The sequence below is a fragment of the Dermacentor albipictus genome, chromosome 1, assembly GCF_038994185.2.
Source record: "Dermacentor albipictus isolate Rhodes 1998 colony chromosome 1, USDA_Dalb.pri_finalv2, whole genome shotgun sequence".
Lineage (NCBI taxonomy): Eukaryota > Metazoa > Arthropoda > Arachnida > Ixodida > Ixodidae > Dermacentor > Dermacentor albipictus.
Genome location: NC_091821.1, coordinates 434254440 through 434490701, shown reverse-complemented (window position 1 = coordinate 434490701; position 236262 = coordinate 434254440). Strand labels below are relative to the sequence as shown.

At 44.7% G+C, this 236262-nt stretch overlaps 4 protein-coding genes and 2 pseudogenes across 7 annotated transcripts in view; 1 reads left to right on the top strand and 5 right to left on the bottom strand.

The window, feature by feature from the left end:
- Positions 1 to 11132: 11132 nt before the first annotated feature.
- Positions 11133 to 12426, bottom strand: LOC135908243 (centrosomal protein of 19 kDa-like). The gene has a single exon (XM_065440003.2). The coding sequence runs from the start codon at positions 12202 to 12204 to the stop codon at positions 11707 to 11709; it is 498 nt and encodes a 165-aa protein (XP_065296075.1). The 5' UTR covers positions 12205 to 12426; the 3' UTR covers positions 11133 to 11706.
- A 171-nt stretch (positions 12427 to 12597) lies between these two features.
- LOC135908215 (pneumococcal serine-rich repeat protein-like) lies at positions 12598 to 120067 on the top strand. 4 transcript variants are annotated; one of them, XM_065439977.2, is made up of 23 exons: positions 12598 to 12738; positions 21358 to 21430; positions 32871 to 32970; positions 37184 to 37258; positions 42645 to 42865; positions 49595 to 49780; positions 52307 to 52722; positions 54262 to 54490; positions 61893 to 62198; positions 68821 to 68973; positions 71563 to 71801; positions 75040 to 75219; positions 81384 to 81651; positions 82764 to 82897; positions 88028 to 88127; positions 92351 to 92476; positions 95363 to 95436; positions 95933 to 97511; positions 102446 to 102811; positions 103041 to 104153; positions 109252 to 109331; positions 115265 to 115429; positions 118511 to 120067. In XM_065439977.2, exons 2-23 carry the CDS (start codon positions 21370 to 21372, stop codon positions 118550 to 118552), a joined length of 6213 nt encoding a protein of 2070 aa, XP_065296049.1. In that variant the 5' UTR covers positions 12598 to 12738; positions 21358 to 21369; the 3' UTR covers positions 118553 to 120067. The 4 variants fall into 4 exon arrangements, with proteins under 4 accessions (XP_065296049.1, XP_065296063.1, XP_065296056.1 ...); XM_065439991.1 differs by having other exon boundaries at positions 52304 to 52722; positions 61893 to 62120; positions 68824 to 68973; XM_065439984.1 differs by having other exon boundaries at positions 52304 to 52722; positions 61893 to 62120.
- LOC139054995 (tigger transposable element-derived protein 4-like) lies at positions 43386 to 44555 on the bottom strand (annotated as a pseudogene).
- Positions 120068 to 130005: 9938 nt separating the features above from the next.
- Positions 130006 to 202850, bottom strand: LOC135908247 (uncharacterized). Its single transcript, XM_065440015.2, has 19 exons — positions 202532 to 202850; positions 190712 to 190745; positions 179555 to 179795; positions 178271 to 178525; positions 176588 to 176811; positions 169066 to 169227; positions 167209 to 167517; positions 162670 to 162717; positions 162006 to 162105; positions 156153 to 156313; positions 154221 to 154324; positions 150527 to 150629; positions 146124 to 146294; positions 140493 to 140650; positions 137736 to 137838; positions 136280 to 136318; positions 135120 to 135212; positions 134177 to 134224; positions 130006 to 130650 (listed from the first exon to the last, which is right to left on the bottom strand). The coding sequence occupies exons 2-19, from the start codon at positions 190740 to 190742 to the stop codon at positions 130559 to 130561; spliced, it is 2442 nt and encodes an 813-aa protein (XP_065296087.1). The 5' UTR covers positions 190743 to 190745; positions 202532 to 202850; the 3' UTR covers positions 130006 to 130558.
- A 7638-nt stretch (positions 202851 to 210488) lies between these two features.
- On the bottom strand, positions 210489 to 212484 carry LOC135908254 (palmitoyltransferase ZDHHC6 pseudogene; annotated as a pseudogene).
- Positions 212485 to 234932: 22448 nt separating this feature from the next.
- LOC135908262 (NPC intracellular cholesterol transporter 1-like) overlaps positions 234933 to 236262 on the bottom strand; it is a 1542-nt gene continuing 212 nt past the window's right edge. Inside the window, exon 1 of the mRNA XM_065440039.2 lies at positions 234933 to 236262. This exon is cut by the window's right edge and continues 212 nt beyond it. Within this exon, the coding sequence (XP_065296111.1) occupies positions 235615 to 236262 (648 nt within the window). The 3' untranslated portion in view covers positions 234933 to 235614.

The window sequence follows — 236262 nt, the reverse complement described above, 5'->3', positions numbered from 1 at the left end:
AGCATGCATGGATATATAACATTGGAGAGATTGTGTCTCCTTGTCTGATCCCTTTCGTTATATGTATCTTCGTGCTTTTCTTGTGTACAATTAAGGTAGCTACAGAACCTCTGCAGATATTTTCCAATATATTTACGTAGGCGTCCTGTACTCCTTGATTACGTAATGCCTCTATGACTGCTGATAACTCTACTGAATCAAATGCCTTTTCGTAATCTACGAAAGCCATGTAGAGAGGATGATTGTACTCTGCGGATTTCTCGGTTGCCTGATTGATCGGCAGGGATGTGATCCATTGTAGAGTATTCTTTCCCGAAACCTGCCTGTTCCCTTGGTTGACTTAAGTACATCACCATCTTCATCAGCAGCAGCAGGCTGGTTACGCCCACTGCAGGGCAAAGGCCTCTCCCATACTTCTCCAACTACCCCGGTCCTGTACTAATTGTGGTCATGTTGTTCCTGCAAACTTCTTAATCTCATCCGCCCACCTAACTTTCTGCCGCCCTCTGCTACGCTTCCCTTCCCTTGGAATCCATTCCGTAACTCTTAATGACCATCGGTTGTCTTCCCTCCTCATTACGTGTCCTGCCCATGCCCACTTCTTTTTCTTGATTTCAACTAAGATATCATTAACTCGCGTTTGTTCCCTCACCCAATCAGCTCCTTTCTTATCCCTTAACATTACAGCTATCATTCTTCTTTCCATAGCTCGTTGCTTCGTCCTCAATTTAAGTAGAAACCTTTTCGTAAGCCTCCAGGTTTCTGCCCCGTACGTGAGTACTGGTAAGGCACAGCTGTTATAAACTTTTCTCTTAAGGGATAATGGCAACCTGCTGTTCATGATCTGAGAATGCCTGCCAAACGCACCCCAGCCCATTCTAATTCTTCTGATTATTTCAGTCTAGTGATCCGGATCCGCAGTCACTACTTGTCTTAAGCAGATGTATTCCCTTACCACTTCCAGTGCCTCACTACCTATTGTAAACTGCTGTTCTCTTCCGAGACTGTTAAACATTGCTTTAATTTTCTGCAGATTAATTTTTAGACCCACCCTTCGGTTTTGCCTCTTCAGGTCAGTGAGCATGCATTGCAGTTGGTCCCCTGAGTTACTAAGCAAGGCAATATCATCAGTGAATCGCAAGTTACTAAGGTATTCTCCTATAACTCTTATTCCCAATTCTTCCCAATCCAGGTCTCTGAATACCTCCTGTAAACACGCTGTGAACAGCATTAGAGAGATCGTATCTCCCTGTCTGACGCCTTTCTTTATAGGGATTTTGTTGCTTTCTTTGTGGAGGACTACGGTGGCTGTGGAGTCGCTATAGATATCTTTCAGCATTTTTACATACGGCTCGTCTACACCCTGATTCCGCAATGCCTCCATGACTGCTGAGGTTTCGACTGAACCAAACGCTTTCTCGTAATCAATGAAAGCTATATATAAAGGTTGGGTATATTCCACACATTTTTCTATCACCTGATTGATAGTGTGAATATGGTCCGTTGTTGAGTAGCCTTTACGGAATCCTGCCTGGTCCTTTGATTGACGGAAGTCTAAGGTGTTCCTGATTCTATTTGCAATTACCTTAGTAAATACTTTGTAGGCAACGGACAGTAAGCTGATCGGCCTATAATTTTTCAAGTCGTTGGCGTCGCCTTTCTTATGGATTAGGATTATGTTAGCGTTTTTCCACGATTCCGGTACGCTCGAAGTCATGAGGCATTGTGTATACAGGGTGGCCAGTTTCTCTAGAACAATCTGCCCACCATCCTTCAACAAGTCTGCTGTTACCTGATCCTCCCCAGCTGCCTTCCCCCTTTGCATAGCTCCTAAGGCTTTCTTTACTTCTTCTGGCGTTACCTGTGGAATTTCGAATTCCTCTAGACTATTCTCTCTTCCATTATCGTCGTGGGTGCCGCTGGTACTGTACAAATCTCTATAGAATTCCTCAGCCACTTGAACAGCCACTTACTACCCTCTAATTCCTCCAATAGCACTGCTAGACTTGCCTCACTAGACAACGTTCTAGCGTTAAACGTTGCCAGGTTCATATTCCAATGGCGGCCTGTCCGGAGCCAAGGATTCTTAGCACCCTCTGCTGCGTCGCAGGTCTGACCGCCGCCGTGGTCAGTTGCTTCGCAGCTGCTGTGGACTGAGGGCCGGGGTTTGATTGTTGTGTTCATATAGGAGGTTGTGGCCAAGTACTGCACCAGGGTGGCCAATCCTGCTCTGGTGAGGGGAGTGCGTTACCGGTTCTGGTCACCGGGATCGCGCCACACTCCAGGCCTGTTTATGCAATTTTATCAACACGCGGATTTTTTTTTTATCCGGTGGAAAATTGCGCGGCACCGGGATTCGAACCACGGACCTCTCGCACGCGAGGCAGGTGTTCTACCTCTACGCCACCGCTGCACCACTTGCTGATGATATTACCCCGTTTATCTTTCAGTGCTTACATCTTGGTTTGTTAGAGATAGATAGATAATATTTAATATTTTAGAGAGAGATTAGAGAGAGATAGATAATATTTAATGGCACAAAGGTGGAGAGGTCGGCCTGAGTGAAGTGCCTCTAGCCTGCTACTCCACGCTGGGGAAAGGGTTTGTTGCAATAACAGAGATAGGATGTGAAGAGCAAGGAGAGTGGTGGTATGGTGAATATGATGAGGGCTGCACAGCACACTGTTTGTGTAACGCGTACGTGTGCACTTCACAGCACAGCACAGTCATCTTCGCGGGCAGAGGTATAAGTTACTGCAGCGTAGCGAAGAGCCTGTCTATAGCGTGCATAATTTTTGCCGCTGTTAGCGCCACTGGCGTACTTAAACCGGACAGTAGCAGCTGCATGGCGTCGATTATTTGTCGCAGCATGGCTTTCATGACCGAGTCCGATGGTGATATCTGAGTGCACTGTCCTTGCTCGCGCTGATAGTCTAAGTCCCGTGTGCGCGGCGGCAAGCATGGCCAGCATGATAGCATTTCCTGTCGGCAATGCTATCATGCTGATAACGCGAGTGCCGTTCGTTACTGGAAAGTACCGGGCTCGCAGCGTTAAAGAAAGGAAACGCATCAAGGCAGATGACGATTATCGTTGTGTGGCAGAAGGGGCACTCCTAAGGGTGTAAACTGTTCTTAGATGCAGCATTGGTCGCGCGGGCTTGCAACATATGACTAGCGGAACATGTGCGCGAGCCGAAATGCATCCACAAATAGCAATTTAAGTTTTTTTTTCTTGCGTTGTTTAGTAACAGCTCATGGTCAACAAGAAGACACGACGCAGAAAGGTGTCGTTGTTTAAACATGAATCGCGACAACTGAATTAGGTAGCGCAAAAAATAAAAAAGGAAAGAAAAGAAAAAGTGAGGACAGAGGAATGGCTGTCCGATCATTATCATCAGCCCACTTTATGTCCACTGCAGGACGAAGGCCTCTCCCTGCGATCTCCAATTACCCCTGTCCTGCTCCAACCGATTCCGGGCATGTCGAAAATCATAAGTTATTGGTTACGAAGATGACATAAGCAGACAAGGTATATACGAGAAAGCGCATTGAGCACCATGTACACTGATAACTGCGCGCTCGATAGCCCGCTGAACCGTCTTGTGTGTTTCGGTAGGACTGCATAGTTTTGATGAATTTTTGTACGATACACTTACAATATTTACAGAGTACTCTGACGATAGCCCCCTTTGCGAGAGAAAAAAGAAAATCCAGGTCAGCTTCCTTTCACAGCGGAAATTCTTTCTCCAGCCGCCATGACTGAGAAACTGAAATTACACCGATGAACTTTCTTGCCTAAGCTACGACACGCTATATATCTCAATACTTGAAGCCCGTCACTCGAGGAAGTTCATAACCGTTTCCAGACATGCAATAGACGCGGCTATTAGCCCCGAGAACGAACGCGAGCGGCGCTGCGAGCGCCACTCGCGTGACGTCAGGGCACAGACTCGCGCCTGTCGTCTGCTACAGTTCGGGCGTTGTCCGGGCGCTTTCTGCGGTGTTTTCGTTCGTTCGTCCTCGTTCTCTCTGCTTGTATACTTATGGTGGTCGTCTCAAATATATTTTTACGACGTCTTCCTTTGCGAACATTTATTCAAAGAGCTAATTTCTTAGACAACAATGCAGCTCTCGAAGGCAACGCTACAGTGCCAGGCGAAGCGACGCAGACCAGCCCATTGCGGGTTTTTCATACGCGGATAGACAATCGCAAAAGCATAGCCTATAGGAATCCAGTTATGATACCATACCTGCCGCGGTGAAACAAGTATGTCAGAAAGCTGGCTATATATGACTTTTACAGCAGTTACGTTGATTTTATTCCGCTAAAACAGGTTTGCTCACGACGATGTAGTTCATGGTATAATATCGAATTTTTTCATTTCCTCACAGAAACGCTCGGCAGTAGCACGGGGACTTAACTAATACTGGAGCTTAGATTCTACACGCCTCACTTGCTTCTTTAACTGCTTGTCGACATTAGGCGGTTCTTCACGTGTTTATTTTTTTTTAAGCGGCGGAAATATGAAATAACGTTAATGAAGGCTTACAGCTATTTACAGAGTACAAATAGGAATGTACTAATATATATTCTCTTTTCCGTGCTACTCGTTCAACTCGCCTCTTTAGAGCGCGTTTGTTAATGATTAATAATGTAGGTTATGTTCCTCTTTTTTTGTCTATGTTGCCAAGTGTATATCATTTATTTATTTCAATGCCGCAGTGTGTTTTGCATTGTTATTGTGGAAATATTTCACTGTTCTTTCATATGTTGTATAACTGCAATGTTTTATGGCCACTATATAAATGTAATTTACATGGCGCTTGATGCGTTACCCAAATGTAGCCATATTGTACCTAAAAGGGTGAGGTTACCTCAAGCCGCGTCTGTGCGGCTTTTTTCCCTCATCCACATCCACTTACCACCCCTCTGTACATGTGTGTGTGTAAATGGAAATTAATAAATCAAATCAAATCAAACTCACTTGAGAAATTTACTGGTGCTTGCTGCTTGAGGAATATACATGACGAATCTGTTTGGCGAACTGACACAGGCAGCTCGGCTTAATTTTTTTAGTGAAGTATGCCTGCTGGACCGCATAGCTGCAGCCAAAAAGAAGTCGAAGCGTCAATGACTAGTAGTATGGGACATATTGAAGATATCGAAATTCCCCCGGTGGAGGGTCAGAAATCAAGTGAAAGTATATGCAAGGCTTGTGGTGCTTTCTTTATGAATGTTTGCGATTGGATTGGAGCAAACTTAATTTAGCCTGCAAGGTCCTCTTTTATTTACCGACGAAGCGAATAGTTATCCGTTTGTATTATTAAATAACGCTAGATCGAGACATGGTGAGACAGAAGGTGCTTGAATTTTTTCCTTTTGTATACAGGCAATCGAAGCTGCGGTGTAGTAGCTCGAGAATACTTTAGCCATTCCAGTTGGCGCGGTAAAAAAATGCTTTATGGTTTTAATTCGAAGTTGTAGTGAACTGATGGATTTCGCCAACATAGCGTGCCTCGCCATACGGACAGTCGATTGCTACCATTACGTGATCAGGGGTGTGCCATATTGTCGATAAAGGCTACTGAGGGCCACTATGAAACATTTCATCACTTTCAATTGAGTGGCTCTCGATCTTAACAACGAAACTTTTCTCTCAGGTGATTGCTACTATTGTGTTTGTGAATTAACTATGTAAATACTCTACATGACGCGCCGTCGTGTTAGCAGCCATGAGCAATTCGTTTTTTGGAGGCCTGTTTCAGAGGGGGATGAAAGTAGCAGCAAACTTTTTCATAAGAAATGCGCGCCTAACTGTTCTTTTACGCAATAATGAATGGCCATATTTGAATAGAACAACATACCAGAGTAATAGGAATCATGATGACAGCTTCGCTGGGCAGTGTCTTTCTAACATCGGATAGCATGTTGACGCCAATTCAAATTTTTCTTCCACGTAAAATACAATGCCTCTCATAGCTAAATACTAAAGGAATGTTAAGTTTTTAGCGAAGCATCATACACAACTTCGCGCGTTGAATTTGCAGATATTCTTTTTTTAGTCAAAATTTACCTATAGACACGGCGCATATATGCATTGCAAAACCTAGTAGACCCCTTTAACGCTACTTAGCTTGCGATATCCAAGCCGCAAAGTTTCTCGACTCACACGCTTTTGAAGAAGAAACTGTTGTTAAGGTATGGCAGCTGAAAGAAGCCGACGTATTCTTCAATACGTACGGCTCGAGCCACCCATACCCCAAGCATACACGAAGGGAACGAGCGCGCGCGGCAGCCGAGCGAGCCGGAGCGAGCGGCGTCCTGGCCGTGACGTCACTCGCGAGAGGGCGCCACTCCTAATTCTCGCCGCTAATAGTTTCTACAGCGGCCAACCAACTCCATCCAGGAAAGCGAAACTGAACTGCTGCAACAGTCAAGGCCTTATAGCAAACGCCCGTTAGTATAACGTGTGCATGCACTGTTTACGCTTCACCTTGGGGTTAGTAGGAAGTGAGTGCGCCCTTAATTATCAAGCCACAATCTCGCTCGCTTCATACTCACACGAAAGCGGGACGGAAACAGTTTGCCTCACTTACGGGCGTCTGCCAAGGGCCTTACAATTTCCTAGCGAAAATTCCGCTTGACTTAAAAGGGTAGCGGTTTGGATTATTTTATATGACATGATTACTATTGCTGATACCGATAGCGCGAAGCAAATTAACAAGTTGCAGATCAAGAACATTGTCATCTAGTAATCATTCCAATAGAAACTTGCGTTAGTCTAAAAAGTTATTGTGTTTGGCCTATTAGATGTTTATTGGTCTGACAGAAGTCTATGTTAGTCTAGTAGAACTATTATTTCCTATCATTCCAATAAGAATTTACATCGGGTACATGTTAGTCTATCGGTAATTCGAATTGTTGTCTGTACTAATGGGGTGCAGCTTGCCGATAGACTAGCAGAAATGGGTATAAGGCCCACGGTCAATTAGGACTGTTAGGTATATGGTGATATCTGGCCTTGTAAGTTGCAGTAACAGACGGTCGAGCATATATGTTTTGCAACTTGTATTGTTTTTGAAATTAAATACAATTTAATTTTGATGGGGCTTGATGTATGTCAGCTGGTCGCAACAGGGCCATTTGGAAGTCACTGTTTGAGCAATGTTTGTAAAATAACGAATTAGATAATAATAGTTGAATAATTATAATATGACTTTTCAACTAAGAGATATTCGCAGTTTAGTATGATCATTGGAGAGCCCTGCATTTAGATCTATTCCTAGAGTTAAAAATGAGCTATTTGATGGGTTGCACACAGTGCACAGACAGGTAAGTTATTGAAAACTAAATCGTCATTGTGTGTTGAGAGAGAGAGAGAATCAACTTTTGTGCTGAGCCCTTAGTGACGGGTGGTGCGCGCTTGCACCAGATGGGGTGGAACCTTATTCTCAGGTCCCATATGTGTCCAGCAGTTCCTGGCCCCTAGCCGCCAGCGCGAGCTGGGTCGGTAGGTCGGGGCTGGACAACAAGGTCTCCCATCGCTCGGGGGGATTGGGGCTGGGGAGGGTGGGGGGTAGGGGTGGTGGGGGGTTCTTGAGCTTAGTGCACTCTGCAAGGATGTGTGCTAGAGTGCCTTTTGACCGTCTGCAAAAAGGGCATGAAGTGTCATGCTCTGTTGGGAACATCTTATGCAAGAGCACTGGATGCGCTAGCGACCCCGCTTGCATGCGTCGCACGATCGTTTGCTGAATTCGGTTGAGTTGCGGATGCGGACGGGGAAGCCTACATCTGCCGCTTCTGTACATTTGCGTGATGTCTTTGTAGCTTGTCACGGGGTGCGGTAGCCCTGGCTCGTCCTCGGCCCGGATCGATAGTTCTCGGGCATAGTGGTCGGCGAGTGCGTTGCCTTCCACTTGCGAGTGAGCCGGGACGCACACGAGCTCAACGGCCCGCCCCGGTGATTTGCATTTGTTGAGGATCGCTAGTGCCACGGAAGAGATGTTCCCCTTGCGGTAGCTTGCGTAGGCGGTCTGGGAGTCTGTGACAACGGTCCTCACTCCCGGTTGTGCGAGTGCGAGGGCCACGGCCACTTCTTCTGCTTCGGCTGTATTCGTCGTCCGTATCGACGCGCCTGTGACAAGTTTATCTATGGTGGTGACGACCGCCGTTGCTCTGGTTCCGTGCTTGGGAAGTGAGGCGTCCGCGTAGAGGACCTCGGGGTCCTCTTCCAGCTGTCGAGCCAGTGCCTTGGCCCGCGCAGAGCGTCTCTCGTTGTTCCTCCCCGGCTGCATGTTCCGGGGGAGGGGCTTGGTCTTAATAATGTCTCTCCACGTTGTGGGGCGCGGCTCCGTTGTCGGTAGCTGTTCAATTTGCCATCCTATCTTGCGTAGGACGGCCCGACCGTGCTCTGTCCGGCTCAGCCTTACCCTCTGGTGGGATAGGTGTGCTTCCACCAGCTCTTCCACCGTGTTGTAGGCACCCATTTCCAGCAGCTTCTGCGTTGACGAGTAGACTGGGATGCCCATGGCGAGTTTTACTGCTTTCCTTATCGTCGTGTTCAGCGTTTCGCGGTTCACCTTCGCAAGCTGGAGGTACGGGGCGGAGTACGTTACGCGTGACACGACGAATGCCTGCACCAGGCGCAGTGCGTCTTCTTCTTTGATTCCTCTGTTCCGGTTGGTGACTCTCCGGATCATGCTGAGGACTTGCTCGGATGTGGTCTTGATTTTGTTGACGGCTGCGTGCGCCTTGCCGTCGCTTGACAACAGCAGGCCCAGTATCCGGATCTGCTGCGTTGGTTTGATCTCTGTGCCGTCGATGGTGATGATTATGTTTGGCGGCGGCTCTTTCTTCGGTCTTCCGGGCTGTACCATGAGTAGCTCCGATTTCTGTGGAGCGCAGCTCAGGCCACAGGTCCTGGCATACTCGTGGACGGTCGTTGCCGCTCTCTGCAGGGCTTCCTCCACCCAGGCATCGGAACCCGCGCGGTTCGTCCACACCGTTATATCGTCGGCATAGAACGCGTGGTCCACGCCCTCGATCTGATTGAGTAGTTCGGGCAGGGGCAGGAGTGCTAGGTTGAAAAGCAGAGGCGACAGGACAGACCCCTGTGGGGTACCCCTGTCTCCGAGCTCCACAGGCTCTGACCGTTCATTTCCTATCCGGATAGTTGTTGCTCTATTGGGTAGGAAATCTTTGATATAACCGTAGGTCTTGCGGCCACACCCCGTCTTGCGCAGGTTCTCGAGCACGCTGGCGTGGGACACGTTGTCAAAGGCCCCTTTGAGGTCCAAAGCCAGTATACCCCGGGGCGCGTGCCTCGTTGCTTTTTTAATCACCAATTCGTGTAATTGGATCAAGACGTCTTGGGTGCTCAGGTGCTGGCGGAATCCATACATGGTCGCCGGCATCTGATTTGTCTCGTCCAGGTGTGCTTGAAGTCTTCTGAGAACCATGCGTTCCATGACCTTGCCCACACAGGACGTGAGCGAGATGGGGCGCATGTTCTCGATGGTCAGAGGTTTGCCGGGTTTAGGTATGAACCGTACCTCGGCCTCTTTCCATTCTGCGGGCAACTTCGAGCTTTCCTAGGTTCTGTTGATGTGACCCAGGAGCCCACGTGCCGCCGCATCACTCATGTTATTGAGCAGCTTGTATGTAATGGCGTCCATTCCTGGTGCGCTCGCCTTATTACTCTCGTCTATGGCTGTTAACAACTCCGTGATGGTGAACGGTTCATCCAATGCCGGATTTTCCGGTCCCCCGTACTCCTCCGGTATCGGAAATCGCCCTCTCTCCGTCTTGAGGTAGATCGCCTTGAGGTCTTCAATGAGCCTTTGGCCGTTGCCATCGTAAGCGTTCAGAACTTTGGTGAGGTTGCGGTTGGTTGCGGTCTTGCTGCTCAACGGGTCGATCAGGTGTCTGAGCAGGCACCAGGTCTTGCGCGCCGACAGCGTTCCCTGCAGCCCGTCGCACGTACTCATCCAGTTCTCTCGGCACAGCTTGGTTGCGTATTCAGCGATCTGTTTGTTGAGGAGCGCGATGCGTTTGACGAGCTTCTTGTTTCGTCGTTGACGCTTCCATCTTCGCGTGAGCGAGTGCCGCGCCTCCCACATGTGTGCTAGTTTGGCGTCGACGAAGGGTGTCTGCATCGTTGTCACAACTTCTTGAGTAAATCTGTCGAGCGCGATCTTTTGTTCTCGCGCCCATTCTGCGTACGTTTGATGTCTGCCCTCCTCCGCGTTTTCTCCGGAGGTCTCGTTTTCTTCGTCCGTGTGCTTGCGCATTCGATCCCAGTCGGTGATCCGGGCTTTGCCGAGGGCTGCCCGGTACCTTGGTCCCTTGATCGTTACACTTATGATACTGTGGTCGGAGCCCAGGTCTACGTCTTCGTTCCGCCAGGCCACTTCTAGGGAGCCCGCCATCCACGACAGGTCCGGGGTGGTGTCCCTTTGTGTGTTGAGCTTCACAAAATGAGCGTCAAAAAATATTTGTTGGACCTCTCTATGGGGGCCGATGGGTCCGATTGGAGCCAATCGTAAATCCTAATGCTTTATTAAACCGGGCTACTGCTTTTCCCTATAAGAACTAAATTATTCGGCTAATAAGGTATTAATTTTTATATTGAAGGTTTCGCTCTGGTTGCGTTCTGCGGCAGTTTAGCTTCGTTTTTTTCTTTCTTTTTTTTTGTGGGAGGAGGGGGGGAGACGAAATTGGCCGAAAATTATCACCTTGCAGAAATTAGCAGCGCCAATGTTTTTTTCATGTTTAGATATTTAGTCTAATTAACTTTAAGAAATTAGTCTAGAAAATATGTTTACTTGCCTAATTACTATCTCGAGTAATTTTAATAACGTACGCCTCTGTGATAAAAGCAATACCGAGAAAATTGCTCCTAGAAATTAAGAGTTCGACAAAAACTCGTCTGGACGCGATTGCTCATAGTCAAGGGTAAAACGGGCGCCGACCACAAACATTAAAAGAAAAGAAGCCAAGACGTTTCGGCTCCCATACGGCGGCCTTGTAACGGACGCCGAACAAAAACAAGAGAAACCAAGACCTATGTACAAGGTCCCCGTCTGGGAGGCGAAACATCTTGGTTTCTTTTCTTTTTTATGTTTTTGGTCGGCGTCCGTTTTATCCTTGACTAAAATTGCTCCTTGTCGTAAATTGCCTATTTTTAACGAATTTCGAATGAATTTTCTGAAGCGACCGCTGGACTTCCTTTATACTATAGCTACAATTACGCCAGTTCCTTTCGGCATATCCATAATCCGATCCAAACTCACGCCATCGGCTCCGGCGCACTGACCCGCTGTGTGACATGGGTTTCTCTCACCAAGTGATTCATTAATTCGTATTCGTTTCTTTTGATACAAAGCCGCACTGCCTTCAGCACAGCCCGTTGGCTCAGCTAGACCAAGCCTTACAAACTAATACTGGCAGCAAACTGAGATGCACACTCACTCGGTCGCCAAAGGCGGAAAAACAAAAGTTATGGGAAAAGGGGCATCAACTCCTTTTCAGCAATAAGCCTAGGTATTGTTACAACTTAATCTTTATAAAAGCATCACTGCGCGCACAGTCACTGCTTGGCACGTTGAGAATGACGAGCAATATTCTTGCGTTCACAAAAGAAAGAACTGAAAGAAAGATGCACAGTATCTATTAAAAATTGGAAAGCCAATTGAGTTGCAGCTGCATCAGAAGTTGAAATCGCCGCTCTTGTCGGAGTCCCATCCGGACGTCTCGATCGCGCCTTCGACATCGAAATCTTCCTCGACATCGTACTGAAAGTCCGGGTCGCCGGGTTTCTTACGACTCTTCTCGAAAGATAAGCTCATCAGGTCTTTCTTCCTCTGCAACGTCTCGTCGTCCAGTTTGTTCAGGTCTTCGTCGGGGTTTACCGTGAACTCTTCGTTCACTTTCGCCAGACACTCTTCCAACGAGTGCCCTTTCATGTTTTCCTGCAGAATGCGCAACATCTTCTCCACTTGTACCAGAGGCGCGCCGCTTAGAACCGCTGAATGCCGGTCGCGCAGCGCTTCGGCTACGCTTTTGACGTCCGAGTTCTCGAACAGGCCCCTCACGGGCATCGTCCTCCTGTGAAGCGTGCCGCTGCTCATTTCGTACACGACAACGATGGCGGGGCTGTTCAGTCGCACGCCGATGCTCTTGATAGTGATTTTAGACGATGTCATTCCTCGCAAATGTACGGTCCAAAAAGCGCGAGAACTTGCAGGCAGCTTGCACAGAGGGGAAGAAAACCCGTCGCTGAGACCGGAGAACACAAGACTGATCAGTACATCACAAAAATATCATATCTTAAAACATTCAAGTCATTAGTTAACTTAAACAAGAAAGAAAGAGTTCCATGCTGCTTCGCGCAGTTTCCTTTTCAGCCTTGTTGCGAAGCAGACGATGGTAGCGTCAACAAACGACGGTGGCGGAACCTGTGAGCGGAAGTGAACAGTCCACAACCACGCGATAAGCACAACTAATATATTAGGACTCCTTTTACAAATACCAGTAACGTGATAAACTAATGTACGAAACTAAGTTTTATATTAGAATAAACCGTATGAGCGCACTTTCTGTATGTAGGACACCGGCTGAGCGGTTGCATTTGCCTGGCAACTTCCTTCTATGCATGTCAAACATGGCGCACGTCAAACTAGCCAGAAAGTGAAATGGAGAGTAAATGCGCTTGCGATTAGGAGACAACGAAACATCAGGTGAGCGAGAAATCTCCCTGTAATATTCTCGGATGAAGTGGCTTCTTCTGCGTGCCGAGAGCGCTATTCTGGCGGCTGCCGCGGGTGAACAAAGCCTGCCTTTATCCTGTGACCGTAGGGCTTGTTCAAGTTCGTTCACTGTGTTTTGTCACTTGCATTCTCGTTTTTCGCGCTTTAAAAGGGTCTGCGGCGTGTCTCCGCACTTTTCGCGCCGTCTTCGCTCGCAGGGCTCTCTGACTGTCCAGGAACGGAGTGGCTGAGTGGTTCTTTTCCTTTCGAATTCGGCGGAGCTTCGCTGAAGCTGTGCCCCGAGCATAGTTGACCGCGATAATTACTCCCGTCTTGTTTGCTTCCGAAATGATCGTTCGGCGGTGAGTTGTCGTTGCTGCGAGGCACGGCCGGGGACGTCGACGACCCGAGAACGCGCCTCGAGCGTCAGATTGTGAGCTTCCAGCGGCGTTCGTCCCGGATTTCGTCCGGGCTCGGAGATGACGCTCGCCGACTCCTTGTTCTCGCACAACAGTCGCCAGCGCTTCGCTCCGAATTGAATCCACGCACGGGTGGAATGTGTCGCCCCGCGAGCACTCGGTGCTCTGCTCCGAGCCGCGGTTTTCGCTTTTCAAGAGTTCCGCAGATGGTCGGTTCGTGTTGAGACATCGAAGCGAGACGGGAAGCCGCGAGCGTGATGGTCGCGCGTTGTCTCGGTCGAGCCTCGCTTTTTTTTTCCCCCTTCGGGCAGGAAGGAGCGGAGTAGTCTGGGCGAATTCTGCATGCGGTGTTTTTTAGTAGGTTCGCTCGATTTCGAGTTGCACCGCATCCGCGTTCGAATATACCGTTAAGATGTTCCCGCCAATAGCAGTCAAGGTGCACGAAATTTTAAGGGCTTGTAACGGTCGGCTCTCAGTTTCATGCACGGCCCATTCACGGTTTCGTCTTTTTTTTTTCTCTCTCTCTCTTTCCCCTTGGCTAAAATAAAATGTATAACTGCCGTTGTATCGTTGCACATTCTCCCCTACATTACATATTTTTGTGTCTCCAATGAACCTCTTTTCTTGTTTTCCTCTTTCACACCTATCACGCTGCTAATCAAATAAATAAAAGCAGTCTGCTGCTTTAGTAAACACTGCAGCTAACAGAACATCCACGGATATCAGTTGATGTAGTTTTCCACACGTACATAGTTCTAAATGTAAACATTTCCTCCTAGGTGCTTAAAGGTTGTGTAATTTGCCTTAGAGAAATTGCTGCTGTGGTTTATCTTTGAATCCGCATAGTGCCACAATTTGTGCTGCAGCTTCATCATTTACCATCCTTTTCTTCATTATGTCAGGATGGGTAGCAACTCTGCAACTTGCTAACTGATGAAATCAACGCTGATTTTACAATAGGCTGGTGTGTTTCAAGATGTGCATTAGTGTCCTCACATTTACCCTGTTGCAATTAATCTTGCAGTCTGCCCGTGAGAATGGAACATCAATTTCTTATCATGTCTTTAATTAATGTGAACAATGCTATAAGCATAGATGCAGAGAATAGAAAACAATGCTGTTATCATTCTAGCAAAATTTTATTTGAAATTGCTGGTATCAGTTAATCTTCTCATTGTAGATGAATATGGTTATACTAGTGATGCACTGCATTCTTCATGATGTATAAGAAGTTATATTCAACACATCTGTGTTATAAATAATGATTAGCGTACTTAGATTCAGTGCATGGCAAAGGCCTCTCCGAGACATCTCCAATTACTCTTGTGCCATGTCAGCTAAGTCAATGGAAGTGAGGCAAAGTTTCTAGCACAAACAAGACAAGGACAGAAGGAAAACATGAAAACAGGACCAGTGATGACTCACAACTGAACATTTGTTCACTTGAAACCACATGTATATATGTGTGCACATCATTGCAACATCACAAGAAACCTGTCAAAAATTCAACTTCTTTTGCCATTAGTGATAGTGATGCTGTGCTGATACTGCTTCCTTCCAGCTTGATAAAATACGTCTCTGTGATTTAACTGAAGTGCTATATCTAACCTCTTATCTTATACTGAACCTCCATCATGTTGGACCACCATCTATTGATGTAAGTTCGCAGTGAAATCTCGTTTGTCAGACTTTCTACTGGGTTAATTTAAAATGGCCAGCAGTGCACACACACATGCGCACACGCATGCACACAAGTACACAAACACGCATGCTCATATATGATCGACAAAAAGCTTCTGTACTGATCATCTCGTGGTCCTATGGTAACGACTTGCATTATCAAGTTATGGAATGCTGCCGTCATGGAAAGAACGTCAATGCCATGTCCTTGCTTATCATCACTATAGCAAATATAAAGGCAACTATTATTTCAGGAATATAGCCCCATGTTTGTCAATTTGCCGAACTCAAAAGGCTTTTGTTGTATTCAGAACTTCCCTGCATAATTTGTTTGCACACCGAGCTTATAGAGACTACTGGCAGCTATTTTTGAAATTGTAGGAGTTCTACCACACGTTTCTCGCACCTAAAGAAAGATAGTTAGCTAGAATGAAGGTGAAGGTTAGGAATCGCATATAAGATGCATTAATTTTACGCTGAACTTGGTCTTGAAATGTCTCACCTGAGATCATTGCTGTAGTCATAACATCATGATGCAAATGAAAATTCGCTGCTGTTGCGAAGCCATAAGCCTGGGTATCATGTATAATGGTTGACATTTGGGTCACTTGGCGCAGTTCCATGATCAAGTAGAAGTAGTGCGAAGCAACAGCCCCCCCAAAAAAAAAGCCTACCAAGTAGGAAAGAAAGTGGGCCATTTTGACTGATGCCTTGACCGCAACAACGAGGGTGTTGCACTGGAGCAGCTCATATATGGAGTTCTTAGCTAAGAGTATGTGAAGGTGACATTGCTATTGGTGCAAAACCACTTTTTTTTTTGTGTATGCGCATGTGTCACGGGCAATGATGCACAGTCATTTACCAAAGTGATGTTTCTATATCTTGTATCCCCTACAAACTTGCGGTTTGGTGCTCACCATGACACACTCGCATGTGCTCAACGCACCTTGAGATTTCTGTTAGATACCTTCACTGTGGGTGAATTCCACCTCTAATGCTATCACAGTAAAAATAACCATGAGTGCTGAATGCATTTCTCTGCCTATTAGCGTGGGTGGCAACAGGAAATGCAGGAGCGGAATGTGCCAGTGTATCGTGACGTCGTAACACGTTCACTCCTGGTTACCTAACCTGAAACTGTCGTTTTCGGAAAATCTCTGTACTCTTTCCGACGAGTCTACAATATTTATTTTATACCAAGTTTAGTACACGGAGGCCGCTTGTAAGCACAAGACTGACTATGCCAAAGTCTGCTTGGGCATTTAACACAAACAATTTGTGTGCATGTTTGAGCCAACAGTGATTATATCATGTACGTTCCTTTGACATGCAAAATAGTTCGACAGACCGTATGTTGTATGACAACCATGACATCAATTTCGTTCTTCAATCTTGTTTGCACATATCAATCTGGTATACAACTTGCTAAACGTAGAATGAGTAGATAATCCTGGCATTACTTAGAGCAATTAATTTCAGTTCTGATTTCCATAAGAATGGAGTACAGTCAGATCTTGTTATAAAGAATGAGTAAAAGGTGTTTTATTATTATTATACAAGATACAGTACAAAGAAATATTATACAGGAGGAAGTCTCAAGGTCAAAGACTGCTATGTGACCTCCTGTACTGTATATAAACAAAAATACAAACAGTTGTAACAGTACAAATACAAATAATATCAGCTACAATCATGCAAGTACATAGACCACCGGTTAGTATGTGTGGCATATAAAAATACATAGTAGACTACAAATGAATTATTACTATTATTACAGTTGACTAATTAAAACAACTTATCACAAGAGCAGTGAAAGTAACGATAATGGCATTATAAAAGTAAATGAATAATGAACCATAACCAGTCGAACTTTTATTCATGTAGCGTAAGTGTTAACACAGTATACACTTGGCGGGGAAAAAAGGGAGAAAAAGACAACTATAAGTAGTTGCAGGTGATAAAATATGGTCTTTCAATTTTCGATTAAATTCAGATGATTTACACGACCTAATATTAGGAGGTAGTGTGTCCCAGTAGGAAATGGACAAAACATGGGCACTCTGCTTACCATAATTGGTGCGTACCTTGGGAAAACTGAAATAGTCGCTTAATGCAAATCACGTAAGATTAGTATTCATTAGACAAACTCGAGGTATTTCACTGTTGTGCTGAGAGTTATGTAGTTGTCAATATAAAAACATACCAAGATTAAAGTTAGTTTCTCTACAGAAAGAATGCTTCGGCATTGCAATGGTTAGGACTAAAACTGACTATTCTAATAGTCTGGTTTCGCAAGATTTGTAATGATTGTAGGTGGGTAGCATGCGTATTGCCTCACCATGCATTGGAATAGTTAATATGTGAAGGGATAAATGAGTAGTGAAAAGAGAGTAGTGTTTTATGTCTAAATACATGCCGAGCTTTTAAGTGTCCTGAAGTAGTACGCACCATGACAATTCCTTTGTGATGCCATATTTGTTATAATGTTCATTCCATGTTGATATTGCCCAGCATGGGAACAAGACATGATAACAGCTTCGCTGTGGTGGTCCCCCAACAACAGACAAATGACACTGCATAGCAATTTCATTGTTTGTTACATCAGGGTTGGACTGTATAAATTCTTACTGCAGTCACTTGGGACGCCCGAACACGTGAGAACGCATTCGTTATTGTTCTGCAGACCATGGCTCTTCATATCCTTCGTGCACGTGCAAAAGACTGTGCGACAGCCTGTGCAGCAACTGATTGCTTTGAAGAGAATCATATGTGCAGTGGCCTGACCTTTTATTCTAACAACTTTTAAACGAACTTGAGCTTACCACCGCTTTGCTTTTGCTCATATTTTGCGATAAGGCAGCAGATTTATTGGTCTGCATCCTCTTATAAGCACTTGGGGACTTTGCTAGCCTGCTTTGTTCGAAAAAAGAAATGGGGGGGGGGGGTGGAACATTGTCACATGTACATGTTACCGTCGGAGAAGAGAGCTGCCAGAGTGATGAGAAGTTGCTTCGCTGTCTGTCATCAAATTAAAGTCGTGAAGAACTTGGCAAACCACGATTACAAGTTCTTTATTGAATACTTTAGTTTAAAAAATGCAATGTTGGGAAATTTGAGGGAAAATGAAGCAGCGGTAGCTGCTATAAATTTCTTTAGAATAAAAATGCATGTCACTTTAATTGAACTGACACATGGCTTCCTAAAGGTGCGCTGAGAAGGAACACTTCAGACTGGTAGCTTACTCTTGCAATGTCCTGGTCTTCTTTGGCTAAAAAGGTATCGCTTAAAGTAATAAGTAGAGTGGATATGATCATAACATTTTGAAAACGAGATGAATGTTCGGGACAATCATGGGAGTTATAAAAGGAAACATCTAAGTCACATTGATTGGAATGTGTCGCACACATCATAGAAAGACCAAAATGATGTGGGTAACTTAGGGCAGCTGCAAAAGAAGTTCTGCATGGCCATGTAAAATATCTTGCAAAGAAAGGCTTAACGTGGTAGGCCACACAAACACACACATGCACACAAAAAGTATTTAAATGGAGCCAAGATTCAGATAACCTTCTTTCCTGAATAATCATGTCTTATTTAGCTTATTCAACTATTTAAAGTGCAGAAAATGGTTCATTTTGTTTTTTGGCAGGTAATGTTTCTCATAAAATGTGCTATAGTGCTAGTTGCACAAGCAGTGATAAATGACTAATTAATTGCTGAATTGAGTAAAGCTTTGGCACTTATGTAGCTAAGTGGGAGACCTATGCAATGAATGAGCATAAGTGCAATGTGATAATTATTAAGAAAATAATGTTAAAAAAACCAAACAAAGTAAAAAAAAAGTGCCAGTTTTGACCAAATTTATTTGCACATTAAGCTGTAAATGCAAAAATATTGCATCAATTTCTTTTATTATGTCTTGTTGCACACATCTCTATGGGAGGAATGAGTGTGCAAAATTTTGTATCAAATTGTTCAATAAAAAAGAAGTTATCAAAGTTTGCGTAACATGAGGTGGAGCAAAATCTTGTTTTGATAAAATGTAATCAAATAATCAAACCATGTGAAAGATGTCAAAACTGCACAGAGGCTTAAAATGCACCAGCTTTATAGCTGGAGCCCTCAAGATGAGCTAGAGTCTCCTTTTGTTTGTGTGGCTGCTTAGCGACAACATAAAATGAAAGAAAGTATTTAGAATAATATTTATATAAAAGAACTAGTATTGGTTTTCGGTGTTGAAATACGACGGTATTGGCTGGAAAACTTGCTGTAGCTCAAGCTAATGATCATAGGAACATGATTTTTTGCAGTGTGATGCTGAATGTTTGGGAATACCTAAAATGTAAAAACCAAAAAAATCAATTTTGTGAAAAAAGAACTGTTTTTGAATGTGGCCTGCCACCTTAACTCTTTCCCTACAATGGGGAAAATAGGCATTTTTCATAGGTTACGCCAGATTTTTTGTCTGAAGAAAGTACTACACTCAATATTTTATGTAATACATAAACAAACAGCAGAATGAATGCACTTTTCACGCATATAAGTTTTATTGACAAGATATGTGTCATAAAAAAGATACAAATTATCAGAAGCAAGATTGTGGGATAAAATTAAACAATGTTTGTAAAGACACGCTTGTATCCACTAAGAAAAATATGTAACAAAAATCATGCAATATCCGAAATGTGTGACTGTCTAATAAGCACAATCTCCAAAAAAAATAAAAGTTTTTTCAATGAACAGGCATTCCACTACAAAAATTTAATGACAAGCACTACAGTTGGGCGTTCCAGGCTGCGGCTACGGATTTTCCTGGCTGGTTTGCGTCGTCGTCTCTCTCAGTCAAAAGTCTGATGAATAGGCAGCATCCTGAGACTCGCTGTTGCTTGATCCATCCATAAAATCAGCCGCAGACGCAGCAGAATCCCGACATGTGCGATCTTTCGAAGCATGTACACCGCTCGGAGGCAGCCATCTTTGCTTTCTACTTTTACGGTCACGAAACTCGGAGCACATTCAAAATTTACTGCCTGGTGTGAAAAAAATCTAACTACTAAGAAAACAAAAATATAATTCTCCTCCTTCATGTCCAATGGCACAGTGTGTCCGTGAGCAGCATGTGAGGTTTTCAAAGCGGTGTTTGAAACAATTGATAGTGTGCGGCCATTTTTGCTTTCTACTTTGACGTTCGCAAAACGTCAAAGTGCAATAAAAAATCACTGCCTGTTCGGAATAAAGCTAACTGCTTAGGTAGCAAAACTATAGTTCTCCTCCTTCATGTCCAGTAGCGTAATGTGTCCATGAGCAGCGCGGAAGGTCTTGAAAACGGTGTTTCAAGCTATCGTTAGCTGGCTAAGTATGCCTAATGGGCATACTTAGCCACGGGCCAATGGGCCAATGGGCGTAGCCAATGGGCGTACGGAAAGAGTTAGTTTTAGTACTACAGAGTTGTAGTTTTAAGTGAAACGTTTACGTGCTCACAGCTGTTTATAGCTTACTGTCGTTAGGTGTTTATGCACATGGTTCTTTGTGAATGCATTTTACTTGCAGTGTTGAGGTGTACCTACTACTTGACATTGCCACTGCTTTTGTTTTGTTGTATATATTTTTTTGGTCAGCTACCTTACCTTACATGCTGCTATAATGGTGTCTCCCCTCTGTAATGCATCTTGTAAGCTTTGGCTGTAAATAAGATATACATTGGATAACAACCAGTAGAAGGTAACAACTGTGAGCATATCAGTGGGATTTTACCCTATTATCCCTGGAGAGGTAGAACACAGTGTACTATATTACTTTTGCTTTTTACTTGTCTATGCAGCCAGTCCAAGATTCTGCGTAACATTGCTTTTTTTCTTTCTAGAATTTGGTCTCTAATGTCTGAATTGTCAGACACCCACCGTTTTCTTTTTCTTGCTGAATTTATAAAGATTTTTTTTCTCAAAAAGCTTTATTACCTTTTGCATGTCACTTTTTTTATGCATTTTGCCTATCGTTTTTCCTTTTTCTTCTTACTTCTGCAACTTCTGAAGTAAAGGCTGCTTGTGACCAAACTGAAAATTTTGGTCAGGCAAGCTCTATGTTATGGAAGAGAAATTCAGGTAGATGGCGCACGACACACAGGAACATGCAGGTGGTTGGTCGTCAGATTCTGAACTGGTTTTCTTTTTTTTTTTTAGCTGCGCAGAGCAGTGCATATGGAATGTAAGGATAAAGGTAAAAACAAAAGCACAGCGCATGCTCTGTCAGCACTTGCTGTGTTGTCCTTGTTTCGTGCCTTTGCCGTGGCGTAGTTTCATCTGTTTTGCCCCATCAGAATGAGCTCAAACGAACTCGACAACCTTGCCATTCTGTTTTCGTCACACTAAGCAAATCTTTGTGGAAAGAGTTTATAGTGTGAACGTTTGTCTATTTGGTACCTTTGCAGGCATGGAGACTTAGACACGTTGTGTTAGTATTCTGCCATTTCATGAGCTGTTAATAGTTTCTCATCACCCTGTTCTCCTTGCAGAAGTCACCAGTCATGTGGCCGATGGTGTTAGACTATACAAAAGATGAATGCCAAAGAATGCTTCGGAAACTGGGTAAGTCTTTGCCATTAAACTAGCTTTTTTTGCTTTTTCTTATATTATTTGTAGCTGGGACTTGGTTTCGCAGCTGAAGGCTAGTACTTGGTGTCTACATTTCAGTAATATAGCATGAAAAGTTCATGCTATTTCTTTGAGATATTTTTGTTGTTTTGATGCCTGTAGTGCAGGGGCTTCAAGGGACTAATTCCAGTTTTGGTAAAAAGGTACAGTTGCTCCCACACACAAAGAAACAGTGCACGGCCAGCCCTTTGTAGCCTTGAGCAGCTATCGAAGGGGCACTGAACCACTTTTTATCAAAGTCGAGAAATGCATATGAATTTCTGTGCCGCAAAAAGTACTTCAATGCATTAAGCAAAAGCCGGGTTATCGGCAATCAAAGGCCACGTATGGTCCTTTTTGCGGTGCTCCTGCTTCAGCAGTGCCTTACACTGCAAAGGCTACCGCGGAGCTCCACCTACTGAACATCACCGTGGTGCACAGATCAAATTTGATTTTGGGTTATGACATAGGTGCCATTACTTCGGATTTTGGTGCCTATGCGGTTGTCCTCAGCGAGCCACAGTGCACTCAGTCTACGAACTTGCCACAGCGTGACGCATTATTTAGGCTACATAGCAAACCGCAGCTACGTGCAGTTGTAGTGTGTATATGCAGCGTTTCTTTTGTGAATAACAGGACTTGAGTATAAGCTCGCTCTCCTATGCTCCAATCTGCCTGTGCTTTGTGGTGTGGACCAGCTTTGTCCTGCACCAGCTTGACCGGCCGATAGTAGCCACATCCAACTTGCGCATTTTCAAGCGCTATCAAAGATCAATACAAAGCGAAGTCTTCCAAGGTATCTAATCTCGAGCAACCAGGAGTGTGCGCTTGCTGGCAAGCATGCGTGTGGTTTTGCATGGCTTGAGGCTAGTTGAGTGTTCAAAACTAGCTGAAATTAGCGACACCCGGCAGCTGAGCGCAAGCAGAAATTGGCTTCTTTCGGAAGCATGTAATTCTTATTGAAATTCAAAAGCAGGCTTTCGCTTACTTCAGCCTGTTTATTAAACTGCATCAATAAGTATACAATAAATATGCAAAGTAACAGCAGAAACAAGTGCACTGATCCAAACGCCCTTATTGATTGATGTCAGCTATTGGCCAATAGCAGCCGCATATGGGAATCTGCTATATTTCAAAATAAAGCGTCCAGAAAAGGAGGAACAGGCTTGTGTTGAAAAGAGAATGTTTGAGAAAAAGGTGACTTCGCACTCCACTTGGAGCTCCACTTGCCACGTACGGCTGCAAAATTTGGCTTAGATGTCCACAGCAGCGTATGCTATCCGAGGACTGTTCTTTTTCCCCAAGCCTGAGTGCTGATTCAGGACAAGGACTGTACGGGGTGTCAAGGCTAGTTAATTCTTTCCTTACCGTGTCAAACAAAAGTAATCAATTTTATTGATAGCCTTTTACTACAAGTCATGAAACATTTGCTTTGGAATTCTTTTACTGCCAATGCCACGCACCATCTAAAATAACGACTGAACCTTAACTATTTGTCAGATTTATCAGTTTTTGGCAAATTGGAAAGTCTGGAAGAATGAAACTTGACTGGAAAAAATGACTGTAGGTATCACTGAAACTAGTCTCTAGTGCTAGTGTAGCACTTCCTGAATGAAACCATGCAAAATTTGCACTTTATTTGACTCGGCAATGTAATTTTTAAATTGCACAGGTAGAAAGACACAGAAGCCTTCTTCCGGTTGTCTGATTTTCTGATCTGACTTGTAGGCTGTTACAACAATGTATCAAACAATGGTATATGGTCATGAGTGCGTGTTGTTTTCATAAATGTGTTCGACTTGTGACGATGAGTGACCACGTAGAGTGGTAAAGTATCGGGCTCTCCCAGGAGAGGAAAAACCAACACTCGATCCCTTAGCGTAGCATTCTTTCTAATGTGGTTCGGAATGCTAGCCCGTGCCGGAACGTGCCAGCTGCTCATGCTTCCTGTAGACGCGAGTGTCTACGTAACTCTCATGCGACGCCGATGCTGCAGACGCTACAGAGGGCTCCCCCCCTAGAGAGGAGCAAATTCGACGAATGATGGAAAGTCCACATGACGCGGCGGGCCTTGGTGTTCGTCTTGGATGTCGCCTTCGGAGGCAGCGTCAAAGGATGCAGCAGGGTTGCATCGCACATTGATGGGGCTGATGGGGCGGGTGCTTCAATGTAGGTAGGTTTGAGACGTTCCAGGGCAAATGTGTCTGAGCGGCCGTTGACATTCATGACAAAAGTGGTCGGACGATGCTCGAAAACACAATATGGCCCAGAGTAGTGGGGCGGCAAAGGCTTTCGCACGGCACAGTTACGTACGAAAGCATGGGTAGCAGAGGTGAGTGCGGGCGAAACGTACGGAGACCTTGCGTCATGCGAGCGGGTAGGCACAGGACGTATCTGGCTGATGAAAGCTTGCAGTTCGGCAACGCAGTTGGCAGGTGATGGCATAGGTGTTTTGGTGGTGGCGACAAAGAAATCACGCGGAAGGCATATGTGAGTGCCGTAGACTAGCTCAGCACAGGAGCAACCTAGGTCACTCTTGAGTGCGGCTCTGACGCCAAGTAAGACGAGAGGCAAATGTAGAACCCACTTCTTCGATGATTCATGTGCCATGAGAGAGGCCTTGAGATGCCGGTGAAAACGTTCAACTAGTCCATCGGACTGCGGGTGGTAAGCAGTTGTGCGAAAACGTGTTGTTCGAGTAGTTTGAGTAGTTCGTTGAAGAGTGCTGAGTCAAACTGTCGACTGCGATCGGTGACTATTGTGCATGGGCAGCCGAACCATGCGATCCATGTAGACACGAAAGCTGCTGCAACAGTGGGCGCTGAGATGTCAGATATAGTAGCTTCTGGCCACCGTGTATAGCGGTCGATGCATGTCAGTATGTAGCAGTAACCTTTCGAAGGTGGGAGAGGGCCGACGAGGTCCAGGTGTATGGTGTCAAAACGAGCATTCGGTGGAAGAAAAGACTTGGCAGGTGGAATATGGTGACGCTGGATCTTATGGCGTTGACACGACAAACTGTAGTGAACCCAATCACGAACTTGCGCGTTTAGTCGGGGCCAAATGAAACGACTGGAGAGAAGCTTCTGTGTTGCATGTATGCCATGATGCGACAGGTTAGGCACGGTTTTGAATAGACGTCTGCGAAGGGATGCCAGAATGTATGGTCCAGGTGTGTCAGTAGAAGTGTCGCAGATTACGGACGTACCATGTGGGGTCACAATGACGTCCTCCGATTTCAGGGACATTGACGAATTCCAGAGTGTTCGAAGTTCAGTGTCACGCTGTTGGCTGGCGAGTAAGTCGACTTCGATGACGAAAGGTTCCGACGTCAACATAGAAACGGCATTGACGCGACTAAGAATGTTGGCTGAAACGTTGTTGATGCCCTTGATGTGGCGGAACATTGTTGTAAAATCGGAGATGTAGGAAAAGTGTCGAATCTCGCGGGGCGAGTAACAGGACGCCGAACGATTAGTTGCGTGCGAAAGGGGCTTGTGGTCAGTCAAGACAGTGAATGCATGGCCTTCTAATAAATGGTGAAAATGTCTGATAGCCAGGTAAACGGCAAGTAATTCACGGACGAACACGCTGTAGCAGGACTGCACAGGCTTCAGTTTCTTGGAGAAAAAGGCGAGTAGATACCACGCATTGTCGATGAATTGCTGCAGAACGGCACCAACTGCGGTGTTTGAAGCGTCGGTCATGATGGCAGTGGCTCGCTTTGGATGTCTAAGCAGCGTGGCATCGGCGAGGGCAGACTTGACTATTGTGAAAGCGTCTGTGGCCTCTTCAGTCCACTGAAGCACTTGTTTGCGTTAATTTACAAGCAGAGTGTCTAGCGGAGCCATAAGTTGTGCACAATCGGGAATGAATCGGCGGTAAAAATTGACGAATTCGATAAATTGCCGAAGCTTGGTGAGTGAGGTCGGGCGGGGAAGGTTTTCGATGACGCGAATCTTAGACGGCAGTGGTCGAATGCCGTTAGCATCGACGAATTTGCTATTGGCAGCATTGATGACAATTCCTTCACTGGCAGGGCGGGAAAACAACAACTGCAAGTGGTGAAGATGTTCTTTTATGGAAGAGCTTGCGATGAGAACGTCATCAATGTATGCAAAAACGAAAGGCATGCCTCGGGTGACGGGATCGATGAAACGCTGAAAAGATTGGACGCGTTCCGTATGCCGAAAGGCATGCGGAGTAATTCAAAAAGACCGACGGGTGTAGTGATGGCGGTCTTGGGAATGTCTTCTTCAGCAACTGGTAGTTGATGATAGGCGCAAACGAGATCGATCTTAGAAAAGATCGTTGCATTGTGCAACGCTACCGTGAAGTCCTGAATGTTTGGTAGAGGGTAGCGATCAGAAACTGTGACGTTGTTTAGTGCCCGGCAATCGCCGCATGGGCGCCAGTCTCCCGCTTTCTTAGGCACCATGTGAAGTGGTGATGCCTAATTACTAGAGAAATGGCGGATGATGCCAAGTTGCAACATGTGTGTGAACTCCACGCGAGCGATCTTGAGTTTCTCCGGGGACAAACGCCGGGGTCGGAGGTAGACTGGTGGGCCGGAGGTGGCAATATGACGGCACACGTCGTGTTGCACCGGTTGCGTCCAGTCTGGCAGGCGCGTCAAAGTGGGAAACTTGCGTTGGAGCACGGTGAAAGGTTTTTCCAACATGGCAGAAATAGGCGCGATCGGCGATGTGCCTGGTGATCATGGGACGCCAGCAACGGATAGCTGGGTCACGGAGTCAATCAGACGGCATCGTTGGATGTCGACAAGGAGTCCGTAGTTGTGCAAGAAGTCTGCTCCAATGACTGCATGACAGACATCGGCAACCAGGAAAATCCAGCAGAAAGCTCGTCGAAGGCCAAGGTTTAGCAGGACGGAGCGTGACGAGAAAACTGGAATCCTGGTGCCATTGACGGCTTGCAGAAACGACACAGGTGTCGCTTTTCGGTCGGAGTGGTGGGCGGGGAGAATGCTGACGTCAGCTCCTGTGTCGACTAAGAATCGTTGTCCTGTAACTTTGTCCGTCACGTAGAAAAGGCGACTTGTATGTTGGGCCGGACCACTCGTCGCCGTTAGAGGTCGGCCGGCCTGTTTCCCTGCCAAGTGCAGGGACGCCGACAGTGACGAGCATTGTTTCCAAAACGTCGGTGGTAGTAGCAAATGCCACACTTGTAGCTGATATTTCATTGCGGGTGCCCGTGCATCTTGATCTGCTGGAACTACGACTGTGTGGGCGACGAGATGACGTGCGGCGATGTTCTGCTCCACAGATGATGCGTTCCAGGCGCTCACACTAGGAGTCGAGCGAAGATTGCGCTGCTGAAGAGCAGGGAAGGGTTTGCAGGGCGGTTGTATTGTCACCCGGAAACGATGCCGGGGCAGCGATGGTTGGGGTGGCTACTTCCACGACCTTGTCGGCCAAAGCGGCAAGTCCAGTAAGGTCCATGGTAGAGGCTGTCGCCCGGACCATCTGCACGTTAGCCGGGAGTTGCTGCAAAAACAATTCGCGCAACAGCGCGTCATCGATGGATCTCGCTTTGTTTCCGAGCAGCTGCCTCATTCGGTGAAGAAGTTAACCGGGGCATTGGTCGCCGAGTTCTTCAGCTGACAGAAGCTGCTGGATGCGAGAACGCTGTGAAGCTGCTGTGTGCTTTAGCAGGGCTGCCTTGAGATCATCATAGGCGGCGGTAGGCAATGGCTAGGCAACAAATCTGCTACTTCGTCAATGGCAGCGGGCGAGAGCGCTGTAACGGTGTAATGAAACTTTGAGGCTTGAGAGCGGATACCAGCGACTGGAAATTGTGATTCGGCCTGAAGAAACCATGCCAAAGGATGCTGGTCCCAGTACTGTGGGAGGCAGACAGCGATGGCCGAACAGAAGGGCTCACCGCGTTCCTCGGAAGGGGTCTGGCCTTGGCTTTTGTAGCATTCGTCTGGTCCATAATCGTCTCTACCACAGGAGCGTATGGCAGTATCATGTCCGCGGTCACCAAACTGTGGCGACGAGCGACCACGTAGACCGGTAAAGTCTCGGACTCTCGCAGGAGAGGAAAAACTGACCCTCGATCTCATGGCATAGCATTCTTTTTAATGTGGTTCGGTACACTAGCCCGTGCCGGAGCGTGCCAGCCACTCGTGCCTCCTGTAGACGCGAGCGTCTACGTAACTCTCATGCGACGCCGATGTTGCTGCCGCTACAGACTAATATCAAGTGCAACATTATTTTTCCTCTGTGGATTGCATTTATCATTGAGCGTTTTGACAGCATATGCACGAATCATTATGAGCAATCCTTCCCCTCTGGTGAGGTTTTCACTCATACAAAAGCACACAGCCGATTTCAGACTGGCCTTTGACCAAAGCTTGACTAGAAGTCTAACCTCTTTCATGTTGAACATTACCTGTGCAGTTTCCGTTAACAAAACAATACGTTGTGGGGCTAGTTGGTGATGCATTATTTTTCTTTTTTTACGAAAGTTATCCAGTGCTACTTTTTAGGACGGGGACACAGAAAGACTTGACAGGATGGGCGCGGACTCCAACTATGTTTATTGAAAGGGACGCACACTACATTTATGAAGAAGGCACTGAGCGCATGTGCAGTCATGACTGCAGGAAAAACTTACACACACACACTCTTAAAAACGGTTGATTAAGTTGGAACAGATTGCATATTATCTCTCTTTGTTTAATAATTTGAATTCACTGGCATGCAGCGAGATTAATGTGGTGCTGACGGAAATGTTGCCTCTCTGCATGATAAAAAAAGGCTTCTGAAAGCTCGCGAGCTACTCTGTCCTTCCTTGGGTAAATTTTATTCCCTCAAAAAAAAAAAAATTAACCAGAAGTAAGGACAGATTAGCTCGCACGCTCGCGAGTTGGGAACTAAGACCCAGGCACTTTTTCCATTTCAGATTATTTATTTTACCTAGTATTTTTACTGTAAATAGAAAATTCATACTTTCATTCATGTTCTTGAGTGGCTTCTTTCAAGTTTCCCATAAGAAGTCTCAAAAGCTCTGTGACCAGTTATTACTGCTTTACTTTCATTGAAAACACGGGTGATCACACTAAAACTTTGTGTCACAGTATACATTCCATTGCGACTACTAGGTCTTGAAATAAAGCTTTACAACTTGAGACCAGCAAAAAGGAGCACATTTCTAGTAGTAAGGAAAGAGTTACGTGGTGGTTAACACTTGCTTAATTTTGTTGCCTCCTTTGGTTTTTTTACTTGAAATTGAAATAAAGGTGAACTGAACTGGAGCGCTTGTAGAAACATTGCAGTTTTCTCAGGAATGTGCAGTTTTTTTGCTTTTTGCTTGCAAGAGCGAGCTGTGCAATCAGTATTTATGTAAAAGGAATAAACAGGAAATTCAGTCCGCAAATCAGTAAAAAGTTTGATTGAAAGGTAGTGGCTAGGAATAGCACAGCAACTCAACAGATGTTATTGCGTTTTCCTGCACCCTGTGTCACTTATGTGACACTCAAACTGGGACAGCAGCAAGCATGGTCATTGCTCATCAAATCCAATCTCATGGCTCAAGTTGGTCCACTTTTTATAATGCATCATTGTACATTCCAGAGCAATTTCTAATCTAGTGGTTGCATAGATTTGAAATGTGCCACAGTGTTCACATCACATGTACGGTCTGATGAATTGGTGCTAACATTAATAAAACTTCAAATTCAGTAGGCACATCTTGCTCTGAGCGATAACTTTACAACAGTGATAATCCCGTGAAAATGGCCACCAGCAGAAAGTGAATGGAAACATGACAAAGGACATAGGATGTTTTTTTAAAACCTATACACGCAGGTAGGGGTAAAAGTTTGCAGTTAAGCTTTTTGAAGCCCTAGCTATCCGCAGTAACCCCGACAATTGTGTGAGCTTTCCATCAGTGGCACTGACCCAAAAAGAGTTGCAGTATTTGAATGAAAATGTGGCACATATGCAGATGTTTAAAAATGTTCCGTGTGTTTTTGGTTATGTTTTTATTCACTAAATCTGCATGGTATTGTCATTCTGGCATTGTTCAACCATTTGCACATTCACTTTCTCTTGTGCCCATTGTCTGTGCCTGCACACATATCTCCATCTCTATAATAAAGCTCCGTTGATGTCCAGTGCTTTTCACACTTGTTTCATTTCTTTCCTTCTTTGTGTGTTCATTTGTGCTTGTGCTGCCAATATTAAATGCAAGCTTTGGCAGCCAGCTATCCTGCCCTTTGTCTAGACAGCTGTGCTTTCATTGAGGTATCTCAAGTATATTAACGAAACTTGTTTCCCCAGGTATTCACCCCGTAATGCTTAGTGCTAGTTGCAAAGAATGGTTTTGGCAAAGCACTTGCTGTACACTACCTGCATTCTCTTCACAAGCTGACTTGAAATTATTTAGCCTTTTGGTCTGGTATATTTTGCTGAATGAATGTTGTTGAGCATAGATCTTCATCATCTCACTCCAGGCCAAGTACGGTTTCTGCATGCCATAAGAAATTGATGTGTTGTAGTTGAACCAAAGGGATTGGCTTCTTATTGATGACACATCAGATCTCTCTTTGCTAGGTGACTTGGAATAACTAGTTTATGTGGTACTTTGACTTTCAGCTCATTGAGGTGGTGCGGGTAATCTGCTTGATACATTTGTTGGGTGCAGTGACTGTCCAGGGTATTACATATATAATTCATGAAACTTAGATGTAGGCAATGAGAATTTGCTATTTATCATTCTTGGAAAAGCCTGTTGACTTTTGCTGTAACTTACTTGTTATTAGCATTTAGTTTGTGAATTAGTACCAAAATACAAGGGACACCAAATAGTAACAGTGGATGAGGTTAGGTTGGTAGATTGCTCTTCCAAAACTCTATATACAGTTGAACGCCTTTATAACGAAGTGCTTGGAGCCCCCCAAAGCTTTTGTTGTGCAGGTAATTTCGTTGTTAAGGTTACACTCTGCACAGCTTGCAGTAGAACTGGGATAGAATTATTCATTCATTACACTTGTCATTTCATTGTAGAGGCATTTGTTGCAGAAGCACTTGACTGTATGCATTTTTTCGCCAGAAAAAACAGTACATACCTAATTAGTTAAAAAAATGAAGGCCAAACTTTCCTTTTCCCCCATTCATGCCTAAACTGTGGCGCTGCTGACATTATAATTTCACAGTGCCACATTATAGTTTCACATACGCAGCTGCATATGTGTTTTTCATGCGTTGCTATACTCTGATGAAGGCTGGTCGACCAGCCGAAAACGTTTAGTAAATAAGTCTTCCAAAAAGTTCCTTGTCTCATTCCTGCATATATATATATACATATATAATGTTGTGATACAATTAAGCCTGTACTTAACAGTTGATGGCACCAAAAATAATTTTTAATTAGGACCTTTGTTACATCAAAAAGACTTAAAACATTCATGTGAATAATGTTATAAAATAATTAAGGATGCCTGCTTAGCACTCATCATAGACAGTGAGCTCATTGAGCTCACTGTCTATAAAAATGTGACAAAAAAAATGTCACTGTATATAAATATGTGACAGTGAGCTCATTGAGCTCACTGTCACATAAAATGAGCTCACTCAGTGAGCTCATTTTATGTTTCGTCATGGGAGCGGCGAAATTTCTTAGCAGGTCAACGGCATCCATCACCTGAACTGAAGCTCAGTGCACTCATATTTTACCCACATATCTCCCAAAACATTAAATCGGGTGAGACGTTGAATTCACTTCATTGCATCAAAGTTGACTTTCAACATGTTTGCCTCTATGAGTAGGTGTCAGGAAGTCACAAACACTTCATTGAATTGCCAATTTAATAAAATCTAGTTTTGGTACATCTAGATTTTGCTGTACTTTGCAGATTTCCGTGGAACTGGTTTGGTTGTATAGTTTCACGGTGCTTGAGGTTGCTGCATGTGGTGCTAGCAATGCACTGCTTGCTTGGTTTTCAGGATATATGTGAGCGTCTAGACGCTTGCATTCTTTGTTAGCCCCACCTGTGAGGCCTCTTATACCTGTATGTGAAACAGGGTCACAGGTGCCGCAAGTGAGCAGTTTTGGAGCTACTTTAACTAATTCATGTCACAGCATGGGCATGAGCCAGCTAAAAAATTATTCATTTTTGGTTATTTCTGTCCCTCTATATAGATTTAGGCAAAGCCAGAAGGCCTTTTTTTTTTACCTCCTCATCCAGTAGTCCAATGCACAGAAGCTGTGTGGCTTTCAAAGAAATTTGTCGGCTCTAGTTTCTGGGATTTGTTGCAAAGGTGCTTTGAAACTGTGGAATTGTGCCTCATGCATGTCCAAAGCTTCTTCAGAGCTTCCAGCCAATAAACAGCCATTTCCAGGCAGTTTATGTTTGTTTTGTCATTTATAGGCAGTTAGTGTTGGTGTAGTTGCACATAGCATTCACTGCCTTTATGGCTTATCCTCACTGCTTTTGTTTTTTTTAATTTCAATATAGTGCTACATGTGTGCATGCGTGCACGCGTGCAGGTGCTTGTTTCAAAATATGATTAGATACTGAAATCTTTTGGTTAAAACAGTATTGCTGAATATAAATCCAGCATACTTCTCTTGATGTTTTCTTGGTTCGAACTGAAAACACTGAGCCATAGTTACAAGTCCTTTACATTCCAAGTCCATGGTATTGGCAGACACTGTATAACCAGTGTTAGATAATCTGGGTCGAGAATTTACAGGCCTAAGTAAAAATTTAATCTGTAGTGATACTTGTCTACTTGCTGTTAAGGAAAATAGTAACAAATAAGTTTTCTTCACTGTTTCTTTCTTTCTCTATTTCTTTTCTTTTCCTTTTTTTTTCCTTGTTTGTGTTGTTTAAGGAAGTCAGTCTTGCTATGGTGCTTTACACTTTTCCAGTACTTTTATTGCTTCTTTTTCTGCTCATGGGCAGTGCTCATATTCTTAGGCACTGAGTTCAAAGTGACAGGCAGCAGTGACGCACTTATCAGAGCCAAATCGTAGTGGGTGTTCTGAGTGTGAACAGATGTTAGGGCTTCCACCTTTTGAGTACTTACTAAGAGTACCGCTTTATTGCCAGTGTGATCTGAGTGGCTATGCATTCCCCTGTGTCGCACATAACCTTTCACATGGTGTTACTCTATAGCTTTCTGCTTGCATGAACTCTAGTAAGTTTCCAAGCTGTATAACATTTGTCACAACTTTGTTGTTTTTGCTTTGTTTATACACATATTTTTGACAGCAACATATCCTGCCCCCCCCTTCCCTCCATTTCTTGGTCGTGTGTCTCTTTTTTGATCAAAGTGGCAAGCCTAGTAAGTATTCTTGTGCTGTTCTTGTTGTGCCTGTAAGTTCATATATATGTGTGTGTTTGTCGGACGCCCTGGACCAGAATTGGAGGCATATGCTGCTGTGGTGTCAGCCTTCCGGGCCCAAGGGGAGCTGACCAAGGACAAGAAGAAGACTCTGCAAGAACTGAGCAATATTCTTTGGTAAGGTTGCATTTGTGAATGCAGCAGTAGAAAACAAATTGTAATAGTTATTTGACCTAATGGTTGGAGATTAAAACTCTTTCATGGCTCTTTCATATTAATTGCAATAGGCAGCTGATTGCTTTATATTCCAAGATATTTGTAGTGTAACAGCCTTCCAATCACTTAAACAAGCTCCACATCAATCAGAGCACAAAAATGTGTTTTATGCTAGCATTCACAGAGCACTCTCTTCTGAACATTTTCATGTAAAAATTCTGAAATCTGCAAAGTAATTGCTGAACTACAGCATTTTGAAGCATCTCATTAGCAATAAAGAAAGTGCACGCACTTTCTTTTTTTTTTGTATTCATATTCGTAACATGTGAATAATAACTCATGCTCTATGCACTACGCTTGTTCATTCATAGTGTTTGAGGCCCCGTTAAGTAAGTCAAAGTATGTTAAGAATTGCATTTACCTTTTCCCTCATCCTTCACTTGCCTACCTCCTGACACACGAGAAAGAAGAAAATCTGCCAGGGCTAACCAGTTCGTCTAATTATCATTTATTTGTATAATCACCATACTGGACCTCACCTTTCTTTATTTCCAGGCACATACGTGTGGCACGAAAGATCAGCAGCATGTGCCCTGAAATAGAACGCAGAGATGAAGGGGTCATATGCGACATGGCCCCTGAGTTTGTGTGCCACTGGGCCTCTTCAATTTGCCATCTGGGACTGTCTGGGACTGCCCTGGATGGCTGCATGTGCAATGCTCATTGGCTGGAAGCACCGCCTAGGGCAGTTTGGGGCTGTCGGATAATCGAAGAGGCCCACATTACACAGACTTGGCTAGCTGTTTACGATCTCAGAGGCCACGATATGAATAACCTTTATTGTGTTCTCTCATATATGCTGCTGTGCGTTAGGTGCGATGGATATTCCAGATGGGCGTTGCAGGCGACAGTACTGCGTCACATTTTCCTGGCAAACCAAGGCACACCTTGCAGACCGACAAACTAATCTGGTAATGCTGGCACAAGTGACGGTTGTGTCTTTGACATTACAATGGTCTGCATTTGAGGTCTTGATGTGTGATCACACTAGGAGGTGATTGGGAAATGCGCTCCCCTCACCCCCCTTGCTTTTATTGTATCTGTGTGAGTAACAAAGGGGTGTCGAAAAAGTAAATTGACTGATATTTTTTAACACTATCATCAGTGATGGTCAGCATATGAAGTTAACAAAAAGTTCATATGTATCGTTTAAAATTGCTAGCAATAATGTTACGTTTGGTGTACTAGCCAGAGAGCTGACGTCAAATGACATTCCACTGAGTAAACTTGGACACTGAGATGTCGACACATTCAGCATTCCTACAAGAGGGCGCATTTCTATTCTACCCAAGCGACTGGCCCGTGATATCATTGTGAAGCCGTCTTCAGAGACAAGTGTTATTCAAGGTGCGGGCTGATTGCCGAAGAAGGGGTGTATGGTTATTGAGCAAGCTGCCCAAGCTGAGTGCATCCTAGAGGCTGCTAATTACTGACACCAATTGTTGTGCATCATGCCAACCTATCAAGCCAGTCAAGAAATGGTTGAAAATTTTGTGGAGCGGCTTTCTTTCTGGGGGCTTTTCGTGTTCACCTCTCCCTGTCATAGCTGGAATAATGAGTATGATGTGCTAGCTTCCACCCTTTCCATCATATTAGGGGTGGAACGTGTGGACTGTGTGGACTCACACCTCCTCAGAGGCGGAGTTTCGTGACGTCTACAAGACCACTGGATTGGCCGATTAGGACATAAACTGTTTCCCTAGCAAGTAATCTATGGGAGACAGAGGTTATTTAAGCAGCCATCTTGCGTGCTAGTGTGTGTGCTCTCCCAGAATGAGTTAGCGTGCTCAGTCTTCACGTAGAAGTGCTCCGAGAATGATGTTGCTGTGTGCTGCAGTGGTAACGTGTGGTGCTCGTAAGTCCTGCAAGTATTAGTTTGTCTTTCCCTATTACTAAGTTTGCTTCTCCTATGCAAGTAAACCCATTATTTACTTCCTTCAACTTCCCAACTGCGTACTCGTTGGGAAAATTCGAATGATGGTGTGGGCCAGCTTAGCCTCCGTGAGATGCGCCGACCCGATAGTGTAAGCCAGCTACCCAATTCAAAATGCACCAGTGGCATAAGCTAGAGCACGACCATCTGTGACGCCCGACTCCGAGACCACGACAGTCGCCCCAAATCTAACAATGCAAAGTTTAACATCTGCTTCTATTGTATGAATCTATGTGTGTCTCCTAGACATTATAGTACTAGTTCAAAACCATTGAGCCTTGTGTACACATCTAAAGACACACTAAAGGCATATGTAAAGTCAACATCGACTGTTAAAATTCCATTCTAGAAACCTTGCAGGGCTGTTTTTATGCCAAGAAAAGACTTAGCTTAAGATAAAATAGAATCTGAAGAGTCCGCATACGTAGCATAATTCAAATTGCCTGCCCCCTAGTGGGGAGTTGTGACATTGCATATATTGCATATTATTTGTAAATACTTTGTAACATGGGATTGCAGCATTTACAAATATTTTTCGCATCTATGTAATGAGGCGATGGGCCTCATTCTCTGCTACATGCAGTTTGTGTGAGGTTCATGAGCCAGCAAAGCCAGCGCAATACAGTAAAACATCAGTCCTACGTCTTGGAAAAAACAGAGAAAAAATGTACTAACCGGGAAAACACTTGATGTGAAGTAAAGAAAGAAATTTAACAGACTCAACTATTGTTGACATCTACGTAATGCGAAGCATCACGCAGATAGTTGTGGCACAAGATGCCGGCGTGTGTCGAGCTGGTGGTGTGGTGGTGCTCCAGCAACCTGATATGTGTTTTGTTGTTTTCCTATCGTGTGGTGTTTTAAGAGGGCAACAGGAAACCGAAATGAAATCGAACTGGTGTGCAACGCCGGATGCCGCCGAAGCAAAGCATGCTGCCCATACACATCGTACTGCCTGCAGCAGGGAACGGTGGCGCATTTGGATTATCGCCTACCAAAACCATGCAGTACACTACCAATGTCACTATGCACCACGCGCTGTAAAACAGATAGGTGAAGGTGCTTGTCGCAATAGATTTGGCGGCGGTATCTGTGAATGCGGCGTGCGACAACTGAAGCAGAGATTTGCTGGTACTGGTATAAGAAACTGTGCGCGCTGTCGTTTTCACGTGAGATGGGCGGCTATATACTGTTGTCAATCACGCGGACCTAGCATTCTCTTGTTTACACGGGATCTGGCGGCCGGGAAACATATCATACGATCGCAGTTTGGCAGTGTACTGAACGTTGGTGCTGAAAAATCGTGTTTTCCAGGAGCACATTAACCGATCAAAAATGAGCATAAATCTATTGGGTCATCTTTTGTGTTCTCGATGTGAACATTGGTGCCAGGAAAACATATGTAATGGGAACGTATCAACAAGGTTCTCCTGTACTACATGATAATGAAACTGCTGAAATGCGAAAGTACGGGCAGCTCAGAGTTGAGCGAAATGAAACCTTTCCACTGCCCATGTTGTCAAGGGTAACGTCAGAAAGTTATTTTTTCTAAGAATTGAATTGAAGTACACGAGTAGCATTTTCTTCCTTCTTATAGTGCAGTGCAATGATCTTGTTAATATGAGTCGTGTTCTTGGTGATAGACTTTTAATAATGAGTCTCTACGTCATCAGGCTAGTACTTGAATGACCCGAAGCCGCTGCTGTGGCTTAGCGGCTATGGTGTTGCGCTGCTAAGCACAAGGTTGTGGGATTAAATCCCAGCTGTGACGGCCGCATTGTGATAAGGGTGAAATGCACAAACGCTTGTGTCCCATGCATTGGAGGCCTGGTGGTTAAAATTAATCCAGAGTCCTCCACTACGGCGGGCCTTACATTCAAATCATTGTTTTGGCTCATAAAGTCCCAGAACTTTATCAAAATCAATTGAATGTCTGTGTCGAGTCTCAAATTGCATCCTGCATTTACCTCAATTTTTCATTTACTAAAGCTCTGTTCTCAATAATATTGATGCCTTAGATGTTCTCGAGCATTAATCTGTATCTTTAGCTTCACTTAATATTTGCCTTTAGTGTTCCTTTAAGTGTTAATTCAGAGCGTGTCTTGCACATCAGATAGCCTAGTTGTGAGCTTGATGATGGAATCACTGTCAGTACATGCGCACTTTGCTTGGTATCTGCAGCATATCACTAGAACGGCATCGTGCGGAGATACGGAGGGCTGTAAATGATGAGCGGCTGAACACCATTGCGGAACGGTAAGGGCTTTCCTTTTTTGGGTCTCTTCTTTTTTTCGCTCCTTTGGATTCTTTTTATGAAAGGTACCAAACTGTACCGAGTTACTCCTCTTTTGCTTGAAGTGATCTGTAGGGTTGCATATGCTTTCTATTTGCAGTGCCCAGTGCCTTTTGCTACAGAGCATATCCATTACTTGGTAAACAGCGTAGTCGTGATGTGGTTCCACTGTTCTAGCATTCAGCTTTCACCACAAAAAACCAAATAATACCAACTTTACAAAAAGAGCGCTCTTTCAAAATAAAAACACTGCTAATTCCCCGCGGAAATTGTAGGATATCACAAGTGCCATTACTGTAACATCGCCAAATTCGCCTCCCTCTTGTGTGCATGTTCCTGTCCTAATTCACCGTAACAATATGAATAATCAGACCAGCACAGCTATGAAATGGGTTTCAAGATGGTTGAACTGTCAACCACTAAATTTCAACTTTCATCACATTGACATTTAACTTTTTCTATACCATGGGAAAAATAGGTGTTTTTTGTAGGTTACACCAGATTACTTTTCCTGCAGGAACTACTGCACTCAATATTTTATGTAATACATAAACAAAAAGCAGAATGAATGCATTTTTCATGCATAAAAGTTTTATTAATGAGACTTATGTCATAAAGAAGATATAAATTGCCAGAATCAAGATTAAACGAGAAGTAAAGGGTTTAACCGAGGGGACAGATTTTTCTTAGTCATATCATAAGAAGCCAACAAACACTGACACCATCGACAACATAGGGGAAATTACTTGTGCTTAATAAATGAAATAAATAATAAATTAATGGAAGTGAAAGTGGATGAAAAAACAACTTGCTGCAAGGGGAGAACGATCCCACAACTTTCGCATTACGCATGTTAACCTCCTTTCTTCTAGTTTATTACATAACAAGGTTCTCGAATCTGGCAACATTGACGCCTTCAGGTAGCATGTATTGACCAGTTGCCTTCACTCAAAAAGGTCACGTTCTCATGATGCCTGTGGCAGAAAGGATGTTCCACATCCGCCGCCAAGGTTTGTGAGTGGTGGCACTGGCTAACACTCCCAGTGTTCTACTAGGAAAACATAAATACCCAAGAAAGTGGATGGAGAAATGGCGGCGCGGTAGCTCAATTGGTAGAGCATCGCTGGTGTAATGCGAAGGTTGTGGGATCGTTCCTCACCTGCGGCAAGTTGTTTCTTCATCCACTTTCATTTCCATTAATTTATTGTTTCTTTATTTCATTTATTAAGCACAGGTAGCCTCCCCTATGTTGTCCTTGGTGTCAGTGTTTGTTGGCTTCTTATGATATGACAGAATTATGATTGTGGGATAAAACTGAACGAAGTTTGTAAAGACATGCTTGTGTTTACTAATAAAAAAATATGTTACAAAAATCATGCGATATACAAAATTAATTGCTGTCGAGAACTATCTCCAAAAAAATATGTATAATTTTTTCATTAAACAGGTCTTCCACTACAAAAATTTAACTGAAAGCATTACAGTTGGGCATGCCATGTGGCAAAGCAGTTGCTCGATGTAAAACATAGTGGAATGTTGCACATCTTGCAGTAAACTCGTTTTCTGCTTGGTTTTTCTCTCGTTGTAGCAGTACTTGCAGTTTCTATAAGTCTCCATCTCGGCAGGCTCTCAAGCGATCCAATTGACAACAAAGATGGGCCGAAGCAAAAAGTGCAACTAATCAGGCTGTGGCCGCCAATGTTCCCGGCTGGTTTGCATCTTCGTCGCTCACTAAGTCAAAGTGCGACAAAAAGGCAACATTCTCACACTTGATGCATCGATAAAATCAGCCGCAGATGCAGTGGAATCGCAGGATCTGCTATCTTTCGAAGTGTGTGCCGCTTCCGGTGGTGGCCATTTTCGCTTTCTACTTTGACGATTGCAAAACTTTGGAGTATGTTTAAAAATCCCCGCCAAGTAAGGAAAAAGCGAACTGCTTAGAAAAGAAAAATGTGGTCCTCCTCCTTCTCTTCTGACAGATGCAGTGTATCCGTGAGCAGCGCGGAAGGTCTCGAAAGCGATGTTTCAAACCATCCATAGCGTACTAAGGATGCCCAAAGGGTGATATAGGGAAAGAATTAAAAGACCTATGATTTACCTATCATGACCATATATTCATGGATTTCACTCACTATCTGTAATTTATGGGGTGCTTCAGTACTTTGTTTGACCTTACATAAATAAAATTTAAGTGTAGTTTAAGAACACTGGGCTATTGTCTTAGACATTCTGAAAAAGAGAGTAACATGAATTGCTCTTTTATAGTGGCGGCTGTTGTAGGTTCTTTGCAATGACATTCATGGTTGCTTTAATGTAACATGAAATTATGTTCATAAGAATTCGACATTAAGATACTTTTTTTCTATGAGTGAATTCTTGATTGTGCCTAGCATTTCTATGAAGTGGTGCTAGCAGTTGGCTTCTTTATTGCGTAAATAGACCTGCTACAAACCTTTTTCACAGTGAGAGCTTCCTAGGCGTCACCATGCTGCCCTAGAGACTGCTGTTAAACTACGTTGCAGCTGCGTTTGTGCCTTGTTGGTCTCATTATGTTAAAAAATAACTGCAAAAGTGGCAGCATGTGTGTTTCGTACTCGTGTGCAGCAGTCGGGAGAGGAGGTGCTTTCACCCGTCACGGTAGCACAGTGCCTATGGCATTGCGCTGCTTAGCTCAAGGTCGGAAGTTTGATATTAGCCACGGTGACTGCATTTCCATGGGGCTGAAATGCAAAAACATCTGTGTACTTAGATTTGCAACTGAAGGATGCCTGGATGGTCAAAATTAAACCACATTCCCCCACTATGCCGTGCCTCATAATCTGATTGTGGTTGCACATAACACCCCACAATTTAATTAATTTAATTTGGAGGTGCTCCTTCCCAATGGCCTACTTGCAAACTGTCAGCTATGTTTTTTGGCGTCCATTTGAGTATACTCAAAGGTTTCTTTTTCTTAACATAATTTTGCAGACATGACAGGACATAGACAAATAAGGCATGGGTGCATAGTACTCGGGAGTAACTGCAAAATGCACACTAAGTAAACCAAGGTGCCTGTGAAGCCAGACCATTTCAATTCAGAGGCTGGTTCTCTAGTCAGCTTGCGGGAGATTGAGCATGTGTGTGTGATAACTGGACCTAATGCTTTGTAAAGCAACCAATGCATTGCAGACTGCAATGTGAAGAGGCTGTCCTAAATGAGCAAAGAAGGCAAAGAGGTCAACTGCCACAGGGGGCACAGGGCAAGAGACGGGGAAAACTAAAAAGCACAAGTGATGATTCTTCGTAACAGCAGTAAATGTGATGCTCCAGGTGAAAGGTTACACATCTCAGAACTAGGAATTTACATCATGCAAGCATGTGGAGTACTAATAGCAAATAATAACAGTTCAAGTCCCCACAAATTTTTAAATGTGTCGTCTTGAAGCCCATTGTCAGGCATCAGTCATGCTGCTGCATGCTACACTGCAAGTCACCACTTCAGATTCTTTGCATAGTGTTTTTGAGCATGCATACTTGCCAGTCATTGACTGCTGTTGATGTTGAATAGCTTTTGTGTAATGTTGTGTCTATATCAAGATGTGAAATAACTTTCTTCAAGGGTAGTTTCCAACTTTGTTCAGCAGTGGTGCTTTTCTTTCTTTTCCTTTCTTTTTTTTGTGTCTTCAAGAAGGATCACAATTATCTCAAAAGCTTTGTATGACATATCTGTGACACTAGTATAAGCATTGGGTGTGCGAGATATAGGAGGACATAATCATGACTTCAGGAATACCAACAATATTTCAGACAAGATTCAATATATTCATTCCAAATATTTTACTTGTTTCTTTTGCTGCTTTTTTATGAGACCTAGGAGACATTAAAAAAAATATTTTCAGCTCTAATTGTTGACTGAATTTTTCTTCGATAGAGGTTAGATACTCGGATCAATTAGTATGTGTTGATGTTGAGCAGTGCTTCCACAATAGTCGCGTTTAGTGAGTCTTCAGCATTGCATAACCTTTTGTTAGTCTCCCTCTCAGTGACACCTCTCAGGGGTGGGTGGTTGTTCATGGGTGGGGCAGGCTCTGTAGATGCAAACAAATCTATTGCGTAGGAGTGGTGCATTATGAAAATGGGCCCAGGAATCTTGGCTGTTGCCTCTGCCCCTTGAAGCTGTTCTGTAATGGCCACAATTGTTTTTTTTCTGGGAGTGGGGTTCTTACTCACCATGGCCTCCACCTGCTGGAGAAACCATATGAATGGCATCTGACTGCTGGCAGTGCTTGTCTTTGTCACATATGATGATTGGCCATGAACGTTTGTCCAACCCTGAAAGCAAAAAAATTTTGCGACAATCTAGAAGGTGGTGATCTCCATTTCTTTGTCGTCGGAGTGTCATGCAGCTAGGACAACATATGGCTTCACCTCCCTGTCAGACCGAAAGCTGCCACCCCGAAATGAGTGTGCTAGATAGGTGACAGAGGAGTTGGTGGGGACGAAGTTATACCTTTATTGACGAGACATATAAATACTGGAAGGATATGTTTATTTTTTATCTAAATGTGCAAAATACACCAAGAATAGGCACATTGAACAAAAATTAAAATATTCAGGGGAACTTTTTTTCAGTATTAGGGGGCCATGCCAAGCAGAACCCTGGAAGCAGGCTTCACCCCAATCCACCTATGGCTTCATTTGGAACTTGTAGAGACAGTTCTTGTTGGATGTGAAACATAGGTGCACATTGCATCTGCTTTGCATTACCTGTGTGATTCCACTGCAGCCAGGGATCTTGCATTGATCTGTCTTCTCTGATTGTGTTTCAAAAGAATGCAAATTGTGTGCCAAACTTCGTGTTCCTTGTCCTGTGTTGGTTCACTAATCCAGCAGATCATGCTTGCTGTCTATCATTTAGTGTTGGCCGAAAGCATTTATCGAGAAACTCTCTGCTTAATAGTGAAACTTGGGAAGAAAAATTTTTGTTAGGGTGTGCTGCCTACCATAATGTGTTAAACCTAGACAGATAGCACGATGTTAATGTCTATGGTGATTCAAAGTCCTGTTCTCAAATACCTCCCATACCCAGTAAACAGAATTTTTTTCCCATGTACTTTTGTCAAACTGATGGGAGAACTATTGATCATCTAAGTGAAGGTGAAATATTGTGCAAGGCAATACTAATTGTTGCTTGTAATGTCAGCATATGCTACTTAAAGCACATTATCTTAGTTCACCTGCTGCTTTAAAAGCCTGTGATGCAGTAGTTCACAGGAATGATGCCTTGCTGGAAAGCTGTCCCAAGGTAGAGTTCGTTAAGCTTTTACAGGGAAGACAAATGAATAAGTGTCACCCAATTCTGTGCAGCATTGTGGGTCCCAACACATCATCCGACTGGGCCATTGAAGGCCGACGCCTGGTGCCGCTGATGCCTCGGCTAGTGCCACAGACAGCCTTCAGTGCACTGGCCAACAACGTGGCCAACAGCTTGGCAAATGCTCAGGCATCCAAGAGTGCCGCTGCTGCTCCCACTGCTGCTCCCGCTGCTTCCGGTGTCACTGCTTCCCTTGAAAAGGAGTTGCTTCACAGTGAGTGCCGGCCGTGGGGCAAAGCACGTGGGGCCTGAAATTCTGGGCAGCTGTTTGGCTAGCAGATAACTAATTCACCACATATAATCTTAAACACTAATCTTATCAATAATCAATAATCTACAATAACCATCAATAATCAACAACAATCTTATCAGTGCCGGCCAGCCATTGTGAGCTATGTTCGGGGGGGGGGGGGGGAAGGAAATAACATGTGAGGATGCAAAAGGCATTCATAATGCTTGGGCAAGAATTGTTATCTATAATATGATGACAACTCCATAAAGAGTTGTGGGAACCCATGTCATGCTCACTGTGCATGCATGTGTGATGCAACGCAGTCTGCAATCAGACACCTGTGCATGTCATTGCGGGATTACCACCGCGATAAGGCTACGAAAGCAGTCTTGGGGGATGGCAGCCGATATGAATTACAGTAGCCGACTGATGTACAGGACCTGGAGGGGACCGAAAAATAGTTTGAAAAATCTGTGAGTCGCAAAAATGAACTTTATTTCAGCTAAACTGGACTGAAAAGGTCGTGGATGATCCCTTGTTTGAAATTCCTCCTTTCTGTAACGACACTGGCTTGCATCTGTGCAAGCGTCATGTTCTCGTCATGCACACTAGACAACAATATTAGAGCGTTGACAATGTCTTGCGTTCATGGTTGTGGGCGGCCAGAGGTGTCGTCATCGGAGTCTGAGTCGCTTTGTGCTGGTGCAGTCAGCTGGCATATGATCTTGTTGTCCGTAAGCTCTGCGCGTAACTCTATGTTGTTCTCGATCGCGCCAAACTCGGGAAAAGTAACAGCAGCGGGAAGGTCCATCCCACTGCTGCCAAGGCGGCAATCAGCTGCTTGCTGGTGTCAATGTTTTCAGTGGTGCTGTCTGCCTCTTCAGTCACGGGCTCTTCAGAGTTGCATAATCCAGCATGCCTTAAACAATTTGCAATCGTCGAAGGCTGAACAGCCTTCCAGGCATCCGCTTGCATGCCGTGTGCCAAGAACAGGTTAACGGAGTACGTCTTCCCGTTGTCAAAGCACATAAGTGTGCGGCCAAGTAAACGGGGCCGGTAGTGCACCTTGAGGTTTTTAATGACCCCTTAGTCCGTCGGCTGGAGCACACTTGTATTCAGTGACAAGAATGCAAGACGAACAGCTTGCAGGTTGTTTGCGGCACCATGCGCGCCGTAGTTGTCTACGACTATTACCACTTGCCTCTTCTGGCGCTCGGACATCTGGTTCAGACAGTGGACGTGACCTTCAAACAAGCTTTGTGTAATTCACGCCTTTGTATTGCTGCTGTACTACACAGACTGGTTCTTCGCAACACGGGTTTTCCGCCGTCCCTATCACTAGAAGGGGCAACTTTTCAGTGCCAATTGCATTTGCCCTGACCATGACAGTTACCCTCTCCTTACTATGCTTCCCACCAGCACAAGCCTCATTAGTAAAAGAAAGTGAACAGTCCGGCAACATCTTGAAAAATAGGCCTGTCTCGTCACAATTAAAAATGTCTGCAGGAGCATACTCTGGTAGCAGAGCCTTCAACTTACTCGTCCGGTAGCCCGTGACAGTAGATTGATCCATGGCACCGCTCTCCCCGCAAACTTTCTTGAAAGAGACTCCATGCCTTTTCTTAAACCCACGGATCCACCCATCGGTGCACTTGAAGTCCTGAATGCCCATTTTTAAAGCGAGCATCTCGGCTTTCTGCTTGAGCATGTTGCCCGAAACGGGGAGGTTCTTTGCTAGGACTCCTTTCAACCACAGCTGCAGGGCCTCTTCAAGCTTTGGATGTTGTCCTTTCCGGTCGTTTTTTGTAGTTTTACAGTGCGACTGGTAGACTGCAGACAAGCTCTCTTCTTCGTTTTTCACGTAATCAGACAAGGTCTGTTTAGAGATATTAAACTCCTTCGCGACGTCGACTTGGGTCCATCCTTGCTCGATAAGCCTGATGGTGGCGACCTTCTTGTGCAGCGTCATGGTTGAATATTTTCCACGCTTCTTTGACACATTCGGTGGAGGCAGGTGAAGAGCAGGGGTCATAGCCTCGAAAACATGTCTGCGTTGCGCTTAATGAACGGCCACAATGCACTGAAATAGCGATGATATGTTGTACGGCAGCTAGTGATGGCAGGCGAATATTTCAATTGCACTGTACTGGATAAAAGCCGGCGGATCACTGCTGGACGAAAACATGCGCGACACCACCTACGACACCGAGGCAAAATTAATGATGGTGGTTATCGTGAGCATCACCTGGCATTCATAGGTGGTGTCCAAAACTGGCCGTGCATGACCAGTTTCCGGTTCTCAAAATCGCTTCCCGCGCAGGCCACAGGCAAAAGCATGGCCTTCAAGATCAGCGTTTCTTACAACAGGTGCCACCGTTGCTGCATGTATATGGATGCCTCCTATACTTGCTAATCAAATTATTATGTTCATCCAAGCCACTTCACGTCCGATGTGAAGCTAGTCAGGCGGCTAAAGATTCAAAATGGCATCCTCCCTGACTCATAGCGCTCGTCCATCGCGGCAAATTTTGTCCGGAAAATTTAACTTCTGGCTTTTTTTTACGACTGAAAAATCAGTTGTGAAAATGCGTTAGCTCTATAGGAACCCTGATGGTGCATTTATGAAGTCCGCAATATCTGTCAAATCCAAATTTTGGGAGTCCGAAAAATTCGTCAGCTACTGTATACCTTGTTCTCGTTCGTGAGCTCTGGCTCCTGTTTCACTCTTAAGGGGTAGCAGCATACCCACTACATAGTTCTCTGAAGAATAATCCAAGAACCCACCCCGCCACTTAAGAGTACAGTTAAACCTTAATGTAAGGCTCTTCATTATAATGAAATTCTCACTACAGCAAATTATTTAACTTTTTATAACTTCTTGCCCTTAGAGCACCATTTATTTAAAACCCGGAATAACGAAATGCATTTATATGTGATTTTGTTACTGTGGACTTTTGTTAATTCAACTGGGCTAAATTAGATTTTTCGGTTAATTCGATCGCAACCAAAGGTCCCGGCCAGTGCCTATGCATTTCGATACGCCCAAGCTTTTGTTATATTGCTATGATTTTTGGGCCAAAGTGGTGTCAAAGCTGCTGATGCCAGCTTCCGCGTCATTAATTTTTGCGCATTTTGAAAGGCAAGTCCACATATACCATATATACACCATTATAATTCGACCTGTGTTTTACAATTTGAAAATCTTAAGTGGGGGATCGACTTACAATAGAAACCAAAACATAGCACCGAAAAAAAAAAAAGCGAGTCCAACGGGATATCAGGGGAACTACAATGTTGCTGCAATTTTATGTTTGCTCTATGGCCCCAACCGTAGCTTTCCGCTATCCCGCGCGTTTGTTCGCTTTTCGGAAGGGTTTTTCAACATTTTCAAGAGTTTTACAGCGCGCACAGCACTCATGGGGGGTGTCAATAGTTCATGGAAGTACCGCTGTTCCATTTGTGGCGGCACCCTCAGAACAGCGGCATTTCCGAGGAGTATCGACAGTTCAAGGAATAGCAGAAGCCACTCCCGTGTTTCTCTTTTCCTGTAGCTCTTTAGTTTCATGCGTCCGATTTGATGGCTGGCGAAGTGCTACTTCCGTGCTTCCTCAGTTGTCATGAGTGCTCCGAGTCCACTAAACATTCGGCGCTCGTTCACAGCAGCACTGAAAAGGGCTGCCATCCTTTACGCTGAAGAAACAAATAACTGTGCAGCGGGCAGCAAGTTTGATGTTTCTTGATGGGTGGTGCGAGAGTGGTGACGGCAGCGAAGCAAAATTTTCACCTGGGACAGCAAGCGAAGAGGTTTCCGCTGGCCGAAGTCGGGACGCTTTCAGGAGCTGAAGGCCAAGCTTGCGGCGTATGTCGCCGAAATGCGTGATCGGTCCCTGCGTGGACCTTCGGCGTGGACTTATGCATGTATGCAAATGCTCTTATGTATGCAAATGCGCGATCTCGCTGGACGATGACATGCTGTGGGACCGTAGCAGCAATGACCATGCCAGCTACTACAGTGAAAACTCGTTAAACCGGAGTTGGCCGGAGCTCGGAAAAAGTATGTACTAAACGGTAGTACTGTTTAACCAAATTCCTTGAGATCACCCACTTACCTGTAGAAAATGAAACACGGAACTCAGAGAGAATGCGATGAAAGGGGAAAAAAGCATGCAGTATTAATTCACTTCGCGCGACAAAAGTATTATTTTTCGTTTGATGCCGCGGCGGCCTAGCACTATGACAGCGGCCTCAAACTTTCTGAAGCTGCGTGCCAGCTTTTCAGCCAGCCCTCTCTTCTCGGCAGACACTCGCATGGCAGATTCCTCGTTTGCCTTACATATTCTCCGTGCACGCGCGCGGTAGTGCTGTAGAAGTCCCGGGACACCTTTTTCATTGCTGGGGGTGTTCTCGTTGCGACGATTGCATCATGAGGCTGACGTAACGTGCAGCTTCTGCCACTGTCGGGCCGGAATCGCCTGTGCTGTCGCCATCCGTGTCATCCTCATCACTGTCACTAGTTGACACTTCGGCAACAACATAGGCAATGATGGCAAAAAGTCGAACCTCATAGCCGACATCTCTTCACAGTCGCAGCGGCGCTGCCGAGCAACTTTGCATTCTAAATGCCACACACACTAGTCAACAGCAGATCCCTGTCACGTGCCAGCGCCGACTAAGTGTCACGTTCGACAGTACGGACGATGCCTAATTTTTCTTCTATGCTGAGCACCCGGCGTGTTTTTTTATCCTAGCTTCAGCATGACGTGAGTCCTCGCTTGCAGGACGCCACAACTCTCGACGCTCTCTATCACAGCACCGAAATGATGTTGATGTAGATGTGGCTTCACGCGCAAACACACAGGAAGCTTGGAGGCCATTGTTCCGATCTCTGAGGCTTGTTGTTCTGCTGGGCTGCCCCATGGAGACGACGCACCGCCGTGTTTGCGCGGCGAAAAGTGGAAACACTACGTGCTAACCGATACGTACGCAATAAGCTGATACGGTTTATGCGGAAACAAAACACATTATGTTCAATGGTCGCTGAGTCAGGGGTTTGACTTCACTACATTTAAAACGAAATTACTGTTTAAGCGGGTGCAGTTTAACGAGGCTTTACTGTAATACATTTTTGTTCTGGAATGCGCCCGCGGGTATGCTCTTATTTTTTTCTTCTGTCACAAGCAATATGGGGGGGGGGGGAGGGGGGTCGACTTACATTCGAGTCGACTTACAATCGTGTAAATACGGTAAGGAACTACTGATACAATGACCAATTTTGATACAATGACCACGGAAGTGCTTTCTCCGCAGGAATGGCTGTACACAATCATGTTTCGTTTCTTAAAGTGATCCAGCCACACGTTCGAGTCCTGAAAGTCGTCGATGCCCAGACGCAATGCCACAAGGTCCGCCTTTTCTTTTAAAATGGCGCCGTCAACGTTAATCATAGAGCTCCGTGCTTGATGCAGCCACTTGACGAGAACTTTTTCTAACTTCTCATGCTGTCCTTCGTTTGCCGCTTTCCGCTTGAGCCTGAACTTGTTGGCATTCTGCAATATCACCGCTTTGTTTGCCAGGCTCGTCTTAAGCAAAGATTCGAGTATCTTAAGGTCCCGGGTAATGCTGGCTTTCGTGGCTCCATGCTGCTTTTCCTCTTCCTCGATAACATTCAGCTTATCGCCGAGCGATAGAACTGTCTGCTTTCGGGACATCGTGTGTCGCGTTGCTCCACAAGACTCAAAACCTCCGCTGAACGCTGGTCGCTAGGATTACGACGAAGAACACATGCAATAAACCTAGACCTCTCCGCACTACTTTGTCAGCGATCTGCTGCTGGGAAACTGGAAGGAGATAAACGCTTCCCCAAAGCGACGAGAGGCGACGCCACCGAGAAGAGAGGAAGAAAGTGATTGTGGAGAAGAAAAGGCGCTATTTCAGCACAGCAAGCATCGCGAGTGGCTTCTGGTGGGGGAGGGAGAAATGAACGATGAGACGAGACAAGGAAGAAAGCTGTGCCAGAGCGAACCAGTCGAGCGGTGTCAAGCACTCTGCATGAGGAGAGACAGGGCGAGGAAAGAGACCCACAGCACTTTTCTTTTGTCCACCGTTCCGTCCTGCGCTTCGCGAGTGGGGTCATAACGCAGTTCAAGCGTAAAATTGCATCAGATAACCAGGGTTTTTAATGCATTGTTTCTATGGGGACTTCGCCGAGCCTGTGCTAATCTGTCATAAAACCCGGGTCATCACAAAAACGGGGGATGTATAACCGGGGTTCCACTGAAATTTATTTTCAGAATCTGAATGCAAAATAAAAATTTCAGAAAATAAATATTTTCAGAAATACAAATTTCAATTGCAAAATAAAAATTTCAGAAAATAAAAATTTTCAGAAATAAAAATTTTAGAAATAAAAATTTTCAGAATCTGAATGCAAAATAAAAATTCACCGCTACATTAAAAAAAAGCGGCAAATTTTACATGTTTTCTTAGAATTATCTTGAGAGAAATCATCTGAATTTCTATTGGGGCTGGTACTGCCACAACATCAAACAATAAATGCACATTCTAAGCATTTGTAGGCAAAAGGCAGCATCGAGCACCTTGAAGCTTCTAATAAAGCCGGTGCTCAGATGTTTACGCAATAGACCGTGGAGTGTTGGAAGGTAAACCAGTGGAAGCTTTCCTTAAAACATAGCCGTGCCTTTTGTCTCACAGTTACTGGAAATGGTCCCAGCACAGCCATGCCATCATGTTCGGGGCTCAACGGTCCAACGACGTCACCTCGACCACTGCAGGCCACTGCAGTTGTGTCTCCCAGCGCAGCGTGGATGCCACCAACCACCACTGGTACGATGGCAAAAGCACCGAGCCCAGCTGGTGTGAAGACAGAGCCTCTGCCGAGTGAGTACTGTGCTCTTGGGGCTCCCAGCGTCAGCCTCGGTAACACCACGTGGCAGATTCTGCAGCTGTTGAGCTCAATCTATTTTGTGCGTGCAACATCTCTTAACAGTTGCCTTTTTCCTGCAAGTTCCCACTGCTTTACCTGTCTGCTCTCTACCACCACCTTTTGCTAACTTTGTGGTCTAGTTATTTTTGCAGTGTTACGTTTTAGTGTTGTTTGTTAGTTGCTAGCATTGTTTGGTTGCTAATATGAGCAGTGAGAGAAGTCTCTCTAGACTTGGTAGCATCGCCTGCTTTACAGTCGACGACCGATAATTCGGACTCCACGGGGAAGGTAAAATAAGTCCGAACTATCCTATGTCTGAAAAAACAAATATATCAGAAAAATAAAATTTTATTTACGTTTTAAGGGCCCTGTGCAAGAAACAGGGGTCGATTCATTGCTTCACGCACTTTCGCTTACGTACAACCAAGTACCTTATTTACTCGCATAATGATCGCACTCTTGTAATGATCGCACCCCTGAATTTTGTTGTCAGAATTCGCTCTTTTTTCTTTCCTGTGTAATGATCGCCTCCCGAACTTGCCGCAGTGGTATGTCGTGTGCCAAGTCTAGCTAATGATGATCGTGCTTACCATCTGTCGAATGCTGTCGAATGCTATACGAATGACACTTCAAGACATACACGAAAAAAAAAAGCTACAACAAAACTTGCCTTAGTTTTAGTATTTGTGGGCTTTATAATAGTTGTGGTCAACAACAAAAAAGGCGCCTTTCGATTCTTCTCATTTGCACTCATGGGCACGCAACAAATTGCAAGCGGCGACGATAGTAGCCACGTTTACACTGATACATTAGAAGTTTACCATATTCATACGCCGACGCTTGTAACACAGCTAAGATATTCGCCCACCCTTAGTGGAAATGTGCCATATTAAAATAGTAGTGAAGACAAATGCTGCAGTTTCCGCAGCATGCCTGCCATGTGTTCCTATGTCACTGGCAGCTAAGCGTGCCCATCTCTGTTTCTGTCCCCTCAAAGTAGACATCGCCATGTTGTTGTCGCAAACTTGCCGATATTACCGACATTATTCATTACTGATAAGGAAGAAACTGTTTCAATGCACGTAATGTACTCACAAGAAGAAAAAAAATCGTATTCGGCCCGTTCAGCTTGCTCTGCCAGCTGCCATTTTTGTTTTGATGTCCCACACTGTTACAGCAGCAGCTGCCTGTACTTGTTATCATCCTGCAGCAAATGTGGGAAAATTTTTGTTTTGTTTCTTTTTGCAGAAAATTTAAGATGTGTAATGATCGCACCCCTGGATTTGCACCAATTTCTTTTCCAAAAAAGTATGATCAATATGCAAGTAAGCACAATATAGCTGTATTTCTGCCACCTTTGTGCTGTCGCTGTGCACCGATGTAAGGACTGCAAAGGCTCGCGTCAGATTCGCATGTGAACGCTCCGGGAGCACACAGCACAGCATCATCACAGTCGCTGTTTGACGGTGGGAGAACTTGCTGAACTATTTCGTCATCATTCAGTTCGGCATGCGACAACACCATGCTGTTGATGTCTGCAAAATATTCAAATGTAACAGCAGCAGAAATCGGCACACCGCAGCCTATCAGGTCATCAGTGATGTCCGTATTTGAGCTCGTTGTAGTAAGTGGCAGACCAGGCTCATAGGTTGCGGAGTCGGGCTCATTGAGACTGCAAGGGCACTGTTGGTGTCATTTGACACAGCCTGCTGATAAGTTCACTAGAAAGACTTCTTGGAGTCAGCAGGGTACTGTCTGGAACGCAAACTAAACAAAGAAGCGTAGAGTGGTAGGACGCTGTCCGAAAGGCAAACTCGCCAAACAGGATGGCAAGAGCAGGCCATACATAGGGTTACCGGGATTGGATGTGGTGACCGCAGTGTTGATGCAACCTATGATTCAGACAAAGCCTCCAAGGTCGGCATTTGCAGTTAGGTCTCTGAGGCGTAATGCTGTGACCAAGGCAGAGCCTCAGGAATTACCGTCTAGTATGTAATCTCCGAGGCCATACTTGTTGTCTCGTCTCTCTGAGGCCATACTTAGTCTTGTCAAAGTTGCCAGAGCAGATAATGGCGACAGAGTTGACGTATGCTACAGCCACGGACAGAGTCCAGATAATCATCTGTAGAGCTGGCGGCTGTCCAAAATATCAGTCGTCATTACACATTAAGTCCATAGAGCCACCGACGATATCGCAAAGCTGTCCAAATTACTGAGCATGTCCGGATTATTGGTGTCCGGTTTATCGGTCAGCGACTGTATATGGAATGGACTATACACCATCTGTTGATGGACTGGAAGTAATAAGCCTTTTAAGTTTACCCACTCTCAAGACTATTTTGTTGGTTGAAATCAGGGATAGGAGTGACCACACTTTCGGTAAAGCTCCTGCTATAGTAAGCTCTGAGGGAGCATTTTGCTTGGTTCTGACAGGATTACTATATGATGGGGTTCTTCTGTGCTTCATTATTTTGCAGCAGTCCCAGATGTTTCTCAAGCAGATGAGGACAACGCCACGCGCAAGAGGAAGCGCTCCCTCAGCTTAGACTCCCTGCCATCGCCACTAGCTGGCAACGCAACTGCTTTAGTGGCTGTGACTAAGCCTGCTTCTACCACTGCCCCCGCCACCGCTGTCACTGTGACTACTCCCGTGGCCACCCCTGCTGCGGCTGCTCCTGCACCTGCCCCTATCGCTGCGCCGCTCACACGAGTTACCAGCAACGGTCCTGTTGTGACAAAGGTCGTGGTCCCGACATCACTTCCTGGTGCCACTGCAGCTGCCTCACCAGGCATAATGACGAAAGTAGTTAACCTTCCATCGGTGTCCACCCCACAGCTCAGAGTTCCCATGGCGCCAACGCAAAGGACAACCAGTGTGCCAGCAAGCTCTCAAAAGGTGGGCCATAAGTGTCCCTTTACTTCGGAGCTGGTGCCTCTCATCTCAATGAGGCTCTTCGATTTGTCATCCTGGACTGCCGAGGTAGGGCTTTCAGCCAAACGGAGCGCTGCACACAAAGCGTCTGGGGTAGTTTGGGACGACAAATCCAAGAGACTAGCTGCTTTTCTGGTTACTATTGTTTGCTGTAGTAGTAGTTGCACGCATTGGGCAACTGTCTTGCTGCAGTATCGCAGCAAGAACTCCACAACAAACTCTCTCAGTTATGCAACCTTTGAGAAGAGTAGCCAGCTTGGGAAATGGCTTTCTTCATCTTCATTGTGCTGGTATTATTGCAAAACTAATCAAGCTTTTCTGCTCATGGACAAGAAAGATTGCTTACGGAACTTATGTTATGGCAGAGGGAAGCAATGTACAAGAGCTTTAGGAATTGAATGGGGGGGGGGGGGGAAGCATACATCAATTTGTCGACCCCTGCAGAACACCAGAATTTCATTCTGGAATGTCTGGTTTCTTTAGAAACACATGTGGGAACCTGTGGTGTAGGACTTCAAAGGAAGGTACAGCAAGAACTAAACATAAGGGGATCAGCACTGGTCAAACAACGGGTGTCTCAGCAGGCTGGAGCCAATGTACCGACAAAGGGACTTGTTTTTGTCGTAGCAATGTGTTGGCTCCAACCACGTGTTCAGCCGCTGCTGGTCACCTCGTCTCCATCTTCCTTTGAGCCACTGTACATCTAAAAGTAAAGGGGTTTCACACATAGGTCATCTTTTAAGATTGATGAAGAAACTATGTATAGTGTTGTTTCCGACAAACCTGCCCTGAATGCACTTGGGAGCAGCAGCCTCACATGCTCTCGTTGAGCAGCTGGAGTTGCCAAGGTTCAGCACCTTATTCCTCTCCAGCCATGGAGTACTTTTTTTTTTTCAGCTTATAGACAGACAGTCTCCATAGGGAATTCCATGAGACCATGATGCATGATGCCACCATCACGTATGCGTGACAACAAATGCGTGATGCCATCATTGTGGGGTATTCTCCCCTTGTGCTAGAGAGGTTAATTTCTCCCTCCCATGATCAATACCCCACAATCTTGGGGAGGGCAAAATGTGTTTGGCTATCTCTGAGGGATGGGGTGTCTTTTATTTATTCATTTATTTATTCAAAATACCCCCAAAAGCCTTCATTAAGAGGGTATCACATGGGGGATCACAGGCACTGGTCATAGTTTGTACATACTAAAAACAAGAGAATTTAACAAAATAATAATACAGTGAAACATAGGTAATATACAAGATAATTAGGCCACAATTATTACAGAGAAAACATTAGTACATATTAGGAGAACATAAGGCAACTGCAATTTGGTATCATTTGGTATCATTTGCGATAATTGGTATCAACCACTGAGTGTATATTCTTAGCCTGTGATACTTACCTTTCTCTTCCCAGTTATTGAGAGAACAATCTCGTAGCGTATAAGCAACACAGAAATGTGCTGCGTAGGTGCTGACCTTGCTCGTGCTTACTCTGCAGGTGATCCTGGTGTCCACAACAGCAGCACCCAGCTCCATGTCTTCAAACCTGCTGCAGCCCCCTCTGAGTGTGCCTGTGGTGAAGACGGTGTCGGCACCGGGCACGACACCACTCGTGCACCAGGGCAAGGCACCCATGGTCATGGGCCTACAAGCCTCCTCAGCCAGTCATCCCTCCTGCTCTTCAACCGCTGCTTTCACCAGTGTTGCATCTATTGTCAGCGCTCCAGGTGTGTGGCTTATGATTTTCACGATCACAATTGTGCCATAGTGTAGTCTACAATTGTGCAGTCTATTGCAAAAGAAAGTAAGCCACTGGGAGCATGAGCCTGGAGCCAACTTCTTGACCAGGGGACTTGACATCATCAATGCAGAGTAGAATCTCCATGTTGAAATGTTTGCTCCAGGATTAGATTTCGCTTGTTTGGCCACTCTTACTCAATTGGAGCATCTGTATTGCTGCTACCACTTCGTCTTCTTTAGATTAGTTCCCCTTCTTCAACTTTGCACCAAAACCACCATGCCAGTACGTGAGAGTGCTATGATGAAGTTGAAAGTACTGTCGAACACACTTATAACAATATTCAAGTGCCACAAAAATTGTGTTGTTATAACCAACAATTGTTATAACTGGGCTGCATGAAAAAAATCGTAACAGGGGGATCAGAGCTGTTTTGAGAAAAGTACAAAGCAGGGAGGCCAGTGCCTCTCCCCACCACCTTCCTCCATCTGGCTGCTGATTTTGTTCACTCGTTTAATTGTCTATCTCTGCTTCCTACATACTCCGATCGCGTGTAACAAGCTGCGGCTGTCTGCATTCAAGAACGGCACTGCTATAACAACTAGTACACAGAGAGGTCACAGGCGGCAAGCGACATGTGAGCTCCGATGATGCATCGCTTTGGTGGCCCCAAAAGGGGGCCTTTTAAAAAATGTGAAAAGGTTTTCGTGGCAGCCTGTCAGCTGCATTGGTTACGGAAGGGCCATCATCTACTTCCATGTCGTCGTGGACAACGTGGAAGTGCCAAAAGCTATGGAAGCAGGAAACACGTCATGGCCACTGTGTTTTGATGTCTCTATCGGTAGCGACTGCACTCCGTGAAAGGTCCGTGCACCACAAGTTCACTATCTATGGTCCGCATGTACAACATTTCAATGAATCCACATTTGTACCCATCGAAAAATGAACTAACTACTACGCACAAACTATTTGGCATGCAGTAAGCGACTACAGCTTAAGCGGGCAGCCAATACGTTAAGTTCAGTGGCGACAGGCTGGGGGAGTGATTGTGACTATATTTAAACTAAAATTTCTTTTAGGAGGGCACACATTTACAAGGGTTTACTGTACCTAATTTTGTTCCTACGGCTTGAGACCATCAGTGATCGGTCTCAAGATCACACGTATGTTTTAGATTGACGGATGCTGAAACGGTCTTTGGATCTGCGGGCCACCAGCCGGCAACTATAGTGAGCATGCATGCTAAGTTAATGCGTGTGCTTAAGCTCACATGTGGGCAGAAAACTCGAGCTACCTGAATCTGTGTGTGTGTGAAGTGCTTAACACGCGTATCCGATACGACCTGCATGCCTTCCGGTGGCTAATTGACCTGATCTTCGCACATGCTTGCATGCTTTCCTGACATGCTGCTTTTGTTGTTCCTTCTGTCGGCATTGCGTTAACCATTTCGATAGGTCCCGTTGACCTGGATGACCCTTGTACCGATTGAGACTGCGCCGTGGGAACACTGTGCACATCAGCGTACAGACCACGGCCGAGTCTTTTATCGAGTATAGTCGCCGACTTATTTTTCGACTCCAAAAATTCAGACATGCTCGATTATTCAGCCTGCTTCGCGGCACCGCCATTCTCCCCATAGACCATAACGTATAACAAATGCCGAAAATTCAGACACCTTGGAACCTCTCGTCTGATTTTTCAGACACTCCTTGAGCCAACTCGATCGAGAGCACCATGCACTGACTCTGACCGGTGCATGGTTCGACTTGGTGAACGCTATTTTTCTTTTGAACGGAGCCTCCTTGCTGCCCCACAAAGTGGTGCTACTGCAAATCCCCGCGCATCATCATCGTTTCTGCCTGGTTAGATAGAGTGGCTCTGCAGCAGTTTCGGTTTCAGCTTAGTAAGCCATGTCAAGACAATCCAGCAGTTGATTTGTTTCTTTCTTTGTGCACAACGCTGTGAGTAGGTCACGTTTTTCGTTTGTGCCACTGGTGTCGGCGTGACAGCGTGGTGATGTTTGTTTTGAATGCTGTGTCGAGGTTGCGGTGATGCAACGCATCATACGGAAACATTGTGTCAAGTGTCTAGTGGCGCCGACAGTGCCCGAACAGACTGTGCTGGGAAATGCCGGCAAGCGGGTGCTAGTAGGCTCAGGATTTGTCGCCTTCCGATGTGCTCCTTACTGACGCCGAAAATGTTCTGCCGAGACCTGCGCGGTGGTTGCATTGCGATTCCGGGCACCGCCTCATTTGACAGTTTCACAGGTGCTGATACTGCTATACTAACATTCGCAGAACTCGACGACGGCGAGATCATTCGTCAGGTTTCTGCTGTGCCGCCGGACGATGACGCACCATGTGCTACGCTGCTGTCGTATGTGGAGTGTGTACAGGCAGTGACTGTGCTTCCAGCCGCCTATAGTGACCATACGACCCTCTCCGAGATTCAGGCTTATCTGATTGCGCGTAAATGGAACAGCGTGCAACGGCACATTCACGATTTCTTTAAGCCTACTGCTGAGCCCGAATCAGTGCGTGGAAATGAAGGATTTATTTTTTTTCTTCTTAATCTGCTTTTTTTCGGACACCTGTTTATTCGGACTTTTCCACAGTCTCCGTGAGGTCCAAATAAACGGTCGGTGACTGTATACCAAATATTCTAAAAATGCAAGACAGTTGAACCCACTTATAACGAAACTGGTTTTAACAATACATTGGTTATAACAATGAGAAGCTGCAGCCCCATCAACTTTTGTATGTTTTCCATGGTGAAATAACCCACTTACTACAATGCCCCTGAGTGTCCGAGCCGAAAGATAGTGAAATGCGAAATCCTTGAAAAGAAAAAAAGAAAACGAGAAATTCGAGCCTCTGCATGATGGGCCCTTCAACAGCCACCGCGCGTTCATTTTCCAGCCATCTCTGCACGCCTCTCTCCCGTCACCCTTCCACCTCTCCAAACATGAATGGGTTGCGCCCATAGCTCTAAGCCGCCCCACCCTCCGAAAGAGGAATGGAGTGCGCCAACTGTGCTGCTTGCATGTTGCTTGCTGGCTTTTCATTCAGCGCAGTTCTGCTAACAGCTTATTCGCTTGCATTTGTCTTTGTTGGTTGCGTCGAAATTGTCCCTGGCCATGCGGTTTCTCAGCCTCGTTTGACCAACAGTTGGTTTGACTCACCGCCGAAATGGGAGATGGCTGATGCACCCGATGATCATCGGCAGTGAATGACGTTGCCGGTTAAAAGAAAGGGCACGGCTATAGATTTGGAGACTAAGTGCTTCTAAATGATGAGGCGATCGTCGCAAGTGTGCTTGCATCGGATAGAGACAGATGACACGGTAGAGCAAGCTGCCTCAGTGTTGTCCTCACAGGAGGCCCAGCAAATGGTTCAGTCCCTCCGGGGCTTCGTTTTCACGAGGAACCTTCCGCTGCACTACGTAGAGCACCTGGATGCCTTGCAGGAGAATGTTGGCAAGCTTCGCATAAAGCATGCAAGACTGACGGACATAGGGTTTTCTCGTGCAAGCCAGTGAGAAGTACATGGCGAGATACTTGTGACGATCTTGCCTCAGCGTTTCTTCTGGATTGCTCAAGCTGACAGGCTGTTGTGGCAGCCTTCTCGCAATATTGAAAGGGCATCTTTTGGGCCCACCAAAGTGATGCCTCGGCGGTGCTCGCATATCATTTGCCACCCATGACCCCTCTTTGCAGTTGTTATAGCAGTGCCATTCTTTAACGCCGACAGCCATGGCTTGTTAGACGCAGTCAGAGCTCCCAGGAAGCAGCTAAATGAGTGAACACAGTCAGCAGCCTGATGGAGGAAAGTGGTGAGGAGGGGCACAGGCCTCCCCACCATTATAGTTTTCACACATCAGGTCTGTCATCCCCCTATTTTTATTTTTTAATGCGACCTGGTTATAACAATTATCGGTTATAACAATGGAATTTTTATGGCACTTGAATATTGATATAAGTGGGTTCGACTGTAGTAGATAAAGGGTGTCTACCAACTGGGAAAACCAGGAATTCTCAGGGATTTTGAGTAGTCTGGAAAAACTCAGGGAAACTTGGGGAATTGGTGCCTCTATCAGGGAAAATTAGCAGTAATTTTATTGAAAGGGTCGAAAGTCGCGGTAATGCTGGCTCGAATAACAGGCAGGAATCGTAATGAATCGTCTTTGAGGTCCTGTCGTCGGCTGGAGGAGTTGCCAGTGTACTGTCAATGACCTACTTTCCGGATTCTCGATAATTTGGATGGCTTTGCTGCACCCCCACATACCCCATAGAGTCAATGTATCAGAAGGTCTGAAAAGCCACCACCATTTTGATTACCTCGCTGCCTCGAACCGGCGCTCTCGCACGCAGATCCACTGGCAGCCGTAGCCACCACTGTGGCAACGCTAGGCCTAGCTGCTTCAGCGTTCGCTATGAAGCTTCATGCCGTTGGGTGCCATGTTTCTTAATGAAAGAATTCGCCGCTGTCGGCAGTGGCACACTCCGCCGTTGTGGTCCTCGCAATTGGCTTAGAAGCTTGGAAAGCACAGTGCGTTGCATAATACTGGTTCCCGAAAGTCAGCTTCGCCTCCGTACAAAAATGTAACTTCGTGAAGCATATGCAAAAGTATTGCAGTGAAGCATGACAATCGTGGAAGGGGCCTATTGCTACGGGACACAGTATGTATTCCTTAATTATACGCACCTGCACCCGGTATTTCCTGTCACAGTACGAGCACCGATATGCCTAATAAGTGTACCGACAGGCCTTCAGGGCATTTTTGAATGTGCCTGTGGCAGTTTGAGCTTTTAAGGGCAGTAAATGACATGCATTTATTTTTTCCAACTCCAATTCCAATTTCAACACCAACCAGACATGTCCTCAGCAATGAAAGCTTCTTAAGAGGTTCCTTCCACTTCAGCACTGTGGAAAGATTTTGATAAGCTCATCAACCAGCACCAATTTTCACTGCCACAAGCACAGGTTGAGAGATAGGTGCATGGTAAAGTTTTTGAGCCAAATAGAAGGTCTATATGAGCAGTGGTGTAAGCATTGTGCCAATGTTGGCTCGGCTTGCAAAGAGATACGTACTAGTAACAGACACCAGTGTGTCAGTGAGCAGCTCTTTTCTGTGTGAAGGAATTGTGACATGCAGGAGGATGGTCGCTACCCCCCAAACATGTCGAGCAGCTATCCTTCAGGGTGTCTACCAACCTGGAAAACCGGGAATTCTCAGGGATTTTTAGTAGTCTGGAAAAAGTCAGGGAATTTGGGCCTCTTCATCAGGGAAAATTAGCGGCAATTTTACAGAAAGGGTCAAAAGTCGCAGTAATGCTGGCTTGAGTAACAGACAGGAATCATAATGAATCGTCTTTGACGCCCTGTCATTGGCTAGAGGAGTTGTTAGCGTATAGTCAACGACCGGCTTTCCGGATTCCCGATAATTTGGACAGCTTCGCGGCACCGCCACGTACCCCATAGAGTCAACGTATCAGAACGTGTGAAATTTCTGACCCAAGAACACCGCGCCGTCCGATTTTCCGGACATTTTGCCATGACCGTAGGTCCAAAACGACAATCAAAGGCACCACGGCTGCCGTTTTGATTACTTCGCCACCTCGAACCGGCACTCTCGCTCGCAGATCCGCTGGCAGCCATTGACACCACTGCGGCTACGCTAGGCCTAGCTGCTTCGACGTTCGGTATGAAGCTTCTTGCCTTTGGTTGCTGAGTTTTTGATTGAAAGAATTAGCTGCTGTCAGCAATGGCATGGACTCCGCCTTTGTGGTCCTCGCGATTGGCTTAGAAACTTTAAAAACATGGTGTGTTGCATAATGCTGGTTCCTGAAAGTCAGCTTCGCCTCTGTACATAAATGTTACTTGGTGAAGCATACAAAAAAGTATTGCAGTGAAGCAAAACAAGCGTGGGAAGGGGCTATTGCCACGGAACACAGTATGTATTCCTTAATTATACACGCGTGCACCCGGTATTTCCTGTCAAAGTACGAGCACCGATATGCTTAATATGTGTACCGACAAGCCTTCAGAGCGTTTTCGAACGTGCCTGTGGTGGTTTGAGTACCTAAGGGCAGTAAATGACACGCATTTATTTTTGTCCAACTGGCCGATTTTTCGGACGTTTTAGCGGCCCCTGAGGAGTTCAAAAAATCGGTCGTGGAGCAACTGACCAAGATGCTTCAAATGGTCCTTGGGGCGAATGAGTGGCGGAAGGAGGACAAGAACAGAAATGACCTACGCATTGAGGAATAAACGGGAAAGGAAGCTTGCTGTCGCCGTTTTGAAGGAGCTTGAGCTCAAAAAATAAAGTTTTGGCTGATGTCGAGATGCAGGTGTCCCTCATCCAAACCAAAATAAACTCTTTAAAGCAGTAAAACACAACACTCGGGCATCGTGTGCGGGCTGAGGATATGTCAGAACAGTTGAGGTTGACTTACGAGCTGTTGAGAGAGAACCTCAGTTGTGACAGAATTCGGGCCTCATACCACTGAGCTTGCTATCAGTTGATAAAAATAGCTCATATTCGAAAATATTTGCTTGTATATGCATCTCCTTTTTATTCGTATTTGAGAATGTCCGACTCCATCGCAATTTTTTTCGAAGACACTTTATTTGCTGTGCATTTTACTAATCCCTGCCTTCTATTCTCTTTTTGAATAACATAAACACTACTCCTTAGTATTCAAATTGGATTAAGTCGCTTTTTTAAGTTTTTTCATGTGCTTACTAGAGAGTGACAGCATCAGGTGATATAATTTCAGCCTGTCTTGACATAAAACATAGTTCTGCATCACTCAGGGAAATTTGCAATGGGACTCGGAAAACCTAGAAAACTCAGGGAATTTGGAAATGTCAACTTGGTAGACACCCTGATCCTTCCTTCATGACAACATAAAATTATTGCAATTATGATGCTGTCAAAGGAAAATGTTGTAGTAGAGAATTTTGTTGATCACAAAGCATAATTTTCCTGTACAGTACTTGCTGTTTAATAAACTTGTCTTTTTTTTTATACCTCTTGTTGCTGAAAAAACTTGAATTTTTGCGAAACCAATAATATTCGTATTCAAAAAATACGCTAAAAATATTTTTAAAAATATGCAATTCGATTTGTAGTTGGTTTTCATTATTTGAATTAGCTTTAAAATTGAACATCTGATTTTTGAATACTCCTTAATAGTTACTTGCTTTTCTCAGTTTTCTTGTTAAAGCAAGGTGGCATCCTATCGCAAAGATGTGTTCCCAAATGCATTCCATTCCCTTGGCTCAAAACTGTCTTCTTAGCAGTCATAGTAGACCGGCTTCAATGCTGGCCAGAATTGGAACACATCCGTGTGGCAAATTCCACCATAGCACTTTCCAATGCTGCTGCAGTGCCATCAGCATCCGTGTCGGTGACGAGCGAGCCTGGTGTGGTGCGCCTGCGGCCACGGGCGGTGACGGTGAACCCCCGGTTGCCTGTCCGGGTGCCTCGCATCCCTACACCAGTGCCTCCTTCGATGGGCGGTGGTCCCCCGCAGCTGCCCTGCCCGTCGCCCTCGTACGGCAAGGCCACAATCTCGGTGCCCAAGGGGGCCATCATGCAGTATCGCCAGGAAGGCAGTGAGTGGCTGACCTTTTGCCATCCGCCACCTGCTGGTGGCCTGGGGGCAGACGACATCGGTTGGAACAGACGAAAAAGTGTGTTTGTTGTTGAGAACTCGGAAGGGTCGGTGACACCGTATCTTCACTCTGAAATTCTTTTCACCTCACTGTGTTTTGCAGACAAAATGGCTACTGCATAAAATCTGAGTCTGTTTAATAACTTGGGCATTTATGAAGCAAATTTTTCTTCATTTACTCATGAATGTCTTGGTAGTCAGGCTGCCATATAAGCCAGAGCACAGGTGAAGATTAAAAACTAAAATGAGAGAAGTTCCCTCATGTCTTATATATAGCAGTCTTTGCCACAATTTGAATTCTCGTCTGACCACTGTGGAACATAAAAGAAGGCATGGGACGTGTCGCCATTCCTGTTGTTTTTGTCGTCAAGCGCATATGAATTTCGCAAACTCTTGTGAATGTGCTTTATGTACTGCTGTATCAAAGTGCAATATGAGAGGTCTTGGCTGCACTATAGTGCTGCATTGGAAAACAATGTGAGAGAATATGCAAAAGTAAATAATAGCATAACAGCACCGCCATCTTGTAGAGTTCTTTAGTTTACTCATTTTGCTTTATGCTTTTGATGGCTGCTGGTATGTGCAACCGCGGTATACAGCAGTAATGGGGGACTTCAATGCAAAAGTGGGGAAAAAGCAGGCGGGTGAACAGGCAATTCGCGACTACGGTGTTGATTGTAGAAACGCTAGAAGTGAGATGCTGGTAGAATTTGCAGAAAAGAATAAGCTGAGAATAATGAAAACCTTTTTTTTTTTCGGGAAACGTAGCAACAGAAAATGGACCTAGAAAAGCTGTAATGGGGAAACAAGAAATTAAATTGATTTCATACTTTCTGCCGATGCCATCACAGTGCAGGATGTAAAAGTAATAGGTAGGGTAAACTGTAATGATCATAGGTTAGTGAGGGCCAGGATCCACCTCAATTTGAATAGAGAAAGAGTAAAATTGGTCAAGAAAGAACAGGTCAACTTAGATGCAGTAAGGGTGAAGGCAGACAAATTTAGGCCGGTACTTGCAAACAAATATGCAGCCTTAGAACAGAGAGATGATGATGATGACATAGAAGTAATGAATGAAACAGTAACGAGGCTGGCTTCAGAGGCAGCAATTGAAGTAGGAGACAAGGCACCAAGGTAACCAGTAGGCAAGCTCTCCCAACTAACAAAGGACCTAATAAAGAAACAACAAAAAATGAAAGTGTCCAACGCAAGAGATAAGATAGAATTCGCGGAACTGTCAAAACTGATCAACGAGGCAAAAATAAGTGATATTAGAAACTATAACGTCAGAAAGACTGAAGCAATCGTAAAAAAATGGACGCAGCCTGAAATCAGTGAGAAAGAAACTTGGCATTGGACAAACCAAGATGTATGCACTAAAAGATAAGCAGGGTAATATCATCAACAATCCTGAAGATATAGTAAAAGCAGTGGAAGAATTCTATACTGACCTTTTAATACCCAGACGACTCAGGAGCACTCTATTCAAAACAATTATGAAATTACGAACAGTATACAGAAACTCCTCCTATAGCTAGAGATGAGGTCAGAAAGGCCTTCCAAGGCATGAAACAGGGAAAGGCAGCAGGAGAGGATAAAATAACAGTCGATTTAATCAAAGATGGAGGAGACATAATGCTAGGAAAACTGGCGGCTCTCTATACGAAGTGTCTATCGCCTGCAAGAGTCCCAGAAAACTGAAAGAATGCAAACGTTATACTAATCCACAAGAAGGGCGACGTTAAAGAAATAAAAAATTATAGGCCCATTAGCTTAGTCCCAGTATTATATAAAATATTTACCAAAATAATCGCCAATAGAATAATGACAACACTGGACTTTAGTCAACCAAGGGAGCAGGCTGGCTTCAGGAAAGGTTACTCTACAATGGATCACATCCATGTCATTAACCAGGTTATCGAGAAATCCGCAGAGTACAATAAACCTCTGTATATGGCATTCATAGATTACGAAAAAGCATTTGATTCAGTAGAGATACCAGCAGTCATAGAGGCATTGCACAATCTAGGAGTACAGACCGTTTGCCTAAATACCCTGGAAAATATCTACAGAGATTCCACAGCCACCTTAATTCTACACAAAAAAAGTAGGAAGATACCTATAAAGAAAGGGGTCAGAGAAGGAGACACAATCTCTCCAATGCTATTCACTGTGTACTTAGAAGAAGTATTCAAGCTATTAAACTGGGAAGGCTTAGGAGTAAAGATCGACGGCGAATACCTCAACAACCTTCGGTTTGCCAATGACATTGTTCTATTCAGCAACAATGCAGACGAGTTACAACAAATGATTGAGGACTTTAACAGGGAGAGTGTAAGAGTGGGTCTGAAGATTAATATGCAGAGACAAAGATAATGATAAATAACCTGGCAAGGAAACAAGAGTTCAAGATTGCAAGTCAGCCTCTAGAGTCTGTGGAGGAGTATGTTTACCTAGGTCAACTAATCACAGGGAACCTGGACCATAAGAAGGAAATTCATAGAAGAGTAAAAATAGGTTGGATCGCACACGGCAGAGATCGTGAGCTCCTGAATGGGAGCTTACCATTATCATTGAAAAGGAAAGTATACAATCTGTGCATTTTACCAGTGCTGACATATGGTGCCGAGACTTGGAGCCTGACAAAGAAGCTTGAGAACAAGTTAAGGACCACGCAAAGATTGATGGAACGAAGAATGCTAGGCATAACCTTAAGAGACAGAAAGAGAGCAGTATGGATCAGAGAGCAAACGGGTATAGACGATATTCTAATAGACATTAAGAGAAAAAGATGGCGCTGGGCAGGTCATATAATGCACAGACTAGATAACCGTTGGACCATTAGGGTAACAGAATGGGTACCAAGAGAAGGGAAGCGCAGTAGAGGACGACAGAAGACTAGGTGTTGCGATGAAATTAGGAAACTTACGGGTGCTGGTTGGAATCGATTGGCGCGGGACAGGGGTAATCGGAGATCACAGGGAGAGGCCTTCATCCTGCAGTGGACATGATGATGATGATGATGATGATGATGATGATGATGATATGTGCACACGTGGCCTGCCTTGTCCTCATACGGAAAGAGACGAGAGTTGTGCATTTGCCGACTTTTCTTGGCACTACTTCCTCTGCCGAGTAGAGATGTTAGTTTTGCAGCAAACAGCTGCCTTCTTTGCACTGAATGCTGACACTGTCCATTTATGTCTGGGATTTAGGAACCCCTTTTCTTTGCCAATTGCCATGCAGAAGGATGGGATGCAGCCCACTTTTTCTGCTTAAAAGTAAAGAAAAATGGAGCTGTACAGTTCTTGCCAAACAAGTTAAAGGGGCCCTGAGTCACTTTTTCTTGAAACCTGAACAAAACCCTGATATTCTTGTAGAAATTTTTATAAAAGACATAACACAGTCCAACCCCAATATATCGGACTTGAAGGGTATTGCGGAATAGTTCGATATATCACTAATTCGATATATACAATCAAGATCTTATGCAAAAACTTTCAAGTGGATTTTACAGCTGTTTGTTATACGCAATAATGCATTATATACAGATTTGATATACAGTGGAACTCCGATTATACGACTTTCGTCATGAAATGCGGGCGTCATAAAATCAGAACATAAATTGTGCCTATAAAAGTACTACTTATTTCATGCGACGGATTTACGAGAAACTTCAATGTAAGCAACTAACATACTCTGTAGGGCTTGGAAATCCAAGTTACCAAAAAAGTAGGTGCGATAAGAATTAATGTTGCAGTACAGGTACCAATCATGCGTTATTCCTTTACGGCACTCCACTGCCCACTGTCACGATTCCCGCCAGCCGGCACGAACGTTAAAAAAAGTCGGTAAGTTTCTTTTGGACCTTGTTTGATTCGTGAACCAAGAGCTTTCGCTCGAGTTGGGCAACGTCCAAAAGAAGGTCCTCTGCGGCGTCACGTGAACAGATGATGTTCTGGATGCCGTCTATGTGCCGGAGCACCTTGGCGAACGTGGTAGGCACAGGCACAGCATCTGTGGTGCCATGTTGTCCTCGTCCGATGTCGCAGCGGTGTTGGCACTAGTCAAAGCCTCCTCGATGGCGTCATCCAGCGACACCTCGCCGCAGATCGCAACGTTGTCATCGGCCTCCATGTGCTCGGCGAAAGTTGTGGTGAGGTTCAAACCCTCAAAATCGTCGGCGGCGAAGCCCGCATCGGCCTCGAGCGGCATCGAGGTTGTTGCGACCCCAGCAGAGGAGGCAGTCTCTCGCTTAAAGCCACAGTGCTTGAACGAGTTAGCGATTGTGCTTTGCGACACTGCATTCCACAAACTGGCAATAAAATGCATGGCATCGATCACAGTGATCTATTTTTCCGACTCGCTGTGCTCCATAGCTGCCAGCTGATGCTGCACTAACCGCTTGCGGTAGCCTTGCTTGACGCACTTAATGATGCCGGCGTCCTGCGGCTGCAGCCGGCTTGTGCAGTTGGGCGGAAAAAAAAACAACCTTCATGTTCCTCAGGCTGCATGTATCGCATGGGTGGCATGGCGCATTGTCCAGGAAAAGCAATATTTTCCTCACCTTAGCACCCATTTTGTTTTCCAGCTGCTGGAAAGAATTACTGAAGAGCGAAGATGTCATCCACGCGTTTTTGTTGAAGTTACAGCTGCATGGCAGCGTCTTCATGTTCTTAAAGCACTGTGGCTTTGCAAACTTTCCAACTATGAGCACGGGCAGCCTCTCAGAACCGTCCTCGTTGGCACAGAATAGTGCCGTTACACGATCTTTACTATGCTTGCCATCATGACAGCTGTCACCCTTAAACGCAAAGGTTTGTTCAGGCTTCATGTGGTAAAAAATACCGCTCTCATTGGCGCTGAAAACGTCGCAGGGCTTGTATGCAGCAATCATCTCTGGCAGCGACTCCATCCACTCATTCACCGTTGTAACGTCCACGGAAGTGCTTTCTCCGCAGGAGTGGCTCTACACAATCATGTTTCGTTTCTTAAAGTGATCCAGCCACACGTTCGAGTCCTGAAAGTCGTCGATGCCCAGACGCAATGCCACAAGGTCCGCCTTTTCTTTTAAAATGGCGCCGTCAACGTTAATCATAGAGCTCCGTGCTTGATGCAGCCATTTGACGAGAACTTATTCTAACTTCTCATGCTGTCTGTTTGCCGCTTTCTGCTTGAGCCTGAACTTGTTGGCATTCTGCAATATCACTGCTTTGTTTGCCAGGATCGGCTTCAGCGAAGATTTGGGCTACTTAAGGTCCCGGGCAATGCTGGCTTTCGTGGCTCCATGCTGCTTTTCCGCTTCCTCGATAATATTCAGCTTATTGCCGAGCGACAGAACTGTCCGCTTTCGGGACATCGTGCGTCGGGTTGCTCCACACAACTCAAAACCTCTGCTGAACGCTGGTCGCTAGGATTACGACGAAGAACACATGCGATAAACCTAGGCCTCACCGCACTACCTTGTCGGCGATCTGCTGCTGGGAAACTGGAAGGAGATAAACGCTACCCCAAAGTGACGAAAGGCAACACCGCCGAGAAGAGAGGGAGAAAGTGATTGTGGAGAAGGAAAGGCGCTATTTCAGCACAGCGGGCGTCGCGGGCGGCTGCTGGTGGGGGGGAAGAGAAATTAACGATGAGACGAGGCAGGGAAGAAAGCTGCGCCGAAGCGAACCGGTTGAGAGGTGTCAAGCGCTCCGCATGCGGAGAGACTTACTAGAAAGTGCCGGATGCGGCACTTTCCTTTCCTCCGCCGTCCCGTGCTTCGCGAGGGTCGTCATATAATGCTGGTCAGGCGTAAAATTGCGTTGGATAACCGGGGTTTTTAATGCATTGCTTCTATGGGGACTTCGCCAGTTTGCGCTAATCCGTCGTAAAATCGAGGTCGTCGCAAAACGGTGACGTATAACCGGGGTTCCACTGTATCAAGGTTCGACTGTATAAATGGAGACAAAAAGAGTTCGATGATTACCCACCTCATTCCCCCCTCAACTCATCATTTTTTTTTAGCTGGGGTGGCAGCAATAGCAATGCCCTGATTGTTCTCTTTGTTCTTTTTTTTTTTCTTCTATACACGGTGCAGTTATGGTAATCCTTCGAGGCTGACATATATCAAAGGTACCCGGAATTGACACAGGAGCATCACAGGATGAGCAGGACACATTAACAACTGCCACTTCTTTGTTTCCTAGAAAATCTTGAAGGATGTTAATACAAATGCCCATAGGCTTGTGTCTATGGCCTTTGTGTTCTACTGATGTTGCCCTGTGTTAAAAAAAAAAGAAAAGGAAAAAAGAGGGGAAGAAAAACTCACAACAGTGGTTATAAAAGTGGTAGGAGAGAGCAAGCAGTCTCTTATGTGAGAGTTTAGCTTCTTTGCTTGGAATAACATTTGTCTCACTTGTTTATAACAGCATTGTCTACAAACAAAGAACATTTTTTTTTACCACTTTCAGAAAGCTTTCCAGTGCTCCTGTATGTAAAAAAAACGAACAGATCAACCGTTTGCAAAGAAGTTAAGGGATGCTGGCAGTTTCTTTTGCAATCAATGATGTGTAGCCACTGAGAGCTGCAGAAACTCCTCTGATTTCTCAATGACATGAGTGGCAGCCCCATTTCCTGGTCTTGTCCTGCTGTTGCAGCAGTGAAGATAATTGCTCAAAGCCAGCTGCCCATCTCTGGCACCAAACTTGTGACCAAGGCGGGCCCTGGCTCCTCCATTGCCACCTCCTCTTCCTCCTCCTCCTCCACTTCCCTCAACGTGGCACCACGGGTTTCCACAGTCTCCATTACAAGTAGGTTGCATTGTGCTTTGTTTGTTTGTTGATACTGCTTGCCTTTGAAAGGGACATTACAGGAGTGGCAATACAGAACATAAGACATTATATGCACGACTTCCATGCAAAACATAAATTAACATAACAAAGCATGAACATAGCAAGACAAAGTAGCGCACGTGTGTTGCTTATATTAGGCAGTAAAATTCACAGTTAGAAAAAAACAAATATTTTTTCCACATTCATAATTAGTACAAGATAGTTCACAGTGAATAATAGTGCACAATGAACAATAAATTGCAGTGTTGCTGAGTTGCATCACTGAAATAAATGAATGATTCAAGCAGCATAAAAAATATTTCGCAGAAGATGTAACCACTGAGTTGGGAAGCATGTTCCATTCTTAAAATACTCTGGGGAAACAGCTGTATTTAAAGGCATTGTTTCATGTGAGTGGTGTTGAGATATGCATACTATGCCGATGTCTTGAATGCTCAATTGTCTGAAATGTCAAAACTTTGGTGCACTGATTTTGAGTTCATTGTGAATTATTAGGAAGAGAAATTTCAGTCTCGTGAGACTTGTTCTCACTTCCAACGTAAGTAGATTTGCTGACCTGCAAAGATCTGTAGGAGAGTGGAAGCGGCAATATTTGTTAAAAATGAACAGGGAGGCTAAACACTGTGTTCTGTTTAGTTAGTCTTTGACTATTTGTTACTTTGTGTGGATTCCAAACTATTTTCACATACTCTAGTAGGCCTTATAGGTGTCCTGTAGGCGAAGCTATTTATTTTGGCTCTCCTACTGCACAAGTTATGTCTTAGGCTCCATGGGGCTCTATTGGCCTGGTCACATACTGCTTCAAGGTGTATATTCCACCTAAGATTCGAAGTGAAAATTAGACCTATATATGTATGTATGTTCAATTACCATTTTAAGTTTACTATCCCCAATATTATACTGAATACCTCGGGCCATCTTTTTTCTCGTAATAGACATAAAAACCGATTTCATTGGGCTAAGTGCCATTTGCCATTTGTTACACCATTCCCAAATTTTCCCAAATTAGTTTGTAATTCTAATTGTTCCTGAAGAGGGTCAACCTTGTTAAATAATACGCAGTCATCTACAAATGATCTCACTGGTGCTGTAGCGCGGTTTATGAAAACATTACTACATATACCAAAAGTAAATGTCACGGTTTTGCTATGCACCTGGCTTGAGCAACGAGTTTGTTGACCCTCAGGGAAAATGTGTTATTAGTATTTAAGTGTTCGTTAGAGCTCCAACTTGTAATAAAGGCCTCCAGCATAATCCTCAATTAATAGGCACCTGTACTCTGCCAGCAAAAACACACATACGCACGCATGCGTGCACACAGACACAGACAGACAGGTGCATCACCTGGCGCACGGACGCAGCACAGTATTTCTTTGCTGTGCCAGCTATGTCAGATGCCATGTTCTGTGGGCTCTGTAGCCCTTGGTGATTGAGAAAAAAATATGCAGTTCTGCCAGAAAGGCGAAGCGCTGATTGCGATAGCAAACTAGTAGATAGCTGTACAAAGTCAGGATAGTAGCTCTATCGGCCATATAAACTTGTAAAGATTCGTTTACTAACTAAATTAACAATTATAGAATGTGTCAGCGTGACTCAATGATGACGTGGAAAGAAACAGAAACGCAGAGACAGCGCCATCTTTGTGTGTCTGCATCTTTCTACGTCCTTGTTCAGTCGCGCCTACGCATTCTATCATGGATTCAAAGCAACTAGCCCATCAACGTGCTTTAACTAAATTAACCAGTAAGGTGCCACGCGTGCAGAGGTAAACATAAACGTATCCACTCGATGACATGACAATTGGCCTCTGTGCATCTATCATTTCAGTGTGAATGAAACGTCGAAAGCACAGTGCCTATGAAGCTACCGGCACCACACGCACTCTGTAAACATAGCAGACCGCTTTGAAGATGAGGCTTGCGTGGGCGCGCACTTAGGCCACGTGACAGATCGCTTTCAGGACACACGAGCACCGGCAACGCATCCCTACGGCATCCGCCAAAGGCGCCTATTATGGCGTCCGCGATTCGCATGGTCATTGCCCTAGTAGACGCTGCAGTAGTCTCCACTCTATAAGGAGTGGTGGGCGCGGAGGACATTGGGGCACCCTAGCAGCCGCCAAAATAGAACGCCCCTCCTCCCTCTCCTGACGCCCCTGCCTCGCATGCCACAGGAGAGGGCGCACACCTGGGCGACATTCCTTGCTTGTGCACACGGGATTGAACCGCATTTATCGTCTCACTCTCACACGCTTTCACTCATACAGAACCTAACGGCAACGGCGGTGGCAGAAATTTGCCCAGACAAACGGGGCAAATTTGTTATTTTGGAATGTTCATTTGTCAGCTCAGCTTGACTTAGCAATTTCTGGCTTTAGTATCACTTCAGAATATTCAAAAGTCTGAATGCCATTGGAAGTAATCTCTCCAGAACACAACATAAGGCATCAGTACTTTCGTACAGCTGCTCTCTGGGTTGATGCAGAGGTTTTAGATGTTGCACTTCATTGCACACTGCTAACCAAGTGGTCTTTTGTTCAACCTACAGGCAATCAGACCCGGGTAGTGAATGTGATCACGACGTCGCAGCCTGGTGTAGTGCGAACTCTGAGCCGAACAGTGACCCCCGGTACATCAGGTTTGAGCCAACGCCCAAGTCCCACAGGGCTGCGACCCACACTGGGCTCAGGCGCAAAGCCTAACGTGATTGTCGTGCACAAGGCCCAGGTGTGGCCTCAAGCTCAGCCTGGAATGGCATCGTCATCATCTCATCTCAGCCGGTCTACGGTGTGTTATATCGCCTTTTGTTAGAAGCCTTTTACTGTGGCATCTATCTCAGATTTTGCTCTGACATGCGTAAATGTGTGTGTGCACCTGGGCTGTGATAAAGTAACGATTCTAGGCACTTGCCATCCCTTGTTGAGCTTCGTCAGTGATCAGAGCAGCACTCCACCTATGTTATCAGATGCATCAGCTGGCTGTAAACAGAGGAGGATAACAGTGGCATAGAATTGAGAGGAAGGAATTGCTATAATGTGCCAGCCCTACTTGATTTTTCTTGCTTAGCACAGGCCTGTGTGAAAGACAGCAATGTGATATGTTCACCCATAGGGGCAAGCCCCCCATGGGTGAACACTGAAGCACCTTAACCTGACTGATGCACCTTTACCTGCCTGACGCACCTTCACCTGGCAAGCTAAGCTTTAAAGGAGACATGCAGTCAAGACCCTATAAGTAGGCTTTCTAAATGTACAGGTTTAAGTAATTCTCAATATGACAATAGTACAAGTTAAAATACAGAGCTGCACCGCGTGATATCCACACGTGATGGGTGCTTGCAGGTCCCTTCATGTTTACAAGCTCGTAAACCCACTGATTTTGCCATGTAACTGCACTTCACAACACAAGAAAGGGCTGTTGGTACTACTTTGGCAAGCGTTGTTGCATATTCCTGGTGCTATGGCTGTGATTGCCTCAAGTTTTTTGTGCTGAACCAGCACATGCTACTCATCTGACATGGCAAAGTTGCTTAACACACGTGCAGCTGGTGACTGCACCAGATGGCCAATTCCTTGCCAAATTCCACTTGCAAAGTTACAATAGAGTAAGAATGGGAAAGGAGCAAGGCATTACCAATTTTTTGTCTGGTGAAAAGCTAAAACACAGGAAGCCAAACCTGGTAGACCAACACACATCTTTCTGCTGATGTGAACGAATGTCACAACAGCTTAGCCCAACACATATCTTTCGAGTCTCTGGTAGAAAGTGCAGGTACCCAATGGGGCCCAGTTGCTGATGTCGTTCAAACTGGAATAATGCATTATCTGTGCCATTTGGACCCTAGAGAACTTTTGTTTTTCTCATTTTCTCGTGAACACACCTAACTGCCTAGCAGACTCTGTTTGACCGATTATTGGGCAGAGAGGCATAGCTTGCCCCGTAACCTGCGGACGCTGCCATCTTGACTGATGGTCATGTGGCCCTGCTCTCTTATTGGAGAGCTCATCCTCTCCTATAAAGAGTGCGGTGCAGTGTGCCTTTGCTGACGTCTTGTCCTTTTGACTGGCAACTGGTTTAGACGTGTAGGGGTCCTCGTGTCGAATTTGGCCTGGCTAGGCTAGCCTCGTTAGCCAAGCCTTTCCTGCCATTGTGTGGCATAGTTGTCTTCTGAGGAGCCCACATGCCTGAGCTGTAGTGACTGCCACATGAGTGCATTTACCATGTTATTGTACTGTTCTGAAGATAGCATCTTCGTTTTATTTTTTATATTTTAATGCAAAAGCACGATATGCCCCATTACACGAAAATCTGTTGGCGTTGGCGTGACTGAAAGGTAATACTGAAAATGGCCGACAGTGCAGAGAGTAAAAACACAAAGAATGCTCTGATTGACGTCAAATTTCTCGGGGAGGTTCCTGTAAAGAAAGTAAATTAATGGCTTTGAAAAGAAAATTTGGTAAATTGCAGTCTGGGTGGGAATCAGAGCAGGGCCTTCGAGGTGCAAGACGAGCACGCTTCCCTGATGCCAAGGTGGCTCCACGGTTCTGGCTGACTGAAGGTGTGCCTAGTGTGTGCGTCATTGGGCACGTGATGGCGCAGCCAATGAGGTCGACGTCATAAGTGTATAACATGAGCGCGTTCATGGCATTCCGAGGTCTACGAACAGTATAATGCTTTCCCGTTCCCGTACGTAACAGTCATAAGTGTCTCTACCAATTTTCTTTTTTTTTCATCACACAGTTTGTCATACAGCATGCTATGGTTAAATAAATGCCTACCTGCAGCCCTCCTTTGTGAAGAAGCTACGTAAATTGCATGGGGAGCTTATCGTCCATAATTAACTGTTCTAGGCTGATCTGTCCATATCCCGGCACCTCTAAGTACTTTCCCTCTTGTGGCTTTTGACCCTGTACGCAGCCACAGCAGATTTTGAGCATCCGCAGCTGCATACACGGGGGCAGGGTCTTCAGGTGCTGGGCCCCAGGCCCACATCAGGGAAGGTTACACCTGCCCAGCTAGACCCGCCCCAGTTCGAAGATGGGGTTCATTGACACCTATGCCTAGGTTGTGTGGGGTGTCTTTGGTGTGTAGATGTGGGTCGTGCCAACTAGGATATGTTGCTTGCTGCAAGATCACCTCCACTTCCCAAGGATAGAGAGCTTGGCAAATAGCTCTCAACATGTACAGGCTAGAGGTGATGTGCAGGAAGGTACTTCAACTTCACCTAGAACAAATGTAGCAAGATTTCTAGGGGGAGTAATGTAACAGTCCAAATTGGTTCAGAGTTTTCTCTTACTGTCCTTGTAATGATTTAAAAGGCCTCAGCAGCAATACTTTAAGGCCACCATTTTTGCTCAGATGTATTCTCAACATGTGAAAGAAGTGAGGGCAAAAGAAATTACGAAAGTTAACACATAAACCGAAGCCATCGGTCGCAGAAACTTCAAAATACAAGCAAAATTGAGTTAACATTGGCTCAAAGTTTCGCGGCTCTAGATATCACATTTCACTTTCCACTGATATAAAACTGTGGTGCCCAATAGCAGCAGGGCATTGATGTCACATAGTGGAAATTGGTGTGCCATGCTTGCCAAGTCTGCTTTGCTTGTTGATGACATTTCTATAGTAGCTTCCGCGAGGCGTAAGCTGGCGCACCGTGTGTTTGGCATGTTGATAGTGTTGTTTCCATGGTTAGAACACCTTCCAACGTGGCTTTCATGATGGTGCTGCTGTAGTTAAAATTGCTGTAAAATGCAATGCCGTAGATTTTCCGCAGCACTCTCAGTATAGTGCAAACATGAATCGCATATTAGTACATTTTTAAACATTGATCACAGTGCTGCAGACTGACGTCACCTCCGTTGCACAAAGTGCACCAGATCACTGTGTCGCGACAATGCTATCGGTGCCACCCAGCAAGCTTTTTCGGTTGTGTTGCGGACCCTTTTAAACCTCACAGTTCTTCTTGTCTTCTTTCGGGAGTCATTGTGCAATGTCTGAATACTATTGGCTTTTTTTTTTGCAGGACTCTGTTACATATCTTCAAAGGCAAGATCGACCCAAGACCAGTGTTGGGGCGTGCGGCACTGTGACAGTTGTCAAGACGTCAGTTCCTGTTCCCCAGCCCTGCATCGCACCTGTTGTGAGGGTGTCCAGAGAGACCAGTGTAAAAACTGTACCACGTCTGTCCATGCCCGTGAGAAAGGTGATAGGCGTTTCTTTTTTTTACTTGGCGTAACACATTTTCAATTCAAAAGTGAAAGTCCAGAATACCCTTATGAAACTGAATTGTACGATTGTATGGCTGTGCAAGGCAACCAGAACGGTTGCAGTACAGTAACACAAGTGGTTCAAATGTGTTGGTATACATGAGGAAATAACAAAAAAAAGCAAGACAGTGCTTAGTGTGACAAACGGCCTAGGAAGAGAATGCACACAAAAACCAACCTTCAATGGCTGTCCATTTAATAAGTGCACAAACCATATATGGCACGATTTCGCTATACAGTGTACATCCAAAACCCTAGAAGCGGGGTGTGTGAATACCGACTAGTAAATGTCGAGCCAACTAACGAATATGATCAAGAAAGAAAGCCTAATATCAAATAGAATATTGATTATCAGGAAATTATTGCAAAATTTAATGCTTACAAATCTTGTGCAAGAAAAGACAGTGCCGCGCACGCTCGGGAGTCTCCTATCTTGCATAACAAAAATATAACAATTAAGCTGTCAATAATTTGGATACATAGAAATCAAGATACACAGCACGGTCTGCTCTTACTAAAGAAAACTCTAAATTAGTATGCCGACATTGATTACAGGTCAATTCTAGCACATTGAAGGTATGGAAAATATTTTTTATCAATAGAACGTCTGTTGAATAGAATCGAGTGCTTTTCTCCCTCTGTCACTATGTTCTACTGAATACCAATGAAGTTCTCATTTTAATGGTGGACCTGTGTTTTATGACAATCTCTTATTGCATGAAGGTATTGCTTTTCAGTTTTCCTTCAAGATACAGAAGGGCTTTCCCATAATTGTGGTATGTGGGTTATCGTAAGGCCAATCTGTGCAACAGCCTAAATAAAGCGCAGACTGCACTGTACCGTATTTACTCGCATAATAGTTTCGCATAATTTCTTTTTTCAAAAAATCCAGCTCAGAGTTTGGGGTGCGCCTATTACGTGGGGCAAAATTTACTAAATTTTTTCAACTCGCATTCTCGCACTTTAAGTTTGAACATATGTCAGGAATATGGCTATTCTCACATAATTTACCAATAAAACCAGTATAAAAGGAAAACTAAAAGCTAACTGCTTACCTTTTAATGAACAGGAGAGAGACGTCGACTGCACACACATGCAAAATTTAGTAAAACATGTCATGGATGCTCCTCTCCTTCCCCTATTCGGAGTCTGAGTTGGAGAGAACATACTCATCATTGCCGATTGGAAACTCATCTTCTTTGTCCGAACTCCACAACATGTTGTCTTCGCTCGCATCCAGTGCATTGGAAATCCCGGTCTTCTTGAAACTTTTCCTGACGACGTCATCGGAGATCACTCGCAAGGCTTCCACGATCCATCCGCACAACATTTCCATAGGCGGTCTCTTAATTTTGCCACCTGGAGTTAGTTGGCGCTGTCCTCCAGCCATCCAGTTAGTGTACAGCCTTCCAATATTGTTCTTAAAAGGCTTATTTAAGGACACGTCCAAAGGCACCAGTACCGAAGTGAGGCCTCGCGGAATCATAGCAATATCCGTGCGCAGCTCTAACAACTTCTCTCGTACACATTCTACAAGGTGCCTGTGAAAACTCTCCAAAACGAGCATGGCCGGATGCAACAGGTCGTCCGGTTGCCGGCCCCAGAAGGTCTTGACCCAGTCCACCATCAACTCTGCGGACATCCAACCTTTCTCCTGGACCCTGACGTAGATGTCTCAAAGGAAATTTCCCTTTGGGAGCATCTTCCTCTTAAAAATAACATAAGGTGGTAGTTTGCGCCCATCCGCAGTCACTTCCAACATCACAGTGCACCTGTCTTTTTCCGCGCCAGATGTTCTAATAAGCATACTTCGTGCACCTTTCTCCTCTACAGTAATATTTCTCGGCAAGTCGAAACAGAGGGGGGGTCTGATCTGCGTTCCCAATCTGAGACAAAATGAAGTTATTTTGCTGATGGAGCCGTATAACAAAATGGTGAAACTCCAGTACCTTGTCCTCGTATGCCGAGGGCAAGCGCTGGCACAATGTTGTGCACTTTCTCAGGGTAACTCCATGGCGTCGCATGAAGCGCGTTGTCCATCCGGAGCTTGCCTTGAAATCTTTCGCTTTGATGCCCTGCGCTCGAGCAATTCTGGACGCCTCAGTCTGCACTATGTCGAGAGACACTGCACAACCGTCCTGTCGAAGGCCCCGTATGTGTTGAACGAGTTGCTCCTCCACTTGTGGATACTTTCCAGACTTTGCACCGCGGAAGGCCCGTCGCGACTTCTTGGTGACCTGAAATTTTTCTTGCTGACCTCGCCAGTAGTGAGTGTTAGTTTCTCCGACACTGAAATGTCTGCTTGTAGCACGGTTCCCATGCTCGAGTGCATACTGTATAGCTCTCAGTTTGAATGCAGCCGTGTAGCTCCCGTACTTCCCCATTGTGGAACATGCGACCACACGAACCGCACGCTGCTTGCAAAATGGCGAGATGTGGCGTTTTTTTTTTCTTTTCTTTTCTTTGCCTGTGTGGAGCATTGATGGCGATGGCACTGTCGCTTGTGTCAAGTTGCCCGCCCTCTGAGAGTCACCCAGCTTTCCGAGCTGCCTCGGTGAAGGTAGCGAAAAGCTTACATCCGCGCAGTGGTTTGGAGAGGAGGGTGTTATGGATAGTTGATCGAAGTACTGGTTCTGGCTCATTTATGCGGGGTTTTTTAACGCGATAGCGTTAAGGAGCTCGTGTCGCAGAAAAGCCGGTGTCGTCGGCGTCGGCGTCCGCGGCGTTGACCGTGAGCGATAAATCACGGCAGGCACTTCATAAATAAAAAGCAACTTCCAAGATGGGCTGGGTGGGAATCGAACCAGGGTCTCCGGAGTGTGAGACGGAGACGCTACCACTCAGCCACGAGTTCGATACTTGAAAGCGGTACAAACGCGCGTCTAGTGAACGCGGTGTTGCCTTAAAAACGTGCCGTAGAAAGTTATACTGCGGTGTATATCGGTAATTATGAGCCTGTAACTTACAGAAGTCGCATTTACACGATAGCGAAGTACGTTTCCGCTACATTTCTTCTGCGCTTACTGCACACGCAGAGCCATCTTGCGGCAAACACAGAAGACCCCCTCCTCTCAATGTACGGCGCTGCCCCGACAGGTGGTGCGCCATACGCGCATTGGGGCTGTGCACGGTCCGGTTCCCTCTCCCCCGACTCCCTCTCCCCTGACGACGCTTCGCCGTGCTCCCACGCGGGTTGCAGAATCAAGCACCGTTCCTTTCTTTAGATTACTATCTATCTATCTCTCTGCCCGTGCCGATCATGACGTTTGGCTGGCGTAGATCGTTTCCTCCTCCGAGACACCGAGTTCTTTGGTTCGTTCCGTTTGCTCAGGCGCACGTTTCGTTGCCGCGCCGAACGCTGCGTTGCTCGACGCTCTCCGTGTGATAGGTGGGCGCAAAGTCCGATGCGGGGCGCCTCGTAAGTGATCCCTGCGTCGTAGCGCATTGTCTTACACCCCTTGGCGGGTCGATGGGAACGCTGTCGCGTTCCACTCTTGAAGGCGAAGCTTAAGCGTCCTCCAATTTTTTTTCTCTTTTATTGTTTATGAAACATTGTTTACTAAAAGCACAAATGGAGCATTTGTAGCAAACAAGTGGTTGCTTCGCATGCTCAGGGCCTTTCAGGGAGTGTGAATTGTTGTGGTACAGCCTGTGAAGTGTGGCTACTTAAGGGACCTAGCCTGCTCCACTATGCAAGTTCTCTTGTTTTATGTCTTTACTATGCCTGGAGCGATGAAAACTTGTGGCATTTTGCTTCAATGCTTATTTGGCCGCAGTTGAGGCGCAAGTTGGAATTGTTTGGCGCAAGACAGGGGTAATTGGAGAGCGCTGTAGACATAAAAAAGGCTGATGATGGTGATGATAATGGTGTTTTCAAATATTCAAAGCGTATTCGAAAGATATTTCCATTTACAAATAGTGACTATTCGATTGTTCATTCGAAGTTTCGAATATTTGCATGCCCCTAGCAAATAGCCATCGTTAGTGCTGTGCGGGTCGACCGCAGTCGGTACCGGCAGTAAAGAGCAGGCAACCTTTTCATTGCTAGGTTTGGCGTGATTTGCCACTTATTTCAAAGTCGTGAGGGTTGCGGCAAATTCGCATGATGACAACGCTCGCTCCCCCCGCTCATTCATTTGGTAGTATTTGCCTGATTCTAACACACCCCCCGAATAAATGCACACTCACTTTCTATGTGTCCAAAGTAGAAAACCAATGTAGAACTGACATTAAAGCTTCTAAAAAACAGAAATATAATGCACACCCGAGTTTTTCACAAGAAAAATAGGCGAGGGTCTAATAGGTTTCGCACACTGGCATCCAGTTTTCTAAAGTCAGCTTCGCTACAATTCAATTGCTATATGTGGCAAAGCATATGAACACCGCGAATGCTGCTTTTGGTTCAATTTTCTTGAGGGGGTGGGGTGAAGGTGCACTTTAGAATTGGGTAAATATCGTAATCAGACATTGTGAGCTACCATTATTGCTGGAAAATCTTACAGCAAGCCGAAAATACGTTTTCGACTGGGAAATGACGTTTGTTTATCACATTTACTGTTCCCTAAGCTATGCCGAGACAGATGCTGCCAGTAAAGGGGTTGCTATAGGGGTCACCATAGGGATCAGGCATGTGCATGCTAACTGGTCAAGTTCGAATTACCTTTGCGAAAGCCAATTTTAGGATGGAAATAATTTTAGGATGGATGGAAAGTTTGGGCTCATAGAAATGCATGTTCGCCAGCGGGGACCTTCAGTCAGAATTGAATTTTTAAAAAAAATCTATTTAACTGGAGTCGAATTAATGGAATTCTACTGCTTTATGTTGTGGATCATCGTTTGGTTGTTGGATTATTGTTTGATCATTACATGTGGTTGTCTGTGCTATAAAACTGCTGTTGTGTTAGTTGGTCTAGGTGCTTTAAGGAGACCTATTAACCAACTGTATATGATAGACTACATCGTCGGCTATTTCATACCATTGCTTGACACCCTTTGGTCATCATGTGCCCTTGTGCCAAAAAACTTCATATATCATCATCACCATCAACTAGGTATGTACAGTAGAACCTCATTGATACTTTCCCATTACCTATGTTTTCCCTGCGTTAACATTTGCAATTGAGAACAGAAAATATGACTGAATGAGTTACACTCAATTTTTACCAGTTCATACGTTCCCGGAAAACAAGATTTTTTGGCACCAATGTTCAGTACATCGCCAAACTGTCATCGTATGATATGTTTTTCTGGCCGCTAGATGCCATGTAAACAAAAAATGTGCGAAGCTCACACAATCCAGAACAGTACGTAGCTGCTCACCGTAGCAGCTTCACCGCAACACTCACCCACCCGTCTCGCGCAAAGACACCAGCACTCCCAGTTTCTCATTTCACTCCGGGGTCGTCGCACACATCATTCCCTGCTGCTGCAGACGTTCACCTTCGGCGGCACCCGGCGTCGCTCACCAGCCCAATTTCGGTTCGGTTTCCTGTTACCCTCCTAAAACACCACGCAAGAAAGCAACAAAATGCGTCTCAGGCCGTTGGAGCACCACCAGCTCGACACAGGTCGGCGTCTTCTGCCGTAACAATCCGTGCGACGCTTCGCATTACATAGATGTCAACAATAGTTGAGTCTGTAAAATTAGTTTAATTGCTTCGGATTGCAAATTTACCTGGTTAGTACATTTCTTCCTGTGATTTTTTCGAGAACATATGGCCGAGGTTCTACTGTATTATGCAGGTATAATGCTGTGATTCATGGTTTGGTTGTTGAATTATTGTTTTATCATTACATGCGGCCTTGTGTGATGTCCCTTAAGACGGGTTGAAACAATGCACCAAATAGATGATTAAGTCCATGGATGAAACGGCATGGCTTAATGGTGCTGAATCGTGCAGCAAACAGCTGAAGGTACAACTTCTGCTCGTAATGATTTGGTGCCAGTGTGCCACGTCATGCTCAGAGTCTGTATCAGTGATTTAGTTCTTTGTGTTAGTTCACCTTTGTTTATTTGCTAAGTAGTCCAAGAATGAGTGGAATGTGTCAGTGTTAAACTTTCTGTCATTTAAAATGCCTGCTTTATCATTTCCCGTTTCAGCCACCTGAGCAGTCCTTAGATGGTAACAGCAGCAGCAGCAGTGGCGGCTCTGCTTCCGGAAGCAGCGGGGGCAGTGGGGGCAACAACAGTAGCCTTCTGGCTGAGTTGATGCAGGCTGCAGGCATCCTCCAAGACGAGGGCGACAGTGGGCGGCCACCCCCACTTCTGGTAGTCGGTGAAGACGCTGTGCCACCAGCCGAGGTCGAAGTGGCCATTGACACTGTGCCCTTGGACGACAATGCTGTGATATTAGACGATGGCCACCTGTGTGAGTTGATATCTCCAGCAAAGTTCCTTTCTGCTTAACCCCATCAGCTCTACAAGTCAGATGCCACTATGGCACTGTCAGCACTGTTGTAAACATCTGCTCTAGTTGCAGGGGTTTTTGGTGATCTGGCAGATTCTCAGCCCCACTTTAAGATAATATGACGAAGCAGGTAGAAGCACATTCATGTCAAAGAGATTGGCTGATAGTTCTGATAGTTTCCTACTTTATGCTTGCCATTACTAATACAGAATTCTAGCGCTCTATTTCTTTATTAGACAAACCAATGTACTCTTAACAAATTATTTCCTGTTTGCCGTGGGGCGGCAACGCCACTCTACATACTGCAGCACATTGATTTAAGCTTCTTGGTACAGATTCACAGTATGCTAACAGCGCGAGATGCAGGACAAGAAAGTAGACGACGCCCATGCCTGTTAGAATGCTGTAATGCTATGTACGAAAGTGACTGCAGCTTCTAAAAAATGTGTGGTGTCGGCTTTTACACCATTAGAAATATTCAGAGAGGACGTTTACACATAGTTACAGCACATGCTCCACGATGGACTAACTAAGCTAGCACTAAGATTGAAGTTCACAACACAAATTTCATTTCACGTTCACTAATCGCATTTGAGGCTTCCTTTAGGAGCAGACTTTTCAGGTTGGTGCTTGCTGCTGTGTTTGGGGCAAGACTGTGGCTAGGAGCAGGCACCACTTATGCACGATTACGAGCAATTACATGCATCATTTCTTCAGAAGGGTCTCACTGCACTAACATGACTTCACTGCAGCCGAAATATGAAGACTGCATATGCGATGAGTGTAGCTATATCGGCTTGCTGATAAGTTATCTTGTTATTTGTTGAAGCGCAGTCAGAACGACATGGACACAGAAGGCACATGAGACGGCACACAGTGCAGAATAGCGAGCTTCAGTGTCTGCTTTTTTGTATGGTTGTGACTAACAAAAACTCAAGTCTTTCGGATCCACTTTTCTTCTACCTCCTGTATCTAAAAGATGGCCTGCAAGAGCCAAAATTCCATCAAAGCCTTGTAGAAGGGTGTTTTTCAGCATGAGTTACACTGGCTTGTGACCTTTTTGCTTGTTGCAGTGGCGGACAGCGAGGAAGTGAACTTAGGGGAGACCACCCCAGGTGTAGTTGTGGAGGAGGCCCCGTGCCTGCTTCAGGACCATGTGGTCTGCCACGAAGTGGAACTGGTCGCCCAGCCTGGACTACAGCTTGAGGTGCGAACACAAGCAGCATCCTTGCTTGCAACATAACTTAATTAAGCCGCTAGCACATGCAACGACCTAGATATCCATTCTTACCAGGAGCACAGAGCGCGCTCGGAACAAATACACTTGAACCTCGCTATAACGACATAATGGATATAACGAAGTAAAGTGAAATCATCCCGAAGTAAAGTGAAATCGCCCATGAAATTCTCATAGAGATCTATGTATTTAAAACCTCATTTTGACGGAATGAAATTCTCCTGCCAATGGATATAATGAACCAGTCTCTGAGGCCAAGAAAGGACCCGACCGTTGCTCGCTGACTACATCACTTTTTCCGTAGGGTACAACACTCGTTCGGCCCGGCAGTTCGAAACTTTCGTACCCCCATGTCGAATACGCATTCGAGCAATACTAGTCTTTCTTACCGCCGTACGTAGCTGCACACCTGTGCATAAGCAACGGCTCACTATTGCACTTCTCCACCGACCTCCCTCTAGCGCTTGCCAGGCAGGGCGAGCCATGCCATGAGACACTGTGTAGCTACATGTGGTGGTGTGAAAGGTTAGCGCATTCACTTCTACTGCGCGACGTGCCGTGCAGGCAGGCTCAGCTGGGCATGGCCTCCGAGATCTGCCCGGCATGACCTCAGGGATCATGCCCAGGCCGTGCATCCACTTCTCCCTCTCCCTGCGGTGCACCACGCAGGCTGTCAGCTGGGCATGCCCTCCGAGATTGCACTGGCACTGGTGTAATTTCGTAGGCCACGAGCTGAACTTTGTTTGCCTCCTTGATCCCACAGCGCTGTTGTGTGCCATGTGCTACTCGATTACGGCGAGCCAAGTGGCAAGCGGTTGCGAAAGACCATCACAATGGAACAGAAGGCAGCTATCTAAAGGCTGTTGCGTCGGTTGCTAAGTCGCGTGTTGCACATACCAAAGATTCCTTGGTTCTTTTGTTCAAGTTTCATCGCATGTGTGGCCGTGCAGCAGTTCTGCGGGCCGCAGAGTCGTCTTGTTATTTCCATATTTACAATTGTGCACCTCGTTGGGCATATATTGCTGTTGGTGACAATACTGGATGTAGTGAAGTAATGGATATAACAAAGTAATTTCGGCTCTCCCTTCAGCTTTGTTATAACGAGGCTCAAGTGTATCTGCTGTGTACGAAAGAGGGAAACAGAGACCTGCAGTGAATGGGAGATGGAAAAGTCAGTGAGGAGGAGAGCACAGTCTCTTGCATGTTACATTCTAAATGGGCCAAAAAATGCGTGGGGACTGTCACAGATACAAGTGCAAATGAGCTGGCTACGCTGACCCCCACTTACCTCCTGCTTCCGCTTTGGGGGTGATGTTGCCTCAACTGTTTTCTTTGTGTTTGTTTATTAGCTGTTACAGGCAGGAATTTTCTTGGGTGGCAAAAAATGAGAGAGAAAGCAACAGGGGGACTAGACAGCTTTAATATTTAACAGCTGAAAACTTTTGGAGACCCAATGAAGTAGAATTGTCACCCCTGTAAATGTGCGAGCCGCAAATGGCATTTGGGGATATTTTACATGCTAAGCCAGCCACGTTAGAATTGGGTCACATGTTTTCAGCATTTCGGGTACTTGCATGTGTCACGGACGAACTGTCGTAGTGTTTAGTGGAAGTCTGGGCCACCATCCTGTTTGTGGTTGTTGACCAGCCATTCCAGAAATGAAGACTATCAAATGCAGGGGGTGGTTTTTGTGTTATAAAATCTGATGCGTGGCAGATTTGGGTGCACACTGTTTCCTACTTTCATCTCATTAAAACTGGTTGCACCTTGAGTTTTGGAATGCATCAGAATCGGGTGAGTACTGTTGAGTGAAGTAGAGGTGTTGGGGCATTCTTTCTGCCTCTTCTTTGATTCTACTTACTGGATACTTGATTGGATACTTGATCGATTTGGTCAGTTTCATCAGGGTCGAGTTAACAGAAGTCAATAGTATTAATACTCAGAATTCGTACTGACAGTCAAGGGCAAAATTTCATTTATTGTTTTCATATTTGGACTTTATTGTATGATGGCTTTTTGACAGCAGCAGTACTGCGTGCGCAACACTCTCTCTCAGTTCCAGGACCCTACTCTAAAGGTATCCATTCCTGTGTATCCAAATCCTAAAAATCGGGTCGACCTCGGCTGCTCCGCCAGCCCTGAACTCGTTTAATGCAGACAGCTGCAGGCTGTTGCAGCAGACACTGCCATCTTCTCCAGGACAACAACTTCTTTGCAATGCACGCACTCTCACTGCTGGACTGGTCCTGTGTGGAAGCAGACTTCTTTCTTGGTCGATTAAATTCTGGGGTTTTACATACCGAAACTGCTATGTGGCACACTGTAGCGGGGGACTCCAGAGTAATTTTAACCGGCTAGAGTTCTTTAACGGGCACCTGAATTTAAGTAAATGGGCATTTTTGCATTTCGCCCCAATTGAAATGTGGCCGCAGCAGCCGAGATCGAACTCACAATTTTGAGCTCACAGCGCAACGCCATAGCCAGTGTGCTACCGCAGTGGGTTTTTGGTCGATGCAGGCATGATTGCGCATGACCAGCCTCCCGTCAGCCATTTTGAGTAAACCATGAATACACAATGGAACGCAGCTGATTCTAAACCCACTAAACACACTGACATCAGCCTTGGTCAGACCTGTGTGTATTTACCACCAGAAATTGAAAACGAAAGGCTGCACTCAATGATGATGATGATGGTGCATCTCGACTTGGTAATGATAGTGGTAGCGAGAGTAGGGTAGCCTTCAAGTACAGTCGCGGACAGAATATTATGGAGCATGAAGTGTAAGAAAAAGCTGAATATCTCCGCAACCTCACAACGCAATCTGGTATTTGCATTTTGTACCTCGCCTAGAATATGCTAACAACGTTGTCGTGGGCAGTTTTACTGGTTATTGCTACAGGCTGCTTGGGAATTTAACGTTTTCGGAGATCCCGTGGTCCATTTTATTCTGTCCGCGACTGTACATGTACATGTGCTACGTGTGCACAAAGGTTCCCTAACCAGGTTAGGTGAGTGATGATCAGTGCCAGTGGTGTAGCCAGACATTTATTACAGGAGAGGTTCTCCGTTCTGTTCTGTGGGAAGAGAGGAGAGGATTCATCAGAAAAAATTTGGGGGGGGGGGGTTAGGGGGAGCTTAAAAGCCCTGAAACCTGACTATGCCTATGCCACTGATCAGTGCAATACTTAGTGAGGCCCTTTCCATATTTCGCAGTATCTCCCTCAATGTTTAGCATTGTAAAGGCAATACCCTCCAAGAAACCCTCATATATGCCATCACTACTCGTGGCCAGCAAGCGCTGCCACCAGGAAATGATAGCTTGACTGAAGGAGGCGCAGTAAAGCACTAGTCCACTTGAAAGGGGGCTTGGGAGAGGAGCCTGCATCTTGCTTGGCCAGCTTTATCGTGAATCACGCCGACATGCATAGGCACTGCAGCAGGTGAACCAGTGTTGTACCAATGCTGTGCATTTGCTATGATTATTCAGCCATGCTTAAGGAGGTTTGTTGAACCAGTAACATGACAGCATTGAAACAATGCATATTTTGATGGCTGGGTGTGCTTTATTCACAACAAAGGAATGCTCACTTTAAAAGTGGGCCATCATAAGTGGCTCAATTGTAGTTAGCACACCTGGCTTTCAACTACACATTCATTCAGGGGCATGTGTTCGATTTTCACTGCATGTGGTAGGCAAAGTTTTGTTTACCTTCATTACATGTCAAGGGTGAGGTTAAGAAGGTAGAAGAGACGGCCTGACGAAGATGCAACAACAACAGCATGTTGACAGTGACAACGACGACTGCGTAACAGACAGGACGGGTGGACAGACAGATAAAACCAGCAAAACCAGTTTTGAGCATTTAAGTGCAGTTTCAATAAAGCCACAAGCAACAACAATAAAAAAAGGTACATGGGTGCACACAGAGCACTTCGTGTAGAGTAAATACCAGACAAAATCCTCGATGACTGGCTTGAGAAAATGATGACAAAAGGTAATCTATCGACTATAAGCTATACCCGTGCCACACAGGTACAGAAAATAGCATTCAGTAGTTAAGCCCTTAGGTTCCTGAATGACATTTTTTTCGGCGGAGCTGTCACAAGTCCAAATTTAATGACATTTGACCCGATGACGTCGATGACAGCATGTTCTGAAGTGAGCAACGTTAGGGTATGAATTAAAAAATTAATATGCATTTACAAGTTTAAACTGTCGTAATAAACAGGGAAATATAAAACTAAGCATACTATGTACGGTTAGCTTGAGTTTCTTGCTGTCTTTTAGAATCGACCATAGCAACTGTGGCCAATGTATATCAAATCCGAAGCCCAGAAACAAAATGGCACCTGCTGCAGCGAGACCGTCACAATGCCGACCTGAGGAAGTTTGTTTTATCACGTGGAATCCGTAAGCACAAAGACTGCATGTGAACGGCCTGCGCATGACGAAGGACTACCGTGCAACAAATACAACCCATCCCCAAGTGACTTTCATCTGCTTCACAGGCCGCTAACCTCTTGTGCAGCTTCGCTAGCTGCAACAATCCTTGTGTTCTCAAAAACTGTTTAATATAAATGAAAATGTTTCTTCTCATAAAAGTGCCGATTGTACTTCAAAGTTATATATAAATGTTTTCTAACAGGTCTAAACGTTGCAAATACCTTACTTACACTGAGAAATGCATACTCCTGACACCGTGGCTTGCGAAGCTACGGCATTGGGAGTACGCATTTTTCAGTCGAATTAGTCATGGCGAACGCATTAAATAACGAATGGCATTAAGGCGAATGCTATTTGATTTGCTCATGCGGCACCACGCAAATGACGTTAAATAATAAGGCATGAGGAAGTTAATGCCATTCTCTATTCCCATGTGGCACGGGTATGACTAGACCATGTAGAATGCTTTGTGTGTGTCCATGTGCCTCTTGTTTTTTATCCTGTGGCATTTGCGCTACCTTTCATCGTGATATTATTCACAGCCGATGAAAATAATTTTGCGCATCATTTGATGTTCTTTCTTCCAGTTAATTCTTTGCATTGTTGCCTCGCTGTTTGCTACAGTGTCTTACACCACCTGTTGGCTTCATTCCAGGTCGTTTCAACATCACCTGCGACAGAAAGTAATCGTGCTCAAACTTCCCAGAATGGTCAAATTGCAACCAAAGAACCAGCAAGCCATAAAGTTTTGCCAAGTGAGTGTTTGCTAGCAAAAAGCTTGTTTTTCCTAGTGCCCCTATAAAATTCTCCCAAGGGGTGCATAGTTGTGCCTACCTTTTCCTTTCACCGCTTGTGCTGCTACCCGCCGAGTGCCATCATGTGGTCTGAAATGACATCAAATGTTCTGCCACTCTGCAGAGAGGCAAATCTCATAGACACAACACCGACTTTTCGTTACTGTCAATGCCATCAAGATTTCAATCCACTGCTTTTGAAACACGCATGACATGACATGAATGACACGTGATGTCATGTACTGTCCAACCCACTTATAACAATAGTGATTTTAGCATTATATCAGTTAAAACAATGAGAAGCTGCTGCACCGTCAACTTCTGTATGCTTTCCATGGTGAAATAACCCTCTTAGTACAGTGCCCCCATGCCACAATATCAGTAGTAACGATGAAGTCTGGCTGCTGGTTGTCCGTGCCAAAAGGTAATGAAATGTGAAATCCTTGAAAAGGCAAAAGAAAAAGAGAAATTTGAGCCGCTGCACGATGGTCCACCAGTCCAACGGCCGCCACGCGCTCATTTTCCGGCCTTCTCGACATTGCCAGCCTTGCACGCATCTCTCCCATCACCTTTCGACCCTTCTGAACACGAATAGGCTGCACCTATAACTCTATGCCACGCCACCCTCTGAAACATGGATTGACCACACCAACTGCACTGCTCCCAGGTTGCTCTCTGGCCTCTCATTCTACGCAGTTAGGCCAACAGATTAAGTCACTTGTGCTCGTCTTTGTTGGTTGCATCGAAGTCATTCCTGGCCACATGTTTTCTCAGCCTCGTTTGATGTCGCCAAAATGGAAGATGGCTGATCCCCCCGCTGATCATCGACAGTGCACTACGGTGCCAGCGAAAAGAAAGCACACTGCTATAGATTTGGAAATGAAGTGCTTCTAACCAATGGGGCGATCGTTGTGAACATGCTTGCATCAGACAGCAACGGTGATGACGGCAGTGACAACGCAGTAGAGCAGGCTGCTTCAACGTTGTCCTCGCAGGAAGCCGTGCAGATAGTTCAGTCCCTTTGGAGCTTCGTTTTCGCGAGCACCTGGATGCTTTGGAGAAGGAGAAGCTTTGCACGAAGCAAGCAAAGCTGGCAAGCATGGGGTTTTCTCGTGCAAACCAGTGAGAAGTACGTGGAGAGATGCTTGCAGCGATCTTGCCCTAGCATTTCTTCTGGATTTCTCAAGCTGACAGGCTCCTGCGGCAACCTTCTCACATTTTATAAAAGGCCCCTTTTGAGGCCACTAAAGCGATGCCTTGGCGGAGCTCGCATATTGCTTGCCGCCCCCGATCCCTCTTTGCAGTTGTTATAGCAGTGCCATTCTTGAACGCCGACAGCCGCAGCTTGTTATACGTGACCAGAGCATGCAGGAAGCATAATTAAACTGTTAAATGAGATAACACAATTAGCAGCCAGATGGAGGAAGGTGGGGGGGAGGGGCACTGGCTTCCCCACCATTACAGTTTTCTTAGAATAGCTCTGCCATCCCCAAATTTTGTTGTTGAATTCATATATCGCCAGCGTTTATGAGATGTTTGTTGCATCACGGCAGGTATGATATCCTAACTGGATTCTTATGTGCGAGGCTTTTGCGTTTATGCTTTTATTACTCGCGTGAGCTACCGCTGCTAAGTGTAGATCCGTGCATGAAAAACTCGCAGGGGGCTGCTCTGAGCTCCTTCAGCTGACACTGTAGCGTTACCTTTGAGAAAATGTTGTTGTCTAGGAAATAAGCTCTTTGAATAAATTTTCGTGAACGAAGACGCCGTTAAAAAAAAAAAAAGAGGAAAAACATTCGCAGTACCGCCCTAAAGCCAAAGCACCAATTGCGATAGCAAATTGGTAGAAAGCTGTACGAAGTAAAGATAGTAGTTTTATCGGCTGCATAAACTATTAAACATTTGCTTACTAACTAAATTAACGATGATAGAATGTGTAAGCATTACTCAACGAGGACGTAGAAACAGACACACAGAGACAGCGCGCTCTTTATGTGTCTGCTTCTTTCTATGTCCTTGTTCAGTCATGCTTACACATTCTATCATGGATTCAAACCACCTAGCCAGCAAACATGTTTTAATTAAATTAACCGACACGGTGTAATTTGTGCACTGGTAAACATGAACACATCTCGCTCGATGAGTGCAGAAACTCACCGTCAAAATTCTGGAGGGAAGAATCGTGGCAGCAGCAAGTGAATTGACCTTCATGTATCTCTCGCTTCAACGCGAACAAAATGATGCAAGCACAGCGCGTACGAAGCTACCGGCACTACATGCATTTTGCGAACATTGCAGATCACTTTGAAGAGGAGGCCCGCACGGGCGCACACTTTGGCATATTGCAGATCACTTTCGAGACACACGAGCGCTAGCAACACTTCCTTACGGCATCTGTCAAAGGTGTCTATTATGGCGTCCGCGATTCACGTGGTTAACGCCATAGTAAATGCCATGGTTGCCTCCACTCTGTGAGGAGCGGCGGGTGAAGACGACGTTGAGGCACCCTAGCAGCCGCCGGAGATGAACGCCCCTCCTCCCTCGCCTACCCCCCTGCCCCATATACGACAGGGGTGGGCACGCATCTGGGCTGTATTTCTCACTCGCGCACACGAGATTGAACCGTGTTCGGCGGCTCACCCTCACACGCTGGAACTTGTGAGGGTGACGGCAGAAATGCTCTTGGAGTGTCCGTATGATTGCTGTCACAATAAAATATTTGAGACGACCGTGATAAGTATACAAGCATAGCGAACGAGAGCGCACCAATGGAAACACTGCAGAAGGCACCAGGACACCGCCCGAACTGCAGCAGATGACAGGTGCGAGTGCGTGCCCTGACGTCAAGCGAGCGGCGCTCACAGCGCCCCTGTAGGTCGTTCTTAGGGCTAATAAGAACGGAATTTTCATGCCACTTGAATATCATTATAAGTGGGTTCGACTGTATTCCGTGACGTGACATGTCATGACATACTCACATATGCCATGACATGCGTCACATGGCATGAATGACAAGAAATGTAATGAGATCACATGTGACATGACAAGAATGACATTGCATGCTTGACATGAAATGCAGATATGACATGGCAAATGAGATGATAATGACATGACGTGCAAGACATGAATTACATGCGTGCATGGCATCATATGCATGATATGAACATGAATTATATGTATGACATGCATGCATGACGAAACAATGATAGACGTGCATGACCACAAGCACATACTTAATGGCCCAAACTAGCAATGCATATCATGATTAAATCCAGTTAACGGTGATTCAGTTGAACAAACGGTATCATGAGGGTGTAAGAGGATAAATAGACAGACTCAATGTGCCTAAAGTAGGCAACAGATGCAGCATGGCAGCTGCGTTTCTAGACTACTACTAGATGGTGTTCCAAGTTCGGCTCCTGTGCACGTGATGAGTGGTTTTACCTGATAGCATTAGAACAAGATGGCAGATGTACATGCAACTCTGCTTCCTTTGGGAGCATATACAGGGACACTATTCTTGCTAAGTTTCTCTTTCATTCAACGTCATTATCATGTGAAATTTTTGCCTTTGTTATGCACATCAAATCCTTGCGATAATCACTGCAGGGGTCACCAAATGTGCTATTTAACTGTTTTGGGAGCACTGCATATAAGGTAACTGGTGCTATGATGCACACTGAAGTGGAAATTAGTGCAAGCTATGGCTTATTAATAACAGGTGATCGCAAGTGATTTTTGTTGACTGCAGACCTTCTCTCAAGAAGTCATTTTGTTGCTGGCCAAAAAAAGAAGTTAGTCAGGTAGCACTTCAAATTTGCGAATGCAACCACATCCAAAACATGATGGCAGCTAAAGAAGGGTACATAAAACATTTCTGCGCAGTTCAGCCTCATTAATGTTTCTGCTACTTTACAACAGCCTTTTGTGCCATGGTACTACAGGAAGAAACAAGGGCTATTCTGCTCTGTTTATAACCATCAGTAAAGAAGGTCTTGAGCAAAATAACAAGGGTCTTGCGCAAGGCACCAAGAGGGGTGAGTTGGAGCATCAGGAGCTTTGAAACATAAACAGAATGTGGGTGGTATGGATACCAAGCGTGACAAAGACGGGTTTTCACTGCAGAAATAAAGTAGCATGGATGTTGGGGTCACTCTTTCAATGCTTTCTTCTGCTGTGTTCAGGTACATCGTCCACAGCTGAACAACCAAAACTGAAAAGTGCGAACAGTGGCGGCACGTCGCCAACGCCAGCACCTGAAAACAGATTGGACAGGCCTCGCAGCCCTCACAGGAAACGGCCGGGCTCTGGTGAGTGGAACAGCATTGGCGATGGCAACGAAACCAGTGTTCTTGAAGCAAGGGACGCGCATGCACGGACACGGCTCAATCATGTTCGGATGCTTGGCTGCCATCTGAAGCGCCACTAACAAGTCTACGTAGATGGGACACAGATTCTTCTGTTTTTTGCTGCACTTTTCTCACCGAATGGCACATTATGGACTGCCCTAGATGTGCAAAAACCATCATCACATGTCGCAGCGACATGCATGACATTTCAAATGGTCAAACAACAAATAAGATGGCGGCCATGACATGTTTCCGGCATACATGATCGGTTTTGGGCCTTGTTTAGTTTTGTAAACAATAATTGTGGTTCCCATGTAAGTGTTATGCGTGGTAGTATTTTATGCAATTTAAGTGCAAAGCAAACACATTTGAGCACCTTTTGAAGTCTGCTAGCTTTGTGCAAATAGGTAATATGCGAGGTTACACTTCAGCAAATTTTGTTGCATGGTTGCAGTTCAGTGACATTTTGTAGTCAAGAGTTATGAAATGCATTGAATCCTTATGGATGTTTGCCGAGAAGACGAATACATTTCGTTGTCGTGGAACTTAGTTGTCACGGGTTTAGGCTGCACTTCAAACTCAGTATGATTATGGGTGTCATATGGTGGGCCTTTTTCTGCATGGCCACAGCTGCGTAGCTTTATGTGCTGTTGTCTTTGACCGAGCTTATGGGGGCTCCAGGCCCAGGAGACGCCAACTGGGGCAGCCTTTTACGGAAACATTATTACACACTCCTTCTCAGGCAAGAGTCGGTGAGCAGCTCTCGAACTAGTGTAGCTGTTGCTGGGTGCTCGGGCGCATGAAATCAGAAGCTTTCTTCATGAGTGTACAGTGGCTAAGCGCTGTGTTCTGTGCTTACAGGAGCTGCATGCTGCGATGCTGCAGTATTTCCAATACTCGGTGGTCAAGTCTTGACGCCTGCCACAAGTGCCATTAAGTGAATGCCCCTAGGGGCGCATCGCCACAATAACACCAGCCGTGCTGCAGCTGTGTCTCCATAGCAGTAGTGCAGTAGAAATGATAAAAAATGAAGGGATAACCGCAAGGATGTGGCAGGGTCAAGATTTGGTTGCTGATAACTGTTTGCAAAAGGTGAATTCTAAACATTTTGTTGAAAAGAAAGTTTGTTAGGGGTGGTTCTTAGTATCATAGACATTCTACACCTTTCATAATAGCTGCTGTGGGCCCCTTTTAAAGTGTATAGCTTTCTTTGGCTCTTTTCCCCCGTTTTCGTGGTGGGAGGCCGAACTTTCTCCTCTGTTAGAATAAGGAGAGGGTAGCACCGTGTGGAGGAGGAGGGGGGTGCTATAGAGGCTGAGCCAGCAGACAGAAATTAGGTCAATTGGGGAGAGGAAAAGGTGCCATTTTCTCCGGATCTTGCTGGTTAGTGAGGCTTGGGGTCAATGAGATGCCGCCATTATTGTCAAGGAACAAGAACAAACGTGCCAATGCACACAGCGCCTCAGCAATGACATGTGGACGCCATGGTCGTAGACAAATGGGAAGAAACATTGTGCGAACAGCTTTCACAGATAATTCAGCACATTAAGAATGATATTCGCTTACTTTAACGGACATCTTCGATGGTTTCTGTATAATATTTTAAGGCTTTTATGTTGTCCTGAAATTGGAAATGTGATGTATCATGTGTAATAACAGAGGTATTGCTGGGTTTGTCTCACTGACATGCAAGTGGCTTGGGACTGTTATGTCATGAACATATTATAATTGGAATGCACAGCTTTGGTCAGCAAAGCCATGTTAGTGGGAGAGACCTTGAAATTGCGGAGTACTTGTGGAGTGTGTTGGCCTTGTGAAACCAGTTCAATTTTGCAGTAGGGATAATGTCTTGTTGATTACATTATGCAAGAAACAGTGCCTAGTTGTGATCCACTTTCTCTCTTTTTACACAAATCCCTTGTGCTCTGGTCAACCTACGTGAAACATGGTAGTTCCATGAAAATTTCTGATGAGAGAGTTGACAAAGTAATTCCACTTTGTTACTCTTAAAGGGGTCTGAAACACTTTTTAAACATAGTGAGAAAACATTTCTGATCTTTAGAAAAGTCTCCTGTGTACATGTAAGCCAGATTTTATTTCACTGCATGCAGCAGGGAATTTACAATCTCGTGTCAAAAACTGAAAAATCACTCGCTCTCGCCTTTGCAATGTCGTCATCACAAGCAGCGAAGCCTACCAGCAAGTATTGGTTAATTTCGTGATTGTGATAACATTCTCAGTAATACTATTATTGCTAATTTTGAGATAAATAAATGAAAAATGTACATCTAAACTCAAAAAGACAGAAAAAGCTTTTCATCTTTCCATTGCCAGTCTACACATGACAGTTGCACGTGGCTGCGTGGCCTTCGGAATAGCAACAGCATGCTGTGTAGAGTAGGTGCCGCGGCCTCCACGAGATGCCGCAACGAGCCCTTTCACCGGTGAGAAACTCAGCTTTTGGGCAGAGCCTTGCCCCCTTGCCATGTCCCTGTGTAGCTTCCAGCATACTAGTGGAGACGAAAGAAGAGAGAAAGCATCTCATTGGTGCAGTAGCTACGTATAACTTCTATATGATACATGAGGCAACTACCTTTAATAGTGAGGCCATTCTATGATTAGAAAAGTGCTTTAGGACCCCTTTAAGCTTGGTGGAAGCAATGTTTTTTCTTTGTTTTGCTTCAGTGTAGGCTAAAACTATATATAGATTGTACTAACCAGCAACCTTGCAGTGCTTTTGCACATCTTTGTCTGCTGTGGTCAGCATGGAGGAGTTAAAGGGTTAAGGGTTGTGGCATATGCTATTGGTTCTGGTGTAAGCAGTTCATTTTCACCGTGCTTTTACAGATGATGGAAAGGATGTTCCTGGTGCCAGCAATGGTGTTGTGGCTTGTGGAGTTGCTGAACGGCTGGGTCTGATGGTAGAGTACAGTTCTTGTATTTGCATTTGCGTGATCTGTTCCATCACTTTTATCATGCTGCAATTCTTGTACACTAGTATGAGTTATCACTTAGACATTCTGCCAAAAACAGCATAACAGCATTGTGTGAAGTATTACTATGTAGTAACAGATTCAGCGCATAGATAAAAGCACAGCAGGAGGTTATTTAGGGTGCGCTAAAACTTGGTAATTGATACGTTTGCGATTGAAGCAATAATTAGAAAGTTCACTAATTAAAAGTAATTAATGAATTTTTCATGATGAAAGAAATGCTGGCCGTAAGTACATACGACTATGACTACTATGAAGTCGTTACGATCTGTCTAGAGCTCGTGGGTATTTTTAAAATCTTGGTCCAAGTTAGCTGGGACACCCTGTATGTAAAATATGTGTGTTGTTGTATTGCCTGCCTGCTTTATGCTAGTATAGTAGTTGTAATTAAGTTCACAACATTTGTTGTCTCGTATTGTTACAGGTTTCTGGTACCACTGCCATTCCCATATCATCTACCAGCATAGTGCAAGCGACTGACACTGCCCAAGCTCAAAGACCTGCCACCAATTCGCCAGCAATAGTTGCCACACAGCCTGCCCAGCTTGTCTCTTCAGAGCCTCTAAAGAAAGCAAGTAGTCTGTTGCGGCAGACTAATAACTCTGATCTAGCCGTCCCTGGCCCTAGTAAAATGTCCGCCATAGGTTCAACATGGAAACCCAGTAGGAAGTCGCCGCCTCCTGGACCAAGTTCGACAGGAGGGCAACAGCCTAACGGGCCTCAGCAACCCATTGTTCATGTTCAACCAGTGCCACCTGTCAGCATGAGTGAAGCACCGTCGACGTCTAATGGACCTTCAAGGGTGATGCCAAGTGTTATTGCAGTTGAAAGTCTTAATGAAAATTCAAATGCAGATATGAGTGACAGTCTAAGTAGCAGACAAGCAAGCAAGAATTTGCGTACCACTTCAAGTGGAAATGGCGGCCCGAGCCAGAGCTCTCCGGAGAACATAGCTGAAGATTCAGCAGAGAACTCTGTGGAGAACCTGATGCAGAGCTTGGAGGGGAACTCGGATGACAACACAAACGACAGTTCCCAAGAAAGCTCCAGCGTGGTTGGTGGTGCAATTAACGAGGAGGACTCTGTGGAACCCACGGACCTCCAGGACTCCATATCGAGTTCCTCCTCGGCGGCACTAGTGTACCCCCGCAACCCCGATGAAGAGCAGTCAGCCATAATCAGCTCATCATCGAATGACCATGGTCGGAGGGACATTCACAAAGCTAAGCGTGCTTGTGATGTGAGCAGTTCGACGTCGGTGTCTGCGTCTCCGTGCCCAGTTGCACCAATGCCTTCAACTTCTGCCGTCTTTGATGAGCAGCGTCTGCCAGCTGCCAGTTCAACACCATCCGCTCCTGAGCAGAACTCTCCCGATCAGACGAGCGAGGGCAGCTCCACGGGCCACTTTCAACTGCCTTCCTGCTTCGGCGAGGACAATGGCGGCAGCAGTTCCAATGTCACGTCAGCCGAGCTGGAGATTGCTGTGGTCTCCTCACCAACTCCTGATGCTCAAGAGTTGGCGAACAGTGCGAGCGGCGAGAGCAGTGTTGCTGGTAGTGAAGAGCGAAGAAACAGTGCCGTTGAGTCATCCGAGCAGGATGGTCCAGCGGAAGTGAGCTCAGCTGTCACAACACAGCAACCTGGCATTTCGTTGCTGCGTGCCCAGCGTGAAGAGGTGACATCTGCGCAGAATGGTAATGGTTCGTCATCCGCAGCAAGCAGTGAAGTGACGTCGGCAGTGTCGTGTCCGAATTTTGATAATGATGATGACGACGGTGTTGATGGTAACGAGGCCGGACCGCTAGTGAGTGAGCTTGTTGTCAATAGTGACGAAGAAGAAGTGAGCACTGCTGAGGCTGTGTTAGTGCATTCTGAAGGCCTGGCGGAGATCACATGCTCAACTATTGATGCTGCAAGTGCTTCGACAGCTTCTGGTAGCTTGTTTCACCTCAACACACGGCCTCTGTCTGTGTCCAGCACGGAGGAGGCGGAATATCTAGGAGGCAAGTTCTCATTCTCAAATTCGGCATCATAAGTTCAGGAGCATGCACTGTTTCATATTTAATATTTATTCGAGTGTGTGTTTACTTGCCATTTCAGTAGTACCATATTTGCGCAAATGTAATGAAATTACAGCTCTAGGAAGCACCTCACATTGTTTTTGAGTCTTTAATATAGGGTTTCCCAGCTATCATGCACCAATTTTAAGGAAAGAGTGAACCCTTCTGTGCAGATGAAACCAGTTGCATGTTGTTAACTGCAACCTTAACAGGCATCGAGTATATTTTTTATTCCTAATTAGTTTGTAACGAGTACTTACCCCTGTTAACTCAAAGCTGTAAAAACCTGAAAAGCAGTTTCAATATAAAAGGAGTTTCGAGATAAGCGAAATCACAAAATATAAGCCATCTGGTCGCACATAGACCACGTGGAGCTTTTCTGAAATACTGCTGGTAATATTTTTGGTCACTTTCGTGTGCATTGGTACAGGAGACATCAGCGTCTGTCGGCAACGGCATGTGCCAAGACAGCATGCTTGTCACAGAGTCAAGGCAATTAACCCTATTGATATATGAGAAGCCAGCCATACAAGCATAACTGCTTTCAGACATCTAAAAAGCTGACACTACTACTTTTTGCATGGTGATGAATTCCAGAGAATTTAACTGAAACTGCGGAAGAGGGCAATTTTCGTACCTGGAAGCTGGACTTACACCACATGAAATAAATCAGTTATTGTTGTGATCAAAACTACGATGTTTATTTATGCATGGTTCATTCCTTTGTACACCTATAACCACCAATGAAGGCAGCTAACAGATACATTCAGTCCTTGCTTTTGCCCTTAATTAGGCACTGCAGCTGGTTACTTCAAAGTTCACTGAAGTAAGATAAACGACTGAAGGAAGCTTTCTGTTTTGGATTTGCTGTTATTGTGAATTTTTAACCTAAAGGTGCATTCAGTGGTGGTTCAGAGCAGATTAAAAATTGTATTGGTCTCTGAGGTTTTTTAAGCAGGTTCTTGCAAAGCTCACAAAGACTTACTGAAGCTAAGACTTGCTGATGGCTCTATGTAGTTTATTTAGTAATGATGTACTACTCGGAAACCACTGTGAATCCTACTACGGGATAAAGTTACAGCAATGTGCCATATGTCCAGAACAAAATGCAGCACTGCTCCCTCCTGTGATTGCTGCTTAAGTTTGAGTTATACTGATTTCATGCTGCCAGTAGTAGTAACCCTTAGCTGGCCAAAGGGAAACTGGGGTAGGAAGCATGTTGTGTTTGTACTGTGGCAAATCTGCTTGCCCTGAGATCGAAAGGCAAGGGGGTGAGAAGAAATAGATTCTACAATAAAAGTGGGGGTGAGGAGACCCCCCCTTCTCCCCCTCCTTCATTTTGTCTTCCCCTAGAATTCTTTGGAAAATCCACAGTGGCATTCTCCTAGGCACGCCCTTCAATGTTGCCCGCAACCCAAGAAGTACAGCAGGGAAACAGCAGGAACCATTGTCAATATGGCACGAGCAGGGCTGCTGTACATGCACTCACAACGTGGTGAAATCGTTCTCAGGGAGGTTGTCTAAGCCTTTTCTCAACATTGAGAACAGTCACAAAACATTAACTGGAGCAGTGAGAAATTATAGTGTGAGTATATTTTATTTAACACAATTCTATCGCCATTAGCACAAATCCGGGTTCTGTGTTATTCGACACTATAAGCAGCATCGTAGCAAAAGATCTTTTCGCGAACCAAGGGGTTGCAGCGGAGCGCCAGACAAGAGGACCAGTGTAGCAGGCTCTTAGAACGGACTAGCATGTGCTGTGCTTACACCAGGAGCACGCGCCGCCACACTTTATTTTTGTCATCTTTCCTAGGACCGACCGAGACCGCCAACCTTTAACGTCTGCTCGTAGCAGCATTAGCGGGCATTACAGTAGGTGCACCAGCAAGTGACTCCTAAGCTATGTGGTGTGATGAAATGAGGAAACTTGAAGGAATAGGATGGTGTCAACTGGAGCAAGACAGGGGTAATTGCATCAAAATGTATTGTTGGACTAGTTGGTTCATTATGGCAGCAAACGGCACCAGAGAACATGAGGGACAATCAAGTAGACCGAGATGATCACTAGGCGCACTAACAACTGAAATTTCATTTCTTGATCGCGCAGAATAAATGTGATCATCTCGGTCTCTTTGTTTGTTCCTCGTGTTCTATGGCATCATTTTCTGCAGTAATTAGTTACTCTGAGTGAGGCCTTTGTCCTGTTGTGGACATGCAATAGGTTGTTGATTATGATAATGGTGCTATGAAATCCAAGAAGCCATCTTGATTACAGAAAATGTGTGCATTCTGCTTTTAATAAACACAACTAAACTGCAGTGAACTATAATAGATCACACTTATACCATATACATATACTTTGTTTAAAACCTGTTTAGAAGAAAGGAAAGGAAAGTAAATGTGCTCCAAGGCTCCTTTGCCATCACGAGTGTTGAAAAACTTGGGAATGAAGCAGCCTACACATCATCTTGCCTCACTGCTCAGTGCAGGTGTGCTCAGTAATATTGAAATGAGCACAATACTGCTTTAAACATTTTATGTTATCCTTTTGCTTCTGGAGACAAGGTCTTCTTTGGCGACTTCACACAGATTTGGCGTACATGTGATCTGGCCTTCTGGTAAAAGAAAACTGCCCTTTCGTGCCAAAAGAACATTGTAGAGCCAAAGGTGCCAAAATGTAGGTCTTCTTGAGATGAGAGGCGAGGATTAGTTGCAAAGTACGTAAAATTAACAGTACAGGAGTAATTAGCACTAGTACAGTTGAAAATGAACCACATTGCACCATAGGCTGCACAATCTCCAGGATTGGCTCACCTGGCATCTTGGTAAAAAAAAAATAGTTGTGACAACCAAAGTTGATGCAAAAGAAGACGATGTTAACACGTGGCATCTGGCATGCCACAAATGGCTGGTTGACCAAGACAATACTTGCAATGAGGTTCTGTCTGTGACGGGAAACTATTGCATCCATATGGGCCAGTGCAAAATATGGCGTGGTGCGGTGTGCTGTGGTAGGCTGTGCCGTTGCAAATATGCATTATTCCCACTTTAAGATTGTGGCTGGTAACATCTCCAGCCAATCTGCCTTGCCGGCAGCCATTTCATGCTTACATCTACTCTCGATTATGGGAGAGCCAGCATTCTTTATTTTTTTGGTTGCCTGGCACTGATTGTGTATATAGTTGTTGCGTTGTATTTCTTGCTCGTGTTGCATCTAGTTTGTTCCCATAGTGTCAGTTTCCACCTAACTATATGTGCATTTTATGCTATATGTTTTTATTACTTTTAGTTGTATAGCTTGTACAAAGCCCCCTTACTTGATGCCCATAAAGGGCATTGAGTGAGGTATTTTCTTGCAAGGTATTTTATTGTATGATTTTATGTGTATATAAAGTAATGTAAGGTATTTTAAATAAATAGATAAACTTTTCAAGAATCAACAAGGCATTAACGTTGCCCTCCCAAACACATTGAAAAATCGCAAGTACTGCAGTCAACCAAAAGGTGTAACGCTTGACCTTTGTGGTTGTCTGTGTGGTAGCTGGGAAAACATTTGAATTCCACTGGGTTTTCAGAAGAATTCTGCCTAATTAGGTACTAGAATTCTCTAGCGAGCATTTGGAAGAAATAGCGCCCGAGTTGGCCTACACAGCAACAGTCTTGATTCTTTCTGAATTTATGGTTCTGTGTTTACAAAATCATCAGGGTCGCTAAGACATTACCACTGGGGTCTGCATGCATGAAGTTTGATAGTACACGTACTATAGAGCACTGCTGTTGTGGAGCCACCTGGGAAATCTGGGTTGTATGTAGTATGGGGATTTATCTATGATGTGGCACAAATTGGTCAAGGTGGCAGCTTCTGTTATTGTTAATTTGCTTCAGTTGTTTGTTCCAGTTCCAAGATTGTTTTGAATTGAATTTATTGTCCTAAGAATTCATACAGAAATTGCCACACTAAGCAGAAATGGTGCAGTGCACTTTTTACTTCTGGCCAAATTTAAGCCTTGACTGGGGGAGCAAGGTACAGCATTTTACCACGGCGCAAGTTGGCATGTAGCAATCAGCAAAAAATGTGATCTTACTACAGATTGGTCTATGGAAAAGAGGTTCCTTTCCGCAGAGCAAGAAAAAGAAATTAAAATGTCCTATACTGCACAAGCAATGTATCGATTGTCACATTATAGTGATGGTGAAGAGCAAAACGCTGCCAGAGCTGTGAGTTAAGAATATAACCCTTAATATAACACAGAAACACGAGCAACACTCGAATCACAATTATAGTGGCTAGCACAGATATTGGTCGTTGATCCTGAACTCACGGGTCAAATTCGTGCACTTTTTATACATGTAACTTGGTACATTATAGAGTAATCATCGGAAGTCACATACATTTTATGACAAACAACACTATTTGAGTCACTGGCACAATTCAAATCCAGTGGCGCTGAAGGATAAATTAACACCCCTAATCCGGTAAAAAATGGTCGCTGGAAATAAGTAAAATGACGAAAGCATTGCATTATTAAAATGATCTAAATATGGAGAGGATTAACTTTTTTAAAGACATTGAATTACAGAGATTGAAATAGTGTTAGCTTAGTTGTGCTGATATCAGGGTTTTGTGGCTGTACATAATGTACTGTTTTCAAGATGTTAGGGAAGCACCCTTGCAGACAGACAGACAGACAAAGAACTTTTATTTTGGTCCTGAGAAGACGATGAGTGTCCCCGTTAGGGGGCAGCGTCTGCGGGCCGCACCCACGACGGAGCTGGGAGGTTGAGACTCTCGGCGATATCGCGGGCAAGGCTCTCATGTGCATTGCTGTCCAGCTTGTAGAGTCAGGTTTTCTTTTTTCTCATGCCATTCACAGGGTCTGTGGAAGTGGACTCCCACGAAGACATTCCTGATGCTCAAGCCTTCAGTGACGTGGGCACAAGCAGCAGCTGTGGTAACAGAGGTGAAGTGATGGGAACCGAGGCCACTGTGGGAACTGTGCCACCAGCACCTGATGAAGCATCATCAGACTCGCACTCGGGCGTCGAGTCGTCGCGCACTGTGTCGACAGCCTGTGACAGTGCTCCTCCAGCTGGCAACCAGGGGAACCTGAATGGCGCTTCAGACCAGCCGAGCCAGTCTGAAACTGGGAGCGGCTTTTCAACGGCATCTGCAGCAGAGGAACCTGTTGAATCTGGAAACATTGGGGAAGAAGTCTATGAATTACTGATCTGCGATTCTGGTAGGTTTGATGGTCAGCTATGTGTGTTTTCCCACCAAAAATCGAACTTGCAGCCTCTGCTTTGAGCGAGTCAAATTTCTGCAACAGGACATTGGTAGAATGTTGTGTGTTTGTAAAGAGCACCTCTCAGAATGGTGACTGTCTCACCATTGCTGATTTGCTGATGCTTACTTTGCTCACTGAGTTGGGTGCACTGAGCAATCTTTTCTGTGTTGTTTTGACTTTGCAGAAGCCAGTGAGGGCATCACATCAGTCATGGTCGACTCGGTGTCCAGCACCGTGTTTGGAGCACAGCGGGCTGCTGGCCCATCTCCGTCCACATATCACTTAGTCTCCCTTCCGTCGTGCTCATCGTCTGGCCCCAGCACATCGCACTCACCTCCCACAATAGATGTGGCATCACTCAGTCTTGCTTACCACAGAACTGATGACGTGGCACACCTCGACACTTCATCATCTTCCTCATTGTCAAGTAGCAACGGGCAACCCATTGTGGCTGATTCCTCTGCTGGCCTGCCATTGCGTGATAACACCGCTGCCTTGAATAGTGTGCCGGGCAGCACTTCTAGTGGAAGTCAGCCAGTACAAGTTGACAATGGGCACACCAGCAATAACGGCAGTGGAAGCAGTGGTAGTAGCAGCAGCGGCACCAACTCGGACCCCGCGACACCGCTGAACATTGATGACTCCGAGACATACGAAAACGGAGCAGCTTCGACGTGCTCATCTGCTTGTGATGTCATTCTGGTTGGAGCTCATGCCGGGGGAACCTCATCCGAGATCGTGGTCTTCGCAGAAGAGGAAGCAACAGCCAATGTGACTGTTTCCTCAGACAACTGCGATGATGATAGCAGCAGCAATGCTGCTTTCGAAGATGTCCCAGGCAACTTGCTGACCGTCAGCTCGTCGGCGTCTGTGCACAGCCACTGTGAACTGGTGAATGGAGTGCCAGATGAACACACATCAACGTCAAGACTCGTTTTGCACCAAGATGAAGACTCAGCAGCGAGTTCAGCCATTTCAGACATTGATGCAGTGGTTGGCAACGTGGTGACTGTTGAGACAGTGAGGGATATTGTGGAACAGGTGGTGACCTCGTCAGCCTCTGTGACCCCTGTGTCACTGTCCCAGCCTAGCACGTCCAGGGGCACTACAGGGCCACAGCTCCTGCTCAAGAGGAAACGTCGTGTTAATGCACTTATTGATGAATCTTTGTGTGCCTCGGGGCATGTGTCTGGTTGGGCGCGAGTGGCATCAGGACTCCTGGACCGAGTGTGTAAATTCAGAGGTGCCAACAGGTCGAAGGGCGTGCCTCCACCAGCACACTGGTTTTTAGAGCCAGGTGAGCACCTCTTTATTTCTAACAAAATGTCTTCAATGTGCGATACGTCTAATCATAGTGCATATGTAGGTTTGAGTGCTGCCGTGAACTGTCATGGTAGGAAGGACAGAATGTGCATGTTTTGCTGCATCTCACAAGCTCGTGATGTAGTGTAGGTAAAAGGATCTGTACACTCAGTGCACCAGCAGCATGTATGTAGCTGGTACAAGCAAGGCATAAATTTTTGTTGTTTTGTATATTGTGAATTTGTGCTGATTGAAAGTTCTGTGCTTGCAGATTTTATTTTAAGTTATAAGAAGCCTTATGTAACTATGGTAGTAGCTGTAGAAGAGCAAAATGGGGAAAGAACAGGAGAGTCTGCAGGCGTTGTAACTGCCTCTTGTTAATGGACACTTCCGAGTAAAGTTGGTGCTTTCTGAAACAAGATTTTGCACATTTTTTGTGTTTAGATGTACAGATGCCGTTGGCTTTGAACAGATTAAGAGCCAGAAGAGATACACTAACCAGAATACATAAGACTAGGTCACTTCACAGAGCTTGCTCATACCATATGAATGTCCTATTATCAGCTATTTTTCAGCACACCCATCTATTTTGGGAAGCCAAAAAGTTTGAATTACACGAAATCCTTGTTTCACTTGTCTGCATCAAGGAGCTTGGGTCACAGCGGGAAAGCCAGAATTTTCAAATTTTTCTGTTAGCTAGAATATTTAATTATGCAAGTTTTAATATCATGAGTCTGCTGCAATATTTTTCAAGTGCACTTTGTTATTCTGCTTATTTGCATCATTCTCTCAGTGAATTATTGTTTTACACTAACTGCCATGCCTCATACCTGTTTACTCTACTTTTACCACGACTAAGGCCTTCAACACGGATGTTCTTTCGGACAGACAGACAGAAAAACTTTATTGATAGCGAGTGAGTTTGGACTCCTCTGGGTCCCTGGACCACCGCATGGTCCCGCACTACGTTGAAACGTTCATGCTCCTTTTTTTCATGACGTCGGCAGCCCGAGCCACCGCAGTAAGCTGCGATGTCGGGCCCATAGACGAGAGCAGGACCTCCCAGTCCTCCCAGCTTGAGATGGCGGGCTGTCCCTGCGGGGGAGGATCGGCAGGGCAGCCAAAGAGGATGTGGGAGAGTGTGGCGTAAGGGTCTCCGCATAGGGAGCATGTAGGGGAGATGCCACAGCAGTGGGATAGCAGCTGAGGGGATGGGAGAGAGCGGGTCTGGAGGCATCTCCAGAGGATCTGTTGGGAGTGCGTCAGGGAGGGGTGGGGATTCTTTTGGAGCACTGACCTAAAGCTTTGAGTTCTGATCGTGGATGATTGTCCAAGTGCTCCAGTACTCTGCGGGGCTTCACAATAAACTTTAAGAACGCTGATCCCTACCGATCTATAGTGTACGCACTTTGTTCGTGCTCGTCTATTTTTTTCTCTATCTGCCCCTTCCACTCTCTCTCTTTCTATCCCTCTTAACCCTTCTCCCTCCATGCAGGGTAGCCAACCAGAACTACCTCTGGTTAACTTCCCTGCCTTTCTCTGTATTTTTTTGTCTCTCTCTTTACCATGACTTTTGTGCATTTAGTTCATGTGGGAGCCACCTTCGTACATACCGTAATTCTTCATTGTTTGTTTTTAATTCCTTTCCTTGGAATTGATGAGACATGGTCTGCTTATCCACAAGCTTAAGTAGCATTTGTAGAAATGGGCCAACAGTCATCAGGCCTATGCTGATTGAGGCCCACGGTTGTTCACAAGTACGGAGTAATTCAAATGCGATAATTGGCCTGCATGATGACTATTGCTTTTTGCACCACCGGTGAGCATTTCGGTGCCAAATGCAGTCACAACGTGTCACAAAGGCCCTCGTTTTCATTGTACACCACAGTGTACAAGCTGGGTATCCTCAGTGCCTGCAGGTGGCGCAAAAAATGACCGCCGCCACATGGGGCAATTATTGCATTCATATTGTTGACTGCTGCTTCTTCATTGCCAAGTCCTGTTGTATGCACTGAAAGTGATGCGCTCTGTTGACCATGTTTCCATGAACCATGTTAGTAGTCTATTTAAAATGTACTGATTGCTCATTTTAATTTTGCCACAAGTATATATACGTTTCCAAGTTAGCCTGGCAGTGATAAGCAATCATAACTCCTCCTAGACATTTTCACTCTAAAGGGAAAAATTTGCTCAAATCACTCATTAAAGGAAACAAAATTGGTGCTCTAGCACTGCTGTGCCCTGCCAAGGCCCAGATATTATTGCAACAGCTGTTGCAGGGCATCGTTGGCATTAGTTTGTTGTCATAGAAACTCGGCGACATCCTAAAAGACACCTCCTGCAGATCAGAGTATCATCGAAGTTGCTTGTGCCAACCAGGGCCAAACTATGCTAAGTGGCATGCCCGTAAAATTAATGTATTTTCTTTGATTTTTTATTCCACACACGTGACACATTTAAAGAACCGATGCAAGCTGAGCCAAGGCAGTGCCATTGCGGATTGCATTGCAGATTGCACGAACATTGTCAAAAGAGCAGGAGTGCCCAATACTTATTCGTTCTCAGGAACAGTATGTTAGTGCACATGTGAAACTTGCAAGTTTTCTTCAGTCATCTTAGCTTTCTTTCTAGTTACATGACCAATGTCATTGCTGCTTGGCAGTTGAATGATAACCAGTGCTCACAGCCTGGTAAGCTGATGAACTCAGCTGTTGGCTATTGCCTTTTCCCTGTATTGTATCATAGCAGGGAGGAGTTGTAGACAATTTAGCTCAAAACAGTTATGTTGTTTGCAAGGAAAGGCTAGTTTTGCTGTTTCAGAGTCTAATTATTAAGCAGTCGTGAGAAAGCACCGTTTAATTATTTCAAGTTCCTGGTTTCAGTACTTGAAAGTACCTCGACAGATTCATTTTGCTCCAGTTCTTATTGACAATATTTTGGATTTTCTTACGTTAGTCATACTGTTTCACATTAAAACTGGTAAGAATGTGTTACCAAGTAGCATTCTGTAGAACTGCCCTTTAACTCCTGTTAATGTGCTTGAAGTAGACGTAACTGAAGAGGCCAGCAGTCACGGAATCAAATTCTCTTTGCTTTCTTAGTAGTTATTTCTCCTGTATTTCTTGCAAAGCCTATGCTGCTCTTTGCTAGCACGGTTGTTAAACTGTTGTCTGTAATGCCTGCTGCAAGTACCATTATCAATGAAAAGAACACACTTTTGCTAGGAACGTTGGACAATCAAGGAAGTTCTGAAGAGCCTAGTTTGTTTCAATATCATTTCACTTCTAAGCCTTATCTGCATAGGTGGCTTGAGAGAACCCTGGACTACAATTGGCACCCAACGTAGGGCAGACAATGGCAGAGTGCGAGAAAAGATGGGAACGATCTGTTTACCTAGGATCCTTCCTTCATCTTGGCTTGCAGTCTTCTCCCCTTACTCGTATTCACCGGCTTCACCAGTTTTGACCAGCCTGCCTTGTTCTTGACCTGGTCCAGTGGGCGTGCAGCTCCACAGCCATGTGACCGTTAAGTTTGCAATTGGTTTGCAAGAGGGTACCGCCACCGTGAGAAAAGTAATCTGGCTCTCTGCACGGGAGGAGGAGAAAAAAAAAATGGCTGTGGCTTAGCTAAGGTTAAGCCCAGGATGCGAAGCCTACTAGCCTTTATTTTAGTTGCTGAACCACTGTTTAGCCTGGTGAAATGCTGTTGCTTGGCTATATTTGGTTCGGCTAGACGAAAAAACAACTCGTGCAGGCGAGCGCACGAGCTGAGACCCGGCTATGTAGCTACGCGGCCGCAAGCGAGCGCACGAGTTGAGCCTCCGCTTTTGCAGCTGTTATGACGTCATATGGTAGCTACGCGGCCGCGCGCGGCGCAGCAAGGAAGAGCGTGGTTGTGCGGCTAGTATGCTTCGCATAAAAAAGCGTGGAGAAGCACTATAGAAGAGAGCGCTTCGGATTGCGTTTGACCGCTTGAAGGTACCATAGTTAACAACGCACACGCAAAACTCGTTAGGCAGTGTGTTTCTACATTCCGCCCAAACTGGAAAGTGTAGCCACTACCAGCATGCCGCACCAGTAGCCACAGCATGGAGTCATGGTGGTGGCTACATTTTCCAGTTTGGGCGGAGTGTAGAAACACTTTGCCTAACGAGCTGTGCGAGTGCGTTAACTATGGTACCTTCAAGCGGTCAATTCCATGCCGTCGGATAGGTACGCCGCCGAGCTAGTTACCGAAACGGTTGAAAGCAGTGCTGCAGATTCAAGCTATTAAGACAAGCAGGAAAAAAAAATGGCTGTGGCTTAGGTAAGGTTAAGCCCAGGATGCGAAGCATACTAGCCTTTATTTTAGTTGTTGAACCACTGTTTAGCCTGGGAACTGCTGTTGCTTGGCTATATTTGGTTCGGCTAGACGAAGAAACAACTCATGCATTACTGCTTCGCCTTCAAGAGTGGAACGCGACAGCGTTCCCGTCGACCCGCCAAGGGGTGTAAGACAATGGGCTACAGGGCAGCGACTACGCGCCCCGCATTGGACGCGGTGAGCGTCGAGCAAAACAGCGTTCGGCGCGGCAACGAAATGTGCGCCTGAGCAAGAGACGCACACCTTAGAAACAGCTCGTTTCTAAGGCAACACCGCATTCACTAGAGGCGCTTTTGTACCGCTTTGAAGCATCGTACTCGTGGCTCAGTGGTAGCGTCTCCGTCCCACACTCCGGAGACCCTGGTTCGATTCCCACCCAGCCTGTCTTGCAAGAGTTGAGCCAAAGCCACTTCTCCTCTGTCGTGACGTCACGGTGTCACGTGGTTTCGTGGCGACACCGCCGCGCCTGAGGAGCTGGGTTGAGCTCTCGTAATATGCTTCGCATAAAAGTCTGCTCCTCGCTTTCGTGGCGCGCGTAGCAGTGCGAGAAACTATCAACTTTCATAGTTCCCACAGTGTTTGCGTTCAGTTCCTTTGATTTCAACACTTTCTTCTCTAGGAAATGTGAGTGTTAGGGTTTTCTGTATTTCACCATATAGCAACACTGTGTGCAGAGGTTTCATTCATGGCATCTACTGTTACTGACTTCGTTTTCTTGTCTATTTGCATAGTTGATCCTGAAGATGCTCCCGGTTACTACGACATCATTGATCAGCCCATGGACTTCTCGACCATAAAGAAAAAACTGGAGGCAAGTGTTTATTATAGGTCTTGCAGTGCAACAGCCACAAGGCCATCTTAGAGAATGCATGCTATAGAGCACAAACACACTGCCACCTGCGCTTGTGCAAGACCTGCTCTTTTATTCTCATAATCTTCACGGGGTGCAGCCGTTGCATGGAGCAGGCCTTACAACTACCAACTGAAACCTTGTACCATACTGCGAGTCTCTCACACCATGTATGTAACCTCTGCAGTCAGCTAGACTTTTAATCATTGGTCTTCATTGGCGCTGCTATCACCGCAGTGGACAGCCCTGCTGCCCATTCGCAGTGTTCTTCAGCATGTGCAGCACCTCGAAGCTAGAAGATTTCAGCGTACACCTTCAGGTCCTTTTCTATTGTCTCTGAGAATAAAGCAGCTACAGCGAGCTGAAAACAAATAAATTTGAGATCTGTGCAACTCTCAATACCTACGCATCACAGTGAACAGCTGCCAGGATTACTTGACTTCTTTTGCCTCATTGCTGACTTATGATTGCCTTGTGCTTCCCGCTTCGGCAGTATTAGTTGAAAGGGATTTCAAGGCATGGTCAGCCATTGTGTACGGCAATGCTATTTTCTGTAAATCAAGAAATGTAAAACGAAAGTGCCTTGCCTTTGTTCGCCCTAGGCATTGTGGGACTGTCTCTGAAAGCACACACCTAAATGCGTTGCACCGACTTGGGTGACTAAACAACCCTACAGCAGCCAGGCCTACACTGTGCGCTCCACATGACAAAAATGAAACTGACAAGTTTGTGCACAAAATTAAGTAAACAGTGCCATCTCAAGCACCAACTTGCAGAGCCACATGGGTTGTAGCGCGAGTACAATGTGAAAAAAACTTTTTCTTTTATTAGCCTTTCGGGTAGTGTTCGAGAGTGGTGGGCAGCAAACCTCGTGCTTTCTTTTATAACCGAACCTCAATGTAACAGAATGGGTTACAACAATTTAATGGATAAAACAAATAATAGTAATTTCCCTTCAAATTCTCATAAGAAACACATGCACTGAAAATCTTGTTTTAACAAAGGAAAAAATTCATGTGGATGGATATAACAAACTTTTTTTTTATTTCATAATAGATTTAGTGATTGTTTTGGATTACTTAGCCCAAAATCTGGAAGTGCACAACTTTGCTAGTAACTCATCTTATGCATAATTTCAAAACTTCTACAAACTGTTGGCCACCTGGTAGTGCGCCAAAGCAGCCGCGCTGCCGAGTCAGCGGCCATCAGCACACCATGGAATGACCACAATGGTGTCACGGTGACAGTATGACAGTGAAGGCATGACGATGACAGTGGCATGACGGCAGCGGCATGATTATGGTTCGTTGATGACATCACAATTATGGCGGCATGGTTAGGATGGATAGAATGGGGAGGTGTTGAAAGCAGCAGCCGCGGCTTCAAAACGCTTCTGCCGTGAGGTGCCACTGTTATTGTAGGCACAGCAAAAGCAGGTGTTTGAACCTTCAGGCGCACTGTTCTGTTTGTACAGTGAAACTGTCAGCATGACTGGAAAAGCTCGGAAACGTTATATACCAATTTTCACGGTGTTCCTGAAAAAACAAGGTCATTCACAAAGCTTATATATAAAGGGAATGGCTGGCATGCAAGGGGTGAAGTACGTGGGTCGATTCTCAGCCCGCTGCCCTGAAAGAACAAAAGGTAGGAGCAATTCTATATTTGCAGAGAATAAGGGCCATATTATGGGTGACATGTACCGAAAGCTTAATGGTGTGAAGGTTAATTACTGCCTTTGCAACAAACCTCTTACACAAGCATTCTGCACCTGTACAAGCATTTATTACGAATCACGCAGGAAGCTTGCTTAATGTCCTGAGAACTGAATGCACCACAAAGTTAGAAATTTTAGTGAATGGGGAGCACCTGATGCGTGTTGTGTGCGAAAAGTGTCCTGGCTGTCAGTTAATTACAGCCTTCTTAGAAAATTACTTATGTAAGCATCCCCACCCAGAGTATCATACAGCCGTTATCCGAATGTTCTCAGAGTGCTAAAAGAGCTGCACATGACGGTGACTTCACATTAAGTGGTAATGTGGCTTATTATTAAGTTTAATGAGTAGTAATTTTTTCTGGCTTAATTAAGAACAAGTACAGGGAAACAAACAACTGCGCCGGGTTCTCCCCTAGTGGCTTGCACGCAATGAGGAGACACCTCCTCGTCGTGGAAACGCACTTCGCTCTTGACACTTCCCCATTGTAGCCACCCTAGCGTGATGGTGACAGGAATCTTCAAAGGATTTTTTAATTAAAGAGTGGCATTAAGAGGCTAGATAGATAGACACAAAGTGACTGAAGTCGGCTAACAATGCTAATCGCTATAAGCCCTACTACCACACAGAACACTGCTGATTTACCAGAAAGCTGGAGTGCTGGAGTGGGGCATGAAATGTCTTGACATGGGCATCTTCATGTAGTTCAGCCTTTTGTGCCTTGGTTTTTTGCTTTCTTCAGCCTCAAGGCCTAAGCACATTGCACTGTGGCCGCTTGACACATGGTGACTTTTGCCGATGTGTGCATTTTGCAAGCTACAGCATGCTTTGTGTTCTGTTGCTTTCTGTACAAATTGCCAAGTCACCCACAAAGCATCACTATGCAAGACTGTGCTTTAAACAAGGTTAACACCACTTATGTGCACTTCATGCTTAAAGCTTAGGAAGTGTGCCTGATTGTGTCTTGAAGCAAGCCTAGAACATCAGGGCCTGTATTTAGAAAGCTTTGTTTACCTAATTGTGCTCTTTGTCTAACACTCACGTGCCATCACTTGGGATAATGCACTTAATGCAATGGAGACAGCCATGGCACCATAAAGTCATGAATTGTGCTTACAAAAGAAAAATCTTGTCAATCGAAGTCCAGCAGCAATTCTTTTGTGCGATATTGCATTTGGTCGTAGTCAAGGAAGTCTTTTAGTTTTTCTTTAATACTTTCCTTGTACTTTTGTTGCGGACTTGCAGTGAAAAGCAGCTACTACACCTGAAAAATCTGCATACTATTTAACAGCGGTACACTGATTGTGGAAAGAGGGGGATGGGGGGAGAAAGGGGAGGGCTTGTAACACACCCCCTTCCTACGAGGTCGTTCAACCTCCTTTTCTTTGGAAGGTTGCTTTTTGTGTTTTGCATGTGAGAAAGTGTGTGAACGTCTGTGTTCAGTAGTAAGATCTTGATGAGGGCTAGTTGGTTCATACTTAGAACTGAGGTGAAACAGCGCGAAAAAGACGAGGACACAAGGAAACAAATACCACAGACAAGCGCTGACTGCCAACTGGAAGTTTATTTGAAAATCACCGGACATTTATAGCTTCATCAGCATAGGCATGCACACATCATTCACAAAAACATCTGCAAATCATCATTTTAATCTTTCTTCCAAAAATGTTATTTCTTTTCCCGACAAGGCAAGAGAGGGAGTGCTCACACATTTATCGCCTTCCTTTCTTATATGAAAGGCCTCTATTATCTCCCTTTCCTTCTTGCTCTTTCCTTTCCCTATGAATTTAGTCTTTTCAAATATGGGGGTGCCTTGACACTTGTTACAGTGTCCAGCTAAATGACTCCCATAGCCATTCTTTAGGTTAGTGCTGTGGTGACGAGCTCTTTCATTGAAGCACTGTCCCGTTTGACCTATATAAGATTTCCCACAGCTTAGCGGTATTTGATAGATGACATTGCGCCTGGACTCAGTGAAACGTGTTTTATGATTAGTGGTGCACAAGTGCCTTTCGCGCTTGTTCATGCGATTGCATATCGAGGACAACTTGCACGGGGCACTGAAAACCAAATTAATATTATGTCTATTGGAAACTTTCTTCAGATTGTGAGACAGCTTGTGTAGGTATGGCACCATGTGCGCTAGTCTTTTGTCCTTGCTTTTTTCTTGGGAAGCATCGGAACTTCTTTTCTCTTTCTTCAAGATGGCTTCGCATACTGAAGTGATCACAGAACTGGGAAAGCCTGCGTTCTGTAGTCGCGATATCTGATTTAAAAAACTATGATCGCACTCATGCTCACATGACTTACTAAGTGCTGCCTTAATGCACGTTGTCGCTATGCCTCTCTTAATCAATTTAGAGTGTGCGCTGTAAGAAGCCTGGTAAGAAGCTCGGAAGAAGTTATCTCGGCCATAAATGAAGACCAGGGAACCGCACTAACCGCATTTTCAGTAGATGTAGAGGACTTGTTTTATTCTGTGCTGCGAGATGGTTTGATGTGCGCTGTGCGCGATAGGATAGAAGATTTCGGGGAAGTTAATTTTCAAAATTCTGTATGTGTCAACAGCGACAATTTTTTAGTGCTTTTAGGCTTTTATCTTCATTCGACTGCTGTTAATTATGATGGCCAATTTTACATCCAACGTACTGGCATCTGTATAGGATCAGCCATCGCCCCCATTTTATGTGACATTTTTTTATCCTCGGTTGACAATGTAATTTCTGCTGAGTTGTTTGACATGCCTGTAACGCGAGTGTTTAGATATGTTGACGACTACCTAATTGTTATGAAGAAAGATTCCTGTATGCATGTTCATGACGCGGTCGAAGAAATTTTGAACCTGTTCATCAACTCATCGGGAGGACTTAAGTTCACGTATGAATTGCCAATTAACAACCGTATTCAGTTTCTAGATATTAACCTCTGTTTTTCTTTGGACGAGCACGTATGCTGGGGATATCATCCCAGACCTAAGAAAACTTTGTTGCGTTATGACAGCGCACACTCTAAATTGATTAAGAGAGGCATAGCGACAACGTGCATTAAGGCAGCACTTAGTAAGTCATGTGAGCATGAGTGTGATCATAGTTTTTTAAATCAGATATCGCGACTACAGAATGCAGGCTTTCCCAGTTCTGTGATCACTTCAGTATGCGAAGCCATTTTGCAGAAAGAGAAAAGAAGTTGCGATACTTCCCAAGAAAAAAACAAGTACAAAAGACTAGCGCACGTGGTGCCATACCTACACAAGCTGTCTCACAATCTGAAGAAAGTTTCCAATAGACATAATATTAATTTGGTTTTCAGTGCCCCGTGCAAGTTGTCCTCGATATGCAATCGCATGAACAAGCGCGAAAGGCACTTGTGCACCACTAATCATAAAACAAGTTTCACTGAGTGCAGGCGCAATGTCATCTATCAAATACCGCTAAGCTGTCGGAAATATTATATAGGTCAAATGGGACAGTGCTTCAATGAAAGAGCTCGTCACCACAGCACTAACCTAAAGAATGGCTATGGGAGTCATTTAGCTGGACACTGTAACAAGTGTCAATGCACCCCCATATTTGAAAAGACTAAATTCATAGGGAAAGGAAAGAGCAAGAAGGAAAGGGAGATAATAGAGGCCTTTCATATAAGAAAGGAAGGCGATAAATGTGTGAGCACTCCCTCTCTTGCCTTGTTGGGAAAAGAAATAACATTTTTGGAAGAAAGATTAAGATGATGATTTGCAGATGTTTTTGTGAATGATGTGCGCATGCCTATGCTGATGAAGCTATAAATGTCCGGTGATTTTCAAATAAACTTCCAGTTGGCAGTCAGCGCTTGTCTGTGGTATTTGTTTCCTTGTGTCCTCATCTTTCTCACGCTGTTTCACCTCAGTTCTAAGTCTGTGTTCAGTGTCCTCTTGAATATCATAATTTCTTGCCAAAATCCCCCCCTCCCCCTGACAGAAATTCTGGGTGTGCATAATGTTGTTAGATACATTGCTGTCTTTCTCTCTACCTCTGGGGCAATCTTTCCTTTATATTCATTTTTCAATTTAGGAAGTTTTCATTGCACCAGTGCCTTTCACATAATATTTACCTCTTGAGGTCTTTTGGATTACTGTTTTTATTCTTAAATTCACCCTATGCCTGCTTTGTTTAGCCTTGCGGTGGTTGCATTTTGAATTTTCAGAGTGGCCAGTACCGGGACATAACGGAGTTTCACGAGGACATGATGCTAGTGAAGCGGAACTGCCAGACGTACAACCCTCCCGATCACGAAGCATCACTGGACTGCGAAGAAGTGTTTGCCTTCTACCTGCAAGAGTACAACCGGTTGGTCGAGAAGTGGCAGAAGGTAAGCAACCAGCTGCCTGGGCATCGACGCTCTCCCTTTTTCTGTGTGTACTGTTGTAAGCACTTGGGCTAACCCAGCCAGCTCCTGCAGTGGTGGAAGAGCTGCGCCATCCTGCTTCAAAACCGCATTTTAATGAAATGTTGTGCCACGCCTGCACCAAAAAAGCATATAAAAGCTGCCTAAAAAAACTTCAACCAAAATTTACAGTGAGCTTCTATTATCAACATTGAGGTTAACCAATTGGCCATAGCAACAGATATAGCTGATGCCATCGGTCCTCCATTCGCTGTTTCTTCCTCTTTTATTGCATTTATCTCTTGCTGTGTAGTCCTGGGGAGGTATTCTGCAAGAGTCCACCTAGTGGACTGTCCATTTCGGCTGCTGCTGATTGGATGCAGCTGTGCGAGAGAGGAGAAGACAAGAGGCCCCAGCCAATCAGCAGCGGCCGAAATGGACAGTCCACTAGGTGGACTCTTGCAGAATACCTCCCCTGTTCTATGTGCTGTTTATGGTGCAGTTTTGGTTCCTTGTGCCACTGTGGCATGGAGCTTGCCCAAGGAGGCTGTCAGATCAAGAAGCAGCTTCAGATAATGTCGGGTAGCACATTGTTTAGCATAGTTGTTGACAGTGCCACTTTAGAGATACTTTGTAATATGCATGCTCAACTGTTGGCTAGGAAGAGCAGAAGGAAAAAGAGAGTAATTGGCTACTAGTGGGGACTTTTCTTGCAACCCTACGCAATCAGAAGAGCAAATCTCGTGGCTGTAATTTAAATGTTTCACATGACCCAATGCACAGATATGCAGGAGAGACTTTACATGTTAAATGTAAAGAAACCCCTGGATGCTTGAAGCACGGCGAATCCTCGTTGGCGTTGCATGTTCTGCATGCATATGGGCGGTAGCGCTGCAGAAGTCGCGGGGTGCTGTTCTCGTCACGACGATTGCATTCATGAGGCTGACGTAACACGCAGCTTCTGCCACTGTCAGGCCTGAATCGCCCGTGCTGTCGCTTTTCGTGTCGTTCTCATCACTGTTGCTACATAGTCGGCACATACTACATACTTCGGCACAAGCGAAGTCTAGTTTTTCTTCTATGCTGAGCACCCAGCGTCTTTTTAATCCAAGCTTCGGCAGGACGCGAGTCCTTGTTTTCACGACGCCACAACGCTCTCTGGCACAGCGGCAAAGTAATGTTGATGTGGCTTCACGCGCAAATGCACAGGACGCTTGGAGTCCGTTGTTCTGATCTCTGAGGCTTGTTCTTCTGCCAAGCCGCCCGACGCAAACGATGCACCGATGTGTTTGCGTGACGAAAAGTGGCAACGCTACGTCTTAACCAATACGTACGCAATAAGCTGGTACAGTTTATGCGGATACAAAACATATTATGTTCAATGGCCGCTGAGTCAGGGATTTGACTTTACTACTTTTAATACAAAACTACGGTTTAAGCGGGTACAGTTTAACGAGGTTTTACTGTACCCTCATATCACAAAACCTGTAACAACTGCCAGAAGAGCTCAACCCAGCGCGCCTTCGCCTGCGTACCTCGTCTTCGACGCTTCGCCTCATTTCTCCTTCCCCACGTCGCTCAACATCACCTAGACTCTCCTCTAGGTCGCGTTGCTTAGCCGCGTGCTCAGCACACTCTTTCATATTTTCTCTAGCTCGGAGCCTGCAGCGATGACCTGTGAGGTGGCAGATGCTTGCTTTAACTCCCTAGTGAACTTTTTCCAGCAGCACGAAGGCACAGGATTTTTAAGGTCATTAGGTGAGGGGACATTGTTTGTGGCTGCTCGCCGATTTGCACAGAAGCACCAAGCATTCATCACCGACTGGATGAAACAAAGCAAGAGTACCACTTGAAAACAGTTTTCTATTAAGTGCGGCTAAATAAATGCTTTTTATTTCATTTTTCCCCTGTTTTAAGTCTACTTCATTTACCATTTTGAAGTAAGATATATAGATGCACCTGGTCATGTTGCCAATTATTCTTCTGATAAGACGAACAAATTTTCATAGTCCCTTCGAGTTTTTCTTAAAGAAAGTGTGCTGTAGGAACATTTGCCTTGTGATTTAGCATGAGAAGTGATCTGTTATGGCTCTAAAAATATTCGTCGAGCAGGTGATCATCGCAATGTCGTGGGAAAGGCTGTACCATTTCGCAGTTGTAGGGGGAAAGAAGAAAGCAGACAATGTAGCAGCGTGGGCATGTGGTCTGTCAACTCGAAGAACATTGCTAGTGCAATGAGAAATGTGAGTAGGTGGCACTATGTACCCTCTGCGGACAAATGCAGCAGTGAAGAGGAAGAGTTGATTAGGACTATTCAATTTTGAAAGCCGTTACAACAACTTGACAAGAATAAGAGGAATGAAGGAACCTAAGCGCGTGGTTCTAAATAGATTCAAGTGAGTTTCTGTGATATAGGTGATGCGAGTTCCATGTGGCGGATGCATACTCTAGCTTTGGTCTGATTAGTGCTTTGTAAGTCAACAGCCTTATGTAGTGAAGAGTGTGATGAAATCTCCAAGCATTTCATTATGGTAGAAACATGTGTGCCAAGTTAGGTCATAAGATAATGTGATTGCAAAGTATTTGAATAAATCGCTTTTTTCTATGTGGTCGTTAGCTACTTTGTGAGAGAAGGGGAGGCCATTACGACTAAAGGTGAAAGAAACGGGATTTATACTTGCGTGGGTTTAGTGTCATTATCCACATTTACAACATTCCTGCACATGGGTGAGGTCATCCTGAAGGGCTTCTTGGTGGCATGTGTTATTGATAGTTCGACAAATTATGCGATCATCAGCAAACATGAGAATCTGGCAGAATATGTGAAGGAGTAAGTCATTAATGTATGTTATGAACGACAATTTAGGAGCACTTTTTGAGACAATGAATGACATGGTTGTTAGCACCTTGTCTTGTCCTTCTGATTGTCGTCCTGTTTCAGTGCCGTTGATTTCGGCTGCTATGTGCCAGCCATTCCGGCACGTGCATTGTGCTAAATCCCAGACATAGCTCTGCAGACATAGCAGGTTGCACAAGTTGTTCAGGAAGGCTTTCTATTTTTTGCAGAGCCACTTGCTGTCTTCGCCAAAGAGATCGAAGCTGAGCTGAAAGTGACTTGGCAGTGCTTAGCGCGGACAATTCTTGTGACCACTTTCCCGTGCACTGAAGTGTGTTCAACGGTGACAGAGCAGCAGCCCCGTATACTTGGCAGGGTGCAGACAAGGCCATGAGTAGCTCGTCTACGGAGCACACACCAGACCGAGAGCGCTTCCCTGCCTTCTACTTACATGCATGTGCTGTACATATGGGACCCATGTGGAGGGAGTTGCCACAACAATCATCTGTACATATGTTTTTTTGGACATCGTCATCAGTGTCGTCGTGAGCGCACCTCCTCGTCTCCATTTTTATCTTTTCTTGCCCCTCAGAGCCAAACAGATGGCCTTCATCCTGAAGCTTTGATCTGGTGTCACGTGTTGTACAATACAAGTCTACAGTTTGTTTTTATTCCAAGCTTATATAGTATGTACATGGCTGATTTGCCCTGTAGTATGTTGTACTTCTTTTCTTTTTTTTAACTGTCATTTGTTGACCGTTTTTTTAATTATTATTATTTTATTATGTTGTTGACACCACTGCTTATTGCCAAAAGTAAACAGTTGCAAAGCAGCGCTTGGACGGATCGAATTGCTGTGGCATATACTATATGTATACTATATATATATATACACCTGGTGCTCAGAGTTTCACATGCTTGTTCTTTTCACATTTTTATTTGTGAGATTTTTTGGAAGCGAAATACTTTTAAATGCATTTTCAAGATCCCATGCAGTGCACTTTGCAAGGCTGGCTGCAGTAGTCGCAACAGTCCGTTGGTCACATGGTCATAAATGGTGGAGAAATGTTTTGTTGATCATGAAAGGTGGAAAGAGAGAGAAAAAAAATGTAACTTTGGCTTGTGTTTCGTGACAGTTTTTAATTCTTGCACTATTTTAATAACACGCAGAATTGAAGCAAAACGTGATTTGCAGTTTTAGCTCCGGAGTGCAAGTTAATTTGCTTTGTGCTGGATCATTGTGCTGTTCTGCTTCCCGCTTTGTTGGTGTGCGAAAAGAATAGAATAACGATATCTGCACAACATGAAAGCTTATTTGAGAAATCTTGTAATTAACTGTAATTAATTACTAAGCCATAGCGTGTACAGATTGTGGTCCCATGTGTAAATACTGACAGATGTGTGTACATACAATGTACTATATAATGTAATTGTTAAGTTTGTGTCCTTCCCCATCACCCTCATTAGTGTATAGTGTATATATATATATATTGTAAGAAAAAGGATATTTTTAAGCCCTTGATTTGTACATGAAATTGTGATTCTACCTGGGCACATTTTCTTTTTTTGTTTTTGTTTTTTAACATTAAACTCTGTGAACGTGAGATGCAGCTGAGTCGGGCACCCATCTTAGCCAAGGTGTCTTTTTAGAAATACTCATCGCAGGTATGGATGATGCGATGGAGGGACACAGGGCCTATACTGTGTTTTTTTTTTCTGGCACTGGAGAATCGAGTCTACTGATATCTCATGCTTGAGAAAAAAATAATAAAGACGTGGCAATGTTGCTTGTGTCTGCTGCCTCATTTTACTAAGACCGGAATATTCGATAGCAAACAATTTTTCTAAAGGCTCCGATGGACATTTGAGGATCGCACTGTGAAGACTACTTACCAGCCACATTCCTTTAGCCATAAGTGGTGTGATTTTACATAGCTTCAAATTAGCTGCATATTGCTAGGTAGATTAAACTTTGCTGAAGATTGCAATAAAGTGATTAGCACTGTTAACCTGTGGCGAACATTGTTGCAGTGATCATATTCCTATTTCAATGGTGTGATGCCCGTGTAACTGTAGTGCAGTGTTTATACAGTGACATTGTTTAGTTGTTCGTCATTGTTATGGTGCGACCAGCTCTTGGAGATTGGCCAAGAATCAGGTGGTAGGTGTTGCGGTGCTAAGTGAAATGGCAAAAAGGATGTGTGCTCAAGAAAGAGGTTGGTGATACCTCCTTATGTTTCTTGCATAACGAATTTGAAACAGATCGTGTTTCACTCCCCTGGTGTCAATTTTCAATCATTGCAAGGAACAAAAGTTTTAAACTTGGCCTTAGTACAAATGTCTCCTTCCTGCTTTTGCCTTGAAGCATCCAAATTAGCTTACTGCCATCGGAATGTCTGCAGTGCAGTAGTAGAGTTTATTGGAGTACTTCTTGTTCGGCTAGTAGGTGAAACACATCTATTAGAAGGGGGACGATTGTACACAGAGAAGTATAGACTAGACGAGCACCAAGGTTAATCCTGGATCGTCATCTGCCCTCCTGAAAACTTTGTCATTATATTTTCTATTTCATTATTTTGCAGCAAGGAGCAGTCTTTGCTGAGGTACTTGAAATGATCGGTAGCCGCATGGCTTCATGCAACCACCTTTCCACCTCTCCACTGCAACCTCCTGGTGGCGCTGCTGCTGACACGACCAGTGATGCTGTGCACAGTTGTGCCTATACCCACGTGATATAGTGCAGCGAAGGCTAGGGCTCATGTTGGCTTATCGGCAACATGAGCCTGCTGTGTGTTCCAGAGACGGGAGGGAGGCTCGCACATTGTGTGCCACTAACCCGTTGGTCAAGCTTTCATTCTGTTGGCATCATGTGGAAGGCGGTTGTACACAAACAGTGGAGGAGTCCTTGTTCTCATTCCTTTTTCTTGTCCAACGGAACCCTTAGCTTTCACTGCACTGGACAGAGTTTGTGAGGTGGAGTATAGGTGGAGCGGTTGCAGCAGTGCTCAACTAAATGGTTTATTGGCTTAGGAGCGGTAGGGTTGGAATTGCATGATGGCATATTCGGAAACCCACTGTTGCGCAGCTGTTTCCTACAAACAGAACCAGACATACCTATTTGTGCATGTGTTTTGCTAGTACTTCATGCTTGCAGTTTTCATCCCCTGATCGTGCTACCACAAATTATAAGTGGTAGTGCGAGTGCCATAGCACACAGGTTCTTTAAACTCGGAAACATATCCACAGACAAGTGCATGCAGACCGAATTTTAAAAAGACATGCTTACCTCATTTGCCAAGTTTGTCTTGAACTGAACTTTAGGAACTTTATTAATCCCGAATAAAGCCGTATTCAACTACATGATAGGTTTACTACTGAAATACCCCAGCCCTACTACTAATGTGTGCTGTGCATTTTCCAAATACACATCGCAATGCACTGCTTATGGTTCGAGTCATAGACAGGATCATCTGCATACACGTCGCCATTTGCACGGAAGTGCTGCTTCAGCATTCGGTATATAGTAAAGAAGTGGAACGCTACAGTTGGGTCCTCCTCTCCAGCACTTTTTCTCCGGGGACACCGCTCATGCTGACAGAGCATGCCTTGTTCTGATGGTCGGCACAAACGCTGGTGACTAATAAACACCTTTAAAAGTAGTGGACGTTCTGGGTGGAAATGCCCTTCATCACGCGACTTACACATTGCTAGTTCGGCTATAATCTCCGACCAGTCAGCGCTGCTTGAAAAAATGAAAGCATTCATTCGGGAGGAAGTTGCAAGCCAGCTCTCCTTGATGTCCTTAGTTCAGCCGCCGTATATGCAACAGCCTGCTTCGAATGCCTCCGTTCTGTCGCACAATTGAGCACGAATTCACCCAAGGTCTTAGACCAATTTTCCTTTGGCTGCGCCACTAAGCTACGCTGAAGTCATTGCAACACCCCCAACAAGTCCCAGTGGCTGCACCTCTCGCCTACGCTGAAGTCGTTGCGAGGACCCAACTACTCTCTCCAAGTATGCCTCTCCATTATGCCGATGTTGTGGCTAGGCCCTGACTGCAGCCCACTATGCACTCATATCAGCAGCCACCTCGTACTATGCGTCCTGTAACATGGGTGGGACCTGCCCCTGCGAACTGGTGGCGTACTCTTGACAACTGGACCATATGCTTTGTGTGCGGCTGCACCGCTCATGTCGCACATTTTTGTAATCCTGTGCAGCCACCTAGCACCGTACCATCCATCACGAGCCAGCCCAATCGTTCATGTTATGACCTCCTGTCAGCTACGTCGCCGACATTGCACCCAACGCCAACTACATGCCGTTTGCTGTCTCCTCGCTGTCGCTCTCTCTCACTGGTGCAAACATCGTCCCGTAACTTGGGCCGAGGAAAACTACTTGTCACAGTCCAAGGGGCAAGGGCTGCGACACCGTCAAAATGTGAAAGTCGGCAACGCAGTCCCTGGAACGTAATCGAAGTGTTTGTTAACAGTGTTAGTGCGTCTGCACTCGTGGACATAGGAGCTACCATATGCGTTACGGACTAAGTTTTGCCGCTTGCTTCAAAAATTCACGACGCCCCTTTCTAGACTGTCCCTCCGCACAGTCAGTGCTCAGCACGTTCACCCCTTAGCAGCTTGCACTGCTCGTGTTGTCATTGACTACGTTCTATATGCCACAGAGTTCATCATCCTTTCCTCGTGCTCTCATGATGTTAACCTCGGCTGGAATTTTCTCTTGCTCCACAGTGCCATTATTCATTGCGCATGAGCCGAAATAGAACCCTCTCCACTGTTAGATTTGCCGCTCACCAACAATTCTTCACTTTCGAGGAAACTATTTGTCCAAGCCAACTCCCACGTTTCTCCGAACACACCAACGGTTGTGCCCATGTACTGCAGTGGAATCTCAGACAGTGATGCGCTAAGGTCTGCTGCTACCTTTTGCGACAGTGGACATCACACAGGGCTATGGCACCTTTTTTGTTTGCAATCCGTTCCCATACTCTGTGATCATGGGCAGTCCATGGGCGTCCTCTGTCGTCCTTTTTACGAAGAAAGATGGTTCTGTGCAGTTCTTTGTGAACTACCGGTGCCTCAACAAGATCGCTTGCAAGGACATCTACCCTCTCCTCTGCATAGAAATGTGATTGACAGTATACAAGGCAAGATTCTTTTCATTTCTAGATTTGCACGTAAGAGTATTGGCAAGTACCCATGGCATATGCCGATCGGCCGAAGACAGCTTTTGTCAGAACCAACGGCTTATACAAATTAGACGTAATGCCTTTTGGACTTTGTAATGCACCCGCAACTTTTGAGCTCATTATGTACACAGGTCGATGTGCTTTGCTATCTTGACAACACTGTGGTTTTTGCTCCTGACTTCACCACACACCTTCTATGGCTCCGGCATGTTTTGATGTGTTTAACATATGGTAGCCTGCAACTAAACCTAAGGAACTGCCGATTTGCAGCTCAGCAGCTGACAATTCTAGGTTACGTTGAATCCAAGAATGGAATTCTCCCTGATCCAGTCAAACTTCGGGCCATCGCCAAATTCCCTAGGCCAGCGTCCATCAAAGAATTGTGCAGTTTCATAAGTCTGTGCTCGTACTTCAGATGCTTCATTCGCAATTTCGCCACCATGATTTCATCCTTGACAAAGCTACTTAGAAGCGAAGCAAGGGGCCCGTCACTTTGTGGTTGTCTGAGTGCAACGAGGCCTTCACAAAGCTCTGTCGTTTGCTAACATCTTCACCAATTTTTCGCCATTACGAGCCGGCATTCTCCTATCGAGGTGGACGCAGATGCCAGCGGCGTAGGCCTCGGCGCTGTTCTTGCCCAGCTCAAACAAGCGTTTCCTGATTATGTTGTGGCTTATGCAAATTGTACACTTACGAAATCTGAGATAAATTACAAAGTGACAGAAAAAGAATGCTTGGCTGTCATCTGGCCTCTTACTAAGTTCCGGTGTTATTTGTATGGCCATTCATTTGATATAGACACGGACCACCGTGCACTATGTTGGCTGTTGTCCTTGAAAGATCCCTCAGGCAGTCATGCCCGATGGGCACTTCACCTGCAGCACTACGACAACCACGTGCTGTAGTGCAGTGCATGCCAGCGTTTTGACGCCGATGCCCTCTCTCGTGCGGTCCCTTACCTGACGACAATGCGTGCTGCTCACTATCCCAGTTTGCCATTTTTCACTCTACCTTACCATCGCTTCTGAGCAGCGTAAGGACCATTGGATTGCATCCCTTTTAGACTTGCTTTCTGGTTCATCAGCACAACCAACCACTCGCACATTTCATCGTCAAGCTCACCATTTCGCCATTCGTGACAACCTGCTTCACCGACACAATTATAACCCCAACGGGCATGAGTGGTTGTTGGTAGTACCTCTCAGTCAGCGTTTCAAAATAACCGTAGCTTTCCACGCCAATCCACAGTGTGCACACTCTGGAGTTTTCAAAATGTACCAGTGCCTTTGACAGTGGTACTACTAGCGAGGGATGTACAGCTACATCCAGAAGTTTGTTAGCTCTCTCCCCAATTGTCAGCACCAGAGATCTTCCTCCCTCCTATTGCCAGCCATTTTGCAACCTTTAGATTGCCCTACCCCACCGTGTAGGCGCATTGGGATCGATTTGTATGGGCCTCTTCTCCTGACATCGGCTGGAAACTGCTGGGCCATTGTGGCAGTTGACCACCTCACAAGATATGCTGAAACTGCCACCCTCCTGGCAGCTACAGCACCCAATGTTGCCTCCTTCCTGCATCGTCAATTCATACTGCATTATGGGCCATCTCAGGAACTGCTCAGTGATCGCGGAGGAGTTTTCCCGTCCGAAGCAGTTGAAGCCATTCTTAAAGGGTGCCACATTGTTCATCGTACAACTACTGTGTACCATCCTCAAACCAATGGTTTTAAAGAACGCTCCGACCATACGCTTAGCAACATGCTTGCCATGTGTTGAGTCCGTTGCCTCCGACCATACAAATTGGGACATCATTCTGCCTTCCGTAACCTGCACTTACAATGCCGCTACTCAGAGCAACACCAGCTTTTCGGCCTTTTTCTTACTGTACGGTCGGCACCCGTCGCACTCCATCGACCCGATTCTACCATACTGGCCGGATACATCTGCATGTGCGCCCGTTTCTGCCACGGCAGGACATGCTGATGAGTGCTGCGATCTCACAGAGGCCTTTGCCTTCAACGACTAAGAGCACCAGAACTCACTCTCGGGGCCGTCACTTCAGTGTCCACCTTCTTTTTTGGAGTGCTTGTGTGGCTCTCGGTTCCTTCTGCTGTACCTGGTCTCTCTTCACAACTACTGCCCAGGTATGAAGGGCCCTACCATATCATTGAACATGCATTCCCCATCAACTACATGAGCAAACCCATTGAACAGTCTTTAGACATGTGCCGTCATGGACAAGACATAGGCAACATTGAGCGCCTCAAATCATACTATGATCCACTCATAGTGAAGAGCTGTTAGGTCACCGAACGGCCCCCATTTTGTTCCCGGGGGTAATTGTAGCAAAGTAGAGGAACACTATATAGTGGGCCATCCTCTCCAACACTTTCTAGTGAGTCAATTTCTCTAGCACTTTTGCTTGGGGAACGCCGCTTGTGCTGGGAGTTCGTGCCCTGCTCTGACGGAGGGCCCAAATACTGGTGACTAATAGCGTATAGCGTATTAGCGTGACTAATAGCCCAAATACTGGTGACAAGTATAGCGTATTTGTGCATAGCAGAATCGTATTGCCTTTGCCTATCCCACAACCCGTCAGCTTTACACTTGTGATCTAATCAAAAAGCATGTACACTAGTGAGCAAAAGTTAGGGGACCCACCACATTAGCAAGATGAGTAAAACTTTTTCTAGCTCAGCTTTGCAAGGCTGGATGGCTTCAATACATTGCATTGGCTGAACATGCACAAGTAGGCTATACCACTTCTTGGTTTCAACCAGGACACACAGGCTGCGAAGCAAAATAACATATATATATATATGTATATATATGTATATATATATATATATATATATATATATATATATATATATATATATATATATATATATATATATATATATATATATATATATATATGGGTCATTCCATCTCAAGTGTACTCGGTGTTTTATCGACCATCTGCGATTCTGCTGAAAAAAATCATACTGTTTTACCTCAATGCACGAAGTAATTATTCAAGCGATTTTTCTCGAAAAAAAAATTTTCTAATGCTCTGAGGACGCTTTGAATGTTGCTCACACAAGTGAAACTATGCCAGGTAGAAAAATTTCTACGAAGTTATTTCTTTGACCTGTTACTGCGAATATTTTTTAATATAGTCGCCAGACGGTACTCTTTCGTGACTATTGTCGTTTATTACTTTCTGTTTTATTTTACATAATTTTTAGCCGTAAGAAAAAGTCGAAAATTCCCCTTTTTTAATATTTTTTATAAAAGAAAGTAACTTTTCCATGAGGAATATATTCACAATAGGGGCTTGGTATGTGTGTATACTAGATGATAAAAATATTCGTATAAGAAATAAAGCCTAAACTTTCGCTTAATGTCATGGTGAATATGAAAAAAATTACGTTCTGACTCAATTTGTGGCTTCATTTTCGCAATGTAGCGTTCCAAGTAAAAATATGGCATAGTCGGCATTGCATAGTATGCTTTGCTGTCTATCTATGTACAAAGTTCTAAAAGATTAAATTTTGTTTTAAGCGAGAAAAAAATTTTTGAACTGCACAATCACAAGGTTGCGCGCAGCATCTCTTTGCTTCGCCTTCACTGCATAGCACGTCGGTCGGCGTTTCAGTCTGGCTCATTTTACGTGTTTCTTCTTTTTCTTTTTGAAGACGAGGTCTTCTTTGGCGACTTCAGGTTGATTTGCGGTTCGTGGGGACTGAGTTTCTGGCCATTGTCATCTTGTAAGATTATATAATTGCAGGCCTTCTAGTGCACGTAGGACAAGAAATAGGCGTCTGAGTTAAGCTTGGAACGAAAAAGATGCAGAAAGTTAGTGTACTACTATATACGGTGAAGTTACAACGCTTAATGGTGAAATAACTTTACATGTGCCCGTTCGCATAGCATGCGCCTAAAGCTGGAACCGGTATTGTGGCTCTACGAAAGATATGGGCCAATCCCGGAGAGATTGCTGTCTAAAATTTTTGGCTGATCCCAAAGGCAGTACACTATAGACAACAAACCACATGGTGCCCTAATGCCCCATGGAGGACACTTTCTTCGATGACCACCGCTAGATGTTGAGTCGTTTTTTTTTTATTTTTTACCCAGCGCTTCGTTTGCAAATATTTACGATTCCCAAAATAAAACATCACAAATAGAATATACGTTCTCATGGCGGCTTTATTTCGCGCGGCATTATTTAAAACTTACTTTGATATAGCTTATATACCTGTTCGTCTTGTCTCTGCTCGCGTGTAGCCTTCCACTGTAAGCATAGTTCACTTTGATACTCGAACTATTTCTGTGGTTGAATAGGATGTTACCCCAGCGAGAATCGAAGTCGGCGGGAAGGGCTTAAAGTGATGAAACTTCCGTGTGCCTTTTATGGTAGTCACTTTGCTGAACCGCGGCGACAGCACAATTTTTCTTTTTTGAACAGTTTTCTTCGAAACCCAAAGAATAGTTATCCCTTGGATATTCTCCTTCGCCCACGTGAACAGCTGGTGTGGGGTCATGATTTGGTCACAAATTGGCCTCTGAAGACTGGCTCGGGCTGCTAGCCGTTTCCCGGTGCCGCCAAGACCGTCACAGGCACTCTTGCCATGAGCTGTAGCATAAAAATTCCATTCTGCACCAATTCCGAAGTCATCATCGTGATTGCAGAGGTTCACAAGGTTCCTTTTGCTTTTGTACTGTGCTGGAGCTCCGTCAGAAAAGCAGTGGATTTGTCGTAGATGTGGCAACTGTTGCTTGAGTACTGTCACAACTTCGGCCTGGAACGCGGACTCTGCAACGGCGTCGTGCTCTGTACAGTCAGAAATGACAACGTAATTCTTGACTACAATTTCTTCGTCAGGGCAGCAATAGACTACAAATGGGTGCAGTGTTGCTTGCTCATTCACCCAGTGGTAGGCCTGCGGGGCATCTTGCACAATGAATGTATAGATCTCTGAAAAGTCTAGAAGAACAAACGCTTCGGTTTTGGTAAGTCCCCACGAACCGCAAATCAACCTGAAGTCGCCAAAGGAGACCTCGTCTTCAAAAAGAAAAAGAAGAAACACGTAAAATGAGCCAGACTGAAACGCCGACCGACGTGCTATGCAGTGAAGGCGAAGCAAAGAGATGCTCCGCGCAACCTTGTGATTGTGCAGTTCAAAAATTTTTTTCTCGCTTAAAACAAAATTTAATCTTTTAGAACTTTGTACATAGATAGACAGCAAAGCATACTATGCAATGCCGACTATGCCATATTTTTACTTGGAACGCTACGTCGCGAAAATGAAGCCACAAATTGAGTCAGAACGTAATTTTTTTCATATTTACCATGACATTAGGCGAAAGTTTAGGCTTTATTTCTTATACGAATATTTTTATCATCTAGTATACACACATACCAAGCCCCTATTGTGAATATATTCCTCATGGAAAAGTTACTTTCTTTTATAAAAAATATTTAAAAAGGGGCAATTGTCGACTTTTTCTTACGGCTAAAAATTATGTAAATTAAAACAGAAAGTAATAAACGACAATAGTCACGAAAGAGTACCGTCTGGCGACTATATTAAAAAATATTCGCAGTAACAGGTCAAAGAAATAACTTCGTAGAAATTTTTCTACCTGGCATAGTTTCACTTGTGTGCGCAACATTCAAAGCGTCCTCAGGGCATTAGAAATTTTTTTTTTTCGAGAAAAATCGCTTGAATAATTACTTCGTACATTGAGGTAAAACAGTATGATTTTTTTCAGCAGAATCGCAGATGGTCGATAAAACACCGAGTACACTTGAGATGGAATGACCTATATATATATATATATATATATATATATATATATATATATATATATATATAGTAGTATAATGAGAAGCTAATAAATATAGGGTCCCTCGGTTGGCCCCCTTTCTTCTCGTTTATATATATATATATATATATATATATATATATATATATATATATATATATATATATATATATATATATATATATATATATATATATATATATATATATATATGTTATTTGTAGCACCATTGGCCTCTAAACTTTGTTAGCAGGTGCACCTGGCATGTGTTGCACAATTTAGAAGTGTCCACAAAGCTACGACAGTGATAGTTATACAGTTAACACTGTGCTAAAGCAGCATTTTTTATTCTCTAGAAACCACAAAGTCCTGGCAGCTTCACATTCTGGTGCCACTGTCATAGACATGTGGCATGCAAAATGCAATGAAATGTGTGCGACTCGCCTGAAAGGTGGCATGTGGTATCAAGGCGTCATGTGCGCCTATGTCAATGGACAAGGCATATAGTAACTTCCAATGTGTGTGGTGATGCCTGCACATGAACATCCTTATACGGTGAGTTTGGCAATGTAGACAAAGTGTAATTTACGTGCTGTACATGTGCATGAGTCCTGTCATCTAGGATCCACTCTTGATAAACCAAAATTGAGTTGGATGAGGCTTGTCATGCCATTCAGCAGAAAAAATATTTAACGGACAGAAACGTACAGATACACTCGGCTCCATTTATTAGAAAGCAGTTTGTACACACATGGGAGTGGTTCAAAAAAAGAGGTGTTGGCCTATTGTGATAGCGAATCTATTATTACATACTTATTACTGAAGCTGGCCAGCCAGCAATGAAGCTTCTACAAATAGAAAGCTTCATGAATTGAGCCTTTGTGCTCAAAGTCAGTAGGATGTTCCTTTCTGTCACAAGTAGATCATGCCCAATGTAGCACTTCTCTCATAAATTTTTTTTATTTAACATTCATTGTCATTGCAGATGGAATGCGCATTTAATAGAGTGACGTGCGAAGGTAAAGAGTGAGCAATTGTCTTCAATGATGGTGCTCTGCCTAAAAACAACCTTGATTGGATTCTCTATGCCTTCATGTTGTAGCTGCACGAGGCATGTGCAGGCCACACACGTGAGAGCATAGAGGATGATGACACTTCGCTGCTCGGACAGGGCAGGCAGTTTGATGATGGCGACGGTGCACTCCTGGCCACACCTTTGTGCTCTCGACAAGAGTGCACAAGGTTTGAATGGAAGTTGCTAACTTGCCCAGTGTCGCAGCAACGTTAGGGCCGTGAGAAGCAGCACATATGGCGAGAAAATTGCCGACAGAACTCCAGCGCAGTACATTCCTGCAAACGAGACCATGGTATAAGACCAGTATGGAAATAACATCCACAGTCCTCCATACTCCACATTGTGACATAGGTAGATGGACAGATGGTTGTATGAATAAAGGTGTTGTCTTGCTTTGAGGGGATATTCATGTAACCTATGTTTTTGTCATGCCTCCGACAAGATCTGTTATCACCTTTCTCTACTAATCCTCCAGCTTGCTGTTATATATGTTATGCCTAACAACCTTTCTGTGGCTACTTTTAAATTGCCATATCTTCTGAGATTTATGTGCCTGCCTCTTCTACTCTTTGGGACTCAGGGGCATTGCAGTGTTTAAAACTATGGTCAGTGGTTTCTCTGGCTTAAGTGCAGCTGTGGCAATTTACTACATTGTCAAGCTTTTGCCTGTAGCACTTTGTCCTCAAGCACAGAGCAATACCTTCAAAAGTAAAGCAATTGACTTAGTGGCTTTGTTGATACAACTTCATCCTGAAAAAAAGTGGCTCAAAGGAGGATGACTAGACAACAGGACAAAGGCCAGAGCACTCTCCTTGGAATTATGAATGTTCTTTTTTTTTTATAGTCTTTAGCTGGCTTGTTAAAATCTAGTATCTGTTTACCTTGCACTTTCCATCTCCTGTAGGACTTCCTATAATCTCTTTTCTTTTAGTTTGGACACAGCTGGTCCCTACCAGAGAATTTCTAAGGACAATTTCAGCTTCAGCCAATGAAAATTGCTGCATTGAAGGTACTGATTTCATTTCGTCTATAAACTGAATAGAACAACAAATAGCTGAGGTACTTATGCAACTATGGGTATGTATACACTATCCAAAGAATGTGCAGTGTCTGAAAAAACTCTAGAACATTTTACAAACAGCGTAAAATGTTGACTGACTATTTTCTCTCTCAAATAAGTTGGCCACGACATAACTGTAAACATGTAACACGCAATAGGCTAGCCTGGTATGCACACTGTCATGTGCAGCTTTTTTGTCAATCCTCTGGGGATTTCTTTCAAATATGTTTTTAAGGAAGTATGGAAATGTGGAGCACATAATGCACCAATGAGTCATTCACTTGTTCTTGTATGTCTTAACCAAGTCTATTTAATGCATCAAGTTCTGCAAGGTGCAATACATGTTTTGTACCCAGCATTGTAATGTGCAAGTTTTATTCTATAGCTTCTGCTTGTACACATGAAGTGTAGTCTCACTGGAGCTAGTCATGTGACACATTGGTGTTATGAAAGGTTAACCTTTTAAGTGGCTTGCCAGCTTAACGAAATTTGGCACAAAGCTTTCTCTTGTTTAAACATGTAGTGAATTTGATTGCCCTATCACAAATGCAAAATAAGCTGTGTATGTGTATTTGAAGAAATGAGTGTGCCACCTTAGAAAAACTTACACTTAAGAAATCAGTAAGGTATATAAAATGTTTTATATAAATGTGTTCACGCCATATTACAGGATAGAACCAGCTGCTTCCAATTTTATGCCTTCTTCTTCGCATCACTTCAAAATTAAGCTTTGTTGTTGTTGCTGTTACAGGGATCCAGAAATCTATATCAACTGATCAAAAAGTGCAAACTGAGAAAAATCTATTCAAGGATTTCAAAACGTGCCAAAATGCTTGTAATGGCTGGGTAAAAAAGCTGACTTTCTTCTCTTCTATTGTGTTGATAATAAACCAATTTGGCAACGAGTTTCTTTATATGCTTAGAATTCCAAAACACAAAATTAGAAAATATGTATTTCTGAATTGTGATTTTAGCCCCACATCGCCCTTTTAAGGGAAAGGCGAAAAAAGCACACTAGTAATCGCCTTTGCAATGGGAAGTTACCAATATTTAATTTGCACAATGCTGATGCCTATCTTTCCTGCCACAGGCAACATAATTGTGCCATGGCTTTAGGCACTGATCAATGCAGTGCCGAATTTAGAAGAGGTAAAGTTGAAGCTAGGCTTTTATACATGTTGACTGAAATGTGTTGCTAGAGCGATAAAGGGCATGCAGAACAACATGTAGACCCATGCTTTCTTTTTTTTTTTCAGCCTGCATTTTGTCACACTAGTGGCAAGTTTCAGTCAACATAACCAATGGTTACTTCATTGCAGAGCAGCACGGTTTTGTGGCAAGGCACTGACTTGGTACGGTTGACTAAAAAAGGTTGAACTAGTGCAAAACACATGGGATGGAAAGAAAGGCCTGGACAACATAAGGTTAACTCACAACTGAAATCAAAAGCAAGCTATTCCCCCCACCCCGGCATACCGTTAGGCATACACAAAAAACAACCACAATCGCTAAAATTTTAGCGGTAGATGCTGATAAAACATGAGCTTAAAATGAGACAAAAAATAACAAAGAACGAGGTAAAGACGTAAGTTGGTGCTTGCGTTGTCCATGTCTTTCTTTCCTTCCCACGTATTCCACGCTAGTTTAACCGTATTAATTATTTATGAACTGGCCCAAACATCTAACCTTTTGTTATGATGGGTTTGCCAAAAGACAAGAAGGAACAAAAAAATTGGAGGACGCTTAAGCTTTGCCTTCAAGAGTGGAACGCGACAGCGTTCCCGTCGACCTGCCAAGGGGTGCAAGACAGTGGGCGACGGCGCAGCGACTACGCGTCCCGCATCGGACGCGGTGAGCGTCGAGCAGCGCCGCGTTCAGCGCGGCAACGAAATGTGCGCCTGAGCAAGCGACGCACGCCTGAGCCTTGGAGCTCGTTTCTAAGCCAACACCGCATTCACTAGAGACACTTTTGTACCGCTTTGAAGAATCGAACTCGTGGCTGAGTGGTAGAGTCTCTGTCTCACACTCCGGAGACCCTGGTTCGATTCCCACCCAGCCCATGTTGCAAGTTGTTTTTTATTCATGAAGTGCCTGCTGGGATTTATCGCTCACGGCCAACGCCGACGACGCCGACGACACCGGCTTTTCTGCGACACGAGCTCCTTAACGCTGTCGCGTTAATATGGGATACATGGAAAGACTTGCAAGAGAAGAAAATAGGCGCGCACATGTTTGCCTTAGTTTTCCCTTTCTACTGTCATATTTTTGTTATGTAACACTTAGGCACAACAGATAAAATGCAGAAATTCATACGAGATCATAGGTTTGGCTATGGAAGAAAGCCTTTAATAAATATCTTATTTCTTACGCTTATTTCATCCATAAAGGAAAGTTTTCCAGTGTTAAATCCGTGATTTGGACCATATGCAGGATGTTCTAGTTAACTTATTTCACGCCTTAAAAAATGCAGATGTACGGCATGTGAATGCAGACAAACTCAGTGTTGTTTACTCTAATCTTGAGCAACTCGGAGCATTAATTAACTATTTTTTTTATGGCCTTCAGGCGCTGCAAGGTTGCAAGGCAGGCACGAAGACCTTTCTGTCACCAGTCGGGAGTGAGACATGGGCAAACACACACTATGCAAGGGTGCATTGAAGAGAGCAAGAAGGCAACCAAGCTGTGTCTCTGTTTCCACCCTCGGCACCCAAAAACCACAATGGTGCTAATGACAAACTCACCTTCGTGTTCAACTTCAAATTTGATTTGCTGGGGGTTCCTGCAAAAACCTGCACAAGGAATGGGAAAAATCATGTTCATCAGGGATCTGTGGATCATGGTACTAGGGAAGCTCTAAAAACTTATATGAGCAATGATTCATTGTAGACAGAAGATAGCTCTCTGTCTTAGTGAAAGGTACAGCCACTGGCTGGGCCTCTCATCATTATGTGTTCATAATCCTCAAAAATTAAATTATCTGGTTTTATGTGCCCAAACCACCACACGATTATGAGGCACGCCGTAGTGGAGGGCTCCGGATTAACTTTGACCACCTGAGGTTCTTCAATATCCACCCAATACACAGTAGCAGGAATTTTTGCATTTTACCTCCATCGAAATGCGGCCGCCGCAGTCAGGATTTGATCCTGCATTCTTGGGCCTAGCAGCACAATTGCAAGGCCACTATGCCACTGTGGCGGGTTTTTCATAATCCTCTTAAGCTCAAAACATTTTCTACTGAATGGCCATGACAATGCTGTATTACATTATTGAAAAAAGATAAGGCAGTAGGCAATTTCTTCAATAGTCAATCAATGAACTGGTTAGCCACAGTAGACTTCATTTGACATTGCAGTATGGACTTGCACAATTGCTGGTGCTTACAGAGGGACCACGATGCATGACAATGACTTTACTATTGGCAACGATGCATCAAACATATTTGTTGTTCTTTTTTTGTTTATTTATGCATTTGTTCTGTTTGCTCACTGATGTTGCTCAACTTGCACAGGATAGCAAAGCCACATAGTCCTTCTATGCTTTCACACTTGCAGTAAAACTAGGGACTCACAGCTACAATTCTGTGGTCTTTTAATACTTATAGACGACACCAGGAGTGAGGCGGAAAATATCAAACACTGCCCACTGCACAGATTCACCGCATTTGGAAGTTTCTTTGCATACCTTCGCAGGTGGATGCATCGAAGTTGATCTGTGGAACATTCTCATCCTTTCCGATCACAGCGTACGTCAGTGGAGAGCAGCTCAGAGGTCCTTCTGCAATGCGATATGGGAGCAAAGAAATGCTTAGGTACAGCATATGTTGGCTTTTGCACCGCAGTGTGGTAAAAACATACCTTATCTATGCACAGTTTTTCACTACCTAGAAGCTTGCAATTGTTTTCAGCAGCCAACATTATAAGCCATCGCTGATGCTTGTTGCCTCTGAAATGTTGGCTGTTGAATAGATATACAAATAATTTTTGTAGGCAACTCTCTGCATCTAGCTGATTTGATTGCTCGTTCCTACTGAAGCAAGCCTGTCTATGTGTGTTTCATTTTTGGCAGAGTCTCTCGCCCTCTGTTAACCACAGGTGACACTAAAAGATGCAAGAACCAGTACTGACGTCATCACTATTAGGAGGGGAAGGAGCACTATTCATGGTTGACATCTGCATTTGTCCGCAGTTCTGTGGAGAATCGTATTGGATATGATGCGCTCCCATTATAAAGACAAGCTGCTGCATCCTTGTGGGTTACCTTTCTCCCTAGAGCTTTCCCGATCAGAATGTGTGAACCCTGGCCAATCAATCTGACCAATTTCATGCTATGGAATAGAAAGTACTCATTGCTGTATACTTGCAACACCACAGCTTGAAATCGATCAGACAGTGTAATTTACAACAAAACCATAAATGTATGGCCATCATAGTAGGCAAATAAGCACTGTGGGCATGATACTGACCGGTATCAAAAATATTTCACACATTTCTGTCATGAAACCCGGAGAGAATGCCACTTTTGACACAAATATGCATAGTATCTATAATTATCTGGCTAGTTCTTCAAGCTGTCGCAAGCTTGGTTTGATTTACTTGTTCAACTGTGGGTTGAGATGCATAAAATTATTGTTATGGATGTGAGAAGATTTGATGAATCTGTCACAATATCATTGCCACATAACCGATTTGGTCTTCAACTCATCATGAAAAACACGTAATAGGTTGTAATTGTGTACTCTATACCGTAAAGGCCAGAATTGATAATGGTACTACTAATATAGAAAGAGTCAGCACTGCAACTTTAATCACTGACTTAAAAATGTGTGCTGAGCATACACTTACTTTTGCATGGCCTTGTGTAGTTGAACGACAATGTCTTAACTGGGTAGAGAAAAACAAGAAGAAATCAAGTGCATTAGGAAACCAAATGAAACCGAACGGGCACAAATTTTTTTTTCGACTTCAATAAATAAGTCACTGAGTATATCGTAGTGCACACAGCAATGATGAATTGCTTCCAGTTCACTCGTAAGGTGGCAAAAATTGTGGAAAGGAACTTTTTAGTATTTGGGTCACATTATTGTATTGTATTATATTGCTATTGTAAGGTCATAAACCACCATCAGCGTATACACTTGGACATGCAGGAGTCTGTCACCAGATTCGATTTCAGAAACATGTGATCCTGCAACACTGCACAGCTTAACAAATTTATAATGAATGTTGTTACTATGTGAAATGAGCAATGTAATGAAGTGGAATGAAATAACAGCATACTGCATTTTAATTTTTTATACGTATAGTGCTAACTGCTACAATGAATAATTTCAAACATATTTGCTTTTGTAATGAATTGATTTACACATTCCCTATCACAGTTTTTTTCTTTATAACAAGCACACTAGAAAATATATGCAGCTCCATCTGATGTAATCTTGCTTTGCATGAGTGGCTTGAATGCCAGCAATCTGCATCTGTGTTATATTATATACTTTTGCTTGACTTTTGCTTATGCCTTATGTTGTCAGATGGATGAACAAGTATTATAGCTTTCTGAAAATATTAAGCATAAAAGAATGCACGCACGTAACATGCACAACATTGGAACTCTACTAAATTATTCTATTTCATACTTAGTAGACAATGCTATGGAAGCTATGCAATTAGTGCGGTCACATAAGTCTCACTCTGTGTGTTCCACACTGCAATTAGTTTTGACCTGCAATGCTTTCTACTGAATAAATACTTCATATTTTACAAATATAACCTGTGAATATGAGTTTACATCCCATCGAGTATTCCATGTTCAGCTTTGTGCCTCCAGTATGTGACATGCTATGTTTTGGTCGCAAACCCACTGGTCACAGAAACATGCCATTTCATTTGACTGGTAGGAATAGGTTCAGGTCTACAACACCTTCCATGTAGTAAGCATGTCATATTAAAAGAATGAGACCTAAATGTAGAATTACATGATGCACACACGTATATCTTTCTCACGTATGTGACACACTTTTTTGGGGGGGGGGGGGGTTGTGAATGAAAGCAATAAGAAAAGTCTGTCTAGCCTTTGTAGCATTGCCTGCTATGTATCAAACTGGATATGGTGACATGCTTTCAACTAACTTGAAAGGTCTAATAAGGTATAACCTTCTGCAATTTCATATTTTTCAAGAAACTGTTTTAATGCATGCACATCATTGTGCTGTGACCTTTGAGGATAAACAAATGTCTGGAAGCAAGGGAATCTATTTGCTTGAAAGCCTTCCAACTTGAAACAGTGGGATGGCTTACTTACACTGTGCATTGGTTTCGTAGCATCTCAAACCTGCGAGGCTGTCACCAATAACACGACCAGTGACGTCGCAGACCTTGAGGTTGCCCCGGTCATTAGTAGTGAACTGAAAAATTGATATTGTTTGGCATGGAACTGCTGGGTTCTTAGCACTGGCATTTATGCATTCCTTGTCTGTTTAGACTATGTGAGCACAACAAAATGTGTTCCTAAGAGGATGACTCTAACAGAGGAAACTTGCGAGCCTGAATATTGCCTGCAAGTAGGCATATGAATGGCAAAATTTTTTATTGCAAGATGACTGCACGCAAGACCAGAATTTTGCAAACAGGATGCAATGAAGAGAAGCATCTTTATATAACATATTTATTTGAATCTATGAGTACACTTTTTTCCTTCCCATGATAGCTAGTCAAAATGCCTAGATCTAAATCATTGTTGCACATATTTTCTTCCTGAGCTCTTTTATCCTGATAATTGTGGAGTGGTTAGATCTTAGAAAAAGATATAGTACGATTAATATATATTAGACTGTGTGTGCTGTTTGGCTGTGTGCTGGCTTTACTTAATATTTTTGTTAGAGCCTGCAGAACACTATTACGAATACAAATAATAGGCTAGTAAATCTTGTTTTTCAATCGTAGTAACTTCCTAAAAGCAGTCGGTGAGGGATATTTATTATCTAGCACACAAGCACACTCATGCCAAAAACAACAAAAAGTAATGTGTATGTATCTTAAAACTTATTGTGCGCAAACAAACAGGGACGAAGAATAGAAGAAACGCAAGGACGGATAAGCGCTCGTCCTTGTGTTTCTTCTATTCTTCGTCCCTGTTTGTTTGCACACAATAAGTTTTAAGATGAATCTGTTCCAACTAGCCGACTTGCAGTCGTGTATGTATCATTGCTTGGCTATACTGGTTGTATGTCCTGTAAACCTTGAACATGGCCTTAGCACTGTCATGTGCACGTAAAGCTGCTCACATGGGCTACCTAATGTGTTGTTTTAAGTGCCCTGTTTAAAATGGTGCTTGTAATTGGTATACCCGAAAACAACTATCACTTACGAAACAATCATCACATACAAATGTAAGCACCTAGAACCCTCCCTTTTTTGTGCTGATTTGTTGTTCAGAAATATAAAGAGAGCTTGAGAAGGAGATGGTGCAATGCTCACATACAAATGCATGATTGGGCCATTGGTCGCTGAACATTAGGTACATGAACTTCTTTTTATGAGCTTTGTGAACAACATGGCATGCTCGTGATGAACATCATAAAAATTGAGGCAGGCAGAGGACTGAAAAGGGTGCAGCATCCATCACAGATCGCCATTATGTACAGCACCAAGACAGGTTTTATCAAACTACTTGAAACAGCAAAACCTGCTTAATGAGGCCCTGAACCACTTTTTATCGAAGTGGAGTAAGGCATTTGAAGTGAAACTAGGCAATTTCAGAAATACCTTGCCGCAGACAGTACTTCACTGCATTTAGCAGAAGGGTAGTTAATGGCAATCAAGCACAGTCTCTGCTGTGCTACCATTCCTCCTTCAATGCCTTGCACTGTGAAGGCTATGGCGGAGTGGGCATGCCCACAAGGGTCCACCTTCTAAATGTCACTGTGGTGCACAGTTCAAATTTCATTCTGGATGTTAACGTACATGTCACGACTTCCGGTTTTGGTGCCTATGACATGCTAAACGTAAGCCAAATGCAGTTGTCCTTAGCAAGCTGCAGGGCACTTAGCCAGTGGACTTTGTATGGCACTCTGCGGCAGCCGCGGTTATCTATGCTACATAGTGGACCACAGCTACCAATAGCAGCCACATATGGAAATTCGCCGTATTATGAAATAAAGCATCCAGAAGAGATTGAGGAGCAGGCTTCTGTTGAAAAGAGAGCACTTAAGAGAAAGGTGGCTTCGCACTCTGGTTGCGAGCTCCATGCACCACGTACAACAGCAAAACTTGCTGAGATGTTCACAGTTGCGTATGTTACCCGTGGACTATGTTATTTCACCAAGCCCGAAGGGTGGTGCAGGGCCCGCCCCTTTAAGGTGCCGATGTATATACCCACTGAAATAATAATAAAAAAAGTTCTATAACAGGACTTTCTTACAAAGCACTACATTACATTATAAATAAAAAAAATTTTCTCAAAATGTCATTAAGGCTTTTCTGGAAAAGAGCATACAATTTTCTAAACTTACTTTTTTTGCACATAATGCTCATTAAAAAAATGAATTATTTGTGTTTTATTTCTTGCATTCATAGAAACCTTGAGCAAGATGTCCAGAATGGAAGTCTGCAATAATATTATCTACGCTCATGACATCTAAGCAAATGTAAACTACTAGAGTTTCAAAAGCCAGCAGTTATCACAGAAATTGTTCTGGCACACACAATTTGTGACTGCAGAGCAAAGCTAAGAAAAGTGAGCCATCGTTGAGTATGATTCACTCTTGGCATATTAGGACAAACTGGCAACACAAGTACAGGTCAAGCTTGGAGTTTGAAGGGTTAACATTAAGCTTATCGTTATCATTAATGGAGTGCATAATATATGGCGCACCTTGTAGCAAACTTTGCTACACGCACCTTGAATAAACATCAGCATAAGAACACTGTAAGTGAGGTGCGGGAGGTAATGCTAAGTAATGCTAAGGTAATGGGAGTAATGCTAAGCGTAATGGACTTAGCCAACATGACTAACGTTTGAGTTAATGCTATGAGGTGAGAGAAGCACAAACAGTTGCACCTTGATTTGAAGGTTTTTGCTTGCCGAGAACGTGGCAGTACTGTAGGACCAGTACTGTACTGCTCCGGGGGTCACAGCACCTTGGAACTTGGTCTGTGCAGAGGACTGCCACCGAGACCCCTGAGACTGGCAGTGTTTGTGTCGCAGACCGGCTGGCACTGTTAGTCCAGAAAGAGGACAAAGCTTTTGTTATGTTTATAGAGCTACAAAGCCTGTACTGTCATTTTCATCATTCCCCAGTGAACCACCGTTATCCTATCAACATCCAGGTATGATCCATTCATCCACATCTCGACATAACATCTAAAGGATGGCCTACTAACATGTGATTTGCAAATATCAAGTAGCTGATGTCTTAGTGAGGTTCATTCTACTTTAGGATTTGACTTTCTATGGATATTACACACTGACGTCGTAGAGATGTATGTGCTATGTCATGTTGAGTGGCTGCATTTTAAATTTTCTTGAAGGTTTACTTAAGGTGGTGTATTGGTTGGGGGATTTAATTAAAGTTTTGTAGTTAAACTTTTATTCGACATGACCTCTGAAAATGTTCAATTCCCCGAGCCTTAGAGCACATGAAATGCCATTCACATTGAATGTGGTAGCTAAATTTTGCGGAAGTAAAAAGTGGAATCATAGGCTGAGGTTACGCAGCCAAGGCTTGTCGAAAATTTTCAGATAGTTTTTGTCCTGAAATGTGGTAGCCCCGGGCTATGGTGTATTGCGCTGCCGATCACATATCGTCTAACGTATGTTGTAACAATATGACAAAAAGACTTTTTTGAGACCACACAGGAATAATTGCCCCACCACATAGGCCTTTCTTTCCAGTTTCCCTACAACAGAATTATGTTTCCTCCTCTTTTTCAAATTGTAGTTGGAAAGGCATGTGTGTATCTCATATGTGTACATTTACTCTGTCTATTCTCTGACACAGTTTACTTTTAAAACTTTCGTTTACTTATATGCTCAGTGTGCCAGACGGGAGGTTCAGGGGAATGAGTTTGCTGCACTATCTCATCACGGGCATGTGCACTAATGTGTGTACATGATGTATGTGTCATCCTGCTGTGTGGGCGTTCTACGAGTGAACATCTACTGTGAACACTCTTTTGAATTTGTCCTTGACAGTACATCTCCTGTGGCACCTGCAAGTATGGCTCCCTAGCGTGGACAGAAATATAGTATCCACTAAATGTTCTATAGACCTCTGCATGCCTAAAGTGAACATCTATCAGAGATCACACGTGTCCAGCTGTGATATCCTTACAACATTATAGCAACGTGATCTGAATGGAACTTAGATTTACCATGGTATGTATATGTAATGTTTGGATAAATCTAGATATCTATAGAATGTGTGCAATGTCTAAAACGTCATGTTCTATGAACATCTATGGAACATAAATGTTTACCTGGGTCCTTGTCATAAAGTTAGCTAAGACTTGTTTTTAATGGTTACGGGATCGTGTCAATGATGGGAAGATGGGAGGCTTAAATACGTGTATTTTGCAAAGGCCACCACTGGTCTGTTCTTGCTCTGTTCTCTCTAGTTTTTCCGTCTGGTTAGGGATAATTATTTACAGCATTTAGATTTAAGGAATTTGATGAAATATCCATTTTTGGTGTTCATCTGAAGATTTAATTTTTTATACTTTTTGGCTACTAGGTCTTCCATGACTACCCTTTTATTTTGCTTAACAGTGTTCTTGCTTTTTTTGGCGATCTTTACATGAGAATATACCTGTTTCGCACAGTCAAACTTGTAGTTATACTGAGCCCATTTAAATAAGAATATTCCCCATATAGAACAATATTTGAACATTGTGAAGCTGAGTGAGAATACATAATGAGATGCATTATTACCTTGAAAAAAAAAATCATATTTAAACCCAGTAGATCAAACTGTGCTGTGCCAGAGGGGGGGCTCCATAAGTTGGGTTTGCCTTTCAGACATGTCAATATTGCATTCACCATGAAGGAAATACAAAATCAAAACAAAACTTTCCCTTCTGCCATAGCATGCACTGTGCGCAGATTTTCAGCACCATGGCCATGAGTCAAGATATGTGCCTTTCGAATAATAAAATGTATTTTCGAATAACAGTACTAAAAGGACTTTGCAGATCCCACACACTCTGGGAATCAATGTAAGCAAAGTTTTTTGTGCTGTTTACTTTGATTGACGATAATTAGCAGTGATGTCGACAGCGAACGTTTAATTTCTTCAAGGTTTAGTCTAAAACAAGAGGGGTAAATTGATGTTGATGTTAAGCGTTACCTTGCATGTACCACTGCTGTTTGTCTTCAAAGTACACAGAACACGCAGGTGGAGATGTTTGCTTGAGGCATTGTTGTACACCATACTTCACAACCTCTGAGAGGATCGAGCATATTCATTGCCTCACATGGCACATGGCATCGTGGCACAAATACGAGGGTTGATCTAGAAATAAGGTTCTCAAAGAGGAACCTTATTCAGCCACACAAGAAGGTGCGAAGCAAAACACTGCTGCAAGCGGCTGTTCCCCCACTCTGTATTCCCCCCGACCATGCTTCACTGCGCCACTCATTCTTGGCTCGGCAGCCATCCGATATGGAGGTTCTCATTGTTGATCCCACCAAGTGCAAGATTCGTTCTGTAATTAGCTTTTTGCACGCTATAGGAACTCCACCCATGGATATTCGTTGTCAGTTGATAGAGGTCTACGGTGACAATTAAGTGTATGTCCGTCCAACACATCCGAGAGTGGTGCAGGGAGTTTAGTGCCCGTTGGAAGGAATTCCACGATAAAGAACCGCTTCCAAAACTGGTGGAAAACCACCAGTTTTGGAGGCGGTTATCAAGATGGTCCAACGCGAAGTGCTTCAAAACAGGAGGATCACCATCCGTGAACTTGTTGCTAAGGTTCTTGGGAGTTGTTACGGTACAGTGGAAAGAGCTATGACTGAAAAATTGGGGTATCACAAGTGTTGTACTTGATGGGTACTGCGGCTATTGACATCAGACTACAATGAGAAATGCCTTGACTATGCTCGCCAGTTTCTTCAAAAGTGTCAAGAAGATAAGGAAGGATTGTTGGACTCTATTGTTATGGGAGACAGAACGTGGGTGTTTCACTTCACTGCCGAAATGAAAAAAAAGAATCCAACCAGTGGCGTCACCCAGAGTTACCAGTCGCAAAGAAGTTCAAACAAACTCCTTCTGCTGGCAAAGTCATGGCCAGGGCTTTTTGGGATCGTAAGGGAATACTGCTGATTGGTTTCATGGAACGTGGGACAACAATCAACTCAGACAGTTATGGTGCAACATTAAGAAAACTCAGGCGAGCTATACAGAACCACCAGTGTGGACGACTGACAGCCGGTGTAGTGCTGCTTCACGACAACGCCCGACCTCATGTCTCCCATCAAACCCAGGAACTTTTGACAAACTTTGGGTGGAGTGTCATGTCCTACCCACCGCACAGTCCAGACCTCGCGCCTAGTGATTATCACTTGTTTTCCAAGTTAAAGGAACATTTGAGTGTCCAATGCTTCCGGAGCAATGATGAAGTCAAAGAAGAGGTGAAACGCTTCCTCAACGAGTTGGCAGCGGAGTTCTAGAACATTGGGATACAGAAACTGGAGCACCATCTACAAAAATGCATAGAAAAAGATGGCAATTATGTAGAGCAAAGTTTTATCTTTCCAATGGTGTAAATTTCCAGGAGAATAAAAATGTTGTCTATTTCTAAAATTGATGGGAACCTTATTTCTGGATCAACCCTCATATTAAACTTCATTGAATGATGGGCTGTACGTGCCAAAATGACAATCTGAATATGAGACACGCTGCAGTGGTGGACTCCAGAATAATTTTGACACTGTGGTGTTCTTTAACATGTCCCTAAATCAAAGTGCCCGAGCGTTTCTGATTTTGCCCCCATTGAAATACGGCTGCCACGATCACGATCAAACCTGCAAACTCGAGCAATGTCATAGCTGCAAAGCTACTGCAACAGGTACAGAAGTGTTGATTTGATGAGTGACTGCTTCCGTAGTGTCGCCTAGACTCTACGGTGCACTTTAATGTGGCTCTGCTTCTGCGCGCCCTGTCTAAGTTGTCTGCTTGACAAAGTTGCATGGTATTTATTTTTCAGAAATATCAGAAATGTACCGTACCTTGAAATTAAATTTATCCTGTTTTGCACGCAACCGCTGTCGTGTCTATAGTAGTAGCATTTCCTTGCCTTCTCACGTCACTTCTGCTCGTTACATGACTGCGTCAGTTCTACCCATTCTCTTCCTCCCTACCCCCTTATCTCTAGCATTTTATCTAGCTTCCCTCTGGACTTGCACACTAGTAGAAAGGTAAGCGCAGTGCCTTTGCCTGGGGTCACGGGTAATTACAGCTGTCAAGAGGCTAATATGGTGATCTCCAGGGAGCTCCGGGGGGCACTGTGCAGATTCGATGCAGCCAAAAAGGTCCAAACAACTTTTCACATCGCCTTTCTTATTTTCCGTGCTCCTGTCATGTATGCATGCACTCTGAACCACACCCCCGGCGCACGTTGCCAGACAGCAGCAGCAACAGCAGCAGCAGTGGGAAAGTTGAAGGAAGAGGCAAAGAAAGCTTCACTTTACTAACTGTCCTACTTGATTTGGTTTTAAAATCAAATAGTTGCTATTCATAAACACAAATATTTTTCAAATAGTTTTTGAATATTTCAGAAGCGTCAAGTGGTCTCAATCAAACATAAAATTGGAGAGAGAGTACGATAAATTTAATCCCCATGGCCATAATATATAGTCATAAAATATGTTACATCGTAAAGAAGGCTGTGCCGCTCAGGCAGCTAGACTTTATCGACTAAACCACTATCATTCACACTCTTCGCAACATCCAGGGGTATGCAAACAAGCTATCATCCTATTTGTTTTGATGCTACATCTGTGCTTTCAATAAACAAGGTTTCCTAATGTGCAATGTAATGACAGAAGCTTGCTAACATTATTAATACTAAGATGTAGACATCGTTTTATAATAACAATGAAGACAGTTGTTCAGTATTATTATGAAAAATATTCAATATTCGATTTGTATTCAGTGCAGCCTCAAAAATGGCTATATGCACAGCTGTACATTTTGGCCATGGATTGAAGTAGGGTCATTGCATGATTAAAATGATCATACCTATACACCATGTTGCATGACAGAAATACACTTCATGCAATTGCTGCCTAATTCATCCATGTTTGGGTAACCCTATTCACTGTCGCAGTGAGTTAAGACAATCAGTCACAATACGTAGAGATGAGAAAAGGAAGAGTCTTTTCTGATGACTTGGTCTTAAATGTTCCCGTTGTCTGTTTACTTACCAGCCTGTATGTCATCTGCACTGTAGATAAACTGTTCAGCTATGTCAAATCTAGAGAAGAGAACTATATTCCTGTATCATAGTTGATGAGCTGCAGGAAGCAGTGGTGCATGTTTAATTTGTAATGCATTTTTGAGTCATGATATGCTTAACTTAGCAGTCACATTGAAAACAACAGTTGAGGTGGTATATTCTTTCTTGCTCTTCAAACAGCAAAGAGTGATTTTGCTGTTCAAATCGTGAAAAACAAGAAAGGTAGCTCATTTACCTCGGCATATTTTCTTTGGAAGATTGAGCAGGTCCGGGGCTGTACGCAGTCTTTCCATGTCAAGATTCTCATCCGAAAGAACATTGGTAATGTCCACCAGTGTCAAGGCTCCAGATCTAGTGTTCAGCGCATCGATAACGTCCTTAGGGCCGATGGCGAAAATTGGCACGTCTGAAACAAAGCCGGTGAATGCCATCATACTCAAAGATTCACTGGGCATGAGTTTTCGTTGGTTAACTGCTTTGTTAAATGTGAATAAGTTGAAACACTTCTGAACAACACAAGGACAGCTAGGAAATATAACAACAAAACTAACACGGCAACATTCAGTTATTGTAGTAATATTCTTGTGCAGTTGCATTGTACCCTGTGCTTCTGGTGTTTAATTAGTGTGTTTAATCTGCGTTTTTCATTTTCCTGAGCTTACCTTTGCCACATGCCATTGGAAACATTTTGGAAGGGTGCCAGGGCCTGTTGATTTCTATACCTGGATCCATGTCGAGTGTGCATTGATTGTGCAATGTGTGGATCACGATTACTCATTATTGGCTTCTCCAGGGCACCATGTCGTTCCTTGAAGCCATGTAGCACTCAAAAACTACTGGATAAGAAGGACTGAATGCATTGTTGTGCTTACGGGGCAGCTGATAAAGGCACGCCGAGTTTCGTCTGCCCACAGACGGCTGCCTCGTAATTTGTTATCGCTCAGTTCTGTATTTGCAGCTCACTTTTTGTATTCCTTTTACACGTTCTTTAGACATTTTGAATATTCACGAAGCCTTCGAGTGCAGCCTTCTGCATCAGATTTACCAAAGTGGCGCATTTGTTTGCATCAGCATCTAAAGCCACAGATCGATGTTAGCTTCAGATAGTGTGGAAACGGTGCATGGCTGTTATAAAATAATCTCAAAATATACCAAAACATACATATCTGTGCACATGAGCCATGTTGTTCTACCCTTAGACGAGTCAATATGAGGGTGACACTGTTAAATAGTGGTGACTGTGAACCAGACACACATATTATGGGCTATTATTACTGTGATAAGAGTGCATAAGCGCTTCACTTTCAACTATAGAACCTATAGTTGAAAGTGAAGCGTATATCTGTTTCTATATCTGTGTGTATCTGTTATCTGTATATCTGTTTCTTTCTATGTCCTTGTTCAGTCGCGCTTATACACTCTATCATGGATTCTAACCAACTAGCCCGCCAACATGTTTTAACTACTATTACTGATTATCGCTGTTCTTGTAGCTTCGTCATACTTACAGTATGCGTGTTACGTGTTCCATAAAGTATTCTTAGAGCAAACTATGCTCACATAAGCGCTCATTTATAGGCCATTAAAAAAATGTCTCGCGAAAATGCAGGTGCTATCGTTGACAGTATTGTTAACTGAGTGAGGCAGTTGTTTATGCCGGTGTACCAAATGCACTGTCACTTGTTTCCCATTTGACGTAGAGGTAAACAGTGCATCCCTGGAATAAGAAATGTGTCTGCATAACAACACGTACAGACCCACCCGTCTACGTAGCGAATGCGACTGGCAGTCTTCGGGAATAGTGACCTACGTATGTTGGCACAGCACTGTGTCGCAGCTACCCCTCTATTGTATGCATGCGGTGTGATGTGTGTGCAGTTGATTTCAATCACTAAGGCCAAAACTGAACTATAAAAGCAGTTTCCTTCGTCCTAACTGCTTACTTTTCAGTTCAGGCATGCCGGTAGCAGCTCTGCTAATTTTTGCTGAACATGATCAACGTCAGCTCAAACTTCATGTGCATGGCTTGAGAAGGCTGAAGTTTGTGCATTACAACTTAAAAAGCATGTTCTGACTCATCTTGAGTGTGATTAATTGCACATCCAAGCGAAAGTGCTGCGGCTATCACGTCAGTTTGGTGGCCGATCGCATGGGGATCGGTCGAACAATGTTCGGAATGCTGATTTTGTCAGTGCTGTCAACAAAAAAGTCCATTGCACTACGACAACTCCTGCTTGTTGGTTGCTTGATTGTTGGCCTGGTAGGACACAATGGTATCAGCGACACACTGTACTGAATAGATGGCCAATTGTTGGTGTCGACATCTTGTCGGTCTCGTATCAACCCAGTGTTAAGCGACTCACGCACGTGCTGCCACCCCCAGCAAGAGAGGGCCGATGCTGCAAGAAGACTTTGTCAGCAATGTGATATTTCTGAAGTGTCACTCCAGTGTAACACAGGAGTTTTTTGATTAATTTGCTAGCCATCAATCAAATGCGGCTACTCTGTGGTTCAGGGTGCAGTCTAGGCAAAGCCTTGGGTCGCGTTCCATTTTAAACGTGAAGATGCAGTTGTGATTCATGTTTTCGTCACCACACTATGCGGTACACGGCAGGAGTGTTTGCCGCAGCATGCGTCCGAGCCACATCCAAGCGCTTTTGTTTTTTCAGGGGACTTGCTTTCAAGGTTAGGTCGTGTGCGCGACCCCTTCAAAATGTTTTGTGACTAATCCGCTAGGGCAGGGTGCATGTGCCATCATGCCATTAAAAAGTTGTATTGCTTGTTCACCTTTTTCTTGCAGTTTACCGGTGTCACAGGAACAAGTTTGATGTATTCCATAACTATTTTCACATAATAGTGCTTGCTCATAAGCTGATGTTCGTGCAGTTGCCGTTCCATGATAGTGGTTAGAGCAATAATGAGATGGCCACCGCGGCAATGACCATTTGCAAATGCCTTTTGTGTAAGAGATTAAGTTGTGTGAACAGAAGCCAAGTTTCTTTAACAGTAGCATTCGTGCACCACAAATTTTTGAATAAGTTGTCTGTGCAGCAGCTCCAGTCCCTCAACACAAACTTGCAGTATTGGAATAAGGCGGAAACATTTCCTTCAGTGATGAACAGAACAATTATCACCTCTGTGTGGCCTCTGAAGTACTTGTTATGGTCGGATAACTGTGCTGCACTTTACCCAATATATTGATTGAAGTGCATTCTTATGACAAAACAAACACAACACTTTCAAAGAAGTTGACAAGAATGAATCGGAATGGAAAACAAAAGAACTTGAGGTTGCTGCAAGGCTTCCATCTCAATAAAACTTTGCTACTCTTATATAAGCAGACTTGGGAGATAATTGTTCGAGACTTACTCATAGGAGACTACAGATGTCACTGCTACAGTTGTTGACACAAAATGAGCATCACGGTAATGATTTAGTTCATTGTGCGAGGAAATGTGCACAGAAAAATAGAAATAAGTATATAGCAATTTTAGTAACTGTGCCACTTCGTTGGATATATAAATGCTTTATAACAGCTGAGAGAACAAAGTCACGCAACTTCAAAGCATCACCACAGCCCGAAGTTAAAGGCGTATCTAAATAACCACTGGGCCTTACTTTATGTTCATTTATTTACACTTGCACCTCATAAAACAAAGGGGCAGTAATTTTCCCAAAAGGGTAGGCTGGTATGCCGATAGTATGAGTAAATGTGGTGCAGCCATCGTAAAAGCCGCAATAAAACTAGCTAAATCATATACTCGATCAGACTGCCTCGAAGTTACCTCAAAGCTGGTATGGTGCACAATTCCTATCGTGGAGGAGCACAAGGGCAGGTCATCATCGAGAACAAACAGTACCATGCATATGCTAAGCTTTCCTGTATGTGTATTTTTTTGTGCAGGAGGCACGTGATGAAAACAAATTATGAAATTATAAGCTGGAATTTGAAGAACCAGCAGTAAAAAGCGACTGGAATAAGTAAGTGCATTCATGAAATTATTAGCAGAGTACTTCGTCAAGAACACACCAAGAAGTGTTCATGGTGTCTATGACTCTTTTAGTAAATCAGGAACAACTGACAGAGCAATTTCACTAGAAGGAAGACAGAGAAAGGTCCTATGTGGTGAGTAAAATGAATGAATGAATGAATGAATGAATGAATGAATGAATGAATGAATGAATGAATGAATGAATGAATGAATGAATGAATGACAGTAAAGAGGAAGAAGAAGGGAGTCGGAGGTGACAGGAGAAATACATTGAACAAAAGAGAGGTGGGAATGCACAAATGCTATATATCACACGGATTTGGGGTGTCAAGGAGCCACATTTCTTTTTCCCTTATGCAAGGAAACCTCTTAATGGTACCTTTCGTTTTCAGTTATGTGATGACACATTCTGAGTCGAGAGAAACCAGGAGACAATGTAGCATTCAAGTGCAAGAAATTGGGGATCAAGAGTATTTCAGATGCATCATAGATAAAGAATTGTGCAGTAGGACTTTCACATTCTTGAACGAAACAATGTTACCGAGTAAAAAAAAAGTATATATAGTTCTATGCTCTCCTGTTCCACACTCCCCAGCTTGGTCCCACGCTCCCCAGCATGGTTCCATGCTGTGTAAGAGTGTCGTACCTGGATGTGCCACCCGGAACTTGTTGAGAGCCTCTTCGACCTGGCGCCCATTGGAATGTAATCCACCTGCTGCCTTCTTCCTCAGGTTCAGGTACAGCACCACCTGAAGTCCAGTAATCGGGAGATGACAATTGAGTGTCATGTGACTAATTACCATGTTTACACTTTTCTCAATTTGATTAGCCATCAGTTATCACTTGTATTTAAAATGGCTTTGCATGAGAAAGGTAGAGAAATATGATAGATTCAACGTTTAGGCAAGTAACACATACCTATAAAGCCAACAGGCATTGACAGAAAGAAGTGTGACAGAAATTAACATACTTATTTTGAATTACATTGTTCAAAAAGATGTAGATAGTGTTTATATTTGCCAGCATGTTCATGTTTAAAAGGAAAATGAAAAAAAAGCAGGAGAGCAGAGAGCTTCCTGCCAGTTGCATATCAATCTATAACCTCTGCATGTCACACATGGAGCTTTAACAACTGATCTAAAATTGAGGATTTCTTTCCTACTACATTATGGAATATTTCTGTAGCTCCTTCTGTCTGTTTTCCATCCAAAGCTCTCCCCTTTTCTTTTTTCTTTTGCTTGTCGATGAATTACATAGTTAAATTATATAGTTTTCTCTGGGTTTGTTGCAAGTATGTAGCTTTGCTACACGTGCCTCATGAGAAGAGGCGCATACATTACAGAGCTGTCTGTTTATAGGAAGCTAGTGCTAGGTGCCTTTTTTCCATTGACCACTCACTGCTAGAAAGTTCAGCCTATTTAAAATTGTGATATTATGCATCAACACTGCAGAACAAGTCGGTAGAGTTTAATACATCAAGTGATTTCTCATGTGTGTAATTCAGTATATGTATTGGAGCAAGTTCAAATTTTAGTACCACACATTAATTTGGCAAAACAAGCCGGCTATTTCATCACAGGTCAGTGCTGTAGGTTCTCTGCCACGCATGTCAAATGGCAGCCATGATGATCGGTTTCATAGCTGTTGGCAGCTCCATCCTATCTACGGCTTGAGAATTGCAAGGTGCTTTGGCAACATTACGGTGGCACTTTCAAAGTGGCACTAGTTAGTAACAACATTAAGTGAGTTCAGTCTGGTGAAGCATGCCTTAAAATAAGAATATTGGTATGACATCTCAGATTACAAAGCATTTCTGTGCTGCAATTTTTGCCTAAAAAGAAGTTCTCAAAAGTCATTGGGTCAAGTCTTTGGTTTCCTTAGAATACAATGTATTCTTTGTTTCTCAACAAACTGTTAGCTAGTACGAACCAATCATTGTACAAATCTCATGATATTACAATCTAACACGAGAACTTCAAGCTCATCTTACAGCTTTTCTTTTTTATTGCAATGGCAATTATATGGACACTCCAGGCACATGTTTGCCATTGTCGTCGTTGTGAGGTCCCGTATAAAGTCCAAGGGCAATAAAATTATCGCTGCATGTCGTATGCTGTATGTGCGAGTGAAAACGTGCAAGGGTGAGCCAGCGATTGTGGCTCAATCTTGCGCACGTGATGGCGGAAAGCGGGGAGAAAGCGCATTGTCTTCCTTCGCTCTGAAGGCTCTGGAGGGAGAGTAGGGATGGGGACGCATTCTACTCTGGGTGGCTTGAGCAGCCACGCGTGCCAGCCCAGGCCACAGTATCTTGAAAGCCATCTGTGATGGGGATAGAGTCCGTCATGCGCTTTTTTGCAGCTTAGTTTGTGTTGATGCGAGACACTGCACAATGGTCAATGCGCTAGTTGCTGCTGCCACACTTCCTCACTCTAGCGTTTTGACAGTGAGTTTCCGACGTCATCGAGTGAGATGTGTTCATGTTTGCTTGTGCGTCCATGACACCATGCTTGTTAATTTAGTTAGCATGTCTATGTTTACAAGTTTATATGGCCAATAAAACTATTATTCTTACTTCGTATAGCTGTCCACTAATTTGCTAACACACTTGATGCTTTGCCTTTCACGCAAAACTGCGATTTTTTTTAAAACTATTTTGGCTCATCAAGACAAAACAAACACAACACGCTTACGGTAAAAGAGACATTTCTAATTTCCAGAATTGTAATTTGCCTATCCAGCTTAACATAACAGTCCTCTTTAATGTCTCCTAGTTTAGAGGAGTACTATTGACATAAAATGTTTGTCTACTTTTTATTTCATTGTTGGACAGGTGATGACCCAATAATTACACTATGAAGCCTGAATTTATTGAGAGCACAGCAGATCGCTAATTGCGTCACCTTGTGATGGTACACCAGTTAGAAACGTACCCCAAGTGCAGCTTGGCTTCAGATATGAACAAAGAGACTATTAACACCACTGAAACTTGATTTGGTAGTCTTGCAGTATCCGATAAAACTGACATGTACACACATATCGAATTGATTCATGCAGTACGCAATAAGACAAGGGGTGTGAAAGGGTCTCCCTGCATTTCCAAGAGAAGTGCACAATTAGAAGGGCTAAATTGGCAGCATTCAGTGAGAGAGTCATTGTATGGTATTCAACCACTGCACTGAGATGAGCTGACTAGCGCGTGCTTGGACTGTTTATGGTACCACATAACCGGCTCTTCCAGTTTTGGTGACGCGAATGGTCTCCTGCTTCATGTCCAAAGCCGCACTGCACTTAGCACTTGTCCGGAACTGGTCATGCAAAAGGTGATGTAATAAATTAGTTGTGGTGCTCTTGAGGAATTCAGTCTTCATACCGTGATTATGGAATCAATGGCTACCTAAAAGGCAAATAAAGCAGCACACAAAATTCTTGTGTCAATACTATTTCTTAGTCAAGGACCCAGGATGTGTAATGAACTGGGCACTACTCAAGAATAAATGTTGTACAATTTACATTGTCACATTTCTAGGTTTTCAGTTCCCAGCTTTGAAGTGAAGCAATCCTGCTTCGTTCTTCACAGTTTCAGCTATGAATGCACCTTATAGCCACCAATGAGCCAAAATAGCTTGTCCCAAAAGTGTACTTGCATTCCAAGAGCATATGGATGCATATTGGCTTCATGCTAACGAGGCTAGAGTACACTCTAATTGAGACGCAGCTCAAGCAGCATCAGTGATGGTTTCTTGTGTTGCAAGTCTTGCTGTGGTGGATGCTCTGTAGATGCACGTGAAAACAGAGGACATTATAGAGCAAATGCATGCTAAAGGTGTACAGCTGGCGTCACCCTTGTGTAGAGCACAGGAACGGGGAGCCACTCCGGAGGCAACCAGCGATGTCTAATGGTAGCTGCGGGGCTCGAGATAAGAAGTGCCTGGGCACGTGCGGCCGACGCATCTAATCTTGGGCCCAGTCACTACCATTAGACATCACTGGCTGGTTGCGGAGCACCCCGGTGGCCGACATTCCCGCACTCTGCACAAGGGCGATGCCGATTGTACAGCACAGTGTGCATATATTGCTTATGCAGGATGGGAAGCAGAGAGAGCCACATAAAACTAAATGTATAATAACCTCAATTATATTTCACTGGCGAATCATGCACCTTATAGCTGCACATAGAACAGGAAATGGAGCAGTTGCATGTGTTTTTTCGTTGTGAAATATTTTGCTCTAGTTATACTCTTAATTATGCTCAAATGCTCAGAACATCCCCACAGTCATTGAAAAAAAAAAACAGGGTCCAGGCATTTCACACTCAGCCACCATCACCATTGTGCACGTACCCTGCTGGCAGCACCGGGCCGTTCATCCATGAGCGAAATGTGCTTGGTGACAAGAGTATTGAGCATGTTGAACACATCCTGGTCACTGTCTGCGCCAACGGCATCTTAATAAAAAGGAAAAAAAAAGAAAAATAGCAAATGAGGTATGAGCAGGTTCAAATTCTGTTTCCTGGCTCTTGCAGCCAATTGAATTTTTGCTCATGAATAACAACACTTCAAGGAGGCTCTTCAAGTGAACATAGTAGTTTTAGCCGCCATGGATGATACATAATAATACCAGGAGAAATTGCTGATTTCCTATCTAAATCAGCAACGTACATTGAGAATATTGAGAAAAATATTTTGCGAAAACTTTTTCAGCAACAGGGAGGAAACACCATGCATAAAACTGGAAGTGGACTTTACCTCAGGCTACATATGGCTTTGTTTCGAATTTATACAGACAGCTCTCGTTAGATATAAACCGTAGGTGTACATTTAACTTACTTTACATCGTGTATATGACAGCACTGCAGAGAGAGATCTTGCATCGATATGTCTCATCTGACTGCGTTTTCAAAAAATCGTGAGGCGCATATCAGACATCTCCTTTCTTGCCCTGTGTTCCTGCTCTAAACCAACAAATGACGCTTGTTGCTGTTGCTCAGGGCTGGCAAAAGACATTTAGCTGGAAACTTCGTACTCAATAACAAAACCTGGAATGAAAAAAATGTGTTTCTGGTATGTTGCCTGCAGGTAACACTCGTCTGTAAACGGTTAACTGATACAACAAACTATATTTAAATTACACATTATATATGTTGTGACATGACATGGCACCTTGTGAATACAATACTCCAGTTGACCTCAAGACTGCGGAATTCTGAAAGGCATGCGATGAGTTGAATTTAGCTTCAGGGATACAGGAACAAATTTTCCTTTTGTGCTTGGCACAAATCCACTACACCATGTACGTACCCTCACCAATGTGCAAAGGGAATCATTAGACTGAGTGATTTCTATGCTTCGGTCCAGCTTGGGTAAGAATAATTTTTTTATTTCAACCTTATTTGCTTCACTTCTTATTGTACATATGGCACCAAAAGTGTGTATGGATAATATTACCCTTCGGGGCAAGATTCATGCATTCATGCATGCTTACTGATGAGTCCTTTGAAATTCGTTTAAAATGAAATAAAAGTGCAAATAAGCAATGGCCGACTGAAGAAGCATGATTGCAGTGTATGTAGAACAAAATCGGGTCAATTCAATCTAGACTGTCAATACTGATAATAAATGTTTTGAAGAATTACTGATTAAGGATGTTGCATACAGCCAAATTTGCTGGATTTCACAGGTTGGCATGTTATCTACTTCTACAAGTCATAGATTGACACCTACATAATTTTGTGTCAACATATTCACAGGACGCTGCAAAGCAGAAACTTGCTCGTGAAAAGTAAGATGTCAAAAGTTGCTCAAACTGCAGACGATGACCACCTAAGATGTCCACCTAAGAACATGCCTGTCATATAGACATACAGTACTGAATGCGAAACTGTGCCACACTTTACAGCCATGCTTAGGTAATGTATAATGTATGTAAACCAACAAGCCCAGCTAAGAACCCTCCTGTAACCTTCCATTCATCTCAGCAAAGTGTGAATGCTTTCTGGTGCCTGATATTTTCTAGCTAAGGATACTCTAGCATGCATCAACGGAGCTCACACACTTTGCAAACTCTATTTATGAGAATCTGAGCAGCTTTTCCGGTCTTTTTGACACAGGCACTGTTTTGTAATTGTCCCTCATACAGATATGACTATATAGTATAAGGATGAGCAATCTGGGATGCATACTGGTCACTAGACTCACATTAGTAGTTGAATAATTGACGGCTATATTCTATAAAGAAGTTGCCATGTATGGTTGTTACAGCTCAGACTGACTCACTGATATCACTAAGGTCACGCAAGTACAGGGCGGCACATCCAGGGCATCCCCCAGCACTGCTGTCCTTGATGATGTCACGCAGCACATCACTGTGGCGCTTGCTGGCAAAGAGGCTCACGGTACTGATCCCTGTCTGGAACTTGAGTGACCTGGTGATCATTCTGCAAGAACAAGCATTGGGGTGCAATTTACACTTGCACTCAGGCCGACATGTCTGAATCCTTCTAAGTCATTTTTTCAAGAAAACTGTCGGTACTTAAGTATATTTCTTGATTGATTGATTGATTGATTGATTGATTGATTGATTGATTGATTGATTGATTGATTGATTGATTGATTGAAGAAGTTTATTCTTCAATATAAAATAAAGTGGAGCACGAGCTAAAGGCATGAAGCCTGACAAGGGCTGTTACTCCAGTCAGTATTTGAAGCGGAGAAAGTTCACATACATGCAATGCAATTTCATACAATGAAATTGTAAATGTAGTCACCAATTATACAACATATACAAAGAGTAATGATAATCAACAGTAATTAGATACACATATTTTATGAATGTAGATAAAACAGTGCATTCACACACACACAATGTAGATGTAATGTAATGCATAGTATTGAGAACAGTAAAACAGTATTCGTAATACATATACTAATCAAAGAGTAATTAGATACACATATTTTACAAACATAGAACTAACAGTGCATTCACATGCACAATGCAAGTGCACTCTAAAACATACATATAACTTCAAGAACACAAAGAAAGAAAAAAGTTCCTAAAGTAACACAAAATAAATCCTAAATCATGTACAATAACATATTTTAACATCAATATTGTAAGATGCTTTTTATTTAAATGTTCGTTCAAATCAATCTTGTTTTAAACATTGTTCTAAAATCAGTTTTAAAATCAATGAAGATCAACTGGTGCAGGCAAGCCATGCGAGCTAACATGACAGATGCATAGGGAAGTGAGAGACAGTCCACATTAATTAAAAGCTTTGTGAAATTACCTGGTCTTAAAAGACCTGCACCTTGAGAAGATATAAAGGTGAGTCTCTAGGTGTTTGCTTAAAACATTAATGTCTTCACTGCCTTGGCCTAGTGGTGCTCTGCCCCCCCAGTGCTGTACTGTGTCTGTACACTTTGTAAAATCTATTTAGGCTTTGGGGTATGATAAATAAGTATAAATATAGTTGCATTACTGCACCAAGCAGCATGTGAGTGTGGCATCTTTTTCAGCACGAAATGTTTTTAGCTGCTGTTGTGAGCAACCTTTTAGTGTCCTTGAGTCAAAAGCCAGAGCCGTCATCCAGGCAAGTTGTGAGAATAAAATGAGATCATCCGGGTAAGCAATCAAAACTTAAAGAATGCAGTCTCTGACCCGCAACCCTTTATACAGGACTGCATTACATATGCTAGTTACTGCCCAAACAAGTTACAAAAATATTGCTTCCAGGTTCTTCCTAATATATGTTTGTTCACAATATCACTCAAGCTGTAACTCAAGCAGTATCACTCAAGCTGTACTGAAATTTTATTTGTCATTTCTGATAGGCAACGTTCAAAAGGCAGATACAGGGCACTATGCACTTCCTTGTCATCTTCTGGCACTGAGTTCTGAATGCCAGTGGCCTACGAGCTCCGTGGCGTGGTTTTTGAATCACCCCGAGAGTTGGCATCAAACTGTGTGGTGCCTCCTTCAGGCGCTTCTACAGACCATGGTGGCTTAGCGGTTATGGTGTTGGTCTGCTAAGCACGAGTCGCGGGATCAAATGCCACAATGACCCCAATTCGATGGAGGCGAAATGTAAAAGCGTCGGTGTCCCATGCATTGGGGGCACGTCAAAATTAATCCGGAGTCTCCCACTATGGCGTGCCTCATAATCAAATCGCGATTTCGGCACGTAGAACCTCAGAACTCAATTCATTCTTCTTCTAGCTGGGCAGCGCTATCTGTCTCCCTGGCAGCTTTTGTTGCCTGTCGTGCAGCGTTCGTACAGTTTTCTCTTCTTCTAGCTGGGCAGTGTCCATATGAACCAATGCACAGTATGGCATGGTGCAGTATGGTGTGGTATGGGTGTGCCATTGCGAACATGCACTACGTCCATGTTAAGATTGTGGCTAGTATCGTTTCCAAGCAATCTGCTTTGGTGGTTGCCATTTCATGCTTACAACCACTCTCGATTACGGGAGAGCCAACAGTTTTCGCTTTTCTTTCTTGCAAATGTAACCTTGTGCCAGATTTTGTGTCATCAAGTGTACCCCTGTCACATAGGTGGCACTGGTGTCATGAACCACCATGTATCAAACCCTCACTACCATGATTACATAAACATTACATAATCTGTGAAACAGGCAGTACTGGCAGTAAACAGGCAGTCGCATGCCAATTCCATGCTTTTAGCCTCACTGATTCTTGTTCACAATGTGACCTGCAAATAATGTTGTGTATCATTGGGTTCCCAGATATCTAGCCCATATATGCATAGCTCAAAGGCAGTGGCATTGACAGATACAGTCTATAAAATCAGCTGCATCAATTACAACATACTTTTGCATTCATACTGGCTTGTATCACAGATGACATACGAAATTGTGCAAACAACCCGCACTTGCACTACATGTGCAAAGGAGGTATACTCTCAGCAGTTACAGTACTGTGGCATTGCCAACAAAAGTGTTGCCAAAGTTCCTTTTTATCCTTTGTTTATCTGACGCAGATTGTACATTTAATAACAAAATCTGTCAATGCATTCTGCATTCTACATATGGCCTGAATGCCCTGAATTGCACAACCAGCTCTTAAAAATACTTGGAACTGTTCAAGACCAGCATACTTCTGGGGCTACTATTTGTGCCTTGCATTTACATAGTACACAAGGGCGAATTTCAGTTGAAAATAAATACTTTTTGTTCGATTATTCATACCTGAACTACAATCGAGCAATAGTCAAAATCTGATATTAGTGTTTTCAAAAACAAAACTTATACATAGTTCATCACTGTAGAAGCACACATATAAATTCAAAATTTAGACTTGTATGCTCTGTGAACTCCAATAAAAAAAAATACAGTGCTATGCTCTATAAAGCTTGTGCCCAACTGAGACCATGAATGTCACGTCGACTGTGCCATATTGTCATTGTCTTCCAAACCTATGGCCCATTTCGAATTAGTATTGCGATGGATTGCAAAGCATACCCATGCATACCCACTACTAGGGCATGCCTAGAAACAAGCAGTATAAGAGGAAAATGAATCCAAATGAAAGACAAAAATATGAGTGTCTAGTGGAAAAAATGCTTGCACTTGAACAGCGAGACTTTTACGTGGTAAAAATGTTGATATCTTAATACAATGATAGAAGAGAATTTAGAGAAACAATTACTGCGAGAATATAAGCTACAATTAGTGGTCTCCTTTAAAGATGTATAGAAAGTTAGAATCGCAATGGAAACACTCGTGCAGCAAAAGATGTAGTTACCATAAGAGAAGTTATAATATAAGGTGTAGTACTCAGAGAATTGAAAATACACAAAGGCGAATTGGGCTGACCTGCCTCTGGAACACACTGGAGTGCTCAAGAGCACTGCCAAATAAAAGCTTGCTCATTTTCAGTGCTTTTTCAAGCTAATGATTGAGCACTCCAAGACAACTTGTTTTCGACTGTCTAAGCAAAATATGCCTTGAGTACCTTGCGTACAACTGTAGTGAAAGAAATGGCGTCATTTAAAGTAAGGCAACTGGAGAGTGCCACCGGTTGGGTTTGCCACGTACCTCAGTTGCTCAAGAATTAAACTGAACAAGAAGCTGCTGTGCAAAGCTGTTGAAAACTGCAGTTTTTTTTTTTTAATGCTGAGTTTCTGTTTTACTGATGACTCCACATTGCCTCTGGCCCATGGTCTGTTGGTCCCCATAGCATGACAGCAATTTCTACATTGCAACTTAGTTCTTTACAAAAGACAAGCTTATCTGTCGGTGTTTTCACAGTTGTTGCATGGATGCATGTCATGTCATAAAAATCTGTTATGCTGTAACAACATACGACTGCAGGCTTAGTGGCAGGACTTGCTGCTGTTATGACAATAATTTCATGGTTACCACAGTTGCGTCAAAATTTCTGCTGTCATAGTAAGTATGTTCTATCATTTTTCTTCTCTTCTGTTTGGGGAAGAACTTGTCGACTCATGTGACCTTTGTAAATACAAGCAAATCTGCTTAGCACTTGTTTATTTGGAACTTTATGTATCCTCATTTCCTATTAAATTTTTGTTTACATGAGCCTACGAGGATGCCCGAACTGGGGTCTTAGTTCCTTTGGAAATAATAAATGTTATTTCTCTCTCCACCATCTTTCGTGCCAGATTTGATGCTGGCATTTTGTATAGTAACATGACTTCTTGTGTAGCGGCACCTTCTATTTAATTTTGGAAGTTTTTCCTGTGATGAAAATGGTTACAGAACCATAGCCAGGCGATCTTTTACATGATTACAAATATGTGAGAGTCCTCTCGGACAGGCTATTAGGGCATGAGTAAAACCACTGAGGCAAAAAAGAATAGAACATGTGATTCAATAGTAGTGGCATTTTGCTACAGAGCTTGAGGTCATGGGTTCAACTCCCGATTACATTCCAATGGAGGTGGAATGAAAAAGAAAAAAACACTTGTGTACTGAGCCTTGGGTGCATATTCAAGCTGGTCAAAATTATTCTGGAGCCCTGCATGATGATGACCCTCATATGGACCATCTATTATATATAGACATTAATCAAGCCAGACTGCCAAGGGCTCAAAATGTCTAAAAGACCACAGGGGAAGAGCTGAGGGAGCGAGTTGCCTAGAAAAGCATTCCATATGCTGAGGAGTTAGAGGCATTGAGCGAAGCTTGGCCGGTCCACTACCACGTGGCACACCTTGAGTTTTATTGTTTCAAATTCTCACTAGAAGCAACATTAAGGATCATATGAGACCAATGACTGACCTGAGTTGGGCTGCAGAAAAAGAAAAATGAAATAATGTTGTTCATTGCATTCGAATCAGTGAACTCATATTCACCTTAGTATAGTGAGATTCATTGCCATTCATGAGGGTTTTGGGTTGGGTTTGTTGGTTGTTCATGGTTTACAGGGGAACAATAGTAGATGAAGGCAAAGTGAGGGCATGAAGAAGACACACAGTGCTGTACTTTCAACGTTGAAAGTACAGCACAGTGTGTCTTCTTTGTGCTTCACTTTCTCTCCGTTTATTCCTATGCTGTTTTCTTGTAAGCCATTCATCGAAATTGCTTGCCCCTAGCTTGTCCACTGCTTGAATGAATGCATCAATTCATGAGCAGGCTCATATAAACAGTCCAATTTTGTGTTTTATTGCATAATTGTGTTATGAAGACAGCGATATGGAAACAAGCTTTTTTTTTGTTTTTTTAAGGTGCAAAGAGCTGAAAGTTGAGCATAACTGCAGAGTTCCTTCCTTCCAGTTGACAGCATAGTTTCTTTGCGAATAGTTCTCTGCACAACAATCATACTTCATACTTCAAGCATTCATGCTTCAAACTTCACAGGCATTTTGTCACAGGTTTTTCAGCTGCAAAAAACAATGCAGCTCAATGTTTAACTAGCCGTAAGGAATCTACTTCCTCCGCATATTTTTTAAAGTGATTGTTTCTGTGGTTAGTTACCCACAATAAATGGTGCATTTCCATAAATACCACACCTGTGTCCAGCTCGCGGCTACTAGAGGCACTGTGTAGTTATTGATGTTTCTAATTCTTGCTGTGTATTGCATGCAGCAGTTGTCTGCTTTCCCGAACATCAACTTATGCAATAAAAAAAGAGAAAGTTTTGCTCACGCAAGAATTTCACTTTGCAGTTCCCTCTTTCCATCGTTGTCGATGACATCTGTTGAACTGTCCAGCACAACTAGCAAATCCGTAGGCGTTTCACATTCGGCTGAATTTGAAGGACAAGAAACATAAAGTCAAGAAGTGAGAGTTCTGAGCAGCTCTAATCATAGATAATTATGAAATATTACATCGTGTGCACAAAAAGCTCAAGAAATCTGACGCCTCTGAGCAGCATAAAGAAGAGTATATATATCATTATATGTCATAAAACATAAAGTACACATAAACATAGAGAGCAGTAGATACAGATAAAAAATGTATTTCACAGTTACTCATCTGCATGAGGCACTCACACCCACTTAAAATTTGCTAAATGCAGGATTTCCTTGTTATGCTGCTATAAGGCCGGAGACGTTTGTTTCTCAGTCAATATATGTGAGAGGTTGTCGACAATCAAAAAGTGGCTTTGTCATTGTTTTGACAGAGAGGCTATAATGTAAAGAATGGCAGCAATGTGCTTGACTAATATAAAGTGTTTGAGCAGATTGCTGCTACTCTGTTAGTTTTGTCTAATTACATGTATGGCTATATTGGGCGCTCGCAAGCCCTTGTGCATGTAATAAGAACCACATATGTATGCCACGCAAACTATGTACAGTCAGATACTTACGCTCATTTTCGTTTGTACTAGCTGGGCATGCGTCAATGTGCTGGGAATCTGTGGAAGGAGAAAAAAGAGCAATGTGTGACAATCTGAGGTGCACTTTTAACATACATTGTGTGTATGCACCTATTCTCACTTCCAATGTTTGACACATCACAGGACCAGCTTGTAACAAAAGGCTTGTAATATTTTGTATAACGAGCCTAAAAAAATGGTGCCTACTACCCAGCATAATGATTTGCTTTGACAGCAGTTAAAGGCTCAGAAATGTGTTTGCTGTTGTTTGCCTTTCTGTGAATAAACTCCTTTGTCTCTGGGTTTGCTGTACCCTTCCTCTCTATCATGTTAGTGTCATCATCATCATGTTGTTGTCAGGTCACCATTTTATCTTTGCCACTTTTACCACGCAGTGAAGAAAGCTATTGAACTACCACTGAGTTATTGTGTACTAGTTGTATGCCACTTAGTGGAGCACTGACCCTTAGTCACTAAACTATTGTGTGCTGGTTGCATGCTTGCCAATTTGTGTGGTTATTTGTGTTCCACATTTCACACAGACTGTGTGATTGATGGCATCTGTATATGTACAAGGCATGCAAAGATTTGAGGACATGTCTTTGAATTGCCTATAGGCAGCAGCATTTTCATTCTACCTGTTGAGGTGCTTAACTTCGTCTTCACCGACCTTTCTGAGACCCATCTCTAATGTTTACTTTGCAGTAGCAGCTTCCAATCTGACACAGGAGATCAAGTGCTGCAGGCAGTCTTAGTTGCCTTACACACAGGTTACAGTGACTTGGAGATCACCACCTTCTCGAACGTGGCAAAATCCCTTGTTTTTGCAGTGAGAAAAGAGCTCACGATCGATTGTCATCTGTGACATTCAGACATAACCAGTGCCAGTAGTTCGACGTATTTCAGGTGGTTGAGTTTCTCCAGTAGGTGGCAGTTTCAGGGTTCTCACTCATAAGAGTGAGAACCTTCAAAAGCCAATCACGGTCATTGTGGAGTAACTTTGGGTGGTAGAGTCAACAGTGAGGCATTCAGTGCAATTAGCTCATTAGGCACGCCGCACCACTGCTAGTTGTTTTTGAAGGGGATAGTGCATTACTATATTGGTTGATGAGCAAGCAATATATGGTGTTATTAGCTGTGATAGCCTGATATACTGTTGCAATAACTGAGCACAAAGCTGCAGGAGTCACTTAAGTGTGCTGATTTTTAAATTATATGCATAGTGACTGTATTCACTTTTGTGTCAGTGTTGGTCCTTCAAATACTTACGGGTGACATTATTTGGAACTTCAGATCAAGTTTTGAAGAACTTCACTTAATGTTGAGCTGAAAGGTCCTGAATTTTATTACAATGGTGCATGATGCATGGCGAGTTACTTCACATGATGAAATGGTCACTTGTGTTACACATACATATCACATAGTACTTTCATTATCATGCCATCTTTACTGGTGAATGAAGACGCCAGACTATAGCGAACAATGGCATGGCTTTGTGTGGGCAGGCATTATAGCAGCCTGGATTGAGGCTCACCAATTCCTTTTGATGTAACATTTCTTTTAGGCTCCAATATACATAGCGCTCAAGATTTTGTGCACAATTTGATTTGGAAAGCAGTTCAGGCTGAGTTATGACAAGGCAATCTTCACATGCTTGTGCCAGATTAAGCAAGATGGCACTGTCTCATGCTTTCTGACGGCCATTCTCCTTTCTGTCAGCATGGCATCAGCACGCAGCTGCAAGCACAGGAGTCAATAAACGGATGTGCTGGTGTATTGTTTAACAGCAAGGCACAACTGAGGCTATGATAATTTACTGATAGATATTGTTGCATAAACAAAGGTGCTCATGTGTCCTTCGATGCTCGGTGCATCAAAGCGAAGGATTCGGACCGTCACATCCTCATAGCTCCAACTAATGTTGCCATTATTACGTGCAAGCTCAACTGGCCAGCTATTCAAATAAGCGGTGTTTGTTTGAGGCCGTGAAGCATTCTATACGACACCAGAGTTGTTCTTCTTTCACTAAAGTTGCTCATACCTTTTCTTACATTCTTTACAAAATTATTCTTCAGAAATTTTGAGAATGACAACCCACAAACAAATGTCATGAAACAAAACGCCGACAGTGCATGCCTCATATGTTAAGTTTTTTCAGACTGAAATATTAAAAGTGTGAAAATATAACACAAGATCAGCCCATGCAAGAGGCTGCATTTCTGCCAGAAAGCTCGTCTTCGTGCATAGTGTTTGCCACCAGAATTTCCTGGTAAAAATTAGTTACGTAAGCTGTAGTTGCTGGGAAGTGTGAGAAGCAGTTAGGAATCTTTGAATGCTGTCGCATTTCACTCTTAAAGGCGAAGCTTAAGTGTCCTATTCTTGCCTCTTTTTACTCTTTTCGCGGAGCATGTTGTTCTAGAGAAACGAGATGGCACTTTTGGCGGCGCACCGCACATCGCCTCAGCAACAGCACATAAATATGAAACCATTACCCCTTCTACCTTGCTTCTGTGCGATCAGCTGTCAGAAATGCAACTGAGTTTTCACTGGAAAACTGTGCTCCAATCATGCCGGTTTGAGTCATATAGATTGAAGACATGTGCAGTAGTGGCTGCAGAAATAGTGACTGGCATATTAAGGAATGTAATGAATCTGTGTAGCCAAGCTGGTGGACCATTGCTGCAACTGTCCATATGTGTTACTGGCACTTCCGAGACGTATGGATTTCTTCGAGGATAGAGAAATTTGCTCATCTGCCAGCGTTGTATCGCTTATCTTCAAAGAAAGTGCTTCAGCCCCAGAACGTCGGCAAGAGTGAGTACCGTTCGTTAAACAATGACACTGGGAGTAGCGCTGCTTCCAATCATAGTTCATGTCATGCACAATATCTACAGACATCTACCCCAACTGTCACAAGATCTTATGCTTGCTCTATCATCAATGTATCAATAAGTGAATGGGAGTGCACTTGAATATATGTGTACCATATACGCACAATAAATGATGGGCTACACCGATAGCGCACAAATGGTCGAAGCTGAATGTTTGGCGGCAGACCACAAGAGTAAGTGAATAACTTATATAGCAATAATACATCTTTGCTACAAGGTATTGGAATGCACAAAATGGCTATATATCAAGCCTTGCATGCAGCAAGAACAAATCTATAAGAACTGAGCACACCCGTGAGCAATTAGGCAGAAATAATTAGATAGTGACTGCACCAGGGAAGGTTACCTAGTCAGTAATGTGATAAGCCACTGCTTCAAAATGTTTGCCGAATAAAGAACGAAGAGCAAAACACACTAATCCTAGTTCAATTGATGAGCGGAAAGTTTGGATAGCTTGGAATACATATTTAGCAATGCTTTTAAAACAAGCACGATATACGCTGCTCGTGCCATTAGAACATAGCTTATTTAGCTTCCAAAGCACTTTTGCATGTTCTCTGAAGCTGTGGCCAAAGCTTCGTGTCATCCACCCAGTCACTGTGTACGATATCTCCAGAATCAGAGGTTTGTTAAGTTGCACTGGCGTCATACACGCCCATTGCCTGTCTGAAGCCGCAAAGCAAGCGACTGAGGAAGGCGCCTGGAGGTGAAGAGAATTGCGCGCCGTGGAAAGCATGAAGGAGTGCACTGAGTGTGTGGTAAAGCAACGCCACCTAGAGGAATGTGTAGGTAACATTGAACGAAGTGGGGACAGAGAAACGATGTGAAGCATTGCGGAGGAGGAAGGTAGGTGGAGGTGTGCTGGGTTGACCTGCTCTAACAGTTGCAGTAGGTTTTCTTTGTGATGACACATACATACCAGATTTGTTTCACGTTAACCTCATCCTCACATGCCATACGCTGGGTGTGCCAGTTGCGGCTCAATCTCGGTTGTGCAAGAAGTGGGGGGGGGGGGGGGGTAAGCGTGTCGTAGTCCATCGCGCGCATGGCACCGGGACAGGGGAGGGAGGAGCGGCGTTGTACTTTGGCCCCGCACGGTTGCGCGGGCTTTATCTTTAAAACGATCTGCTTTTATCTAGGTGGACTGACAGCTTGTAGCTTTATGCGTGCTGTGTTCTCACAGCTCAGTGCACATTAAAGCGATAAACAGCACGAAGGCCACTACACTCGCTGCTGCTGCCATTATTCCTCATGCCAGCATTTTGACAGCAAGTGTCCATGTTCATTGCGTGTGAAGTGTTCATGTTTGCCTGTGCTTGCTGACACCAGGCTAGGTAATTTAAATAGTAAGTGAGCGTTTAGAATGAGGTGTTCTACTTCGGCGGCTGCTGCGTATGGTGTGGCCGAGCGAGCCCTGTCTTGCATACAATCTGTGATAGCGCCGATAGCGTCGTGTGCGCTAAGGCACCCATACGCTTGCGCACCACCCGCGTTCACGATGTGAAGCGTCACTGTAACTTTTGCTTTTACTACCATATACAAGGGAACAGTGGCCATATTTATGAATTTATTTTCACTTCAATTTAATTAATATAGCAAGTGAAGAAATGAAGAAAATAAATGAAAGCATGCTGCTCACCCCTGTCATCCCCAAGCTTGCCCAGGAATATGTTCCAGGTATCTGCCACGCGCTCCTTGGCCTTTGATTCCTTGTTCTCAATGCCCGTGATGAGACCCGAGTGTGCCAGTGTTATGGCAAAGTTGTCAATCTGTTCCCGCAGTTCACGGGTGTTGACTTTGTTGAAGAGCTCGCGACGTTTGCAGTGAGTCATGATCTGCGAGGCTCCAGTGGCTATGCCCTTGGGCCCGTAGTACAGGCGCAGCACAGTGCTCAGGTTCCAGGTTCGCATTTCTGGGAACTCGTTCAGTGCCCTGCCCAAGATGAGGCCTGTGCAGAGTTCATGGAATGCACGCACATTCAGTGTCATCTGGCCCAAATTGGACAGATGAATGAATGTTTTAGTATACATACAGATATGAAATTGGTAGCGACGAGGAAATGCTACACATGACACACAAGTTCACACAAAGATTGACCAGTATCCATGTCAGCATTCTGTAGAAAATGTAGTAGTTGGTGTGAAACCTCTTGCAGCAGGCTGTTTGACCCCTGAGGCAGCTAGCAGACTGTGCAGATAACTGTACTGAATGTTTAAAAACATAAGGGTGCTAATGTGTACTTCCCAAATTAACTTTCAACCTGCTTTAGCTGTCACACCCGCAGCATCCCTTGCATTTTCAAGTATAAGTGAGCATACAAAAGGTGTGTTGATGTCATAAACGGTATAATTACTTCCGAGTTCAAATGTCAAGAACAGAAATCGTACAAAATAAAATTAAATTAAAGGAGCACGAAAAGGGCACAGACAATAAAATTGTCAGATTGCATTTGTGACACATCTGTCAACTTGAGGAAGGTTGAAGCTAGGTTGCTGGAAAGGCTAAAGTTGCAAGGTCTTTAGTCCTGGTTAAGAACAATATTAGTTTTTATTTTTTATTTTTTTTTATTTTGAGTACCCCTCACGGCATTTGTTTTTGTACATGTGCAGACCATCAACTCTCCTTTCACTTTTTCCTGAAATGCATCACTTGTTACAGAGTGCTTGTGTTGTTCGGTCTTGTTTGCGTCTTTATTTTTAGCACTCTTTTTCATTTTATTTTAGATATCATGAATCAACTTGCCCAACTACAAGAACTTGTTAAGAAATTGCACAGCATGTTAACTGTTCTAACAGAAATTACAGAAATAGTTGAGTGCATCAGTTTGGCTTGATTATAGTAAAGGTAGTGAAACAATACATGTGTGTTTGATATTTAACAAAATTTGTAAAAGAAATATAACATACTTTTCAAAAATATGTTTGAAGCGTTCTAAGGCTTGCACACAGTTTCTCTATATCTGCATGAAATTTACTGCAAGTTTCCTTAATGAACACTAAAGAGGAACTATAGGTTAAGCTGCATTATAAATTGCACTTCTGCAATTACTATATGGGCAGTCTTAATTAGAAAATCGAAAGGCTCGCACTGCTGCCATAATGCACCACCTGGCAAGATTCAGGAACATTTGCTGTGCTAGAAAACCCAGTATAACAAAATATCACTGGAAATTCATGGAACCATGCTGGAAACAAAAGAAGTGTCAAGTTCGACCTTTTTTATTTTTGGTTATAATCAACCATCTATTTTCTAGCCAAATAAATGAAAATAGGCTTTTAGTAAGACACTTTACCAGCATACACTAATTTAGCATTTCTCTTTAGTGTTCCTTTAATACTATGTTTTTTTTAATGGTTTTGAAGAAGGTTCTGTTAACAGCTATCACTGTCTATGCTGTGTGGCCAAACAAAGGCATATGGACGCCTGCTAGCTGGTTTTCTTTTTCATCTTTAGCTGATGGTCAAGACGAGTGTCATCAGCAGAAAGAAGCACTTACCATCGATGGCGCCAGTGATTTGGGCCAGCGTGCATGATGTGTTTGTGTCTCCATCCAGCTTGTACTCAAGGAAGCAGCCACTCTCGAGCCACTTGCCCTGCAGTCCCATCGACTTCCTCAGCTGTGCCGGTGACAACATAAGCGAGGTGCTGGCCAGTAGTGCTGTGGAAAATGGAGAGGGCGTCTTGCCTTATACAGATAAAACTAGTACAGATTGTACAAACCGAAACGAAACTCAAAGAGCTTCTTATTAACCTATACCCGCAGATGTGAAAACTTTGTTTTATAGTGGCACAATATATATTGCCTGCATATAGCATTCAAGAAGACAGCAATGAAATGTCATGAGCTAGGTGCAAGCACCAGTGTCAAGTCTGACTTTCCACCTCAGGATTCATCGTCCTATCTGGCTAGAAGCCGCCATCCTAAACAATGTCTGCTGCCATGCTCAAATAACAGTATTCACTTCAAGTGGTTACCCGGACATGATTTGAACATGCAACCTTCTGAACCACACAGAAAGGCATGAGGAAAACTGTCCCACATGTTTATTAAGTTGCTCTTGGAATAGAACAGACAACCAGCCGATGCACTGCAAGCACTGCTGCTGAGATGCCCGGATATTCTTTCACATGCGTTGCTGTTTTGAGCATGTGGAGCATATGGATGTGCAACATTGTTGTTGTCACTGTGGTAGTGATGGCTTGCCATGGTTTCATTGACTTTGACTAGGTGTATTGTCTTTCTATCAACCAATTCCTGTGGATAGTTGGACGCACTGTCTCCTCATTGCGTACATGTGGCGCACCATATGAAGACATTTTGTAAGTACTGTGAACTCACCCACTTTATGCCCAGCAGAGGCGAGAGCTGTGAACAAGTAGAGCACTGAATTGGGTGCTATTTTTTTTAGCCATTATTGTGGCCTTCCCCAGACATTGCTGAATGGAATTATGTGCTGTGCAAATTTTTTTGTTACTTGTGACCTAGCTACTAAGTACTGACAGCATGCATGCACTTGAGGTTTAGTTGCATGCACTGAGGTTTAGTTCTTCCTTGTGCTTAAATTTGACATTACATTCTTTGTCACTTCATTTTTCATTCTTTTTTGCCCTTCAGTAGGATATTTTTGATCTTATTTTATGTATCATTCATTTTAACACCTCTGCCTACAGAAGGGAACTGGTGTAGCAGAAAGCGAGGGCTTCCAACCCCTAATGATTTCGTAGTTAAGTTTACCCTATCTTCTATCGTGGTGGAGTGAAATGCAAGCATGAGAAGACAAACTAGAAGGGTTAAAAGATAAATTTTATTTTCCATGTTTGCTGCTCTACATTATATTGAGGTGATAGATTCAGTCACAGAGATATTGTTTTAAGGCCAGAGTGCTCTAAGCACATGGGAGGATCAGAGCATGTGCTGGTGTCATTATTTCCGGTGAATTGGTAAAACCTCAATCATACAATTTTTTTCAGAACCATAAGAAGGATTTGCATAATCTGAAATTTGCATGATCAGTATAAAATACCACAAGCACAGCACCAAATTAAATGTAACACAGTATATTGTTCATTTTCGTTCGGTTGAAAAATTACTCGATGGATTTCTGAACGTTTATCCCCTAAACGTCAACTTTCGTGCTCTTTATGCTCATTCGTTCACTTAATTACATTGCCAGTGCTTGATAATGCACATGCCGCAGTAGTGCTTACCATTGTAAGTGTGTAGGTCTCCGTCAGGATTATGGAAATCACACATTGACTTCACAACTGTACACTGTCTGAGAGCCTTGGCATAGCCAATGGGTGGCACACCGGATATGTGACCCCTCACCCCCCTCCCCCAACCTGAAATTTCTATTAGTATGTGGCCTGCCAAGCTCCTCAATCATCCTGCTGCTCCTACCCCACCTCACCCTCACAATACCCGGTTAAGTGCGTATCTGCAACTAAGAAAATTTCTGGCTACACCACTGTTTGAGGGGGCTCCGGCAGCTGAGACAACCATCAACCAATTCCTGTGGATAGTTGGGTGCACTGTCTCCTCATTGTGTACACGTGGCAAACCAAATGAAGACATTTTGCAAGTACTGTGAACTCACCCACTTTATGCCCAGCAGAGGCGAGAGCTGTGAACAATTAGAGCACTGGGGAATTGGGTGCTATTTTTTTTTAGCCATTATTGTGGCCTTCCCCAGACATTGCTGAAAGGAATTATGTGCTTTGCAAATTTTTTGTTGCACAGCACATAATTCATATGATCATATGAATATGTATGATCACCACATATGATCTACCGCGGCCTGGTAGATTGTCTGGATAGCACTGATCTGCGTCCCAAGATGGCGTCTGCGTGGGCCGGTGCCTTGCGGCCACTGAATTGTCATTTCTTTCATACTTTTTTACATGCTGTAATACCATGTCATTAAATATACACATTGTAGTAAGTTTGTCCTTTTTACGCATACTATGTGGCGCTTCCAGGGCACCAACGGTAAAGCTGGGCCCTTTAACCAGAGGGCAACAGGGACACCAAAGCTGAAGCCAGGACATTTTACGTACGTGGGTTTGGGGTTAGCCGAGGCCTCTGCGTGCCGGAGGTGTATAAGAGTGGGCGCTATTGCGGACAGCAGCTCTTGTATGCAATCCCCCCCTCCCCCCCCCCCTGCTGGCATGCTCCAGCCATGACGGCCTGAACCCACAGCTCGCTGATTCAAGCTTTGGCTCCCCCCACTGCGACTTCGGTGCCCCAGAGATCCTGAGCCGCCTGCTTCTTTAAAATCTAAGGTACTCTCCTGAGTCCTACGCTTGCCAGTTAGATATACGTGCCCTCCCGGAGAAGTAGTTTTAAAAAATCTAATTCCTCGCGGATCAGTAGCTGCCAAACGTTCTATGCCCTTCCACTCTGTAGGATGATGAACGAAGCCGTGCATGTGGGTCCCTTAACGACGAACTGCACCTCCACCGCAGGTCGGCCCGGCATTGTACTATCTTCGGGATCGGCCCACGGATGGGGAGTGCTTAACGTCTGCTTCACCTCCGGCGCGCCGCGATTCGGGTGGGCATTGCACTCTCTCCTGGATCGGCCCACGTATGGGAAGTTTTTTTTGCTTACCACAACAACACGAAAATTTCCTTGGACGGTAGAGCTTCGCTGTAAAAAGGTGCGGCCTGCCGCGTCGTGCGGGCTGTAATGGGAGCGGACGTGACAGCCGTGGTTACATTCTTGGCTGCTTGGGTCTGGCCGGTATTGCACTATGTTCGGGATTGGCCCACGTATTGGGAGTGCTTAGCGCCTGCTTCACCTCCGCCGCGGGTCGCGTTTTTAGAATTGCTAGTAGGTACGGCGGGGCGTGGCACCTTTGACGGAGCTCGAAGTTTCTGCGCAGGCGCAAGTAAGAGCGGGCGCGCGAGAGAAAATCTTGGGGCTTTTACTCCTTGAATATATGACTCAGCCTAGGCACTACGGATATTTGTTTGTCCCCTAGACATGCCGGCATTGCGGAGTGCTGTCGAGTTGGTTTATACGCTCCGCCGCTGGCTTCCCGCGCGGCGAGGCAGTGGGCGCGGACGGCGCTTGGTGATCACTGTGTCTGAAGAATGTTCTGACTGGTGTTGTATAAGTCGCGGGTCGCATTTTTCGTCGCGGCGATAGATCGGATTGTTTACAAGCACTGCTCCAGGAGGGCACATGTAACCGGCAAACGGAGGCCTCAAGAGAGCACCTGAGGTTATATTAAAGCAGGCGGCGCAGGATCTCCGGGGCACCCAAGCGGTAGCGGGGGGATCAAAGCTGGAAGCAGGGCGGCCCGTGGGTTGGGGCCGCAGAGCTTTGATCCCCCCGCTACCGCTTGGGTGTCCTGGAGGCGCCGCTAATAATGCGAAATAATGACACGTTGTTTTCATTAGTAAAAACGTGATCGAATAAATATAATTGCCTCGAGCCGCCAACTTGCGGTGATAAGTTCAGCACTACCGCGCCCCGCAACTTTTGCCGGCACACCTAGGGACAAGCGCATACAACGCGCGCCAAGAAACTCCTCCGTGGTACCTAGGCAGAGTCGTATTTTCAAGGAGCACAACTCCCCACATTTCCTCTCTCGCACCCGCTCTTACTCGCGCATGCGCGCAAACGTCCGTCGTCTCCACAAGTGCCGCGCCCCGCTTTACCTACAAGTAGTTGGAAATACGCCCGCGGGTCAGGACGGCATTTAACTATGTTCGGTATCGGACCACGTATTGGGAGTGCTTAACGCCTGCTTCACCTCCGCCGCGGGTCGGGCCGGCATTGCACTACCTTCTGGATCGGCCTACGTATAGGGAGTTTTGTGTCTACACACGCGCACGATCCTGGGGGAACCAGCCAGTAACAACTCTGCAGTCCTCGCCTAGTGACAGCTAGGGGGGGGGGGGGGGTGCAAGAGGAGTGCGGCGTAGGGTGCCTCAATGTCAGCGCAGCGAGAAGCGTGGCATCAGATCACCCTAGTGAGGCGCGCCTCACTTGTGATTGTGCGGGAAGCAGCACTTTTCCAAGTAGGAGTGAATGAGAAACAAGTTATCATAGCTCTTCATCCCTTGAGTACGAAAATCACTATTTAACAGGCGATACATTACCGTAAGTCACTTTAATTTGTCCAAAAACTAGCACCAACGGCACCGCGGGAGACGCCACGGATCGAATATAAGGCTATGATTGACTAAGAGTGTCGTGACGTCAACCCACGTGTCGCATAAGTGCTTCATTCGAGCGTGTGCTATCCAGGGGACGTATTTTCGGAAGATCACTTTCGGCGATACTATCGCCTTCGCGTGACGTACGTATAATGATCGATCAGCCAATCGGGCTCACTCGATTTTGCTCAACCAGCCAGATTTTGTTCAATCAGGGTGCGCCTGATGGCCGAGGCAACAGTATCGCCGAAAGTGATCGTCCCAGAGTATGACCCCGGAAGGTGACACATATTGTCGGTAAAGTGGGATTTTTATAGTTTCTGGAGTGCGTTACCGTAGTGACGTTGATTTGAAGCTTGTCGCTGCTTGTGTCCACACTCGTATACCAGTGAACCGCGAACATGGATGAAGCAGTTGGGCAACCGCTGGGCACTGAAGCATGGCGCGAAAAGTATGTATCAAGCTAACTAATTGGGAAATGCTGACTGTTGCTATTTTGTCAAACCTCAAGTGAGTCTGGCTTTCCGCTGTACGAAAACGAGACATCGTGATTGCCTTAGCTGGCGCAACAGGTCACCGTATCCGCAGATCCTCAATCAATGAACCATATATGTTATTTCGAATTTAGCAAGATGTCTTGATGCAGAATTTTGTAAATAAGCATGTGGCTAGCGAAACATTGATTGTTATATTCCTTACGTTCACCACGAAGGCCGCGGCATAACGAATGGCCAGCACAAGTCACGACAACAGAACAGTTTTATAGCAATAGCAATTATATGGACACTCCAGGCGCATTCCACCGTCGCCGCTGCCGTGATGTTTCGTATGAAGTACAAGCACGATAACATCGTCGGCGCGCCATGTGTTGTATGTGCGAGTGAAACTTGCGGGGGTCACTCGACGATCGCGGCTCAATCTCCAGCGCGCAAGGCAGGAAAGCGGGGAGGAAGCGTTGCCTTCCGTCACGCGCGAGGCACCGGGGGGCGGGGGGGGGGGGACGAAGGAAGAGGTGGTCTACTCCGGTGGCTGCTGCGTACCGCGCAGCCGCGCGGGCGCATATCTTGAAAGCGATCTGGGATATGGACAAAGTGTGCGGTCGCGCGTGCCTCATCTTCAAAGCGATCTACGATGTTGACAAAGTGCGCCCAGTGCTGGCAGCATTGTATGCGCTGCGCTTTCGGCGGTTAGTTCGAGTTGAAGCGAGTGGCAGCACGAAGGTAAATTCGCTCGCTGCTGCTGCCGCGCTTCCTCGTTCCAGTGTTTTGAAAGTGAGTTCCCGCGGTCATCGAGTGAGATGCGTTCATGTTCACCTGTGCGCTGTGACAGCGTGCTTGTTATAATTTGGTTTGTAAGCGAATGCCGATAAAGCTACTATATCCTCACTTCGTATAGCTGTCTATTAATTTGCTTTTGAACGAAACTGCGACTTTTTACTGCTCATCAGGACTTACAATTTTGCCACATCTGTTAACAGCACCGCTCAATATGAACAGCGTCGTTGCGACCGCTCTCCATTCCTCGGAGTAAAACGTGCACTGGTCCTATACTTCGTATTTTCATTCGATCCTATTAATATTGTTTTAGCATAGTCGAAACGTACCGCCTTCCGTAGCAGCTTTCCACGTGTTAAGTGACCCTGCCAGTGCGTGCGGTGCGTGGATTGTCGCACAGACGCAATAGCGGCACGGCGCCTATAACTGTTTGCCGGCGACCATGCAGCCGACAGACGGCTGCTTTCCCGTAAAGCGCAAAGCATTTCCCTTCAGAAAGGCGAATAGAGACCCGAAAGCTATTGAAACAGCACATTTCGTCCTGTCGCTTCCTTTGCCGTTTCAAACTAGTGCGCCGCACCTTCGAAACTCGAGAGGTGACACGCCGGCCCCCAACGCACGCGCACGGCGCATTCGCTTGCGGGCTTTGCGGGCCACTTCGTCGCACTGAGTACAGCTCGGCTGCAGCAGCGTCGATGGCGCGAACGCGCCTCAAGTGTCCGCATACTTACTATCGCAACCAAATGACATGAATCTTTTAAATAACGGATAGGTGGATATAAGCATGTGCAGTGGGAGAAGGCTACAACCAGAGGGGAGGAAAAGTTGCTAGCCGGGTTCGTCAATAGAACGCCTTATTTCTTCGACTTAAGCCATATGTAATTAGTAATATGTGTGTGCATACGAAAGTAGGATTCTTGAGTGTATACAGCTCCACCATAATCACGTACAGCGCCGCACTTTTCGCTATCCTACGAGAACGGTCAGAGTGCATATTACAAGGCAGCTTTCCCGGTCACGCGGTGATTTAAATGACTTCCCACTAACGACGCAGGGGAGAGCGCAACATCTTTTTATCATTTGCTGATTTTCTTTGACTGGCTCGCTTCCGAGAAAACGTTCATTCTCTGACGGTTTTGATTATAGGTTATCGGCCTGAAATCGCAGGCCAGCGTAGATTAGAGTGAACGCTTCTGATACAAAGGTGGCGCAGTGCTCACGAAGGGAAACTTGCTTATTGCTGCGTCCCGAGGGGCGTGGACGAAGCGGCCGAATACAAGAGGTCGACACAGAGGACGGCGCCGGATAAAAGACTTTGCCGAAAATGACAAGAGTGAGGGTTTACTATAAACATGCTCTGGTGACGCCAGGACATACGGCGATGATGATATGCAGCTGCACATGCTTGCGATAGAAAGATGACGCGGCTCCGACATTAGAACCGCATATATACGCAGCACTCACGCTCTTCTTAGGTTCTATAGAAGGGTGCGTAAACAAAGCTACACGCATAAAACCCGAGGCACCGAAATTTACTCCCGACAGTGGGCGATGAGATAAGGAAAGTGAGCGACTCACATCCAAGGGTGGCAGCGTAGACCGGACTGAGAGTTCCGTCGCTGACGCCATCCGCGTTCTCCGAAGACTTTAGCAAGTCCTTAATGGTCTTGGCCTGCAGGTCCTTGTGCGCGGCTGCAATGCCCAGCAGTGTCCTGCCCAGGGCCACGACGCTGCCGTCCTTCCGGCCTGTCACGCTCAACACGCCTTCCTCACGCGGTAGCTTAGTTATGTCGTCGTCATCACTGCGAGTAGCGTCGGAAAAGCGACAGAACGAATGCATGATCGGCTGGTTGCAAAGCAGGGATTCCTTTAGTGCAAGTACATTTAATTTATTATCCCTAAAACTTGATGTTACAGCCGGAAATGGCCACGTCATGCATCTGAATCCGCAGCCGCTGTTTAGTCGCACTCCAGTAGAAAAATATCGGCATGCATACGATCAGAGGAATATTGAAACGACGCAGCAGTAACACAGGTATGTTTCTCTGATAGAATTACCAAAACGCAAACAGTCCAGTGTGTACAATTAACATGACTCTCGCTGAAGTTTTGTACTTAACCATAATAATTAATTTTACCAGGTAATATGTGGCAGTATGAATGCTTCATTAACAGACAAAAGTGTTCACTCTTCAGCTATGAGCTCCATATTCAGAGCATGTGGACTGTTCTGAATATTATACTTAATATATTTATATATGAGTTCCCTATTCAGATTATGTAGACTGTTGTGAATATTACATTTAATGGAGTTATATATTATTGATAGTATTATGCAGGAGTGTGATCGATGGGTTATTGCTCTAGAAGTATAGCGCCGCTTTTTTGTGCGCCAATATGATTTTTTTTGTGCATAAAAAATCGCTACCGAAGTTCCCAGTGCTGCTCCTCACTTCAATTTGAAACACCCACGCGCTAAAACGGGCGAGTTGACGTAATGCGCACGTAACAACCCTGTCTGCCGCTGTCTGTGCATTAGCCAATGCAGACGTCACACGAGAGGTACCGTTGTCCAATACAGGGGACGCCACATCGATTTTACATTTCCGTCATTTCTTCGCTTACAAAAGCTCACTTCTTGCTACGAATGACGGATGCGCTAATACAAAAGCCTATAACCTTTAAACCTAGTGCTGCTTAGTATTTTCCTGTAGTGTTTTTAAACACTATGAATGAACGAATCAGTCATTGGTAGTTTGAAATTGCGGCATATGTCCTATCAAACAGCGTCTCAACTATCATGCACCAAGATGTAAATATATGGAAATGTCACGTAGCTACACAGAACCAAGGTAATGTTGTTTGCCGTCGCTTGGAGATACCCAGAGTATTTTGTGCATTCCACCTGATTACATATTTAGTCTTAATTATTTCGTCAACTTCTCAAATATTATAATTAGATGAAAAAGAGTCAGTGAGAAAATTGTAGAGCAACATAAAAAACTCACGATACAGATTTCTGTTCCTCTATACGTGCTGCATAAAAGTGTTTTTTCGAGCGTGAAAGAAGCCTGCGAATACACGCGAAATTGCCGCGCCAGTGGCCAGTCGAGACCACTCTCGCAATTAAACACGACATCCGAGATCGGGGAGCGCACGCGCCAGCGGGCCGCTCCATCTCTGAGGCCACGTACGCAACGCCATGGCCACACGACCGCGGCCACCGCTCGTACGTGTGCCGACATTGACTACTCCACTCACTCGACAGAGTACGTCTCGAAACGGTCGTGCCGCACCAACGTCTTGTTGACGTTGTGCGCCAGGCTGAACATGAGAAAGCAGAGGTCGTCGTCCCGGCGGAGCTGGTCCTCCAGGAGTTCCTCGGGTTTGATGCTGGGCCGCCCCAGGTTGGCCATCACGGCTTCCATGACGCTGTGCAGGATGCTGCGCGCGTGGCCAGCGTTGCCGACATCCTTGATGCCTAGGTTTTCCCACTCGTAGTCGTCATGGAAGAACCTGCGTTGATGCGTATTTCATGATGTTTTTCCGTCATATCTCAGAGAAAATGCGTCTCCGGTGACATTTCTTTGGAAACAATCTTGCTAAATGTGTCGCTTCATCAGTGCAGGTCAATTTACTTTATAGTATTCGAAGGAGCAGTGGCCGAACTTTTGTAGCGATCCAAGCTACCCCGTGGGATGCGTATACAGGCAGTTATGCCTTTTGCGTTCTTTATGCCGGACCACACCCTTCTTGAATACGAATAAAGCATTATTATTATTATTATTATTATTATTATTATTATTATTATTATTATTATTATTATTATTCTCACTCTTCATCATTTGTGCGACATCGCTGCGCAGCCGTTATCAGCGGGATCAGCCCCGATTGCATAAAAAAAAAGTGAAATAGATAGTTGTGAAAATGACATCAGCTGGAGCCGTATACTTTCTAAAAGATCCATTTAATTTTCATAATATACTTGCATGAGATCTAATTGTCTATCCAACCATAAATTTCGCTTCCTTATCAAACGCATCCTTACAAGATATGTGGCTAGGTCGCAATTTCTAACAGTGATTTCTTTATAGTTAGAGTCTTGGAGACTTAGAGACAAAGTCTTAGAGACAGTCTTTAAGCAGTGCCGTATTCGATCTCCTTTCCTTTTACCCCTTTCTATCTTGCTCTTCTTTCCTTTTTTGTAATACCTCTTTTCTCTTGTCTTTTATTCCCCTTACCTCCTTTCCCCAGCACAGGGTAGCCAGCCGGTTTGAGAACTGGCTGACCTCCCTGTCTTTACGTATATTTCTGCTTCTTCCTCGTCCTCTTTATAATTCATATTAAAATGAAATATATCATTCCACTGATCATTAACTCTAATAGGTGTATATAATTTGAAAATCAAACGAACGGCTTCAGCTGATGCCATTTCACGTGAGTTTTATACATAACCTGTCCGGTATTCCGGGATGCTCATTGGCGTTTGCGTATCTCTCTCTCCTCCCCCCCCCCCCACATATATATATATTTCTCTTTGCTCACGTCCGCAATACGTAGACGGCCATGTCGACAGCCGTGAGCACGTTGCCATTGTTGCGCTCGGCCAACCTCTGCTCGAGTATCTGCAGCTTGTCCAGGAAGCTGGACATTGTGAAACCGGCGGGCAGCTGCTGTCCCATCCTCAGGTGGCGGTTGTCTTTGACAGGCGGGAAGCAGCGCGGCTTGAACACCTCGCTGAACGCCGTCGAGCCCATTAGGCACCAGCCGACGTGGAGGACGCATCCTGCACCAGACCACAGGACATACATGTACATGACAACGTGCGGTGAGTCCATATGAGTAAAATTGTGACGTATGATAAAGGACGTTCTCGGTCTTTTCAACCACTGAGGTGTTGTCAATGTCCCCTGTCGAGTGTCTAGAGAATGAAGCACGTTGCGTAAGTGCAACCGTGCGGCGACAGTCTCTCTCTCTTTCTCTTGCACAAACACCTACCCACCCACCTCCAAACACAGGCACACACACACGCACGTATGCACGCACACGGCCTGCCCAGTGAAAACACTTTGTCCATCCGAATCATGACCCAGTGTCAAATCACTATTTCGGAGACAAATAGGGCATCCGCCGGATGTCCAGTTTCGGACATCTTACCCCGGATGTCCCAAGCATATCGCTATTAAGAGCTCTAATATCGCAAGACAGGCCAACAAAACTCGCTAGGAGAAATCTCAAAGCAATGACGAAAACATCGACGGGAAAGGAAAAACTCTCGCCCACCGGACGTACATGAACCTGTTTCGGATATCCTACCAAGAATATCCTAAGGTTATTCCACATGCACATATTGCGGCACACACGTGAATCTTTGCTCTCCAATTAAGGCTTGGTCCTCGAGTTTCCCCGCATGTTCGAAGCTATCATGTCCGCAGCACGTGTGTACGTCGTACATTACGAATTTTCTGAAGCAAATTACTTTGAGAAATTCAATTAGTTCAATAAGACACTTGCGCTTGGCCGGAGCGCGAATGAGGATGTATGCTGCACTTCCGCACACGTGCGTGCGCGCGTAACGTACGCGTGCACAAACCCAAACGCATGCGCAGACCCAGACGTAAAAGCCTGCGCATGCGCAGTACCGTCGCCCCTAGTTCTTGTGTACGCAAACCGCTTGCGTCCCCTAAACTGAAGCTCTCTAATCTATCTGTCATTGATGCGTGGGCGCTGTGCCCGTTGCATTTGTCCCACAGCGTGTGCTGCGACCGTGACAGACATTATGGCAAATACCGCAAAACACCCTGACATATGTCCATAAAATGCACGCAGCACATCGCCACAACATGTACCTCGCGGACATGCAAGGGATGGCAGCAGGACACGGATAGTGCGGCCAAACGGTCATGTGAGGGACGCCCGTAGGACGTATTTGGCAAATTCCTAGGACGTCGATGTCCTGTCAGTGGATGTCCACAGGATATCCACAGGACGCCATTGTTTTCACTGGGCTATTCCTGAACGCGTGTCTTTCGACAAATGTCGTTTCTTCGTTACTTTTTGACATATTTTACATCACAAGGCCTGTGGTGCCGTCGTCGTCCTCATCATTCGATTTCACTTCCAACCGTGGCCTCCGAGATTGCACGTGCACCCGCGGATGAAACCCTCCAGATAACAACCTTCCGTCAGCGGACTCTCTCCTATCATATAGGCCTGCACATTTACTAAACTAACCACATGAACGTTATGTCTTTGACTTTCGTAATATACTACTGTAACGCAGAACACTGGCTACCTTCCGCACACATTACACGACCAACCCAACCATATTTTTTCATCTGAACCTCAACTAGCACATCAGCTGTGGACGGATAACGACTCGCACCCGTCCGCACCGCACTGGCACGCGCCTGCACTACGAAAGCATCTGTCGGCTTTGGTCGCGGAGAGCTTGACGCGCCGGGACGCGGAGATCTAGTTATGATCCTTATGTCTCTAGTTGCTGCACCTGTCATACCAGCAGTCCTTAATTTTTTCTTAAGCGACTGCCTTATCCTACAAGTTTCACCCTCATAGTTTAGTATTGGTAGTGTGCATTAATTGTATACTTTTAACGCAATAGCGTTAAGGGCCACGTGTCGCAGAAAATCTGGCGTCGGCGTCTCGCGCCCAGCGTCGACCATCGTTTCGTCAAAATTAATTCCGATCCATGCAACACAACCACGCAGACCCTCCGTTTAGTGCAAAGTTACTGAACTAATTCACTTTCTCTAAGTAAAATACATCGGAAAAATCGTAAAGCACGTACGACTTACACACAACCTACAGACATGATAGCGTCGGACTGTAATTTTTGTTATACGAGGAAACATAATTCTGTTACGCGGAAACTCAAACACAAACCCCTTTTCCAGCGTTTCCGACAGAAAGTTCGCCTTCGTGCATAGCGTTCGCCGCCTGCGTTTCCTGGTACACGTTAGGGTTACATAAGCTGCAGTTGCCGGGAAGCGTGAGAAGCACTCAGGGATCTTTGAATGTATCGGGCATTCCACTCTTAAAGGCGAAGCTTAAACGTCCCCCTATTTTTAATATGGAGGATATCCGCCTATGGTGTACTATAGCTCCGAAATGCCTTTCGAGTGTCCCTCAAGATGCGATGGCAGCTAGATGAAGGAGCTGACCCAGTCGGCCAAACAAACTTGAAAGACGGTAAACCTCGTTGCCTTTCTCGTACCTAGCTACTTCTGATTCAGTGCCGTTTAGGCGACTCACTCGTGTGACACATACGCCATGCAAATTACCTTGAATATATAACACCCGAGTGCGTAAATAATACAAGCACTGTTAACACTGAAAGGGTCGGATAAACATGGCGTTTCAGCTTGCTTGAGCCAATCCTTAAAGAATTCACGTGTGCGCTACGAGAACATTCTTGTTCTCTGTCCTCGTGGGCAAACCAAAGTATATTTTCCTAGATGATTATGTAAATATTACCAATAATAATTAAAAAAATTATCAGTATAAATTCAAGCGCGAAACATTTGACGTTGGAGCCTCCATTGGGAAATGTCTAAATAATTTGTTTCCGTGATGATAGCTGCTGTGGCCCTAAATTTTTCCGGGCTGTAAAGAAAGCGCGTGAGTCTTTAAGCCCTTGTTTTACGCTTAGCAATTGTGACTCGTCTCCACTTGAAAGAAAGTGGCATATGTGTCTGGTGGATATAGTCCGCTCTTCAGATGAATCCACGCGAAGTCTTTGGGTAGTTTAAACCGAACCTTTTTAGGTGAACCCTCCCGGACTTTGCCGACCGTGGCTGCTGCTGCTGTCTTGCTATATAACTCTCACACATGACAGCACTCGTATAAGGAATCGGAATACAGTCGACCGCCTCTGCTACGAACGCCTATGCAACAAACGTTATATATATCTAAAGGTATAACAGCAATCTAGGTATAACAACAAACGTTATACCCAAATATTATCAGGGCTACAAGTTTGGCAGAGTTTGGTCCAGTAGGATGGTGAAATAGTAAACTGGGCTGATCTCGGAGATGGCGGGATGAAAAGTGCCCTGATCCTCGCGTGATGGGGTACGTATGCGACCCAGGTGATTCGCTGGGCAGGCACGTTATCGCAATGTTGCAAAATGCGTTGCAGAAGATTATCAGTTTTAAAGCAATTAATTAAACACTTCACGAAAGCTTCATATAGGTCCTAAAATGTGCGTTGGAGACCTGCATAATCTTTTTCCCATCAGAAGTAATATGCCGGCGTAACGACCGCTAGTTTTAATTGAGAGAGAAGAAAATCGTATGTAATTCAAAAGCGTTGCTCTGAGCTCCTCCAACGTATTTTCCACGTGTGTACTGATACGCGGATTTGTTCAAAAGGAATATATCATTTTTTTAAAGCCTCTGTAACCGAACTGGCATTTACACGGAAGCATGGAGTTGGCGTGTGGATTCCAGCGAAAGTTGTCATAGCGACTCTCCAGAGCTCTGAATTCGAGGCGTCGCCGTAATGTCTCCCGATAATGAACAGTGTCTTATATGTCAAAAACAAAATGAAATGTCTTCCCTCCAAAACTTTTGAAGCTACATCACTCACTTAGTCACCTTGATTGGGAAAGAGAGAATGCGTGAACCGACAGTTCGAGCCCTGAGAACACCATTAGCACACGAGTACGTTTGTTCTTTGTTGTTTATTAACTGTGACAGTATGAGAAATGTGGTTACTGAAGAGCTCTCTATCACAACATCGTAGCTAAACACACACAGAACACACGTAAATAACACTACCAGACTTGTGTGACAGTCAGAATCCAATTTCCAACGAAGCTATTTCTTTGGAGCTAGCAGTTGCAATAAATATTGCAGTTGCCTTTAATTCAATCACAGACTTTAAAAGGTGGCTCCTATATGACTGGTCCGTTTGAGACCTTCCAGCCTATAGCCCATACGGGCTCTTGGTAAAGAAATGTTACAAATGCAGTAATTCATATATACGAACTTTAGTTTGCGAGATTATTGGCCGTATTATGCCCACCAGTTTCTCTAGATGTGATTTTGTCGCAGTTTACAGGTTGCCCAGGGCAGCATGCTAAATACTGAACGCTCCGGGTAGCCCGCAAACGAAATTTACTGCTAGGGCCCATAATTTTTCCAGACAATTTCGATTTTGCTTACTCGATATATATAACCTGCCTCTACTTTTAGGCAAATATGAACAATGTGCCTTTATTAGTTCATCGGGGACGCCGTAGAAGCCTACTATGAACTTCGTTTATTGGAAAAATAGAGAAAAACAAGAAGAGTCCGGTAATTATTTGCAACTCTTGTAATGTGGCCATGACCATGGTGTAAAATAGATTTAGCTCGGCGAAGTTATTGGGAAGAATAGCTGACAACGGCAGTATGACACTTTCGAACACTTGCTTAAGTTTTTAGCTAAAACAGTATCTATCTCACACTTATTTAACATCGCATGAAGGTTTGCCATAGCCTTTTCCGAATTCTCGCTAGATTTAATCTTGGTGGCATTTGTTCTTCTCAGTTCAGTTCAGTTTGTTTTCCTTAACGATCCCCGACTTCAGAGGTATTACATAGGGGGTGGGTACAACATTCGAATTTACACTCGTTCAAGTAATATATGCGCGCATATATATACTTATACGTGTTCAAATATATGCAAACATGTATGCACACATATTAACGCCTACGTATGTACATATACATACACGCATGTAAATACAAACAACATTTATAAAGAAAAATCAAGTACAATGTAGTTGGAGATGGTCAGTGACCTGTTGTAAAGATACGGATGGGCAGATTATGTCGACAATGGCAGAGGGGAGGCCATTACATTCTGCCGCCAAGTGAAGAAAAAACGAGGCTAAAAATGTTGATGTTCGTGAACGTGGTCGTGAAACCTACTGCGAGTGGCTGGTGTGGTATGATATGCGCGCCAGGGAAACGAGCTAAATTCTGCGCGCCACTAGTAAAATACACTCATCGCCCTGGAAAGTGTTTGCGTAAGTAATTTTTTGCGAAAGCCTAATAAACCTATCCTTTTCAAACTTCGCGTAAACATTACCCACCTGTCCCTAATTACTTTCACAAAAGAGAAACAGGGTACACCTCCGTCTCTTAACCGAGAACAGCGGGCGAACGCCGTATAACGCATGAAAAAAAAAGAATCCAGAAAGAACGAAGGTTCATGAATTATTCGTAACTCTCCTAATTAAGCCAGTAACGTTGAAATTTAGGGATACACTGCACTTAAGATGCCGCTCATTTCGGTTAAACGTGAAGATTGTGCAGCGCAGAGTTCTCTCAGGACATGGAAATGTATTTGTTTGGTAACGGCAGCGTGAAACTTGCGAAACACTTGCTCATTAAATATTCTGCAAAAGCTGCAATGAATCCAACCGCATTTAACTTCGCCCACATATTTGCTATTGAGGTCTGCCCATTTGTGCCGAGTTTGACCTTGGTGGCATACGTAGCTGTTTCACGACAGCGGGCTAAATTTTGCGCTGCTCCTAAAGCACGCTCATAAATGCCCGGAGCACCTGCATGCATAATTTATAGGAAATTCCGCACTTAGCGCATATAGTTCAAAGTGCGCGTACACATTAGCCATAACCTGTCCCTTATTTTGAATTAGGAATTACAAACAAGGTACCTTGTCTAATCAACCTAGGACAGCGGAGAGACCAACTGCAAACGTGAGATGACGCGGGAAAACAAGGCAAGAACGAGGTTTCAGTAATTCTTTGAAATACCACTATTTCTCTGCTCAACGAAAAAGGCACTAAATCGAATAGACGCACGGCAGTGGCGAAACTGGTACACCAGGAAAGTCAGACTGCAAGCGCAGAGAGCATAATGGAGCGACTGGCTACTAAATACTTGCCTCTCGGGAAAGATCAGGATGTGAGTTATCCCGATTACTTAGGGTTAGAATGCAAATATATGGATCAGGAATTCACCGAAAGTGAGGTACGCACGGCACTGTATGATCTGAATAGTAGGTCAGCAGCTGGCCCGGATTGAATCTCTAACAGATTGCTTAAGAACTTGGACGGCGAATCAATAAAATATCTGACCACATACATTAATGACCTATGGAAAGATGGGGTATATCCAGAAGAATGGAGGACGGCCAGTACTATCTTAATACCAAAGCCGGGCAAGCAACTCAACTTGGATAATCTGAGGCCAATTTCTTTAACATCATGTCTAGGGAAGACAATGGAGCATGTCATATTGAACAGGTTAACGAAATATGTGGAGGACAATGACATCCTACCGTACAATCTGATTGGTTTCAGATCAGGCTTGTCCACACAAGATGCCATGTTGTTAATCAAACATCAACTGCTATTGGCTAAACCAAAAAACACTCGAGCTCTCTTGGGGTTGGATGTCGAAAAAGCTTTTGACAGAATTAAGCATAGAGCAATACTTGAAGTGATTTCCGAACTGGGATTGGGGAGAAAACTCTATGAAGTGGTTAAAGCCTTTCTTGGCAATCGTTCAGCTCATCTTAGATTCGGGGATATTATATCAAAGAAGATGGATCTCGGTGACAGAGGGACGCCACAAGGGTCGGTCTTGTCACCTATGCTTTTCAACCTGGCCATGTCAAAAGTGGCAAAGGGACTAAAAAGGATAGAGGGCATTCACTTTACCATTTATGCAGACGATGTGACGATATGGACCGCTGAAGGAAGTATGGGACATGCGGAAAGCAGACTTCAGAAGAGCATTTATGAGGTAGAGTCTATTTTAGAAGACATGGGACTCAAATGCTCTGCTAGTAAGTCTGAACTCCTTGTACTCAAGAACAGAAGAAGGGGTAGAAAACCGAGGGGATACGTTCCCGAGGAAGAACCCCGGTTGGTACTAACCATGAAGGCAGGCGAATCTATTAAGCAAGTAGAATCCATAAGAGTCTTAGGGTTATTCCTGGAGGCAAACGGGGCAAATGGAAGAACAATACGACACATCATAAGCAAGACTGTGGAGGTAATAAGACTGCTAAGGAGAATCACTAACAGACAAAGAGGGCTGGGAAAGGAGAGCGCCATGAGACTGGTCCACGCTTTCGCCTTGTGCCACTTCTCATATGTAGCTGGGATGCTCAGTTGGACACAGACAGAGCTAAACAAGTTGAACAGATTAATTAAAAGGCTTGTCAAAACAACAGTGGGGCTACCGATTAACACCCCGGATAACAAATTAATGAAACTGGGGCTCCACAACACAATAGACGAGATAATTGAAGCTCAGCAAATTGCCCACAGAGAGAGGCTCTCTGGAACAAGGCCAGGTAGAGCAGTACTAGAAGAGGTACGATGGTGCCCAACCGAATCCAAAATTTCAGGTGAAGGCACAGTAGAACTAAAAGATAGCATAAGAGAGATAATCAAGACGACTCCTTTCCCCAGAAATATGCACCCAGTGCACAACCTGGAAAGACGAAAGGCAAGGGCCAAAGCTCTCCTGCAAGAGATAGAACACGACAGAGAACATGCGGCATTTGTAGATGCTGCATGGGTCAGAGGAAAGAAAGCCTTTACGGCAGTAGTAGTAGATGCAGATGGTCTCACTCGGGATGCTATTACAATCATGACTAAAGACACGACAGTCGCGGAACAAGTAGCGATAGCATTGACTTTAAGGAATAATAAGTGGACGAAGATTTACAGCGACTCTAAGATGGCTATTAGACACTTTACCAATGGCTTTGTAACCAAAAGGGCTGCCCAGCTGATCGGTGAGTTGGACAGCCAAGAGATCGAAATCCGCTGGTTTCCTGCGCACATGGGGTCTGTCGATCCATCTCGGAAGAATTTAAACGAGATGGCTAACGCAGCTGCACGAGGGCTTACTATCCGTGCACTACGCGACCAGGACCTTAATAATATACAGGTGGAGAACAGGGACCAATTACTTACATATAATGAAATCACAAGGCATTATTACATGAACAGAAGGGAATTCCCAGTGCCACACGCTAAGCTCAATAGAGCTCAAGCGGTGACTCTGAGATTGTTGCAAACAAGAACTTATCCAAGTCCAAACTTTATTAACAAGATATATCCTGAAAGAGAGATACCAATCAATTGCGAGAAGTGTAATGGCATCATTACTCTGGATCACATGCTTTGGCAGTGTCCTGTGACTTTCACAGACTGTGACAAGGAGAGAGACTGGTGGCAGCGAGTCCTACACAGTGGAGTTCTTTCCGATCAAGTACAGGCCGTCCAGAAGGCCCATGATACGGCGGTAAGGTTAAACCTTACTGTCCCGACGTGGGAGCCGCCTGCGTCAACCTAAGGGTTGATCTTCAGGACATTAAATAAAGTTCATCATACCATACCATACCATACCATACCATACCATACCATACCATACCATACCATACCATACCATACCATACCATACCATACCATACCACTATTAAACCAGGAAATACAAAGATCGCCATACATTACACTTAACATTCCCGCTATTTTCATCTAAATTGAAGTTGGTGTCTTGTGCAGTTGCTTTGGTACTTTTGAAAGTGTAACAAATAACGATAGTGTGACACTCTAGAACCCTTGAATAAGTAACTTTCTACAAAGGCGGTAATTAAGCTATAGAGATGATACATTTATCGTTAATCGCGTACGACCCGTTTCCTTTTTTAACGAACTATGAGCTCCGTGCTTCGCGTACTTCGTCAATGAGACCTGGGAACAGCAACTGCATGCTGTGTATAAAATATAATAATTGGGAGGAGGTGAGTATTCAGCAATTACTTTTAAAGGCCATAATTATCCTAGGCGCTTCAAGCTCTCGGCACACATCACCCATAAAACGGCCCCAATTTACTCAATAATTTGGAGGACGCTTGAGCTTCGCCTTCAAGAGGGGAACGCGACAGCGTTCCCGTCGACCCGCCAAGGGGTGTAAGACAATGGGTTAAGGCGCAGTGACTACGCGCCCCGCATCGGACGCGGTGAGCGTCGAGCAACGCCGCGTTCGACGCGGCAACGAAATGTGCGCCTGAGCAAGCGACGCACGCCTGAGCCATAGAAACAGCTCGTTTCTAAGGCAACACCGCATTCACTAGAGGCGCTTTTGTACCGCTTTGAAGCATCGAACTCGTGGCTGAGTGGTATATCGTGCCCAGAGTGAGCCTCCCGAGTGGGTGGCTATTCTTGATGAACTGATCAAGCTGAAGCGATTTTAATGTATAATGTTAGCCAAAGTGTGGTTGACATGTTTTAGCATTTGAATGTGTTCTTGGTTTGTGCTGCAAACAGGCAATAAAGAAAAAAAAACTCGTGGCTGAGCGGTAGCGTCTCCGTCTCACATTTCGGAGACCCTGGTTCGATTCCCACCCAGCCCATCTTGCAAGTTGTTTTTTATTCATGAAGTGCCTGCTGGGATTTATCGCTCACGGCCAACGCTGCCAACGCCGACACCGTCGACAGCGGCTTTTCTGCGACACGAGCTCCTTAACGCTGTCGCGTTGAAACACGAAACTTCCGCCATATATGGTCTCACGACAGAGGAAGAAGAAGAAACTTTAATAAAGAATAGTCCGGCAGTTCTTGCTGTGGTGGAGAGAAAAAAAATTTTTGAGCGTTTCACGTAGCGCTTTTAAATATGGGGCGAGAACGTGGGTGAAATAATTTTCATTTAACCTCTAATTGACACCGCAATATTAAGGTTGGCCTGCTTATTGCACTCAACAATTCCCACATTTCCTCAATATATAGACTTCGTGAGTGATATAGCTTTTCTTCACAAAACTGTGAAAACAGGACTATAACGCTTTTTTGTTGAGCCGTTATATAGTGGCAACAACAGCTTCGCCGTAACACACCGGTCGAGAAAACAGTACGACCATAATAAAATAGAAATAATCAATAGTTTTTACGCTCACTTTGATTGAAAGTAACACACTGTGAAGATAGACAAATAACTTGATATAAAATTGCACATCCGTACAAGTCATGCGTAATGCAATGTCAGCGTATGACACGTGACAAGCACGAGTAGTCTCTGCATGTTTATTTTGGAACGAGACAGTTGCAGCGGTGTGCGCGCAACGCTGCGCCGAATAAATTAGCAACTTGCATTCTGATAGAGCAAGAAAAAAAACCCAGCCTTGTAAGTTTGGAGAACCTTTCCTGTGCCGAAACGACAAAAAAAAAAAGTGGGAGAAAACAATTTTTAATAGGGGACGTAACACGGATGGGCACTGGCGCTGAGACTTCCATCAGCCCGGAGATCAAGAAAGAGAACTTCTCTGCACGACTCGAGGCGCTTTGCGTGTATTCGCGGACTTCTTTCACTCTCGGAAAAACGCTTTTATCTAGCGCCTATTGAGCAACAGAAAGCTGTACCGGGAGTTTTTCATGTCGCTCCACAATTTTCTCAATGACACTTTTAATCTAACTATATTATCTGAGAATTCCATTAACCAATTAAGACTAATTATGTAATTAGGCGGAATGCAATAAAATAATTTGAGTATCTCCGAGCGACGGCAAACAACGTTATCTTGCTTCTGTCCAGCTACGCGGCATTTGCGTATTTTTAGATCTTGGTGCATGATAGTTGGGACTCGTATACCTTTTAGCGTGGGCGCGTGCAAACGAAATGAAAAAAGAAAGGAAATGTAAACTGCGGACTTACCTGTCACCAGCAGTGAGAGGAAGAATCTCATTTTCTAGAACAGAAAAGAACAAACGAAATGACCATCAGTAGGGGCGAGGTGAATAAAATAGGGTACATTTACTGCGACAAAGGTGTGGCAAGGCATATGGTTGGTAGACCAGTATAGTAAATGCTTGTGGTACTTCATTGGCTCAGTTTACAAAGCGCTTGGTTGTTCGCTTTTATTTAAATTAGACGTGCACCACTTTGTTGAAATATATATCGTGTTTACTCGCGTAAGACTCACACTTCTTTTTTTTAAATTTTATCTGGTGCGGGCCTTACATGAGGCATGCTTATGGTTTGAAAATTTTCGCACTCCAAAGCCGGGGTGCCGGCCCTACAAGATGGGAGTAAATACGGTATGTCAATATAGGGCTGTATTGGCCAGTGACCTAGCCAGAAACATTTTCAGGCACGGGACAGGGCCTGGACAGGCCGCATACTAATATAAAATTTTCGGGGTTGGGTGCGGATCAGGGGCACTCCCTGGCTATATACAGACCAGTAGTTTCATACAGTTCAGTGCGAAAAGTTTTTTTTCACGCGTAGAAAATTTTCGAATGCCGCGATTCTTACGCTAACCTCTCCATAAATAAATTGGTCGGGAGGCCAAAACGGAGTGTAAAGGCTACTGTCGTTCCTCTGGACCACCTTAGACACCTCGAAGCTAATTTAGTAATCGCAAATTTGTTTATGCACTTGATAAGTCTGGTTTAGCAACTAATTAATATGACTCTATAATTTTCTCGGGATATTAGGAAGAAGACGAACAGTTCAATAAGCAAAGAATAATTTGCCCTTGGTGTAGCTGTTGACGTGTAACTTCCAGTTTCCCACCTTGGGTCTTCCACCTATATTGCTGGAAAAAAACCGAACTTTTTTTTTCTTTTTGTTGATTATGCTTATCCTTGATGTGTTTTGCACATCTGGATCAAAAATAAACATTTTTCTTAGTATTTATGTCTGGTCATGAAAGTGTTCAATCCCTCTAAACGTGTCATAGACGTTTCGGCGTCTCAATTTCTTACGCGTAGACACAGGCGCCGGTGATTGACAACGCGTAGTTTATAGACTCTATGTGTAGAAGGTGCCCATGCGCTGCATATTTGGGCAGTACCGACAAACCAAACGACCTTTGTTCACTATAACATGGGAGACACGCTCTCAATCGCGTTAAACGCGCAAGAAACTATTTGATAAACCGACTTTCATTCCACTCGCCTGCGAACTTTTAACTGCATATAGTTTAGAAGGGTCTGCCCTTCGTCGCTACGGTGACACTCTGAGGAATTTGATATATCTGCTCTTTCGACGTCTTTTCTATTGTAAGAGGCTGTCCCACGCTTCGATACAAACTGTTAAAAAGGTGAAATATTTTACTTCACCTATCATAATCCTTTTCTTTTTAATTGACATGCTATAATAGGGGAAATTGGTGCCTTTAGTTGGCAACGGCCACTCTTAGACGCTTGAAAAAAAAAAAAAACACGTTATCACACACAGTATGTCGCACAATGTGTCACAGGTGTGTCATAAAACACAGCCATCCAGCTTGGACACAAATTTATGTGCATGAATCTAATAACCCAGAGAAGATGAAATTTCATACATATGGCATATGCAAACACAAGTACTTCGGATTGTTCGAGAACGCACACAAGAGCAGAGCTTTGCGGACGAGTGCACAAAACGTAATATACAGCGTGTCCCAACTATCAGGCACCAATATTGAAATATATGAAAATGCCACGTAGCTAGACAGAGCCAAGGTAACGTTGTTTGCCGTCGCTTGGAGATACTCAGATTATGTTTCTTGCTTTCCGCCTAATTACATAATTAGTCTTAATTATTTATCCAACTTCTCAAACATTACAATTAGATGAAAAGTGTCAATGAGAAAATTGTAAAGCAACATGAAAAACTCCCGATACAGCTTTCTGCTTCTCAACCCATGTTACATAAAAGTGTTTTTCTGAGCGTGAAAGGAGCCCGCGAGTCCACGTGAAATGGCCGCGCTACTGGTCGCTCGAGGGAAATTGCATGTATTCGCGGGCTTCTTTCACGCTCGAAAAAAACACTTTTATGTAGCATGTATTGAGCAGCAGAAAGCTGTATCGGGAGTTTTTCATGTTGCTCTATAATTTTCTCACTGACACTTTTCATCTAACTGTAATGTTTGAGAAGAATTGATTAATTAATTCAGGCTAATTATGTAATTAGGTAGAGCGCAAGAAGAGTAATCTGAGTATCTCCAAGAGCGGCAAACAACATTATCTTGGTTTTGTCCATAGCATTTGCATACTTTTTAAATCTTGGTTGCATGATAATTGGGACATCTTGTATATACTCAACGTACGACATAACGACTTGACAACATACCAAGCTTAGATTTACATCACACATACGTATTTAAGAGGACACTAACATTTATATAAACAAACGATATTGGTAGTTTCTGAAAAAAAAAATTTAAAGTGACGAGTGCTTTTTTCTGAGGCCCCGCTGATATTGGCCATAGGCTGAGTATTTCTTTTCATAGCGAGTGGCCATCGATCTAATAGCATTAAATACGCTCTCAATGTTCGCCTTGTAGTTTCATATCTTGAGCACTCGAGAAGGAGTTGGTGCACCTCTTCCTCTGAGTGGCCACAAGAGCACTGCGGACTTAAGGTGCGCGTTATATCCCCCACCGAAAGGTACCACTTATATGCTGCACCAAGCCGCAGGGCGGTGCAATAATGTTTCAGATTTTCTGTTAACGTTCCGATTTGACGGAACTGAGAGTTTTACACATGAGTCTACGAAAAATAATACGGAACTCTTAGATCGCCGATCAAACCAGGTATTTTTGCTGAGACGTCAGGATGCCTGATGCAGGAAGAGAAGGGCTTCGCTGTAAGTGAAATAGTAAAATTTAATCTTTCTTCGTTATTGTGCGCCTTATTCGCAGTTGAGTCCGCTGCAGCGTTTCCAGGAATATTGCTGCGTCCTGGTAACCAATGAAACCCTGTAACGTAATTCCTCGCTATTCCTTTTGTGTGCTCTTTGAGCGTTTCGCACATTAAAGTTGCACTCAACGAATTGTTATCGGTTCTTTTTAGTGGGGCGAGGGCGGCGTGAGAGTCACTAAACATAATCCATTTTTGCGCGTTCTTTACTGATGGTATACGAAACGCAACGCGGATGGATTAGATGTCACCTAGGATAATTTAAACAGTTGCTGTAACACTGAATGTGGAATGATGAATGCTGAAACAGAGGAATTATTAAGGCACGATCGATACGTCTGCATACCCACGGGGATATATACTGAGGATATAAGACGTAAATCTGGTATGGTGTCAGTCGTTGCGTGGCTGCCGTGAGCATTTTTGTCTCTCTCAGCTATTATACGCTCTACTGATTTATTAATTTAATTTATTTACTTAAAAAACTGTGGGCCTCTTCAGGCCTATACAGTTCTACTTTTGGTGTCGTGAGCATCTAAAGTGGGTAACTTATAACCACTTCGGATTATTCGAAGTTCGGAGAACACCTTATGTTCCTGAATAGCCTTACGCATTCAGCTTTTGTCACTTGCCCTAAGGCCTGCGGTTTTGTGGATGCATCTCACCTTTCCTAAAATGCGATAAGCGTGTCGACAAGTTTCAACCATTCGCAAAACTAGAATAGGCGGGCAGGAAGTTTTAACGCAGCTAGAGTACTCGACGTTGCCATAGCAGACGTCGAAGCGCACCCTAAGCCCTCTTTGTCAGTAAACGATGAAGCCGCTCCACAGTAACTTGTAGTAGTGAAGTGACTGATGCTTCAAATATGATGAATCTTTTTTTTTTCAGCTCTGCCAGCTGTTAGCGCTCAGCGGTTTCAAAAACGAAGCACTCTACCGCAGCGACGTCTTTTTAGTGTTACGTTCTCGGCAAGAACCTTAGTCGCGAGTCTTTTACTACCCGACTGGTAACAACGCTCCAGCGCGCCGATACGCGCGGTTCTTATCGGTGTATGCCTTCGCGCGGCATAGCAGAGCGAACCGCCGTATCTACGCGTCTCGCGAGCCACTGTTTGTACGGACGAATTCTTGACGGCGAGATGTCATAACTTCGCCCCCCCCCCCCTCCCCGCTTTCGTGTTCCTCTGTTACGCCTGCCATTATTCACTGTGCCACGTCTGACACAAGCGTCACACTTTATGGCTACGCTGTAGTACAGTGAGCGGTGGTTGGCTCATTATCCCGCTACAAGTGTATGTAAGAGAATATGAATGAGTAGAGAGAGAGAGGGAGAGAGAAAGAAAGAGGTCATTCCACGTGAAACGCCCCAGACCCCAAAAGTGACCATCACCGAATTTCTTGGAAAAAAGAAAAATTGCCTAGTTGGTGATTCTGTAAATAAGGTTTCACTGAAGTATCTTTCTCGAAGAAAATTTTTTTTGTGACGTAAGCGCTCTTAGAAGTTTTCGAGAAGATGCAAAAGTTGGTTGGAGGTAAAGGTTTTTCAGTCAAGAGCGAAACTAGGTAAAATGACAAATGCTTTTATGCGTTGCATATTGCAATCACTCAGTTCAGCCCTTGGGCGCGGCCGGGCAGCCACCATTGACCTTTAGCGCAACCACGTGACGTGACGTCACGACAGCCGGAGGAAAAGCTGGGCCCCAACTCGCGCAATATGCAACGCATTCTTGGCTTAACCAAGCTAAGCCTGACCATGTTTTAGAAATAGTCTACTGGCCTGATTCTTTCATGTGATGTCATAGGTAAACACATTTATGAATTTTCCGCGTTTAATTGGCTCCGTAAAAGAAAGCAAGAAAGCAAGAAATGTGCGTTTTCAGATTTTTTGCATAAACGTCGTTCACGTTTCACCCACAATATTTTTTTCCGTATTCTTTGTCATTGCTATAGTTTATGCTAAAAATAATGTTCGACTACGAAATTAAGTGCTTTTCCTGGAAATCACTTCCGAAGTTGCCAAGAAGTCACCTCATGCATTAATGTTCAGATAAACCTCCAGACCTCCAGATAAAATACGCGAGATAACTTATTGTACGCACAAACCTTTCAGTTTGTGTTGTAAAAAAATTAGTTTCACTAAATTTCGTTTGAGGCGAGAAAGAAAAAAGATGTTTGAAGCCAATCTCGTCAATCACAGCCAATCTCGCCGGTAGGCACTCCAAGAACTGTGTCTTCACTGCAGAACAAGTATGCACCGCCGGCTATTCTTCTGGAACGCAAATGCACTGCGGCTATTTGCCAAGCGAACGCGTCCTGCGTCACTCGACACCAGTATAAATGCATCGTAAACTGCGTATGTTCGGCAGTTTCAGCATTTCTAATGCCGGGGGCTCAGGGCGGTCAGGTAGGCGAAGAGTGCATAGATGTGAGCGTTTTGCAGTGGCAGATAGTGGCTAACATACAACCTCATTCTCTGTTACGCGAAGGCAGAATAATCGCATAGTCATTTCTTCTCCGCTGGTTCACACCAGAACGGAAACGGCCTTTGATCAGCCCCCCCCCCCCTCCTCTCGGATTATTGTATCGGATTATTGGACGTGGAGTCTATCGAGAATAGGTGTTGTGTTTATCGAGAATGTGCGTTTCTTAAGTGGCAGTCATTTTCAAGGGATATAAAATGTAACTTTTAAACAAGGCTCGACTAGTAGACTCCATTTTTCAAACTTTTCTCTACGAAACAATATTTGCGGGCGGAGAAGCTGAAGTGAGAGCTTTGTTCTTGAACTTCAAAACCCAAGCGGAAAGAAACTCTGACTTCAATGTTTGGTTTGTTGACTTGACGATATTTGCGGAAATTTTAGCCTTTTCTGCGCACTTCTGTTTGTTTTAAAATACTTTGAACTTACTTATCTTTATTTAACAACTAGAAGCTGTGACAATCCACGACGTAAAGCGCCATGCTTCGGGAACTGTACCAGAATGTGGTACAGCACCATTCGCGTTTAGTTGTTACGTCGCGCTCCGGAGCACTAAGTTTCGGCGTCAGTTAAAGCAACATCAGTAAAAATAAGCTATTTTACTATTTCTGACATATGAGTCAGTGCGCTCGCTGAGAACTTTGCTACGCTCGGTGCAGTTTCAGAGCGAGTGCACGTATGTAGTGAAAAATATTTACCTCACTTCTCGGCTCCTCAGTTACATTTTCTTAGTGACGTACCCCTTAAGTGCTATTATAGTTAATTGCGTCATCGGAAACTTAGTTGAAGTTTATGTCACTCGCATGAACAATGATCTATATTTGATTCATGCCTTCAAGAAATAATAAAAAAATTAAATTATGGGGTTTTACGTGCCAAAACCACTTTCTGATTATAAGGCACGCCGTAGTGGAGGACTCCGGAAATTTCGACCACCTGGGGTTCTTTAACGTGCACCTAAATCTCCTTCAAGAAATTGTCCAGACGTAAGTTACCTTAGCCTCTGCGTTGAAGTCGCTGGCTGGACTATTTTAAATTCCTCTTCGACCCTAATCCTCACCCCTAAAGATAATTTCCTCACATTTAAGATAAAGGCTAGCCTGTAAAGAAATGTGTGCACACTATAACATAAGCTGGGAACGTAGTAAAGCGTGCAGTTTTTATTTGCCAGTTCTGTGTGCATTACGCTCAGTGACAGGCCTCAACTGCACGGTTACCAGGAAATTCTTTTTCATTCTTGAAATTACATATATATACACTCACCTCTTGCGAAGATAATGTCTTAAATGCAAAGCCAAATTTCCTTGTTTTCTTTACCCTCCCCTCCCCTTCTCTCTTTTTCTCACAAGTACACAAATTCGCGCAGTTAATAATGTTCGTGTGACAAGCTTTTCTGGAAACCATACAAAAATGCGCAAACTTACCGACAATAAGAATTCTCAAAACACTGCGGTACATTCTGAATGTTATTCTTTACGGCCACTAAGTTCTGAATTGCCAGAGCGATTACTGTTCAATGCGATGGTCAAAATGGATTGACTCCTGCCACCATGCAAATTACAATTTCTACTGGTTTTGTATAATAGAACAAAGGTGCAATTTTCACAAGAGAAAGTATCACAAAACCCATGGCGACACTTGACAGCCCCAACTACAAGGTGATTTTAAAATTTTTTCCCTTTGAAATATTAGTGACACATAAGCTTCTATCTCATGCGCAACGATCGCTCTGGTCTAACGAACGTTTCAAGTGAAGGGCAGCTCAGTAGATTTCAAATGACTTTGAATAAGGATGACTGATAGTGTCAGGTTCAGGGACACTGTCAAGTGTTATAGTCTACAGTGCGATTGTCCTAAGAGCTATCTGCATCATTCTAGAAGTGGCATAAAAGGCGAGATTACGTCAAGCTAAATTGATTGATTATTGCTCCAAGGTGTTTATCGCATCAATTTTACTGTTAACGTAGCGTTTATGAGCGAGAAAATGATATAGATTGTGGCAGGATTGACGTCGTCACCGTCAAAATGCGCTACCAGCTCGTAATATGTACTACTTATAGTCGGGAATTTGTAGCCGACCGACAATAAGACGAGAAAATTGTAATCCCATTGCATTTCAACACAACAGAAAGCTGATTATTTGTGTATGAAATAGCTTTTCTACAGAATTAACTGATACTACCTGTCTTCATGCTAATACGTAAGTGATATTTGCAAGAGAGGGTGCCGGCTTTGTACGTTTTTTTTAAGTCAAAGTAGGCACTAGTGCCAGCCAGAGCATGACCTCTGAGATCGCCAGTGCAGCTTATAGGTTACATAGGTAAGAGGCCTTAAATGCATCGTGCCACCTGTTCGTGGCACGGTGTATTTGAATCGTCAATGAATTGTGCGGCCGTTCCATTGGCTGGTTTCTAAACAACTAAGCCATCTCATGGCATAAAACAAATGTTTCGAAGTCACTCGAAAGGTAACATAACATTCTAGATTAGTTCAGTGTTCGACTTAACGTTCGTCTAATAGAATAAAACAGAGCGAGGCAAATATCGCTGTTCACTCAACGTAAGCAGGGCACCCTCATCCTCCGTAGGCCAGTTGTGTTTCACTGCTTTATTTACTCAAGTAAAGTAGGAGCCGCAGCAGCAGGTGTTGTAGAACCCTATATGCGGGGTGTCCTACGTAACTTGAGCCAAAATTTAAAAAAAAATGTACGAGGGCCATGTTGCTGGACAGAACCAAGGTAATGTTGTTTTCCGTCGCTTGGAGCATGTCAGACTATATATATATATATTACTTTGCCTCATTACATAATGAGTTATTAATTAATTAACATTTTAAATATTATAATCAGATCAAAATTGTCACTCGGAAGATTGTAGGGCATCATGAAAAATTCTCGATCCATCTTTCTGTTGCTCTGTACGTGCTACATCAATGTTTTTTTTCCAAGCCTGAAAGTTTTTTCCTTGAGACGATTCTAGACCTTCCTGGGAAATTACCGATCCAGCTTTCTGTTGCTCAATACGTGCTACATACAATTTTTTTCAAAGCCTGAAGGAAATCCCGCAAAACATATAAAAAGTGCCGCGCGAAAAGTCGCGCGGCTCTATTCGCGGGCTTCTTTCAGGCTTAGAAAAATGTTTTGGTCTGGTAAGAACGACGTCCCGGGATCGGATTCCGGCCACGGCGGCCGCATTTTGATGAGGGCGAAATGCGAAAACACCCGTGTACTTATATTTCGGCGCACGTTAAATAACCCCAGGTGGCCCAAATTTCCCGGACTACCCAACTACGGCGTGCCTCCGTTTCAGATCCTGGTTTTGGCACATAAAACCCCATAATTAAATTAATTAAAAATGTTTTTTTTGTAGCACGTATTGAGCAACAGAAAGCTGGATCGGGAATTTTTCAGAAGGGTCTACAATTTTCTTCTTGACACTTTTGCTGCATATATAGTATTTAATAAAGTTGATTAATTATAATTAATTGATTGGGATTGGGAAGAATTGGGGATAAAAGTTAATGGAGAATACCTTAGTAACTTGCGATTCGCTGATGATATTGCCTTGCTTAGTAACTCAGGGGACCAATTGCAATGCATGCTCACTGACCTGGAGATGAAAAGCAGAAGAGTGGGTCTAAAAATTAATCTGCAGAAAACTAAAGTAATGTTTAACAGTCTCCGAAGAGAACAGCAATTTACAATAGGTAGCGAGGCACTGGAAGTGGTAAGGGAATACATCTACTTAGGGCAGTTAGTGACGGCGGATCCGGATCATGAGACGGAAATAATCAGAAGAATAAGAATGGGCTGGGGTACGTTTGGCAGGCATTCTCAGATCATGAACAGCAGGTTGCCATTATCCCTCAAGAGAAAAGTCTATAATAGCTGTGTCTTACCAGTACTCACCTGCGGGGCAGAAACCTGGAGGCTTACGAAAAGGGTTCTACTTAAATTGAGGACGACGCAGCGAGCTATGGAAAGAAAAATGATGGGTGTAACGTTAAGGGATAAGAAAAGAGCAGATTGGGTGAGGGAACAAACGAGACTTAATGACATCTTAGTTGAAATGAAGAAAAAAAAATGGGCATGGGCAGGACATGTAATAAGGAGGGAAGATAACCGATGGTCATTAAGGGTTAGGGACTGGATTCCAAAGGAAGGGAAGCGTAGCAGGGGGCGGCAGAAAGTTAGGTGGACGGATGAGATTAAGAAGTTTGCAGGGACGACATGGCCACAATTAGTATATGACCGGGGTTATTGGAGAAGTATGGGAGAGGCCTTTGCACTGCAGTGGGCGTAACCAGGCTGATGATGATGATGATGATGATGACTTGATCAGGTGAAATAAAAAAAAATAGTTTGTCCCCGGCATGAAAAAGTGCGCTTTTTACTGGAAACAAAAAGCTTGCGCCAGAAGACATACCCTCTTGTTTTGTCCCACTGAGCTACAAACCAACCATATGCTATACCAAAGGCAGCTATACGCGGGCAAGGGGCATGGCGATAATGCATGTGAGATGCTTCACATCGTCCTCACTGCCGCCCCGAACTATTGAGTGCGAATTAGGCGTATTGGCTATAAGGGGAACCGTTATATTGCTTATTTCCCGTGCCGTTGACGCGGTATTCTTTCTTCGAAATTTATCGTTTTTCAACGTCATCAAGATAATGCACGGCGTTCATATCGAAGTTGCACCTTGAGAGTTCAACAGCGTCCTTGCACAGTTCAACAAATAGCCTTTTGTTAATGTAGCCTTGTTTGCCGTCGATAAGAGCGACCTCCAAATGGCCTGACAAATATTAGGCGTTCTCCAGGCAAAAAGCTTTGCACATGGCCTGGTACTAGCCTTAATCTGAAATTGAAGTATAAGCTTCCCAGCAACAAAGATTGTTGATTGATCGGAGGGGTGATTGAATGATCGTCTTTTGTGTAGGCGAGTATTCTGTAGTGCCACCTCCTCTATCAAAGGAGCGAACTGTGCAAAACTCGAAGCTAACAAGCAAGCGAAGAAATGTAAAACAAGCGACAAATGCTACCTATATAGTCTTCTCTGTTTCGTGTTGTTCTTCTTGCGTCCGTGTTTGCTTCGCGCAGTTAACCTCGTCGTAGTGATAAATCCATAGCCCGAAACGAATTATTTTCTTTAAACCAGTTATGCAAGAATGAAATTATACTATATTGGAGCAAAATACGAATTCATCTCTTAACCGGCAGCCTGTTCTGTCAATTTTCAGAAGAACTACGCTTTCAAAAAGCTACAGTTAGCATTAAATCTAAAAAAAAAATCTGTGATAGAAGAGTCGCCAACAAGAACTGTTTGTGGATTTATGGACCGGAACCCGCGAAACAGCGCTGTGTCACCACTTCTTGTGTCCATGAGAAGAACCATATATGCAGAACTCGTTTTATACTGATGGGCTCGCTATATAGTAATAGACAATACTCTTTGTCGTGATAAAGTCACAATGGTATCAGTATAGTATAATGTACCGCTCCCGAGCTTCATCTTTGGGTTTAATGCGTTTGTGGTGCGTAGCTTTCGCACGCCAGCGTTACCAATACTCCTAAATGAACATGCAGGCGCTAAACTTTTTTTTTTTTGCATCTGATGCCACAATTGTCAGCGAACTGCAGTTAAAATCCAAAGCTACCCAGTAACAACGCTATTTTATAGGAGAATCACCTTCTGGAGAGACATCTCTTGTTTCTTATTAGTAACGCATAGTGTAATGTAGCACCATTTATGAATTTTTAAAGGCAAACGGCTAATGGTAGCAATTCTGGTCGAAGACGAGGTATGATTAAAATAAAACAGGTTCTAGCCGAAAGACAAAAAGAAACAAGAACAAATGGAGAACAGACAAGTGTTCAAACGCCGTCAATGAAACTTCGAGTAAAAGACACGTACGGCCACGCAAAAGTCAACACGAGTCGTATTTTTTCTTCTTTTGTTAAGTACACGTTTCAGTTGGAAAGATAAAATCAGCCCGAGAACGTAAATCTTTAGTTCATGCTAACCCAGTTAACTGGACGTTGTCAAACGGACAATGCCCCATCTAACACCAGCGCCCATGCGGTTTATCGCGGGAAGCCCACACCCATTCCAAAACGACCGGCATGGAGGCGTGTATACGCGCACCCTGCAGCAAACGCTCGTCTAGTTTTCTGGAAGAAATGTCCCTGAACTTGAAGAACTTAAATCGTCTTAACAGAGCGTAACGGAAAACTTCCCAAGGGGACCAGGTGCATACTGCGAAGAGACGGCTCGCGCGACGCGGTAGGGAGAACGACGACCGTTACGTTTGAAAAGGCGGCGGCTTCGCGCAATGGCGCTGCCTGTTCCAGCGATACGGCCCGGCGTCTTTCTCACCTATGGGTTCCTTAGAGTTGCAGCCCGGCTTCACTTCCCGGCTCGTTTGGATGCCGTCCGTTGGAACGCCACGGACGTCGGTCGCAAGTCCTCGCGCTTCGTCGAGTTCGCCGCTCGTGCGTTCTCCTCGTGCAGCGAACGCGGACAGAAAATAGGCGCGGCAAGCACTCCGGCGCCGGGCACGCTTCACGGGAGGGGGCTCAACACTGCAAATGGCGGCGGGCGTAGTCCTCGAACTTTAGACGGTCGCTCGGCGCTCGCCGTTGCCTCGTCGACGCTATCGGAAGAGCGATAACGCCTCAGGTTGCCGCCTCGCCTCCTTTGTGAGCGTGTGCGTACGTGTGCGTGCGTGTATGTCAAGAGGCCCGTATGAACATACGCTAAGTCGCAGCTTCGGAGCTCGTTTCTTTATAAGGCGGTGTGAAGGAACGCCCCGATACTCCTGTCGGCGGTGACTCGCGAAGGGGTTCTTAATCTTTCGTCGGCGTCGGTCTCTGCACAATGAACCTGTCCGATACGATATCCGGGTCCCCGGCCGAAGCCGGTCACACGAGGGTGAGACATCGGAGTAGGCGACACGAAGTGCGATGATGTACAGCCCGGCTGTAAAAGGAAAAAAGAAAGAAAGAAAGAGTTGGGTTTGGTAGCGTCGTCTACGCTGAGTCAGATATTTACAGGCCGTAACCCGTAACACATAACGCGGACGTGCGCGCACACTCACACACACTGTGTTGTTTGTTCTCACCGGTCCAGGATCCGCGCGCGCCGTGATACAACGTGTCCATCAAACGAAACTCAGCGCAAAGAAGGAAATGGTAGGGAAACCTTGTAACCGGAACCTTGTGCGTAAAATACTGCTAGTCCCGGACTCGGGGTTCTGCATTACTTCATGGCTGCATGTATTCGTAGCATTTTGATGGTTAAGCCCCGAGACGCAAGAAGTTCACCGGTTCCATTAGTCAAGGACGGACCGTTCAACCTGCAAAATATACTCTGCATGTTTCAGCCGCCAGACATCTCTTATTGCAGTCGCTACTGATTTAGCTCATCGCAGACTTCGGGAATACCGTTTTATTTTATTTCGATACCAATCATACTGCACTAGACGCAAACAACAAACATTACAGCTTGCTGAAATACGTTTATGGACTTTAGGTTGCACTTGACGTCAGTATTACTCAACACTTAATCGCGCTTGAAGTGCGCAACGAATCTGCGACTATCATCTAGTTGCGATTGGTTATCCAAATGTAGCTGTAATGTCCAACTTGAAATGTGGCTACAGTTCCGCCGTACATTGGCACGCAGTTCGTTTACACCATTACGCAACCATTAGTATGAGGAAATACCTCAAAGTGGGAGTGGAGGCGAGCGTGAAGTTTCACGCGACGCTGTGCTGGCTGTCATCCCTAAGTTGACATGCAAAAACGTGGATGTTGTCGTCGTTTTTTTTTAGCGGCCTCATTCAAGACCTCAAAAATTTTCACGACACAACGGAAGTGTGAGAGGCACTTCACACTATGGATCATAATACAGGCACTTGCGCCAAGGTCAGACTTCTGCACGTTACAAAAAAAGAAACCGATTAGAATTACAAATACTTCTTTCAAAAATGTAATTGATTACAGTTACCAATTACTGCCCCACGAAAGCAACTGAGCAATTACTAAAAAGTAATCCATTAGTTTAACATTATCTTCTACTGTTATTAACATTGCACAAACACAGCAAATAAAACGCGCTCGCATGGCTCTTTCAATGTGTTTTCTGCATTCGACGTGCGCTCTGGAGAGGGGCGCTGCGTAGTAACGCACACTCTAAGAAAAGTTTGCACCCTTTGGAGTGTATCTCTGCCACACAACGATAATCGCCATCTGCCTTGATGCGTTTCCTTTCCAGAAAACACCGCGCCCGCTACTTTCCTGTCGGGAATGCTATGTCATGCTGATAACGCGCATGCCGTTCGTCAGTGGAAAGTACCGGGCTCGCAGCGTTAAAGAAAGGAAACGCGTCAAGGCAGATGACGATTATCGTTGTGTGGCACATATACACCCCAAAGGGTGCAAACTTTTTTTAGAGTGTACGAACGCTTTGCTCACAACATTGTCCTTACTGAGTACCGCGGTGCTCAGCGCGGGCTATGAGAAGGCACTGCAGATAAGGTCAGCGAAAAACTGGGAAATCGTATATAGATTCACGATTCTCTGGCGTCAACACCCGAAGCGGCCATCGCTATCGAGCCATGGACGCGCCGTTTCAATTTGTCGGCCCAGATCTGGTGAACCTCCTCTCGGCGCCTTCACTCGTTAGCCACTTAGACGTCTAATTGTAATTGTCTAATTGCCACAAACGTGATCACGTTCCCTGAAAATCTGGTCAAATTTGTGATGTAATTTAAGTTAACGCTGCATATTATTCAGTCATTAAAATACTGTTCGTGTGTTACACACATAAAAACAGGTGTATGTGAGTCACATAACAATAAACGGATAGAAGCGTATGCGTTTAACGGCCAAAAGTTTCTGTCTCTATCAGAGAAGTCATCATCATCATCATCATCATCATCAGCCTGGTTACGCCCACTGCAGGGCAAAGGCCTCTCCCATACTTCTCCAACAACCCCGGTCATGTACTAATTGTGGCCATGCCGTCCCTGCAAACTTCTTAATCTCATCCGCCCACCTAACTTTCTGCCGCCCCCTGCTACGCTTCCCTTCCCTTGGGATCCAGTCCGTAACCCTTAATGACCATCGGCTATCCTCCCTCCTCATTACATGTCCTGCCCATGCCCATTTCTTTTTCTTGATTTCAACTAAGATGTCATTAACTCGCGTTTGTTCCCTCACCCAATCTGCCCTTTTCTTATCCCTTAACGTTACACCTATCATTCTTCTTTCCATAGCTCGTTGCGTCGTCCTCAATTTGAGTAGAACCCTTTTCCTAAGTTTCCAAGTTTCTGCCCCGTAGGTGAGTACTGGTAAGACGCAGCTATTATACACTTTCCTCTTGAGGGATAATGGCAACCTACTGTTCATGATCTGAGAATGCCTGCCAAACGCACCCCAGCCCATTCTTATTCTTTTGATTATTTCTCTCTCATTATCCGGATCTGCCGTCACTACCTGCCCTAAGTAGATGTATTCCCTTACGACTTCCAGTGCCTGGCTGCCTATTGTAAATTGCTGTTCTCTTCCGAGGCTGTTAAACATTACTTTAGTTTTCTGCAGAGAAGTTTTCTGCAGCAAGAGAAGTCATAGACTGCAATAAGGGAAGAAGAATTGAGCAGCAGCCCTTAGCAACTATGAAGGCCGCCTATAAGCGCTTGCTGAAGAGGGAGAGCAAGAGAGAAATTTATTGTAAGATAAAAGCCCGCAGGTCAGACTTCCAAGAGAAATGTGCAAGTCTGCAAGCCTGCCAGGATCAGGTGATCGAGGTGTAGCGCCACTACGCTGATTGTGGGTAAGAGGTAAACGACAAGCATATTTCCATCCCTTTGACTCGTAGTTCCCGCCAAATTTAAGTGCTAAAAGCTGCGTCGCCTTGGCAGAACTTGTTTCGACAAAATTGCAACTGGTTACATGTAGTTCGTTACTGAAAGACGTAGTGGAATTACAGTAAGCGCTACCGAGCGAACAAAACAATCGCTAAATTACAAATTACCGAAAATAGTAATGGATTACAAATAATTGTTTGCACCTAATTCGTTACGTACAAGACTGACCAAGATGCATTAGGCTAAAAGTCATGCTACGAAGTCTAACAGCAACGATTCTCACATGCAAGCGTACTGTCACAACGTATGGGATACTCCCTCCATCCCCCTTCTCGCCTCAAATATATAATCTCTGACCCACACCCGAGAAAATTCATTACGAGAGGGCGCACTTATACGTGCTCTTATTCGACTGTTTGTCGTCTCTCTACCACGTCACCTTACTATAGGTCGAAGGAAGCTGTGCTTTCCGAGGAACGGGGTCCATCTGTTTGCTGTACTTGGGAGTGGCCGCGCGCTTCAATGGATGCAACGTGTTTTGTCTCGTTTTAGTGAGGGAAGCAGATGCTCACCACTTAATACCAACTTTAACAGCCTTGCAACCGGAATGCTCCTGCCTTCTGCAAAGTGGCCTCGGTTACCGTGTCACTGACAGCTATGATCTCAGATCGCACGAAAACATATACTCCAAAACACTCCTTGAATTCATACGCGACAAAACCATTGCAGCATACATGTAGTAAGACAGTGCCATATGGCAAGGCTTTATTGAAAAAAAAAATCTGACAGAACCCATCCCACGATGAATGTCCACGTTAATGTGACTAACGTAGAAGCAATTCAGCAACGCCGAAACGCTATACAGCCGGGCTCCTCTCTCGCGCTTCTTACAGCTCACGCTGCTCCATCTAGCGGCACCACCGTTAAGTACGCTCGTGGAGCTGGCTTGTTTCTGCCGGGCATCGGAAAGAGAGAGAGAGAGAGAGAGAGAGAGAAAGAGAGAGAGAGAGAGAGAGAGAGAGAGAGAAAAACATTTATTAGGACCATCGAGGTCGTTGCTCTTGAGGTCAAGTGAGTGGTGTCCTCATTTTAGGACTCCACTGGTCATGGCTGCTCGACGTACTTGCTGTACGAGAGCTTCTTGTCCCGCCAGGGTCCGGTCACCTGTACCTCCCACCGCTCAGATGACGTGCTAGGCGTCTTTAAGTGTTGATGTTTGCCCCCGCACCCCCACGAGATGTGAAAGAGTGTATGGCGTTTGTCGCCGCACCAGGGGCATATGCTGCGATATGAATGTGGGAACATTTTGCTGTATCTGTGTAGGTTTGGGAATGTGTTGGTCTGAATAATTCTGAGAGCTACTGCCTCTTCAGTGCTGAGCTTTCTGTGAGGGGGAGGATAAATCCTGCTGTTGAGTCGCTGGACCTCGAGTCGGTCGCAGTAATTGGATGGCAGAGGCACGTAGGTAAAGGGTGGGTATTGATGAGACGATTGGTTTTGCCCCACTCGGTCGATTAGCGCTCGAGCTAAGGCGTTCGCCCTTTCGTTCCCCTCCAGACCCGCGTGGCCCGGCGTCCAAGTGATTTGATGGGATTCTTGCAGCCTCGGGCCTAAAATCTGAGAGGCCAGCGGCGGTGTTCGTCCGTTGGCAAAGTTACGGCAGGCCTGTTGCGAGTCGGTAACGACATGAACTTCCCTGCCTACCCTGTCTTCTTGCTTTATTACCAGCGCCGCGGCTATGTTCTCCACCGCAGCTGGGGTCTCTGCCCTGACGGAGGCCGTGAGGGTCAAGGAGTTGTCTCTCCCGTTCATGGCGACTACCGCGAAGAGTCTCCCTACAGGGTACACCGCCACGTCCACGTACGTTACGTACGGGTCACCCTTGAATTGTCGGCGCTGTCTGTCGACGCGAGCCTTGCGTCGTCCTTCATGGAGTTCATGACTCATGTGCTTCGGTATGGGGTTCGCCTTGATCTTGCCTCTGACCTCAGGCGGGAGTGATCGTTGCCCATCGAGGGCACGGAGCTCTGTTGCCGTTCCGGTCCGGTGGAGGATGGCTCTGCCCCCCGCCGTGTTCTGTAGTCAGGCTTTTTGCAAAGCCATAACCGCGTCCGACAGCTCGCGAAAGTGTTGTGAATCTCGAGGGTCGCTAACTTCTCGTTTGAGGTGGTGACAGGGAGACCCAGGGCCGTTTTGTATGCGCCTCTGATGATGGCATCGACTTGTTCTTGGTCGCGTTTGTTTAGCGAGTGGTGGTGATACGGCACGCAATACGTTACTCTGCTGATCACCAGAGCCTGCACGAGGCGAAGCGTGTCCTCTTCTCGCATGCCCTTGCGGCTTCTCGTAATTGGTTTGATAATCCACGAGATCTGGTTGGTGGCAGACCTTAGGGTTTGGATGGTGTGGAGAGGCTTTCAGGTTGCTCTGGATTAAAAAACCCAGAATCCTAGTCGTATTGCCTTCCGTGATCTTCTGGCCCTCTAGATAGAGGTCGATGGGGCCGGGGTACTTGTAAATGCTTCCTCCGTGCACCCGGATCACCTCGGACTTCTCGGGCACGCAACGCATCCCGCTCCCTGCAGCAAATCTCTCCACGGCCGTCACGGCCTACTGAAGGGTCGCCTCTTTTCGCGCTAGGGAGCCCTTTGTGGCCCAGAGCGTGATGTCGTTTGCGTACAGGACGTAACCTAGGTCCGGGATCTTCCGCAGCTCTTTGGTCAGCGCTAGCATCGTGGCGTTGAAGAGAATCGAGGAGACTATCGCCCCTTTCGGTGTTCCTTCGTTCGGCACGTCGATCGCATCCGATCGAGTGTGGCCTATTCCGATGGTCGCCGTCCGGCCCGTCAGGAACGATTTGACGTCATTAAAATGCGCTCTCCGCAGCTGATGTCGTTCAGTCCCTTGAGAATGGCCTCGTGAGAGATGTTATCGAAGGCCCCTTTCAGGTCGAGTGCGAGCTGGAGGTGTTCTTCTCCAATCGGGATGCCCTTGAGAGCTTCTTCCCTTAGGATTAGGAAAACGTCTTGCGCAGAAAGTCCCAGCCTGAAGCCAAGCATGGTGTGCGGAAAGAGGTCACCGTCCTCTATGTAATGTTGCGTCTTGCGCAGAAAGTCCCAGCCTGAAGCCAAGCATGGTGTGCGGGAAGAGGTCACCGTCCTCTATGTAATGTTGGAGACGGGTTTCGGTGACCCTCTCGTACAGCTTGCCGAGGCACGAAGTCAGCGAGGTGGGACGCAGGGCGTCGATTGCGGTATTCTTGCCGGGTTTGGGAATGGTCACGATTGCTGCGTGTTTCCACTCCTTCGGTACGTGGGCCTTGCTCCAGAGTTTCTCGTTTAGGTATTCGGTCAAGTCTGGATGTGCATCGGGCTCAGGTTTCTAATCATGGCATTGGTGATTTTGTCAACCCAGGGAACAGTGTTGCGCTGTGAGGCTCGTGCCGCGGCATACACCTCTTCCTCCGTGATCGGAGCGTCGAATTTTGGTCTTGGTTCTCCTTCGTATTTTAGGAGGCAGGGTCGTATGGGGTCGCTACTGTTGCGCTCACGCGCATGCGTCTGCCTACACCAAGTGCCGAAGCTCGGCGAGCCTTTCTGTGAGATAAGGTGCTGTCGCGCATGGTTCTGCTCGTGAGGAGGGTTGCGTTTCCCTCTCCCTTTGTGAAGGCGAGGCTGGTTAAAAGGCCAGCGCAGCCACGCCGTAGCAGCCGTAGTGGCTTGTTGTATCAACCGGCAGCAGCTATGCCGGAATAAAGTAACGTCGTTCTTCGTTCGGCGTAGTGTTCCTGTCTCGGCTCGGAGCCCTGCTCGGCCAAAACGTAACACTACCGAGGTATATGGTTTTTAGGGTGTCAATCTGATCCTGGTCGTTTCCGGGGAGCTTGTAAGCGATTTCTAGAAGCGTCCGACTGGTTGTCGATTTCGCCTTGTCGGGCTCGATCAGGCAACGTAGGATGGCCCACGTCTGCGCCGTACTCAGGGTACCCTTGAGCGAGGTGCAAAACTGCACCCAATTTTGCTGCGTAAGCTCGTTCGCGTAATTTCTGGCTTCGTCTGTTATATGCTCGATTCGTAGACGTAGTTTCCGGTTTAGCCGCTGTCACTTCCACCGTTTTAGGAGGCCCTCATGGTCTTCCCACAGGTGTAAGAGAAATTCAGGGATCGCTTTTCGCATTGTAGAGCGGGACATACCAAGTGGTATGTCCACGGTGGTATACTTAGTTACCCAAGTTAGCGTCAAAGACACTCATTGAAGAGGGGCAGACACCTAATGGCACATGCGCAGTGACCCAAGTTGGCATGAAATATGTTTATTGAAGACCATCACAGACCGAGCTGCCAGGTGCTCCGTCGAACGCCAGTGCGAGCGCATACGGCTCGAGCCTGCGCGTCTCTACTTCTGCGACAATGGCGATACCTTGGCTACGGTGCAGCCATGTCTACGAAATCAATGAAATATTGGTGAGATAGCTTGAATAAGTGTTTGTATTTTGCGGGGGTACAACGACATTCAGGATTCATTGTAATGTTACTGGGAAGTCTTAGTGATTTGAGGAAGGACCGATTCTCACGATCATTTCCTATACAGAGTGAATGTCGAGAAGCTTAGCTTTTTGTTTAAGAAAATAATATCACTTATAAGAAATAATCTTTGCGTTCGCAGCCGCACACATCTTTGACATAATTTGTTAATGTTATGGGCAATCCCTTCGCATTCTGCCTCTTGAAAACAGAAGATGACTGACGACAGCGGTGTCCCGGGAAGGCATGCCATCATCATTCGGAACTCCAATCCCGCTCTCCCCATTTAGAAAGGCTAAGTGACAAAAAGTTATTTTGTTAATGGCTTCTACAACTAACTTGGGAGCAGCCGAGTCCGTCCGCGAGGAACAGGGACAGGTGCCCAATGGAGGGAAGAAATCTTGTCTGGTCTGAATTTTGGCAGCTACGCTTGGCAGACAATGGAGGTTGGAGGAGCGCAGTGATGTGACAGCACGTTTCACTTGCACTTCCTGTGGTCGGCGTAGCTTGACGATGCCTCTGTGCAGCTACGGCTTCCCTGACTGCCAACCACTTCAACTGCACATTGCCGTGGAAACCAGCCCTTTAGCCTGTGTGAAGGTTTCGTAGGAAACTTTGCCCTTTCCGACTTTCCGTAAAGCCAGTGCGTTTGCCACCGACTAACAAGAACACGGTCACCAGGTCTGACTACAAGGCGGTGCTCATCGGTGAGTGGTGTGGTCATGCAGACAGAGCAGCCATGTGATATTGGGAAATAGGAGCCATTGTATGGGCGCACCACACTGTACAGGCGTGCTCGTAGCTGCTTGTCGCGCTTTTGAAGAATCTGCTCTACAGTGAGCGCGTACTGGTTGCACCCGGTCGCCACGGGCCAGGTAATGCCGTCGCCAAGTGGGTACACAAAGACCTGCTTCAGGTTCTCAGCCACGCCGAGGTCGTATGGATAGACAAAGGGGTCTTCACCCTCACGCTCTCGCATCCGGGCCTTGGCCACGATCCAATTCTCGATAGTCGTCTCGTTGCGAACAATATTTTTGAGCTGTATAAAAAAGATACTTCCCACTGCAAATATGGTGCAAATGGCCAAGAACAGGCTCAGCACCGTGGCCAGAAAAGGGAAGAAACGCAGGTAGACAAGATTGTCCTCTTGACCTTGATTCATGTAATATTTCCTGTGGTAGGCTTTAGTCAGGCCCTCGGTCAACAGCACCGAGGCATGAACGCTACCGCAGAGAGCAAAGAACAAGAAAAGTGCGAAGTTGGCCTGGTTCCGGTGCCCGCAACAAGTGTTGATCCACGGACAGTGATGGTCCATCTTGAAGACGCACCTCTCGCACTTGCGGCAGTGATGCGACCTTGGTGCCTTAAGTCCGTCACAATTTTCACAGTATTGCAGGAACTGCTCGTCACTTGGCTGGTCCGGCCTCCACTTCAGAGGCACGAAGCCCGGTCCTATAGCGATGGCCACGAAGAAATTGTACAGCATGGCTACAACCCAACCCATGAGCACCGCGTGGTTGACGGCGCCGAGCGATGAACCATACGGCGAGAGCCACATTGATGTCACGTACATGGTGGTCCGAAAAATTAATGTGATTATGCAAAGCGCCATCAGTGGGCCACAGTGTAGCAGGCGGTAGCAGAACTGAGCCAGAATGTCCAGCACTCCGGGCTGTGGCTCCATGCCGGCGACTTGTGATAGATGCAGAGCAAATGCAGCATCCAAAGCCTGGCCGTGGAGAAACGCAGATGTTGAAGGACCACAAGGCTACACGCTGCCGGAACTCAGGTCGTGTCCCTTGGGTCCATCACCTCTTACTGACTTCGGTGTGCACGCAGGTCTGTTGGGCACCCAGCATAGCCAAATTTTGTATAGCGTTTCGCCATGAAAACTTTACCAAGAACAAGAAATGTTGTTGTCGCCATGGAACACGAGGCTCACACCCACTATGCAGGATTACCCAAGAAATAGGTGTGGTATTCCAAGTTGTCTTCAAAAATACATTTTCAGGTCTGCTATAACGTAAGTGCTGTTGAAAGGGACATGTTAAAATGAAAACAATAACAGCAGGAGAATCAATAATCATTATTGAAAAGTACACAAGAATTACGGCCTCTCTCTATGTCTGTTCCCTTGCGTCGACCTAGGGACCCAAGTTATTTGGCCGCTGTAGTAAAAAAAAAAAAAAGAAAGGTGCGGCTTGCCACATGCACCGAAAACTCTGTGATCCGCCCCGGCGCCACCAGTCAGGGACTGTTCTCTGGGATCGTTGTAGAAAATGCGTGAGGAACGCGCTTTGAACGCCGTCGGCCGTGAGAAACGACGCATCCCGTCCCCGAGAGCTGGCGATGTTCAGCCCAGCCAAGCGGCCGGGAATTCAAATACGGCTGACACATTCGCTCCCATTGCAGCTCCCATTGGGCCACACCTTTCTGTTTTATCCAGCGGCCGTGCAAGTTGCTTACCAGCTTGAACCACTAGGCATGTGCTAGTGGTCTTAATGCTGTCATGGCCGTTTCATCGTTATCATTACAGCTTCGTCACCCAACTCTCGTCACGACGTCATCGTCACGTCATCGTCTTCTCATTGCCGTCCTGCCATAGATGTCACGCTGTCGTCGTACCATTGTAGTCATTTCAAAAACGGGATACCATTGTAACCAGATAGTTTTCTTCGTTCTATGGACGTCATTCCTTCTTCGTCATTTATCGTAATCGCGCTGTCATCATTCCATTGTGATTATGCCTTCGTCGTCATTTCGTCGTCGTCATACAGCCGCCGTCGTGCTATCATGCTCATGGCCGACCGTGGCGAGCGAGTGTCACACTAAAGTGGGATGGTCAGGGACAGTGTATGTCGCATATAACCGAAGCAATGGAAATCTCAGAATGGTCACTACATATTATAAATAAAGCTGCCTCCAGCAATAATATGTGTCGCTACATTGCTTGAATGGATTATCGATGGCAGTCATCGGGGGGTGACTTCTGCCAGAATTATTTCGTGCCTTGCGACTCTAAGTGCTGAATGTGAGTAATAAAAGACTACGCGAACGTGAATATGGGGGCAACTTGTGTAGCTTGTGTAACAAAACACTTGTTTTGTCATTAATATTGTATCTGTAGGATTACAACCCTTGAGAGGACACTCATCGCGTATTGGCATCAGGAATAGCCGAGTCGAGGCCGTGGTCGACCTATGCCTTTGATGACACTCTCTGACTCTGTAATTGTTCTGCCAGCAATATGGTGCTGACATTACCAGCGCAGGCTGGTGACCAATGCTGCCAACCTCTGAAGCCACTTTTCCCCCAACTCGGGTGAAATAATTTCTTAGATTTCCCCAGATTTTTGTAAAATACAGTTGAGCAGTCCGTGCATATGATTTCTGTGAAGATAAATTTTTTCTATACAAATAGACTGCAAAGTTATAGTTTAAATTTATTTCTGAGCTTGTTTTAAATGATATTTAAATAAAATATTTAGATGTTGAAGTCACCGCACTCAACATGAAATGATGTCGCAGTGCAAGTGCTGCTAATAACAGCGCCTCCTACAGAAGGCGTCAGCACGTTTCCACTTTACATGCGAAGCAAGTTTGGACAACAACCATATGTTAGAACGACAGAAAGCTGAGCTAGTTGCTAAGGATTCATTATGCAAAAAAGAAGTAAGGCGTGCAGACAGGACACAATAGTAGAGTTCGTGTTGTCCACTTCTCTACTCTTGTGTCCTGTCTGGACGCCTTACTTCTTTTTTGCATAATGAAACCATATGTTAACCCGGAACCTTATTCGATTTGTAAGAAAAGTGGTTGCCGGACCACCCTTACAAAATGTAGCAGCGTCAAAACACTGTGCCACTTCATGACGTCGATATAAAATATGTGCAGTAAAATTTTCTTCCTTGCCGTGACATACTGACGTAGCACCACCCATCTTGCGCGCTTATAGATAATTTGCAGTGAGGCTTGCAGATATGCGGTCAATTTTATTAAAGCGAAGCTTTCTTGGCGAGATTGGGGCACTTCTTCGTACATATCTGTCCTCTAACGCCAAACGCGTTTAACAGCAGTGGCGCCATCTAGGAGCGGTGCCGCGACAAAGTAGTTTACGAGTTTACATGGCTCATGAACCACTCGCACCGAGAATGCTTCACTTTACGTAGATGTCAACGGGAGTTGAGGCTGCCTGTTTTTTTTTTCTTTCCTCCATGCCAAAACTCACCCGAGCACGTGACCACTGCGACCCTACCATAGGACTCTGTCTAAGATTGGTCTGCCTATGGCCGATCTTGGGAATTTTTTCGTGCAGCGCAACGAGCGCGCTGGGTACTCTCGCTGATGCCGAGATTTGCTTGTGCGGCTTTCGTCGGTGTTAATCATACTATAACAGCCAACTAACAAGGAGACCAAAGATAACATAGGGGAAAGTACTTGTACTGACTGAATTAAAGAAACGATAAATTAAGGGAAATGAAAGTGGATGAGAAAAACAACTGGTCGCAATTGGGATACTAACCCGCGTCTTCGCATTACGCGTGCGATGCTCCGCCTGTTTTTCTCATGGCGCGACGGCGCATGCGCTTTGCCCTAGCGGATTAGTCGCGAAACGTTTTGGCAGGGACGCGCGCGCGGCCGCGTAGCCTGATATCGGGGGAAAGCACCCCGAAAAAAAAAAAAGAAAGCGCACGGACCCTCACTGCAGCGAACACTCGTGCCGTGTACCGCGTTGGAACTGCACCGGTATACAGCTCTACGTCGGCGCGGTGCCGAAACGCGCGTAGGGTGACTGCACCTCCACTTTAAAACGAAAAGCGGCCAGGACTTCAAGCGGACTGCACCGTGAACCACGTAGTTGCCCCCTTGCATTGATAGCTAGCAAATTTACCGGCAATACCCTGCGTTACACTTACCATTGCTGATGAAGTCTTCTTGCAGGGTCGGCCCTTTCTTGCCGGTGGTGGCAGCGCGTGTCTGACTTCAGGTACTCGTTTAACGCACGGCAACCCTGGGTCGATACGAGACCGACAATACGCTGACGCCAACTATGTGTCGCTGCACATGTGTCGCTGAGACCATTTTATCCTAATAGGCCGACAACGACGCAACCAATGGGATCTTTGGCCGGCAAGCCAAAGATGCCGCCCGAATCCAAGGACATGGAGCCGCCACCTGAGGCCACCACAACGAAACTGCCGGGCATTCATTAATAAAGTTTCTTCTCTCTCTCTCAGTGCTTTCTATGTTCACGAGGAATCCAGCAAATCCATTCTGTGTACTTTCTAAGACAGGTAGCCGTTTCAAGTCTTTCACAGTCATTACGGGCTTTGGCTTTGCAAAATAACAGCCTCCAGCAAGCTTCATTTTGCTTACTCAACGGTGCCTTGAACGACTTGGCGAGACGTTTTCTGGAGTTGAGCATGTAAAAAAAAAATGGACGAAAATTCTTATAAACCTTGCAGTATCACTTGCATTTTTGAATTCGAGCAACTTTAGTTCAGTCTCACAAAACTCCAGAGCATCAGCAACTAACGCACTTAAAGCCTGTACTGCGAGCCTCATTCTCATTTTCTGCTTTCCCCGCTTCCCATGCGCATTCGTCAGCTTATTGCCTAGCTGCAGCCCTTTTCGTTGCAGTGCTTCAAGTGCTCTTACGTATGCCCACTTCACATAGTTCTCGTCACATAGACATCGTCCTCGTTTTCGTCCTCCAGCCGCGACTATTTCCTACAAGCGAGAGTTGCCGCCGTATTAGACGTGACCACTCGGAAAGCAGCGACTCGGTAACTGCAGCTATAGCGACAGCTATTAATATGCGTACGCACTGCGACAAGTAGTAAGAACCATTTGTCGAGGGCGCTTTGGGAATGAAGCATATTCCGGAGCAGGACACAAGGTGGTGTAAAAGTCGGCACAGCATCAGGCTTGGGGGTACGTAGTCTTGGTGGAAGATCATCGAACCGCTTTAAGCTCGGCGGGTTTTATTTATACCAGGCACGCTAGAAATGAGCAAATCTGGCTGCTCTTCAACGAGGTCCAGTCTAAGCGTCCAGCGGCGCGCATGAACTTGAACTCGGAGATTTTGTGCACATAGGTCACAGCTTCCGGCCTTCAGCGACCCCGCTCACAAGTTCTTGCCTGATTCGCCTGTATGCCAGCTTCTAGCTTTCGTTGCACGGATTCGGCGCCATTGACATTAGGACAGAGGGTAGCCGGATCTTGAAAGCCTGGTTAACTGATTATTAGTATTGACCTGCGTCTTGCGTGCGGGAGATCCCCTGTAGCGCTGACTCCAAGCAAAGCGTAGCAATAGCAATTTTCACAAGTTGTAGAGGGGGCGAAGTCGTATGACAAGCGCTGTTTTCTTGCTCGCAGTGAATAGCGCCACCAAACGCGGTCATTTGCAAACATGATTTCTTAAATCTGAAACTTCAGACTAAAAAATTTGACTATTCGAACATCCCTAATAAAAGTATAAGCAGCATACGAGTTTCTATACTAGATAATTTCTGGAATGTTGTGCCGGTGAATCAATACAGCAGCTGTTATATGTAGCCTTAGGATTTGTCCCCGTATATTTTGCTAGCACTAGCGTGTTCAGGGTTCGGCACGCGCCATGCATTGCCGTGAGACGGCAAGTGTGGAAAGGTCTGGCACTTGGATGCTAGCACACGCGACAGCAGCGCCGCCGCCAACATCTGTTTATCCGTCTATCATCCCTGCTGTTGTCAATACGCCTCTCTCACGGCGCGACGGCGCATGCGCCCTGCCCTAGCGGATTAGTCGCGAAACGTTTTGGAAGGAACGCGCGCGCGGCCGTGCGGCCAGATGGGGGAACATACCCCGAAAAAGAAAACGCGCTTGGACGCGCGCTGTTGCAAACGCTCGTGCAAAGTACAACGTTGAAACTCTACTGGCAGCTCGACGTTGTTGCGGTGCCGAAAACGTGCGTAAGACTGCAACTCCCCTTTGAAGCAGAAAAGGGCCAGGGCTTCGTCCGGACTGCATCGTGAACCACGTAGTTGCCACCTTGCATTGACGGCTGTCAAATTCATCGATAAACCCCTGCGTTACACTTGAGCGACACTTCAAAGACACGTTGCTGACGCAGTATTCTTGCAGCGTCGGTCCACTGTTGCTGGTGGTGGCAGCGCGTGCCTGTCTTCATGTACTGTTTTGAGGCGTGGTAACATTGGGTCGATACGAGACCGACAAGATGCTGACGCCGACGATTGGCCGACTATTCAGCACTGTGTTCATGCGACCATTTGATCGTAATATGCCAACAACGACGCAACCGACGGATGTGAGCTGTCACATAGCGCGACGGGCTTTCTTGTGGACAGCACCGACAAAATCAGCGTGACGGGCCATTATTGCTTGACCGAACCCTACTTGATCAGCCGTCGAACCGACAATGCGATAGCTGCAGCTCATTCACTTGTAAATATAATTATTCGCGCTCAAAATGCGTCGATATGCCTTCGAAATTGAGATGCACGAGCTTCAGTCCTCTCAAGCCATGCACGTGAAGTTTGAGTCAATGTTGATCCTGTTTAGCGAAGTTTGGGTTAGGCCTGACCCCGTCGAGTTCAGGCACCCGCTACCGATGGAGCTAGACTTACAAAATAAGCAGTCAGGACGAAGGAAACCGCTCTTATAGTTAGGTTGCGGCCCTATAGCAATTTGATAACTATCCTTCACTTCGCACGGCACGTACACAATAAGCGGCAAGCGGTGACACAGCGCTGTGCCAGCATCTTGTAGTTTGGTCACTGTTCCCGAACGCTGCCGATCGCATTCCATTGGTGGTAGGTCTGTGTGTGTTGTAATGCTTACATTTATTAATTCCAAAGAAGCATTGTTTACCTCTGCGTCAAACAGGAAAGAGGAAGTGGTGCATTTGATAAAGCAGCATAAACTCGCTCAGTTGCCAACGGTGTCAGCGATGGCATCCGCCTTTTCGCGAGAGAACTTCACGGCATATAAGTGGGGACTTACGCCGAGCACAGTTGTCTCTAGTAATACTTTACATCACGCGCAAACTGTAAGTATGATGAAGTATGAACAGCCCGTAACATATATATGTGTCTGGATCACAGTTGCAGTTGTTTAAGGGCCTCAGCCGCTGGTACTGACTCGTCTGTATGTTTTGCTACGTTTTGAGATTATTTCACATCAGTGATGCGCCGTTTCTACAATAACCGAAGCTTACAGCGATCTGAAGCTGTAGAGGTAAACAAATGCACCGCTTCGGCAAATACCACGTGGAAGGCTGCGCCCGAAGGCTTCTTGAATATGCGAAACGTTTAGTGAATGTGTAAAGGGAATACAAAAAGCGATGTTCCATCGCAGACATCAGCGACAACGAACTCAAGGCAGCCGCGTCGGCAGACGGAATTCAGCGTGCCTTTATCGGCTGCGCTGTTACCACAACAGCGCACTCGGGCCTGTTCACACACTATACTCGATGGGTGAACGACATGCTGCCCCGGAGAAACCATTAATAATTAATCGCGATCCACGAACCGCACAACCGACGCACACTCAACATGGGCACCGGTATACAAATCAACCGGTGAAATCCCCGACACCCTTCCAAAACATTTCCAGTGGCGTGCGGCAGCACAGGAGCATTAAAGAGTCGGATTGTGTTGGTTGTACGCCGCTAGCGCGTGCGCCGAAGTTTGTCTTGTTTGTGATTTTTTTTGGTAGTTTATGCAGGTGAAATGACGCATTGTTTAAAGTAAAGGCTTGGTTCTTCCTGAGGTATTCTAGTTTGAATTATACACAGCGGCTGTCACTGCATTATAAATAACTTAATGCGTATAATTGATTGCTTAATTATTGCATTAATTTTGATTATCAAAATTTGGTATAGATCAAGCAATTAAAAGTTATTGTTATTAAATAATTCATTAAGAATAATTGCGCTGCCGATTTGCATTACTCACATTACTTGAATAATTGAGCCGTTATGTAAATAATCATTTTGTAATGAAATACATTTGCTATATCCAATTGATTGTTGATCCTGTGACTTTTAGAAATGAAGTAGCTTGTGCCTTTATAGGATATTCATGTGATATTTGAGTGATATCTGCATGAGAATGAGTAGGTTTTCGTTGATACATTTTTTCATGTGTGACACGTAATTGAAAGATTGGCATGTGCACCTCCTCAGTTCTTCCCTGTGCATTTCCGAATAGGATCCGTTAGAGAACTTCGGGATTTTCAGACAATCATGTGGATCAAATGATCATCCCACACGAACGCAGATCCGGACTGTTGTAAACTGCTTGTCATTTTATAACCTCGCAAAACCAATCAGCTCGGGCAATGGTGAACTTGATGAAGAAATGAGCTCTCTTTTCGAACCTTGTGATGGCTCCGCCAGAAAAGTCAGAGTTAATGATTTGGGCAATGCCGTCGAAGCAGGGACGTGTTAGCATTGACGTGTTAGCACTTAAAAAGCAGAATCTTAAGCGTTATGTTTGCAAAGCACCGTAGCGCATCGAAAGCGGTGCATAATGCGACAGTTCTTGCTCTGATGGCGTCATCTCGTGGCTTTCGACGTCAAGTGAGGCAGCCGCGAGTCCTCCCTGGACGCACTACCGCATATTCTAGTGCACTACACTAGCGCATGGCTTAACCGGTGAATGTGTTTGTGGCAATGGCAGCACCGGGGTACGCCCGTCATCATTCTATTTCATTGGTCGGTTTCTTTAGCTGCGTTAGCGCACAAGGGCCTAATAGCTTCCTGACGAAACACCCGCATGTGTACGTGGTAAGTGTCCGTTAAATATGTTAGTCGGATCAGTCGGGATTAGCGTATACAAACGCAAACAGGTCCTGGTGCGCCTGCATAGTACGGCTTCTCTGGGCTCTCGCAAATAAACAACAAAGAAATCGAAATGCGCAAGGTCACCTCTTGGTGTTTTGCAAGTGCACAAGCCCCCGGTACATAGCATACGCGTAGCACCTATCGGTGTTCGAGATCGGCCACACTTTCGAAGACCACTTTTTGAGCTAAGCTATGGCTCACGCTGCCTAACGAGGTCATCACGGTCGACGCGCATAGCTGTAGGCACAGACGCCCAATTACGGGGACTCTGCATTCTCGAGCTGTTGCATAACAGCGCGCGTGTGTGTCAGGCCCTGTCATTTTCAGCGCCATCCACGTGCCGGTTGCACTACTGTTTCTTGCACGTACACGCCGTATTACAAACTACTGAAGGGGGCACCGAGTTTCCTACGAAAATTACTGGAGGCGCTAGTGTCCGCGGAAACTTGTTTTCGGAATGTTCAAGATGTTGTACAGTTTTCCGGCTGTAGGTCTGAGGGTGTTCATAGATCAGGTCGTAGAGGGGGAGGAACTTCATTGTCTACGTGTCTGTGGCGGTTCAGCCAACGCGGAAATGAGGAGCAGCGCTTGGGCGTTTGCCTCAGCTTCGTCCTTCTGGCTTCAAACTGCCTTCTGACTGGCAAATGGATCGTACTCAATAAAATATCTCCTTACGAGTGCAATAATTACGCATCTTCGCAGGGACCTTGTTGTATAAGAAAAACTACGAGTGCTTAACACGCTTCGCACAGCCTTGCGTGACTCACTTCTTCGTTTAACGTTTCGCGCGTGCTGTCTGGATAAAAATACTTCTGTTTACGTCTGTCAGCTATAGACTGCCGTGTGCCTGAAGTGACGGGAAAGTTTCCTTGCTGGCGCGCGGAAAAATCTGCGCCGAGCGTGCGAAAGAAAAAGAAAGATTGCGTTTTAGGTGCTCATAGCTTTTGCCGGAAAGGCGGAACGATAGCGGTAAGAAACGTTAGTGACCTTCCCCTTCTGACTATGATGCTACAAGCTCACCGAAGATTTCCTTTGGAGGGATTACCGATACAGAAATCTTAAAGAAATCAATGTTCGAACACTGTTCAATAGCCCTTTGGGCGTGATTGACGAGGATGTGCTGAGTTCGGATCTACGGGATAAGAAACTGTTCCTTTGCCGGATGAGGTGTGCTTGCGCCTAGACTTAAGTACATTCAAATCGATGACTGCTAGAGACCGCTTTCTTGCTGAAATTTGCGAACAGCGTTGAGCATAACCGACATCAAAAGCAGGTTGATGAGGAAAGAAATATTTTCCACAATTCTCTCCTGGTTCCACTGCGTGGTATTCATTGCTTTACCCTCGCGATACTGTGGCTTCCCCCCACTCCCCATCTTCGTATTCAATAGACCGAGCAATTGTGATGTATGTAGAAAAGTCTTAAACTTAACTGATTGCTCCTGGTGATCATATTCAATCACAGCTGTACCTAGAAACAAGGAGTACTTAGAAAAATGATCCCACACTATGGTGTGTTAGTTTTTAGCAAAAACGTTATCTAGTAATGATGAACTACTCATAGCGCTAAAAGCTAGAGCTTAGGCCAAACTAACAACTGATCTAAGGTGGGTTCCAATAAGGTTAATAGCCATCTTGGTCGCAGATACTTTTTGAGTGCCAGTCTTTACTCGCACAGAGCTTGCAGTGGTTGCGGAAAACTCCTATGTAAGCTGAAATGCCGAGGCATTTCTTTCCTCAAAAGTAACTTCAGTAAGCTGGTCACGCATCTTGAAATGCCAGAAACGCGCCTCACAAAAACCGCGTAGCTTAGCGGCATTCTCATGTCCTGCGTTGCGTCCTAGAAAAATGGCCATCGGCAAGGTCATGCTGACTATTTCTCACTTGAATCACTTGATTACGATTTTAACTTTTTGGCATTTACGGAAACTTGGTTTCAGAACGTTCAGGATGTTGTACACTTTTCCGGCTGTAGGTCTGAGGGTGTTTACAGATCGGGTCGTAGAGGGGGAGTAACTTCATTGTACATTGCTTATGTCTGAATTTTCTGGCATTACCGTGGATTATGAATCAGTCATCGTAAAGAGTGTTGGAACAGTCATCATCTCAATTTATCGCCCGCCTTCTGGCGAAACTGACGCATTCTTTGAATATATTACGTGCGTTTTTGAATATGTGTCCCTTGCAATGCTCCCTTTTGTTCCGGTTGGTGATTTAAAGATTGACTTACAAACAGATGCTCCAGAATCTGGTCAATTTTTAGACACAATCTAGTCATTCTCTTGCACAAATGTTATACGTTCGCCAACAAGGATAGCAGGATTAAGTTAACCTTTGAATGATTGTATAATCAGTCATGAAGAAAGTGATGTTATTCCTGGCATTCTTGCTGTCCGTTTGAGTGACCGCTTGCCTATAAACTGTATCTTTCCTGTCCCAAAAAATAAAGCACACCCCGCTTGTATTACTCCAGTTCCCTGCCGTGGTTTTAATCAAATTTGCGTATTTGATTTTTTGTCGATGATCAAGCGTGTTGACTGGTCGGATGTTTATAAAGAAGAAAACCCAAGCATTGCATACAATATATTTCTACAAAGAGTGAAGGGCTGCTATGAAGAGGCTTTTCATTTGCGTTATGCAAGAAAAAACGCATAAAAAGTGTAGATAACCATGGGTAACAAAATAGTTATTTCAGAAGATGGAAGCCCGGGATATCATGTACCGTCAATTTAACAATCTAAAAGTTGTAACTCTTCTAAACGAATGTGAATAAATTCGAAACAAGTTAAAGGCTCATCTCACGAAAGCTCAATCTGAATGCTACAAGAATATGTTTATTGCTGTTTCTGATGACCCCCAATAAAAATTTGGTACCTAACACGATTGCTTATGGGTCAACATTACAATAGTATCCCTACTACACAAATTACTGATGGTGTCGAATACACTAGACTGACGGATAAATTAAATTCTTATTTTTTATCTTCTAGCGCACATTCGTCTTCCAGCACTCGACTAGATGCAGAGAAATATATATCCACTTTCAGTACGAATTATATATTTCTGTCTCCTTGCAGGGAATTAGAGTTAATCACTTTTCTTAAGAAGCTAAATAAATATACGGCTGCCCTAAATGACGACATTAAAGCTACTCCGATGATTTTTGTTGCTCATCTTTTATCAGCACCTTTGCAACATATTTGCAACAGAGCATTATAAACAGGCAACTTTCCAGTTAATATGAAGCCTTGTATAATAGTGGTCCTATCAATGATCTCAACGATTATTGACCCATATTGGTGTTACCCTTATCTTCAAAGGTGTTTAGAGCACATAATAAAAACAAGACTGACTTTCTTGATGAACATAAATTGCTTGTAGAGGAGCAATTCCGCTTTCGCGTAAAAAACATCTACAGAAACAGCTTTACTTATTATCAAAGAAATAATAGCTAAGAATATTGACAACAAAGGGTTCACTCTAGGATTTTTTTTTAGATTTTCGAAAAGCATTTGACTCGGTTGAGCATGATATATTTTTGCGAAAATTACCACCGTATGGCATTCGAGTGGTAGCTCTAAAGTTAATAAGCCGTTAATTAACAGACGGACTGCAGTGTACGTCTTTACAGGAGTATAAATCTCAGTTCGAGCCATAGAAATTTGGTGTACCACAAGGTTCTATACTGGGTCCACCTTTTTTCATTATTTACACAAACGATATCGTGCCCGTACCACCAACTTCCTCTATAGTTTTGTATGCGGATGATACCAGCTTGTTTTTCTCTGGCTGTCGTTTAATAGATTTCTAAAAAGCAGCGAACGAGTCATTGATTTCTCTTTCATACGAGATTGACTCTATCTACAACTAAACGTTAGCAAATTTAAATATATTTTATTCAAGAGCAGAAATAAGCGCGAAGATTACACCACTTCTGTTAGATTTAAAATTAATGACCTCGAACGTGCCCATTTGTTTAAATTTTTCCGTGTGTTTTTTCATGAAAACCTCAGTTGTACACAGCAGATCAACAAAGAACATGTCAGTATGTATAGGTCAACTTCTGTTTTATATAAACTTAGGTCTCTGGTGCCAAACTGGCTGAAGCTTCAATTATACTACTCACTAGTTCCATTCTCATCTCCATTGCTGTTTCTTAATTTGGGGTACGACTCTAATAACGAACCTTGAAAGGCTACATAAAAGAGGTGCTCGCTGCGTAGAAAATCTGCAAACAATTTATTATACTGCGTGATTTTTTAACAGGCTTAAATTACTCACCTTTAACCAACTCTACAGCCTTAAACTCGCCTTATATATTAGCAAGGAAATTGGTAATGACGTGGGCAGTTAGATACAGTTAATTGCTATCCTACTAATGCTCCCTATGATTTCCGACACGAGCGATTTAGGATAGCGTCATTCAGAACCATCTGCGAAAATGTTATTTTTTATATTTATTATATTTCACTGCTTCTGAGAAAATCTGTAGGTGGGCGAACCTTGTCAGGTCGAGTTTATCTTCCTTTAGCCCTTTCAACCCAGGCAGTGTATGTCTGAATAAACTATAACTGAAATTGAAACTACACCTAGTGTAAATGGCGTCAGGCTCGGTCCGTACAGTTGCGAGGGAAGCCACGTCGTCAAGCTGATGGCTCCCAGGGCCCGTATAAAAAAATTAGGTTTTACGTGCCAAACAGCGATCTGATTATGAGGCACGCCGTAGTGGGAGACTCCGGATTAATTTTGACCACTTGGGGTTCTTTACTGTGCACCCAATGGACGGTACAATAGCGTTTTTTTTTTCATTTCACCCTCATCGAAATGCGGCCAGTGCGGCCGGCATCTGATTCTGCGACTCCGGGCTTGGCAGCGCAACACCAAAGCCACTACGACTCAACGGTGGCTGTATTTGCAGCAAGCACCTGCGCTGGAAGTGTTCGTCAGGGAGAATTCCAGCCAGTCTTAATGCTGGCCCGGTCAATAACAAACAACACTTCCGAACTAAAACCTTTGTGAATTCTACCCTAGGTGCTCACCTTTCGACAACGAGACAGTGTCGGCAACAAATGTCAAGCCCCGTCCCCCTCTTCCTCCCCTTTCCCTCCCCGCTCTCTCCGCATTTCCTGCCCCGAAAGATGGTTTGTCAGAAACATATCCACGGGTAGTTTTTGTGTAATAAAGGAGTCATACGAGATTTTGTTTCGACGGCAAGTGCGACGCAAACGTCACATCTTTCTTGGTCGACGCGCTTGGGATTCTGTGTGCAAGGACGCGTGCACGATATCGGAAATGTAGAACATCTACTCATCAAAAAAAAAAAAACTGTGGTTGTTAGTGCAACCGCTTTTCCTTATTTGTCTTTTACGAACCGTTTGCTTTCGTCCCTTTCAGACGACGAAACTTTCCTTGTATAGAAGTAAGTAATTCTAAGAGAGAGGAAGAATGCTGGAGTTACTCGGTGTTTCGCAAGTACCATATACGCACCTTGCTATCCATAACTGAGAACCCACTGGAGCGTATCAAAAACGCTACTATAGGATTTGGCGATGTTGGGTTTAAATCAGTATTTCGAGGTATCATGCTTGGGCAATGCATATAGTATGATACGTTGGGAAATACAGGTTTAACGAGCACCGCATTACTGATTAGCCTCGAGAAGTTTAAGTGACGCGTTCTCTAGTTCGTATCACGCAGGGGAATCCTATGTAGCGTCGCGTGCTTGCTGCCGTCGTGAGGGCACAGAGTCAGGACGTCCTGTACCGGTTTCTGAAACCGTATAAACAGCAACATTTGACAATTCGCCAAACGCCGGTGAGTCGCAGAAGAGTGCTGCTCGTTTTAGGAACAGGAAAAATTCTGTTTACTGATACACTTGTTTGCGGTAAAGTACTTATTTTTATGTCGCCTTATTATGCGTCAATATTGTTTGCTTCTTGAAATTAACAGAAACTATGCTCTGACATTCAACCAAGCAGCCGACAGCTTTCCGACAGTATACGCCACCTGCACCCGTGACTTTTGAAATTTTTTTTTAGAAAGTCTCAGTTTCGCACGAGGGGCGAAGCATCCATTGCGATACCAAATTAGCGGACAGCTATACGAAATAAGGATGGTAGTTTTATCGGCCGTATAAACTTTTAGACTTAGGCATACTAACTAAATTAACAAGCACGGTGTCACGCGCGCACAAGTCGACATGAACCCACATCACTCGATGACCGCGGAAACTCGCTGCCAAAACGCTGCAGTGAGGACACGCGGCAGCAGCAGCGAGCGAATTGACCTTCGTGCAGCCGCTCGCATCCACGCGAACTGCGCCGCGAAAACAGAGCGCAGCGCGGACTCTGTACCCATCGTCGATACCCGCAGTTGAACGCTCCTCCCCCCTTTCCTTCCCCCGGCGCCTTGCACGCGACGAAAGGCGGCGCGCTTCCTCCCTGCTTTTCGCCGTTGCATGCGTGAGATTGAGCCGCGATTGCCGGCTCACCCTCGCGCGATTTCCCTCGCACATACAGCATACGGCGCTCGGCGACGATTTTATCGCCCTTGGAATTTATACTGAAGCTCACGGCAACGCCGACGGCAGAAATGCGCCTGGAGTGTCCATATAGTTGATATCGCAATAAAAGCGAATAGCTTTCCTTGGCTCCTTCAACCGTTTCCGTGGCTGGTTGTCGGTGGTCGGTGGCTGGTGATACGAGCTTGGAACAAAAGGGCCAACGTAAAGAGCGTTCGCGTGCCCGCGTTGCAGGGCGCGTTTAGGGAGCCTAGAAACGTTTGGAGTAACTGTGTATGAGCCATATACAGTAAATCTAGGCACGTTCATTGCCGAACGCCACCTGTCGTAGCTATTTGACACGTGCTGTCCACCTGTACTAACGCTAGAGACTTGACGGTTAAAAAATAATTATGGGGCTTACGTGCCAAGACTACTTTCTGATTATGAGGCACGTCGTGGTAGAGGACTCCGAAAATTTCGACCACCTGGGGTTCTTTAACGTGCACCTACATCTAAGCACAGGGGTGTTTTCGCATTTCGCCTCCATCGAAATGCGGCCACCATGGCTGGGATTCGATCCCGTGCCTCGTGCCGTTAGCATCCCAACACTATAGCCAATAAGCAATCACGGCGGTTGTTGTTGGTTAACGGCTCCGTTCTCTGCGAAATCACACAATGAAACAACAAGCGCTCCTAAATATCATCACTGCAACAAGTGCATGTCGTCAAACGCACCGTTCCTTTAATAAAGCGATTAGCTTTATTCAAACGTTAGGCTATTCACTTACATTGACAGTTATCGTCGACGGTTTTATGTTAGGCAGCTGTGGACATACAAAAAATGCTGCTTTTATTATTTGTAATGACGACAGGGCGAAGCTGTACGATTTTTTATTTATTTCGTTCTTTCGTTCTTTCTCTCTTTTCCTGCTTGTGAGTCAGTTGTTCTTCAGGGAGTGAGACCACCCACACAAAGCGTTGCAATGCCGTTGCACTGATAACGGCAACGGTATTACTCGTCGCGCCGACAAGTCGAGATAACAATACCGACTAGCACACGTCGTCGAGGACAAGCCCACTTCCTCTTCATAGACGCTACTCCGTGCCCCCGATAAAGTCGCAGCCCCTCCACTGCGGATCCAGCCGCTTGGCCGACAACATTGCGGTTCAGCCCTCACACCAAAACCGTTGAACAGAAGCAGTTCGCTTGCAGAAACGAGTTTATCGACGTGCCTATTTTTTTCAGTGCTATAGCGCACAGACAAAACACTGTCTGATAAAGGCACAAGAATGAACCGGCAGTTGAGGCCATACGAAGATTTGTATGGAAAGGGTTATAGGTGATGAGTGCTTGAAACTGCAGTACTGGGTGAAGCTGACTTTCTTGAGTTCGTTTTGTCTCACGGCTAAAAAACATAATTAACACGTGTGCAATACAAAACGCGGTTTCTACTTAAATTTTACAGTCAGTGGACATGTGAATAAGGTTTTGCATTCAAATCACACTCAGGAAATGTATCCCTGACGAAAAATTACAAGAGATTAGAATTAAGGTGTTCGAGGCCTAAGAAGTTCTAGGCCGTCTAAATGCAGGGCATGCTTTGGTAACATGATTATATACCATCAGCAGATGAAGAAAATCAGCAGGAGTAGCGGAATGAGCAAGGTTCCAAAATAAAATGCACGAAAAAAGATAATGTATGGAATTAAAAGAGCAATACGATGCGAGCGAGAAGAAGAGAAACTACTACATTTTATTAATTCGAGCAAGACATATTTCACAGGAAGATGGACGTTTGAAGGGAAAATCCCGTGGTCGAAACGTTGAAGTGACAACTGCGTGAATTCATGTCGAAACGCTGCTCGAAGCCAATGTTTCGACATAACGCGCTGGCAAGGACGTTGACTCAAGCGACATTCCTTGTTCCACCACTGCTCATGACACTTGATTTTATTAATGTACTACAATTTAAAACATCAGATAATTAACTGAAAATGTAGTTATTCCATCATATTTATTCAATATAGTGGGAAAGATGAAGATTAGACTTTGTTTCGCACACTTATAACCTTCATACGGGTTACTTCCCATTCTTCGTATCCTCCTGTATGAGCAGGGTGGTTTTTACGTGTGAGCTTAGATTTTTTGTATGTATTCAGGGAGTTATGGCGCTGTGAGACAAAGTGCATATGTTAATCTGTATCCAAAGAGGGGATAAACCCAAAAAATGAACGAGGAGAATCAGGGTAACCAAAGGGCTGGAGCTATTGTTAGTTATAACCAAATGAAGCCAAGAGACAAGGAAAAAAAAAAAGAAAGTATTTCAGCAAGAAAATTAAGTGATTCTTTTAGCATAAATAAAGAAAAACATTTCAAAGGCCTATACAATATAAACTGGAGACTCATAAAGCAAGGCATCTTATTACCTTGTAACATAAGAGGTCCTCATAAAGCAATTAGAGCTTTTGCGGAAACATCATGCGATTGGCTTCTTTGTTGTGTTGAAAAATTTAAGATAAAACAGCGTTGAAAATCGAATTAGCCAACTTCTGGATATATTTCTGTTTTTAGATATGCTTTGTATTAGAGAATATTATATTAGACAACTCGAATTTCAATTTGTAGTGTTCATCAGAAAGACACAGTTTAGTTATTTTTATTGTTCTGTGTGAGATGTTTACTTGTGCAATAGCAAGATAGTTGCTTGCAATACTGACTTTTCTACCAAAGTATGTTTTTCCTTCAGAGATAAGTTCGCGATGACTGTGACTCTTTTTTAGTATATGTTTTTTCGTGCAATAGCGAGATAGTCATTGTAAACATTGCCTTTTGTATGGATCTATCTTTTAGTTGGTGACACGATCGTTACGAATGTCGCGCTTCGTAGTTCAACTCATGATGTTTCATTTGCGCAAATGGAAACTTTATTCACTGCCTGTTAAAACTTACCTGTAAGGCATAGACCCCGTCAAGCTGTGGTATGACAAAGTTTCAATGCGCAAGCATTACATGTCCCACGAGGCAGAAAATCCGGCGTAATCAAGCGGTGTTGCAAAAAATGGACGACAGCGCAAGCAGAAAAAAAACAGGCCGAAAACCGCTCAAATTGACGTCACATTTCTCACGGAGGTTCCTGTACACAAAGTGAATTAATGCCTTTGAAAAGAAAAAAATTGGTAAATGTCGGTGTGGTTGGGAATCGAACCAGGACCTTGAGGGAGCGAGACAAGCACACTTCCACGACGCGACGGCGGCTTCACGGCTCCGGTTGACTAGAGGTGCGCCTAGAGCGAACGTGATTGCACACGTCATCTCGAAGTGCTCTGGCTGAGTAAAAGTGTGCGCTAGCGCGTGGGTCGTTGGGTACATGGCGGCGCAGCCAACGGGGAGGAGGTGCCTTCATCAGCGTCTTGTATGACCTAAGTAGTAATACCGAAGATAGTACATGGCATAACAACGTTAATAAGTAGTAGTTATAGGTAATTAATGTGAACACAAGTGAATTAAGGGAAATTGCAGTGAAGTGAATTAAAGTTAGAACAAGCTAGAGTAAGGTTACTTCAGGCGGAGTAAACTGAATGGAGGTGAACCGAAGTGGATTAAGGTGGTACACATTAGAGCATGGTGGATTAAGAGGATTAAGGTAAGCTGGGGAGTTAGAGTAAGGCGACTTAAGGCGCAGTAAAGCGACTTAAGGTTGAGTAAGGTGAATTAAGGTGAAATAAAGGAAAGTGAATTAAAGTGGATTAAGGTGGATTAAAGAGAATTACGGTGGCTATATGGTAGATTTGAATGCTTTCTTTGAATGCTTTCGCATTGAAATCATGTAAGGGTACTTAAATGACTCAATTCTTGTCGCCATTCTCAGCGTTTTTTTTTATGCGTTGCATATTGCAATCACTCAGTTCAGCCCTTGGGCGCGGCCGGGCAGCCACCATTGAGGGTATGAGCCATTTTTCATTGCTGCGCGTCTCATCTGTGGGTCTATTTTCTTTTAAGTTTGCTATGTTTGTTATTAAGTTGCTTCTATTTTTATGCGTTGCATATTGCAATCACTCAGTTCAGCCCTTGGGCGCGGCCGGGCAGCCACGATTGACCTTTAGCGCAACCACGTGACGTGACGTCACGGCAGCCTGAGGAAAAGCTGGGCCCCAGCTCGCGCTATATGCAACGCATTCTTGGCTTAACCAAGCTAAGCCTGGTCATTTTTTTTCCTCTCAAATGCAGAAATAGAACGAACAAAGTTAGCGCAAGAAAAGGAAAGTTCCCGAAGGTGGAAGGCGATTACTGAATCTCCGTATGACGCGTGCAATGCTCTACCAAGTAGCGTTGAAGATTGGGGATTTACCGCAATGTAGGCAGAGCTGTGAAATTCTCGAGACCCCTGTGTTCCACGTGTGATGCTGCACTTATCTGCTCGCAATGTTCAAGGCGTCAGCCAGACTTCGGAATGCTGTTTTATGATCTTAGCCGTCAAGCCAAACTTTCTTGTTGGTATGCGGACGATCTCTTTTTTTTCTCTCCTACCACGTCGATATAAGTAACGGGCGTGCTTTCTAGGCGGAATTCCTGCATCGTGTGACACCGGTATATAAAAAGAAAAACTACACCTTAAAACGCACCAGGAATATGCAGGTGTTTTTTCCTAGGAACATCACCGAAGGTATGTGAGTATGAAGGAAAAAGAAGTCAGGCTAAAAAACGCATTACCCTCAATGCGTCAAAAATACTCTATTACGGTCATAAACGCAACTGAAGCTGGCCTTACTTGAGCCAGATTTCTCAGCCACCTCCCCCTTCCCCCTTTTCAACAAAGTTTACCACCACAACCACATACAACATACACGCAACTCCTTTCGCGGTACCAGTGCGTAAAACTTATTTTTGGTGCACTAGAGCTTGCCTGGAAATTAGGAGGGATCTCCTCCGTTTCAAGTCACCGTAGTGGCGAACGACACATACCCCGCATTAATTACATTAATTAAATGTTCGGGAGGCCAGCTGCTCGTCACATATCAAGATGTCAGATTTTAATGCGCTCATCATGAGTAATGGTTGTCTCAAAAGAATGACGCACATCCGACGCACACCTTGGAACCTTTGTGAAGCGAAGCTTTCGTGAAGCGTTCATCAATTGCTATACAACGAAAGGCGATGCATACAGCTGTGTTCACTTTCATTCCTATGCACCGTGCAACTTCACACAGTCTTTTTTTCTTCATGTTCATACACCGCAAAGGTAACAACGCTGATCACACGCGTTATTTATGTTCGTGCACTGCACCGCTGTCATGATGTGTGCAGGTGCCGTGCGTACCGATACCACGACGAGGATGACGACGACGCAGAATGGCCATAGAGAAAGAATTCTTTGTGGAATGGCGGCGAATGTGCAAAAACAAAAAAAATTGTCGAGGAAGTAGGCGCTAAGGTGCGGTACGATTCGACATGTGAATCGGCAACGATCAGCTGCAGCGTATACGGGGAGTGCAATATAAAAAAAGAATCCGCCTCAATTACACCCTGTGAAACTGGATGTGCAGGCTGGTGCGGACGTTAGACACGACGTTACGCGAGCAACATACGTTGCCACAAGCAACATACGTCACGCGCGCACGCACGTGTGCCGAAGTGCAACATGCATAATAATAATAATATTTGGGGTTTTACGTGCCAAAACCACTTTCTCATTATGAGGCACGCCGTAGTGGAGGACTCCGGAAATTTTGACCACCTGGGGTTCTTTAACGTGCACCTAAATCTAAGCACACGGGTGTTTTCGCATTTCGCCCCCATCCAAATGCGGCCGCCGTGGCCGGGATTCGATCCCACGACCTCGTGCTCAGCAGCCCAACACCATAGCCACGGAGCAACCACGGCGGCTATGCAACATGCATCCTCATTCTTCTAGGCTGTCCACCAAGCGCAAGTGCCTTTTCGAACTAGCTTAAAAGGAAACTGCATCAGAAAATGCGTACAATACAACTTATACGCATGCAAGCTGCAGACGTGATGGCTTCGGAGTTTTGTACAAATACCCGAGAAAACGTAATTTTGTTACGCGGAAAGTGAAAGACAAAGCCCTTTTCCATATGTCGTTCGAGGTCCATCGTCATTCTTGTAAACCCTGCGCCTGGTGCAAGTGCGTTATTGAAATAATTGGATTTCGCAAAGTAATATGCGTCCGACAATTCGTAAAGTACGAATTACACGCAACCTACAGCCGTGATAGCATCGGATTGTAATGTAACGAGAAATGTAACGAGAAAACATTATTCCGTTACACGGAAACTCAAACACAAATCTCTTTTCCAGCTGCCGGATTTTGGGTGAGCGAGCCCCGAAAAATCCCGACCGACTCGTGGCTAACAGCTTCCCTGCAAAAGAAACGAGGAATGGTCGGGGAGCAAGCAAGCAAGCAAGCAAGCAAGCAAGCAAGCAAGCAAGCAAGCAAGCAAGCAAGCAAGCAAGCAAACAAAGCAAAGCAAAGCAAAGCAAAGCAAAGCAAAGCAAGCAAGCAAGCAAGCAAGCAAGCAAGCAAGCAAGCAAGCAAGCAAGCAAGCAAGCAAGCCGGAAGATCGTGGAAGACGCGGCGGGAGATGAGAAACGGTATCCGGCACGCAGGCGTATAGCAGCCACTCGAGTTTTAAGCCTGTGGTCGTAACAGACTTTCATTCGGACTCAGACGCCTCTGGTCCTGCGAATGACGCCTAAGCTCACACGTAAAATCTAAGCTCACACGTAAAAACCACCCTGCTGATACAGGAGGATACGAAGAATGGGAAGTAACCCGTATGAGGATTAAGTGTGCGAAACCAAGCCTAATCTTCATTTTTCCCACTATATTGAATAAATATGATTGAAAAACTAAATTTTCAGTTAATTACCTGATGTTTAAAGTTGTAGTTCATTAATAAAATCAAGTGTCATGAGCAGTGGTGGAACAAGGAATGTCGCTTGAGTCAACGTCTTTGTCAGGGCCTTATGTCGAAACATTGGCTTCGAGCAGCGTTTCGATATGGGTTCACGTGGTTGTCACTTCAACGTTTCGACCACCGGATTTTCACTTCAAACGTCCACCTTCCTGTGAAATATATCCTGCTCGAATTAATAAAATGCGGTTTTAAAATGCTTTTTTTTTAAAAAGCTTTTACGCGAGTGCATGTGACCTATTTTCCATTGCCGGCTCACGGTTACCTCAAACCGCCTGGCAGAAGAAAGAACCCAGTTATTCAAAAAAACGCCAACATCTGACGAAAATAAACTTTTTTTTCTCCCGCTCCTTACGTCCTTTGGTCTCGTGTTATAAAGTGAACCTGTTGTAGCTTGCCATACCTTTTGCTCGGCTAACGCCCTCACCTATCATTAAAATTTATCTCACGAGCGCGCCCGTGCTTTAACTAGTTGTTGGCATTACGGTTTGTCTGTGATACATAGTGCGTGCTCAAGTAAGTACTTCCCCCTGCTGGCGGTCTGACATAACGCAGCACCAACATTCTGAGCAGATAAACTCACAGTACCCAAATGCAAAATATTATATCTGTTAACGTGCAGACAATGCATGGAACACGGGTGTTTCTGCGTTTCGCCCTATCGAACTTATGTAACCTTCCTTGTAAACTTCTGTAAACTTTTGACGGCAACTGCGCACCTAATACCTATTTATTACGTAATTTATTTTCGCAATCCGCAAGAATACTTGACAACCTGCTCTGTTCTATGATAACTTACATCGTCAAAAAGCTTTTTCGCGCTCTTCAGCACTTCGTGCGTTCACGGCTTAATAGAAAGAATAAACCAGCAATGTGAAATCGAGGCACGAATGTATACAGAATAAAGAAAATGAGCGTTGTCTGTGAAAACGAAAGAGCATAAGGTGGAAAGCTGATCAAGGAAGTAGGTGCGTGGAAGGCATATAATTCACTGCACGGCACTGTGGACCCAGCGACCTGCAAAACAGGATCTTTGCCTTCTATCTTTCTGGAGCAGGCGGGCAGCAGACGCAATGTGTGTTGCACGGAATGAGCTCAGGCAAGATAGATGTGCCATGTTTTATTTCTCGTAAAGTTTATGGTACAAGATGTGCGCATTGTACAATTGTGGACAGCGGTAAGGGCGTTGCTTTATTTCTTCTTTCATCAAAGACGTGTTTTTATATAGATAAATAGGTAAACAGCACTTTTGAGCTTCGAGAACACTTCAGAAAGCATCAAAAATCAGACACGATTTGACAACGGCACCTATTTTTGCAAATTGGGGTGCCATTTGCGTTACCTCATTCTGATGGTTACGTTGAAGTGCCCTTCATATAATCTGTATTACGCACTCATTTAAATACTTCGAGGTTCAGTGTTTATTGCATCAGCATTTTCTTTGCTTAGGCGCAGTGAAGCTAACATGGACTACATTTCAAGGAACCATGGATCTTCTGTGGTGTGAAGACAGAAGAGAAATCAATCCACAGAAGAGGATCTACAGCAAAGGAAGCAAAAACAACAAAAATATTACAGACGATGAGAGGGATAGGACGTATGAAGAAATGACATAAGACAGCAGTGTGTTTCGAAAGCTCCCGTTGGGAGCACAGTCAATAAGACCTCCGGGACACAAAGACGGCTTCACTCAACACCACGTATGCCTCGGCATGAAACAGCACAACGAAAAGTGCGGCAGACAAGATCAGTATCTTCTGCCTGGTAGCCTCGGCACCCTCGAGTCCTCACGTGCTCAGCGGCACGGGCTTCGCGGCATCGTCGGCGTTCTCGCAGACCGCTTCGCAGTCCTCGCACGCGCATGCCTTGCCGGAGACGGTCTCGTTGCAGCCGTACATGGAGTCCTTGAAGGGCCTGTACTCCCGCAGCCCGGTGAAGATCGCCTCCTTGGTGACAGGCTCGTACGTTACGTCCACGGAGGTCAGTCCCACTCGTCTCTTGCCCAGGGCGCCGTACCACAGGTTCATGGTGCAGTTCTGGTAGTCCTGGCCGCAGAGCGCGAAGGACAGCGGTGCGAACCGAATGAACTTCCTCGGGTTAATGCAAGACGCGTAGAGGGCGCGCATGGTCACGTAGTCTACGTAGAAGTTCACGTGTTCCGCCAACTCGTGCGGCTCTTCGTCGTAGTGCACGACCTGCAGGAAGTCTCCCTGGTGCGGCGAGCAGGCCATGTTGCACAGGAGCTTCTGGAAGTTGGCGTAGCAGGCCTCGCAGCGTCGCAGACCCAGGCCTTCGAGAGCCTTCACCTGCTTCGCGAGCTCCTTGATCTGCGCGCCGTCGCAGCAGAGCGAGTCCCCGTGGATCTGGAAGTAGTCGCCGCAAGTCTCCTTCATGATGGCTCGCACCGCCTCGTCCGTGACCGGCTTGGGCACGCC

What these genes read in the sequence shown, in the direction of transcription:
- LOC135908243 (XM_065440003.2), bottom strand. Translation starts at nt 12,204, where the DNA reads ATGACATCGTCTAAAATCACTATCAAGAGCATCGGCGTGCGACTGAAC.
- LOC135908215 (XM_065439971.1), top strand. Translation starts at nt 21,370, where the DNA reads ATGTGGCCGATGGTGTTAGACTATACAAAAGATGAATGCCAAAGAATG. An exon ending in CTCATCTCAGCCGGTCTACG is followed by an intron (nt 71,802 to 75,039) that starts GTGTGTTATATC and finishes TTTTTTTTGCAG; the next exon opens with GACTCTGTTACATATCTTCA. An exon ending in GGAGGCGGAATATCTAGGAG is followed by an intron (nt 97,512 to 102,445) that starts GCAAGTTCTCAT and finishes TGCCATTCACAG; the next exon opens with GGTCTGTGGAAGTGGACTCC.
- LOC135908247 (XM_065440015.2), bottom strand. Translation starts at nt 190,742, where the DNA reads ATGAGATTCTTCCTCTCACTGCTGGTGACAG. An exon ending in AATCACTGGCGCCATCGATG is followed by an intron (nt 167,518 to 169,065) that starts GTAAGTGCTTCT and finishes AACTCTGCACAG; the next exon opens with GCCTCATCTTGGGCAGGGCA. An exon ending in ATTTGAAGTTGAACACGAAG is followed by an intron (nt 130,651 to 134,176) that starts GTGAGTTTGTCA and finishes TCTCGTTTGCAG; the next exon opens with GAATGTACTGCGCTGGAGTT.